Source organism: Vipera ursinii, assembly GCF_947247035.1.
Source record: "Vipera ursinii genome assembly, chromosome: 5".
Classification (NCBI taxonomy): domain Eukaryota; kingdom Metazoa; phylum Chordata; class Lepidosauria; order Squamata; family Viperidae; genus Vipera; species Vipera ursinii.
The window spans coordinates 72,988,317-73,276,674 of record NC_139518.1 but is presented as its reverse complement, the minus strand read 5'-3'; the positions used below and the strand labels follow the sequence as shown (position 1 = coordinate 73,276,674).

Genomic DNA, 288,358 nt, shown 5'->3' with positions numbered 1-288,358 from the left:
GGTCTACAGAGTCGCTGTCGGGCTGTGCCAGCCACAACCAGTCTCCAGCGTGCCCTATGCCGACCTCCTTGCAAAACTAAAGGTTCACTTTACTCCCCGAAGGTCCGAACTTTTTTGGCGGCGCATCTTCGAGAAGAGAAATCAGAGACCGGGGGAGTCCATACAGAAATTCGTCGCTGCCGTCAGGGAAGCCGCAGTACGTTGCAAATACGATAATTTAGAAATTAGGATTCGGGACAGAGTCGTGCTGGGCTTACGCGATGAACAATTACAAAATAGAATAATCGCCAAACCTACCGGCGATTTACAGGAAGTGCTCGACGAACTCCTAACGTATGAGTCAACCGGGTATCGCGACCCCCCCCGCAGTAGCATGGCGACAGCACCTGAAATTAACCAAGAGGGCTATGTGGACTGCGGGGAGGTGGATCAGCAGTGGGAGGAAGAGATCGCCGAAGTCTCCAGGCGATTTGGAAAGATGGCACCCAGACAACTTAGAAGCGAGGGGCCCGAACCCGGCCGCCGGCAACAACCCGCAACACCGCAAAGACCACCGACCGGGGCACAACGACCGTGGCGGGACACCGCAACCAGACCGCGCGACAACGACACCCAGAACCGATGCGGCAGCTGTGGCGGCAACCATCCCCGCGCTTCCTGCCGATTCCGCACCGCCAAGTGCAGGGCTTGTGGCAAGACCGGCCACATCCAGGCCATCTGCAGAAACCGCGTCCGGGACTCCCGTCTGAATGAAGTCGATGTGTGGCCAGAGGGTAAGGTAACCCCCAATGCTAGTGGCAAGGAGACCCCTAGATCCCGGGCGAAATTTCCAAACCTAAGGGAGGTGGCCCGAGTCAATCGGAAACGGCAGGGAAGGGGGCACAATTTTCCGGACGGAAAATTAAAAATCACAGTCCTTCTGCAAGGGGTTCCTTGCAGAATGGAAATCGACTCTGGGGCTTCAGTGTCGATAATTTCCACTGAAACCCTGGAGAAAATTGAACAACTAAGCGGAAAAAGAATTCCACTTAGTCCAACAAATATTCAATTAATGGACTTCCAAAAAAGTCCAATAATCGTAAAAGGAAAGACCAGCCTTAGAGTAAACTTTAAGGGGTTTAAGGGGGTCTTAGATTTGGTAGTTACGGAGGGGAATAGGACTAGCTTAATAGGGCTTAATTGGTTTCCTGCCCTGGGAATTTGGATAGGGGGAATAAATTCTGTGATTAGGAATAAGACCCTCGAATCCGTCTGCAAAGAATTTGCAGACGTATTCGATGGATCTCTAGGCAAGTACAAAGGGCCCCCCATTAATTTTAACCTAGACCCCTCAGTAAATCCAATCAGGCTAAAGGCCCGGAGGGTACCTTTTGCCTTAAAAGAAAAAATCGAGGCCGAGCTCGACCGGCTTGTAGGCCTCGGAGTTTTAGAACCTGTCGAGGGCGGTTTGTGGGAGACGCCGATCGTCACACCCCTCAAACCCAATGGGGATGTGAGGATCTGCGCCGACTACAAAGCGACCCTCAACATTGGAATGAAAAAGCATGCTTACCCGGTCCCGACGGTGAAGCAGGTCCTCGCCACGATCCAGGACGCCGCCATCTTCGCCAAGCTCGACTTGGCGCATGCGTACTTACAGTTGACTGTTTCCAAAGAGGCGGCAGAGGCACAGACAATTGTTACCCACAAGGGGGCGTTCCGAGTCCACAGACTGCAATTTGGAATTGCAGCAGCTCCAGGCATCTTTCAAGAAGTGATGGAGAGGACCTTAAAGGGCATACCTGGAGTATGCCCTTACTTTGATGATGTCCTAATAGCTGGAAAAGATGAAGGAATGTTAGTAGAGCGACTGGAACAGGTACTGGGTAGATTTAGAAAGGCTGGATTAAAATTAAAAAAGGAAAAATGTAGCATAGGGGTTAAATCCACTGATTTTTTGGGGTTCAGGATTGACAAAAGCGGAGTCCACCCTACCCCTGAAAAAATTAAAGCAATAAAAGGGGCGCCTGAACCAAGGAACAAGGCTGAGCTACAGGCCTTCCTAGGCTTGGTAAATTTTTATCACACTTTTGTGCCACATAAGGCTGCCATTGCAGAACCACTGCACAGGCTTTTAGATAAGAAGACCCCTTGGCATTGGCAAGACAAGCACAAAACGAGTTTCCAGACCTTAAAAGATATCCTTTCCAGTAGCTCAACTGTAACCCACTTTATAGAAAACAGACCAATCTACCTGGCGTGCGATGCTTCGCCTTATGGCGTTGGGGCAGTAATCAGCCATTTAGACACCCAGGGAATGCAAAGACCCATTGCTTACTACTCCCGCACACTAACCAAGGCAGAGCGGAACTATGCTCAAATTGACCGGGAAGCTTTAGCCATAGTGGCAGGAGTTAAAAAGTTCCACGACTACCTGTATGGCAGGAACTTTACAATACTGACAGACCACAAACCCCTGCTGGGACTGTTTACCACAGATAAACAGACTCCCCAAATTATGTCTCCCAGGATGCTGAGATGGTCCATTTTCCTCTCAGCATATTCATTTTCCCTCCAATACCGACCAGGTAAGGACATGGGTCATGCAGACGCTCTTAGCAGATTGCCCCTTAGCACAACAGAGGAGGACCCTGCCCCAGTGGGACAAGTAATGTCCCTACAAGATATTCCTGATCTGCCCCTAACTGCTAAAGACATAGCTGAGGCAACCAATAAGGACCTCATCTTAAGGAGAGTAATGGCCTGGGTCATGAGCGGTTGGCCCAACGCCAACCCGGACGTAAAATACAGTCCATTTTTCAGAAGGAAAGATGAACTATCAGTTCATATGGGTTGCTTACTTTGGGGAACTCGTGTAGTAATTCCAGAAATCCACAAATCAGCTATTCTATTTGAATTGCATGAGGGACACCCCGGAATAGTAAGGATGAAGGCCCTGGCTAGGAGTCACTTGTGGTGGCCAGGATTGGACCAAGACATTGAGGAATGCGTTGCCAATTGCCATCTGTGCCAACGTTCCAGGCCTGAACAACAACACATCCGCACACATAAATGGGAGCTAGCTAGGAATCCTTGGTCCAGGATTCATATTGACTTCGCTGGACCTTTCCAGGGGTTAACGTTCCTTGTAGTGGTCGACAGCTACTCTAGATGGCTAGAAGTAGTACCGGTCAGTTCAGTAACGGCAGGCAGAACAATACAGGCATTAAGGGGCCTCTTTGCCACTCATGGGTTGCCGGATTTAATAGTGTCTGATAACGGGCCACAATTCACATCTATTGAATTTCAGGATTTCCTCAAGGCCAACTCGATTAAGCATAAGACTTCTGCACCCTTCCACCCCTCCACCAACGGATTGGCTGAAAGGAACGTGAGGACCACGAAGGACGCGCTTAAAAGAATCATTCGAGGTGACTGGCATCAGAGACTAGCTGAGTTCTTGTTGGCTCAACACACAACCCCTTGTTCGGCTACAGGGAAAAGTCCAGCTGAAATGAGGTGGGGAAGGAAAATCTTGACCAAGTTGGACAGACTACACCCTGACCGACTCCAACCAAACATTGAATTAGACATTCCTAACAGAACATTGGAAGTGGGGGACTTGATTTGGGCCAGGAACTACGCCCAAGGGGATAAATGGATTCCTGGGGTGGTAACTGAAATCTTAGGTCCCCTATCATACATCATTGAGGGGGAAGGGAATAGGATCTGTAAAAGACACATAGACCAGCTGAGGAAAAGATCTAGTGGGTGTGTGCCAGCTGAGGGGGACCAAAGCTCAGTAAGGGCAAACAGTACAGATAACATTAGGCCAGAAAGTGGTGTAGTGGTTGGGCAAGATGACATATTTCCTGATGCCCATCAACAACAATTCAGTCCAATTGATTGGGAAATACCCCTGCGAAGTAGGCCAGTGACAACTGAATCCCAAACACAACCTAATACACAAGGCAGTACATCTGAAGCCAGTAACCCTGAGCCCAGGTCTAGTAGTAACCAGCATGGTAACCAGCAGCCAAGCAGTCAACCAGGAAGAAGGGTCCCTAGCAGCCAAAGTAACAGATACCCTTCTAGAATACATAGGCCACCAAAATACCTAATGGATTTTGTAAAGAAATGACACCAACTGGGGGGTAAGGGGTGTTGTGTATGTAAATAGTTAGCAATAAGCCATGAAAGAGATTGCAAACACTGTGCAGCTTTGCAAGGTTTAAAGCGGGAAAATAAGGTGCAATCATTGGACGCCACAACCAAGGAGCGGGAAAACAGACTGTTTGTATTGGTTACAGTTCAAACGCTTTCTCTATAAAAGGGTTGCAACATCTGACATTTGACAGTTGACTTTGTGTATTCAATAAACTCGTTCAGTGTTAACCACTCTGAGTCCTCGTCAATTCGAACCAAACACTTGGCCCATCAAACCATTACAGACTTGGAATGTAGGAAAACTTTTTATCCTACTGCTGTATGAATTGATTGATAGCTTATCTGGACAATGTCTCCTGAGAAGAGAGAGCTAGCTAGGGCTAATTGGCATTTGTTTTGTCTCATGAACTTGGTGGAGCAGTGGGCTAATGCCTCCTTAAGTAACACCAGCTGCCTGCAATTAGTGCAGGTTCGCATCCCACCAGGCTCAAGGTTGACTCAGCCTTCCATCCTTCCGAGGTAGGTAAAATGAGGACCCAGATTGTTGGGGGCAATAAGTTGACTTTGTAATAAGGCCGCTTGGGGTGTGTGTGTGAAAGCCCTAACAAGCAGGCATATACATAGAATGAAGGCTACTGCTAAGCTTATAAGCCGCCCTGAGTCTTCGGAGAAGGGCGGGATATAAATGTAATAAAAATAAAAAAAATAAAAAATAAAAATAAATAACCTTTTTTGCTTATTAACATCCTAAAATTTATGCCCCTTCTGTTGTCACACTTCATTTTAATGAACATGTGTGGTACTATGGGATGCAAATATGCAACATGTTTCACTACATGTAACGGATTGCCTATACAAAGGGAAAGTTATCTTTGTCCTGTCTGATCACCTTTCCTCTTTCATTTTCTCTGATGTCTTCACTTTAAAAGGGCATGTAAGATGGGTCTTCTCCTTTACACAGGGAGACTTCACTTTATCAGAGTACTCTAATAAATTGCTTTTAATTGCCTTCCAACTTGGTTGCTTATTAGAAAAGGTTAACCGAGGCAGAACCTTGGGCCAAATTTGGCCACCAGTGGCTTCTGAGTATAATCTAAGTTGAGTATAAAGCTGATCATGGCCCTAGTAATCTGTCTCCAGTTGTTTCTGTCTTTCCATTGTATTCAGGCAGGGTGGGTGAGCTCTGTGTTGACTGTTTGATTTTTGTCATTGTACGGGACTAAAGAAGTGTACTTTCTTTGTTCCAGCCCCTGCCCTCTGGAGGTATAACCCCTTGAAAATTTGCATAGTTCCTATTCTCTTGGGGTTCTGGACATCTCTTAAGATCTGGCTCTGTTTCCAGGCCTGGGTTTAGGTTATCCGTAGGTTATCTCGCACATTAAGTAGTGCTGTTTTAATCTGTGTGCTTATGTGCTTTTTATCTTTCAGTGTTGTGCTGATTTTTGAATGAGATTATTTTTGCCTTTATTCACTAATTTCACAGGTCCAGTGCTTTTTATGTAAAAGAAAAAGGTGCCGGAATTCACACATGTCATACAACCCGCCTTGCCTATCCTACAAGGTTCCATCCAAAAAAGGTGCCGGAACTCTGTTCTGCACGTTCTATGACAAAAAAAGCCCTGCACAGGTCAGATAAGTTTTATTTATTTTAATCCCATTTATATCCCGCCCTTCCCCGAAGACTCAGGGCGGCTTACAAGCTTAGCAGTAGCCTTCATTCTATGTATATGCCTGCTTATTAGGGCTTTCACACACACCCCAAGCGGCATTATTACAAAGTCAGCTTATAGCCCCCAACAATCTGGGTCCTCATTTTACCTACCTCGGAAGGATGGAAGGCTGAGTCAACCTTGAGCCTGGTGGGATGCGAACCTGCACTAATTGCAGGCAGCTGGTGTTACTTAAGGAGGCATTAGCCCACTGCTCCACCAAGGCACCAAGTTATTTATATTACAGTTTATACTCTCTTCTGACAGGAAGTAAGAACTTACTGAGCTGCTAATTTTTTGTTTTATTGCAACTAGAACCCCACATACTACTTGTATTCCTTATGGAAGTGAGTAGCTAATTGCATTGTCTAGGATACAACAATAGACATTTACTATGTTTCTTCATGTTGTTATGCTTTATTGTTTGCAGTGCTATTTCTGTTCTGATTTAAAACACTAATAAAGTTGTCATTGTCTTTTGGAACTACTTTTTCTAGAAGTGCATATTTTGTGTCCAAACATATTTTTAAAAGCTGTGATATTATCTTAGGCATTTTAAGAGAGAAGCAAATCCCCCTAGTCTCAAAGGATCTTTTCAAAAGGCAACTGGTGTTCTGATGTTCTTTTTCGTGAAAACATTTCCCTTCTCATCCAAGAAGTTTCTTCAGTTCAGAACTGAAGAAGCTTCTTGGATGAGAAGGGAAATGTTTTCAAGAAAAAAACCCACTAAGAAAGTCCACTTACCTTTTAAAAGCACCTTTGGGTCAACCTGACCTGAATGATTGAGAATCTCCAGAGATATAAATTCCTCTAGGTTCAGTAACATTGCTTTCTATTACGATTTTTTTGTTTCTTTGTTCAGCTTATATGCCAATTATGAACAAATAATTTTACAGGTAGTCCCATTTAGCAATCGCTTTACAGTGGTGATGAAAATGGGAACCAATCCTCCCATTTACAAGCTCTGCAAATCTTTTATTGGTCAATGACTGAAATAAAATTTCTGTTTGTCTGACCTTTGCAGATAAGTAAAACCAGCTGAAGTATAAGCACAGTTCTGGTTTCACTTAGTGACCAGGTTGCTGGTTCCAATTTTAGTCGCTATGCAAGAACTACCTCTATAAAAGCCAGTTTTCACTGAATGCTATAAGGAAATCTGGTAATGTTATTATTTCAAAATTTAATTTACATATAGTTATTTAAAAATTCTAGCCAATCTTTTTCCACAAAAAAGCATTCTTTAGATTAGAGCAAGGGTAGGCAACCTTGGCTCTTTTAGGACTCGTGAACTTCAACTCCCAGAATTCCTGAGCCAGCCATGCTGAGGGGAAAGAGAGAGGTTTCCAAGCTGAGCCATGCTGGCTCAGGAATTCTGGGAGTTGAAGTCCACGAGTCATAAAAAAGCCAAGATTGACTACCCCTGGACTAGAGCATTGTTTTATCAAACATTAATCAGCTTTTCCTGAGGGTGAAGGTTCATTCTCAGAGCTTGTGGGTTGGTTTCTGAATGTTTCGTTACCAGGCTAGATTTGCTGAAGATGCTACCTAGTCTGGTAACAAAATGTTCAGAAACCAACCCACATGCTCGGAGAATGAACCTTCACCCTCATCCTACACTAGAGCTACAGATGTTCGCCACTATTGCAAATTTTCCTGAAGTCCTAAGCCAATTGTCAAGTATACAAATCATACATTGTCTTACATAAAAACAGATTATTTGGTGTGCATAATTTACAAAGGCAAGTGTTTGGGACACGCTATACATCTTCCACAGATGTGATCTATTAATTTAGTTGAACTAAATTGTCACTTTGATTTACAGTGTTTCTTATAAAAGCATGATTACTGTGTGCTTCACAAAGCAAAAAGGTTTCCAACTTTTCTTGGCAGACTAAACATAACTCTGTGGATCACAAGCATTAGGCTCACCAAACAGAGCTTTAGGAAACCTGCCCACTATCCTTCACAATTGGATCAGAACGTGCGCACACACACACACAAATTTAAATATAGGGATAGAAAATTTGCACTTTGGTCCAAGCATAAGCCTCAGAGATCGCCCTTGAGCATTTGAGATCTATAACAAAACACAGTTGACTATCCAGTGGAAGAGGTTATAAGCCTAGCTTCTGATAGCTGATCACCTGGTCCAGAGAAGACAATCAGACACTGCTGCTTAATGTATCTTACTTGGAAAGGGAAGGAATCCAAAAGCCCATGGAGGCTCTCAATTGGTTTTCCTTGCTAGAATTCTGTTGTTTGGCCAGAGCTGCCATCCCTGAGACATAGGATTGGCTCCCACTTTGACACTCTTTCGCAAGGTCCTGAAGACCTTGTTTTGCCAACAGGCCTGGGGAACCCAGAGCAGGTTGGAGCCCATCAAGTGGTTTATTTGACTGATTGACTGTTGTTGCCAGGGGTGTTGGGGAATTATTGCTTTTTATTGGTTTTTTATATTGGTTTTTTTTTTATCTTAGTAAGACACCTGGAGTTATTCAGAGTGAACTGGGCGGCCATATAAATTTTCTTAAATAAGTGAACAAGCAAATAAGAAAATAGTGAGACTCGGAATATAAGACTTTGTGGTTACGTTTTTTAAATGGCATGTAGATAAGGGTTTATCGCTAGGTGTCTATTGATGGCTGATTTGTCAGAATGCCAAGCTTTCAGGAGTTCTTTAGTATTTGGGGATTGACATTTTTTTTTATTCAAGGAAAGAAAGAAACATTTTTCCTTCTTCTTAAACTAAAGAAACTAGTATATTAGACCTCATCTGTAGGCTAGACCCTTCAAGCGAGCCTCTTGAATTATTGCTAATTTTTATTAAAACAAAACAAAACAAAAACAAAACCATTCCTAAAGAAAAAGGAGGAGGAAGGAAGTGTCCACTAGAGCGATGTTGTGGAAGTCTTTTATATATATATATATATATATATATATATATATATATATATATATATATATACATATATACATATATATATATATAAAAAAATAACATGGGAAATGCTAAGTAGAAGCCATTAACAACTGTATTATATTTTCTCTATTGTTTTTCTCAATACTGCCAACTCTTTCTAAGTATACTTAGCAACTGTCATTTCGATGATAGGTCACATAAAAAGAAAAAGAGGCATAAATATTCACCGAACAGAAATAGTTCCTAACTTCAAGGACAAGAAAGGGACTAGAGTTTTATTTCAAAATTAAAGAAGATTGATGGAAACATATTGGAACATCACATGAACTTCCTCCCTTCCTTTTAATCTCTCCCTGCTCTCTCTATTCAGTTGCTATGACAACCCTTCCTACGGACCTAAAATTTAACGGAATTGCACCAAGAAATGGTATTGTTTAAGCAAGGATACTGCAAATATTTTAGTCTGTAACTTTGGGAAACATAACCACTTGGGGAGCTCATACTCAGTCTTTTAATGTAGGGGTGATCAGCTGATTAAAGATGCAAAAAAGCTTTGGGCACAACTTATGACAGATCATGGATTATATTGAAAACAAAACTTATCTTCCAAATCCTGCAAGAGATTAAGTGTTGTTGGAACACTATAAGGACCCTTCCATGTAGACATGGTTTCACCGCATAAGTTAACAGAATGTTAGGCACAAATAAGAAGAGCCATATTTGAAGAGTTCCACTAGCTATTTTATTGCTCAAGCCTTTACATAGTAATCTACTTAGACTGGTGGTTTGCATCTGAGAGAGACTAAGTAAGGTTCGGCAGCATTCGGACTTCATCCTCATAGGTATTCTAGACTAAGTCTCCATTTGACTCCTCCTCCCCATCTCACCTAGTCTCCTTGGAGCTGGGAAGGATGGAGAAAAGAAGGATCAAAAGAACACATGGTTGGTAAATGCAGGAAAACAAAACTTCGTGCTTCAAGCCTCATCTCCTTGCTATGTGGCTGCACAGAGAGAGGAGCAAGGCTTTTTCTTCTAATCATTTCCAAAGATGGCTGCATGCTATTTACAGTACCTAGATGTTGGGGTGGAGCCAAGGGAAGTGATTTCCTACCAATGAAAAATGACATCCCACAGAATGGGAGAAACCACCACAAAACCCCAATTGACTTTTTCCATCCTCCCAGTTTTGTTTGTAAGGACACAATCCCTGGGAGACAGGAACTCTATTGCTTCTACCCTCTAACAATGATAAAGGTAAAAGTAAACGTTTCCTCTGTCCAGTCGTGTGTGACTCTAGGGGGTGGTTCTCATCTCCATTTCTTAGCTGAGGGAGCCAGCATTGTCCAAAGACAAAGATGACTGTTTGTCGAGATGTATGGAAACATTGTTACCTTGCCACCAAAGTGGTACTTGGCAATGAAAAATAATGAATAAAATAGTTTCCCTTTTTTGGTCAGGAAAGATACGGTAGAGTGATCAATTGAAAGTTATATTTAAATGGCAAAAAAACAACAACCACAATACCCCAGCCTTTAAGCAAGCAGATTAATGTTTTTTCCTGGATAGACAATTTACTAAAAGTGGGAAAATAAGTGGTGAAATATTAGAAAGTACAAATACTCATGGAAAGGTAGTAGAAATGAATATTCTTGAACAAAGTGAAAATGGTTGTGTAAAAGAGCAAGTTTGTGTTCACTTTATTATACACGAACAATGACTGTGTATGTCAGGAGAAGATTAAAAATAAGTTGGGTTGCCTAAGAATTGTATTATAAAACAGAGATTTAGAAAAGAATAAAAGGGTGTTGAATAATTGTGGAAGAGTGAGTGGGCAGAGAAGAAAAAGAAGACTCAGCTGAATGGAGTTAAGATTCTTAAAAATGAAGAAATGAGTATTTCAAGGAAGAAAAGGCAACTTATGAATTGGTGCATTGATACGGCAGAATCAAGGATGGTTTGTAAAGATAGAAAGGTATAAAAATATAATGAATGGTTGGTGCAATCTAGATTGATCTGTAAAGTATTTCTTTTTCTATATGCTGCATCTTTAATTGATTTTACTTTCCGTAGCTCACTTGTTTTGTGTGATTTGTATAAAGTTGTTACAATGAAATGGAATAACATGAAGACATATCTATGTCTGTATATCTGTATTTCTAGTTCTAAAGTTTTTCTTCCACTCATTGAATCAGGACACTACATAGGGTTTGGGGGTAAATTTTGTTAGTCCACCCTTTTGTTCTGAAGTAAACAAAAATGGTGGCCTAGCACAGTGGGTACCCAACCCCTGGCCCATGGCCCACTACTGGGCCGTGGCCTATTCAAAACTGGGCCACACCAATAGAAGGTTGGCATGCAAGCGGCGGGCCAGCACATGTGTACACATATACCTGGCTTGCACAAGTCGAGCTGCACACACATGCAAATGCATGTCAGCCTGCCATTCATGCAAATCAAGCTGCTGGGCCACCAAGCCACAAATGTTGGAGACCAGTGGCCTAGCAGTTAAGACTCTGGGCTTGTCAACCTGAAGGTTGGCAGTTCAAGACCCATGCACCATGGGACAGGGTGAGCTCCTGTTCTTGCCCCATCTCCTTGGTGGTTGTGCAGTGGTTAGAATGCAGTACTGCAGGCTACTTCTGCTGACTGATGGTTGTAAAGCACTGATGCTTGTAAAGCGGTATATAAATCTAAGTGCTATTGATATTGCCAACCTAGCAGTTCAAAAGCATGCAAATGTGAGTAGATAAATAGGTATAGAAAATAGTGGGAAGGTAGCAGCGTTCCATGCACCTTGGCATGCTGGTCACATTACCACAGAAGCATTTTCAGACAACATTGGATCCCTTCAGCTAGGAAACAAAGATTAGCACTGCCTGCTAGACACAGCCATGAGTGGATGGGGAAACCTTTACCTTTATCTTTTTGTTCTGAAGTAACCCCTTTCAAACAAACAGCAAAGATGCTGTTTGTTAAAGCTAAGATAAGTGTGACCATTAATTATCATGGTCTGGGACTGAACCTGGCAGAGCACAAAGCACATGTGCACAAATATATTGTAATAGTATCTGTTATGTTCAACAATTACAATCATCTGCCAATATGTAATTATTTTATCCAAGAAAAATTTAAGATTATACTCCTACTTCATTATCATGTGAATCAGAACAAATAAACTGCACAGCTCTTTTAAATCACGTTTTAGTGTTAATCCAAAAGTATAGAATAAATCAAATTCTTCCAGACAAGCAAGGATACAATCTTTCTCAAAGAACCAAGTAGTATACACGCAGCATATCTTTTTTCATTTTTGAGTAATCCTCCTGGCTCTAATCCCAGTCTAAATAGGGTCAATTCCCTGTATATTTAATTACGTTTTGACACACAGTCAGCCAGATGTTATCACTGGATTTGCCATTTTATCCACCTATCAAGTCCTTCCCAAGATCTTGGGATAGGCAGATGTACGTGTTTGATGGTCTTAAAGGTTATTGTTGCGGGATGTTAGCTATTAGGAGAAAAGCTGCCTTTATTTATTATTACATTATTATGAGTGAGTAATCTGCAATTAGATTCATAGACTAAGACTGGAGAAAATGTAATAATTCAAGTCCTAACCAAGGAACTAAGAATTATTAAGGTAACCCTTAAGGATACAGGCAGTTCGAAGCAAGATGGTCTTTTTTGTAAAATTAGGGTGTTCAAATCTGATAAATTCAAAATATCAAGGGAGTCCTTTAGCTATTACTATTACTCCTACTCCTCCTCCTCCTACTACTACTACTATTATTATTATTATTATTATTATTATTATTATTATTATTATTATTATTATTATTATTATTTGCATAGTCAGGAAGATATTTAGACTGGACGTGACATTTTTGTTTACTTACTGAGTCCATTCCAAGGAAATGGGATAGGCAGATATTGTTATTTGGTGGTGTTAAAAGTATCATTGCAGGATGTAAGCTGTATCAACGAAAGTTGCCTTTTGCAATTGACTGATGGCTATGCTCAAGATCTTTTGGAATTGCACCCAAGGTGCCAATTGCTATTGGTACTATTTTTGCCATTACTATTTTAAAATCTGGAATCCCAATGTGTACATGTAGCTAAAGCAAATGTTTCAGAAAACTAAATTATCTTCAGGAACACTTCCCCCCTCCCTCCTAAAAATGAAAGAGAGATACTCATTTGTATGCTGTGCAGATGCAGGTCTGTTTCATTGCTATGGTTATTACTCTGATACTATTTCAAATGATCTTCTCAAACCTCATAAACCAGATGTTACATAATTACACTGCCACATAAACTAGAAACTGGCTTAGTCACCGAGAACTGACTATATATTCCAGAATCAGTTCCTTAATTTTTATTGTGTTATAATAAGTTTAAAAAATGTGGGGGGGAGAACACAATAAAACCAGTAAGCATAACGTTATGGTATATGCCAAATAATAATGTAGACATAAGTCAGCTTGTTTATTCAGAAAAAAAAATAGTCTTTATAGGTTGAGATCAGTTTCCAGATAGGTTTATAAGGGATTGCAGCCAAAGATATTATTTTAAGATATCAACAAGTCCCCAGATGTAGTTCTCTCTCTTTCCCTTTCATTGTCAAATTTCAATCAATCAATCAGAATAAAGCTGGAAGGGTTGTTGGAGGTCCCCTGCTCAAGCAGAAGACCCTATATCATTTCAGACAAGTGGCTGTCCAGTCTCTTCTTAAAAACCTCCAGTGATGGAGCACCCACAACTTCTGAAGGCAAGCTGTTCCACTGGTTAATTCTTCTCACTGTTAGGAAGTTTCTCCTTAATTCCAGGTTGCTTCTTTCCTTGATTACTTTCCATCCATTGTTCCTTGTGTTGCTTCAGAAAATAAGTTGAACCCCTTTTCTTTGTGGCAGCCCCTCAAATACCGGAATATTGTTATCATGCCATCCTTAGTGTTTCTTTTCTTTAGGCTAGCCATACCCAATTCCTGCAACAGGAAGGATTCTCTGCTAGCAGGAAGGATGGTACCAGGCAGCTTTGATGCACTTTGGTCAGTTTGTCACAAGAAAAACTGAAGCCCAATTTTACCCCAAGTCTGCTCACATTGGGTTCATTCCCATAGTGCCCTTGCTCTGCTTATTTCTTGAGGATATGTGTTCCCAGTGGACCTTCTGTCTCACAGGAAATCTGCTGCTAAGGTAGGCTGAAAGCAGTCCAAGGTGTTGTGGCAGGCAAGTAAAGTTTTCCCATTTCTTGTAACAGAATTGCCCATCTGGGCAATCCATGGCATATGGAAGATGGACCTCCAGAGGTGAATAATCTGTTGGGCTCCAGTTGGCTGGCAGTTCTACTATGGGGCATTTCTTCTGCCCAGCTGCTACGCTCAGCAACTCCATGACTATTTGTGTTGTGGATGTCAGAGAGAATAAGCTCAGCAACTGGCCTATTTTTGTATCTGAGCTTCTCCTTTTCTAATTAGGCTTTAAAGCCAAACTTGAAATGATAAGGCAATAATAATAGCAATAACAATATATATATATATATGGTTGGGGCCTAGCAAGGCACCTTAGGCAATTGTTCTAACCTTTTAGGCCACTGGCTCTTTCTCGCTTTGTTAGCTGAGAAGCAAGGGAGATATGTGTTAAATGTTTGTTAAGTATTTAGATTACCTTGCTAGGCCCCAAACATGGGACAAATCTTATTTCCTGTTTCAGCCTAACCCAAGGCCATCAACAGGCAGTAGTCACAGCATATCAGTCTCCCTTTAATTCTTTGTTAGCAATCACTGCTGTGACTACTGCCTGTTGATGGCCTTGGGTTAGGCTGAAACAGGAAATAAGATTTGTCCCATGTTTGGGGCCTAGCAAGGTAATCTAAATACTTATATATATATATATATGCTCGAAATTGTTGGCACCCCAGACATTTTTCCAGAAAATCAAGTATTTCTCACAGAAAAGTATTGCAGGAACACATGTTTTGCTATACACAGGTTTATTCCCTTTGTGTGTATTGGAACACAACAAAAAAGGGAGGAAAAAAAGCAAATTGGACATAATGTCAAACGAAACTCCAAAAATGGGCCGGACAAAATTATTGGCACCCTTTCAAAATTGTGGGTAAACAAAATTGTTTCAAGCATGTGATGCTCCTTTAAACTCACCTTGGGCAAGTAACAGGTGTGGGCAATATAAAAATCACACCTGAAAGCAGATAAAAAGGAGAGAAGTTCACTTAGTCTTTGCATTGTGTGTCTGTGTGTGCCACACTAAGCATGGACAACAGAAAGAGGAGAAGAGAACTGTCTGAGGACGTGAGAACCAAAATTGTGGACAAATATCAACAATCTCAAGGTTACAAGTCCATCTCCAGAGATCTAGATTTGCCTTTGTCCACAGTGTGCAACATTATCAAGAAGTTTGCAACCCATGGCACTGTAGCGAATCTCCCTGGTCGTGGACAGAAGAGAAAAATTGATGAAAGGTTGCAACACAGGATAGTCCAGATGGTGGATAAGCAGCCCCAAACAAGTTCCAAAGGAATGCAAGCTGTCCTGCAGGCTCAGGGAGCATCAGTGTCGGCGCAAACTATCCGTCGACATTTAAATGAAATGAAACGCTATGGCAGGAGACCCAGGAGGACCCCACTGCTGACACAGAGACATAAAAAAGCAAGATTACAGTTTGCTAAAGTGTACTTGAGTAAGCCAAAATCCTTCTGGGAAAACATCTTGTGGACAGATTAGACCAAGATAGAGCTTTTGGTAAAGCACATCATTCTACTGTTTACCGAAAATGAAATGAGGCCTAGAAAGAAAAGAACACAGTACCTACAGTGAAATGTGGTGGAGGTTCAATGATGTTTTGGGGTTGTTTTGCTGCCTCTGGCACTGGGTGCCTTGAATGTGTGCAAGGCATCATGAAATCTGAGGATTACCAAAGGATTTTGGGTCGCACTGTAGAGCCCAGTGTCAGAAAGCTGGGTTTGCGTCCGAGATCTTGGGTCTTCCAGCAGGCCAATGACCCCAAACATATGTCAAAAAGCACCCAAAAATGGATGGCAAGAAAGCACTGGAGAGTTCTGAAGTGGCCAGCAATGAGTCCAGATCTGAATCCCATTGAACACCTGTGGCGAGATCTTAAAATTGCTGTTGGGAAAAGGCGCCCTTCCAATAAGAGAGACCTGGAGCAGTTTGCAAAGGAAGAGTGGTCCAAAATTCTGGGTGAGAGGTGTAAGAAGCTTATTGATGGTTATAGGAAGCGACTGATTTCAGTTATTTTTTCCAAAGGGTGTGCAACCAAATATTAAGTTAAGGGTGCCAATAATTTTGTCCGGCCCATTTTTGGAGTTTTGTTTGACATTATGTCCAATTTGCTTTTTTTCCTCCCTTTTTTGTTGTGTTCCAATACATACAAAGGGAATAAACCTGTGTATAGCAAAACATGTGTTCCTGCAATACTTTTCTGTGAGAAATACTTGATTTTCTGGAAAAATGTCTGGGGTGCCAACAATTTTGAGCATGACTATATATATATATATATGTGTGTATGTGTGTGTGTGTGTGTGTGTATATGTATGTATATATATATATGTGTGTGTATATATATATGTGTGTGTGTATATATATATATATATATGTGTGTGTATATATATATATATATATATATATATATATATATGTGTGTGTGTGTGTGTGTGTGTGTGTGTGTGTGTGTGTGTGTGTGTATATATGTGTGTGTGTGTGTGTGTATATATATATATAGGGACGCGGTGGCTCAGTGGGTTAGGACGCTGAGCTTGTCGATCAGAAGGTCGGCAGTTTGGTGGGTCGAATCCCGAGTGCCGCGTAGCAGAGTGAGCGCCTGTTACTCGTCCCAGCTTCTGCCAACCTAGCAGTTCGAAAGCACGTAAAAAATGCAAGTAGAAAAATAGGGACCACTACGGTGGGAAGGTAACAGCGTTCCGTGCGCCTTTGGCGTCTAGTCATGCCGGCCACATGACCACGGAGACGTCCTCGGACAAGCGCTGGCTCTTCGGCTTTGAAACGGAGATGAGCACCGGCCCCTAGAGTCGGAAACGACTAGCACACATGTGCGGGGGAACCTTTACCTTTATATATATATATGTATATATGTATATATATATATATATATATATATATATATATATATATATATATATATATATATATATATATATATATGTATATATGTATATATGTATATATGTATATATGTATATATGTATATATGTATATATGTATATATGTATATATGTATATATGTATATATGTATATATGTATATATGTATATGTTTTCTGAGATTTTCGCGGGTGTTTCTATGTGAATCTTTGGTCATTCGGGTTTTTTCCCACGTAGAATTGAAGGTGTAAGAGCAACGTTTCGACGAAATCTCATCCGTCATCCTCAGGCTGGTGGCTTCAGCTTCGTTCTTCTGGGAGAAGTGTGTGGTAGTGGCTGTTTGTTCCTCTTTTTTAAACTGCCAGAGGGGGTGTGTTCTGTGGGTGGAGGTGTGCTCTGATTGTGTGGGGGGTTAGCTGTCTTCTGATTGTGTGGGGGTGTGTTTTGAATGGGGGCTGTGTTCTGATTGGGTGGGGGTGTGTTTTGAGTGGATGGGCTGGTCTCAGCTGCCAGCCTTAAACCTGAACTGGTGAGTTGTGCTGCTTTTGTTCGGCTCCGTGTTTGTGGTGGTGCCATGTTTTTATAGTGGGTGTCAGTTTGCTTATTGTGTGGTTTGGAGGGGTTTAAAGTGGCTGATGTTGCAGCTGTGGTTAGGTTTCTGTTTTGTGGTTGTGTGTCGTTATCGTTGTGGGTTCGGATTTGCTTTTTGAATGGTTGTGTGGTGGTGATGTCATGTGATGTTATCATGAGTTTGGGTCTGGTATCATTCTTGGTGGTTGGGACTCGTCTGTCAATCAAGGCGGGTTTCCAAATGGCTGGTAGGCGAGAGGTATCATCTCGTTTGTTCATGCTGTGGGGGCGTTTTTCTATCTCAATGGCTTCTCTGATTATTCTGTTGTTAAAATGTTCAATTTTGGCGATAGTTTTGGTTTTTTTAAAATCAATTTCATGTCCCGTGGCTTTAAAGTGTTGGAACAGGGATGAAGTTTGTTCTCCCTTTCTGAGTGAGTTCCTGTGCTCTTCAATGCGTGCACTTATTCTTCTGTTGGTCTGTCCGATGTATGTGGTGGGGCAGGTGGTGCATGGGATTTCGTATACTCCTTGGTTTTCTAACCCAATTATGTCTTTGGGGTTTCTTAGGATGGTGGATATTTTTCTGTCTGTGTAGAATGCTGTTTTGATGTTGTGTTTTTGGAGGATCTTGCTGATTCTGTCTGTGGTCCCTTTTAAGTATGGGAGGAGGGCTTTGCCATTTTCTTGTTCTCTGTCTCGGGTTTTTGTGGGTGTCTCTCTTCGGATTAAATTGGTAATCATGTTTCTTTGGAATCCATTGGCTGTTAGTACATTAGTGAGAGTGTGTAGTTCGGTTTTTAGGTGTTGTTCGTCGGCTAGGTGTTTTGTTCTGGAGATGAGTGTCTTGGCTACGGAGTTGATCTGTGCTGGGTGGTGGTGTGAGAGTGCATTCAGATAGCAGTTTGTGTGTGTTTTTTTTATGGTAGATAGTGTGTCCTAGGGAGCCGTTGGATTTCTTGTAGACTAAGACATCAAGGAAGGGAAGTTGATTGTTAGCTTCTGTTTCCATGGTGAATTGTATTTTGGGGTGTAGGCTATTGAGGTGTGTGAGGAAGTCATCCAGTTTTTCAAACTTCATCCCCGCTCCAACACTTTAAAGCCACGGGACATGAAATTGATTTTAAAAAAGCCAAAACTATCGCCAAAATTGAACATTTTAACAACAGAATAATCAGAGAAGCCATTGAGATAGAAAAACGCCCCCACAGCATGAACAAACGAGATGATACCTCTCGCCTACCAGCCATTTGGAAACCCGCCTTGATTGACAGACGAGTCCCAACCACCAAGAATGATACCAGACCCAAACTCATGATAACATCACATGACATCACCACCATACAACCATTCAAAAAGCAAATCCGAACCCACAACGATAACGACACACAACCACAAAACAGAAACCTAACCACAGCTGCAACATCAGCCACTTTAAACCCCTCCAAACCACACAATAAGCAAACTGACACCCACTATAAAAACATGGCACCACCACAAACACGGAGCCGAACAAAAGCAGCACAACTCACCAGTTCAGGTCTAAGGCTGGCAGCTGAGACCAGCCCATCCACTCAAAACACACCCCCACCCAATCAGAACACAGCCCCCATTCAAAACACACCCCCACCCAATCAGAACACAGCTAACCCCCCACCCAATCAGAGCATATCTCCACCCACAGAACACACCCCCTCTGGCAGTTTAAAAAAGAGGAACAAACAGCCACTACCACACACTTCTCCCAGAAGAACGAAGCTGAAGCCACCAGCCTGAGGATGACGGATTATATATATAATAATGTCTGGAAGGAACTGGATCATCATTTAGTCTCAAGATCCTCCTTAGATGAAGACGAGATCAAAAGGAGGCATATCAAAAAGCAGATCCCATGTTGTCCAGCTCCAGCAATGAGATTGGGGGTATTGCTAGTCCACTCCTCTGACCCTAAACCTAAAGGTTTCTGACCCAGATCAAAAAGCCCTTTCTCTCTGCTCTCAAGAACACTACCATTTCAAGAGAGAAGAGAAGAGAAGAAAAAAGACAGAAAAGTATATGGATGCTTGACTATGCCAAAAGCCACCGGATCTCAGCCAAGGTTACTTAAAATTAATTCAGGTTGCAGAACACGGCTGCCTTATAAAGGTAATGTGGATTTTTTTCTCTTAAAAATGTCTCAGTATCACACTTCACCTGATCTGTCTCCGGATTTCTTCCTTCACTGCTCCCCATTCTGAAGTATCCTTGTACAAACCTTGAGATAACTCCGGTTTTTTGTTTCTGCTAAAAGTCAAATAAAAAGAAATGCATATGAGTTTCGTAGAGACTGCTACAGTTGGATAGAGGTAGGGGAGAAATTCAAGTGGTTTACAATTAAATTTAATTTCCCATTTTTAAGCACTACACAAATTGCATCTTCTTTTAAAATTCACATAATCTGAAAGTTGCAATGCAGTACTCCCGCTTTAGAAATTTCATGAGCCGTGGAAATAAAGAAAGCAAAATGCTTTACATAATAGAGTATAGTTTGCAGGCAATATGTAAGCTTGCAGAAACAGGCACAAGATACATATTTAATGCACTTTTTAAAAAAAACTGTTAGCCAGGAATGGGATAACCTAACTTTATAATTGAAAACATGCACAACCATAATTAATATATTTGTAAAAAAGGTACAACTGAAAAACTTGTTAATTCCTTTTATAGGAGGATAAAGAGGGAAGAAAAATTCTGCCTTTTCTCAGGAGAAAAATGATGCAATATTGCAGACAAAAAAAGTTACCAGTCTGCATATATGACTGTACAGGTTTAGATTACTTTGTAGTCTATCCTAATGTCTTCTAATGGTAACTTTGGGCATCATCAGCATGTTTTGGAGGTTACCTTATATATGCTGATTTTAAAAAATGTAGTCTATATTTTTAAATAGTCTGACATCTCCATCAGTAAAAAGGTAAAGGTTCCCCCGCACATGTGTGCTAGTCGTTTCCAACTCTGGGGGCCGGTGGTCATCTCTGTTTCAAAGCCGAAGAGCCAGCGCTTGTCTGAGGATGTCTCCGTGGTCATGTGGCTGGCATGACTAGACACCAAAGGCGCACGGAACGCTGTTACCTTCTCACCGTAGTAGTCCCAATTTTTCTACTTGCATTTTTACGTGCTTTCGAACTGCTAGGTTTGCAGAAGCTGGGACGAGTAACAGGCGCTCACTCTGTTACGCAGCACTCGGGATTCGACCCTCCAATCTGCTGACCATCTGGTCAACAAGCTCAGCATCCTAACCCACTGAGCCACCACGTCCCTCTATCTCCATCAGGAGGAAGTGCAATTCATTCCTGGGCCATTCCAGATCAAGGTTCCTTCCTGGATTCTGTCTGAAGCACGTTGTGGGACTTTGTTTATACATTATAATAAGAAACCTGTTTGAGAAGTGTGATGAAAAAATATTCTCAAATATAAATAGAAATAAGACCAAGATGATTGTTAAAAATATGACCAATAAACAAAAAGGTAATCTGGCCGAAATCACGGATATAGAAATAGTCAAGAAAATAAAATATCTAGGGATTAACATTACGGCTAGATGCACTTCACTCAAAAAGGATAATTATGATAGTGTAGTGAATCAAATAAAAGGTGACCTGGAAAGATGGGGAAACCTAAAACTCTCATTATTGGGAAGAATCGCTGTCATTAAGATGAATATTCTGCCTAAAATCCTGTTTCTGTTTCAGAATATCCCAATTCAACTCGACTCTAAATTTTTTCGAAATTTGGATAAATTATCACTAAATTTTATTTGGCAGGGGAAAAAACCAAGAATTAAATTGAAATATTTACAAGACACGAAGGAAAATGGGGGTTTTGGATTGCCAGACTGGGAATTATATTACCACGCCGCGGCCCTGAGCTGGATTAGAGAATGGGTAATCTTGAGAAATAGAAGACTATTAACTTTAGAGGGTCACGATTTGCAATATGGCTGGCATGCTTTCCTATGGACGGAGAAACAAGGTCTTTTCTCGCATTTTCAAAGACACCGGATCAGGCAAGCGCTACTCAATACTTGGAAAAAAATTAGATCTCACAATTACACCAAAATACCGGTCTGGCTATCCACCCTTGAAGCGATAGTTTACCCAAATCTGTTTGATTTGGGTAACATAATCTCATACAAGGATATTCTGAATGAGGAGGGGGAATTGAAACTTAGGAATGAACTAGAATTACAAGGTATAAAACTCGATTGGTGGGCCTACTTACAAATCCAATCGAGATTTAGGAAGGATAAAAATGAATGGGGGATATATACCTCTGAAACAGCATTGGACAAAATATTATTGGGACCGGACTCTAAACAAATAAGGAATTTTTATAAATTACTTTTGGGATATAAGCTGTTTGAAGAGCAAGTGAAAGACCCCATGTTGATCTGGGCTAACAATTTAGGACATAACATCGACCTAGATACTTGGCAAACAATTTGGGATAGGAATAAAAGGATAACACTGGCCTCATCGTATAAAGAAAATTTATTTAAAATGTTTTACCGATGGCATCTTCCCCCAGCCCGCTTAGCAAAAATGTACACAACAGCATCTCCCAAATGTTGGAAGTGTTCTGAAGAGATAGGCACATACTTCCACACGTGGTGGTCTTGCAGTAAAACACAAAAATTTTGGAGAATGATTTGGATTTGGCTGAAAGAAATATTGAAACAAGATCTGGAGTTTAGTCCAGAACTTTTCTTGTTGGGAATCACGAAAGAGAAATATCCTAAAGATGTGCTATACTTAACGATCCATATTATCACAGCAGCTAGAATATCATTTGCGCAAAAATGGAAAAAGAATGAGATCCCAGGACAAAAAGAGGTTATTAGGAAAATTTGGGATTGCGCTGAAATGGACAAATTAACTTTGGAATTAAAGAATAAAGATCAATCAGACTATTATAGAATTTGGAACAAATTGTATCTTTGGATGGATAAAAAGAAAGGTCTCTATTAGGTTTTACAGACTAGCTCACTGTTTTAAATATTGTGGTATTTCACCGATTTGTAATCTAAGTGTATTTAAGTGTATTTTTGATGTACATATATACATGTATATATATATATTTAAACATTGTAGACAAAAAGGTTTGTCAGCTCGCTGGTACTGTGTCCAATGTTTTTAAATAATAAATTTAATAAAAAAAAATATTCTCAAATATGTACAATTTGTAGATCTGTTTCTAATGTGTGTGTGTGTGTGTGTGTGTGTGTGTGTGTGTACATAATGAAGCTGAATCACACTACATTCTTCACTGTTCTATCACAAATTCTTGGAATCAATCGTGCAAATTTTTGTTAATAATTCAGTATGTTAAGTATTAAGTTAAGTATTAGTTAAGGCATTATTTTGTTTGTGGCAGAAGGTTTCAAAACTGAAAATCTTGCAAGTGTTCTTTTTCTTTAGCACAACATTAAGTGAAAGACGTTGGTACAATACCTACTTACTATGAATCTTATATAATGAATGAAAGCTTGAACATACAGCTCCAACAAGTCTGATGTTAAACCTTAAGAAAACATCTTTGTAAGCATCTTCATTCAGTCATGAAAGTTTGAGCTTTATTAAGTCACTTACTAAATGAAAGTATATACCATACTTTTCCTATATAACCAGTTTTCTTTGCTAACAAAAAAATGGGACAACATCTGTGAAATGAGTAGATAAGTAGTAGCACAGCAAGACGAAAATCTTTATCTGAGGATGTCAAAAACAGATATATATATATAAAGTTCATATATAAAGTTCTTGGGTTAGTAAATGAAAAATAGAAGTTTAATTTTGACTCTATTAGGCACTTCCAACCTACCCCTATGGTAGGATTGTCTACCTATTTTCTTTTGATAAAGTACATGTGACACCATAAAATAGGACAATCTAACTACATTTCTAAGCTGAATAGAAAAATAAATTTTCTATTCCTGTGTCCCATTTCTTTATAGCATATTATTGTGACTGTTGCCTTGTTATGTCAAAGACAATATTTTCCCTTCTCTTTTATCCACACAAAGAAGAGATGTGTTGACCATTTTCATGCCTAGATATATCACAGCAGGGGCTGAAGTGTACTAAAATGAACAATCACTTGACACCATTTTCACGTGGATAGACAATGGGAACCTTGAAGAAATTAATAATTGGATGACTTATCCTCGATTTTAAATGAACCAGAAAGATTTATCTTGTGAAGAATACCACAAACACCAAGGATCAATAAAAGAAAAAAAATCCTATTCTTGGAAAAATATGCAAGTGAGATCTCTAACTATAGAATCAGAGAAGTGCTCCTTTTAGTGCAACAAGTATAGCAATCTGGGTAGCAAGGAAGAAAAAACTATTGAAGAATAATTTATCTAAGAAAATAAAAAAGACTATTTTGTGCGTTTAATGATAAGAAGAATATCCTTTAGCTAGAAAAATTTAAAAGTAGCTGAAGTCCTTTAAAGCTTCCCCCATTTTGTTTTAAAAGAAAATGCTTTCTTGTAAAGATGGAAATAAAAATATTTTGTTATTTTTCTGGGATACTTCTGTGCCTGTTTGATTTGATTAAACCAGTTTTAGTCAATGATTTTAATAAAGGTAAAGGTTCCCCCACACATGCGTGCTGGTCGTTTCCAACTCTAGGGGCCGGTGCTCATCTCCGTTTCAAAGCCGAAGAGCCAGCGCTTGTCCGAGGACAAGGTCATGTGGCTGGCATGACTAGACGCCAAAGGTGCATGGAACGCTGTTACCTTCCCACCGTAGTGGTCCCTATTTTTCTACTTGCATTTTTACGTGCTTTCAAACTGCTAGGTTGGCAGAAGTTGGGACGAGTAACAGGTGCTCACTCTGTTACGCGGCACTCAGGATTCGACCCACCAAACTGCCGACCTTCTGATCGACAAGCTCAGCGTCCTAACCCACTGAGCCACCACATCCCTTAATGATTTTAATAGCTCTTTTCAAATAGACATATTTGTTAAACTAAGTAAGAAAAATTAAAGTAGCCTGCTGCCTCTGGGCTATTTTCCATAGTGTGAAGATTCAAGAAATCTTGATACTATATTTATTCAAAAGGCATTACCATCCACAGAAATTTTGGCAAAAAAAATGCTCAGAGATAGGATGGACCAGATTAAAAGAAAGCTATTGTGGTTTAAGCCCTTTGGCTACTTCTATTTTTAACATACTATTCTTCTAGCTTCATCCCTAGAAATCCCCACAGATGAAGAAATATCTAAACATTTATTTTAAACTCACACTATTACCTCCTTTTCAAATGAAACAGATAATTATTATTGTATTTTGACAGTTGAAGAATCTGAAAGTTTGAAAAACTATCATGATGATAACAAGGATACAAAAAGTACTGTACAAAGAAATAATAGGAAGTTTTACTTTTAAAAAATATTAAAATGATAATAGTTTAATTGTTGGTTGAGAGATCATATTTGACCAGTCATACAACTAGAGAAGAATAATAAAACAAAGAAATGATAAATGTAAATGCCATATCAAATAATCATGTAAGATATATGCAAAAAGAAAACCCTCAGAAAAATCAAGTTAGGTATCAACTTACCAACATATGCACTATATTTTTATTCTTTTTAGTTCAGGAGTCCAGCATGTAAAATTATTTTATAACCAGAAGTTATAATGATGGAAATGAAATGACAATGAAATGTTGAAGGCAGTACTGTGACAGCTTTGCCACCATGATACAATGACTGTAGACAGGTGTGTCCATATGCGGTTATCAAAAAAGTCAGGATGGTTCCTGCAATGTGTGTAAAATCTGAGTGGAGCTTGGATTTCATTGCTGTAGCTGTTATCATATCTGTTTTGACCACATCATATCCTGGACCCTTTGGATATCCCTGCATGCAGGGGAATAATGAGACTAGAAAGCCAAGGATACTCATTAAACAACAGTTGTGTTTGGCTGAGTGTTTGAACTTGGCCTTCTCTTAAAGAAAGCACAAATAGATTTCCATGGGAAGCCCTCAGTATCTTCATCCCTATGAAAGTTCTTCCAACTCCAGTACAGGTAGTGCTCGACTTATAACAGTTCATTCTATTCTGGAACGACGATGTTGTGCTTTAATTAATCTCTTGTAAGACTTCTATGGTCTGTGTAAGCAGATATAATTAACTTTAACAGGTCTCTCCAGATAGTTTAAACTCGTAGAAACACCTTTTATATAGAAATACCTTTATTGCAATTCAGATGACATTGTACAGCATTTCCAAGATATTCCCGAGGTGTCTCCAAGGTTAGAAGATGATAATGCTCCCAGGGTCTGCATATTGGGACCCCATGTTTTCTGCTAATGAAGCATGGCTCACTAGGGAAGAGGGAGGAGGAAGTCCATCCCAGAAAGGGGAGGGGAAAGGAAATACATCATATAGTAGGAGGGTCTGACTGCCCACATTGTGATTTCTCCACCCAGCCACGTGGTGGCAGCACACATTCAATGACGGTTCAAAGTTATAATGGCACTGAAAAAATGTGAATTATGACTGTTTTTCACAGTTATGATCTTTGCAGCATCCCCATGATCATGAGATCAAAATCCAGACGCTTGGCAACTGGTTCATATCTGTGACCATTGCTGTGTCCCAAGGTCATGTGATCATCTTTTGCGACTAATGTACTGGCCTTACATGCTGTAAGTACTTGCTTATGTTTAAACTGTTGCTAATGACTGAATTCACTTGCATGTGTTGTAATGATTGCTGGGCCTAAGTAGACTGGCTGTCTCCAGCTGATTAAGTAGTGTTTGGGCAGGAAACTGCTGCTTTAAACCTATTGGTCGCTGCCTAGAGACCAACCATATAAATAACTGTGCAGCAGCTATTAGATTGCTTCTGTTATGTTCCGACTCTCAATAAAGCCTGTTGCTGTTTGAACCCTCCGTCTCGCTGAATGCCTGCAAGAACCGAATACGTAACAGCAACCTTCTGACAAGCAAAGCCAATGGGCAAGCCAGATTCACTTAATCGTGTTGCCAGCTTAACAGTTGCAGTGATTCACTTAACAATTGTGGGAAGAAAGGTTGTAAAATGGGGCAAAACTTACTTAACAAATGTCTCACTTAACAACAGAAATTTTGGCTCAATTGTGGTCCTAAGCCCAGGGCTACCTATAATTATATAGGACCATGTGAAATTATAGAGTGCTTTCCAGTGAGTCTTTTTTTATTTTATCTGGGCTATCAGGTCAAAACTATTTTTGCTGAAGAGAAAGTTCCGGCTGGAACTTTCTCTTCAGCAAAAATAAATGGTTTTGACCTGAGAGCCCAGATACAAAATGTCTTTGAAAGGACCAGAAGTTCATCCATTCAGCTTTCATAGTCTTTGACTTTCTCATATGACTGAATGTAAGTGAATCTAAGAATGTGCAATGGAAATATGCCATTGTCTCTTACAAGAAGGGAAAACTAAGTTATGAAATTGGCTCATTAAGAATACATTATCTATGTTTCAAGTGAAAGCTGTCATTCAATTCCACACACATTTTCAGAGAAGAAAATATTTCTCATTTCTTGCTGAAGAGCAACTTCCTTTGCCAGGCCACGGGGGCAACTGGGAGAAGTGCGCTGACAAAACCTGTTCTCTATCTCAATTCTGTAGATAAACTGGAAAACTATATTAAGAATAAATCGGGATCATGCATTATTTTTGTTATCAATATTAAATGTTTGGTCCTCATTTAAAATGAGTACCGGTAAATCACAGTCTTCTGTTATGGTAAAAGATAGGGGATACTATTAGTGAAACTATACCAGTCTTTTTTGCAAATGTCTCTTCTATTGGGAACTGATTTTCCCCTTTGATGTGTCCTAAAATCAACTGTTCAAGAATACCATGAAATGCATTTGAATGGATAAATCTATGGTTATGGGCAAGGAGATAACTAAATCATCCTTTTGCCCAAATGGAGCATTGCACTGTATACTACTCTCCCCATGAAAAAGACCTAAGGTTACATAAAACACTTTTTGCACTGTAGTGGATTGGTGCCAGATGCAGTTAAGAGTGCAATTATCAAAATCAGCAGGACTTTCAGTTAGTCATGATTGGATATAAGCTATGAATAATAAATCAAATAACCAACCAGTGTGTCCTTTCATGATATCCCAAATCTTCTGTCACAAAACAGCTATCTCATTCTATCTAGTAGTAGGTTGGCTCTTCTGCCACTCATTCCCTCATGTCCACAACTGAATTTCTGTTTCAAAAATAATTTGAGATTAAGAATGTGCACCTCCCAAGAGAACATGCAGATTAGTCTTTTGTACCAGACATCAATTATGTTGAAAAGTGTTATTAGAGGACTCAACAGAGCCTTCCATGAGAAAGTGTGGTGTTTGGAGATCATATATCCTCATTGCTTTGATACTGGAACCATCTGTCACCACCGAAAATAGGGAATAAGGGGAGATTTGACCAGAACTACTTCTTGCAAACAAAAACCTTAATAATATCAGGAATACAATTGGTAGGGATTCTAATTTTAATTTTTTTTCCTGGTTTACCTTTACCATATGTAAAATGGGGAGGCTATTAATATCCAAAACAGTAATTTGAATATTGATAAAATATATAAGGATATTTTTGCTATTCTTATGCATAATTTTATTATACCTGTACTTTAAATGCACTATAATTCTACAGGTATGGAATAAATTTCAACAATATCTCTACATAAACATACAAACCATTTCTGTTCCTTTTCAAAAAGGCTGTCACTGGAAACTCAGCAAGGTTTTAAACATTTCCATGTATAAAAAGTACAATATTTATTTCTGTCTCTGCAATAGTTTGTAGCTTAAAGGTTTTTCCCCTTGTTTTGTTTGTCCCTTTAGCATTTATAGTCTAGTTTTTTTTCCATCTATTGGTAAAAAATTTAATGTCATAATTTCACCTAGATCAGTTTCAGTGACTAAGAATGAGTATGAAATTTATACACATACAACATGACCCTAATCCCTTGCACTTAAATTTATAGACAAAAACATAGTTGAATGTTATATCAAAATCTACTGAATTTAATTTAATTTAATTTTAATTTTATTGAATTTATATACCGCCCTTTCCCGAAGGACTCAGGGCGGTTTACAGGGTATAATTTTTAAAACATTAATACAAAAATTAAGACCAATTTAAAAAAGATTAAACTAAGTCCCTGCAACATGTAAAACCCCAGTTAAAACCCCAATTAAAACTCAGCCTGAGCCGGAAAGCTCGAAGAGCCAGGTCTTCAGGTCTTGGCGGAATGATCGAAGGTCGGGGGCAGTCCTAAGCTCCTCAGGCAGCTGGTTCCAGAGGGCAGGCGCCCCCACAGAGAAGGCCCTCCCCCTGGGTGTCATCCGCCGGCATTCTTTGACCGGCGGCACCCTGAGAAGACCCTCCCTGTGGGAGCGCACAGGATGAAGGGAGCTTGATGCCGGCAGCAGGTGTTCCCTCAAATCAAGATAAATGAATCAAGATAAATGATATTTTAAATAGAATAAATAGTAATATTGTTATAGTGAACATAACTTAAACCAATGTTTTTTGAACTTGGCAACTTCAAGGTGTGCAGACTTCAGTTCTCAGAATCCCTCATCCAGAATCCCTCATCCACCCTCAGGATATCTGTGTGGGTGGGTGGGTCTCAAAAAAGTTAAGATGGTAACTGAGACTAATTAAATTATGAAAAAGATGATGGGCTGCGTGGGGAAAAATATGGAGTTTAGTTTGCATGTTTTTAGCCACTATATTGAGTTTCTGACACTCTCTTCTATGCCTCAGCCATGGTTCGTTCTAAGTTTTCAGTCTCTATGCCATGCATGCTATATGATGTGGCGTGGATGTGAAACACAACAATTGTTCTGTCCTACAGTTATTCAAAATACTAATTCATAACATATGAGAAACAGGGTTTTTAAGCTAATTCATAGAAGTTAAAATGAAATAGTCATTTAAGCTATTGAGTTTAGTTTTTGTTTATTAAATTTATGTGCCATCCCACTCACCAATAAAATGACTCTGGGCCATTCAACCCTCTGCTCAGTGTGAGAATCCAGGTGGCAGCATTGCTGACGAATGAGTTTAGTTTTTTACTTGAATACATTGAAGTGAAGTGCAGCTCACTACACTTTTAAGAATTTATGCCACCGCAACTGTACAGAGTGGCTGGGAGTTGGGTAGCATATAAATTTAATAAATTAGAGTAAATTAATTGTGACAACACTTTTGATTTAGGTTCCTAGGGATATTACTGCTTGCCCAGAGGCAATTGCATCTTCCTGCTTTGGAAGTTATTGTCTCCTTGGCCTTATTCTTGCATGGTAAAGCAGTCAAAATATTCTGGGATTTTAGTTACTAAGTAACAGACCTTCGTTTGATAGTGTCTTTGAAGCTTTCCTGTAGAGTTGCCACCAAATGCTTCAAAAGCAGTTCAAAGGTGATGAGTGGAAATAAGTTGTGCTAGTAATGATCATCTATGTTCTCCTTTTCCAGTCTACTGCTCTCTATGCTTTGACTCTTAGAATATCCAGCATCATGGCCATATTGTTGGATATGCTGGATGGGAAGTCTTGTGTTTCCAAAGTATCTTGGTATTATAAGACTTTTAGTTAGTGAGGAACAGGCTGATTTTCATAATCTGTATGTCATAGAATGGAATCCAATGGTCAATTTCTACAGACAAAACTATTTTCCTCTGGGAGAATAACATGCTTTCAATATTTGCATCAGAGACTCTTCAGAATCTTCCAAAGCAGATGTTCAAAATGTAGCACGACCTGTCGGGAGGGGTGGAATTCTACTAATGAAAATTTGGCAAAAAAACCAAAAGCAAAACACACACCCTATAGTGGCCACTATTATCTTTCCTGCTATTTATTTTAGTTTAGGAGAAATCATCGTAATACACCAGGCATCATTCCATTTTAGCAACAGCTGGTTAAATATGTGAAATGTTTGGTTTCTCAATTATCTTGACATATATTACTCCAGCTAAATTATGCTCTAAGTACTTCAAAGGCAAGTGAATATAACAGGACATCGTGAGCATACTTAAAACTGGATATTTCCAGAGATTAAATCTAAAGTGTTTAATGGATGAGAAAAACATTGGGAAACGCAACTTGTCTCTTATTTATAATAGGCTACAATGACTAAGTTAAGAATCTAACTAGCACTTGTTTGCCCAAATAACTTTTTTTTTAAATTTGCATCTTTTAAAATTGATGTTTTTATTTTCTTCATTTTTTTTCTAAGTTGACATGCATTTTCTTGGTATTATAATTTTAAACAAGGTACAAATAATGAGTGCAAAGTGCTTTGCTACTCAGAGATTTCAGTTTGGATTCACATGCTACTTTATGCCACAATGAAACAAACCTTGTTAGATGATGAATTAGTCAGGATTCAAACTATGGGTTATGGTTTAACTTATTATATGAGTCCAGTCCTTCCCTTCCCTTCCCTTCCCTTCCCTTCCCTTCCCTTCCCTTCCCTTCCCTTCCCTTCCCTTCCCTTCCCTTCCCAGCTGGCAGATAAGTGGCTACTGCTAGCTTAGGGAGGGAAGAATCCAAGATTGACTGGGAAACTGTAATAAAACGTTGAAAACGAAGATCATGTGATTTCAGCAGCAGCCAGTAGCACTAAATTTCTTTCCCTCAGGACTCATGAGTCTAGGATTTTTGATGCCTTCTGCCTTTCTTTCTGCTTAAAGCTTTAAACATCAGTGACAAATAATGGATTATATTAAATCAGAAGGAAACAGTGAACTACATGAAAGAGCAATCACATCTGAAGAAAGAAGAGGAAAAATAATAAAAATAGATGAGCATTTTAGATATCTTCTATTGGAAAATACTGTATACATAACTTGTAGAGATTTCCATTCTTTTCATATATTTTTCTTTTCATTATGCTGTATAACACCTCAATAATTCAGCTTTCATGCATGTATCCTTCTTTAACATCTTTAGCTGTACTTCCCATTGATTTAATTATATTTTTATGCCATGTTTGTTAGAAATTATCTATCGATCTTTATGAAATGACAGAAATTACAGTGATGCCTATGTGCTATGTGTCAAAATAATGTAGTTATTTTGACTGCTTGAGATGCAGTCAAAGCTTAACCTTTTGCAAGAGCAGAAAACAGAAACTTGTTTCCTTAAGGTGGTAGTATAATTCTGAAATAATTTAATCCTTAGCAAAATGCCATATTTCAACTGGTCCTCAAAAAGTCCTTGCTTGCAGTGTTCCAAGAACTAAGTAACACATACAAATAAATTACATAGTAAAGGATAATGTCATTCTAAGGGATGCCAATTTTTAAAGCTTGAGTAGAAGATTTTTCCATATAAAAGTTCCTTGAACTTAAAATGGGGCCAGCAGTGGAAAAAGCCAAACTAGATTAATGTCTCCGAGTACACTCACTTTTTATTTTTGCATCCATCCTGATGCATGCGACAAACTATTTAAGTGACATGATGTCCTTATCTATATCAGCCTCACCACCTCCAATTTTGACCTTCCTATATTCATTGAAAAGGTCGGAAGGGAGATTCTAAGTGTCCTAGCAAGGTAATCATTTGAGGGGAAGATGACAAATGCATTCAGTTGAATGCACTTAGAATTCCTCTTTAGATCATCTTAGTGTGTATGCAAAGACTAGATAAATACATGTAACTTTCAGAGAATGTTCCTCCTCTTCATTTTTTAAGGCCACACATTATTCAGGCTTATGCCTAAATAGTGCTCATGTACAGAGACTGTAGGAAAACTATTGAGACAGTAGTGGGTGAACAATCCAAGAGGAAATCTCTGCTGCCTCTCTCTATAAAATAAGAAATTCTCTAAATATGATTCTTTTTAGTCTGAAGGAAAGGTATGAAAATGACTTATTCTATTTAAGATTATTCAACTTTTGTGTTGAGCTAGTATGGATGCAAATGTATTCATTTATAGCCTTCTTTATACATATCACAGAATATTTACAGTGGATTTTTCCCCCCTTCACTTGGGCCACAATCCCAGCTGAATGATTTCTCCATTAAAGGATGAATAAGGACTCCCTGCAGATTTTACTCCACTAGTTGTTGCCCATTATAGGAGGCGGTGCTCATCTCAGTTTCAAAGCCATTGAGCCAGAACTGTCCGAAGACATTTCCATGGTTACGTGGCCAGCATGACATCATGGAGCACTGTTACCTTCCCACAGAAGTGGTAGCTATTTATCTACTCGCATTTGTATGCTAAGTTGGCAGGAGCTGGGGCAAGGACAGGAGCTCACCTGGGTCTCAAACCTTGGCTTCTGGCTTTCCAGCCAACAAGCCCAGTGTCTTAACTGCTGAATCACCTCCTACCCATTCAAGAAGTGTCCTAGAACTTTTGCTCAAAAGAAGATCTGGAGTTTAGAGGCTCAAAGTTTTATAGATAGTTTCATGTTGCACGGATGTTTTCAGGTAGAATCATGGATGACTAGATCAGTGTATTTCCAGTTCATGCCAATACCATAGATTAATATTTTCATTCCAACCTATTTCGGTTACAAATTTTAAAGTATAAAAATGACATTTTATATGAGATTTATCTAAAGTATAATTTATATATCTAAAGTATTATTCTGGACTGAGATATGTATATAATTAAATTCTGTGATGTCCCAAAGCTAAAGGCTAATTTGGTTCCAGTGCATCCATTCAGGATGTGAATGAGGTTAATTGGTTTATAAATCTACACCCAATGAAGTTCTTAACCACATCAAGGTGGGAGACAATAGAATATTTTTAAAAAAATATTTATTATTTTTCAATGACAGAAGTTCTTCATTTGGAATCACATTTTAACAACTTGGGGTAAAAAGTCACAATCAATTTGAGGAAGGGTGGACAATGAATGCCTCCAAGGCATATGTGAATCATTTGGATTTTGAACCGCGGTGCAAGAGAATAAGTTAAATCTTTGTTAATAACAAAATACCAAGAGTTGGGAGGGACTTTGGAGGTCTTTAGCCAAACCCTCTGCTCAAGCAGGAGATTTTATACCATTCCAGACAAATGGCTGTCCAGTCTCCTTTGAAAAGCCTCCAGTAATGGAGCACCCACAATTTCTGAAGGCAAGTCATTCCATTGGCTACCAACGACAATAAGTATCCCCTAGATCAGGGGTCCCCAACCCCTGGTCCATAGACCAGCACCGGTCCACGGCATGCCAGAAACCGGTCCATGCAAACAAGCAAAGCCCCGTCCACAGGATACAGGCAGCGTGCAAAACTACACCCCCTCTGGTCCGCAAAAAAACCCTCTCTCCATGGAACCAGTCCCTGGTGCCCAAAAGGTTGGGAACCTCTGCCCTAGATAATAACTGGAAATATATAGTTTGATTGGTCACTAAGTAGTAGCAACAGGGCTTCCATTGGATACTAGAGAAAGAAACTGGAGGTGAAGTACAGTGACCTGTCCTAAAAATCCTAACAGATAAATGTTTCAGTAGGAATTGAAAATGGGAAGACAGCAGTCATATCAGAGAAGAAAAACTGTCTCATAATAAGCAAGATTAAGGTAACTACAAAAACAAAGAAAAATAATTTCTGTTCTGATAGTTTCCTGCTATTAGGATTTTTTTTCCAAGGTTATGAATTTGTAACTTGCAACATGTTTCATTTGTAGTGATAAATTCATAAATGAAGAAATGACACTCAGCAAAGAGAAACGACTTTTCTTGATAAAACATAAACATTGACCCAACAAGCCTTGGTTCTTCATTGAGTGACTAAAAGCAGAAAACAACAGTGTCTGACATTTGCTAAATAAGTCACTGTCAAATAAGTTCAATAACCTAGCTATGTAGCAGAAGAATGGTAGCTCAACTGTAAATCTCATACAACGGCAGAGACATTAATTCTTGCTGTGTGCAGTGCTATAGTAAAGACAGAATTTGGGAGCAAAGCAGAAGTACAAAATAGTTCCTCTCTCAGACAGCATCATTAGCAGACAATTTCCTAATAACTCAGCTGATATTGAACAAAGTATTTGTACCTCAGTTAAAAAAAAGTGAAACATATGCAGTCCAAGAAAATGAGGCAACTGACACAGGGAAAAACATTTAATTGATTGATTTTGATTGATTATGTGTTATCGTTATCAGTGTTGATTCGTAGCAACCACCAAGAGCAGGGGTCCCCAACCTACAGCACTGAGCTGTGGCATGCCAGAAACTGGGCTCTGCATACAAGAGACACCCTGTCTACAGGATACAGGCAGAATGTAAAACCACACCCCCTCCAGTCCACGTAAAAACCTGTTTCCATGGATCCAATCCCTGGTGCCCAAAAGGTTGGGGGCTGCTGACTTAGAGATCTTCTCCAAGAGGGTCTATCCTCAATCTGGTCCTTCCCACAATGCACCCATTGCCAATGTAACTAGCCTGTCCACCATGCTGCTGACTGTTCTTTTCTTCTCTTTCCTTCCCCCTTTCCCAACAGGCTTCTCCAGAGAGCCAAGACCAAATTGCAGTACTACTGCCATTAAGAAATTGCATTACTACTGCAATTAAGAAATTTTGAAGGCTGCAGATGGATTTGCAGCATCTTTTCTTGAAGCTGTAATTGTGCTAAAGTGTCTCCCTCTTGAATTCCATAGCACCTGCCTGTGGCATCTGCTCGCTATAGCTCTCACCCATGGCCTCAATACCTTAGGGACAGAAATTCTATCCCAAATGCCATTGTAGCCTGAGAATTGCCTGTAATTATTATATTCCACAATAAAAATAAGTATCACCAATAATGGGAAAATGCCCTGTTTTTTAAAAAAAACATCAGCTTATGCCTTTGCAGGAAAGTACCTAGCACATGCCTTCATTAATTGTTTATAATTGTAGAGAAATTAACCGAAAAGGTGAGTCGACCAAACATCTTAAAATGATCCTAAAATAAAAACACAAATGAGAATTCTAACCTAGAGAACACATTTCTCACTATGTCCTCCCCCTGGACAAAATCAGCTGGATGGTGAGGCTTTCTTCCACCTCTTCAGTAAAGGTCTGGTCATATTATTTGCTTTTATTAGATGCTTTGCACAAAAAACAAGCCTCAACAGAGGAGAAAATGAGCATCAATTTAATAAATTGCAGTGGTAAAAATACACTGCCATGGCAACCTTTATTGATTTGCTTTTGGTGGCAAAAGTTGCAAGCATTGTTTTCTAGCCAAAAAAAAAAAAGAGGTCAGAGTAAAAAGCAATTGGCTGTTCTACTTTATAATCAGCACACTGTTTGTTTTTACATCCCAATCCTTTTAAAGCAATTTGAAGGAATCCTGCCAATCATCTCCCTTCCTGTCACTCTCCGAATGATGAAAACATACTCAAAACCCAATAAGCCAAATACACTGGTCTTCTTCCTGCTGACCCACAAAAAAGACATCCTTCAGTCAGCGTCCTCTCGGAGATGCTAGTCCATAAGGAAATCAAATCAAATCAAAATATCTTCACCTTGACTCCATACAAAAAGGATATGAGAGAACCTGTGTGCATTTGTCTAGCGACAAAAATAAATAAATCTGAGCATGTGTATTTTTGACTTTTGGTATTAAAAATTCCACTGCAAACTGTAAGGGGAAATGATATTGCCTTAACGCATCTGCAGTGATATCTAAAGGGGGGAAACCAGAAAAATTCATTGGAAAGAAAATGTATGCTTAGGCTGTAGGAGCTGGAATTCACTGAAAGGATCATTCCATACCACCACCATTTCCACTGTGTTGGAGTAACAAGACTCCTCCATTTACAAACAGAAAGAAACAAAATAAAATTAAGAGCCAAAATGCCTGACGCTTAAATCACGCTTGCCCCCTGCAGCATGGGAAAGGAAACAAATAAATATTAATTGGATATTGGTTTTCTCCATAATTTACTGGCTAGGACGATGAAGTCAAAGACGGGGGGGGGAAGCAAGAGTTCCTTGCAGGAGAAAAATAAAATGCCCACAAACACTACAGAGTTGCTTTTGCACTGTGGATAGATGCAAGCAGGGCCAGAAATAAATTCTCTTTGTGTCAAATTCTGCCACTATTGTGTGACTCAAAAGGGCTGGAATTGGTGCAGAGTCCTCAAATGGAAACTGGCCAAAGATTGGCAGAATTGGCAGTGTGAAGAACAGGTTCCTGAAAATTTTAGGAGGAATCCTAAAGATGATTTTTCACGAGGCAATTGGTCTTTCTTGTTTTTCTTTGAAAATGTTTCACATCTCATCCAAGAAGCTTCTTCAGCTCTGACTGGATCGTGGGGAGTGGAAGGATTTACATTCCTTCCAGACAGCTGGTCATTTGCACTCTTTTAAAGAGTCCTTGAGGCCACCTAGAAGTTTATCTGTGTCATCAGGGTCACCTGAGTAGTGCAAATGGGTGTGAAGCCTTCTTGGAACTGTTGAAACGACTGTGTTGTAGACTGGAGATAGATGATGTCATATCTCTCCTCCTCTGTTGAGAGAGGGCTGTTCAGTTTTGACATAGATGGCCTCTTTGACCCCTCTTTCAAACCAGTGGTCCTCTCTGTCCAAAATGTGAACTTTGCTGTCTTCCAAAGAATGCCCTTTATCTTTTAAATGTAGATGCTGAATCTTGTCCTGATGGGTTTGTTCTCCTATTTTATGCCATGTGCTTATGAAGTGGTTGTTTTGCAAAAGAACCACTTCATAAACACATGGCATAACATAGGGGACAGCTGGTTTGAAAAGGGGGTCAAAGGGGCCACCTAGGTCAATACTGAATACCCCTCTCTCAACACAGGGGAAGGAATAGGACATCATCTATCTTCAGCCTACAACACAGTCCTTTCAACAGTTCCAAGAAGGCTCCACACCCATTTGCACTACTCAGGTGACCCTGAAGAAAACAGATAAGCCTCCAGCTGGCATCAAGAGTCTCTAAAAGAATGCAAATGACCAGTTGTCTGCAAGGAGTATAAATCTTTCCATTCCCCACCAACCAGTCAGAGCTGAAGTAGCTTCTTGGACGAGGAGTGAAACATCTTCAAAGAAAAACAAGAAAGTCCGCTGGACTTGTGAAAAAGCATCTTTGGGATAACTATGATCTGGATGACTGAGAGTCTCCGTAGACTTTTAGGAGGAATGTTAAGCTGTTTGTCTTTTCTTGATAATGAATTCATTTGTTCATTAAATTATGCCAAAAAAGAGAAAGTGGAATGCTTTGTCTTTGAATCTGGGTCTTCCGATGTATGAAAGCAAAGAAATTGTATTTTGTAAATAACTGAATGGTTCATACCCTCAGCTCTTATATCTTCACAGAGAAGTACTTGCAGGTTGAGTGTCTCCTTCTGGAAATTTGTTTTCTGCTCTGAAAACGAAAGAACATATGATTTCATTCAGCTTATTATGAGTCTACACATAGGTAAAGAGGAAGGAACCAGAAGTCATTCATATCTCAGGCTTTGCATCACAAGGCCCAGGTTTGATTTTTGGCATCTGCAGCAAATCTTGGGGGAAGTGCTTGGATTAACTGCTGCTGCTTGTCATTTTAGCAGTAGGTCATTGCTTTGACATAAATCTCCTCCGTAAGTCTGCAATTTAGAGATGTGTCATATTATTAGAAAGGTATATCACATTCTGCAGCTTTCTCTAACCCACTGCCATTTCCACTCCTCATCTGATTGTGTTTCAAAAATTCCCTTAGGAGGACTACAAGAACAGCAAGTACAGAAGAGAAAAAAAACAGAAAACCCCAGGATTTCATTGTGCATCTCCATATTTAGATCCAAAAAAGAGTTTCCAATACTCTGCTCAATCAGGGCAAGATTTCATGTAATGCACTATTATGTATCCAAGAATATCTAGTTAGGGGCCTCTACAAGACATGTGCATGGGAAGGGAATTTGACTTTAATGATAGGGGATCAACTATCATCATTGAAGAATTTTATGCAATTTCAGACATCAGGTGTCTTTCCATCAACTGAAAGTTGGCTGCCAAACCAGAAGTGCTAACTAATTGAAGATCAAGAAATCCCAACAAATTAAATATCACATTATAAAAACAAAAATCATAGAAATAGTAGATAGTGAATCACTGGCATCGCTGAGGACAAATAGATTTGAGTTAAAATAAGGAATGGACTGGTCATATTACTTATTCTAATTAACTGTGGCTACAGATTCAATTGATGACATTAAGATGAAATAAATATATTCAAGACAGTATTTGTGGCCTTCCACAGCTACAGCTGAAATGCTGATGCTTTATGAAAACATTCATAAAAATGGGTTTTCAGTTCAACCCAGCTCATAATCCTTGGATCGCTGTAGACTGACATATAATGTTTGCATTTAAATAGTTCTGCTATCCATTTACAAACTTTGGGAAAGTTATTTCCCAACATGAAATGTTTTCTGGTTGAATTGTAGTTAGGAAGGGGATCAAATAGGGCTCAGTGCCTATATATCTATACATATATATTGAAAACAGATATAACTTGTGATAACTTGCCTGAGAATTTGTGGAATTCCCATGAGATATGAGATGATTTGGGGTAGACTGAAATTTGTGGGAAATTTTCCTGGAATACCAAATATCACCAACCACTGAAAAGGAGGGTATAGAGTAGGATTTAAGAGGCTGTACCTTCTTTTTCACAATATTATGCAGGAATCTAGCGAGCCAACTGTGAACTAACCACCTTCAAGACAAGGCATTCAATTACATTTAGTGATCTACTGCATACAACACAGAACAGCATGGCTGCATAACTTTATGCATATGAAAAGAGAAAGTGTTTAGTAACTTCAGAACTATAATCTGTGTGGAACTGTTGAAGTTCTTTCTATCGAATTACTGAAATAGCCTAAAAATGTTAAGGTGGAAAATCAGGCAACTGCAATGTAATATCTTCTTGAAAATCTCCTTCAAAGGTTATATTTAGCTAGAATCGGTCTCCCCAAAGAATTCAAGAAGTAAATTTTTTAAAATGAGAAATTATGCCTGTGTTTGTAAAGACAACAAGGAATGTTGGGCTTCTCTTCAAGAAGAAAGGAAGATTTTAAAATTAGTGAACATAATGAAGGCACCTCTAATAATTAAAAGTTAAGCTACTGAGCTCTCAAAAAGTATCAAATAGTTGTACCTCATGCTAAAGCAGTACCTGGCTAATGAATTTCAAATGTCATTTTGAAGTAACAGCTAAAACTGGTCCTCAAGACCAACACCTGGTACATAAACTCATATGCACTAAGAACATAAAGCAGTGATGTGACAACAATATTAGCATCCCTCACCCCCCCAAAAACAAAACCCTCCTTTGGCAGAAAGGTAGACAAATGTTAGAATGTAGTTAGTTCTACCTAAACCTCCCAGAAATTCTCTCAACAAAAGAGTGGGTAGATGACTGAGATACAGAAGATAAGCATGAGATTAAAATATAGCTAGGGATCTGTGGGCTGAAGAAGAGCAGATTGAAAAGCTATAACCCAAGAAAACAGTTCTGGTTTTATTTCTGAAGTTGAAATGGAAAGGGCAAGTACTAATTCCAAATTTCACAAAGCTGGATACACTGAGATCAAGGGTGTTCTTTCCTTTTTGTTACGTATACTGGATACTGTCATATCTGTAGAGCCTCTTTCATATTTATGTATATTTTCTCTTCCACTGGAGAAAATAAAATTTAATGGAATTCATTTCTTTCTCTTTCTCTCTCTCTTTCTCTCTCTCTCTCTCCCTCAGTTGTCCATCAATCCAAAGTATTTTATATATGACTGGATTGAAGCTGTGCAGTTCTGAAAAAACTTTGGGGATTGTTGGGTTATGAGGCTCTTCAGGGCAGGAACTCTATTTTTGCTATCATTTCCAGCAATAACAGAATATAAATTGCAATTTAGGGAATGGAAAGAAAGATGAAATGGCTGCTATATAGAAAACAACAGAAAGATTAACTAGCTATGAAATATGCTTTGTTCCGGCATTTCTTTGTAAAGATTGGGATATCTAATTATATTTATCCTAAAAGATGTTGAATAAAATATTCCTGCAAAGTGCAAGGCTGCAGCGTTTGAGGCGAAATACTGGCCAGCTGCAATGTTGAAGAGCTCAGCAATTTATTTTGAGATGGAAATATATCACCAAAATAAATAATCTGCAGTAATCCAGAGCAAACAAAAAACAAAAAACCAACAACAGCTGGACTATTATTTTCCAGATTAAATGTTTTAAGATTTATTTATTAAATTTATATGCTGCCCCTCTCATTATCAAGCGATTCTGGTTGGCTTATTTTCACTGCATCCCACTAATATTACTGTCGCAGTCCGCCCATTTCCAATGGATGGGAATTCATGTCCCATTTACTGAGAAAAGTTGCCTTAGAACAGGGGTAGGCAACCTTGGCTCTTTTATGACTTGTGGATTTCAACTCCCAGAATTCTGGGAGTTGAAATCCATGGGTCATAAAAGAGCCAAGGTTGCCTACTCTGCCTTAGAATGTCAAGGAGAGATTCTGCATGGGCATTTGGGGTGGAAATTTCAGTGGTTTGCTCATTTATCAAATTGTCCATGTAGGAAACCTAAATCCCCACTGTTAAATAGAGGGTTCTTTGGCGCAGGCATGAAGACGCGAAGCTGAGTACAAGGTAACTCATAGTTTATTTCGTGCAGAAACTGTACTGGAGAAAAGGCTGCAACTAGCCTCAATATATAGTCTAGCCCCTAGGCGGCAGCCAATAGGTTTGAATCAACCATTGCTGCCTGGAGATAGCCAATTGCAGCACAGGAGACTTGTAGTCTGGGTTGCTGGAGAGCCGTTAGCTGTTTCAGCAACCCACATGATATTCTTTAAGAGCCCAGTACATAACACCCACCATAACAGAATCCATAAAGTGATTCTGAATCAATGGGACAATCCAGAATTCTTCATACATTGTCCCCAAGCCCCAGGCCCAGCATGTTCCTTTGTATTTTGCAAAACTACACCCCAAATTACACAACAAAATGCAGAACTTCAGTAACCATTGTAAGTTACATAATTTCTGCCCAGTTATAAACCTACTTTGAATATGAGTTATATAATGATTTTGAATTGGTCACTGTGTCCATCTCTTGATTCAAAAATGTTATAACGTTGGTGAATCCAGTCATATCTGAGGCTACTTTTTTCTCACTTTCAAGCTGCACTCCATTTCCTTCAGATGAAGCACAACATAGCAGTGTGCCGTTTCATAAGGCCCATGATAATAGTTTCTTTGTGAGAAGAACTGCTTTAGGAATTATCAACCAGATCGATTATATACTGTAACTTGAAGAAGTTTCCTTAATAAAAGTGATAATGTTTTGCTCATTATCACATTATGCTCATGGTTTTTCAACTGATTTATCACTCCCAGCTTTTTAGCAAAGATAATATTCACAGTTCTTAATTTTTCTCTTGTTGTGCAAGAATATTAAAGTAGCACAAATTTCAATGTTTCTCCTTTTATGGAAGCTATTGTATTATCTATTTCATTCCTGTGTCTCCTTTTTTAAAGCTTTAAAGAAAAACTATGGCCCTTAACCAATATTTAATACTTTGATATTATTTTTTTGCCAATGTATAGCTGATTTGATTTGACTTGATATGATATAGCTGGGAGTTTAAACTTTCTTTCTTTCTTTCTTTCTTTCTTTCTTTCTTTCTTTCTTTCGCAATAAGCACATTTTTTTTCTTTTTTTTAAAAAATTTCTTATTTTGTCAAAGAGAACTTGAACAAAGAATAATACAATACAAATAAACCAGGGATTTTAAAATGTCATGAAGGTTATAGTTATATCCTCCACGACAAGAAGAGTATATCATACTATCTTATAACTTTCTCATATATTTTTTATGAGAGACTATGTCTCTTATTGTTTGGTTTGAGCAAAATTAAGAAGGCTTTGTCAAAATGGTATAGAACTGTTCACCACTAAAATTAGCAGACGAACATTGTTTCAAGCTGTGAATTTAATTGAAATCCAGATAGTAAAACACAAAGTAACAGATGTGTTACAATCTAAGGAAATGTATAATTTGTTTGAGATAAATGTGTGTATTTCTTTAGAAGAAAGAAATGATTCAATTCATTTTTAATCTTTTTCTATTCTGAACTAAGATTAGTCATGGGAATTCCATGTATTTAGCAGCCAAGGGAGGAACAAAAACAGAGAATTTCTAAACTGTAATGTTTTTCTCAAATGGTTTACAATATCCAGAAAAACAAAAGTAAAAGTAATAATGTGTGTGTGCATGTGTGTGTGCGTGCCTTCAAGTCAGTCATGTCTATTGGTGTCAGCCTTGTGAGATAGTCTAGACAAGAAGCATGCCCCTTCACCTCTACAGTCCAAGAAATTAGGGACAGTCCTGTTTGAGATGTTTGTCAAACCCCATTTTTGTGCACATTCGGTTGCTGTTGGTCAGACTGTTGTCTAATCTGCAGCTCTTCCTCTTGTTTCCCATGGTTATTCCCACATATGGTTAAAATTAGGAACTGCCTGGAAAAGTCCCTGCAGTTTTGTTGGCAAGATTTTCAGAAATGGTTTGCTATTGTCTTCTTAGAGTTGAAGGACAAGGACTGTTACAAAGCTCAGATTTGCCTTGAATTGTGAGATGCCAGGAAGGCAGGAAAGCAGGCAGGCAGGCAGGCAGACAGGCAGGCAGGCAGGCAAGAAGGAAGGAAGGAAGGAAGGAAGGAAGGAAGGAAGGAAGGAAGGAAGGAAGGAAGGAAGGAAGGAAGGAAGGAAGGAAGGAAGACAATCAGCTTGATTCAGGATTAGAATTCACAGTCTTCTGGTTTCTAGCCCAGTGCCTTAACCACTACATTAAACTGGAAAATTAGTATTAAAGTAATAGTTAAAAATAAATGTATATGTTTGCCTACGTATACACAAAAAACGTTATATCACCCACTTAGAAGACTTTGGGCAGCACAGACTGACCAAAAAGAAATACCTTATAAAATAATCACATCCCATACATAAAACCAGGATTAAAACTAGTTATCAGCTCAGCATGGAAAGCCTATTTAAGCTGAACATCCGGAATGAAACAGATTTAACTAATAAATAATGAAAATCAAAATAGCGAAAGCAAATAAAAATGACTTCAAAGGCCAACTGGAATAAGGAAGCAGAGCCCATTTAAAAGCCAAAAAGGAAACAAGCAGATTTATCTGGAAAGAGATGAGAGGGTATCGGTATTGCCACCAAGTAACCTTGTTCATAATAGATCAATAGCTCTCTTGTAGCTCATGTTGGAGGTGAAATGATTCTTTACGAGCATCAACAAAAATACTCATTAATGCCTTTGGTCAGAATATCCGAACACTTTCAAAGATTTACCTACTTTATTGGAAATGGTTATAGGAAAGAATCTCATTGTTCGCTGTTTTCTTAAGTGGTCATATTTGCTGTGCTTAACACAAAGAACTCAAAAGAAATGAAAGTCAGTATTGGCCTTCTCCATTATAGGAATCTTATCCTGTCCTGTCCTATTTAGAGGAATGTTCTATCATTCATTTTTCAAAACTCACTAAGATTCACAAGGCATGTCGAGGGAACCACACTTTATGCATATCTGGAACATTGCTTACAATTCTGTCTTGGACTTAGGTTTCTTTTGTCTGACTATTGCCATGATAGCAGCTCTTCATTTTCCCGAAGTCGCTTTTTTCACAAGGCAACTAGACTTTCTTGTTTTTCTTTGAAAACGTTTCACTTCTCATCCAAGAAGCTTCTTCAGCTCTGACTGGATGGTGGGGGAAAATGGAAGGATTTATACTCCTTGCAGACAGATGGTCATTTGCATTCTTTTAGAGCAGACATGTCAAACTTGCGACATCATGTGACATCACACAATGTATCAGGACTGTTTTGCCATTACCAGCAATAGGGTGGGCGCTGTTGTGATTCAGTGTCAGCCTGTGCTCCCAGCAGCTGAGTCCGAGGAATCTGAGGAGGAGGAGGAGGAGGGGTATGGAGAGCCTTCTGTGTCGGAGGGAGGCTCTGATGCACTGCAGGACTCTCAGCCTGGCCCCTCCAGTTGTGTTCCTCATGAGTCTCAGCTGTGTGAGGAGGAGGTGTTGGACTCAGAGGAGTCACAGCTGAATCTGTTCAAAGATGCTAGAAGCAGAAGGCAATCCAGCAGAGCAGACCAGAGAAAATCAATGAAGCAACTCAGTGAAAAGAGGAGAAGGCATTGAGAAGCCACGCCTTGGGACAGATAATAAAAGGGGAAGGTGTGGACAGTGCTGGTTGCTGAAGGCAACCGTTCGTAGACATTCAAAGAGAATCCTGGTCTGTTCTTGCTAATCTGTTTGACTCTTGTTTGTTGTTTGACTCTTGTTTGATGTTTTGAATCATTTATTGAAGAAAATATTCTGCTGCTTTTTTGTTAGAAAGATTGATTTGTCAAAAAGAAAAAGGGGTTGTCCCTGTCACACAAACAGGGCCAGTTGTAGGCTGGAACAGAACAGAACAGCTTCTGCATGACGCGTCCTGTCTGCGGGCCGGCAGTTTGACACCCCTGGTTTAGAGAGACCTTGAGGCCACCTGGAGGCTTATCTATGTCATCAGGGTCACCTGATTAGTGCAAATGGGTGTGGAGCATTCTTGGAACTGTTGAAAGGACTGTGTTGTAGACTAGAGATAGATGATATTGTAAAGTTCCCCTCTGTTGAGAGAGGGCTGTTTAGTTTTGACATAGATGGCCTCTTTGACCTCTCTTTCAAACCAGTGGTCCTCTCCATCCAAAATGTGGGCTTTGCTGTCTTCAAAAGAATGCCCTTTATTATTTAAATTAGATAGACTGCTGAATCTTGTCCTGAGGGGTTTGTTTTCCTATGTTGAGCCATGCTTTTATGAAGTGGGTGTTTTTTTCCCCAATGTATAGATCTGCACATGGCTCACTGCACTGTACCGCATATACCACATTGCTCAGTTTGTGTCTAGGTGTTTTAACCTTGAAGAGGACAAGCTTCTGCCTTAGTGTATTTGTGGGTTTGAAGTGTGCAGATATGTTGTGTTGGCTGAAGATCCTCCTGAGCTTTTCCCATATTCCTGCAACATATGGAATGACAATGTTGCTTTGTTTATTGGTTTTTCCCCCGTCTGTAATGGAGAGGCTCCTGCTGGGTCTCTTCTGGGATTTGATTAAGGACCACTTGGGATAGCCACATGTTCCTTGATGTGTTTTAGTTCTTTTTCTTTCCCATCTTTGCTGGTAGGCAGACCTTCAGCTTGGTGGTGTAGGGTTCTGGTAACTCCCATTTTGTGCTCTGGCGGGTGGTGAGAATCAAAATGTAAATATTGATCTGTGTGTGAGGTTTTTTTGTAACCCGCAATGTTAAGGTTTCTGTCTTCCTTAATGTGTGCTGCATGGTCCAGGAAGGCCAGACTATTTTCTTTAACATCTTCCCATGTGAATTTGGTGTATCTGTCCACCCAGTTGATAAGTTTGGTGAATGCTTCCAGTTCCTGTGTTTTGATCTTGAGCCAAGTATCATCCACATACCTATATCAGTGAGTGGGTGGAATTCCTGTGAAGGAGTTTATGGCTTTGGATTCTATGTCTTCCATGTAGAGATTGGCCACAATGGGGGACACAGGTGAACCCATGACATAGCCGTGTTTTTGTCTGCAGAAACCTTCACCATATTTAAAATAGGTAGTGGTCAGGCAGTGGTCCAGCATGCCAAATATGTGATCTGGGCTGAGGTTGGTTCTGTCACCTAAGGTGCTGTTTTGTAGCAGTCATTTCTTCACTACTGTGTAGCAGTCATTTCTTCAAAGAAAAACAAGAAAGTCCAATTGCCTTGTGAAAAAACCACCTTTGGGATAACTATGACCTGGATGACTGAGAATCTCCATAGACACTCAGCTCTTTATTTGTAGAAAATCATATAAGTGGCTAGGTGCAATTGTAAGGCTATCACCATGACACTTTCTGTGTCTACCTATTGTCAAATAGGTGACATACCACATGCCCTGCCTGCTTATAATTCCATTTAATATTTGAAATTAATCCACACCGTGCAATTTTGGAGGAGGAGGAGGAGGAGGAATTGTTTTTGTCCATAGAAGGCCTCTATTTAAATGTCAAAGTATCCTGTACTGATCGAGGGAAAGCTCTTTTGCAAGGTGAAATGAATGGAAGTAGCCACTTGCTTCTAGCTGTTCCAGGGGAAAAAACAACCCATCTTAGCTCCCTCTACTGAAGACAAGAAATGGTGCAAATTTTTTCCATTTCAGAAAAGAAAGAGGACCCACAGCCTTTAAGTAAATGAGTAAGGGAGTGAGTAGAGGTTGGAGATTATGGTGGAAAGATGAAATCTGGACTGGGAAGGATCAGCTGAAGATTGGAGAAGGCCACAATAGGAGAAAAGAGGAAAGCAGACAGGCTGGATAGAATTATGCAGTTGCTAGTATAGTGGACTGAGGCATCAATAATACAGATTTAATCTTTTCAACCAACTAATGTTCAATAACAGCCCTTATTATGACCCTTAGACCATAATATGACAACAGAGTCCAAGAGCATAAAGTGACAAAAGAATCAAATTCAGAAATGGGGCTCATATACCTCCTAAAAGTCTTTCTATCTAATGCATCTCTATGCAGTTGCTCCTAAATAGAGCAGTCACCTAAGATCTAGCATGTTGGAATGAACACTTGGACTAGAGAAGTGTGATTGGATGGTAGTCAAGAGAGGGAAGTTAAGATCAAGTCCAATTACCACTGGACTACACAACTGATATACAGACCAGTTACAAGTACCCTGGTATCCTAAAGTCACATGGGAACCACAATGAGGCAAGGAAAACAAATACCATGTACCACCAAAGGTCTTAAAGAAATAGCACAATGGGAAGAACAAGATCCACACCATCAACATGTATGCCCTGCCAGTCATTAGATACACTGCTGGTATAGTGTTCTGGCCAAAGAAGGACATGGAAGCTACTGATGTGAAAAACCCAGAATCTCCTCAAAATGTACAGAGGTTTCCACACCAAGTTCAACACCCTGAGACTGTATAGGATGGGTGAGTGTCAAAGCTGTCCTGGATGAAATCCAGAGAACCCATGATCAAAGGCCTAGATACTAAAACATATGAAGAATGGCTTCAGGACTTTGGTTTGGCTAGTCTAAAGAAAAGAAGAAATAGGGGTGACATGACAGCAGTATTCCAGTATTTGAGCAGCTGCCACAAAGAAGAGAGCATCAAACTATTCTCCAAAGCACCAGAGGGAAGCACAAGAAACAATGGACCTTCAGCTTGGTGGTGTAACTAGAGCTGAAACTACTCAAAGAGACAAGCAAGCTGGAATTAAGGAGAAACCTCCTAACAGTGAGGACAATTAACCAGTGGAACAGCTTGCCTTCAGAAATCATGGGCGTACCATCCCTGGACATTTTTAAGAAGAGACTAGACACTCACCTGTCTGAATTAGTATAGGTTCTCCTGCTTGAGCAGGGGGCTGGACTAGAAGACCTCCACGGTCCCTTCCAGCTCCTATTCTATTCTATTCTATTCTATTCTATTCTAGTCTAGTCTAGTCTAGTCTAGTCTAGTCTAGTCTAGTCTAGTCTAGTCAAGTCTAGTCTAGTCTACATCAATAAGAGGACTCCCAAAGATGAGCTGCTGAGAGAATGCCTGAGGCAGCAGCAACATAGGAAGAAGATCAAGCAGAGGAAGTGCCATGGCAAGACAAGGCCCTGCATGGGAAGGGATATATCATTGACAGACAGCTGAGGTAGGTGACATCAGGAAATCCTACTTGGGATTTCAAGTAGCTGGAAAGGGCTGACTAAAAGATTGCACTCAGACACTGATGGCACTAAAGACCAGATTCACACAAGCAGTGGTCTCCCACACACTAAACAAGCCTCAAGGTGCAGATTATGCATAGAAGCCCCAGAGACAGTCGAACACATAGTAGCAAGGTGTAAGATGCAGGCAGGGACAGCATGCTCCAATTGCACAACCAAGTAGCTGGCATTGTATACAGGAATATATGCGTGGTATATGGGATAGGCCTATGTTCCCCAACCTTTCTGCCAGCACATGGAGGGGTGGGGGGGAAAGAGGGAATGGTTTTGTGTGAGGGGCAGTCACATGCACAACTTCATTTGTGTGAGCAGTGAGCTCATTAGCCCATTGCTTGTGTAATTCGTGCTGTGATCACCAGAGCATGCCGCTCACACAGCTCCATTGCAAATAGTGCATGGCCCACAGGTTGGGGACCTCTGGGCTAAACTGTCCCAGGTCCACATGGGAGATTACACAGAAAATCCTGGAGAATAAAAGACCTGTGGGATCTCCAGATCCTGAAGGATAGACAGATACTGGCCAGTCAATCAGTCATTGTGGTAGTAGACAAGAATCAGGAGATAGTGGTGGTGAAAAATGTAGTAGTGTCAAGTGACAGCAGAGAGATAGAGATGGACAGGGACAAGGGCAGAGGAAGAGGCGATGAAGATGTCAGCTAAATATTAAGAAAAGAGAAAAAATAAAAATAAATAGAAAGCATTACTAAAAGCTACAACAAAAACAACGCAAGGTAAGAAGTCCTGGGCTGATACACATCTATTTATTCATAATTTTTATAACCCATAAAACTTCATAGACTCCATAGACAGGTGTAGGCAACCTTGGCTCTTTTATGACTCGTGGACTTCAACTCCCAGAATTCCTGAGCCAACAGACAGGCTCAGGAATTCTGGGAGTTGAAGTCCACGAGTCATAAAAGAACCAAGGTTACTTACCCCTGCCATAGGAAGTATACAATTACCAGCACAACAATTATTGAAAATCTATAAAAAATATTCAATTCAAAAGCACAATGGTAGAATAGTGGCTGCTTATAGAGCTGGAGACAAGAACCTCCAAAATACAAGGCCACAACTGAGAACTACTACTTGGTTCATGTCCTCCTCATTTCACACACTCTAAAGTAGGCCTTCCAATGATGTTCCTCATAGATGAGCAGAGTCATAGACTTTTATTATGTCCAGCCATTACAGCCTTTCTTTCCTGGCACTCTCAAAGAATCAATATTGTAGCATTTGCAAAGGAAAGAATAACATTCACTTTTGGGAAAATGTAGAATCTTCAGGGACTCTCTTTTTATTATTAAAGTACTGTTTGCATTTTCTCTGAAACCCTTTGAAACCATCTCAATGTTTACCCTAAAGACATGCAAGAACGAAATCAGAATTCTGTGGAATCTGGTCTTCTGGCATTTTCATTATTCCCTCACCAGACACATTTATTTATTTTGTAATTTGGTAGCTGCCTTCGGGCATTTAAGGAACCAAAGCATGCCTCATCTCATGCTCATATTTATGCTTAGGATTTGGTGACACTTGAAGAGGGCTTATGCTTACTTTGTTCTTGCAGAAAGTTTAGAGGGCAAAGCAAGAAGATTTTCATTATCTCTAGCCAGCAGAGCAGAACAAGTGCAGGAGAAAGCCTGATTCCAGCCTCATGAGTGTGAGTCCAGAAACTTCTTCCACAGCACAGCTGGACCCCAACATTCAACCAAATCTCTCCCTGGCAGATTATAAGCCGTTGACTGTGCTGAACAGCTTCAAATGCCTGAACTGATCAGAACCTTTAATAAACTTTCCAAAGCAAACTTGTAAGGCCATCAATCTGAACCAGGATGTATAACTGTTTTTTGGCATGCTGAAAAACCCACTCCAAAACCAAGATGAGGCCTGAGCAAAAATTAAATGTAATATTACACTTCAAGTATAGTTCTAAGCCAAATGTTACTACATGTGGCTCCAATGCCACATCTAGATTTTTGAGTCCCTGTGCATTCAGATTGTACATCCCTGTTGTAAACCATCACAAAATCTCTGTTGCTATAAAGACATCTTTTAGGCATTATTTAGAAGTGCTATTCTGTCCCTGTCCTAATCAATGTAAAGAATCTAAATTTAATAAATAGCCTTATGAAACATTGTGGATTTTAATCTTTCATTGAAAAAATGAATAATTCTGTCTATGTTTCCTGCTATCTAGGGCATATTTATCTTGTTTTAAATTAATTTAGGATTTGTAATGTAAATTACAGGTAGTCCTCGACTTACAGAAGTTCATTCAGTGACCATTCAAAGCTGCAACAGCACTGAAAAACAGCATTTGTCACAGTTATAACTTTTGGAGCATCGCAAAATCCAGATGCTTGGCAACTGGTTCATATTTATGACAATTGCTCTGGCCCAGGGTGACATGATTGTCTTTTGCGACCTTCTGACAAGCAAAGTCAATGGGGAAATCAGATTCACTTGACAATCGGGTTACTAACTTAACAATTACAGTGATTCAGTTAACAACTGATGAGAAATGTAATAAAATGGAACAAAATTCACATACATGTCTCACCTAACAACAGAAATTTTGGGCTCAGTTGTGGTAATAAGTTGAGGAGTAACTTGTAATTAAAATTACATATTCTAAATGTAATAAATTAAATGAAGAAAGATTTTCAGGATTTATCAGTGTAGGGACTCAAGTCTTGAAGAGTACCACACATGATTCTTGCTGAATCCTTGGACACAGGCCCAGGAAAAATCCAGTTCTTCATATGCAGTAGGCATTGGTGATTGTTTTGGGGTCTGCAGAATATCCTTTGGGAAATCCATTTCAGTACCGAGGAACGTTCAATGGAGTTCTTAGCAGACGAGACAGGAAGGCAACTATTAGGGAACAAGGCCTTGATTTAAACAGACACAACAGAATAAAATCAGGCATCTCATCTGACATTTTCCAAATTCATTTTAAAACAGTTCTTCCTAATCAGACATGAAAGGAATCCATATCAATCTGACTGTGTAAATTAATTTATGGTTGAACTTTCATACTGTAGGTCTTATTTGTTCTTCTCATCTTCCATTCAGTTAAATGGCTTTGTTATATAACTTCATTAAGGTAAAAAGAAGAATACAACTGGACTTGGAAATTATGTTTTCTATTCATTTTATAATTAATGAAAGCAAACTGTGCAGAAAATGTTTTCTCAAGGGATGGTGTTAAGTCCGGAATGACGAGTGGAGACAGCGATGTCAAACAAGGAACGTTTATTAGAACTCACATGGGTCAACTGGCTAGCAGCCGTTGAACCCTACCTTAAATACTAACTCCCATTCAAACGTAACCAATCCACGGCTAAGAATCTCCCGCCGGAACGTTGCAACCAATGAATGCACTCAGGTTTCCCGCCGAAGGGAAACCACTCCCATAACTATATACACAACACCCCTTCCCCCCTGGATGAAATTTACTATTTAACATAGTCCTTCAGGTAACTAGGGGGTTTATGTTGCCTGACAGGATAACGGCTGGCCATACTAATTGCTGGGGTTCCTGCAGTTCCGCTGTTGATTACCACCTCTGGCCCTGTTGTGAGAGTGGACAGCCCTGGTGATGTCTCCCTATTAGGCTGTTGTTGTGCTTGCTGTTGTTGTGGTGTATTGGCTTGACTGGGTGACCCTGGTGGGCTGTCAGGGGGTGCTATTTCAATCCCTGCTTCACAATTCTGGGGGGTTGCTTCAATTGCCCTGAAGTGTAATCTCCTCCCTTTCCCCCCTGGTGGTTTGTTACCCCTGGCTGGGTAGGGTGTGGAGTCGTTTGCAGAGTTTTTCCTCTCTTTGGTGGCTTGTACACCTTCAGGGGCCCTTTTCCTTAACTGATCAATGTGTCTTCTAATCAGGTGATTCCCTTCCCCCTCAATTAAATAAGATAAGGGACCAGTTTTATCAATCACGACCCCTTGTGCCCATTTATCCCATTGTCCATAATTCCTGGCCCACACCATGTCCCCAATGTTCAAAACCCTGGTTGGGGTAACCGGATCATGTTCAGCAGGTAGTCTGTCAGGGTGTAATCTGTCCAATTTCGTTAACAATCGCCTTCCCCACCTCATTTCAGCAGGACTCTTCCCTGTGGCCACACACGGTGTGGTGTGCTGGGCCAGCAGGAACTGAGCCAGTCTTTGATGCCAGTCACCATGGATTATTCGTCTGAGGGCATCCTTGGTTGTTCTGACGTTCCGTTCTGCCAAGCCGTTAGAAGAGGGGTGGAAGGGTGCTGAAGTCGCGTGTCTAATCCAGTTGGCCTTGAGGAAGTCCTGAAATTCATTAGATGTGAATTGTGGCCCATTGTCAGAAACAATCATGTCAGGTAACCCATGAGTGGCAAAGAGTCCCCGTAAGACCTGTATGGTTTTTGCTGATGCCATGGACTTAACGGGCACGACCTCCAACCACCGGGAATAGCTATCCACTACTACAAGGAATGTGAGGCCCTGGAAGGGGCCGGCGAAGTCAATATGGATTCTAGACCACGGGTTTCTGGCCTCCTCCCATTTGTGTACCGTTGTGTGTGCCTGCTCAGGTCTAGAACGCTGACACTGATAGCACCCTGCTACTTTGTTCTCTATGGCTGTATCAAGCCCTGGCCACCATACGTGACTTCTAGCTAGGGCCTTCATACGCACAATTCCCAGGTGCCCATCATGTAATTCGCCAATTACTGTTTGTCTATGCTTCTCTGGTATGACAACCCTATTTCCCCACAAAAGACAGCCAACATGTGATGAGAGTTCGTCCTTCCTTCTAACGTATGGTGTGAACGTAGGGTCAGGGCTTTTGCTAGGCCACCCGCCTTGTACCCATGCTGCTATTCTGCTGAGTATGGGGTCTTTCCTTGTGGCAGCTGCAATGTCCCTGGCAGTTAGGGGGCACTCAGAAAGCTCTTGTAGGGACATGATTTGTCCCACAGGTGCTGGGTCTGTACCAGTATCCTCTAGGGGTAACCTGCTGAGGGCATCAGCGTGCCCCATCTCCTTGCCTGGCCTGTGTTTGATTGAGAATGTGTAGGCAGATAGGAAAATTGACCATCTTAGCATTCTGGGAGACATTATTTGTGGAGTCTGCCTATCGGTGGTAAATAGCCCTAGCAGGGGTTTGTGATCAGTGTAAATGGTAAAGTTCCTACCATACAGATAATCGTGGAACTTTTTTACGCCTGCCACTATGGCCAATGCTTCCCTGTCAATCTGTGCATAATTCCGTTCTGCCTTTGTTAAGGTCCTGGAATAGTATGCTATAGGCCTCTGTTGGCCCTGCTCATCCTTGTGGCTGATAACTGCTCCCACTCCATAAGGGGAAGCATCACAAGCTAAGAATATGGGTTTGTTTTCTATAAAGTGAGTAACTGTAGAGTTGCTTGACAGTATGTCCTTTAAAGTTTGGAAGCTAGTCCTGTGTTTTTGTTGCCACTGCCAGGGGGTCTTCCTATCTAAAAGTCTATGAAGGGGTTCAGCAATAGCTGCTTTGTGAGGCAGGAATGTGTGATAAAAATTAATTAAGCCAAGGAAAGCTTGTAACTCCGCCTTGTTCTTTGGTTCTGGAGCTAATTTTATGGCCCTAATTTTCCCTTCTGTAGGGTGGATGCCTAGAGCATCAATTCTAAACCCCAAGAATTCAGTTGATTTTACCCCTATGCAACACTTATCCTTTTTTAATTTTAATCCTGCCTCCCTAAATTTCCCCAGTACCTGTTCTAGCCTCTCAGCAAGGATGTCCTCAGTTTTTCCAGCGATGAGGACATCGTCAAAGTAAGGGCATACACCTGGAATGCCCTTCAAGGTTCTCTCCATCACCTCCTGGAAGATGCCTGGAGCTGCAGCTATCCCGAACTGAAGTCTGTGAACGCGGAACGCCCCCTTGTGGGTAACTATCGTTTGAGCCTCTGCGGCTTCCTTAGATACAGTAAGTTGCAAATACGCCTGTGCCAAGTCGAGCTTGGCGAAAATGGCGCCGTCCTGGATCGTCGCGAGGACCTGCTTCACCGTCGGGACCGGGTAAGCATGTTTTTTCATAGCTATGTTCAGGCTGGCACAGATCCTCACATCCCCGTTTGGTTTCAGGGGTGTGACGATCGGTGTCTCCCACAGGCCCCCTTCTACAGGTTCTAAAACGCCCTGGCCTACTAGCTTATCTAGTTTGGCCTCGATTTTCTGTTTGAGGGCGAAAGGCACCCTCCGGGCCTTAAGCCTGATGGGCCTGACCTTGGGGTCTAAATTAAAACTAATGGGGGGTCCCTTGTACCTCCCTAATGACCCATCGAATACGTCTGTGAAATTATCGCAAACGGATTTCAGGGTTTTGGCCTGAATGGTGTTAATTCCCCCCACCCAGATACCTAGGGCCGAGAACCAATTAAGGCCTACAAGGCTAGATCTCTGGCCTTCTGTGACTAAAATAGTCAATGCTCCACTAAACCCCTTATATTTAACTTTGATGGTAGCCTCTCCCACTAGTTCTATGGGTGATTTCTGGAAGTCAGCTAATTGTAATTGGGTGGGTTGAAGGGGAATTTTCTGCCCGCTTCTGTTTTCTATGTATTTAAGGGTGTCCCTAGAGATTATAGATACCGAGGCCCCGGAGTCCACTTCCATTTTGCAAGGGACGCCTTGCAGTTGGACTTCGATTCTTAATTTAGGCCTCACAATGTGGTTGATTCTAGGTGTGCGTTTCTGTCTAGGGATTCCCACATGGTTGACCCCCACCCCAACCCCTGGGTTGGAAGTGCGTGCCTTAGGCCTATGGGTCTCTCCACCACTCCGTTCCGGGGTTACCTCACCTGAGACCCACGCGTCGAGCTCATGGAGGCAGTTGTCTCGCGGTCGGCTTCTGCAGATGGCCTGGATGTGGCCCGTTTTTCCACACCCTCGGCATTTGGTGTTTCGGAATCGGCAAGTCGATCGTTGGTGGTTCCCGCCGCAGCTTCCGCACTGGGTCTCTGGGTCTCGAGGTCTGGCTGGGTTGTCCCGCTGGGGTCGTTGTAGCGCTGGAGGTTGTTGTCTTCTGTTCTGGTCCGGGCCTTCGGCTCGTTGTGGTCTCGGCGCCATCTTCCCAAACCTTCTGGCTACTTCGGCAATCTCGGCTTCCCACTGGTAGTCCACCTCCCCACTGTCCACATGGCTCTCTTGGTTAATTTCGGCTGAGGCTGCCATGCTATTGTAGGGGGGGTCGCGTCTGCCTGTAGACTCGTATGTGAGTAGCTCGTCTAGTACTTCTTGGAGGTTGCCAGTGGGCTTAGAGATGATTCAGTTTTGCAAGTGTTCATCTCGTAGCCCCAAAACCACTCGGTCCCTGATGCGAATCTTGAGATTGTCGTATTTACAGCGCAGGGCTGCTTCTCGGACTGCCGCCACAAATTGTTGTATTGACTCGCCCGGCCGCTGGTTCCGCTTTTCAAATATCCTCCGCCAGAACAGTTCCGACCGTTTAGGGGTGAAATGGACCTTCAGCTTAGCCAGCAGGTTGGCGTACGATACGCTGGAGACCAGCAGGGGTTGGCACAGGCCGACGGCCACCCGGTAAACCGGAGTGCCGCTGATGGTCAGGAGCGCTGCCGCCTTCTTCCTGTCCTCCATGATTCCGTTGACCAGCATGTACCCCTCGACTTGTCCGACATATTCTTCCCAGTCTTTAGGGTAGTTAGGGTCAAACTCCTTCAGGGAGCCTACTTGCGCCATTCTGTTGTTAAATTTTGCTTGCTGCTCGGTTGACTGTGGTTTAAATTTCCCGCTTTCCGCTCTGTCAGCTTTCCGCGGTTGTTTCGCTGTTCTGCCGTCGATCCCACCTTCGTCGCCACTGTTAAGTCCGGAATGACGAGCGGAGACAGCGATGTCAAACAAGGAACGTTTATTAGAACTCACATGGGTCAACTGGCTAGCAGCCGTTGAACCCTACCTTAAATACTAACTCCCATTCAAACGTAACCAATCCACGGCTAAGAATCTCCCACCGGAACGTTGCAGCCAATGAATGCACTCAGATTTCCAGCCGAAGGGAAACCACTCCCATAACTATATACACAACAGATGGTTATGTTGTTTCTGATAATGTGCTATGTATCTCTAATCATTCTATTCCATCTAATTAAGACCATAATATAATTCTGATTTGTTTTAAAGATTCAGTGGGTGATCAAGAAACACAGGCAATACTTCTTAAAATGTCCAAACATTTGGAAATAGTCTTTCCAAACATCCCCAGGTCCCCCTACAGACCAGCTGGTAAATTCTGCTCTCACAGAACTCTTAATATTACATTATATTAGCAGTTGCTCTACATGGAGAGAATGTCCATGATCTGCACACAAAGCAATGCTAGTCAATGCCCTTGCATAAGCAAAACTCCCGTCACAAAATTGAAACCCATTTCATTCTGAGACACTAATTTCACCAGATGGGAAATTATCATGTGAAAATGGGACTGTGATCAGTTATGGAGGTCTATTCCATTCTACTATTCAAGAAGCTCCAAATTATTTCCATAATGTTTAGGTAACCCTGGGGGAGGGGAGGGTATTTATTCCCACCTTAAAAGGGAAGTTGATAATAATAATAATAAAGTTGGAAGGGACCCTAGAGGTCATCTAGTCCAACCCCCTGCTCAGACAGGAAATCCTATACCATTTCAGACAAATGGCTGTCCAGTCTCTTCTTAAAAACTTTCAGTGTTGGAGCATTCACCACTTCTGGAGGCAGGTTGTTAACTTATTAACTAAAGCCGATAGTTAATTATATTTTATGTATTATGTATTAAATGTTCAGAGAGTGACAAGAAACCAATCAATATTGATTTCCAAAAATGCATCCCAATGGCAAAGTCAAGGGGGAAGCCAGATTCACTTAATAGCTGGTTACCAACTTACCAGCTGCAGTGATTCACTTAACAACTGTGGCAAGCAAGGTCGTAAAATGGGGCTAAACTCGCTTAACAAATTTCTCACTTAACAACAGACGTTTTGGACTCAATTGGGGTCGTACATTGAGGACTATCTGTATAAGTGATAATAACTGAGTTCTTAGTACCTGCAGACCCCATTTAATGAGTGTATTTCATTTTTCAATTTTTTTAAAAAATGGCAGATTTTGAAACATGTTACAATTTTAACTGGTAGCATAGCAAGAGGCGACTTTCACACTGGTTTTCACTTGAATATTGGGAGATGGTTACTGACTGTAGGCTGAACTTCACTCCTTTGACATTGTCCCAAAGGTGCTTTTTTTCCAAAAGGCAACTGGGCTTTCTTTGCTGTTGTTTTTTTCTTTGAAAATGTTTTGTTTCTCATCCAAGAAGCTTGTTACGTTCTCAGAACTGAACTGAAGAAGCTTCTTGGATGAGAAGTGAAGACGTTTTCAAAGAAAAAAAACCCAAAAAAAGTCCAGTTGCCTTTTGGAAAAGCACCTTCGGGACAATCATGACCTGGATGGTTGAGAATCTTCATGGACACTCCTTTGAGATTCAAAATGTAGGTGGCCTCTCAGTCTTTGGACTATGCTTGTTACTTTTGGGTTGCTCGTCCTACTGGCCATAGTTTCTATCATTGGTCAAAGAAAGTCAAAATACTGGCTGCAGCCACCTGATCAAAGCCCTGCCCCTTTTTTTGTACACAGCAGCCACACAGATATAGAGACACTCTGGAGCTTTTACCATGTCTGCAGATGTTTCTCTATTTGCTTAAGGTTTGCTAAGAAGGCTTGTCTATTTCAAGAAGTAGTATTGGAATTATCACACAGAAAAACCTCTAATAATGTCTGTTCAGCAATGAATTTCCTAAGACAGGAAATAATGAGAATATGCCAAATAATAACTTCCTTCCCACCTTTCCCAGTGTATTGGTTTTGGTTACACAGTTCCAAATGTGAAACATTTTTATAAATCTCACAAAGAACTACCGTATTCCTTCACACACACAAAATAGAATGTTATGAAAGAAGAACATCTTTCTGCCAGCCTTAAATGCTAAGACATTATTTCAGAATTACAATATGGTTATTATTCATGATGCTGAATAGTCAATAAAAGCATAATCATGGCCATGAAACTTGAAATCACACACTTGGAAATTATCCAGTTGAATCTGGTGCTTTTCTGTTGTTAATCAAGTGTTGTTGTTGTTTTTAAACAACACTGTCACCAAAATACTTTTAGCTGAAGTAATGAAGGTGCAAGAGTTGCATTTAATAAATGCAAAATGGAATAGATTTAGAGAACTCAATACTGTCAATCTGTCAATCATTTAGTAGGCTGTAATAAATAACTTGAGCTGGCTTGTGGTTAAGTAGATCACAATTTGTGCTGTCAAACAGTTTCTCTGCTGTCATTGCTATCAATGCTAGTCAGCAATTAAATACAACTTTTGCAACTCTATCAAAAATATTCCAAAGGATTATGTTTACACTTTAAAACCTTTAGAAAGAGGTGATGTATTTATTTCTACCTGGGGCAAAAGGAACATTTACACTAATGGTGTTGGAAAAATTACTGCAGAAAATTTCCAATCAATTTGCACCCAGAACATAGCAAGGCAATTCCTACATGCAGATCAGAGCAAACATACAATTTCATCAGCAGGAATCAAAACAGTTCACTGGAAAAAAGAGACATGAAGCATGCAACACAGGAGAGTGAGGGAGACATAAACAACATACAAGAAATAAAAGGGGCAGAGAATATCAATCTACATTGTTTATTTCTATGTATGAAAAGACACAGAACTTTACAGAGCCACAGTCACTGAAACAACAATGTGGGTTTCGGGCACCAGGTGATCCTGATCATTTCTGACCCATGAAGGAAACTATACAATGGATCTAAAAGATGTAGATGGTCCTGAATTTACAACAGTTCATTTAGTGACCGAAATTACAACGGCACTGAAAAAAGTGATTTATGGGGGTTTTTCACTCTTATGACCGTTGCAGCATCCCCGTGGTCACATGATCAAAATTCAGACACCTGGCAACTGACTCATATTTATGATGGTTGCGGTGTCACGTGATCATTTTTATGACCTTCAGACAAGCAAAGTCAATGGGGAAGCCAAATTCACTTAACAACTGGGTTACTAAGTTAACAACTGCAGTTATTCACTTTAACAACTTAACAACTCTCTCGCTTGTCAACAGAAAGTTGTGGCAGTAAGTCAAGCACTACCTGTCTATAATTTCCCCCAAAAAAATAACTCTATAATCACATAACTCGCATAACCTCTGTCATATTTTCCCACTAGCTAGGGTAGTTTTTACAGTACCCCAGATTTTCAAAGAGCTCAAGGGAAAAAAGGAGTTGGTTTTCATTTCATTTCATGGGAAAACTAACACTTTTTAAAGAGCCATGGTGGCACAGTGGTTAGAATGCAGAATTGCAAGCTAACTCATTGCTCACTCTAGGACAGGGGTAGGCAACCTCGGCTCTTTTATGACTCATGGACTTCAACTCCCAGAATTCCTGAGCCAGCTGGCTCAGGAATTCTGGGAGTTGAAGTCCATGAGTCATAAAAGAGCTGAGTTTGCCTACCCCTGCTCTAGGAGTTCGATCCTCACCGGCTCAAGGTCGACTCAGCCTTCCATCCTTCTGAGGTAGGTAAAATGAGGAACCAGATTGTTGGGGGCAATAGGCTGACTCTGTAAACTGCTTAGAGAGGGCCCTAAAGCACTATAAGTCTAAGTGCTATTGGTATTGCTAAGCAACCCTATCTATTTTTAGTGGTATTGCAGCTCTCCTCCTCCTCCTCCTCCTCCTCCTCCTCCTCCTCCTTCTCCAAATTAGGCCTTTAAAAAAATATAATGTACAATTTTCCCTCAGTAGATCCATTTTAGATCTGTTAGGCCCACCAATGGATCCTAAATGTTCCATTCTGAAATGTCAGCACAAATATTTTCTGCTGTTAAAATGTCAGCACAAGGATTTTGAATGTATATAGCTTTTAATCATTTGTAACATATAGGTTTCAATTTCGTCCTTTATTTTTTTCCCCCCAAAAAAAGATTTAAGTTGCCCTGTGTAGGCTTTCAGCAGAAGATGAGGAAACCATGAAAGTGAAGTCAGGCTTTGCATCCGACCCAATCTTATACCTTCCCTGACTTCTATGTTTTAGCTGAAGGCTGACGTTTCTGTGAAGTATGATATTAAAAAAGGCACGATGCTAGTTACATGAGTGGGATCGAAGCACTTGCCTGTTTTTTAAATGTGTGTTGCAATTTGTTAGGGCCTACTAGGAAGATGCAGTAGCACGTCACTGTATGAAACGAAAAGGGAATGCAGATCACTTTCAGAATACATAGAAATTGGGGTAGGAGAAAAATAAAGCCTTATTCACTTTAATACCCTTTGCACACTGATCTGAGCCAGTTGATTATGGAATCTGAAATGCATTTTTCTAAAACATGAACTCCTTTCACAGCCCATATTCATTGATTTATATCCCATCTTTATTATTTTTGCACACAACCCAAGGTGCCAAACATACTTCTTTCTCATCCTATTTTCCTTGCAACAACCCTGTGCAGTGGGTTGGCATGAGAGAGTGACTGGCCCAAAGTTACCAGTTGGCTTTCGTGACCAAGGCAGGACTTGAACTCACAGTTGCTTTCAAGCCTCGGGCCTTAACCACTAGACCAAACTGGCTGTCATAACCCTTATAAGGACTGAAACGTTTAAAAAAAACGTGTCTATAGCTTGTTTCCATTTGAACATTGTTTCCAAAGTGCACATTTTAAGATGAACTTTCTGCATGTTACTGTTGTGACTCAGGGTCAGCCTGTGGGTCCGACAGCCGGCTGCGATGTATCGGAGGACTCAGATGTGGGGGAGGAGGGAAACGAACCGGCTGATGATGATTTGGAGACTTTGCAGAGTCCTCAGCCGGGAACCTCTGCTCAGCTGTGTGAGCCCGAGAGTGCGGAGGATGATGACCCACAGCTGGCCCTGTTCAAGGACGCCCGACGCAGGAGGCAGTCGAGCAGGGACAAACAAAGAAAGGCTATGGGACTCCTCGGGAGGAGGCACAGGGAGACCACGCCCTGAGCTCTCTATAAAAGGAGTGTTTGGGGAGGGGCTGGTTGCTGAAAGCAACTCTTTTGCTTGAGAAGATAAGCTCTTGTGTGTTTACTATTAAATCTTGGCAGAAGCCTTTTAGCCTTGGACGCTTTCCAGTCTCTTCTTTTGAAATAGGGGTTGAGAGAAGAGGGCTGGTTCAGAACAGTTACAATTGAAATAACGGGTTTGATTTGAAGTTTTTAATGTCAGAGCATTTAATTTTTTCTTCCTTGTTCCTCCTCCTTCTTCTTCCTCCTTCCTCCTGTTCTTCCCCTTCTTCCTTCTGTTTCTTCCTCCCTCATGCAAACTAAATGTGGGATGTCTCACACCATTGTTCAATTGTCTATCAATTATTGCTTACTCCTTCCACCTTAATAACAGTATTGATTGGAATGAGAAAATAGAATAAGAACAGTATTGAAAAGTAGGAAAGAACAATGATTAATAATAGATGAAAATGCATGCATTGCTCTCATTATCCCTCCATATTATCAACAAAAGGGAAGATTGAGCAATATTTCTGGGCGATAGTAAAATTAGCATGGCAATACTGAAACTGTGGGCCACACAGATAAAATTGCCGATAATTACATACCATGAAGAAATTCTTTTTTCAGGAACACTTTTGCAGAGATGATGATGTGTCCACTTATCCTATCCAACTTTGCATTTTCTCTCCTCACCAGCCAAACATTGATTTTGCAATTTTATATGCCTGGCTCGTTGTCAGTTTCATGATAAGTAGTATTTAATGTGGCTTTTTGCTTTTTTGTGGCAAAAAGCAGCAATTTGATATAGTGCTCTAATGAGTTCAGTGATGAAGGTTGGATGGTGGAAAAGGATAACAATACAGATTTTATTCTATTGACCATGTGGCGCGATAATTTGATGTTGTAAATCTACCTTCCCCAATCTGGAATTTTCTGGAAATGTTGAAGATACAGTCCCTAGAATTCCTAGCTGAAGAATTCTAGATGTACAGTTCAGCAGATAATGGCCAGTAGTTTGGAGAATGTTGTGTTAGACAATTGCAGGACTTGGGTTTGGCTAGTCTAAAGAAAAGAAGAAACAGGGGTGACATGATAGCAGTATTCCAGTATTTGAGGGGCTGCCACAAAGAAAAGGGGATCAATTTATTCTCCAAAGCACCAGAGGGCAGGACAAGAAACAATGGCTAGAACCTGACCAAAGAGAGAAGCAATCTGGAGTTAAGGAGAAACTTCCTAACAGTGAGGACAATTAAGCTTGCCTTCAGAAATCGTGGGTGCTCCATCACTGGAGGTTTTTAAGAAGAGACTAGACAGTCACTTGTCTGAAATAGGTTCTCCTGCTTGAGAAGGTCGCTGAACTAGAAGACCTACAAGGTCCCTTCCAGCTCTATTCTATTCTATTCATTTGGGGAATTTTTATTAAAGACATGCTCCCATTTGAAAAGATTGAGATGTTTGATCATCACTGGAGATGCATCCCCAGTTTGCATGTGTGAATTGGAAAACGCAGCAGTGCAATTACACCAGGAGTCATCAAGGTAAGTTTAATCACATGGATAAATTCAACAGTGCAGCAGATGGCATAGAGAAGGTCTCCCAACTTAGGGTGTGGAGCAAATCCCCCACAATTTCTTTCCTGAGCCAGCTGGAAATTTTAGGAATTGTTCCCCAGCACATCTGCTTTAAGATACTAATATTCTTCATCTTCATATGTCTTATTATCATGGAATCAGATGTGGCATTGTAGAACATCAGTTCCAATTTCTATTTTCTGGAAGAAATCAGAGAGAGAATATTCCCATTAGCTGTTCATCTTCTGCCTGAAGAATCCATCAGAGGAGAGCCCACAAGGCAGTAGTAAATACATCTCTGACAGTTCCACCTAACAGCTCATCAGGACTGGCATGATAAAAGCACCTGACAGTCTTCTGCAAACTAAATATACTGTTCCTTCCATTTTTTATCTCTTCAAATATCTCTTTCCCATCCCGATCATTTCTTCTGCCCCTTTTGAACTTATTTTAGCTTATTTGAGTCACTCAATGAGTATGGTGCCAGATACAGAGCACCAGACGCTCTAGAAGACTCTAGTGTGACTCCTGAAGAATACAGCTGAATTTTTACTTCCCTTGACTTGTGAATTGCCATTGATTAATACAGATTTCTATCACATTGAACCTTTTTGTAGCTGCATTGTACTGCTGATTCATGGCTTGTGATCAATAACATTTTCCTAGAACATAGAATAATAGAGTTGGAAGGGACCTTGGAGGTCTTCTAGTCTGACCCCCTGCTCAAGTAGGAAACCCTATAACATTTCAGACAAATGGTTGTCTGGTCTCATTTTGAAAGCCTCTAGTGATGGAGCATCCACAAATTCTGAAGGCAAGCTATTCCATTCCTAGATTGCTCTCACTGTTAGGAAATTTTTCCTTAGTTCTAGGCTGCTTTTCTCCTTTGTTAGTTTCCATCCATTGTTTCTTGTCTTGCCTTTTGGTGCTTTGGAAAATAGTTTGACACCCGTCTTTGTAGGGGTCTCTCAAATATTGGAACACTACTACCATGTTTCTCCTAGACCTTCTTTTCATTAGACTAAGACATACCCAAATCCTGTAAACGTTCTTTGTATGTTTTAGCCTCCAGCCCCCTAATCATTTTTGTTGCTCTTCTCTGCACTCTTTCCAGACTCTCAACCTGTTGGGTTTTTTTAATATTGTGGTGACCAGAACTGGATGCAGTATTCCAAGTGTGACCGTACTAAGGCTTTGTAAAATGGTACTAATACTTCATGGGATCTTGATTCTATCTCTCTATTAATTCAGCCTAGGATTGCATTGCCTTTTTTGGCTTTTTTCTTCACCTTTTTTTAAAAAAAAATGTTTTCACTTGCATTACCTATCTTCTTTTATCTTGGAACACAGAATATACAGTGTATTTTGCCTCAGTGCGGAAATATATTTCATTGTCTCGGATTCATCCCTATTCTGCAGTCTACTGAACTAGAAATGGAGTCTTCAGTGGCCTTGGAAAAGGGCCTGGGACTGAAACATGCTGGGGTAGCCAATAAATGCTTCTCAGGCTGTTTTAGAATTGCCTCTTTCTCCATCTGTCTTGGACAAGTTATTCTCATCCTCTTAGTTAAGATAGAGCAAGCCACGTTTCTAGAGCAGGGCTCCATTAATTGTGCATTATGTTGACATGGAAATTCCAGTGACTGAAACAATGATGCAGTCTTGAGACTTTGGGATTTTTGTTTTGTTTTGTTTTGTTTTTTTACAATGTTCCAGTCTAACAGCCTACAAATGCTGTAAAACTATATAAACAGAGGGAACGGATTCCATTGATTGATATAGATGTTCATGCTATCCTTCAGGGCATAGATTTTCTGAAGTAGTTTGTAAGTAATTTAAAGGAAAAGAATTAAAATAAAAATAGTACAAATGTATTGTGTATATATATATATATATATATATATATATATATATATATATATATATATATATATATATATATATATGGGATGCGGTGGCTCAGTGGGTTAGGACGCTGAGCTTGTTGATCAGAAGATTGGAAGTTTGGTGGGTCAAATCCCGAGTGCTGCGTAACAGAGTGAGCCCCTGTTACTTGTCCCAGCTTCTGCCAACCTAGCAGTTTGAAAGCACATAAAAATGCAAGTAGAAAAATAGGGACCACTACGGTGGGAAGGTAACAGCGTTCCGTGCGCCTTTGGCATCTAGTCATGCCGGCCACATGACCACGGAGACGTCCTTGGACAAGCGCTGGCTCTTTGGCTTTGAAACGGAGATGAGCACCGGCCCCTAGAGTTGGAAACGACTAGCACGCATGTGCGAGGGAACCTTTACCTTTACCTTATTGTATATAAGCAACTCCTGGAGAAACAAGGGACATGGTATTAGATTTTTTTAAAAAAAAAGCAATTTGGAGCCTTATTTTATTAATTAATACAATAAAATAATAGCTTATTTTACAAAGTGATGATCTATTTAATAATAATTTCAGCAGTGACCAGAAAAACAAAATTCAATAGTATAAGTTCACAGGATTTTCCGAGTGCCATAAAAAAAGGGCACTTTTGGGGATCAATGGATTAAAAATTGTCCATCCTTTGCTTTTTAGAAGATGTTGGTTCAAAAGTCATTATACAAGTCATTTGTAGATCAGGCATTAAATCCAGATTTTTTTTATTACATTCCTATTTGATACCATTTACTAACAAAATTGCTATTTTGATTAAACATTTGGCTGTGTACTTCATGGAATAAGTCCCTTTCATTATACTAATGAAAACAATTTCAGGTGCTGGAAAGTTCTTTCTCCTCTCTCTATGATTTTAAAATAAGATAATGAAAATGATCGATTGACTTAAATTTATTACGGCAGCCCACTCCGGTAGAATATCAGTGGCTTTTACAGAAACAATAAAAACCAGGGCTTTTTTTCTCATAGAACGCTCAGAACGGAGTTCCGGCACCTTTTTTGGACGGAACCTTGTAGGGTAGGCAAGGCGGATTGTATGACATGTGTGAGTTCCGGCACCTTTTTCTTTTACAAAAAAAGCACTGATAAAAATAATCATACATTCAATAAGTACAAATATTCTCAGTAGACCCAGGAGTGTGTTGAACAACATGCCATGTAAGTGTTAATGATGAGGGTCCTGTGTGTGTTTGTATATGTGAGAGAGAGAGAAAGAGAGAGAGAGGAACAGAGAGAGAAATTTTATTCCATTACCATATTCAAATATAGTTGTTGACATATATAAGTACCACTTAAGTTGAATCAGTGTTTTGAATGGCAGGTAGAGAATTAGCATGCACATTCTCAAAATATGACGAATTGATTTTTAAAATGACATCTATTGTTCAGAATTATTTTTGGAGCTTTTGGGTATACTCAAGAGAGCCTGGAGATCTTACTGAGTGTGTGGCTAAAAAGCTGTGAAGTAAAAGAATGACAGCTCACCACTAACACCTACATGATACGTTTGTTCAACATGCTTCTGCCCATATTATTTGTACCTATTGTAGGTATCATGTTTTTTAAAAAAAATATTTATAAAATGTTTAAAACATATATTCATTGTTAACAACTTTTGGGAATAACTAAAAGGTAAAGGTAAAGGTTCCCCCGCACATGCGTGCTAATCGTTTCCGACTCTAGGGGCCGGTGCTCATCTCCGTTTCAAAGCCGAAGAGCCAGCGCTTGTCCGAGGACGTCTCCGTGGTCATGTGGCCAGCATGACTAGACGCCAAAGGCGCACAGAGCGCTGTTACCTTCCCACCGTATTGGTCCCTATTTTTCTACTTGCATTTTTTACGTGCTTTCGAACTGCTAGGTTGGCAGAAGCTGGGACGAGGAACAGGCGCTCACTCTGCTATGCGGCACTCGGGATTCGACCCGCCAAACTGCCGACCTTCTGATCGACAAGCTCAGCGTCCTAACCCACTGAGCCACCGCCTCCCTTTGGGAATAACTACCACATCATAAAAATTGATGGGTTTATTTTTTTTACATTTAATGATGAAATTGGAAGGAACAATTAGTCAACTGATTATTGTCTTTGAACAATTTCAGGAAACCTACTTCTCTATCAAATTGGTTCCACTCTCAGCCAGTCTTAACCAGTCACAAGACCAACTGACCATCCAGGACTGCTATAAACAAATAAGACACTTCATCCCAAAAAACTCCACTGAAGACGTTACCTAGTTTGGTAACCAAACATCCAGGAGCCAAGCCACAAGCTCGGAGGACAAACCGTTGCCTAAATCCACAACCCAAGCTTTGAATATTCTCTACAATCTCAAATAGTTCTTCCCACCATTAGAATCGGCCTTCCTGCTTCTTGAGTGCATTATTCCATGTTCTGCATAGTTGGATTACAGTGTCTTTGCCACAAAGCTTGCAGCTAAAAGTATTGCCCGAATTCAGCTTTCCCCTCACTTGAAAGATGGCTCTTCATGTTTTGTTTTGGACCTCACCCTTCTCTCGTGGCCTGTGTTTGGCCTTTGCTTCACTGGGGCTTTGGAACTGCTTCTTTTCTGGGACCTGTTTCTTGTCCTGAGGACTGCCCTTGTATTATACCTGGACCCTGCCTGGTGGATTGGACGAGGAATCTTGGACCTTGCCCTGTGGGCCTGCTCCTACTGTGTGGGCTTTCTCTGTACTAGCAGGGTTGTGTTTGGGAGTCTGAGGGTGGCTGCCTTCAGGGTAGTGTGAGGGTGGAGCCTTACAGGTTCTTGGAGGGCCGTTGGCTGGAACATTTGTTAAGAGAAATAAATAACTCTCTAGAGGCCTGCCTTGCCGTGACCACCTGGGTCATAACAGAGGTATACATTCCTTCAAGCCATGGACCCATCAGGACCCAGGCTATGCACTGGAAACGAGTATAATTATATTTCAGCTCAAATAATAACCCATGAATATCAAGTCATTTTTATTATCTTTATCTCCTAATTTAAAAAAAGCATAAAGACATATTCTTACCTTTTATATTTTAAAGAAATTATTTTTCGGCAAGTGCACTAAGCATTAATTAGTAATATAGACACATCTCTCATACTTTATGTGAAAGTATGAGAAGAAGCCTTCCTGAGTATACTTTGCATCCAGTTCAGGCGTCAAATTACACATTGTATTTCTCCTTGTAATACTTGTTAATGAGAAGAATAACCCACACCAGTAGGTCAGGAATGTGACATTTACTTTTTGTATGTAGTTTTCCATAATAATTCTCTCATCCTCGGTGATCGAAGGAACTGATGTATACTCACAAATATGCAAGAGTTTTAATGGTAATTGTAGAAGGAGAATCTTTCCTAGCCCAAGAGGGTTGCACAATTGGATCTTCACACTTTTTTGAGCAAGGGATGATGGCTTTGCCGCTTCCAATTCTTTTGACCTGGAGCTGATTGACACAACCAATTTGCCCCACATGAGTATTTTGTGAGGGCCAGAAGGCACAATGCCATCCTTTATCAGCAACCAGCAACCAGCAACAAGTCTGCCCCATCTTTTCACATATTGAGTGCTGTTTGTTGGTCTTTATTTCATTGTGAACAATTTCTTCCACTCCAGTTGACAAGCTCTGGTCATTGGTCACTGCCCCTCTATAGCTGCCTGTCCCCTTTTGAAGGGACATCAACCAGTGAACTTCTGGGGTCTTGTTTTCTTTTGTTTCATTAGTGAATCAGTGAAATGTTGGTTCTTTGTCTTTCAGTTCACTTGTGGTATGGTGAAGATCTAGGCTTTATTCTTCCTGTTTATAAATTCACTGATGATGCTTTATTTAAACTAAATGTGTATATCAGTGATACACACATGTAAATGCCATGCACTAAATAAATCAATAAATTCCCTAATGGAATGACAAAACATTTTTGTTTATTTAAATCAGATCAATTTAACCATTTAGCCAACTGAGTGATTTGGGGTCAGTCACTCTCTCCCAGCCTTACTTGCAGGATTGTTGTGGGAAAAATAGGAGGAAGAAGGAGTATGGCGTGTGTTCACTACCTTGAGTTATTTATAAAAATAATAAAAAGGCAGGAAGTGAATGAATGAATGAATGAATGAATGAATGAATGCAGCATTGCTATTTATAAAACCTTAGTAAGATCAGATCTGGAACACTGCATCCAGTTTCGGTCACCTCATTATAAAAAAAGATGTTACTTTGGAAAGAGCGCAGAAAAGAGCAACAAAGATGATTAATTGCCTGGAGACTAAAATATATAAAGAACAGTTGCAGGAATTGGGTATGGCTACTCTATAGAAAAGAAGGGCTAGGGCAGACATGATAGTGTTCCAATATTTGAAGGGCTGCCACAAAGAAGGGTCAATCTATTTTCCAAAGGACCAGAAGGCAAGACAAGACACAACAGATGGAAACTAATCAAGGAGAGAAGCAACCTAGAACTAAGGAGAAACTTTTTAACAGTGAGGACAATTAACCAATGGAAGAGCTTGCCTTCAGAAGTTGTGGGTTAATTAAACAATTAAAAGTGGGTAAGGCACCCGGAACAGATGGTTTATCAGCTATTTATTATAAAAATTTACAATCAGAAATGGTGGAGCCTTTAAAAGAGTTATTTAGAACAATACAATCTGGAGGAGAAGTGCCTCCATCGTGGAAAACAGCATTTATAACTTTGATTCCGAAGGAAGATCAAGATCTTGTTCAACTTAAAAATTATAGGCCTACATCACTTTTAAATAATGATTATAAAATATTTGCAAAGATTTTAGCAAATAGATTAATGGGGGTTATGCAGCAAATGATTTATTCTGATCAAACAGGTTTTATAAGTGGTAGGCAAATGAAGTTGTGGGTGCTCCAACATGGAGCCTTTTAAGAAAAGACTAGACAGCCAGAATGGTATAGAATGCTATAGGGTCTCCTGCTTGAGTAGGGGGTTGGACTAGAAGACCTCCAAGGTCCCTTTCATCTTTGTTATTCTGTATTCTGTATTTCTTCTGGATCTCTTTGTCACCTCAGTATCTTTTGGGATCGGATTTCTCAGCTAAGGTCCTTATCTTTCCTTTTTATTTCAAGAAGTGGGAGATTGCTGGACCTTGAGATGTTTATTGTAAGTGTCCATAATGTTTCTCAGACTCCAATTAAATCTTCATCATTTTCCATTCTGTTTCGGTTCCTATTTCTCAATTGTTTGTTTCAAAATTCTAGAAGGCATGAGAGAAATGTATTAAATAAAGTAACAACTCACTCACAGTACTCTGCATTGTGTCCCTTTTCATAATCCCAGAAATGTTGGAACTTGTGGAAAAGTATGATAAAAAGAATGATCGCTTGGAAAGGGTACCTGTAACACAGGTATTAATTAATCATTATAAAATGGAAGATTTTGATGGTGTCCCTATGGTGACCATAATATGTGCTTTGCGTCAATTGTTGGAGCAATACCCTTTGTCAGAATGACAAGTGAAGAAAGATTGCTGTGATGTCTCTGCTTCCCACTATCTTTTCTACACAATAAGGAACATTTAAAAGTCATGTTTAACAATAATGGATTCCTGAGACAGAACAATTAATTTGACCTGACTTTGGTAATTCTATATTATTGTTATTGCAATGGGCCATTAAATCTATTATTCTGAGAAAATCTAATATTATTTATCTATAGAGCACAAATTTTGCATTTCAGTGGTCATGCAGCATCCCCAAATCTTAGATTCAATCCCCAAACTCCTTCCAATAATCTTCTGGGTTATTATTAATGTAACACACAGTGAAAATTTTGAAATACAGAGAGCAGAAGTATACTATTCAGGATTTTTAATTGATAAAAGTTCTGGTTCAGTTTAATTTACATAAAATTTCAGTGTTCTGGTTTGGTTCTTCCTTTTTATTCAGTTCTGACCATTTTTTTAGAGAATGGTCAATATGCTACTGAAATGCTCATCTGAAAAAAAAAGACGCTATATACCTTTATCACTGAATTTTAGAAAGGAAAAAAAAGAAATCCTTCAATCTACAGCATCTCAGATTTTCATTAGAATTAAATTTGGTCAAGATAGACCTTAAATTCATGTCCACAAAAGATCAATTTACTCTTTCATTCAGTTCTTATAAATAGAACTGCTTTGTATCAACAGTACCTAATAAGGCACAATTCTATTTGGTTTTGTGTTCTAAGAATTTATCTCTACTCTGAAATATGACTATCCAGATAGGTCCAACATTGATAGGAAAGTTATTATCAATCTCAAGACCATAAAATATGATTTCCAAGTCAGAATGGAAACTGATTCCAGCCTTTTTCAATTTTCATCTCAAGGGTACAAAAGAGGCATAACAATAAATCCAAAGATGTGCTGTAATATCTCTAACAATGCTAGGGCACAGTCACTCGAGTGCCTAATCTCATTCTGATCTTTCCTGGTTACCTTTTCTGTCTGTATTTCATACAGAAAAACCTTCCCATAAATTGGCAAACAATGACATCATGGACTGCAGAAATCAGAGAAAATTCTCAAACACAGAGAATATAACTGCTTTTTAAAAACCCAATCTTCCTGCTTGGGAGAAGCAATACTGGTTGGACTGGAATGAAAGCCATATGACTTCTCTAGGATCAGCAAGAATGTGGATCAGACTGACGACTGGAGAAATGACAGGAATATTAGGAGACAAAATGATAATGCTTCCTTGGACAAAGCATTTAGCATTCAGGAGAAACAAATCAATGTGTGGAGAAGAAAAAAAAAGTTAGGATGCCCATAAGCTGAAGAAAATATAGCCTACATGAGACCAGTGGAGGAGGAATAATAAAAAGAGAAAGAAAAGAAAAGCAAGCCAACCTCTTACTAAAGAATGGGCACTTTTTAAAGATGCAGAGGCTTACTATGGATTGGGGAGAAGGACCTCAGAGGGACAATATATCAATGTCAAGTCCACGAACTTCCCTCCTGTTCCCAAACACATTGAAATAGTAATATTGAATGTAAATAAGACATTCACAGGTTTGCTCTGGAGGCTGCGCGAAAGCAGTTTGGAGTGGCATGCTGGTCTACGATATGTCTGCTGAGTGCATAGGAGCAAAACTTGTGGCTGTGTAGACCATATAGGAGGTAATGGTTGACCTTTTGTAAATGATAAATAAGTCAGACTCACCACATTCTGAGATGAATGTTAATCTGTGTCTTCTGATGTTATTAAATTAAAGAAGAAGACCTCAGGAAAAGGGCAGAAGAGAATAAAAGTTGAGCCAAGAGGGATTTAATGAGAGAGACTTTAAAAACACACACACCTTTTTAAAAATCTTACCTAAGATCTAGAGACCAAAGACCTGTTGATCTTGCCTCTATTTTCCCAGAGAGGATAGGAAGTTATAAGCAGGACAGGAGAGCAAAGGGAATATCCCTTACCAGCCATCGTTCCATGGTAGTGACTGGCGTGACTCTGATCCATCTAACCCTTTCTTCATACTATCCATTTTCAACATAACACTAGGCAGTGGTGGGATTCAAATATGTGAACAACCAGTTCTCTGTGTGGATGCTGCTTCCCGAAGTCCATTCTAGGGCTGAGCAAAAAAAAATTTAGCTACCGGTTCTGCCAAACTGGTGCGAACTGGCTGAATCCCACCACTGGCACTAGGTGGAGTTAGCAGCCTCTGTGGGTTCTCTGTGGGTGCACCGGACTTATGGAACCATCTTCCGGTAGAGCTCCAGATGGCGCCCGACCTCCGCTCCTTCCGGCGCGACCTTAAAACCCATCTCTTTAAGGAAGCGGGCCTGGCCTGATGGGATGGGGTGGGTTTGTTATTATGACTTTAATTTTAAATTTGTACTATTTGTACTATGGGCATTGTTTAATCATGTTTTAATAATTTTAACTTTTGTATTTGTCTTTTACGTATTGCCCTGTTAACCGCCCTGAGTCTCTTGAGAGAAGGGCGGTATATAAATTAAATAAATAAATAAATAAATAAATAAACCAAGCAGTGAGGTGCAGGACTCAGCAACTAAGATGAAAGGAGGAAGCCAACAACTTTCACACTGTATATTGAACTAAGCAGCACTTTCCAGCCAAGGATGTTTGGTGGTAATACTGCTTTAGAAACTGGGAATCCATATTATGATCTGCAAATGTGTTTTTATAGAAGGCAATAAGAAAAAAAATGGTTATTTATTGTTAGATTTCTAGCCTGTTTTTCCACCAGTTCCCTCCTCCAATATTTCTCTGATATATTACTAGCCTAAAGCTTCCCGGTAAGCTTCCATGACCAAAGCCAGACCTCAAGCTGAATCCCTGTTCCAAGTTCAACAACTTAACTGCTACCCAACTCTGGCTTTCTGTAATACCTCATATTCCCAAGTGATCTCCCATCCAAATTCAAACCAGCCCTGACTCTGCTTAGCTTCTTAGATCACAAAGATCAAAACTTGCAGGCACCAAGCTTTATCTGCAGCTTCTGGTTTTCCTCCAAGTTGTCATAGTATTTAAAGTTTAATATCAGCCCTACAATACTGTATATAACAATATTAATTGTATTTAATGGATTAATCTAACTGTAATTAAATTAAATACTTAACATTTGCATTTTGCTCAAGTGCCACCCATTTTTAGCAGGGCATGTTCCACTCAACCCAGACCTGAAAAAGTTGAATGGCCCTCTCCCAAAAAAGTATGGTTGCAAACGAACACAAGACATGAGGTTCAGTTAGGTAAGTGGATGTTTAGAAGCTGCAGGACTCAGAGTCATTTGACCAAGATAAAAAGAACCAATATAAACCAACATAAATGTCAATGAATATATCATAGATGGAGGGAAAGATTAAAAAATATTGCCTTTGCACAGATCTGGAGGAGGTCTGAGGACAAAGTCAGCAAAGTTTTGAAAGACAGGAATTGATTGTGACTCTTTTTGTAGTGGAAGTGCAGAAAATAACTCTTCAGGCCTCTTTAAATTTTCCAAGGTTGGCATTATAAAACCCTCAATGCCTTCACAGATTTTGATTGTCACTTAAGCACATAAAAGTGAGATGGTTTTTAAAGGAACTGATGCAATGTCTATCACATTAATTCCTACTGAAAGCAGATCTGATTGAGACCAATATGGTTTGCGTCTTGTATAAAAATTGCTATCTTCAGGATTTAATTGCTAAACATTCTTGATTGCATTAATACACAGCTCATTTATTTAAGTGGGAGTAGAATATTATGGATATTTAATCAGGAAGCATTGTGATGAATCAGTATTTAAACACACAAATGAATCTGCCAGGTCCTTTCAGTAATACTAATCTAAAGGCACATTCTTGTTATTACAGGTAATCTTTCAGATTAGAATCCAGACAAAATAGCCTTTAAAATGTCTACAGTACAATTGACTGATCTCAGTAACAATTCCAAATAGATTGTTCTTAGCAACAACCTAAACAGCACAGAAGCAATCAATACCAATTTAGTTTTAACAACAGGATTTTCATTTAGTGTTTAATACACATGCACACACAAACACAAGTTCTGTGTGTTTCTGTATTGCTCTGCTACAAATCATTAAAAGTCCCATTCAAGCAACTAAGGGCAGGCTCATAATTGGTGGATTTTATCTTAGAATAGATCTTAACCCCATAAAACAACCATGATTTGGTCTTTCTAAAGTTGAAGGACTAGTCGCAGCAATCAGGAATGCATAGTGAAACCATTTCTATTGCCCAGTTATCATTTTCCATGTAATAGGTATACAGTTAAAAAGAATATTGGCATCTGAAAATATTAAAATTGTTTCAAAGTCAAATTAATAAATGTATTAATTAGAATAGTCCAAAAAGACATGCTTTAATGAAGCATTTTTCTTGTTGCTTCTCCTGTGATTTACTTATCCCTTTTTTAAACAAATGCAGTGGGCCCAATAAATGGCTGGCTTAATTTTGAACTTAGAAATTTATACAATATGTTTTTCCAGTGGTGAGCCCCAGGCCTATAAATGGCCTCAGTTTAGTAGTAATAACTAAGTTCTGCTTAGCTTAGATTATTTCCCTGTTGACTCAGGTTTGTCTCTGCCTCCTGAGAGTAGACTTTAAACTTGTAATGATAGTGCTTGTAGACGGACACCTGAATTCTCATGTAACTTTCAAGCAACCACAATATGGTTCTATGTCTCATGCATATATTTTATAACCAATGCTAGCAAAAAGCTGGAAATTCACACACAAACACACACACCACAATCCTCAGCCAAAAAATAAAGAAGAATCCTACTTTAGAACCGTATCAGTTTTTTAAAAGCTGTCCTCTCTTTACAGCAGAATCATGGTTAGCCATGGAGAGATTATCTATGCTCTGACAGAGCACAATGTCCAAAGGCCATTTGTAACATGTAAACTATGGGTTCAGGGTAAATGTTCAGTAGTCAGCAAACCAGCCTGAGTTGCCCACATTTATTATTGTTTCTTGTTTGACCTTCACAATTGGCCAAGTAAAATTGGCCACTCAGATATTGGAGATATACTGTTGTGGTCTTCTGTTTAACAAGACGATCATTCTAGACCAGGGGTAGGCAACCTTGGGTCTTTTATGACTCGTGGAATTCAACTCCCAGAATTCCTGAGCCAGCTGGGTCATAAAAGAGCCAAGGTTGTTGTAATGTATTGGGCTTGCTTGTTAATACCACGTGGTAATGGCTGGTAGGTTGCTAGAGCAGGGAGCTAACTAACGGCTCCCAGCATCTCAGACAACCCGTCTCCAGCACTGCTATTGGTTGCCCCTAGGCGGTAATAGGTTGCTTCAAACCTATTGGCCGCCGACTAGGGGCCAAGCTATAAATCACTGCAGCTTCAGCCCTGTTCTCTAGTTCAGATTCTGCAAGCAACAAACCATGCTCTTTGCTGAACTTCATTCCTGCACAACGAATCCAGTACACAACACTGGCGACGAAGGTGGGATCCTGCTTCTCCATCAAAGCTGAAAGTCACTAGGGGAGTGGCAGCACACGCCTGGTGGAAAAAGGAAATTCCCCCCCCCCACGGTCGGCTAGCTAAGCCACGCTAGCGGCCACACGCTCAGAGGACCAGTCCCTGGGCAGGAGATCCAGCCACAAAGACCAGCAGAATGCCCAAGGTCAGAAGGCTGCGAGAATTCAACATCAAGCAACCAGAAGGATGGCCCTCGTACCTGTCCCAGGTACGCAACGAACTCAGTATACAACAGTTGCCTACCCCTGTATCTAGACACTCTCTCTCTCTCTCTCTCTCTCTCTCTCTCTCTCTCTCCCTCTCTCTCTCTCTCTCTCTCTCTCTCTCTGTGTGTGTGTGTGTGTATTTGTTTGTATACACACACACACACATACAGAGTGCACTTTTTTTCTCTTGTTTTATTCTTTGCAGAATTCGGCTGAACTCATCTAATGCACAAATGCTGAAAGAAATCAATAAGTATCAGTCTGTGTAGACCTTTAGCTTCTAGTTACCTACTTGACAACAAAGACTGATGCTGACATTTCCTGAGTGATGAGGCAGGACAAAATTCTGGGCAGCAGAGTTCATGAAGTACTTTGAAATGTGCAGCATGTAATGCACAATAAATTGTGGTAAGCTATCAACACACAGAGCCTACCTCAAATGTATTTGCCATTTACCAAAATATTCTGGCATTACATCATCAGGCTGAAGAAGCTCCTTTTTTGTCTATAAGAATGCTGATATTCATGTTTTTTAAATAAATAAACAACCACCTTATTTAATCTTTGTACTGATGTATTGTAAACTTCCCTGTAAACTGAAAATATACCCCTATTAACTGCTATCAATTTAAGTACTAATTTAACCACCATGGGTTATCCAAAGATTTCTGTGATATAGTGAGTGAGATGTGGATTTTCATCCTTCACTAATGGTTCCTAGTCTATGACAAGTCCTGCAAAATGTAAATTAAATTATTGCATCAAAGGAGCTGTTAAGGTAATTTAACAGTGCAGTTCTACACTGTTTATGTGTTATAAGATGAAAGTCCTACAGATTCAGTTGTGTTTCCTCTGAAGTAAATGTATCTTAGATTACACTCCAACTGTAGCATATCACATGCAACAAAAATATTCTGTCTTAGCTAATAATTTTTAAAACTTCCAGAAAGGTGGATTTCAAGGTAGTATTTGTATACTTGCTTTAAAATTAACCTGTATATCTGATTTTCTAATTACTCTGTTAGAATCTTCTTTCATATTGAGAACAGAACATTCATTTAGGGGGAAAAAACCAGCTGAAACAAGGTGATATGTTTGTGTGTGTGTGTGTGTGTGTGTGTTTGTGTGTGTAGCTTTAGGTCAAAGATGAACTCGGCCTGAAATAAGCAAAATGAAAGATTTCAAAAAAAGTAATATTGTATACAATGCCATTCTATCCAAACATATGTTTCTTTTTGCAACTTTCAAATATTTATGTTTAATCCAAAGCAAATTATTGTTATATGAAACTATCAGGACTAGCAGTAAGAGCCAAATGTAAATCTCTGCATTTGATGGATGTCCTTGCTTGACCCATATGATATGTGATATCATCCAATAGATACAAAACCAACTATGATAACTGAGCTGGAGAGAAATAGATGCCATTTTCATTATGAACCACATGCTGAATACTTAATTCTCTCCTTGATGGAGTTGTTTTGAGATGGATAGGGACTTCTTGGAATATTGTTCCTTTGTTCAAATGTTGTTGTTGGTTCTGCAGTTGCATCAAAGCATTGAAGGCATTAACTTCTCTTCCTACTTGTTTCTTTAATGCCTGGACCATCTTTTTCTAGAGAAATTGAAATCTTAGTGCAGTGTATGCCTCCCAGCATACACAAAGGACAGCACAGCAGGAGGCTGATGGTGCAGATCAGCAGAGGGGCTGGACAGCTCTGGGCGATGACTGCTCACTCAGGATAAGCCTAATGAGTTAAGCTGTTGACAGCCCTAGGCATGGTCAGCCTGGTGGGAAGCCAGGATCTACACCCATTGTCACCTGCACTGGCAGGAAGCCCAGGTTTGAACTGATTGGATGCCATCCACCTGGGCAGGTACAAATAGATGTCAGACTTCCCTGTTTACCCAGTTCGTTCTGTTCAGAATAAACTCATCTCTACCCCAGCTGTGTGTCCGTCTCTATGTGAAGCACGCGACTTTACACTTAGCATCCCTCACAGTTATATAGAATCAAATGAAAAGATAGGCAGATACAGCTTTTGATGACATTTGTAAATGAGCACACAATATAATCCTAAAATAGGCCACTGTGAGTTGCTACAAAAATGAAACACACACACACACACACACAGAGACAGAGAGAGAGAGAGAGAGAGAGAGAGAGAGAGAGAGAGAGAGAGAGAGAGAGAGAGAGAGAGAGAGAGAGAGAGAGAGAGAGAGAGAGAGACCCACTGGTTTTAGAAACAAAGAAGCAAAACCAACAATACCCTAGATTTTGGCTATTAGTGGAAATTCACATGAGCTAGAACCTGGTTATGCAGCAACTTTATTTAAAAATGTAGAAAGCTGCACAATCCTACCTGTAGCAGAATCCATGCTAATTTATTAATCTGTTAATATCAACAGAACTTTTAATTCAGTGCAGGATCGTACCTTGGGCAATTTAACCTATTCCTTATTTTAATGTTTATTATTTATGTAATACGTTTGTATAAGCCTTTAAACAAAATATTACACAATATTATCTATTTTGGAAACATTTGGTGTGAGATGTGTTTGTGTTTGTTTTCCTTTTAAAAGAAAAATGGCATAGAAAACACTTCCATAAATTACAAAAGACCAAACATTAGCCAATGTTTGGAGTAGATGTGAGTAGAATATTAATCCAAGGACAAAGTATTACTCTATGAAAATATTTTAAATAAAAATTTGCAGGGGTAAATTCATTTCAGAAGTATCAGGATGAAAGGCAATCCAGTTATCATATTTTATTACATGAAAGGCACATCCTGTTCCAGGGTTAGATCATCTCCAATTTCCACTTATCTACAAAAGTAGCTGATGTACAAAATATTCCTATCTTTTTACAGGATGTGCTTACATTTTCTCTACATCTGATCTTAAAAAAAAGGCAGATATGCTATTGCTTTCTGCTGTCCTTATTGCTCACCAGAGATCTAGTTGTCTTTTATAAACAGCTAAAGGAAACTGGCTCCACTGAAGCCTGTAATGGGGTAATCACCAGTATGTGTGATAGGAAATATGATGAAATGTCTAAAAGAGTTATTAGTGCTCTATTTCCAGGTCCCAGGTTCAAACAAGTATATAATAAGAAGAAAAACTTTCAGTAAGGAGGTCTTGGGGCATCAGTGAACCTATTTTGAGATGTTTTCTAATCTTTTAAAAGACACTGTGGGGCTAGTCACTTAGTCACCTTCTTCAGAAATAATAACTGAAATAATAATTTTTAGACTAATGGATTCCTCCAGCATTATTTTGAGGTTGATATTTTCAGTGGCCTTAACACTTCCATTTCTTTAACAGTACTGTACACAGTAACTAAGTCCACACATAGAAATCAAGCAAGTAAAGTTTCTCTGCCTACTAACGTGTTGTTTGAAGAACAGGAAGAATAAACAGTAAAGACTATTTAAAAAGTTGCTAGGCCTCAATCCACCCCCCAGCTAATAATACCACCACTGTTATAGTAAAAGTCTAAAGAGAAGACTGAGAATTTTAGAAGTCTCTCTTTTTTAAAAAAAGCTCCTTTTTAAACTAAATTTGGCAGTATTAAATGGATCCATGGGCAATGATTATCCAACTGGATATGCTTACAGGCAGTCCTTGACTTACAACTAGTCACTTTAGTGACTTATGACTGGTTACAGCCACTGCAGTTTCTCTGCTGTTGTTCACCATTATGATCCATAGGGACACTATTCCCCACACCCCCCATCTTCCTTCATCCAACTGGGTTTGGCCAGGCCAAGGCCTGCTCCCAAGCCAGCCATTCAGCCATGCAAGGGAGCCTAAAGAAGCTACTGACACATGGAGATTAGTTACAGCTTGTGGGCATTGCCCAACTGCCTATCCAGCCACCCAACTGATTTGTAGGATTCAGTCTGCTTCCCATCCATCTCTGGAGCCCATCAGCACCCAATTTACCTTAGGTTTTTTTGCAGAGGAGCCTGGCTGATGCAAGGAGATGTCTAGCTTAGCTTTCTTGCAGAAGTTGCATACTTCATGGCAACTTCTTGCTTGTTTTCTAGAAAACATTACTTCTTGGAAGACTCTAGGACAGGGGTCCTCAACCGTGGCAACTTTAAGACTGGCTGAGGAATTCTGGGAGCTGAAGTCCACAAGTCTTAAAGTTGCCAAGGTTGAGGACCCCTGCTCTAGGTAATCCAAATGTGTTCTTTTGCTACTTTGAATTTTGATGCCCCAAACTAGAGAAAGGTCTGAAAATAGGGTTTAGAAGTTACCTAGCTCAGGTTTGAGATTTACATACGAGATATAATTGAAATTAGTTAGGACTGTGAATTTCCTTCTCATCTTTTCTACTATCTTCTCCTATTGGTATCTTTATGATTATATTACTTTGTTGTTTGTATGTACATATTGTTTGTATGTTTGCATGTACACTGATTATATTACCATGTTGTTTAAATGTACACTGAGATCTTATGTACTAGAGACAAATTCCTTGTGTGTCCATACACACTTGGCCAATAATTCTATTCTATTCTATTCTATTCTATTCTATTCTATTCTATTCTATTCTATTCTATTCTATTCTATTCTATTCTATTCTATTCTATTCTATGCTATGCTATGCTATGCTATGCTATGCTATGCTATGCTATGCTATGCTATGCTATGCTATGCTATATCATATCATATATCATATTGTAGGAAGTCAGCATACCCCTCCTCCTGCCCAGAGAAGAAAATAATAACAATCCTATTCAGAAAGACTGGGGTACCTATTCATAAGCAAAATACCTTCAGCCATAGCCCCAGAGAAGAAGATTTTTCTTTCAACAATTTCATATCATATATCACACTCTTCTGCTTCATCCATTGCAATGCCAAATGATTTAACGGTTCAGACCCTCAGCTTGCATTTTTGCAACATTCAAGTTTATTCCAGTTGAAATAATTCCATGACATGCCTAGTCCTGTCCAAGAAAAAAAAGCCCTCCTGAATTCTTATATATTTTCCTCTTCTTTGCCCTAAATCCTCTTAGTGTGATCTACCAAAGGTTGAAAAAGGTTTTTCAGAAATTAAGGATCATAAAGTACTGAGACAAAATATTGAAGAATAATTAGATGACTATTAGCACTATTTCATATTCAACCTTTTATCATTTTATCATGACAAAGAAAGTGTCTGTCATCTTATATATTTCTAATTGCTTTCTTTTTTTCCTAATTAGAGATAATTTTTAATTCAGTATTCACTTTTATCTGTCCATTTGTCCTGTTGATCAAGGTCATTTTGAATTTTCTTCTAATGATCTAAGTCCAGTATCCAGTTTTGTGCCATCTGTAAATCAAGTAATTAAGGAAAATATCAGAGTGTAACTCTCCATTTGATACTATCACCCAGACTATCAAAATCCATTTTTGGCACCCTTCAGGTATGGTTTTCAAACCAGTAGTAGAGCTGGTACTTCCACAAATGCTTTTCTGAGATCAAGTTACTAAATTCACAGCATTTCCAAAATTTATTATGGAAGTTTCCCTATCCCTATTTAGCCCTAAATGGAATGCCTTCTTTCTTTCCAGTCTTATCAATATAAGTCAAAAGGGAGACAATGAATTCGGTGGCCCAAAGCATCTTGCATAATAGCATCTCACAATATTTGCAGCATTCTTTTGAAAATGATTTTTTTTAAAATCCCATTTATATCCCGAGTCTTCTCCGAAGACTCAGGGTGGCTTACAATCTAAGAAGCACAAATCAATCTGCTTAGCAATAGCCTTCATTCTATGTATATACCTGATTATTAGGGCTTTCGCCCCCCCCCCGCGGCATTTTTACAAAGTCAGTTTATTGCCCCCAACAATCTGGGTCCTCATTTTACCTACCTTGCAAGGATGGAAGGCTGAGTCAACCTTGAGCCTGGTGGGACTCGAACCTGCACTAATTGCAGGCAGCTGGTGTTAGTTAAGGAGGCATTAGCCCACTGCTCCACCAAGGCTATCTCCATCTGTAGTAACATTCCCTAATGCCATAGGACAGGGGTCTTCAAACGTGGCCCTTTTATGACTTGTGGACTTCAACTCCCAGAATTCTTCAGCCAGCGTGCCACGTTTGAACACCCCTGCCTTAGGATATCACAACTGGTACATTTCATCTTTCTGTCCCAATCACTTTCTTCCTCTTTATTAAAAAGTTCAAAGAACATTCTGTGGAGTTCCATCATTCTTGCCCAATGGTATTCACTACCGTCCCTTGTTGTATACAAATATTGCCAACATCCCAAGTTGGCAATATTTGTATGCAACATACACAAAGCAGAGAATAACTGCCTGATTCTTTCTTTTTACATAATTATTTACGGTAATTCCAAATTGCTTTTCACAAGTTTTTTTCCCCCTTTCAGTTTTGGAGCCAGATGAGGAGAAGCTACAAGATTTTTTGAATTTTTTACCTAGTTGAAGTAGAGAGAGAGGTATGTTGGAAAAGGACAGAAGAAGAATGATTGAGGCAGTTTCTTTGAGTGTTCCTTTCTTCTGAATTCTTATTGTGAGGATCTTGAATGTGAAAAATCATGGAGATAAAAATAATAGAATTCACATAATGGGTGCTTTGAACCCAAGTATGCATGATATGTGTTATGTATTGGGCTTGTGGTACCACACCACGTGCGTTGCTGGAGAGCTAACGGCTCTCCAGAAACCCAGACAGGCCATCTCCAGTCCTGCAATTGGTCAGCCCCAGGTGGCAAGTGCGGGTTCAATCCTATTGGCTGCTTCCGTAGGGCTAGGCTATATATTGTGGCTGGGTCCGGCCCAAGCTCAAGTACAGTTCCAGCGAGAATAAAGAATGAGTTTCTCTGTACTCAGCCTTGTGTCTTCATTCCTGCTCACCAGAGCCCACGACTTAACAGTGGCGATGAAGGTGGGATCCTGCTTCACCGTTTAAAAGGGCTGAAGTCAATGAGGGGTCGGCAATACACGCTGGCTAGTAAAGCCACACTAGCAGCCAGGTGCTCAACAGACACATTCCCTGAGCCTAAGAAGCAGGATCCAAGAACGCAGGAATCGAGGAAGATGCCGAAGGTCGGCAAACTCAGAGAGTTCGATGTAAAACATCCAGAAGAATGGCCGTCTTACCTCTCGCAAGTGGAGAACTATGTACGAGCAAACCAAATTGCAGAGGAAGGCCTAAAAGCCTGCATGTTGCTGTGCGTGTGTGGACCAGCAACTTTCGACCTAGCAGAAAATCTTTTCGCACCGATGCCCATCGAAGCAGTATCGTTTGCAGATCTTAAGAAGAAGCTGACGGGATGGGGCATTTTCAGCCCAAGATGTCGGAGATGGTGTGGCATTTTAAATTCAACCAAAGAATGCAGCTACCCGGAGAGACAGCTTCAGAGTTTATCGCGGGCCTAAAGCAGGCCGCACGCCTTTGCAAGTTCTTGAACTTAGAGGAACGACTGAGAGACCGGCTCGTCTGTGGCCTTTGAGACAGAACCCTCCAGCAGAGACTGTTTGCTAGACCCAATCTCACATTCTCCGAGGCACAGGACGAGGTCATGGCCGACGAAGCTGCTGGAGGTGCAGTGCATACAGTGCAGCCCACCAAACCTTCAAAGGTTGAAGAGTCTGTCCATCCGAGGTCGCCAAATGCGTCAGTGAATCATCAGAAGATGAAGAACCTGAAATCAACAAGCTCCAAAGGCAACCAAACGCGCAAAACCGCAGCAACCAATAACAAGAGAATGATTACAAGGCAGTTCTCTTACCTTAGATGTAAGGGGTGCAGAGGCAACCATCTTCGCGCCAATTGCAGATTTTGTTCAGCCACGTGTAGAGCTTGCGGAAGGACCGGCCACATCGCGGTGCTTTGCTGAGCACGCCAGAGAGACGGGCCACTCAAACACCAGTCAGAGGAACCAATTAGGAGAGGTACTGGGGCCCAGGGTCCAGTTAGTGTGGGCTTCTTCAGAAGCTGGAGAAGCGTTTGCCACACTGGGGCTCATCGCCCCCTCAAGCCTAAACTCAAGCTCTCGGTAGAGCTACAAGAAGTTCCATGTAAGATGGAGTTAGAATCTGGCTCGGCAGTATCAATCATTTTGCAAGACACATTCAACTTTGTATGTAGGCGTAGTAACACTTGGGCTAAACTAAGGCCCTCGGATATTATTTTAATGGATTTTCAGAACGCTCACGTTAAAGTTAAGGGAGAAGCCACATTATCGGTAAAATTTAAAGGGTTTTTGGGGCACCTGGATGTAATAGTACTAGAGGGCCAAAGAACGAGTCTTATTGGACTTGATTGGTTTGATGCTTTAGGCATTCAAATTACAGGCATTAATCGGACACAAACAGCAGACCTCATGACTGTTTGCGAGGAATACGCGGATGTTTTTGAGTCAACCCTGGGGACTTACACTGGCCCGCCAATTTCTTTTAAGTTAGATCCTAACGTTGTGCCTATTAGAATTAAGCCTCGCAGAGTCCCTTTTGCCCTAAAGCACAAAATCGATTCTGAAATCGATAAGCTAGTAGAACAAGGCGTATTACAGCCTGTTGATGGGGAGGAGTGGGAAACTCCTATTGTCTCCCCACTGAAGTCCAATGGAGAAATTCGCATTTGTGCAGATTATAAGTGCACATTAAATAAGGCCCTAAATCAACATGCTTACCCGGTTCCTGTAGTCAGCCATATTTTAACCTCTTTGCAAGGAGGAACCATTTTTGCTAAACTTGATTTAGCACAGGGCTATCAGCAATTGCCGGTTGACGAGGCCACAGCCGTGGCTCAGACAATAGTAACTCACAGAGGGGCATTCAAAGTCAAACGCTTACAGTTTGGAGTCAGTGTTGCACCGGGTATTTTCCAAGGGATTATGGAATGCACACTTAAGGAAATTCAGGGTGTCTGCCCCTATTTTGATGATGTTCTCATTGCTGGAGAATCCCCAGAAGTGGTGGCCAATAGGCTCAGGGCTGTTTTGCAAAGGCTCTGCGATGCGGGCCTTAAATTGAAGAAAAACAAATGTAGTATTGGGGTCTCATCAATGGAATTCTTGGGGTTCCGTATCGATGCTAATGGAATTCACCCCGCTGATTCAAAAGTGAAGGCCATTAAAATGGCTCCTAGGCCAAATTCAAAGGGAGAGCTGCAAGCATATTTGGGCCTCCTAAATTTTTATCACACATTCCTACCTCATAAGGCAGCAATAGCAGAGCCCCTCCATAGGCTGCTTGATAAAAAAGCCCCTTGGAAATGGACTAACTTACATGAAAAATGTTTCCAGGATTTTAAAAGCCTTCTATCAGAAAAGTCCACTGTAACTCATTACATAGAGTCTAAACCTGTATGTCTTGCATGTGATGCATCTCCCTATGGGGTGGGGGCAGTTTTAAGCCACATAGAGAAAAATGGGAAACAGGTTCCTATTGTGTTTTATTCTAGGACTTTACCTTCTGCTGAACGCAATTATGCACAGATTGATAAAGAAGCCTTGGCCAGAGTGGCTGGAGTTAAAAAATTTCATGATTATTTATATGGCAGGGGTTTCACTGTCACAAACCTCTTTTGGGGTTGTTCACAACAGACAAACAAACTCCCCACATGCTATCCCCAAGAATGCTGCGATGGTCTATATTTTTGTCTGCATACAATTTAAGTTAATTCATAAACCAGGGAAGGAAATGGGCCTCAGCAGACTACTACTGCCACTAATGGATCCAACTCCAGGTCCTGCTGCTAGAATACTGTCCATTCAGGACTTACCTGAGTTTCCCCTCCACGCAGGAGATATTGCTGCTGAAACTGCCACAGATAAAATTCTGAGAGAGTGTTGTCATGGGTATACACGGGCTGGTTGGAAAAAACTCCAGGCTCTGAATTTCAAAGTTATTTTTTCAGGAGACATGAGTTGTCTGCACACAAGAGCTGCATATTATGGGGCAACAGAGTCATAATTCCCACTTCATTGAGGGACAGAGTCTTACACACTTTACATGAAGGCCACCCAGGTATTGTAAGAATGAAAGCCTTAGCTAGAAGCTACCTTTGGTGGCCTGGACTGGATAAGGCTGTACAGGATCAAGTTCATGGTTGCTATACATGCCAGCAATCTAGGCCTGAAATGCCTCAGACCCCAGTTCACAGTGGGAAGAAACGCATACCCCCTGGTCCAGGGTTCACATAGTTAGTTATAGTTATAGTTTATTAAATTTTTATACCGCCCTTCTCCTGAAGGACTCAGGGCGGTGAACAGGGCATATAATAAAAATACAGAAATACAAAAGTTAAGAGAAAATTAAATTATTGCCCAAATAAAACAATAAAAATATACAAATATTAAAACCCTAAGATTATGCTGGGCCTTTTCAAGGACAGCTTTTCCTGATAGTAGTGGATAGCCACTCAAAATGGCTGGAAGTAGTTCCAGTTCCTAATATGACTACTGCTAGGGCCATCTAGGTGCTGAGAAAACTCTTTGCAGCACATGGGTTGCCTGACATTTTAGTTTCTGATAAAGGGGCTCAATTCACTGCTGCTGAGTTTCAGGCTTTTCTTAGAGCTAACCTCATCAGACATGCTACGTCTGCTCTGTTTCATCCTTCTTTGAATAGACAAGCCGAACACATGGTGAGGACAACAAAGGAGGCACTCAAGCGTATTATCACAGGTGACTGGCATCACAGATTGGCAGATTTTTTGCTCTGCCAGCATTCTATGCCATGCACTGCTACAGGTAAAAGTCCTGCTGAGCTACATTGGGGAAGACGTTTAATTACTAAACTGGACAGGTTGCATCCAGACAGAGTGGCATCAGAAGCCTCTAGACCAAAACCCCCGAGGTGGCTGCAAATGGGCGATTGGGTTTGGGCCAGAAACTATGGGCCAGGGAATTTATGGGTTCCTGGTCAAGTAACCAAGGCATCTGGACCCCTATCTTATGAAGTGGGGTTGGAGGGAGGGCGACTGGTCAGAAGACACATCGACCAACTCAGAAAGAGGTTTCCAGAATGGTCACTAAGTAAGTCCCTCCTGAGGTCCTCAAAGTGGTACCCAAGCCAGCCCTCACCAGAGTCACCAGGGTTTTCCCTTCTCAGCAGAAGTTGATTCCGAGGAAGAACCAGGAAGCTCAGAAGTGCAACATGGAACCCCTGACCAGGCGAGCAAGCCGAATCTCAGCAACCGCTGTGCCTACTCTGCAGAACAGACTGACTCTGGGGTGGGCCAACCTGGTGAGGCCAGCCAGAGCATTTCAATCCCCCTGGATAATGGAGCACAAGGGGACATGGGTCTACCCAGCCCACTGGGTAAGCTGGTAGACCACAAGGTGAGGGGAACTCCAAGGCGTTCCTCCAGGCCACACAAACCTCCGGCATATCTCTCAGACTATATTGTAAAATAAAGTGATGTATAGTGTTGTGACAAGTGTACCACTACCTACAGAAATTGGGGCATTTTGAAACTGCCTGTACTGCTTGTAAGCATGTTCATTGAGACGTTGTTTTAATCTCATTGTAGTCCTTACTGCATTGGCAAGCCATTTAGCTGTTGTTTAATCTTATTGTAGTCCCTACTACAATGGTACGTCTGTAAAGGTCGTGTAATGTCATTCTAGCCACCTTGAATTTATAAGCATTATTACTTATTATTTTGTATTTTTTGTTATTGTTATTTTGGTTGTTGGGAGTGATTCATAAGTCTTGGCTGTGGTCAAGCTTATTAAGGGGATTATAGCTTGATCTTAGGAGGGAGGGGTGTTATGTATTGGGCTTGTGGTACCACACCACGTGCGTTGCTGGAGAGCTAACGGCTCCCCAGCAGCCCAGACAGGCTCCGGTCCTGCAATTGGTCAGCCCCAGGTGGCAAGCGCAGGTTCAATCCTATTGGCTGCTTCCGTATGGCTAGGCTATATATTGTGGCTGGGTGCGGCCCAAGCTCAAGTACAGTTCCAGCGAGAATAAAGAATGAGTTTCTCTGTACTCAGCTTTGTGTCTTCATTCCTGCTCACCAGAGCCCATGACTTAACAATATGCATATTCATGAGAGCATCAAACATCACTTGTGAAGGGCAGCATGCATTCTTGTTAAAACACAATAATTAAAAAGAAAAATAGGCTTCCCATAATAATTGAACTGCTAAAAAGTGGGGGGGGGAGAAACAGGATTACTTGGCCTTTCACATTTGCATGCCGCATGGAGAAAAACTGGGAAAATGTAATTCTGCTACAATCTTATTACAAGGGAATTGACTTTTAGAGCATTCTTGATAACAAAATTAAGAGGAGGGAAAAACCCCAATAAACTTTCATTTTTAAGTGTAATTGAAATTGCAGAGTCTTAAGTGATAAAGCAGTTATCTGAAATTCCCAGAAGAAGAAGAATGGAATGAAATTCTGTTCTGATCCTTAACTTAATTATCCTTGTTTTACAGGATTTTCTCATCTTATAAATGTAGCTCAGTTGTTCCATGATAGTAGGCTTCATAAACAACAACAAACTTGCCTTTTGTCTATTCTATTCTGTTCTGTTCTGTTCCATGGCACACCATGTCACACCACGCCATGCCATGCCTTTATTTTCTATGTAACATTAAAAAAAAATAACTTGCTCATGTTCTTTGGCATTTTCATGTGAATCTGATATGCATCATAGCAGATATGAATTAGAATATGATACATAGAATATTGGAAATTGAGTACAGGTCAAAGCTAGTTATGAGCCCTGAATGAAATGACTGATTCCATGTGATACAATCATTACATACATCTTTTTTAAAGAATTATTTGTATTGATTTAATGAAAAAAAGAGGGAAAATCAGGAAAACAAAAAGGTTAACAGCAGAGAAGAATTTTCACTGGAGTTGCAATAGGTAAGAAAGTGTGCAGGTGTGTGTGTGTGTGTGTGTGTGTGTGTTTGTGTAGTGCTTGGATGAAGCCACTTACAACTGGTTATCAAAATTCCAGCCATTGCAATGTCCCCACTCTCAGATGAACAAAGTTTAAGCGCTGGGCAACCAGTTCAGACTTACCCTATGACCAATTGCAGCCTCCCATTGCGATCACCCATTTGCAATCTTTGCTGCCAGGTACCCATAAGCAAAGTCAATGAGGAAGTTGGCAGAGAAGATTGCAAGTTGCTCAGGTACATCTCCCTCCCGCATCCTTTCTTCACTCATAAACCATCCCACATCCTCTTTCCCAAGCTCCCTGCACTCACACACATGCACGGCCTCTTTCCCTACCTCCCTGGCCTAGCACACACACAGAGACACAGAGACACAGACACACACACACACACACACACACAAACACACAGACACACACACACACAGCATTCTGTTTTCCTGGACTCCCTACACATTCACATACCCCATGTCTTCTTTCCCCAACATTTCTGAGCATCTGCTACACTCCAGCACTCCCCTCCACAACTCCTGTGTGGCCTGGGCTGGGCCTCCCAGAGCTTCCTGTACCCTGTGCAACACCCCCACACTGTTTAACTGGGACTCCCTCCGCTTCCTGCTTAATGACCTACACATCTGTATGCTGCACAAATCAGAAAGAAGGCTGAGAAAATGTCTACAGACCCCTCACTTCCTGCACATAAACTGTTTCAACTCCTCCCCTCAGGATGCCATTATAGGGCCATAGAAAAACAAATAGACACAGGGAGTTTTTTCTCTCATGAGATCACTCTGCTGAACACCTAATTCCCACAGTATTGTCTTACATCTAAGGATAATTACCCATATGGTAGGGCTGTATTACTACCGTATATACTTGAGTATAAGCCGACTCGAGTATAAGCCGAGACCCCCAATTTCACCCCCAAAAACTGGAAAAAGTTGTTTCCGCAGCGGAAAGAAGCAGGCAAGCAGGGCGCGGAGATCTGCTTCTTTCCGCAGCGGAAAGAAGCAGGCAGGCAGGGCGCGGAGGTCTGCTTCTTTCCGCAGCGGAAAGAAGCAGGCAAGCAGGGCGCGGAGGTCTGCTTCTTTCCGCAGCGGAAAGAAGCAGGCAGGCAGGGCGCGGAGGTCTGCTTCTTTCCGCAGCGGAAAGAAGCAGGCAGGCAGGGCGCGGAGGTCTGCTTCTTTCCGCAGCGGAAAGAAGCAGGCAGGCAGGGCGCGGAGGTCTGCTTCTTTCCGCAGCGGAAAGAAGCAGGCAGGCAGGGCGCGGAGGTCTGCTTCTTTCCGCAGCGGAAAGAAGCAGTCAGGCAGGGCGCGGAGGTCTGCTTCTTTCCGCAGCGGAAAGAAGCAGGCAGGCAGGGCGCGGAGGTCTGCTTCTTTCCGCAGCGGAAAGAAGCAGTCAGGCAGGGCGCGGAGGTCTGCTTCTTTCCGCAGCGGAAAGAAGCAGGCAGGCAGGGCGCGGAGGTCTGCTTCTTTCCGCAGCGGAAAGAAGCAGTCAGGCAGGGCGCGGAGGTCTGCTTCTTTCCGCAGCGGAAAGAAGCAGGCAGGCAGGGCGCGGAGGTCTGCTTCTTTCCGCAGCGGAAAGAAGCAGGCAGGCAGGGCGCGGAGGTCTGCTTCTTTCCGCAGCGGAAAGAAGCAGGCAGGCAGGGCGCGGAGGTCTGCTTCTTTCCTCAGCGGAAAGAAGCAGGCAGGCAGGGCGCGGAGGTCTGCTTCTTTCCAGAGCGGAAAGAAGCAGGCAGGCAGGGCGCGGAGGTCTGCTTCTTTCCGCAGCGGAAAGAAGCAGGCAGGCAGGGCGCGGAGGTCTGCTTCTTTCCGCAGCGGAAAGAAGCAGGCAGGCAGGGCGCGGAGGTCTGCTTCTTTCCGCAGCGGAAAGAAGCAGGCAGGCAGGGCGCGGAGGTCTGCTTCTTTCCGCAGCGGAAAGAAGCAGGCAGGCAGGGCGCGGAGGTCTGCTTCTTTCCGCAGCGGAAAGAAGCAGGCAGGCAGGGCGCGGAGGTCTGCTTCTTTCCGCAGCGGAAAGAAGCAGGCAGGCAGGGCGCGGAGGTCTGCTTCTTTCCGCAGCGGAAAGAAGCAGGCAGGCAGGGCGCGGAGGTCTGCTTCTTTCCGCAGCGGAAAGAAGCAGTCAGGCAGGGCGCGGAGGTCTGCTTCTTTCCGCAGCGGAAAGAAGCAGGCAGGCAGGGCGCGGAGGTCTGCTTCTTTCCGCAGCGGAAAGAAGCAGGCAGGCAGGGCGCGGAGGTCTGCTTCTTTCCGCAGCGGAAAGAAGCAGGCAGGCAGGGCGCGGAGGTCTGCTTCTTTCCGCAGCGGAAAGAAGCAGGCAGGCAGGGCGCGGAGGTCTGCTTCTTTCCGCAGCGGAAAGAAGCAGGCAGGCAGGGCGCGGAGGTCTGCTTCTTTCCGCAGCGGAAAGAAGCAGGCAGGCAGGGCGCGGAGGTCTGCTTCTTTCCTCAGCGGAAAGAAGCAGGCAGGCAGGGCGCGGAGGTCTGCTTCTTTCCAGAGCGGAAAGAAGCAGGCAGGCAGGGCGCGGAGGTCTGCTTCTTTCCGCAGCGGAAAGAAGCAGGCAGGCAGGGCGCGGAGGTCTGCTTCTTTCCGCAGCGGAAAGAAGCAGGCAGGCAGGGCGCGGAGGTCTGCTTCTTTCCGCAGCGGAAAGAAGCAGGCAAGCAGGGCGCGGAGATCTGCTTCTTTCCGCAGCGGAAAGAAGCAGGCAGGCAGGGCGCGGAGGTCTGCTTCTTTCCGCTGCGGAAAGAAGCAGACCTCCGCGCCCTGCTTGCTTGCTTCTTTCTGCTGCGGAAAGTAGCAGACCTCCGCGCCCTGCCTGCCTGCTTCTTTTCGCAGCGGAAAGAAGCAGGCAGGCAGTGCACGGAGGTCCGGAGACCTGCCGACGTTTGGGGAGGTTTGGGGAGGTGCGCGCGCACCTCCCCAAACCTCCCCAAACTTCGGCAGGTCTGCGGACGGCAGTGGCTTGGGAGAGGTGCGTGTGATCCCGGAAGCACCAAAGCCTCGGCCGCGCACAAGTCCTCGGTAAGTTTTTTTGTTGACTGGAGTATAAGCTGAAGTGGAATTTTTCAGCCCAAAAAGTGGGCTGAAAAATTCGGCTTATACTCAAGTATATACGGTATATCTGATCTTTCCTACTACCTTCTCCTATTAGATTTTATGATTATATTACTTTGTTGTTTTGCATGTACACAATAACTGCTGATGTCATTGCTCCATCTTGTTTTAGGTCTCTTTAATGGAAGCTTTTTCTCACGTTGGATCCATTCTATGACTGCCTTGGTCCACCTTCCATCAGTTCTTCTTGCTATGTGACCAGCCCATTGTCATTTCAATTCTTTAACTCTTTTGATGGCATCGTATATTTTCATTTGTCCATGTGCAGGTCTTTCTATCTTGTCTTGTGATGCCAAGCATGTAGCAGCAAAGATTGTGGTCCCAATTGGCAAAAGAAAGCTCAAGACTGTACTGGTTGGAAACAGGCAGAAGAGGCCTTCATCCTGCAGTGGATAGACAATGGCTAGAATTGATGATGATGATTGTTAAGTCGTGGGCTCTTGGGTGCAGGAATGATGACACAAGGCTGAGTACAGGATAACTCATACTTTATTCTTGCTGGAACTGTACTGAAACTTGGGCTGCAACCAGCCACAATATATAGTCTAGCCCCTAGGCAGCAGCCAATGGGTTTGAACCCACTCTTGCCACCTGGGGCTAGCCAATTGCAGGACCGGAGACAGCCAGTCTGGGTTGCTGGAGAGCCGTTGGCTGCTCCAGCAACGCATGTGGTGTATCACCACAAGCCCAGTACATAACACCCCTCCCCTCTTAGATTGAACTATGACAACAGCGATTAGTCAACGCAAATACAACTGTAGTGATAATAATAAAAATAGTAATAAAAATAATAAAATCACTGTGGCTAAAATGAGATTAAACAACGTCTAATGAACAGGTTGGGACGCGGTGGCTCAGTGGGTTAGGACACTGACGTTGTTGATCAGAAGGTCGGCAGTTTGGCAGGTCGAATCCCAAGTGCTGCATAACAGAGTGAGAGCCTGTTACTTGTTCCAGCTTCTGCCAACCTAGCAGTTCGAAAGCACGTAAAAATGCAAGTAGAAAAATAGGGACCACTATGGTGGGAAGGTAACAGCATTCCATGAGCCTTTGGCGTCTAGTCATGCCAGCCACATGACCACGGTGATGTCCTTGGACAAGCGCTGGCTCTTCAACTTTGAAACGGAGATGAGCACCGGCCCCTAGAGTTGGAAACGACTAGCACGCATGTGCGGGGGAACCTTTACCTTTTTTTAATGAACAGGTTTCCATTGCAGAAAAGAGCAGTTTCACAATGCACTAATTTCTGTAGTTAGTGGTAACACGTTTTACAACAATATGCATCAGTTTATTTTACAGTGTAATCTGTGAGGTACGCAGGAGGCTTGTGTGGCCTAGAGGAACGTCTTGGAGTTCCCATCACGTTGTGGTCCACCAGCTTACCCAGTGGGCTGGGTAGACCCATGTCCCTTTGTGCTCCAGTGTCAAGGGGATTCAAAATGCTCTGGCTGGCCTCACCAGGTTGGCCCACCCCAGAGTCAGTCTGTTCACCAGAGTAGGCACAGTGGTTGCTGAAATTCGGTTGGCTCACTTCGCCAGGGGGTCCATGCTACCTGGTTCTTCCTCAGAATCCATCTCCTCTGAGAAGGAAAAACCCTGGTGGTCAAAGTGAGGGCTGGCTTGGCCGCAAGTTTGAGGACCTTGGGAGGGACTTAAGATGCAGTCCTCACTTAGTGGCCATTCTGGAAAACTTTTCCTGAGTTGATTGATGTGTTTTCTGACAACTTGCCCTCCCTCCAACCCCACTTCATAAGATAGGGGTCCGGATGCCTTGGTTATGTGACCAGGAACCCATAAATTCCCTTGACCATAGTTCTTGGCCTAAACCCAATCGCCCATGTGCAGCCCCCTCAGAGGTTTTGGTCGAGAGGCTTCTGCTGCCACTCTGTGTGGATGCATCCTGTCCAGTTTAGTAATCAAACGCCTCCCCCAACGTAGTTCAGCAGGACTTTTACCTGTAGCAGTGCAGGGCGTAGAATGCTGGCAGAGTAAAAAATCTGCCAATCTGTGATGCCAGTCACCTGTGACAATGCACTTGAGTGCCTCCTTTGTTGTCCTCACCATGCGTTCAGCTTATCCATTAGAAGGTGGATGAAACGGTGCAGACATTGCATGTCTGATGAGATTAGCTCTAAGAAAAGCCTGAAATTCAGTAGCAGTGAATTGGGCCCCATTATCAGAAACTAAGACATCAGGCAACCCATGTGTTGCAAAGAGTTTTCTCAGCACCTAGATGGCCCTAGCAGTAGTCATGTTAGGAACTGGAATTACGTCCAGCCATTTTGAGTGGCTATCCACTACTATCAGGAAAAGCTGCCACTGAAAAGGCCCAGTATAGTCTATGTGAATCCTAGACCAGGGAGTGTGCATTTCCTCCCACCTGTGAACTGGGGCCTGAGGCATTTCAGGCCTAGATTGCTGGCATGTATAACAACCATGGACTTGACCCTCGAGGGCCTTATCAAGGCCAGGCCACCAAAGGTAGCTTCTAGCTAAGGCTTTCATTCTGACAATGCCTTGATGTCCTTCATGTAAGGAGTGTAAGACCCTGTCTCTTAGGGAAGTGGGAATTATGACTCTGTTCCCCCATAAAATGCACCCTTTATGTGCAGACAACTCATGCCTCCTGACAAAATAAACTTGAAATTCAGAGCCTGGGCTTTTTTCCAACCAGCCCGTGTATATCCATGACAACACTCTACTCAGTATTTTACCTGTGGCAGTTTCAGCAGCAATATCTCCTGCATGGAGGGGAAACAGATGATTTCAATTTTATTTTTATCTTGATTTCTGTACTTATTATATGTTTTGTTGTTAGCCGCCCTGAGTCCTTCGGGAGATAGGGCGGGATATAAATCCCATAAATAAATAAATAAATAAATAAATAAATAAATAAATAAATAAATAAATAAATAAATAAATAAACTCAGGTATGTCCTGTATGGACAGTATTCTAGCAGCAGGAGCTGGATCTGCATCCATTAGTGGCAGTGGTAGTCTACTGAGGCCATCAGCATGGCCCATTTTTTTTCCTGGTTTATGAATTAATTTGAAATTGTCTGCAGACAAAAAAATAGACCATCTCAACATTCTTGGGGATAGCATGTGGGGAGTTTGTTTGTCTGTTGTGAACAGTCCCAACAGAGGTTTGTGATCAGTGTAGACAGTGAAATCCCTGCCATATAAATAATCATGAAATTTTTTAACTCCAGCAACTATGGCCAGGGCCTCTTTGTCAATCTGGGCATAGTTGCGCTCAGCAAAGGACAAGGTCCTTGAGCAAAATGTAATAGGAACCTGTTTCCCATTTTTCTGTATGTGGCTTAAGACTGCCCCCACCCCATAGGGAGATGCATCACATGCAAGACATACAGGTTTAGACTCTATGTAATGAGTTGCAGTGGACTTTTCTGATAGAAGGGCTTTCAGATCCTGGAAACTTTTTTCGTTTAAGTTAGTCCATTTCCAAAGGGCTTTTTTATCAAGCAGCCTATGGAGGGGCTCTGCTATTGCTGCCTTATGAGGTAGGGATGTGTGATAAAAGTTTAGGAGACCCAAAAATGCTTGCAGCTCTCCTTTTGATTTGGGCCTAGGAGCCATTTTAATGGCCTTCACTTTTGAATCAACGGGGTGAATATCATTAGCATCCATGCAGAAACCCAAGAATTCTGTTGATGACACCCCAATACTGTACTTGTTTTTCTTTAATTTGAGGCCTGCTTCGCGAAGCCTCTGCAAAACAGCCCTGAGCCTTCTGGCCAACACTTCTGGGGATTCCCCAGCAATAAGAACATCATCAAAATAAGGATAGATGCCCTGGAATACCCTTAAGTGTACATTCCATAATCCCTTGGAAAATACCCGGTGCAACACTGACTCCAAACTGTAAGCATTTGACTTTGAATGCCCCTCTGTGAGTCACGATCATTTGAACCGTGGCTGTGGCCTCGTCAACCAGCAATTGCTGATAGGCCTGTGCTAAATCAAGTTTAGCAAAAATGGTTCCCCCTTGCAAAGAGGCTAAAATATGGTTGACCACTGGAACCGGATAAGCATGCTGCTTGAGGGCCTTATTCAATGTGCATTTATAATCAGCATAAATGCGAATTTCCCCATTGGCCTTAAGTGGAGTGACAATAGGAGTTTCCCACTCCCCCTCATCAACAAGCTGTAACAAGCCCTGTTCTACAAGCTTATCAATTTTGCAATCAATTTTATGTTTTAAGGCAAAGGGGACCCTGTGAGGTTTAACCCTGATTGGGACAACATTGGGATCTAACTTGAAAGAAATTGGCAGGCCTGTGTATGTCCCTAGGGTTGAATCAAAAACATCCGCGTATTCCTCGCACACTGACATGAGGTCTGCCGTTTGTGTCCGGTTTATGCCAGTAATCTGAATACCTAAGGCATCAAACCAATCAAGTCCAATGAGACTTGTTCTCTGGCCCTCTACTACTATTACATCCAGGTTCCCCAAAAACCCTTTAAATTTTACCAATACGGTGGCTTCACCCTTAACTTTAACGTGAGCATTTTGAAAATCCGTTAAAATGATATCTGAGGGTCTTAGTTTGGCCCAATTGTTACTGCACCTACACACAAAGTTGTATGTGTCTTGTGAAATGATTGAGATGGCAGAGCCGGAGTCCAACTTACATGGAACTCCTTGTAGGAGGAGGAGGAGGAGGTACACTGAGAGCATATGCACTGGAAACAAATTCCTTGTGTGTCTAATCATACTTAGCCAATAAAGAACAACCAGGACTCTCTGGATTGCACAGTCACCTGATTTTGCACTTTACAACTGCATGATTTAGCAATGGCAATTCCAATCCCAATTGCAGTCATAAGTTGAGGATTACCTATACTGACTTTGCTTCTTTTTAAACTTCTAAGTAAGAACAGATGTATGCTTTCCTGGCTTTGTTATCAAAGGGTAAAAAAAATTCTACCAAGAGAAGGATCATAATACCCACACATGAAACTTTATTTCTACTGATTGAATGTGTTCAAATTTCATATTTATCTATAAAGCATACAAGGGATGAGAACAAATAAAAGAGCCAAGTTCTTCTGAAATATTGCTGGCAACTGCCTAATGTGGTTTGCTGGATGTTTGCCAGAAAAATCTCCAGAATTCTGCATAAAAATGGTAACTACATCACGTAATGATTAATAGAGCAAGGAGCCAATTGCAAATTAATTAGGGTCAAATACCAAATATTGATTGCACTTTTTTAAAAAAGCCTTTTTTTCTTTCTTACACATACACACAAACACACACAAACACACACACACACACAGAGACAGAATAATATAATAACAGAATGACAGCGATGGAAGGGACCTTAGAGATCTTCTAGTCCACCCCTCTGCTCAGGCAGGAAGACCCATACCATTTCAGACAAAGTTGTCCAATTTTTTCTTAAAAACTTCCAATATTGGAGCGAGAGAATATTTCTACTAATTTCATTCCCAAGGAAAATCTTACAGAAACTTTAAACTTTTGGTCTAAAAAGCTCACAAGTACAGGTCGTCCTCAATTTATGACTACAATTGACCTAAAATATCTGTTGTTAAGCAAAACAGCTGTTGAAATATTGCTTTGAAACGTGCAACGCTGACTTGCAGGATTTATACTGATCTGCATCAATTGAGTTGATTTTCATGTTATCAATGGAATCAAGTCATCTAAAATCTAGACTGTAAATAATTGGACTGTAGATTTTATCTGAACTGGGGTAAGAGAAAGGAAGTTTTGTCTGACTGAAATAACGTGAGGCACATTATCATAGCTGTACTGTTGAGTTGCTCCGAAGATCCATTAGTTCATTAAACCTTTCCCTCCCCTTCCCCTAGGATACAGAGGAATTAAACTGATTCCATTTCATTAACCCTTAAGCAATACTTGAACGAAGTAGGAAGGAAAGGGATTAACAGTTCTGCTACCCCCAAGCATTCAAAAATTGTGAGCCAAGCACTCCAAAATTACAGGATTTTAAAAATTAATACCACTTTATTAGTTTTTAAAGCCTTTAGGTTTGATTCTTTTCTCTCCCAGGCTTATATACATCTGGGGTGTGTGTGTGTGTGCTAAGCTCAGATGTTGAAAAGAGGCTATTCTTAAATGGCCTTCTCAATTTAGGGACTTACATCCTGAGCACATTATTATGCTAGCTTTGTGAATGAAATGGATAAAATATTATTTTTTAATGTTTTTAATTTGAAACATGTCTTTCTGTAAGTCGACCTTCAGAGCAATTTGCCATATAAATTAAAACAGTGAGATGGGTCCAGACTTAGTCGCAGTTAAAACAGCATCACTGAAATAAATTTAAGTTACTTAAGTTCATTACTCATGAAGAAGAGGTGCATTAGTGTGATTCCTCCAACAGGTAAGGAACATAAAAGTATGAGGGTGAAGGTTTGTTCTCTGAACTTGTGGGTTGGTTTCCGAACGTTTCATTAGCAGGCTAGGTAACATCTTCAGCAGAGTTTAGGGGATGTCATTGTCAGTGTTCTGTTTATATGGGCTTCAGGTGTGGGTGTGTCAAGTGAGGGTCTTGTGATGGGTTGGTGTGAGTCAGCAGCAAGAGGCTTGTGATGGGTCTTGTGATGGGGAGGTTATGTCAGGTCAGGGTCATTGAGAGGTGAGCTGGTGGTGGGAGGGAGGAGCTTTGGTGCTGTCTCTGGTTGGCTGTGTGGTTGATTTGAATTCTGAGGGGTTCATAGGCTGGTTGTAGGTTGATATAATAATAATAATAATAATAATAATAATAATAATAATAATAATAATAATAAGAAGAAGAAGAAGAAGAAGAAGAAGAAGAAGAAGAAGAAGAAGAAGAAGAAGAAGAAGAAGAAGAAGAAGAAGAAGAAGAAGAAGAAGAAGAAGAAGAAGAAGAAGAAGTTGTTGGAAGGGACCTTGGAGGTCATCTAGTCCAACCCCCTGCTAAGGCAGGAAACCCTATACCATTTCAGACAAATGGCTGTCCAGTCTCTTCTTAAAAAACCTCCAGTCTTGGGAGCATTCACCGCTTCTGGAGGCAGGTTGTTCCACTGGTTAGTTGTTCTAACTGTCAGGAAGTTTCTCCTTAGTTCTAGGTTGCTTCTCTCCTTGACTAGTTTCTGTGTCTGTTGATGGAATTGCTTGTGGAGTGCCAGGCTTCAAGGAATTCATGAGAGTGGCGGGTGGTAGCGTGGCCGATGATCTTTGTGTTGTTCCAATCAAACTGATGCTGTTTTGTGTCGGTGTGGATAGAGATTAAGGATTTGGGAGTGTGGCGTTTGACTACCCACAGACGGTGTTCATGAATCCCGGTTTTTAATTGACATGATGTTTGTCCCACATTACAATCATTACAGTTGATTTTGTAGATTACATTGTTTCTTTCATCCTTCAGTATCTTGTCTTTGGTTCTGGATAATTTCTGGCGGAGTGTGGCTGTGGTTTGTGGGCTAGGGGTTGGAGAATTCTGGCTGTCATTTCACACACCCATTTTGTGTATGGTAGGGTTAGTTTTTGTGTGGGGGTCAGCTGTGTGGTGTGTTGTGGTTTGGGTGCTGTGTGTCGGAATGCAAAGTTGTTTGGATAGCCATTATGGAGAAAGATGTCAAGTAGACATTTCTCTTCTGTTTTTCTTACTGTTAGGGTGCTGCAGTGTGTCCTGGCTCTTCTGAAGAGGGTTGGGACACAGCTTCTTTTGTGTGCAGTGGGGTGGTTGCTTGCAAAGCTGAGGATCTGGTCCATGTGTGTGTAGGTTTGCAGTAGATGCAGGTTTCCAGTTCTCCATTGTCCAGTTTCCTTGTGTCAATGTTGAGGAATAGTAGTCAGTTGTCTGTTTCCTCTTTGCATGTAAACTTGGTCCCAAGGAATATGTTATTAAATAGGTGGTGTGTTTCTTTCAATTTGGGAGCGTTTGATGAGAATGAAGGTGTCATCAACATAGCATGTCCAGAATTTTGGTTGGATAGCGGGTAGAGCTATAGATTTTAGTTGTTGCATGATTGCTTCTGCTATTAGGCCCAGGGCTTTTTTTCTCATAGAACGCTCAGAACGGAGTTCCGGCACCTTTTTTGGATGAAACCTTGTAGGGTAGGCAAGGCAGGTTGTATGACGTGTGTTAGTTCCGGCACCTTTTTCTTTTACAAAAAAAGCACTGATTAGGCCTGATATGGGGCTGTTGGTGCTGCTGCCGCAAGGTGAGTGAAAAAGACACCCTCCAAAAATAAGACCTGTTGCCTCTTTTGGAGGCAAAAAAAAGACCAGTTCTTATTTTTGGGGAAATATGGTTGGTAGTGTATGGTTTGTTTAGCCAGGTCAATGTCAACCTAGGTGAAGAGGGCGGTGATGTCAAAGGAGACCATAATGTCTTCCTTTTTGATATTGGTGTGTTTGATGCATTGGAGAAATTGTTCTGGGGAGTTTATTGAGTGGGTTGAGTCGTTGACCAGGTGTCTCTGAGTTTCCTCTGCAGGGTTTTGCTAAAAGTATGTTGGCATGTTTTTCACTTCCCTCTTGTCCAAGTCATATTCTGCCTTGGGAAGGAGGCCAGAGATGGGGCTGTTCCTCACAATTGTAATTTATTACAGTTTATACCAATAGAAGAGAATATCTGTAGTTCAGGATTATACTGTGGAGACCATGGTGCTCGCTGATAAGAAAGTATTTGTAACTCAGGATTCAGTTGTGGAGTCCTTTTTGTTTGATGTTACCTAATTGGGAAATGAAATATATGTAAGGGAACACCAAGCTCAGAGCGTCTATGGAGATTTTCAGGCATCCAGGTCATGGATGTCCCCAAAGTGCTTTTCACAAGACAATTGGACTTCCTTAGTTTTTTTCCTTGAAGACGTTTCACTTCCTATCCAAGAAGCTTCTTTAGAACTATCAGCTTCTTCAGTACCTATCCTTCCATCCCCTCCCCATCCAGTCACAGCTGATGAAGCTTCTTTGATGAGGAAAAAAAAGTCATTTTCTTCCTCAAAAAACAGTCCAGCTGTCTTTTGAAAAAGCATCTTTGAGACAACTATGGCCTGGATGACTGAGAATCTCCACAGACATTCTTCAGAACTGTTTTTTGAAAAGCAGGTTTGGGACGATGACCTAGGTCAGGGGTAGGCAACCTTGGCTCTTTTATGACTTGTGAACTTCAACTTCCAGAATTCCTGAGCCAGCCATGCTGAGCCATGCTGGCTCAGGAATTCTGGGAGTTGAAGTCCACGAGTCATAAAAGAGCCAAGGTTGCCTACCCCTGACCTAGGTTATATTTTACAGTTAGCTGAATCTCAGTTAAATTCAGACAACTACTACTACTACTACTACTACTATTGTTGTTGTTATTGTTGTTGTTGTTATTATTATTATTTCAATTTACCTTTCAATTCTTTATTTTATATTTATATACTGGTTTTTCTCCAGATCAACATACTGCATCTGATTTCCTTTTTACTCTTACAGTATCCTTGTGAGGTAGGCTGAGTTTAGAAACAGTAACAGTAATACAGAGTTCTCCATGGCTGGGTGGCTGTTTTCTATATCAGGGCTTTTCAACCTTTTCACCCATTGTACCACTTTTAGGGTATGGCAACATACGAGTACTACCAGTCTCCTAGCAAGGTGTCAAAAACTTGATGACCAAAAAAAAAAGGGAAAAAAGTGATGAAGTACAGGTAGTCCTTGACTTACAACAGTTTGCTTAGTGACTGTTTGAAGTTACAATGGCACTGAAAAAAGTGCCCCCCAAGCCACAGCCGAGCAAGACACCTGCCTGCCCGCCCAGCAGCACTCTTCCTCCTGTCCGAGGTTTTCATTGCTGTGAGCATTTCTGTTGAGGATTGGCAGTAGGGGTGGGGTGGGGGGGTGTTTGGTTTTTATTCCCCCCCCCATCTGCTGGGTGGTTGCAACAGGTTTTGGTCACTTCACAAGACCCTGGGACACTGTGACCGTCATAAATCTGAATCAGTTGCCAAGCATCTGAATGTAAATCACAAGACGCTGGGATGCTGCAACATTCCAGCTGATCGGTGCTTCTTCTGGTCTCAGCAGAAGCACCAGGATCAGTGCTGAGCTCCAGCTGGAGCCTGGCGCTGATCCTGATGCTTCTGTTGAGCCCTGACAGCCCCAAAGAAGCACTGATCCTGGCACTTCCACTGAGCCCTGACAGCCCTGCAGCTCCAGCCATCTCTCGCTCAGGCTTGTGCGGTGCTGCCATTCCCTTCCCCACTACCACTTTTCTAGGATGGTTGCGTACCACCTGCCATGTGTCAATGTATCACAGGTGGTACCCGTACCACTGGTTGAAAAGCCTTGTTCTATATGAAGTTTCACATATTAAAACTGGATACAGGGAATATGGCCTTGCTAAATACCAGATGACTCTGCAGAACACTGTTAAATCTTATGACCATGAAGCTAGTGCACTCTGGCCAGTGTGTGAGCATAAACAAAATGGACTGGCAATCATTGGCAACCAAACAACTACTTTGTAATAGCACTCTAGTCTTCCGGTTAATGTAACATTGCCATATGCTAAATAAATAAATAACCCATCTTCAACAACTACATTCTAAAAGGCCTAGAGTTCATTTTAAAATTACTTTAATCAGAACCAAACTATTGTCCTATATTGATAGTGTACAATTACTTTCTCTATGTCAGACATGTCAAACTCGCAATGTCACGTGACATCGCGAGACATATCAGGACTGTTTTACCATTGCCGCCAATGGGATGGGTGTGGCTTCCGGATGATGCTTCTGGCCTGTGGACTGGCAGTTTGATACCCCTAAAGAATGGCCTGGCTAAGATAGTTTAAGAAAATGCATGTTTGTTTTCCTCCAACTTATGTCCACTAACTAATCTGTATGTGCAAGATAAAAGGATCCTCTTTTTATATCATGGAACAAGAATCCTTTCTCATCCTATGAGGTTGGCTTTCAATTAGCTATCGAGTAAATATTAATTGGACTCTTAAGATGAATCGCTGAATCAAGGCACAATTAATCTATTTTATGTTAACAGCCCTTACACTATAACTAACAGTGTGAGTGGCCTAGTTGCATCTTGATAATTTATTTATTTTTATATAGAAAATTGTCCCTGAGGCCTAGTAGAGGTTCCTCATCTATTTAAAGGGTCATCCTGTTCATTCACAATGTATAATAGTTCAGGGAAAAAATCTGAAATACCTGCTTCACTGATTTAATTGAAATGAATTGTCTGTGAAAACTCATCTGGTAGACAGTGGAAAACATTTTGCTAGCAAGCAATTTACCCTGAGTTTTGTTTTGTTTTATTGTGTTTGAGCAGTCAATAGAAAGATGCAGTTGTAAGTATGAAGTGATATTAGGTGCAAAATCAAATCATCTCTCAGCTTAATTCTGCTTCTGGTTTGTTTTTAAATGCATCCAAACTGTCCAAGCCTGCTTTTAATATCCTCCTGTTCTAAGAACAGGAATGAAGAACCTTCAGATATTGCTGAAATGTAAGCCAGCTAGATTTTTTTTATGGTTCAATATATGCGTGAAACCCAACATGTTTATTTCAATGATTAAATTAGCATGTCACATGGCCTTGGTGGACTTCATTATCACATCCCAGTATTGAAGCCTTCTTTCCAGAAAATGCAGGGAAAAAAATGCAGATGAAGTGCTTTCTATTTTCTCAGACTTAATTTCTATTCTCCCAGAAATAATTTCTCAGATGGATATTGGTTTAAATGACTGCTTTTAATACTGGTATTTGCTGTCTTGGCCAACAGTCTTTTGGCCTGGCATTCATATGATATATATATTTATGTTCTTGTTAATAAAGATTGGGAACTATTTTCACTGAAGGACAGTACTTTTTAATCACATAGAGCAGGCAAGGCCACCTGCAGGTTTTATGGATGGATGGATCGATCAACTGCATGTGGATTGACAGCTGAAACAGAGCTATATGAGTTTGGATTGGCTGAATAATCTCATTTTGGACAAATAGGCAGCCAGGCAGCTCTGCAGCCACTTTTCAGAAGTCCTCCATGGCTGATTTCTGACCTTTTTTCTGCCTTTCTCCAAGAACACTGCATGTATGCTGCAAAAATCTGGGTCATCCTTACATGGTAGCAAAGGGTTAGAATTTTGTGGCTCTCTTTGCTGCCATCTAGTGGTCTGAGTATATTTTGCAGCCCATATATGTAGCTCTACCTTTCTGCGGACATCCTTCTGCTTACAAAGGATAAAGGGGACGCTGCAAAGAATAAGAGAAAAAAACAATGGTTCAGCAAAAGGAAATAGTGGGGGAAATTAGAAGACACTGAGTGGCTCACTCCATTACTTACTTGAAAAATGTACTTTTATTATAATTGATCAACGCTGAGGGAATGTGATCCCTGACTGAAAGATGAAATAATATCATTCTCTGTAAAAACATAATGCAGAAGAGAAAGGATGGGATGTAATTAGAGAAAGGAGAAAGGTGTCTCATTTGCATTTTAATAGTTACCACTCTAAGTATGAGTATTTCCTTTTTCATAGAGCTATGCTGTCTGGATTGGAAGACATTCTGCACTCTGTAGAAGGCAGCAAAGAGGCAGAGAAAATCAACGGGTGCCATCTAGTGGCCGTCTAGATAGTTCCAGCTCAGATTTTCGGACTCCTGAGAACTTGCTGTGTTTAAAATACCAATAAACACTGAAGTTTGCAGAATCATAAAGGATAACTAGAAAATCAGAAGATGGTTGACAGCAGCCCTGAACTGAAATATTTCTGCAAAATTGTGAGCACATACAATATTGTGTTGCCAGTTTTGCCTTCTTTGTTTCTTTTTACAGATCTGTATCTCAGGGTAGGTTTGGAGACTTGAGATATGCCTATGACTCCTTTCTTTTAACATTTTTCTTTTCTCTTCTGAGCATCTCAGAGTATTTGGGCAAGTCACTCTATGAAGCCACATCAACTGAATATTTCCAGCTTTTAAGAGTTCTTTGAATTTTGGCAAGTGTTTTAAGACAGACCTAGTCCCAGAAATGTATTAGAAAATAGTAACATTGATAATTTCTTTCTTTAAAAATATACCAGTGTCTATTTCCTACCTGATAACAACACTTGTATATTTGATTTACCAGAATGCAAATATTAGAGTCATTTTACTTTCAAAATTGTTGTGGCACACTTCACTTTTATATCTTTATTTGTTTGGGGGTAGGAGGGGTTTGCTTGCATTTCAATATAGCCCATGGCCAATATGAAAATAGTAAACTACATATTTAGCTGTCCATATTGCCATAAAAAAATCAGTTTTCAATGACATTTGTTGTTTTGAAAGCCCAGTCAATTAAATTAATGTCCTTTACCTTGGACTCTGATTATATAGCAATTTAAACAAATAAGCAAATATCGTCCAGCTCAGAATGACTTGTAGATTTTTCTCATCTGTCTAAATTAAAAATCATCTAAGCCAAAATCCTTACCTTTCCAAATCCAATGTCAGCTGAAAAAATATTAAATGATGGGGTTGCATTTTTAACTCTCAAAAGTAATTTTACCTCTAGCCAATTTTCCAAATTAATGTTTTGGTCCCCCCATCAGTTCAAGTTTTGAAAACAAACCTACAAGTTTGGAGCCATATAGGATTTTACATGCACTACTGTGGGTGGCAAACCTGCTTTCACAACCTTGTAGCTTTTTTGGCACATTTCCTTGTCAGACAGGCTTAGATTTTCACAAACTTTGATTCCATACGCTAATAGGGAGGCACTTTTTAAGCCAAGGGATGTGAGAGATCTCTTTCATGAAAATATGTATCTCAGAAAGGATAGGTTTAAAAAGTTACAAAAGCATTCTTATGATTAATGTTTATTTTGACTTTCTACGCATGTTGAATATTTTGTGACTAGTACTTATTTTCCCCGAACAAGTTCAGTAATTACCTGTTTTGAAAAATAAAGAGGGCATCACCTATTTTTCCCTCATTCTATTCTCAATGGTGTGTCATAGACTAAACAAGCTATTTATTCTCAAACGTGCTTAACTGCCATCTTATGTAAAAGGTAAAGTAAAGGTTTTTTGGCCAAAGGAGCCAGCGTTGCCCAAAGTCAATTTTGGTGGTCATATGGCCAGCATGGCTAAACACCAAAGGCGCATGGAGTGCTATTATCTTCCCATCAAAGTGGTACCTATTTGTCTACTTGCATTTTCATGCTTTCAAATTGCTAGGTGGACAGGAGCTGGGGAAAGTAACAGGAGCTCACCCCATTGCATGGAGCTTAGGTCTCAAACCCTGAGCTATCAGATCACCAACTGACATGCTGGATTTTCAGACTGCAGTTTGCTGCTTGCTTGCCCTCAGCTGCCATATTAACAGGGAGGGAGGAGTTTGATATTTGGGGTGGGGAAGTGAGCTGGTGTGCAGTGTTCCCGTGAGGAAGGAACACTGCACACCAGTGTTCACTGCTCCCCATCAACGGAGTAGAGATGTTTAGACTTTACCAAGGCCAACCATCCTGGGCCTCCGGAGGCATGTACCATCTGCTGAAGAAGGTTTCTCATAACATCATATTGGTCATTGTTTGGCCTGCCTGGGCTGGATTCTGGGGGGAGGGCCATGGGGAAACATTCAATGTGTAACTTTCATGCGTTTTTTACTCAGATATTGCCTTGTTTTTGCCGATATCAGTTCATTCTTAGTCAAAGTACCAGAGGATAAGGGGAAGCTCTGCAGATGTAGTAATTAAATTGGAGGTGAAATCTTGCTTCAGTCTTTAAGGTCAATTTTTGAATAAAACACTATCTTAATTACTATTATCTTTTTTTCTCGGTATGCACATTATTTGATAACTTCTTCTCATCCTTAGTTTTTGCAAGAATCATTCTCTTATATGGCTTTTTTCAGCATCATCCATATCCTGTTTCAAACTTTATCATAGTTCCCATTAGCACCATGTGGTAGACTTATGTGGCACTCTGGAACATAATTATTTTCACTCTGGAACATAATTATTTTCACTCGGTTCGAAGTAATTTCCAGATCTTCCTTTCTTAAATCCACTTCCCATTTATTCTTTTGGTATTAATCTGCCTTCTAATCATTGCTTTTGGTTCTTTCCTGTCCTGTTTGCTGTCATTCTTGCATTCTTGTTTTATTTACCGTATTCATTTTTTCCCTTTTCTCTCACGTCCATTTTTCCCCAGGATATATTCTTAACACTACGAAAAAGTAATCTGTCCTGCATTTTAGAATTTCTCATCAACCTCTCATTTCTTCATCATAAACAATCCAATCAATCATGCTTGTAGGTTCATATTCATTTGCCATGTGAAAATATGAATAAAGTATGATTAAACTATGTAATCAAAGCAGCGTGAAATGCTTTTATTCAGAATACTGCAATTCCTCACTGAATTCTCTTCCGGTTTTTTTTTTTTACTATAGCCACTCCTGGTATGGTGTAGAATGCTAATATCACCAACCTATGGATTCCTATTTCTATACATGCCCACAAAAAGCTAGATAAAGCCAATTTGTACTTTCTGACATGGCATTTCAGGAGATATGAAGCAGGAAATATGATATAGAGAGTAATGAAGATGGCCATCATAGAGATAAAGAGGAACTGTTGTCTAGGCAGAAGAAATTCAAACATTTTAAAGTCCAAAACAATGAGGTAACATTGGGAGTGTTTCAACAGATGCCTTCTTCATTCACTGAACTGTAAGCAAGAGGACGTGATACTGTACAATTAGACTTGCAAGATTCTATTATAATAGCCAATCTGAACAAAAGTATTTTATTTGTTTTAACCATTTTCCATGGTTAAAAACAAATCCCAAAGCAGATAATGAAATTGGTAGTCTTTTGGATGATACAAAGCTGTACTGTGTTTATGCCGCAACAATTGAACAAATCTACTTTTCTAGAAAACTACTTCAAATGAAAAGGCAAGTAGCATAAATACTCATACTTCCATTGTGTTGTACACTCTTATGAATGCTGTACTTTTCTCATAGATCAAGCTAATATTTGGCTTTATTTTGACACAGCAGGATCCATGCTACTTTTGAAGGTATATGAAATCCTAAATCAATTTCTTTCTTTTCTTCCCTGTTTTTGCTTTCTCTTCATTTTATTTATTTGTTGTTTTTAGTCTGTTGATAGATCATAAGCACCATTCTTTTCATGATTGCCAGGAATATTCCTGTATTTGATTGGCCTCTTTTTGTGCTTTTTTTGTAAAGACAACTTTGAAATCATCTCTCTCTGTATTTTTCTGTACAAAAGAAAATGATGACAACAACATCAACAACGCAAATATCATTCTGTGTTTGGGACTAAGAGTACAATATGCAATAAAGCTTAGACAATTTCCCAATTTTCATTCATTAGCCCTAAATATTACATAGATGTCCGTTGATACATCACTGTATTAGAACTCGAGGCTTGATATTGTTCTTGCCATGAGAAATAAACTGATCTCTTTGGAAACTAAAGAGGGAATTATGAAAAAGAGAAAAGGAAACATAAAATAAGACTAACATAATGTGTGAATTGATGAATTATGAAACTAGGCTGGGAACAATTATGCAATCAGCAACATTTTCTTTCTGCCATCATCAAACTAGAACTGTTGCCAGCTATATCCAGAATTAGGTTGTTTGCACAGTACAGAAGCATAACCAAGAATGTGAGACTGGTGATTAGGAAATGTAACTTTGGCATCTTAAAAAAAAAAGATGCCAAAGTTACATTTACTACTCACCAGTCTCACATCCTTGATTATGCTTCTGTATTATGCCAACAACCTAAAAAAAGCTTTAATGCTTATTTTAATGACTTTTTCTCTAAAAATACATATTTCTTTGCATAGTTTGATATTTATGCATCATAAGAGCCTTGGTGGAGCAGTGGGCTAATGCCTCCTTAAGTAACACCAGCTGCCTGCAATTAGTGCAGGTTCGCATCCCACCAGGCTCAAGGTTGACTCAGCCTTCCATCCTTCCCAGGTAGGTAAAATGAGGACCCAGATTGTTGGGGGCAATTAAGCTGACTTTGTAATAATGCCGCTTGGGGTGTGTGTGAAAGCCCTAATAAGCAGGCATATACATAGAATGAAGGCTACTGCTAAGCTTGTAAGCCGCCCTGAGTCTTTGGAGAAGGGCGGGATATAAATGGAATTAAAATAAATAAATAAATAAAAATAATGCTAAGAGAAATTCAAAGGAAATAAGAACATTTTATGCAGAAATTCACAAATCATGGATGCCCTGAGCATTGCAACATAGAGATGTTCAAATGCAAAAGAAATTGTTCTGGCACAAGACAGAGGCACAGTTAGCAAATGCTGGCCACTATCTAAATAATAATCTGAACCTGCTCAAAGAAGAAAGTTAATCAATCTGCTTAAGGATCTCCTCTAACATAAGTGTCGTTGGTTCCTACAATATTGCATCATGTGTTTTCACTGGAGAACAAAGGCGGATAAAAAAAAATCCTTGGTTTTTTAAAATGTAAAATGGGTTTCCAAAATTTAAAACAGATCTTAAATTTGAATCTGAATTTTTAACATTTAGGTCAGATTTTAAACTTTGTTTTTGAAGTTGTTTCATTAAAATATATACTGTATTTGGAGGGTATTATATTTATATTATATTTAATTTCTTCTAATAATTCTAATTTCAAATTATTCTACTTCTTAAAGCAGAGTGGAGAGATAATTTAATATATTTGTCCTAAAAACTGCAAAAAAGGCCAATAAATAGAGAATCTGGGCAAGGAAGAAGAATAGGAAAGAAAAACGAAAGTAAGTAGGACACCTCAGTGGATGTTCCAAAATTCCGCTGAGTAAGCCTAATGTTGACATTTTGGTGACAATATAACTCTTGTCTATTCAAAGTTGAAGATCTCAGCTTATTAATATTCCATGTTGTAAAGAAGAGAGCCATTATATATTATTCATATATTTTTTTAAAAAGTGACAAAAACATTGACCATATGCATCCATGCATATTGAAATGCAAGTCAAAAGAAAAAAAGAAAAGAAAAATAATAAAGAATAAAATCGACAAGAGTTACTTTTTTTAGGACAACATTTTGAAACAACAACAAAACTTTCTTTGGGCTTTCTTTTAATGGACAACATTTCTATCAAGTCTAAACGAAGCCCTTTAAGAGAATGAATTAAAGCCCACTTAATCATAATCATAATAATAAAGTTGGAAGGGACCTTGGAGGTCATCTAGTCCAATCCCCTGCTCAGGCAGGAAACCCTATACCATTTCAGACAAAAGACTGTCCAGTCTCTTTTTAAAAACTTTCAGTGTTGGAGCATTCACAGCTTCTGGAGGCAGGTTGTTCCACTGGTTAATTGTTCTAACTGTCAGGAACTTTCTCCTTAGTTCTAGGTTGCTTCTCTCCTTGATTAGTTTCCATCCATTGCTTCTTGTCCTGCTTTCAGGTGCTTTGGAGAATAGCTTGACTCCCTCTTCTTTGTGGCAGCCCCTGAGATACTGGAACACTGCTATCATGTCACCCCTAGTCCTGCTCTTCATTAAACTAGACATACCCATTTCCAGCAGCCGTTCCTTATATGTTTTAGCCTCCAGACCTCTAATCATCTTTGTTGCTCTTCTCTGTAATCTTTCCAGAATCTCAACATCTTTTTTACATCGTGGTGACCAAACTGGATGCAGTATTCCAAATGTGCCCTTACCAAGGCATTGTAAAGTGGAATCAATACTTCACGTGATCTTGATTCTATCCCTTTGTTAATGCAGTCTACACTGTGTTGGCTTTTTTGGCAGCTGCAGCACACTGCTGGCTCATATTTAAGTGATTGTCCACTAGGACTCCGAGATCCCTCTCACAGTTACTACTATTGAGCAAGGTACCCACTATACCTGTACATTTGGTTTTTCTTGCCTAAATGTAGAACCTTACTTTTTTCACCATTGAATTTCATTTTGTTAGATAGCGCCCAGTGTTCAAGTCTGTCCAGATCCTCTTGTATCTTAAGCCTGTCTTCTGGAGTGTTGGCTAATCCTGCCAGCTTGGTGTCATCTGCAAATTTGATGAGTTCCCCATCTATCCCCTCGTCCAAATTGTTGATGAAGATGTTGAAGAGCACTGGGGCCAGAACAGAGCCCTGGGGCACCCCACTACACACTTCCCCCCCCCATGTAGATGCAGTTCCATTGAGGACCACACGCTGAGTACGGCCGATCAGCCAGCTACAAATCCATCTGGTGGTGATGCTGTCTAACCCACATTTTTCTATCTTATCAAGTAGTAGTTTGTGATCTACTTTATCAAATGCCTTACTGAAGTTCAAGTAAATTATATCCACAGCATTCCTCTGATCCACTAATTTTGTCACTTGGTCAAAAAATGCAATAAGATTTGTCTGGCATGATCTGTTTTTGACAAACCCATGTTGGCTTTTAGTAATGATTTTGTTTGCCTCTAGATGCTCGCTGATTCATTGTTTGATTATCTTTTCCAGAATCTTCCCAGGTATTGAGGTCAGGCTGATAGGTCTGTAGTTTCCTGGATCTATTTTTTTCCCTTTTTTGAAGAGGACTCTTTTTTCCCTTTTTTGAAGAGGACTCTTCCAGTCCTATGGTAGTTCCCCAGTGCTCCAGGATCTTTGAAAGATATAGTTCAGTGGGTTCTGAGATCACATCTGCCAGTTCCTTGAGAACCTTGGGGTGTAATCCGCTGGACAGGTGCTCACTTACCATTTTTTTGTCTATCTTAACTTGTGTTTCTATTCTGTTTATTATGGCACTATTTTTGATAGGTTGGTCTGTTTTTCCCCTTTGTGTAAAGACAGATGCAAAAAATGAGTTAAATAGTTCTGCTTTCTCCCTGTTGTTTGTCACCTTCTTGCCACTTTCCCCCACTAATGGACCAATCATTTCCTTAACTTTTTTCTTGTTTTTTACATGTTGAAAGAAGCTTTTTTTTTGTTATTTTTGACTTTGGTCGCAAGCCTTAGTTCATTTTGTGCCTTAGGTTTCGTCACTTTGTCTCTGCAGGCTCGGGCTATTTGGTGATAATCTGACTTAGTTATGTGCCCCTCTTTCCACTTAATTTCCTTTATTCTCAGTTATTTATTTCATTTGTGCCCGGAGATGGTTTGATATTTAATCAACAATCAGGAACACAGATATGTATGGCACATTAAATCTAAGTTTCACTCTATAATTATGACAGCTCACCATGCAAAATGCCTATGAAACAGAAGAAAAATCAAACGCCTGCTTGCTCAAAGACACACTGTTATGTGAAATTGTTCTGTCTTTGAAAATTATGTATATATCCGTTCTTCTGGTTAGGATATATTCTTATATAATTTTACTCTTTTTGATAGATACTCTTGGTAGATCAGGGTTGTCAAACTGCCAGTCTGTGGGCCGATGCGTCATGCTGAAACCGCGTTCACCTCATTGCCGGCAATGGAAAAAAAAGTCATGATACGTCGCAAGACGTCACGTGACGTTGCGAGTTTGACACCCCTGTGATAGATAGATACTCTTACTGTTTTTGATAGATAATCAATCTATCTTCTGAACACACTTCTCAAGTTATTAATGAAATTCTCATGGTTGAATAAGAGTGCAATAGTTGCTGTGTTACGGTACTTTAACACATGTTTATTGTTCCATTTTTTCCTGAAACATTAAACAAGGAGCAGATACCCTAACTGCACTGATTTTTGTTGTTGTGGATTTTCAGGTGAATCCATCAAAATACTAATGTTTTTTCCCCTACAACTGGATTTATTGAACAGCAATGCTCCCCATCATGGATGTTAGTAAAACCTATTATAGTAAAACCATAACTGCAAGCTAAAAAAAACCACAGGCATAAGTAACTTTAATAATAAAACCAATGCATCACAATAAGAAACAACAGGGAAAAAATCAGTTTGTTTATGCAAACAAACTCTCCTTTCAGAATGGTTAAGAACACATATTCCTTCAATTGGGCTCAATTATTTCAACTAGGATTCTGTCAGCAAATCAGATATCTCAGAGAAATTACAAGAAAGAAGCTTAAAAAAACAATCTATAAGGAAAATTGTGTTTCTTGAGTTTTAATGGGTGGACCAATATTCACAATGCTTTTATTCTATGCGCTTGTATGTCAAAAGAAGAATGGAATGTCCTTTTGAAAAAAAATGTTTCATCAAAAACATTGATGTAACCTATGTAATTCCCCTTCATGGATTACTGCCTTGTCGTGGCGAAGGGGCTTGCGTAATTCACTGAAGCTATGAGCTATGCCGTGCAGGACCACCCAAGACGGACAGGTCATAGCTGAGAGTTCTGACAAAACGTGATCCACTGGAGAAGGAAATGGCAACCCACTCCAGTAACTTTGCCATGAAAACCCTATGGACAGTACCAAAAGGCAAAACGATATGACGCTGGAAGATGAGCCCCTCAGGTCGGAAGGCGTCCAATATGCTACTGGGGAAGAGCAGAGGGCTAGTACTAGTAGCGCCAGAAAGAATGAAGCGACTGGGCCAAAGCCGAAAGGACGCTCAGCTGTGGATGTGTCTGGTGGTGAAAGGAAAGTCCGATGCTGTAAAGATTTTTTCTCCATAGGAACCTGGAATGTAAGATCCATGAATCAAGGAAAGCTGGACGTGGTCAAACAAGAGATGACAAGACTGAACATCGACATCTTAGGTATCAGCGAACTAAAATGGACAGGAATGGGTGAATTTAATTCAGATGACCATCAGGTATACTACTGCGGGCAAGAATCCCTCAGAAGAAATGGAGTAGCCTTCATAGTCAATAAAAGAGTAGGAAAATCAATAGTGGGATACAATCCTCAAAATGACAGAATGATCTCAGTTCGAATCCAAGGGAAACCATTCAATATCACAGTAGTCCAAGTCTATGCCCCAACCACCAGTGCTGAGGAGGATGAAATTGACCAGTTCTATGAAGCCCTACAGCAGCTTATAGAAGTAACACCAAAAAATGATGTCCTTATCATCATGGGGGATTGGAATGCTAAAGTAGGAAGCCAAAAGATAACTGGAATAACAGGCAAGTTTGGCCTTGGAGTACAAAATGAAGCAGGGCACAGGCTGATAGAATTTTGTCAAGAGAATACGATGGTCATAGCAAACACTCTTTTCCAACAACCTAAGAGACGGCTCTACACATGGACATCACCAGACGGTCAACACAGAAATCAGATTGACTATATGCTCTGCAGCCAAAGATGGAGAAGCTCTATACAGTTGGTAAAAACAAGACCAGGAGCTGACTGTGGCTCAGACCATGAGCTTCTCCTTGCAAAGTTTAGGCTTAAACTGAAGAAAGTAGGGAAAAGCACTAGGCCACTCAAGTATGAATTAAATCATATCCCTGTTGAATATACAGTAGAGGTGACAAATAGATTTAAGGAATTAGATCTGATAGACAGAGTGCCTGAAGAACTATGGACAGAGGTTTGCGACACTGTACAACAGGTAGCAACCAAAACCATCCCAAAGAAAAAGAAATGCAAGAAAGCAAAATGGCTGTCTGAGGAAGCTTTGCAAATAGCTGAGGAAAGGAGGGAAGCGAAAGGCAAGGGAGAAAAACATAGATATGCCCAATTGAATGCAGAATTCCAGAGAATAGCTAGAAGAGATAAGAATGCCTTCTTAAATGAACAATGCAAAGAAATAGAAGAAAACAATAGAATAGGGAGGACCAGAGATCTTTTCAAGAAAATTGGAGAGATGAAAAAATGGGCATGATAAAGGACCAAAATGGCAGGGACCTAACAGAGGCAGAAGAGATTAAGAAGAGGTGGCAAAATTACACAGAAGAACTATACAAGAATGAACTTAACGTCCCAGATAATCACAATGAGGTGGTCACTGACCTCGAGCCAGACATCCTAGAATGTGAAGTGAAGTGGGCCTTAGAAAAGCTGAGCAACAACAAAGCTAGTGGAGGTGACAGTATTGCAGCTGAGCTATTCAAAATCTTAAAAGACAGTGCAGTAAAAGTGCTACACTCAATTTGCCAGCAAATTTGGAAAACTCAACAGTGGCCACAGGATTGGAAAAGATCAGTTTACATTCCAATTCCAAAGAAAGGCAGTGCCAAAGAATGTTCAAACTATCGCACCATTGCACTCATTTCTCATGCTAGTAAAGTCATGCTTAAAATCCTACAAGCTAGACTTCAGCAGTATGTGGATCGAGAACTACCAGAAGTACAGGCAGGATTTCGAAGAGGCAGAGGAACTAGAGATCAAATTGCCAACATACGCTGGATCATGGAGAAAGCTAGGGAATTCCAGAAAAACATCTACTTCTGCTTCATTGACTATGCTAAAGCCTTTGATTGTGTGGATCATAACAAACTGTGGCAAGTTCTTAAAGAGATGGGAGTACCAGACCATCTTATTTGTCTCTTGAGAAACCTATATGCGGGTCAAGAAGCAACAGTGAGAACTGGACACGGAACCACTGATTGGTTCCAAATTGGGAAAGGTGTCCGGCAAGGCTGTATACTGTCACCCTGCCTATTTAACTTATATGCAGAGCACATCATGAGAAAGGCAGGGCTAGATGAATCAAAATTTGGAATTAAGATTGCCAGAAGAAATATCAACAACCTAAGATACGCAGATGATACCACTCTAATGGCAGAAAGTGAAGAAGAACTAAAGAGCCTCTTGTTGCGGGTGAAGAAGGAGAGTGCAAAACTTGGGTTGAAACTTAACATTAAGAAAACCAAGATCATGGCATCTGGCCCTCTCAATTCCTGGCAAATAGATGGGGAAGAAATGGAGGTAGTGACAGATTTTGTTTTCCTGGGCTCCAAGATCACTGCAGATGGGGACTGTAGCCAAGAAATTAAAAGACGCTTGCTCCTGGGAAGGAAAGCCATGGCAAATCTAGACAGCACACTAAAAAGCAGAGACATCACCCTGTCAACAAAAGTGCGTATAGTCAAGGCTATGGTCTTCCCAGTTGCAATGTATGGCAGTGAAAGTTGGACCATAAGAAAGGCTGAGCGCCAAAGAATTGAGGCCTTTGAACTATGGTGCTGGAGAAGACTCCTGCGACTCCCTTGGACTGCAAGGCGATCAAACCAGTCAGTCCTAGAGGAGATCAATCCTGACTGCTCTTTAGAAGGCCAGATCCTGAAGCTAAAACTCAAATACTTTGGCCACCTAATGAGAAGGAAGGACTCACTGGAGAAGAGCCTAATGCTGGGAAAGATCGAGGGCAATAGAAGAAGGGGGCGACAGAGAATGAGGTGGCTGGATGGAGTCACTGAAGCAGTAGGCGTGAGCTTAAATGGACTCCAGAAGATGGTAGAAGACAGGAAGGCCTGGAGGAATGTTGTCCATAGGGTCGCGATGAGTCGGACACGACTTCGCAGCTAACAACAATGTAATTATGTTCTTTAAGCATTTTGTAAATGCTGATGTAGTCGTGAAAGCTATAATGCCCTGGTAAGACTGAGTGATTTTGGGTGGAGCTTCAGACTCCGGGACATTAAGATATTTATTTCTAGATGGGTTTGCACTGCCCCAGACACACCCAGTGCACAGTGTGGGAGGGTCTGCTGGACCTGTGCCTCTTGCTTAAACAGGAGGTGACAGCTGAGGCTAGGAGATCCATTGCACAACTACGGGTTGTGCACTGGTTGCACCTTATCCTGGATCAGGAGTCCCTGCACTCTGTCACACAAGCTCTGATCATCTCACATTTGGACTATTGCAACTTGCTCTACATGGGCTAACCTTGAAGAGTGTTCAAAAGCTACAGCTGCAGAATGCAGCTATGTGGACAGTTCTTGGGGCCCCTAAGGTGGCCCATGTTCCTCTAACTGCACTGGTTGCCAGTTTGCTTCTGGGACCAATTCAAGGTGTTGGTTATCACCAGGCTATCTGAGGAACCATCTCACTCCTATGGGATTGGCCTATGGACCCTGTCTGTCAAGGGATTCCAGCTAGTGGGTTAGGGTTAAGAGCCTTGTCTGCTGTGGCTCCAGTCCTTTGGAACATCATGTCTTCCAAGGTGAGATCTGCACCCACCCTTTTGGCGTTCCTACTAAAGGGGCTGAAGACCTGGCTCTGCCAATCGGCCTGGGGTCCCAAAAGGCAATTCTGGAGGTAGTCAATCCCACCTCCTCCCCATGTACATCTTGCTCCCTTCTTGTTCATCCTGTTCATTTAAACTAATATTTAGTGTTATTATTTATTGTTTTAAAGTTTTAAGGTTTTAGTTTGTTTACATTTTTTGTAACCCTAGGTGAGATGGTCGGCATATGTTTAATACATACATACATACATACAGGTAGTCCTTGACTTACGACCACAGTTGAGCCCAAAATTTATGTTGCTAAGTGAAACATTTGTTAAGTGAATTTTGCCCCATTGTATGACTTTTTTGCCACAGTTGAAAATAAATCACTGCAGTTACTAACATGGCCGTTAAGTGAATCTGGCTTCCCCATTGACTTCGCTTATAAGATGGTCACAAAAGGTGATCACATGACCCTGGGACATTGCAACTGTCATAAATATGAGTCAGTTGCCAAGCATCTAAATTTTGATCATGTGACTGAGGATGCTGCAATGGTTGTATGAACAATCATAAGTCACTTCTTACAGTGCTGTTGTAACTTTGAACAGTCACTAAATGAACTGTTGTAAGTCGAGGACTACCTGTACTACATAAATACATACAGTATTTCTCAAACTTAGTAACTTTGAGACATATGGATTTCAGCTCCCAGAATTATCCAGCATCCTAGTTGTGGAATTCTTGGCATTGAAGCCCACATGTCCTAAAGATGCCAAATTGAGGAAACACTTCTATAAATACATTATTAAAGTAATTCCAAATGTCTAACATGCAAGTAAAAAGGGACGCGGTGGCTCAGTGGGTTAGGATTCTGAGCTTGTCAATCAGAAGAACAGCAGTTTGGCAGGTCAAATCCCGAGTGCCGCGTAGCAGAGTGAGCACCTGTTACTCGTCCCAGCTTCTGCTAACCTAACAGTTCGAAAGCACATAAAAATGCAAGTAGAAAAATAGGGACCACTACGGTGGGAAGGTAACAGCGTTCCGTGAGCCTTTGGCATCTAGTCATGCCGGCCACATGACCACGGAGACGTCCTCGGACAAACACTGGTTCTCGGCTTTGAAACGGAGATGAGCACCGGCCCCTAGAGTTGGAAACGACTAGCACGCATGTTTCAGGGGAACCTTTACCTTTACCTAACATGCAAGTATGCAACCAAGATGAGAAGGCATTTAAAAAATCATTACTTCAATTGTATACCAGCATAAGGTCGTATATAATAGTACAAATAGCACTACTACAACCATCTCAGTAGCAATAGAAACTTGGTACTACTAACATAATATTGTAACATTTTACTTCTGTAAGTTGTAGTACTAACGCTAAGCAAAGTAATGAAATAGCAGTACAATATAAAAATACAGTATAAAAATAATTAATGCATGTTTATTTCAGTATCAATTTGGCTCCAAGTTATAAAATATAAATGTTCGTGTAATGTTATCTCAGAATTTACACAATTTGCCAACTTTTGTTCTCAATCAATTCCTGATGAGCTTTATGAGCTGCAGTGGAAAAAGAAACAGCTTTCCATATAGTTTATGATTATAATCCATCAGTGGCATTTGCAAGTATACCGGATCAGCGTGCTCAAGCGGTTTTCTAAAGATCAAAAGAGACTGATCCACAATCTCCCTTTTGTCCAGTCAAAGAGGGGCAGAGGGACAACATATGAGGGATCTTCTTACAGTTCTCCTCTGTGACTGCAGAAGAGTAAGCATTCAAATCCATGAAGGTAAAAGCTGTTCTGAACTTAGGGTTGTCTGATTGCATGAGGTGTATCACACGACTGCCTAATACAAGGGTCTTCAAACTTGGCCCTTTTATGACTAGCGGACTTCAACTTCCAGAATTCCTCAGCCAGTGTGCCTGGCTGAGGAATTCTGAGAGTTGAAGTCCACAAGTCATAAAAGGGCCAAGTTTGAAGACCCCCTAGCCTAATACCTCCAGTTGTACGTTACAGGTATGTTACAGGTACTCCTTGACTTACAACCAGTTGCTTTGGAACTGTATGAAGGTACTTAGGACCCAGATTCAAAGTTATGATGGCTGGTCATATGCCCCCCCCATGGTCACATGATCATATTTTGTGTTAGCAACCAGCCTTCATTTATGGCTATTTGCAGGATGCTGCAGTCATGTCACTGCGATTTACGCTGTGTTTACTTCAGGTTTCCAGCAAAACATGCCCATTGCAGATAATGGCTTCACTTAATGACCATGCATTTGTTTACTGACCATGGTGATTCACCTAATGACCATGGTGATTCACTTAATGACCATAACAAAAATATGTCATAGAATTGGGTTAGTCTCATGATTTAACAAACAATATGTCTTATGACTGTAATTATGGGCTCAATTACAGTCATAAATTGAGGATTACTTGTAGATTAGGCACCCTAGCTAGATGAAACTGCTGTTGAGAACCCTTGCTGAATGCAAGTCTTTTTTGTATCTCCAAGAGTAATGTCATGCCTCTGTAGGAGCCTGAATCTGCAGAGGAAAATGAGCTGGAATGGGACCCTATGGAGGTTGAGGGAGAGGTGTCTGTGGCTTCAGAGGATTGTGGGGAAGAGCAGGCCAAGGCAGGCCAGGGCCTTTCAGGATTGGGACAGGATGAACAGGAGAGACAGAGTTCAGGTGATGAGCAAGGGCCACCTCCTCCTGATCCTGGAGCATGGAGAGTGGAGAGAAGGAGGTAACAATGCAGGCAGGCTCAACTACTCGGAGGAGAGTGGCCAGCCCCTCTTCACAAGGCACACCTGGAGACTGAGACTTAAGGAGAGCTGTGGGGAGAGGTATTTGTCGGGAACAAATGCTGATTCCTTGGAGTTTTGTGTGTTGTTGCTGATCTTGTGTTCTGTGAGTTCTGCTTGGAAACCTGGAAACTCTGACCATTGGACTGACTGACAACGTTGCTTGGATGTTCAAAAACCTAGGACTGTATTTTGGCTTCTCTTCTGAAACTGCTCAGGCAATCTTGTATTCATACAGATTCATTAGGTTTATGATATATCTGTTATTCCTTGTTATCTCCATGGTCTTGAGTAAATTCCTCTTCTAATCAGACTGTATGTGAAACTACTTGCAGCCAGAGGTGGCTGAAGTGTGTTTGGAGGTTTGCCAGAAATGTGGGAGCATTTGGGGAAAATTTGGAGCAATTAAAGGGCAGTTTGAATTGCCAGCTGACTGCATTGCCTCTGTGCTGTGCCCTGGATCATCACAAGTAATGATTAAACAAAGACAACACTAAATGTACTAATTTCATCAGAAATGTCCTTTTAGTAGATTGGATACAACATCAATGATTAGGAGTAGCCCCGCAGGAGAAAAGGACATCTTTTAGCTCTTATTACTCTATCCTCCAAGAGCAGTTTGGGATATTGGTTAAGACGCCAGGCTAGAAACCAGGGGACTGTGAGTTCTAGTCCTTTGTTAGGGTCAAGGGCAGCTAGGTCAGGGGTCCCCAACCTGTGGACTGTGGCCATGGCCTATTCGCAACTGCGCCACATGAGTGGCGGACCGGTGCACGTGTGTGCAGACCCACTCGTATGAGCAATGAACCCTGGCACTTACAGTCCCACTTGCGCAAGCAGTGCCCCAAAGGCTTCTTTCTTGTTTGAGTAGAGCTGCACATGCCAGTTCCCCTCTCTCTCCCCCCCCTCCACAAGCCGGGTAGCCAAGCTGCAAAAGTTGGCAACCGCTGAGCTAGGTGACTTTGGGTCAGTTACTTTCTCTCAACCCTAAGAAGAAGGGTCACTTCTGAAAATCTTGCCAAGAAAACTGCCAAGTCTTGTCCAGGCTATTGTTAGAAATCAAGTCTGGCACAAAACAAAAAACATCTTTGTCCTCTAGTCTCATGGAACCTGACCAAAGGAGTAGGGCCATGTTATTTTGGGACCTGGAGTGTTGACTTTAAAAATGTAACCTAAAGTTGCTCTAGAGCAGGGGTGTCAAACTGCTGGCCCACAGGCCAGTTTCATCATACCGAAACTGCGCTCACCTCATTGCCGGCAATGCAAAAAGATTCGCGATACGTTGTGACACGTCATGTGACGTAGCAAGTTTGATACCCATGCTCTAGAGGTATGAAGCCAAATCATCCATGCCAATGTTTGCACTACTCCAGCATCTGTGCCAACATATTGGCTTGACATAGCTTCACAGCAGATGACATATGGCATATCATATGCTTCAACTGGTGCAAAGTGCAGCGGCACGGACACTTTTGGGGGCCTCCCGATACTCCCATATCACACCTCTCCTCTGTGCGCTGCACTGGCTTCCAGTTGCCTTCCGAGTGAAATTCAAGGTGCTAACAATGACATACAAAGCCCTACATGGCATGGGTCCGGACTACCTACGGGAGCACCTTCTGCCAATGTCAACACCCCACCGTCCTGTGCGCTCCCACAGAGAGGGCCTCCTCAGGTTGCCACCGGTCAGAGAATGTCGGCTGGTGGCCCCCAGGGGGAGGGCATTCTCAGTGGGTGCGCCAGCCCTCTGGAACTGCTTGCCAACTGAAATCCGGATGGCCCCCGACCTCCGCACCTTCCGGCGGTCTAATTGGGGTCCCAGTTTGTTTTGACTATTGTTTTTCAGTATTGTTTCAATCTGTATACCTACCTTACTCTGTACACCGCCCCGAGTCCCTCGGGAGAAGGGCGGTTTATAAAAACAAACAAACAAACAAACAAACAAACAAACAAATAAATAAATAAATAAATAAATAAATAAATAAATAAATATCAACTTAAGATCTCGGAACTATAACTGTTGCAGTTTCAGTTTTCAAGATATAAAGTATATGCCTTTTTACATTCAGAAAAATGGAATAACTCTCCAGGTATTTAATGTGTTTCCTGTTCAGTTAGTGTCCACCTATACTCAACATTCATGTGTAAGGTCTCCTGGTGAAATTCATAATTTTTGGAGTTTTTGGATCATTAATATCCAACTTCTTGCAGAGCTAAACAGACTCCAGGGTTCTTTTAAAAACAACGGGGCTTCTGGGAAAAAAATGTCCTCACCATCTGTATATACTAAAATATTAATGAATCTTTTCTTTATCCTATCACGATGGAAGTCTAAAGGATTTTAATAGTTAATCAAGTCAATATAGCTGTTTGACTAAGAAAAGCGTCTCAATGCAATCCTGCTTAACTTCCTTACAGGTTCTAGCAGTAGTTGATAACCATCCCTGTGGGTTGCATCTAACTTTCAACAAAGTATTTTCATATAAAGTTTGCATCAAAAATAGCAGGCTTTAAGCAGTCATAGAAGTCTTCAGTTTCCCCCCAGGAAATAATAGATAATTAAGTTCAAATGTTTCTTTCACGTCAATAAATAAGTTCAAATGTTTCTTTCACGTTATAGAGCCTTGGTGGAGCAGTGGGCTAATGCCTCCTTAAGTAACACCAGCTGCCTGCAATTAGTGCAGGTTCGAGTCCCACCAGGCTCAAGGTTGACTCAGCCTTCCATCCTTCCGAGGTAGGTAAAATGAGGACCCAGATTGTTGGGGGCAATTAAGCTGACTTTGTAATAATGCCGCTTGGGTGTGTGTGTGTGTGTGAAAGCCCTAATAAGCAGGCATATACATAGAATGAAGGCTATTGCTAAGCACATTTGATTTGTGCTTAGATTGTAAGCCGCCCTGAGTCTTCGGAGAAGGGCGGGATATAAATGGAATTAAAATAAAAAAATAAAATAAAAAAAATAATCCAGTGAGCTGATGGTTGGAGTAGGATATTTCTCTCTTAGGGAAAGCAGGACTAAGAGAGCTTGAAAAGAAATTCATATTAAGTACTCACAATATACACAATATACAGATACTAAGTATCACAGTACTCAGTTACAAGCTTCATGTAAAACACCTTTTAGGGGGGGAAATGGAAGTACCCAAGAAACAAATATGAATGTTGTGGACTTTATACCACCCCTGTACTCTCGCTTTGTAGCAATGGTTCCAAAGAAAACACTAATCCTAACTTTTTCAAAAATTATCCAGTGAAATGCTATTTGGATTGTTTGCAGTGTGATATGAACAACTGGCTTATCCTGGTGGCAATCTGTAAATCAAATTGGGAAGAAACCAAAGGAACAATCAGCACCAGAATCCTCAATAAAGAGCTGAAGAAAACAAAGAATGTTTGGTACCTACCATAAATCCTATTTCTGTGGCCCTGAACAAAGTGCAGAATAATAATTTTTATTTCTGGTGTAGCTGATTTGAAAAGAACTGGGTGTAACTACAGTGTAAGTACTGTGTCCAACTCATTTGCATGCTAATATTCTCAGGATAAGAATCAATTGCTGAAGGAGTATATTATACTATATCATCAGCATCAAATTATTATTTCTCCTTAATGCCAACTATAAGGAAAGTCAGGGCAAAGCATAACTGAGTTGAGAAATATATATTTGGGAATGAAGTATAGGAGTGTGTGTGTTGGAATCAATTAATCATTTGGACTCGCAGGTTACTGAAGCTGTAATCCAACATTTAATAGAAGTAGCTTTCATGTTGGCGTAGAAACAGTATTACTTTCTTCGGAATAATTCATTCAAAACCGAGGAACAATTTGGTAACTAAAATTGCAGGAAGATACACATGAAGTCTTAAGTTTATTACTCTTCCACTGATGGATATTTGGAGCTTACCTAGGTTGAAAATGCCATTATTATGGTCAAGGCTTTTTTTCTCATAGAACGCTCAGAATGGAGTTCCGGCACCTTTTTTTGGATGGAACCTTGTAGGGTAGGCAAGGTGGGTTGTATGACATGTGTGAGTTCTGGCACCTTTTTCTTTTACAAAAAAGCACTGATTATGGTTTGTCACATAGTCAACTAGATGTCTAGGCTGGATCTGACATTTTTATCCATCTATTAAGTCTTCCAAAGGACCTGGGTTAAGCAGATGTTGTTTGATGGCATTATTATTATTTAAACAACCACCATTTATAAATAAAATAATTTAAAAATATATCTCCTTCTTTTTAAATAAATATTTTTTTAGAAAAAGAAAGTACCTGGAATGAAAATTATGAAAAGAACACGATGGTTGAAGCAGATAGCAAAAATTACTCAGAGCTAGTGCTAATCATTTATTGCTATAACACATAACTCCTTGTACAATCTTAACAACGCTTCCATTTGTTAAATGAACATAAATATGAGGAAAAACAACAGTAGATCATTGCATTCTAGGCATCCATTCATTCCTGATCACAATCACTTGTTTATTTGTCTGTTTTAATTTAGAAGCAGCTGATTCCAGATGACTCTTGGTGACTTACATTAAAAAAAATAAGAACAATAAAGAACCATAGTTCATAAGCACCCAGAAGACAAACTTTATATAAGAACAAAATGTCCTACAGGGATTCAAATACCACACTATCCCAAGTCTCTGGTGACCACTATTGGAGAAAAGGCACAGAGATCCTGGGGACAGAGAGGGATGCAGTTGCAGAAGGCAGGGACTGTGACAAAGAAGAGGGTCTTCCTAGGTCCTGATAAATGACCTGTTTTATGGAAGGGTCCCAAAGCATCCCACTCTGCTTGATCTCACAGGGCTAGGCAACCTTGGGTCTTTTATGACTCGTGGACTTCAACTCCCAGAATTCCTGAGCTAGCCATGCTGATTCAGGAATTCTGGGAGTTGAAGTCCATGAGTCATAAAAGAGCCAAGGTTGCCTACCCCTGCACTAGACAAACAGAAACAGAAATAGACCATGAACAATCATGCAATCATTGCATCACAACACTTTTCTACTTGCATTGCAACATTGCATGTGAGTAAACAATACATGTTTTATTACTTGTCCTTTGCTTCTCATAAGGGTACTTTCTAAAAATGAACTCTCTCCTCTGAGTTTGAAAACTACGTATATAGGTTGTACCAAACAAGAGTAATGTTCCTTTACAGGCATGCAGGTACAAAAAATGCATATGGCATCTTGCCTGTTTTGAATGTCACTAACTTTTGCTAGAAATAATTTTAAAAAATCTTCCTATTAAATACACTGCAAAATAAATAAATGAACTGAACTATTTGTTAAATTAATCTTTCCGTTCTACTGTAAATTAAAGCTGGGACTGAGCTCTGTTTAGAAATCTCATTGCCAAAATTTTTGTGTATCTCTTTGAGAATCCATTTTTTTTTAGTTTTCCAGGATTGTCCCCAAATAGTTATGAGAATATTAATGGAATGAATAACAAGAAGGTAAGCAATTTCATTGCCTTAAGAAATCTTTCGCTTTCAGCCACATAATCAAAATGCTCTGAACAGAAACTCTGGTGGGTTGATGATTTTAATTAATGCATCTGAAGAATTTACCTGGATGAGTTTCAACTTCTAATCCCTCTGCCTGAGGTCTACTTCTTGACTAGCTCCACTCGTCTTACTATAAATGCCAAATAAAAATTTCTTCTAAATTCTTGACAGCTTCTTTACCTGTTGGTTCTCCACCTGATCCAGAAACCAATATATGATGTACTTGCATTGCACAGAGCTCTGCTGAATGTATGAGCTGCTCTACAGTCCAACATGTGGTTTAGACTTTTACACTCAGCTTGGATATCAGATGGAGCTAGGATAGCTATGTGACTTCAGGGATAAAACCAGGAATGCAGGCTAATATCCCTGCTATACATGAATGCTATAAATTGTACAATTTCTACAGTCTAATAAATGGGGCGTTCTTACTTTCCCTAAAGAAATTCTTACTTTCCCTAAAGAAATCAATCAATTCTACAAATGAATTTAGCTGAAGCCGTTTTCCTTTCATTTTTGGTTGCCACAGAATTGCGGGGGGGGGGGGATGAGTGTTTTTTAGCTTAGTCAAAATAAATTGTTCTGTGGGAACCAAGGTCATTGCTGGTTGCACTTTGGCGGGCTAAAGCTTCTGTTAGAAAGCCCGTGCGAGTAGTTAATTGGGGATTGTGATTTATGACACATTACTGGGATGGGAAGTTCATCTTTGTAACATTGTAAACTTTGGGGGGCGGAAATCAGTTATGGGTTCACCTTTGTTCATACCAATACTATGTAACCAAATAAATATGTTCTTAAAGGAAACTTTTTTGCCTTGGGGTTCTTTTTACTGGTCTCATCTATCGGAACCATGACAAAATCTTTGTGCTAGTGAGAATTAGACATAAAGAATAGTGAGAGGAGAAAGAATACACAATTCAATGAGCGATTGGTGATTCAGGATCTAATATTGTCAATTGAAAGCAAAACTTTATAGACAATATCCACAGTATCAATTATTTTGATCAAGGTGGTAACTTACATTGTTTAAGATGGAAAAGCATCTCATTGTCAGGGAACATTAACCATGTAATGTATTGGATTTGATGTGAAATTTTAATGTTTGTGAAAATGCTTTCTCTTAAATAACTTTTCAAAGCAGGTCTTGCATCAGCCTTAGAAGAGAAAGATGTAGAAAGTGACTGCCAGCTTCCAGCTTTGGCTGACATTTTTGATTTTCATGGCTTGCCTTTCTTTATCACCCCTTGACTTTGTGGATGGAATTACTCATACAGCTAATGTATCGTGATTTATGTCCAAGCACAGTTTGCCTTAAATAACTTGGCAATAGAATTTCTTTAACAATATGCCTCATGAAATGAAAAAATAATTTCTCCATCTGCCATCTCAAACCAAAAGCTCCAGTCCAGATAATTGAAGGAGAGAAATCTGGACAAACTATCCTAGATACTGAGAATGGGACAATAGCTTTTTTCCCCAAGTGCTGGTGGATTAGGTAGAACTATAGTTAAGACTAGACATTACAATCCAGTAAAAATAAATAATGTGCTTGGAATAAATGATAAAATTTGAGTTTGTTTCTAAACAGATGGATAGTAAATTCACAAGTTTGGAAAAAAGTTTATCTTGAATCCATGAAAACATTAAGGTTATTAAAGTTCAAGCTCTCAGGTTTCAAATACGGAAGCACTGATATATATATATATATATATATATATATATATATATATATATATATATATATATATATATATATATGGATCCTTGGTTTTTCGGGTTTTTCCCCGCGTAGAACTAAAGGTGTGGGCGCAACGTTTCGACGGAGTCCCATCCGTCATCATCAGGCTTTAGCTTCCTTCTTCTGGGAGAAGCATGTGGCTGTTAGTTCCTCTTTTTTAAACTGCCAGAGGGGGTGTGTTCTGTGGAGGTGTACTCTGATTGGGTAGGGGACCAAGTGTGTTCTGATTGGGTGGGAGTGTGTTTTGAATGGTGGGTGTGTTCTGATTGGGTGGGGGGGTGTTCTGAGTGGATGGGCTGGTCTCAGCTGCCAGCTCCAGAACTGAGCTGGTGAGTTGTGCTGCTTTTGTTCGGCTTCGTGTTTGTGGTGGTGCCATGTTTTTATAGTGGGTGTCAGTTTGCTTATTGTGTGGTTTGGAGGGGTTTAAAGTGGCTGATGTTGCAGCTGTAGTTAGGTTTCTGTTTTGTGGTTGTGTGTCTTTATCGTTGTGGGTTTGGATTTGGTTTTTGAATGGTTGTGTGGTGGTGATGTCATGTGATGTTATCATGAGTTTGGGTCTGGTATCATTCTTGGTGGTTGGGCCTCGTCTGTCAATCAAGGCGGGTTTCCAAATGGCTGGTAGACGAGAGGTATCATCTCGTGTATTCATGCTGTGGGGGCGTTTTTCTATCTCAATGGCTTCTCTGATTATTCTGTTGTTAAAATGTTCAATTTTGGCGATAGTTTTGTTTTTTTTTAAATCAATTTCATGATTGATTTTCCAACTTCCAACTTATTATATATATATATATATATATATATATATATATATATATATATATATATATATATATATATATATATATATTAATAATAATAAGTTGGAAGGGACCTTGGAGGTCATATAGTCCTGCTCAGGCAGGAAACCTTATACCATTTCAGGCAAATGGCTGTCCAGTCTCTTCTTAAAAACCTCCAGTGTTGGAGCATTCATATATATATATGTAGGTCCTGGGGTATTTGGGTCTTTTCCCATGTAAGATTGAGGGTGTCTTGGCGATGTTTCAAAATATATATATTTCTCCCAAAACCAGAATTATGACTTTAGAAGAAAAGGAACCAATTCATGATAAACTCATTGCAAATTTACAAACTGAGGTATTTAAAGTACATCACCAAGTCATCAGAAGTAATTTAAAAAAATAAATTGTGGGGGTATGTAATTCCGAGTCAACTGGAAGGTTGGCTCCTTCCCCTGGAGCAAAGCAACCACATAGCTTAGAATCTTCGTATGCAAAAAAAGGGCAAAGGCAGACCCTTCTAGCAGTTCATGTGGCATATACAATAGTTATGCAGATAAGAGCTTTAGTCTGGCAATAGGTGAGCAGCAGTAAAGAAACTACTCTGAAGTAACTCTTCATTCTTGGATCCTTGGGCCCGACATTACCTTTGGATGCTGAACAGCAAAAGCCTTTGTTAATTTACGGTACATGGATTCAGGAAAACTCTTTGCCATTTGTTTTTAAAGTTGAGATAATGGATGTCTATAGATTATGACCAAGAGGATTATTCTGGGAGGCCCATGTTTATGGAGATTCTCAGTCATCCAGGTCATGGTTGTCCCAAAGCTGTTTTTTCAAAAGGCAACTAGACTTGCTTTGTTTTTTTCCCTGTAGACCTTTTGTTTCTCATCCAAGAAGTTTCTTCAGTTCTTCTGTCAGTACTGAAGAAGCTTCTTGGATGAGAAGCAAAACGTCTTCAAGAAAAAATAAAGAAAGTCCAGTTGCCTTTTGGAAAAGCACCTTTGGGACTTGAAGCTTCATATTTCTCAATCTATCAAGTCTTTTGCTCCAGGTCTTTTAATTTTCTATCTGGTTCTTGAACTTTGGCTACTTCTATTAAGCAATCTCAGATGGTTAAGGATATGGTGGTACTTCACACTGAACATAAATTGTCCTTACACACTGACAGTGTTATAGCATTCAATACAAATATGTCAAGTCATTACCAGAGCTAACTAAAGTTGTACAGCAATTTGGTTTATGTTCTGATTATACAGTTAGTTAGAATAAGTCTAATTTGCTGTCTTTAGATACTTATAGACTACTGCATGAAATTAGGATTTACAATTTGTACAGACTCTATAAATTATTTTGGCTTATATATCTGTATTACAATATGTTGGATTTAAAATGTCTAAATCTATAGTTGCAATTTAAGCAGATATAACCCAATAGTTAAAAGTTCCGCTAAGTTACTGGAGTAAGATTGTTATTATAATGAATATTACTTCAAAATTAATGCATACTACAGGATGAATTCCAATGTTTGGCCCCATTGATATTTTACTGAGAAAGATAAGTGTATAAGAAAATTTACCTGGCTGGCTAAATTTGATCAATCTGAGCTTATCTTATGATGAAGCAGCTTTATCCTTCCAGAATTTTAACTGTATCATTGGGCTTTTATTTTAATATTGATATTCTTTTGGAATGAGAAGTTTGATGAATATTCCTCTCTTTGGGCCTGATGTACATCAAGCTTTTTTCCTCACTATGCAATAACTATATTGTTTGTTATTATTTTATTATTCTTTGTTTTATTTAATAAAAAAGCAATTTCCAGATATAATTAATGCGTAGAGGGACTGACATAATGTGGCTGTTGAGAGACCATAGTATAAAGGACCAGCTGATGAACCACATGGCAACATTAAATTTTTTCAATTGTCTCCAAACCAAATAGCAGCCATAAAAGATATCAACATGATATTCAGTAAGTTTCTCTAAAAATATATGAAGCATTGGAAATCCAAATTACTACTTACTCAACTGAAACATTTTTAAAATTTACATGTTACCCCTCTTCCTAATATTTAAAGTCTGCAACTTTTTTGCTTTGTGCCTAGTTTTCCCAAACATGGACTGTGGTGATCTGGAGTAACTTGGACTGATTTAAGATAATTTCTGAAATGATAAACAAAAGATAGTAGTATTGTAAATATGTAGCAGACCCTTCAGACCACCCCCACTGAAATAAACTCTGAAGAACTATGAAGCACACATGGACTGCACCTCAACTAATGTTTTTCTCCTCTTCCCACACCCATAAATTAAGGCAGATCAAAACCATCTTATATATCTTTTCCCCCATTTGAAAACAGATTCCAGTTATTTCAGCAAAATTCATTAAAGCCTTTCCTTTAGACAAGTAAGAAATGTTCATTTCTTAAGACATTTACAAATACAGTAAGCTTTTATGTCAGAACACTGAACTTTATTTAAAATGGTCAACATCAACACATTCTGTAACAACCGTTGCAGGAGAGACAAGTTGGCGCAGAGGGACCCGTGCTTGGATAATAATTGCATCAACCGGCCTTTAAGGCAGATTTGTCTTAAGGGCCATGCTTTATTTCATATAAACTGTTTTTATATGTTTTATTTCATATAAACTAGATTAATTTTCTTAGCTTCCCACAAAACACCCTGAGCATGTGATCAGGTGGGGAATCTAAAGATTTAGAGGTCTCAAATTCTCATGTGCATGTTTTCCTAGGATTTAATAAACAATGATAGTTAAACCTTGTACAGGTAGTCCTCGACTTGCAACAATTCATTTACCGTTCAAAGTTACTACGGCACTGAAAAAAGTGACTTATGACCATTTTTCACACTTATGACCATTGCAGCATCCCCGTGGTCATGTGATTTACATTTGGATGCTTGACAACTGATTCATATTTATGACGGTTGCAGTATCCCGGGGTCATGTGACCATCTTTTGCAACCTCCTGACAAGAAAAGTCAAAAGTCAGATTCTCCAAACCACTGTGTTACTAATTTAACAACTGCAGCGATTCACTTAACAACCGTGGCAAGAAAAGTTGTAAAATGGGACTTAAAAAACTTCTCACTCAGCAACATAAATTCTAGGCTCAGTTGTGGTCATAAGTTGAGGACTGCTTGTAAAACCAGGAGCACAAATATACATACCTTTGAGGGGATGACACAGAGGAATAGAATGGAGGCATAGCACTTATGTCATAGCATACATGTATGCAGGTTGGGCCCGTGACACGTTTGGTCCACACTTGGACAAAATTCACCATGCACATTTTATGATCAGATGATACACTTCAGTATCCTCACCCAGATTTATTTTCCAATTCTCTACTTGCAACCCATAAATAGGCCATTTATTGAGCCTATGTTAATTAGTTAATTAGTGATCTCCATTTACTAATTGGTCAGATCTCTTTTGTTTTATCAAAAGCAGTCATGTTTTAAATATTCCTTGGTTGAAAATGACTACCTGATGGTGTTTTTAGCTTTCTGTTGACATTTAATCTTGAGCGAATTTTCCATGAGAAAACTTTTGAAGTTTCTGCATGTAGGGGGGTGGCAGCAGATCAAAGAAGCCAAAATGGGGATTGCAACTTGTCAAAGTCCTGCCTTTTTAAACAAAACAAAACAAAACACACAAGGCATTTTAAAAAGGAAGGGGCTAGGAATATGGCTTTCACCTTGATTTTTTTGGACCCTTTTTTCCATGAATCTTCCCTGAAACCCTTAAGAAAATTTGAATAAGCAACTGCATTAAAAAGCACATATTAACGTGCTGAATATATCTTCTCTTGCGAATTAACCATAGCCCTACATTTTCAAAAACATTTCCATCGCTTGGCCCTTTTGGTACTTATCATAATGGCTAAATTTTTATTTCCATTTCAGATTTGGAAATGTGTTCCTTGAAAATTTACGCAATATAAATCTAATGTGTGACTACAATTCTCATTCAGTCCCTCGACAAACGAAAGAAGAGAAATTAAAGGAAGTCAACAACAGAAGAGAGGGGGAAAAAAGAAGTGGACCAAAACTATGGAACTGAACTAAAGCTGTATTCTTAAAGCCTTCCTTGAAAGAAACAAATGTTTATAAGTTATACTGATGACAATTTATTCCACTTGCTTGGCATATAATTCAATCATCTCTTCCTATAAAGAAAACCTTGGCAGTGTTAGAAGTTACTGTGCTATCTCTCACTGAAATATTATAAAATTGTCCTAGTGGTGATCCCCACCAGCTCCTATGGAGCTGTCATTGATGTTGTTTTGACACACATAGAAAAGTATCACACTGGGATGATGCCTTTGTCAAAAGTGACCCCTGGCCCCTTACTTCCCAGTGGAGACTGCTGGACCTGAGGACAATTTACAGAAGGACCTTTGTTCAAGTCAAAGGACTGATGGAACACAGTTGGACGTTCCTCAGGTGAAGTCGTAGAGCTGATCATCTGCCATTCTTCCTATAGGCCAAACTACTTATTGCTAATGTTAATTGCTTTATGAAACAAATAAAAAGGGGCTTATTTATGCCCAGCTAGCATTTGCCCTGCTAAGGGAAACAAAACAGGGAAAAGAAAAAAGAAAAAAATGTCACTGGATTGGCAGGATTACATTTAATACTGTATACCAAGTTTGTAAACCTCCTTTACAAAATTCCCTTGCAAAGTAGATAAGGAACATTTCATCCACCCTACAGGTTTTCTTCAAAGCCTGGATTTGCAGCAATTTCCATTGATTCACAGTCCCTTGTCCATATATATGACGGCCCCATCAGTATTCAATCATAAGTCGTGTCTCTTCCTTCTTGAGTAATCAGAGTTCCTCCTGCTTTGTTAAAAAAAAAATCACAGACATTCAGACTCCATATAAGTTCAACTGTTCAACTATCCACTAAAATGGTGGATTTCCCCCTTACATATTTTCAATTCAGGATGGCTGAACCTTGCATGATGCCCAGCAAGATTCCCATGCCAGATGGGATCAGGTGTGCTGCTGATATGGATCTCTACAGAGGAGGGCAAAGGAAAGAAACAACATGATTCAAATGATGTGAATTACATACTTATATCACAAATAATTGCATAACTACATCATTTGCATGATAACATCACGATGTAAGTGTCAACATTTGCTGTTGTCTTGCCTTCTTCTGGATGAAGCTAATAGTGGATCATGACACCATTTCCCCATTCAGAGGGCAACTGTGTTTTACTATCAAGGCCTGTGAGTATGGCAAACTAAGGAAATAATAATTGGATTTCTGGAAAGATCTTTTCTGGCAGTAGGGCAATGTAATAGAATTTTGAAATTCTGCTGAAGCAGTTCCTCAGATAAATTTATAACTAGCTTAATTAAGGCAGAGTTATTCTGAGACTCCTTCTCACACTTATTTCCTGCCCTAGGTTGAAATGTCTCTTTTATAATGGCTGTTTCTTTCTCCATGTTTCCTACAGGTAGATGGCCTGCTGGATGTGCCATCACATAATCAACCTCTAGGTAGGTTTCATGCTGTATTTTGGAGAAAAACTTTGGAAAAGTTCAGCTACCTCCATTACTCCAAATGAAAAGAAGCTCATGGAATTGAAGAGATAGACAGGATGCTAATCCATGATCAGGATAAGAGACAGGATATTCTTAGACACTTCATAATTAAGGAAATTGCAAGAATCCTGCATTCACCAAGAGAAGTTCACCAAAACATTCAATTTTTTAAAACTTTTTTTTTTTAAAAAAAAATCAAACTGTAGAGGAATAGTTGGGTGGAAAAGCCAGAAGGGGGAAAAAATATAGTACAGCAGTTTACTCTGGCAGCTTAGTAAAAAAAAACTTTTTCCATGAAATGTTTCGTACATGGACTTAGGAAATGTTGATCTCAGTGGCTTCTGCAGAAGGATTCAATAAAATCAAGATTACAATCATGTAAGCAAAGCCCCATCCCTTTGCCCACGTCTGTGTTGATGCACATAACAAAAAAAGTTGAGCTTCACATGGTTGTGACTGCTACCTTGACTTTTATTTTTACACATCTCTCCCTTCTGGGATGCATCAGAATGCCATATCATGAGGCAAAGTCAGTATAACTTTATAGAAGGGGAGGTTAAAAAATAATAATGTGGGCAGTTCTGCTTTCATGATAGTGTTGGGTTTGAAATATAACATTAATCAAAATACCCAATATTTTGATTCTAAAATGTGAAATTCCAGAACAGTGATTTCAAGATAAAAACAGGGCATCAGGGGTTTTTTCTACAAACCATGGTTACGTGAGTAAAGGAGAAATCATAAACTTGATGTTTGCTCTTACTTGTTCTTTGGCACTAACATTGCACAGCCATTCCAGTTAAGATGCTGTTTAGAAGGATAAGACTTCAGTTACCCAAATTCCCTGTCCCACTGTAGCTGTTGATGAGAATTATGGAAGCTGAAAGTTTACAAAACTAGAAAGCACCCACAATAATGGTTGAGCATGATGTATATTTGTGGTCCATATAAAGAACACCACAGATAGATCCTTAAGAAGGAAAACCATTCCATTATCTCTTGAAAAAGTTTCATTCACTATAACACCAATAAAACTGAGTGGCCTTTTAGATATTTTGGTACTTTGAATAAATACGAGATCAGCGAACGCCTGCTTTTCAAAAGTTTGATGTTTTTCAACGTTTAGATAACATTATTAGAAGGTCCTCCAAGCAAGTAAAATGCAGATTGATAAACTCTTCCTTTCCCGATGCATTTTCAACCTACATTTTCCCACATCATTTTCACTATCTACAGATCCCCAAATGCATTTAGCATTGAACTGGAGATCACTCGAAAGCACCTTTAGCCAATCATGACTTTGTCTAAGCTAATTGATGTTGCAGAGGATGAAGAAGACCAGCACATAATCTTTCTACTCTGCCCGTTGCTCAGCTGAATGCCTCTCCCCACCAAATTCCCACCCCCTCCATAAAACCAAAAGAAGAAACAAGCCTTCAGTTTGTGGTGGTGCTGCCTAGCAAGCCCAATAAAGCGTTTTATTGCAGCAGATCCTGAGAACATAGTAAATGCCATCAGTTTCCTCTTGGAAACATTTCTCCACACTGAGGTTTTAGGATGGGGCAGGTTGTCCAAGGAGAAAGCAAATACAGTGTTCACAAACACTGGATTTCTTTCTGGGAATGTAAGATTCAGCCATGGAAGAGAGAGAAAAATTGTTTTCAAATGATGGCCAAGAAATTGAGTTCTTAGGACTTTGCACCTTTTATTGCTGGTTTTGTGTGGGAGTAGATTGGGGTGAATTGGCTCATTATTCTGAGGTCAAACTGCTTGAGTAAATGTGTCCCTTTCAGCTCCTCCATTTATTCCTGACATTGTCTACCTTTTTGCCTTTTATATTATTTTTGCTTGATTTTTTCCCTGCCTCAATGAGGAAGGAAGGAATAAGAGCATTCTTTATTTAAGAAAAAATAATAGTGTAAAAGAAGCTCAATGATCAAAAAATATCCAAGAAAGATCAGTGAAGAACATCTCAAATAAACACCAGAATAGGTCTCAAAAATTGTTTTTCCACACAAATAGCAGAAAAGAATTTATTCCTTAAATATTGGCCAGGCTCAGTCAAGCCCTATCCACCATTAACTGCTAAACAAAGCTCCCAGCGCTAGAGGATATATCAATTGTGATCCTACAGAACATGAGGACCAGAAACCCTGAAATAAAAAAAGTAGGGAAATCTCTGGGCAAGTTTTTGCATTTGTCAAAAGGCTTTTCTGGAATCTCAAACCACAAAGCTAATCTTATCGATTTGCCAGCCCTTCAGTGATTCCAATTTAAAGAGCACCATGACTCATTACTCTCGTGTTTTTCAGTCTTCTTTTTATTTATATATTGGTGCTAAGGCATAATGTGCTTTGGGCTCCAGTGCAATACTTGAAGCTAATCTCTGTGGATTGTAAGTATAATTTATAAGTGAACTGGTGTTCAAGAGTTATGGCTACATGTCATGTGTGAATGCCATCTTAATTTGCTACCTGAGAAGCAGGCATGGTTCCTATTACATCAGAAGTTAGGTCTGCAGGACTGGGAATTCCTAAAGCTATTAATTTTAGCCCAAATCTTTGAGAACAGTCCCAAGTAAATAATGGAGGGGTTTTATTGGGAAGCTGGGATTTTCAAAACATTGTTTTTGTCTGGAAGTGCTTCTGTTTTCTGAATATATGTCAGGCTTGACTTCTGCAGGTTAAAATAGTTGTTAAATAGCGGGTTCTTTGGCACAAGAATGAAGACAAGGAACGGAGTACAGGATAACTCATAGCTTTATTCATTCAGAAACTGTACTGGGGAAATGTCTGCAACTAGCTGCAATATATAGTCTAGCCCCTAGGTGGCAGCCAATAGGATTGAATAAACCATTGCCACCTGGAGATAGCCAACTGCAGCACAGGAGACTTGTAGTCTGGGTTGCTGGAGAGCCGTTAGCTGCTCCAGCAACCCACGTGGTTTTTCACAAGAACCCAGTACATAACACCCCTCCCCTCTTAGATCAGACTATAATAACACCAATTAGTCTCAACAATTGTCAAGACTCACTATCCAAACACACTAAAGTAAAGTGACTATAATAATAATAATGAAACACAATGTAGGATACAATGAGATTAAATAACGTCTCAATGAACAGGCTTCCAATTTGCACTATTAGACAGTTACAACATAGCACTAGTTTCTGTAGTCTAGTGGCAACAGGATTTACAACAATATATAGCTGTTTATTTTACAATGTAATTTGCAAGATATGAAGGAGGCTTGTGTGCTCTAGAGGAACATCTTGGGGTTCCCATCACTTTGTGGTCTACCAGCTTACCCAATGGGCTGGGTAGACCTGTGTCCCTTTGTGCTTCTGAGTCAAGAGGATTTGATGCACTCTGGCTGGCCTCTCCAGGTTGGCCCACCCCAGAGTCAGACTGTTCGGCAGAGTAGGCACAGTGGTTGCTGAAGTTCTGTTTGCTTGCTCCTTCAGGGGGTCCATGTTGCACTCCAGAAGTCCCCATTTCTCCCTCTGGTTCCAACTCAGTTAAGAAGAAAAAGTCCTGGTAGTCCATGTGAGCCCAGGCTTGGCCTCAAGTTTGAGGACCTTGGGAGGGACTTATGATGCAGTCCTCGCTTAGTGGCCATTTGGGAAACCGTTTCCTGAGCTGATCAATGTGTCGTCTGACAACTCATCCTCCCTCCAACCCCACTTCATAAGATAGGGGTCCAGATGCCTTGGTTACTTGACCAGGAACCCACAGATTCCCATGACCATAGTTCCTGGCCCAAACCCAATCGCCCATGTGCAGCCCCCTCGGGGATTTTGGTCGAGAGGCTTCTGCTGCCACTCTGTCTGGATGCAACCTGTCCAGTTTAGTAATCAAACACCTCCCCCAACATAGTTCTGCAAGACTTTTGCCTGTAGCAGTGCAGGGCGTAGAATGCTGGCAGAGTAAAAAATCTGCCAATCTGTGGTGCCAGTCACCTGTTACAATGCATTTAAGCGATTCCTTCATGGTCCTCACCATACGTTCAGCTTGACCATTAGAAGATGGGTGAAAGGGGGCAGACGTTGCATGTCTGATAAGATTTGCTCTTAGGAAGGCCTGAAATTCAGCAGCAGTGAATTGAGCCCCATTGTCTGAAACTAAGACATCTGGCAATCCATGTGTGACAAAGAGTTTTTTCAGCACCTGGATGGTCCTAGCACTAGTCATGTTAGGAACTGGAATTACTTCCAGCCATTTTGAGTGGCTATCCACTATTATAAGGAAGAACTGACCCTGAAAGGGCCCAGCATAGTCTATGTGAATCCTAGACCAGGGAGTATGCGTTTCCTCCCACCTGTGAACTGGAGCCTGTGGCATTTCAGACCTAGATTGCTGGCATGTATAACAACCATGGACTTGACCCTCAATGGCCTTATCAAGGCCAGGCCACCAGAGGTAGCTTCTAGCTAAAAATTTCATTCTGACAATGCCTGGAGGGCCTTCATGTAATGATTGTAAAACCCTGTTTCTTAGGGAAGTGGGAATTATGACTCTGTTTCCCCATAATATGCACCCTTTATGTGCAGATAACTCATGCCTCCTGACAAAATAGCTTTGAAATTCTGAGCCTGGACTTTTTTCCAACCAGCCCATGTATACCCACAACAACACTCTACTAAGTATTTTATCTGTGGCAGTTTCAGCAGCAATATCCCCTGCATGGAGGGGAAACTCAGGTATGTCCTGTATGGACAATATTCTAGCAGCAGGAGCTGGATCTGGATCCATTATTGGCAGTGGTAGTCTGCTGAGGCCATCAGCATGGCACATTTCCTTGCCCAGTTTGTGAATTAATTTAAAATTGTATGCAGATAGGAAAATAGACCATCTCAACATCCTTGGAGATAGTATGTGGGGGGGTTTGTTTGTCCGTTGTAAAAAGTCCCAAAAGAGGTTTGTGGTCAGTGTAGACCGTGAAATCCCTGCCATATAAATAGTCATGGAATTATTTTATTCCAGCAATGATGGCTAGGGCCTCTTTGTCAATCTGAGCATAGTTGCGGTCAGCAGAAGACAATGTTCTTGAGTAAAATGCTATGAGAACCTGTTTCCCATTTTTCTGTATGTGACTTAAAACTGCCCCCACCCCATAGAGAGGTGTATCACATGTAAGACATACAGGTTTAGACTCTTTGTAGTGAGATACAGTGGACTTTTCTGACAATAGTGCTTTGAATTCCTGGAAACATTTTTCATGTAAGTTAGTCCATTTCCATGGAGCTTTCTTATCAAAAAGCCTGTGGAGGGGCTCTGCTATTGCAGCCTTATGAGGTAGAAATGTGTGATAGAAGTTTAGGAGACCCAAGAATGCTTGTAGCTCTCCTTTTGATTTGGGCCTAGGAGCCATTTTAATGGCCTTCACTTTAGAATCAGCAGGGTGAATGCCGTTAGCATCAATTTGGAAACCCAGGAATTCTGTTGAAGAGACCCCAATACTACACTTGTTCTTTTTTAATTTGAGGCCTGCTTGACAAAGCCGCTGCAAAACAGCCCTGAGCCTACTGGCCAACACTTCTGGGGATTCTCCTGCAATAAGAACATCATCAAAATAAGGGCAGACACCCTGAATACCCTCGAGTGTATGCTCCATGATTCCCTGAAAAATACCCGGTGCAACACTGACTCCAAACTGTAAGCGTTTAACTTTGAAAGCCCCCGTGTGAGTCACAATCGTTTGAGCCGTGGCTGTGGCCTCATCAACCTGCAATTGCTGATAGGCCTGTGCTAAATCAAGTTTAGCAAAAATAGTACCCCCTTGCAAGGAGGCTAAAATATGGTTGACCACTGGAACCGGGTAAGCGTGTTGCTTGAGGGCTTTATTTAGTGTGCATTTATAGTCAGCACAAATGCGAATTTCCCCATTGGCTTTAAGTGGGGTGACTATAGGAGTTTCCCACTCCCCACCATCAACAGGCTGTAACACACCCTGTTCTACCAGCTTATCAATTTCAGAATCAATTTTATGTTTTAAGGCAAAGGGGACCCTACGAGGTTTAACCCTGATTGGAACTACATTGGGATCAAGCTTAAATGAGATAGGTGGGCCTGTGCATGTTCCAAGAGTTGAATCAAAAATATCTGCGTATTCCTCGCACACTGACGTGAGGTCTGCAGTTTGTGTCCAGTTTATGCCAGTAATCTGAATACCTAAGGCATCAAACCAATCGAGTCCAATGAGACTCGTTTTCTGGCCCCCTATTACTATTACATCCAGGTGCCCCAAAAACCCTTTAAACTTTACCAACAAAGTGGCTCCTCCCTTAACTTTAACGTGAGCGTTTTGAAAATTCATTAGGATTATATCTGAGGGACTTAGTTTGCCCAATTGTTACTGTGCCTACACACTAAGTTAAAAGTGTCTTGAGAAATGATTGAGACTACAGAGCCAGAGTCCAATTCCATCTTACATGGAACTCCTTGTAGCTTAAGTTTGGGTTTGAGGGGGCATCGAGCCCTGGTATGGCATACGCTTCTACAGCTTCTGGAAAATCCCACACTAACTGGACCCTGGGCCCCAGTACCTCTCCTAGTTGGTTCTGACTGGTGTTTGGGTGGCTGGTCTCTCTGGCGGGCTCTGCAAACCACCGCAATGTGGCCTGTCCTTCCACAAACTCTACACGTGGCTGAACGACCATTTCTTTGAACTTTGTCGATTTGGCAGGCTGTACTGTTTGCACGGCACTGTTGTGACTCAGGGCCAGCCTGTGGGTCCGACAGCCGGCTCCGACGTATCGGAGGACTCAGATGAGGGGGAGGAGGGAGACGAACCGGCTGATGATGGTTTGGAGGCTTTGCAGAGTCCTCAGCCGGGGACCTCTTCTCAGCTGCGTGAGCCCGAGAGTGCGGAGGATGATGACCCACAGCTGGCCCTGTTCAAGGACGCCCGACGCAGGAGGCAGTCGAGCAGGAACAAACAAAGAAAGGCTATGGGACTCCTCGGGAGGAGGCACAGGGAGACCACGCCCTGAGCTCTCTATAAAAGGAGTGTTTGGGGAGGGGCTGGTTGCTGAAAGCAACTTTTCCGCTTGAGAAGACAAGCTCTAGTGTTTTTGTTAACTGCGTAATTAAATCTTGGCAGAAGCCTTTTAGCCTTGGACGCTCTCCAGTCTCTTCTTTCTGATAAGGGGTTTGTTAGAAGAGGGCTGGTTCAGAACAGGCACCCCTTGCAGCTTCGTCGGCCATCACCTCATCTTGTGCTTCCAAAAATGTTAAATTTGGCCTAGCAAATAGTCTCTGCTCTGTCCCGTAGGCCACAGACGAGCCGATCTCGTAGACGCTCTTCTAAATTTGAAAATTTGCAAAGGCGTGCGGCCTGCCTCAGGTCTGCTATGAACTCTGAAGCTGATTCACCTGGCTGCTACACTCTTTGGTTGAACTTGAACCGCCAAGCCATTTCAAACATCTTGGGCTGGAAGTGCCCGGTTAGCTTCTTTTTGAGATCTGCGTAGGATACTGCTTCAATTGGTGTTGGCACGAAAAGGTTCTCGGCTAAATCAAAGGTTGCTGGGCCGCACATGCAGAGTAGCATTGCAGCCTTCAGTCCTTCTTCCGTGATCTGATTGGCTCTGAGGTAGTTTTCTACTTGCGATAAGTATGATGGCCATTCCTCTAAGTGTTTCACGTCAAACTCTTGCAGTTTGCCAACCTTTGGTATTCTCTCTTGCTGGTTCCTGTGTTCTTCCGGATCCTGCTTCAGGCTCAGGGAATGAGTCCACTGAGCACGAGGTCGCTAGCGTAGCTTGCTAGCCAACCTTGAGAGGGGAGGGGGAAGATGCCTCTTCCCTCCAGCATCTGCTGCCTTTCCCTCATAGACTCTAGCTCTTATTCAGTGAAGCAGGATCCCACCTTCATCGCAACTGTTAAATAGCGGGTTCTTTGGTGCAGGAATGAAGACGAGGAATGGAGTACAGGGTAACTCATAGCTTTATTCGTTCAGGAACTGTACTGGGGAAATGTCTGCAACTAACTGCAATATATAGTCTAGCCCCTAGGAGGCAGCCAATAGGATTGAATCAGCCATTGCCACCTGGAGATAACCAATTGCAGCACAGGAGACTTATAGTCTGGGTTGCTGGAGAGCCATTAGCTGCTCCAGCAACTCATGTGGTGTTTCACAAGAGCCCAGTACATAACAATAGTCCTAGAAAATGAATTAAAGGGGGAAAAACCCACTTATTTTAACAGATCATTCACCATCATCTGGCTGCTTAAAATCTGGGAAATGTAGGCAATCATTAAAAAAAATAATTAACCATGACATACAGTGAAGCATTTTTTTTAAATTATGTAACTCACTTATTGTTTATTTATTTTTACTCAAGCTTTCTCGCAAATGGTTTTGAAAGGGTTTTCAAAAAAGGGAAGCCTATTAAAACTTATTATTAAACAGATAGCATCAATCCAACTAAGCAGCAAACCAGCCTACGTATTGAATAAATGAAGTTTTTGACATCTCAGCAGAAAGAGAATACAAGAGAATGTGGACTGAAAGTTGCCAACCTGAAGGCCAATTCTCCATTCATACAAGACCTTCTCTCTCTCATCTTCCAAGTCTTCCAAGGGTTTTATTTAGCACAATCACCACTTTGAATTCTGTCTGGAAAAAGCACAAGTCGCTGAAGCTGTTTTAATCAAAAAGTCTTATGCTTTACGTTAAGATCATGCAATGCTTTGGATCTGAAGGGGGAAAGTTCTCCAGCACATTTGCAAGGGCACCCATACCAGTCAAGGGCAACTCTTTGATTCTTTCCATGGATACTGTAGTAGCTATGGATGGCAAGTCCACGATCCTCTGAAAAAACACAGCTGATTTTAGGAGTAGCTATGTGAGTGCCCAGTACTCTCTGAAGCATCTTTTCTCCTTCAAATCCCAGAAGTGGTGCACCCCTACTGTATTAGTAATGATTAATCCCAATCAGCAGTCTTCCTGCAACATTCTGAAGACAGGTGATATATATGATAAACAGAATGAGGGAGAAGTTGAAACTCTAAGAACACCACAAGTCAACAATTTCCCAGCATCACTGAAATTATTACCCCTCCAAAGGGGTATAACAGAATCTCATGCAAGTTTCCAAAACAATTGTCATACATGAGAACACAAGAGAACAAGAATTCCCAGGGCTTAAAACATGCCAAGCACTGACAAGAGTAGAATATTGGAAACTGGACAGAAATTATGAAAAACCAGAGGGGATTTCTTTGAAAGGACAGTTCTTTCCTTGTACTGAAATCTTGGTACTACATCTTTGAATATGAAGGAAATCACATGATGTTACACAGAATAATTTACTAATATTTGTTACTTCTCAGCCAGTCTTGTAGCCAAGCCAGGAAGAGCAAGAATGAAGCTTCTATCACCTCAGTATAAACTTTAGAGTCCCGTTTAGCCTGAATTCAAGCAATTTGATCTACCTGTTGTACAAATTGATTACAATAGACTGCTGAGTAGTTTATGTCTTCCTTGGGTGTCCAAAATTCAATAGGCTTTTGAACATTGTTGGACCACTCAGTGCAGACAACAGAGTGCGACAGATTTGACTTTAAAATAGGCTCTAGACCAGAGGTCTTCAGAGTTGGCCCTTTTATGACTTGTGGACTTCAACTCCCAGAATTCCTCAGCTAGCATGCCAAGTTTGAAGACCCCTGCTCTAGACCATGTTCAGTCTGATTCTATTTTTCACTAATGTTGCTCCTATCATTATCCCACTGCATTCACTGTTAGTCCTACTGACAGAAGAGGGCACCTACAAGTGCCCCTGTCAAAGAATATTATTATCTGATTCCAGAGTTCAACCACTACACCTCTGTTTGTCTGCCCTTCGGGTTTTGTTTGGTGCTACAAGTCTTCAAAGGTGAGAAGGTCTACCTCTATCCATGCAACCTCTTTCAATCAGCTTTATAAAGCAAAAGCCATATCAATAATTTTGGAATCTAAATATCTATTTGCTAATTCATTAGTGTTCCACAACAGTGTCTCCTCAGGGTCTACCATAATTCCTCACAGTACCATAGATAGGAAATTAAGGCTAGAATGAAGCTTTATTGCAAGCTTTAATCTTGCCAGTCTGATTTTTTTTCCTCCCCTCATTCTGATATCCCAGTGAGTCAAGGAGGGGCCAGCCTCACTCTTTTTATAATACTGTTTCCTTTCCAAGCAACGCTTCTGCCCTTTTTGTTTTTGCAATGACTTCTATTTCCCTCAAGGCCATTTCCATGGCTCTCTGCATTGAGGCCACTTGGGTTACCCGAACTGGGATACCATCTGGAAGCATTCAACAGTCTGTTGTGCTCTTGTTTTGTACCCTAATGTGTCTCTTCTGATAGTATTTCCTAGCAGACAAAGTAATCTGGATCTTACAGATATGCAGTAGCCTACTGACCTTTTTCCTTTCTTACTTGTTTTGACAAATAGGATGCCCTTCACTTTTTGTCAACTTTCCCCATAACTTCTCCAGACATCAGACCCTTTTAGGTGTTTCCACCACTCAGTGGTCCCATAAATCAAGAAATGTCTAGCAATCTATTTTTAGACTGTTTGATCTATACTTGGTTTTATGTGGAATGAAAAGTCTATAAGGGAACCTGCAAGTAAGTGTAATAAAATGGGAAATGACCTTACAGAATAAACTCTGGTTTTTCAGCAAGCTTCAGGGCCTCATGCATGCCTGCAGCCGAGAGTTTACGGTTGATGTTCCTATATCTACATTGCAGCAGATTGCGGTAGGTGGTTCTCAGGTCCCGATTGAAGAAGGCATATATAAATGGGTTAATCAAAGAGTTGGCATAGCCCAACCAGAGAAATGTCCTTTCAACCCACAAAGGGATGCAACTGCAAGAGGTCCCACAGATGAAGGGTCTAGCGGTAGAAAGTATGAAAAATGGCAGCCAGCATACAGTAAAGGCCCCTACAATTATTCCCAGGGTAGTGGCTGCTTTTTGCTCTCTTTTGAAGATAGAAATGTTCTTCCGTTCATGCTTAAGCAGACGTGAAAAATTGGCACACTCTTCAGATTCCTTGTGCAGTTTCACTATGCCGTTTGCTGAAACCATCCCTTCACGTTCGTTGGGTCTTGGGAAACCAGCAAATTTGTGTTTGGCTGCACTTTTCTTGGCAGCTTTGTAGATCTGATAGTACATGAACAGCATCACTGACATGGGAATGTAAAATGCAACAGCAGTAGAATAAATTGTGTAGCCAAAATCTTGGCTGATTAAACAGACTTTGTTGTCATTAATATTCTGAGCCCATCCAAACAGCGGGGGCAAAGTAATGGAAGCAGACAGCAGCCACACGCAAAGAATCATTTTAGCCATACACTTTCCATTTTGTCTTACAGGATAGGTGAGGGGTCTAGTTATGCCAAGATACCTAGAAAGATAAAAACAAACACAATGAGTTAGTCTACATTCCTTGTCAGTTTGTGGACTAGAAGCATTTATGCCCCACATGGTGAACTGGATAAATCATAATTTGATCAACTGGTAAAGCTCTTTCCCACGCACACACAAACATCTGTGTTCCCAATTAGCCCACTTCCTTAAACACACAATTTCTAAATTATCAGACTACGGGGTATAAACTGCCTAATAGGAATTCTATTCTTCAGCCTGATGTTCCCCAAATACAAATGTAGAAGGAACTGAGTGCTCCGCAGAGAGTACTGAATTATGCCCTGGCCAACATGGATTCCAAACTCTAACAATATTTCTGGAGTGAGCAATTTGGCACCCACCAGACACCCTGCTTTGCATGATTGTTTTTTAAATAGTCAAAGCTGACATAATGTTTATTTACAAGCATGCTCACACCGGACACATGCACATCTCCAGAAACTAAAACTGGGGAGTGGCTGCAGCTCTGTGCCTTGTTAGAACATAGCAATTGCACTTGGACTTATATACCGTTTTACAGTGCTTTACAGCCCTCTCTGAGCAGTTTACAGAGTCAGCCTATTGCCCCCAACAATCTGGGTCCTCCTTTTACCAACCTCGCAAGGATAGAAGGCTGAGTCAACCTTGAGCTGGTGAGAATCGAACTGCTGGCAGTCAGCAGAATTAGCCTGCAATACTGCATTCTAACCAGTGCACCACCACGGCTCATAATATAGCTATGGCACTTAGACTTACAGTATATACCAGTTCACGGTCCTGGGCCCAACTCTTTCCCCTCCTACCATGAAGGAAAAGGAAAAGAAAAAAAGAAAGAAAAGAAAAGAAAAGAAAAGAAAAGAAAAGAAAAGAAAAGAAAAGAAAAGGAAAGGAAAGGAAAGGAAAGAAAAGAAAAGAAAAGAAAAGAAAAGAAAAGAAAAGAAAAGAAAAGAAAAGAAAAGAAAAGAAAAGGATAATATTGTAGTGAGCAAACAAAAGAGCTGTAGGAATAACAGAAATCTCTCCCACTCCCAATTTGCTTTCTGGTAAATGGAGGTTTGTGCTTTTTTGTGTCCATCATGGAAGGCATTTTCTGAGGGTAACCAGAACATGCTCTTAAACACCCCAATCTTCTCCCCAATCTGCATCTGATTGTGTTATCTTCTTCCAACTTATGAATGACTTTTGGCTTACTTCCATAGCCAATATAGCAATGGGCAGTATTTCAGTAGTAGAAAACTGGTTCTGCAAGTAACATATCCAAGTCTCTTTTTTTTCTTCCTTCCAAGATCCTGGATACTCCCAGTAATTGTCAAAGTTGTGGTGGGTGGAACCAAGATTGACAATTATAAGAAACCATTCTGTCCCATTGCTGGCGAATCCTGGCATTGTCTCCATACCATTTCCTTAAAATAGCTATAAACTGCTTACACCAAACTCCTTGTAGAGAGATAAAACAGACATTGTATAATAGTTATTCAACAATCACAACACTATACAGTTATGTGCCATCTTTTGAGAAATATGGTATGTTATTAATTCTTCGCATTCGTCATAACACTAATAATTATATACCACTTCATAGTGCTTTACAACTGCTTTCTGAGCGGTTTATAGAGTCAGCATATTGCCCCCAACAACCTGGTTCCTCATTTTACTGACCTCAGAAGGATGGGAGGCTGAGTCAACCTTGAGCCAGTCAGGTTCGAACTGTTGGCAGTGGGCAAAGCAAGACTGCAATACTGCATTCTAATCACTGCACCACCAAGGTTCATCTAATTCTGGTGCAAAGAGGATCCCAATTCAGCAGAGATTTGAACCAATGATTTCAGTAATTAATGTCTCATCCTAAAACCAGCACTAATCTAGATTCAACCCACACCCAACTTTCTGTCCTGGAGCTTAGAAATTAAACTTGATTTTATTGGTCTTGGTCAGTCATAGTTTTAGCTTGTTTCTGAAATATTTTATCCTTCTCTAATATAAATATAAATTCATATTAGAGTATTTTCCTCAAGAGCAAAGCAGGGGAGGAGAGCTCATTTATTCTTAATAATCCAAATGATGATCTGATCAGCATAGTATTAATGCTCTTTAGATTAGAATGCCATGTATCATAGTACTCAGCTACACTGAAATACAAACTTAAAGCAGGGAACATTACTTAACAGTTGTGGGGGGAAAGCAATGTATAAGAACTGTGAGAAAATTGCTAATATGTGCACATTATTTATTTCTGATTGGAGCTCTTGAGAATGCAGTCAACAGCCCCTTAATTCTGACTCAGAAGTCAGAATTATCACTTTTAATTTAGCCTTTGTTAGTTTCAATACACTTCAGGAAAGAGCTCCTTTGTTTATCTTGATTTGTGTTGATCTCTCGCCTTTTTCTTCTGAAGCGTTTCATCCATTTCTTTCAAATGAGAATAGGAAAGCTGAGCTCCTCCAGATGCTAGATGATCGGTGTTCAGATTTCATAGGAAATTCAGATTTCACCCAAAACATTTTTGATGCCATTCCTTTCAACTCTGTGCATTTAATTATTGATTAATGATTGTATATCTCACATTTCTGTTTATTGCAACTGTCAAATTATGGATGAGTGATTGTCTGTCTTACAATTCTGTTTATTGCAACTGTCAAACTGGCTTAACTAAACTGGCTTAACTAAATAGATTAATCTATGAAAACATTCACCTTTGATATTTAAAATATCAATCTGAAATGCAGCTAAACATTTTCATTTCACTTAAATGAATATAATGGCGTTGTGTATGTGTTTTTGTGGAGTTTGTGTGTGTGTGTGTGTGTGTGTGTGTTTGCATTTTCAAGCCCCATTACTTTCATGGCTTGGTTAGTTTACATTTTAAAAAAAAGGACAAGCAATAGTAATGTGTTTTTATATGTTAGATAAAATGCACTACAAGGTTTTTAAATCACCATTCTCCTACCAAAAGAAAAAAAAACACCAATAATTATTCCTGATATTAAATACCATTTATTATGCTCTTTAGGAATAAGTAACTACTAGAATGGTCTAAGAATAAAATAATTATCAAGAAAATTACATGGAAGCAGTTACCAGAAGTCAAAGTAAACTCAAGGGCAACCTTATCTTTTTTTTTTATTGCATCAGAAGTAAAGCCAGTCTTTTGTGGAAATGCTACTATTCAAAAGGTCATTCCAATAATTAAACGGTTACACAAATTAATAAGGTTTCCACAGAAGTAGCTGAGTTTCTTCTTGCTGCCGAAATCATCCAACCAACTTAAACTCCCAGCAATTTTTCCTTCTGCCTCTAGTGCTGTTGCCTCAATCTTGCCCAATGACAATGGTATCCTCTAATTGCTACATTTCTCACAATACCCTCAGGCCCTTTTTGATTGCTTTAGAAACAAGACTTTCCTTTGTAATCATGTTTTCTCAGTTTCACTGTTGGTTAAGAGATGAAAAAAATGATAAATGCCAACAGGTACAAAGCATGAACCAGCCCCGCTCTTGTCTTCTTTGATGCCTTTGTAAATATCGTTGTAATATTGTAGTAGTGTCTCTTGTAACAGCTGTCTGATTTTTGTTGTTGTTGCTTCTTTGGGAAATCTTTGTTTTCCTTGAAGTTGGCTTATCCTTTTGTCTTCCATTATTTGTTCTGACATCCAATTTGCTTTCTTCTGTTTCTTGGTCTCTGGCAGTCTCTTTTCACATTCATCCTTAACAATTTACCTGATTTCATTCTACGGTTCCTCTGGTTTCTATCAATGAAGTTCAGAACATCAAAGTGATGCCCTATGTTTGCCTTGAGGATGGTGCATATGCTCAAAGACAGTATGTGGTCTATTCCTCAGTCAGCTTTGGCTCACATTTCAGCTGTTACAATCGAGTTCTTCTATGTCCTTCTCCCAATAACATATTATTTGATTCCTGGTTATCCATTTGGTGATATCTATGTATATAGGCATCACTTAGCAATAGCAATAGCAATAGCGCTTAAACTTATATACTGCTTCACAGTGCTTTACAGCCCTCTTTAAGTGGGCTGTATTGACCCCAAACAATCTGGGCCCTCATTTTACCAAACTTGGAAAGGATGGAAGGCTGAGTCAACCTTGGGCCAGTCAGGATCGAACTGTGAACCGTGAATTAGCCTGCAATACTGCATTCTAACCATTGCGCCACCACAGCTCACTTAGTTTCTTGAAGACAGCAATGAATAAAAAATGGGGGGGGGAGAGAACCTGATAAGTTGCTCTGCGCTTAATTTCGGTTTCTTACACAATACAGCCTAACTACATTTTCCATCTTACTAGTTCCAATTTAGGCATTACAGTCTCCAACCACAAGAAGCACTTCTTCCTTACCCTTCTTTCACCTCTGATTGGACTTTACCATAAAAATCATCAACCTCCTCTTCTTTGACTGAGTGCCTGGAGCATAAATCTGGGAAATAGTCATATTAAATGGCCACTCCTTCCTCCTCCTAATTTCTCAACAACCACCCTGTGAGGTAGGATGGGCGGAGAGAGAGTAACTGGCCCCAGGTCACCCAACTGGCTTTCATGGCTCAGGAAGGAGTAGAAGCCACTGCCTTTGCCTTTGGAGCCTGATATCTTAATCACTATGGTCTACTGACTTATTGTTTGATCATTAAATGCACAGTACCAAGTACTGCCTTTTCTGATGATGAAAGCAATAATTTCTTCCTTTTTGTCTTGAGCAGTAAGCACATGATCTGCTGGGTGAAAGTGTCCAATTCCAGTCTATTTGAAATTGTTGGTGCCTGACATGTCAGTGCACAATTGATTCGTTTTCATTGTATTCGTTCGTTTCATCTTTTACTGTGCTGGGCTTTCCCATGTTTGTGTTTCTTACTTATTACCATATTCTCACTCTGATTCTGTCTTTGCAGTTTCATGTCATAGATAAAGATAAAAATAGTTAACAAGCATTTAACACATATCTCCCTTGCTTCTCAGCTAACAAAGTGAGATAGAGCTTGTGGCCTAGAGGTAAAAACAACTGCCTAATGTGCAATCAGCCCAGGTTCGAATCTCAGAAGGGTATGGCTGACTGATGAAAACAAATAAGTTTGAAATGCATATCAGTCTCAGTCTCCCTTTAATTCTTTGTTAGCGATCTAAAAATTTACACAAATATGAGCTGTCACTGTTGTGACTACTGCCTGTTGATGGCCTTCGGTTAGGCTGAAACAGGAAATAAAGATTTGTCCCATGTTTGGGGCCTAGCAAGGTAATCTAAAATAGTTAACAAGCATTTAACATATATATGTGTGTGTGTGTGTGTGTGTGTGTGTTTATTTCTGAGGTTTTCGCGGGTGTCTGTATGTGGACCTTTGGTCATTCGGGTTTTTTCCCGCGTAGAAATGAAGGTGTAGGCGCAACGTTTCGATGGAATCCCATCCGTCATCATCAGGCTGGTGGCTTCTGCTTCCTTCTTCTGGGAGAAGCATGTGGTAGTGGCTGTTTGTTCCTCTTTTTTAAACTGCCAGAGGGGGTGTGTTCTGTGGGTGGAGGTGTGCTCTGATTGGGTGGGGGATTAAGTGTGTTCTGATTGGTTGGGTGTGTGTTTTGAATGGTGGGTGTGTTCTGATTGGGTGGGGGTGTGTTTTGAGTCAATGGGCTGGTCTCAGCTGCCAGCAACACTGTACTGACGTGATTAAAATTACATCAGTACAAACTTGCACTAGTCTTATGAAATGTAATGCCTGCAATTCAAGTATATTAATCTGTATAAAAATGTGTTTTGCATGTGTATTGTAATTAACAAATATCTATGAAGCAGTTTTCAAACTACTGCCTTCAATATATGTACATAAACTCATTTCCTTCAACTTAAATATCTTTTCTTCAACTTAATGTAAACTGCTGAGTTTCTTCTACTGGAAGTGTACAAAAGAAAAAGCATATTCATCCGCCATTTTGTCATGCATGGGGTACATGGCAGACGTGCTCGGCTGAGCTCCGCGAGCACCAGCTGCTAGGCGTCTCTTGGGAGCCCCTCACGAGCCTTCGGGCTTTTTGAGATGGGGATTGGGGGATTATGGCATTAGGCAGCGAGGCAACTAGGAGGTCGACGAAGCTGACAGTGACCTACTTCATCTGCCGAGCTGCCCGTCTGCTGGCCCTGCTGTCCTCCGGCTGTTTCCTGCTGTCCTCCGGCTGTTTCCTTTGCTGCTGCCTTTCCGGACCATTTGCGGCTGCTTGTGGCCGACGCTGGCTGTTTTTTTCTTGCCGAGCTGTTCCTTCCCGGTCTGTCTGCAGCTGCTCGTGGCCGACGCCGGCGTTTCCTGCTCTTCGGGCCGTTTTGGGCCGCCTTTGGTGCTCCCGGACTGGCCCCGGTTGGCGGGGAGGATGCCCATGAGTCTGCTCGGGCGGCGGCGATTTCGGGCGGCGGCGATGGCGTGGGCGTCGTCTCCGGCGCCGGCTGCGGTGGTCTTTGGGCCGCGCTTGGTGCCGACGGCGGCCCGCGCTCGGCGGCAGCGGCGGCAGCATGTGTTCGGCGGCGACGGCGAAGATGGTGTGTTCTGGCCGTCTTCGGCAGCCAACAGCTGGTGGGACGTTTCTGGGGCCTGCTTTCGGACTGCTTTCGGCGGCACCGGCGTTCCTGGGACTGTGTGGCCCGTTTGCGGTGGCCGGTGGCTGGCTTTGCGCTTTTTGGGCTTTTGGCCCTCTCGCCGGCGGTGGGGTCCCCATGTTGCCCTAGGTCGCCTTGGGCCGCTTTTTAGCGGCAGTGTCGCCCTCGGGCCGTTTCGGCGGTGGAGAGGGCGATTGTCAGTCATCTTGGTGGCGACGGCGTCTTCAGGCCATTTAGTGGCGGAGAAAACGACCGCGGGTCATCATAATGGTGCAAAGATGACGTGGTTCCTGCACCGCTTTTGGACTGCTTTTGCAGCGACGACGGCGATTTTAGACCATCTTCACTATCCTGGCCTGCCTACCCTTTTTGCCTCGGACATATGGACATATATACTTATCATCTTCCTACCTACCCTCCCCCCTCTCCCCTTGGATTTTGGACACACCTGGGTATCGGCCACGGTGGGAGAGTGGCTTGACTTTTCCATTTGCAGCCCCATAGAGGTGGGAGCTCTATGGGGTTTGCCTACCCAGAGGATATCTGGTCCACCTCCAGGAACAGAGTTGCAACCCGTCGTGAGAGGGCAGGGGGCGGCCTGTCTCTGGGGGCACCCAACTGAGTGGCAGTGAAGTTGGGTGGGGACCTAGATATATGTCTTCATGTTTCGATCCTCCCATGGACATAACTAATGGGACGCCTATCCTGGACTTGCTAGACTCATGCGACAATACACCAGCATGGACTTATATGCCCTCAGGGGAGCCCCCCTCTCCTGGGTGCGACCCGCCTCCTTAAACACTCTTAACCTCGATGACAGGCCCGAGTTTTGGGACTCTGAGAGATGGCTGGGCAGGGGCAGGGGCCGTCAACACAAATTTAATAGAAGGCCTCTGATTATTTATCTAAATTTTTTACGGGGTTAGGGAGAGGGGTGGGAGATAGGGGTTGTCTGACTATGGGGGGTGGCCAATCAACCATGGCTCAGGCCAGACTTGGGTCCGACCGCTCGGGGGGAGAACGGGGTGTGGTTCTCTCCGGGGCTCATGAGCGGGTCGTGGGATTACCGATTCCCACGACGGGGAATGGCAGCAGGTGGATAGACAGAGGGCCGTATCGTTACCGGGAGGGCCGTCTCCGCTATTTGCAAGCGGTGAAGCGCTCCGACCCTCTGCCTCTTCCTCGAGGTTCCAGGAGCGAGGATGTGCAGCCTCCTGAGCTCCGGCTGGTGTACCTGAATGCCAGGTCCGTGGTTAACAAAGCTCCCCTCGTCAGGGATTTAGTTGAGGGTGAGCACGCGGACCTGGCTTGCATCACGGAGACTTGGTTGGGTGGGGTCCCTTTGGTTGACCTCTCCCCACCAGGCTTCCGGGTGCTACATCGGCCACGAGCTCATGGTAGGGGTGGGGGTGTGGCGGTGACTATGAGGGAGACCTTATGTCCACGGGAGACCACCGTTCCCCAGATAGTCGGGTGTGAGTCTCTCTTTGTGAGATTTGGTTCTGAGGCGCAGTTGGGCTTGCTGCTGGTGTACATTTCGCCTAGTCGCACAGCGGCAGCCCTGCCCGAGCTGCTCGATATCCTCTCGGGGTTTGTGGTTGAGTTTCCCAAACTTATTGTTTTGGGAGACTTCAATCTACCATCCCTGGGAGGTTCATCTGAGCTAGCTCGGGAGTTCATGGCTTCCATGACGGCCATGGACCTGACGCAAGTAATTTCTGAACCTACTCATGAGGGAGGCCACACCCTTGACCTGATTTTTTTATCTGGACGGTGGTTGGATGATCTTGGTGGGGGCTCTCCATTTATTATGCCCCTGTCATGGACCGATCATCACCTCCTGCGGCTGGTCTTCCGTTTTGCCACCCCCCGCCGTGGGGGTACGGAGCCAATTAGATGGTACCGCCCCAGACGCTTAATGGATCCTGATAGATTCCAAGCGGCGCTGGGGTCCCCACCTGCCTCCATTGCTCACAACTCGGCGGATGCCTTAGTGGAAGCCTGGGAAAGGGCAGCCACTGAGGCACTTGACCGGGTTGTACCCTTGCGGCCCCTGACCCGGTGCAGATCCCAGCGAGCTCCATGGTTCTCCGCGGAGCTCCAGGAGATGAAGCGTTGGAAACGGGGCCTAGAGAGCTGTTGGAGGTCTAGCCGATCCGAACCCGACCGGTTGCAGTTAAGAACCCATATTAGGTCTTATCTCGTAGCGATGAGGGTGGCGAGGTGTAATTACTTCTCCACCCTCATCGCATCCGCAGATAATCGCCCGGCCGCCCTGTTTAGAGTGACTCGCTCACTTCTTAATCAGGAGGTGAGGGAGGATCCCTTGCAGGGTCGTGCCGAGGAATTTAGTCAACATCTGTTGGATAAAATCGCTCGGATTTGGACCGGTTTGGACTCCAGCTGGGCAGAGTCTGGCGATCAGGACACGGGCGGTCTTGTCAATGTTATCTGGGAAGAGTTTGATGCTGTGACCCCTGATGAAGTGGACAGGATTATGGGGAGGCTGAGCTCCACCACATGTTTATTGGACCCGTGCCCTTCCTGGCTGGTTTATGCAGCTAGGGAGAGGACACGAGGCTGGCTCCAGGCGGTTATATCTGCTTCTCTGAGTGAGGGTTATTTCCCCACCGTCTTGAAGGAGGCGGTGGTGAGACCTCTCCTCAAGAAGCCTGCCTTGGACCCAGCTGTATTGAACAACTTTCGTCCAGTCTCCAACCTTCGCTTTCTTGCGAAGGTTGTTGAGAGTGTGGTGGCACATCAGCTCCCTCTGGTCCTGGATGAAGCGGATTATTTAGACCCCTACCAATCGGGTTTCAGGCCTGGGTACAGCACGGAGACGGCATTGGTCGCTCTGGTGAATGATCTCTGGAGGGCTCGGGATAGGGGATATTCCTCTGTCCTAGTCCTATTAGACCTCTCGGCGGCTTTCGATACCATTGACCATGGTATCTTGCTGCGGCGTCTCAGGGGATTGGGAGTGGGAGGCACAGTTCTTCAGTGGTTCTCCTCCTATCTCCTGGGACGCTCGCAGTCGGTGTTGGCAGGGGGGCAGAGATCGGCCCCTAGGTCTCTCGTTTGTAGAGTTCCTCAGGGGTCGGTTCTCTCGCCTCTCCTGTTCAACATCTACATGAAACCGCTGGGTGAGATCATTCGTGGTTTTGGAGTTGGGTATCATCAATACGCCGATGATACCCAACTTTTCTTTTCGACCCCAAACCACCCCAGTGATGCCCTCGCTGTGATGTCCCGTTGCCTGGAGGCGGTTCGGGTCTGGATGGGGAGGAACAGACTTCAACTCAACCCTGACAAGACTGAGTGGCTGTACATTCCGGCATCCCGGGACATTCAAAATGTTCCATCTCTTTCTATGGGGGGTGAGCTTTTACCCCCCGTGGATAGGGCTCGCAACTTGGGAGTCCTCCTAGATTCACGGCTTACTCTGGAAGATCATATAGTGGCCGTGACTAGGCGGGCTTTCGCCCAGGTTCGCCTGGTGCGCCAGTTGCGACCCTATCTGGACCGGGATGCTCTGTGTACAGTCACTCATGCGCTCGTGACCTCTCGCCTTGACTACTGTAATGCTCTTTACATGGGGCTTCCCTTGAAGACCACTCGGAGGCTCCAACTGGTACAGAATGCGGCTGTGAGAGTTGTCCTGGGAGTTTCCCGGTACTCCCATGTTACACCTTTGCTCCGCGAGCTGCATTGGCTACCAGTTGTCTTCCGGGTGAGGTTCAAGGTCCTAGTCATGATCTTTAAGTCCTTACATGGCATGGGTCCGGGTTACCTCGGGGACCACCTGCTGCCGGCGTCAACTTCCCTCCGCCCAGTACGTGCCCACAGAGAGGGCCTCCTCAGGGTGCCTCCGGTCAGGGAATGTCGACTGGTGGCCCCCAGGGGGAGGGCCTTCTCTGTGGGCGCTCCGGCATTATGGAACCAACTGCCGGTTGAGCTCCGGATGGCATCAGACCTCCGATCCTTCCGTCGCGGGTTGAAGACCCACTTATTTGAATTAGCTGGTCTGGCCTGATGGGGGAATATGGGTTTTTAAATTGATTTTTAGTATTTATTATTGTTGTTTTTAACTGGGCACTGGTTTAATTTACTTTTAACTTTTGTATTGTTATTTATATATGCCCTGTGAACCGCCCTGAATCCCTAGGGAGAAGGGCAGTATAGAAATCAAATAAAACTAAAACTAAACTAAACTAAACATAGAATGAAGGCTATTGCTAAGCACATTTGATTTGTGCTTAGATTGTAAGCCGCCCTGAGTCTTCGGAGAAGGGCGGGATATAAATGGGATTAAAATAAAAATAAAAATAAATAAAATAAAGTGAGTCTTTCAGCATAGTTATTTTCCTTATAAATAATGGCAAAGGATAGCAACGCTTTATTTTAATCCACAGTCTGTAATGTTCTATATTTCATTGTCACCAAGACTGGCAAGAACATATGGAGGTATGGGAAAATATCTGCAACAAAGGATGGACAGGCACAGTGCCTACCGCTACTGCCACTTTCTGAAAGCTAGCAAAGACTGAAGCTAACTAGTGCACTGTCCAGGTACCCTATTGTTACTCCCTTCAAATGACCAATAGGAAACTGCAGAGAATAGTATTTAATCAATCACCTATTTCCATCTATATTTATGTTACTGTTGTGCTTGTTTGTGATTCCACCCGCTGCCCTGAAATCTAAGTAGTGGCTACAAGAGGGAGTTGCAAAGCCATAAAGGCACTATCAACTCTACAATGAACCTGGCTGCAGCCATGTCACTTGTTTTAGGTTGCCACAAAGATGGGAGGGGGTGTGGAGGATTTCAGCTAGTCTAAACAATTTAGTGTCCCATGGGAACCAAGGTCTTTTCTGCCATTTAGATTGAGAGGGGGAGCAGTTGGTTAGAAAGCCTGTCAAACTATTCTATTGGGAAACATAACTGATGGCATAGCACTGAGGTGGGAAGTTTGACTTTTTAATAATGTAACTCTTTGGAGGGAATTTCAAACTTGGTTTCACTTTTGACCATGCCAAAACTATGTAACCAATAAACATATTCTTTGAGGAAACCTCTAGCCTCAGAGTTCTGATTTATTTGGTCTCATCTATCAGAACTATCAGGCCCTCTCAATTCCTGGCAAATAGATGGGGAAGAAATGGAGGTAGTGACAGATTTTATTTTCCTGGGCTCCAAGATATCTGCAGATGGGGACTGCAGCCAAGAAATTAAAAGTCACTTGCTCCTTGGGAGGAAAGCCATGGCAAATCTAGACAGCACACTAAAAAGCAGAGACATCACCCTGCCAACAAAAGTGCTATGGTCTTCCCAGTTGCAATGTGTGGCTGTGAAAGTTGGACCATAAGAAAGGCTGAGCGCCAAAGAATTGAGGCCTTTGAACTATGGTGCTGGAGAAGACTCCTGCGAGTCCCTTGGACTGCAAGGCGATCAAACCGGTCAGTTCTAGAGGAGATCAACCCTGACTGCTCTTTAGAAGGCCAGATTCTGAAGCTAAAACTCAAATACTTTGGCCACCTAATGAGAAGGAAGGACTCACTGGAGAAGAACCTAATGCTGGGAAAGATTGAGGGCAATAGAAGAAGGGGACGACAGAGAATGAGGTGGCTGGATGGAGTCACTGAAGAAATAGGCGTGAGCTTAAATGGACTCCAGAAGATGGTAGAGGACAGGAAGGCCTGGAGGAATGTTGTCCATAGGGTCGCGATGGGTCGGACACAACTTCGCAGCTAACAACATCAGAACTATGACAGGCATCTTTCCTTACCAGCCAATGATGGCCACTGACCCTTTCCAAGCAAGGGGAGAGTTGGCATGAACTTAGAGCTGAAGACCAGCTGAAGTAAGAGTTCTGGCCAAGGGGAAAATATCCTGCCCTCTAGTTCTTCCACATTTCAGTAATTTCTAAGGAAAAATTGTTTTGAATCTGATTTGTCATATACAACAGGGTGCTGCAAGGAATCTGAAAATATGTCTATCTGTCTGTCTATCTAAGTAAAAACTGCCCATCTCACTCATATTCAGTTAGCTGAGGTACTGGACCCAAATAATAGTCTAACATCGATGTGGTATGGATTTATTTTTGGAGGTGCAAATACTATGTGCAGAGGTGTCCTGAGGTGTCCCGAAACAACTGTCTCAGGTAGCACACTACAGATATTATGTAACAATAGCAAATTCTTAGTTAATTTCATCATTACATCTTTTGACTACAAGGGGAGATAGAACAAGGTTTGCAGGATCTCCTGTCTCACATGACAAATTCCTTAATTGGCTCTCAGTACATAACACAACATGACTTCAGGGTGAACTGTTATTCACTGTACTGCAAAACATTTGGGATTGTTTACATAAGGGATCTCCAACCTTGGCAACTTTAAGACTTGTGGTCTTCAACTCCCAGAACTCCCCAGCCAGCAAAGCTGGGAGTTGAAGTCCACAAGTCTTAAAGTTGCCAAGGTAGGAGACCCCTGGTTTACATTGTTCCTCTGGTATCAGAGACTTTATCTTGTCAACCTGGATATTCTGCACCGTGGACCAAAACATGCAAAAACCTGAACAAAGCCATTGGGAATTTAACTTCAAAGTAAATGCTAGTTTCAGAAGAGTGATTTGCCTCAATACTTGTCAACCTTGCAAGATAGACCAGACAGGAAACATGGTTACAGTGAATTCAGAAATTATGCAGAGCCCCTTCACTTTTGTCGATTTTGTTATGCTGCAACCTGATTCTATGGTTGTTGAAATTCATTTTTTCTCACTAATCCTCACTCAGTATCCCATAATGACAAAGTGAAATCAGAATTTTAGAAATGTCTGTAAATTTATTAAAAACAAAAAATCTGAAAGATCACTTTGGCATAAGTATTCAGACCCTTCACTCAGTACTTTGTTGAAGCATCTTTGGTAGCAATTACAGCCTCAAGTCTTTTGGGGTATGAAACAACAAGTTTTGCACACCTGGACTGGGCAGTTTTCTGCCATTCTTCCAGGCAAATCCTTTAAGCTCAGTCAGGTTAGATGGCGACCATCAGTGGACAGCCATTTTTAGGTCCCTCCAGAGATGTTCAATAGGGTTCAAGTCAGGGCTCTGGCTGGGCCACTCTAGAACAGTTGTCCCTAAGCCATTCCTGTATTGTCTTGGCTGTGTGCTTAGGATCGTTGTCATGTTGGAAAGTGAACCTTCGGCCTAGTCTGAGGTCCTGAGCACTGTGGATATCCCTGTATTTTGCTCCATTCATCTTTCCCTCAACTCTGACACATCTTCTGAGCCCTGCTGCTGAAAAACACCCACAGCATGATGCTTCCACCACCATGTTTCTCTGTTGGGATGATATTGGGCAATTGATGAGCAGTGCCTGGTTTCCTCCAGATGTAACATTTAGAATTGAGGCCCGATAGTTCAGTCTTGGTCTCATCAGGCCAGAGAATCTTGTTCCTCACAGTCTGAGAGTCCTCCAGGTGCTTTTTTTGCAAACTCCAAGCAGGCTTTCACCTCTTTTGCACTGAGGAGAGGATTCCATCTAGCCACTCTGCCATAAAGCCCAGATCGGTGGAGGGCTGCAGTGATGGCTGAATACTTTCTGAATGCATTGTAAATAAACTAATTCTACTTTATTGTAAGGTTACATTAACACAAACTTTCAAATCTGGAAGTATATCTCCCTCCCTCTCTCCTTGCAGCTCAAGAAACTAGGGAGAGTATCTACTGAGCCTCTTGCCTCATCCACATTCAAGTTGCAGGCTAAGTTGCCTTTTATCTGACCTTTCCCTTGACTGTCTGCTGTCTTTTTGCCTTGTCTCTCAAGTCATTCCCACATACCATTACAATACACCAGCAGGAGAGGAGGTAGTTCAATTATTCCTCCAGCATCTGTTCTATGCCATTCATTACCAGCCTTTCTTGGCTGATACAATTTCCATATGTTTTCTTTAAAAAATCCAGTTACATGTAAAGAGGTATTTAGCATCATAAGCAATTTGGCCAAAATGCCTCTGAAAGGCCTCTTTACAACATTTTTGGATTGATTGATTGATTTTCTGCATAATGCTTCATTATATCAGTGGGATAGGGGACATATATAGCAAAAAGCAAATATATAAAATAAAGAACCTGAGATAGCCATCTTGGTCAATACCTCAGCATTCAAACTGCCAAGATTTTTGGGATTTTATATCTGCAAATGGGGTTTCAGAGAACCCTTGGCTAGTGAGGAAGACCCCAAACTCACAGATGAAGGGAAGACTTGAACACAGAAGTTGTGTTGTTTTTCTCTTGCTGCAATGCTCCAGTACTTAATTTCCTGAAAGCACAAATTACCTTTGCAGTCTTGGTTGGCTGAGGATATGTCATATTGTATATGTCTGCCTACATGCAAGACCAACTGCCTGGTCATCCCATCCAAGACTGATTGCTTGATGCCACCCAGATGTAGCCCTAAAGAATAGATTTAAGGTACAACAGGTTTCTCACCCCCATCCTCATCACAACCAAGTCATGCACTTTTCTTTTGAACAGCACATTTGCTTAATGGATCCATAATAATGCAAGTTGAATCAAGCTCTCTGAAATACACACTACACAATGTAAACCCTACTAGAATCTCTCTTTCCTGCTTATTCACAAGATGGCCAGTAAAAGATGGGCTGGAGCTCCTCCAGATTCTTGAATTTTAAAGCCTTATAAAGCTTTTCTAAATATTACATAAGGGTGCACATTTTTCTCAAAACTTCACTTTTAGTTTGGCTTCATTACTTAAAATCTCCTCCCCTTAATTACTGCCATTTACATTTATGCCTTTGTATGGAATTTCCTGGATTCTTCTCCTTAATTATTTCTATAATTGTTTAGAATTCATTTAATGCTTTGGATAATGGATTTTTAAATGCATACTTGGCATTTATGTATTTCCTCTATTAAAGACCTAGGATGGTTTTCTTAATTCCTTCCTCTCTCACTCATATTTTATTCCTTTTTTTTGTCATGCTCACAGATTCCTTCCTTCCTTCCTCCCTCCCTCCCTCCATTTAATGTATACCATATCATACATCAAGGGGTTTCAAACTTGGTCCTTTTAAGATTTGTGGACTTCAGCTCCCAGAATTCCTCAGCCAGTGTGCCTGGCTGAGGAGTTCTGGGAGTTGAAGTCCACAAGTCATAAAAGGGCCAAGTATGAAGACCCCTGTCATACATGGATTTGCAATATATATTAATATGTCCCCAATATTAAAAAGAACATAAAATATTTAAAAGATCTATATTCAGATACCAATGTCTAGGCCATCTAATCACTCAAGTGCAGCATCATTTAAATGAAAGAAATCAGATATTGCACCGTTATATGCCCTCAATGTCTATGGAGATTTTCAGTCCCCCAGGTCATGGTTATCCGAAAGGTGCTTTTTCAAGAGATAACTGGACTTTCTTGTTTTTCTTTGAAGACGTTTTGCTTCTCATCCAAGAATGATGAAGAAAACATCTTCAAAGAAAAACCAGAAAGTCTAGTTGTCTCTTGAAAAAGCACCTTTGGGACTACATGCCCTCAACTTACATCCAGTCATGATGTGATGTACAGTGACATGGGACACTCTGTGGGGAGGATAATATGCCCTCTCTAATCAGTGAGTCCCAGCAGACGAGTGTGAGATGCAAATCCTACTCAGGACTGGCCATTGCTGGTGGGGTAATTCAAAGCCTGGCACTCTTTTTGTGGAATCACTGATATGTCTTCTTATAAAGATGTGTCCCTCCCATCATTTCTGGATGACTCTTCTGTCATTTCATTCCTTTCAAGAACTTTCTTCTTTTAGCTCTCGTTTCAAAGTCTATTACAATTTCCATTGGATGATAGAATTGCTTGCACAGTAGCCTTTACTTTTGCCCTTTTAATCTCTGGGGAGTGAGGCTGAAATGATGTTTAGTTTTAACTCCCAAGAGTGGTGTGCTGTCCTCCCACATCTTCATCTCTGGCCCCCAGTTGTGATGCACACATGGGCTTCTTTCTCTGTGACTGCTAAAAATCATAAATGCGTGTATCTCTGCACACATCTGCCTGTGTTTTACTCTTCACTGCAGATTACACAGAACACTTCCCTTTAGATAACACAAGAGGGAACACAAAATTGCTGATTTTGCCATGTGACAATCAGTGGGTGAACGGGATGGATGGTAGCCCAAGTGAGACAACATGCTGTTGCCAAGAAAAACATCCAATATTACTAAACACATCCTTTGAACATTCGGCTGTTTGAACAGCTGCTTTTATTAAGAGATTGTCTCAGTGCAGTACTATTGTGAAACAGCCGTGTACTTTCTCCCACAGCAGCTAACCAGGATTACAATTGTGTTGCATATTTTGCCAAAAAGTTAATGAAAGGCTGTCAGCCAACCTAGACCACTGTCATTTGCCAGCATCACTGCAGTTAGAAAGCATCGTATGGAAATGAAGTTTCCTGAAATTAATAGCAGCAAGGAAAGTTTACAGTGAGATTTTCCCATGTAACCTCTTTGGGAACCTGCACTGGCATTTGGGCCACAATGCCTCAAAAGAGCATTCAGTCTCAAAATATGTTCACATTTAATTTAATTTGTTCAAGCTAATAGAAGGAGAAGCTCCTTGCATGGTGATCCCCACTTAGGGAGTTTAAAGCTGGTCTGCAAAGGGATTGAAGAACATCCTACCGATGCATAAGAACAAATCTTCTCAGCTTCCTTTCTTTGCTGCTTGGATGATAAAACAAAAATGATTTTGTTTTCGGAAAACTGTACAAGTAATCCTCGACTTTACAATGGTTCATTCAGTGACCATTCAAAGTTACAGCAACACTGGAAGAAAAGTGACTTATGACCATTTTTCACCCTTATGACCGTTGCAGCATCTCCAGGGTCACATGATCAAAATTCAGATGCTTGGCAACTGATTCACGTTTATGACGGTTGCAGTGTCCCAGAATCATGTGATCATTTTTTGCCACCTTCTGACAAGCAAAGTCAATGGGGAAACCAGATTCACTTAATAACTGTGTTACTGCCTTAACCATTGCAGTGATTCACTTAACAACTGTGGTAGGAAAGGTCATAAAATGGGGCAAAGTTCACTTAACAAACATCTCACTTAGCAATATAAATTTTGGGCTCAATTGTGGTCATAGGTCGAGGACTACCTGTAATTTAACAGCATTACATTCATTGCCTTTCTCTTCTTCAGAAGAAAAAAGTCATTTGAATCAATTCTGATAGGTCCATGTAATTATCCTAGTATCGCAAGTCAATTGACATTTCGTTCTTCTGGATTTTTAAATAAATCCTAATCTAACTTGCAACCCTACAACTTCTTTGTGATCTTCCATCCAGTGGATAATCAGATCTAACCTTATTTAGATTATGTGTTGACTAAGTGAGGAAGCTCATCAAATTATAAAATCCGGCTCATGCCTGTAATTTAATAATAATTCATAGAAGCCCAGTAAAATAAAAATGGTTTTAGAAGATTCTACGGGAGCCTGATCCCCAATAAATAAATAATCATTAACCCCTTAAAGGCTAGTATGGAGGCTGAGGAAATTAGATCATATCAAATGTTTGTAAAATTATGCCTTGTTTCCAAAATATTCAACTCTTGCAAACCATTTTAGGGTATTTTTTTTTAGCAAAGCCGGCTTGTTAAACAACCATAATCAGCCTGGATGCCCACATAAACACTTTTCTTCAAATATGAAAAGGCAAATTGAGCAAGGATATCAAAGCAGCCTCTGTGCTATATAGATAAAAATGAAGGCTGAATGTGCATTTCCACTTGTATCCATTCCACTAAAAACAGTTCATATAATTTTAGAGAGAACCATCTTCTGCCACTAAGTGCCGATTTTAGATATGGAAAATCTACATTCCAATACACTGTCATCTTTGCAACTTGAATGAAAGACTCCCACCCTAATTACAGCTATATACAAAATAATAATGGCACCAATTATTTTCAAAGCAGAAAAGTCCAGGTGTCAAAACTTGAGTAGAAGAAACACTCCTTATCTGTTTTTTCTTTCTGGACAACCTTACCAAGAGGCATTCTGAGACATCAGCTTTATAAGCCACCACAACAGCACTGACATCCACAGAAAAACTGCCAGATATATATTAAAATATGTAATTAAATGCTACATGACATCCCGACAATGTAAGCTTCATTTCAAATTGTTGTATCTCAATACAATCTAAATGTACCGATTATTGATTGTGAACAGAGAGAAATTTATATTATATGCCAAAATAAAACAAATTGTACTGGCAGACTATAGATAAATAGATTATATACACCTTTCATATATCTTTCTTGAAGTTTTTTATAGGCAAAATAGACAGCAGGAACATTATTTGCACTGCCTTGACTTACAGAAAAACTTTCTTGAGGTAATAGATCCCTGATCAATTGCCACATTGGTTGAACTTGCAACAGCCTTTTAAGTTCACGTACATCTTTTCTGAAATAATAATACCACCATTTTATTGAGCACAGCATCTTCTCCACACACTTTTGAAGTACACTATTTTTGAAGTAATAACACCTTTCTTGAAATAATAATACCACCATACATATACCCTATCTTGAAGTAGTGATACTACCACCATATCTTTGAATGCAGCATCTTCTCCAAATGTACGCATTAGAATATCATATTATTCAAATGTTAGAAAACAGACCAGGGGTAAACTTTACCCAGAGCAACCTAGCTTTGTATTAACTTCACAAGAATCATGCTGACTAAGATGTCCTGTTATGTTCAGTGAAGTTTATTTCTGAATAAATATCTTTCAGATTGCAGTTATAAAATGGTTTCTCGACCAAATTCACTCTCAGCCTGGAAAAATCCCATTTATCTAATGTTGGTGCATCAGGAAGAGTTACAATTATGGATCCAGACATGACATACAATTCTGATAAATGGTCCCATTTATTACTCATTTTTTATCTAGGCATAGGGAACCAGGTTGCCAGGTACCCCTCCTGTAGAAAAGACAGCAATAAGCCTTCTAACTCTTTCGATTAATACATTGAATTATGTCATATACAGTCATTTCCAGGATAATACTACTGAACGCATAGGATTGTTTTTTCCAATTGTGCCAAGTCCAGGACAATGGGAAAAGCTTGCCTATCTTTTGATGGGGGAAAATGTTGTTGTTTTTTATAATCAGTTTCTCAGCTCTTCTTAAGATGTTTATTAAATGTCTCACAAACAAATGAATACAGGGGTTACCTAGAACAGGGGTGGGCAATGGGCAATTTTTTTGGGATTAGGGTCAACACAACATTTTAAAGAGACTGGACCATAATGACTTGATGACTGAGACCAGTATTAGGGGAAGATTTATTTTATTATTATAAGTTATAGATCCTTCCTTTATTTTCTGCAGCTCAGAGCAGTGCAAATAATGCTTTTGCCTCCTATTTTGCCTATAACAACAATTGGGTTGGGCAAGAAAGAATGACTGGTCCAAAGACAGCAATGGGGCTCTCCCAGTTTCTAATCCAGCACCTAACAATTATAACAAACTGGCTTTCTACATTCTGGAGAGGCTTTTATATCAGCATATTATGAATACAAAACAAATCATACATCTATTTTAAATCCCAAAATGGAGAGTGCAAAAGGGTGTGGAATCCACGGTCTGCCTTGCAGCCTCTACTGAACTAGAAAAATGATCGCTATGGTTTTCAATTTCAGCCAATTGGGCAATAGATCAGGAATGATGAAACATCTAATCAAGCAAACCCAAGTTTATTTTTCTCTTTGCTCCTGCTCTGTATCATACACGGGAAAGACTTAGGGGGCCAATTATAGAATAACAGAATAACAACAGAATTGGAAGGGAGTTTGAAGGTCTTCTAGTCCAACCCCCTGCTCAGGCAGGAAAACCTATACCATTTCAGACAAATGGCTGTCCAGTCTCTTGTTTAAAACTTCCAATGTTGGAGCAGTCACAACTTCTGGAGGCAAGTTGTTCTACTGATTAATTGTTCTAACTGTCAGGAAATTTCTCCTTAGTTCCAGGTTGGATCTTTCCTTGATTAGTTTCCACCCATTGCTTCTTGTTCTGCCTTCAGGTGCTTTGGAGAATAGGTTGATTATTCTCCAATTAATTAAAAGTAGGATTGCATCAGTTCTTCTGAAACTATGTAAGAAAAGGGTGAAAAGGTTATTTCTTGATCACAAGGCAATTCAGAGTGAGTAAGCCGCACATTTGTTAGCTTGTTTCCTGTGTATGGTACTACATTTTACAGGATTTTTTTTTTATTGGAAGTGAAAGCACATTCTTAACATAAAGTGGTGCAGCGGCAGCAACAACAAGCATTAATAAATTAAAAGCTAAAATTAACTCAAAAGTACTTGTTCACTAATTAGGAATACACAGTAGCCAGAATTACCATTTGAGATGAAATTTATGTAAAAGGAATCAGAGAGAGAGAGAGAGAGAGAGAGAGAAGAGGAGGAGGAAAGGAGTGGTATTTTTGGAAGTGATGCTTCCGTTGCTATATCTGCAGTTTTAAAGCATAATATTTTCAAAGTGCCAATTATTGCCATACGTTCTCATTAAAAAGAAATGACACACTAGCACCATCATAAGTAAACAATATAGGAACCTTGGGGAGGATGGTGTGTGTGTGTGTGTGTGTGTGTGTGTGTGTATGTGCACGTGTGTGCGTGTATGAGAGAGAGAGAGAGAGAGAGAGAGAGAGAAAGAAAGAAAGAAAGAAAGAAAGAAAGAAAGAAAGAAAGAAAGAAAGAAAGAAAGAAAGAAAATGAATGTCTTTTTGGGATACATTCAGTAGAGAGGAAGAAGGGGAGGAGTGTGTGAGACCCCTACAATTAATTGAGTGAACTCCAAAGAACACGAAACCTACTTTGTATCTCATGCTGAGGCTAAGCTCAGAAACTGTGTGGAAACCATGTGAAACCGTGCACAGAAGCCAGACTTAAGAGAATTCGAGGGAGACGAACATTTTCTCAACCTGCAGGAGAGTATCAACCTTCCAATATTTCTTTAGAAGGATGCTGTCATTTTTCAGGAGGGGGAGAAAGGCTAACTATCAGTAGGCGCACCAACTGAATGGGCTCCTGAACCTTCTTTCGTTCTTGTCCTCCTGGGTATTTTTGTGAATATCATTGAATTACAATGTATTTATATACCCTGGGGATGTGTACAGTCCATTAAACTGGCTTTATTCACTAAATTATCATTTACAAACTACCCTGGGTATACAGAACATATCAAGGCAACATCAATCAACCCGTACGAGAGCACAATACAATATGTGAATATTTTTGCTCCCTCCAGTTCCCCTAGGTCAGTGGTAGGCAACCTCGGCTCTTTTATGACTCATGGACTTCAACTCCCAGAATCCCTGTGTCAGCTATGCTGACTCAGGAATTCTGGGAGTTGAAGTCCATGAGTCATAAAAGAGCCGAGGTTGCCTACCCCTGCCCTAGGTTTAACTTTTTTCATAATCGCATCTGTTAGTGAAATTGAATTTGGATAAGCATGTTTACCAAGAAACATATTGCACCCAAACCCACTTGAATTAAATGGGTTAATGGTTGATCATAACTGCTAATTCCTTAACCATCAGCTCAAGGAGCAACTTGATCCTCAGCCATTACCTGTATTCATATCTACTTGTATGAAACTCTCCATCAAGCGTCCCAATCAGGATGCAATAGTCAATCTTCTAACACTGCATGGCTTAAACTTCTTGATTACTCTTGGCAGTAAATTCACAGACCATAGAAAGTAAGGAAAATCACCTCGACCGATAGTCCAGATCTGTTCTCAAAGTGTCAAGGGGGAAAATCAAGAAGTCTGAAGCAAGAAAAAGGTATATGCAGGTAATTCAGGCAGATGCCTCTCTAATTTACATGATTATTGGGGCGGGGTGAGAAATAAAGCACAGTCAGGCTTGCAAGATTCTGTCAATATAGTGTATAAAGTGTTTTTTGGCATTCTTGTGAAGTGATTTCTTGATTTGGTTTGCATAGTGAGGTTGACACAGGCACAGCTTGACTAGATTAGAATGAAGCCAGAGCCATTAACAATGGAGTGGCCAATGCAGGGGAGAAAATGAAAATAACTTTTTATGATCTCAGGGATTAAACTCAGGATTTCTTCCTCTCATCTTCTAAATTAAAAAATGGCACAGCTGCCTTTTTTGTGAGGGTTTTTTTATACACACCCATCCCTCATGTCAGTCTTGAATGGAGAGTGAGTTAAAATGGACTGACTACCTCTGATAAGGGAAAAAAGCATTATGCACTGTGTGCATCAGCTTTCTTTCATTGCAAATATGAGTTGGAGATTCATTGGAATGCACGACAGTCTACTATTTTTTTTTCCTTTACCCTTAGAAAAACAAATAAGGATATGCAAACTGAGAGATTATGATTTCTCCAATAAATGACGGAGAATTATTATATATTTATGGCTGAGTAGCTGTTAGATATTTATGTGATGGCCTGTCTTAACCACACACTGGGGAAAAACTGGATCTAAAGCTTCCTAAAGAAAATTATAAAATAACCATCCTACTCAGGTTGTAGGCTTCTTTATTTTTTCCTCTGTTATTTGGCTGACAATGGCAAAAGGCAGAGATAAACATATATACATAATTTTATCGTTTACCATTATTTTACAAACTGAAGAAAAAGAAGGAGCTAATTACTCGTTTGCAGGAAGGATATGTGAACGAGAGGGGACATGGAGAAAAAAAATAGTACGACTGAGAAATTATGGTGTGTGTTGTGGAAGGAAAGGAAAAAATGAAAAAGAAAATAATAATTTAGAAACAAGGTAACTGGAGGAAATTTTGCAGTTAGTTGGACATTGTGAGAAGAGACTGCTGGACTGGATGGGCTAGCGGTCTAATTCAACAGGATGCTCCTTATATTCTTAAGATCACGCAAATGTGAGTAACACAGGATGTGCTGCCACCACATGGCTGTTCTTGGGAAATAATAATATGCTAATTGGGTCTACCAGTACCTTCCCCCTTTGTGATGTATTTCCTATCCTGCTCATGATGCTGTACTAGGATCCACCCCTTCTGGGTTGGACTTCCTCCTTCTCCTTGTTCCCTTGTGTTCCATCCTCCATTGTAACATCTGAACACAAGCCATGCGGACAGTAATCCTGTTACTGTCTTTCGACCTTAAAGTACCGTCCAGACTTCACCTGACCACACCTTCTCTGCTGTAACCTTCTACATGCAAAATAAAGATATTTCAGATGAACCAGGTGCTTTATGAGTTCACTGTCTGGAAAGGGCCATTAAATGTGACTAAATTCGCTTAAACAGACCAGCAAGTGTCTTAACAAGGAATTAAAATCACAATACAATGTGCTTGATTCAGAACACAGGAATAAAAAGGAGGAGGATGGGGGGGAAAAATTAATTGGTCACAAGACCAGTCACACAGAATTGCTCCAGATAAATATCTAAATGTATACTACCTTCCTTTCCATTTCCCCTCTTCTGCAGAAAAGCTAAAATCATTGTATCCAGAAATCCTCTTGTCCATCCCTAGCATCTTACAAGAACAAACATTAAAAGGTGTTTAATTCCCCCTTCTTTGTAAAGAGTGTGTGTGTGTGTTCACATGTGTATGTGTCTTTGTAAGTGTGTACATATGTGTATGCCTGTAACTACAGAATTACCATTTGCAATAAAGCCGAGCTCCCAATTTATCAGAGATGAACTTTCATGGAATACTGGGAACAGGGACAGGGTAATTTAAAAGAGGCCATCTTGCCAGCTTCAAAGGAATTAAATTACATTGAATTGCTTCACTCTTCACCTAATTTAAGCTTTGCCCCCAAATCACAACTTAGTCTTATTCTTTTGTACTCAACAGTTTAGATGACAATATGAGATGATTCTTGGTTTATGCCGTGCTCTCCTTTCTCTCACTGAATATATTTCATTCTAAGAAAGCCAACTGGAAATTGCCCCATCTACATTTCTCAGTGCATAGTCCAAAGAAAGTGATTGTGCAGTCCTCTTGAAGTTGTGAAAGCTTACACCTAGTCAGCCATGATATACCTCAAATCAGCGGTGGGATTCAAGTACCTGAACAACCGGTTCTCTGCATGGATGCAGGCCTGGGCGTCTAGGCCTAGAACGGACTTCCAGAAGTGGCATCCATGCATTTCCGGCGGGCCGTTCAAGGCCTGGGAGGCCTCCTCCAGGCCTTCAAGGCCTAGAACGGACTTCTGGAAGCGGTGTGCATTCAGCCAGTTCTCCAAACACAACAAAATTTAGCTACCGGTTCTGCTGAACCAGTGGAAACCAGTTGAATCCCACTACTGCCTCAAATCCATATCGTGTGTTCCTTAACAGAATGAACAAGTTGAATGAATAAAGCTATTAAAGCTCTCAGTTTTAATAACAGAAGATTGTACATTAGGGATTGGAAATGTATGGCTTACCAGGCTGACCTACTCATTCTTCTACACATCAAGCAAAAGACCCTCTCCTCGCTACCAAAAAGAAATAGATGCCTAGAGATTTTTTTAAAACCTTTCAGTCAGGGAAAGCCTGACTATAGACCCTAGACTTACAGCATTCCCCATGATTATATGGAATAGCTAGATGTGGTTCTGCCTATCTTTTCTGAGCATGACTTTAAAGAAGCAAAGGAAAAGAGTTTAGCACTTGGCTACCAAGGTAAAGACTGAGCTGATTTCAGGGATACTTCCGTGTAGTCTTCTTGGCAGCAGTACATATCTGGTTAACCATTACCTTCTTTCAGGATGTTTCCCCACAAATCAGAAAAAACATACAAAGGGTTATAAGTAGTGTAAATATTATTTAAAAGAATTATGATCTGGGAAAAACAAATAATTCTTCTCATGGAGATATAGATATTTTCAGAAGACAAATATATATATATATATATATATATATATATATATATATATATATATATATATATATATATATATATATATATATATATAGAGAGAGAGAGAGAGAGAGAGAGAGAGAGAGAGAGAGAGAGAGAGAAGCAAAATTGGGAAAGATTTGTTATCAGACTGTCCAAAAGAGATTACACATACTATATAAATTGATAATCTAGCTGACACTAACTCTCAAGAAAAGTTGGCAAAATACTATTTGTAATTATTTATCACATTTCTGAACCACCCACCTCTCTCAGAGAGGGACTCCAGTTGGAATGATTAAAACATATCCAAATATAACTATTAGATACTGGGTTTGTCGCTTCAATGACAAGATGAGGCGAGTGAGTTCAGCAAAGATCATTGTTTATTGCTTGCAGGATCTGAACTGAGGAACAGGGCTGCGAATGCAGCAATTTATACCCTGGCCTCTAGGCAGCGGCCAATAGGTTTAAAGCAACCTATTGCTGTCCTAGAGGCAGCCAATGGCGGCGCTGGAGACGGGTTGTCTGAGGAGCTGGGAGCCATTAGCCAGTTTCCCTGCTTAAGTGACCTTCCAGCAATTAACCCATGTGGTGTTCCCTTGACAAGACAAAGCCCAATACATTACAATAACCATGTATGTTAAAGATGTAGAAAAGAAGTTTTCATACATAATTGACAAGACTTTTTAAAAGCAATTTTTCAGGTATTGCACATTGGAGACATAACAATGTATAGAATTCCACTAAGCCTCTGAACAATATTTTTGGGAGCAATGAATCTTTAATTAGAAATGAGATTTTGTGATGATCACGTGTTGGTAACATGTATTTATTTCCCGTAAAAGAATTTAATTCAACCTAATTTAATTTAATGGCTTTTGAAGCTACCAAACTCTAAAAAAACTGTGGGTAGCTTAAAATATTTAAAAGATATAATTGGGGGGAAAAACATGATTGCTCGAACAAAATTGTGTCATTAACGTTCCCAAAAGATTTGACAGGGGCTCCACAAGCACCAGGGGCTCCATCAGACAATCAGACCTTGAAGCATGTCAAGAAGACTTAGAGAGTGGGAGCCACATGTATCTTTAATTCCAGAGGCAGGAACCACAACAAAGAGTCCATCTTCCATCCCAAATGTTAGCCTACAGTGAATTAGGTGAATAAAAATTATAAATCCATGTTTTATAAGAAAAGCCATTTCAAGAAAACTGGAATGTATTTTTTCTATTTTGGAATCACAAAACAACTGGCCTCTGTTTGTTTTACCAGTACAAGAGAGCCATTTCATTGTGTGGATTCTATATTCTACAGCAGTGGTTCTCAACCTGTGATCTGTGGGCCCCTGGGGGTTTGTGATGTCATGACACAGGGGATCCATGAAGGCTTGGAAAAAATGTTTTATGATTTAAATCTTGAGTTAAGCCTTGGGGGGTCTGTGGCCATGGTCCGTGGCCACAAAAGGTATTTAAAGGAGGTCCGTGGTGAAGAAAAAAATGAGAACCACTGTTCTACAGTATCTTTGATCCTTTTCTGATTGTAGCTTCCCACAAGAGGTGGGAAGAGATGTGAGGCTCAGTGGGGCTGTTTTGTGTAGCTGAACTGATCCTTTGGAATGGTCGCCTAATGACTCTTGTGGACTATCTTCCACAAGCAATTCAAAACAATTCTCTTTAGGGCTTTTGGGTCTTGATCTCCTATTGGCTAGATTATAATTCTAGTGGTTATATATTATAAACAACAGTCCTTTAGATTTATTTCATTTAATTATTTGTTTCCTTGGCTTTATTGTTAAATTTAAGTTTAACTGACTTGATGGCATGGAATCAAGGAATCAGTGAATCAGTCTTGAGATACTAGGGGTTGCAACCTGAGTGCAGGGAAACCTCCTTAGGGCCCATGGGCTGCCTGTTCCTATACAAATGGTTTCTTTATTCCTATTGTAAGTGTACAACACAGACTGCTGGCAATTGGAAATAGTTGGAGGAAAATAATGAAGAAGAAAGCCCTCAAATGTGTCTCCCTTTCCTTTCTTTTCTTCAAATGTCTTACAGACATCCATGGGTCTGCCCAAGATGAATCACTTCCTAGACAATCCAAAAAAATTGATAAAAGACTTTACACTTGTTAGGCATATGGTGATAGCCTACATAGTTGGGCTGAAAATATATAAACTATGATGTTGTGACTTTAAGATGTTAATTGGCCAATGGGTGTGTAAGTGTTCTCATGGCCATAAGAGGGAGCTAGGAACGTAGCTTCTCTCTCTCTCTGAATTCACTGCTCTCTCTACTATTACTGTTTTGCTGTACTGTTGGTTTACTACTGTGATAAACCTGAACTGTGTATTTGACCTCTGGACTGGTAAGAAGACTTTGTATTTGGAATACTCCTTGGACTGTTACTAATGTGTATGACCTGGACTGTTAATTTTTGACCGTGCATTTTTGTTTTTACACCACCTCAAAAAGTAAAATACTTTCTGTTTTCACAACTCAGTGTACTCTTGTGGTTACTGTGTGACTCTTACTGCTCTCAGTACCCTTCCTTGTCTGTGCAACTCCTTGGTAGCACAAGGAGACCTCTGCACAACAATTTCTAACAACACTCCACCCTACTCCAAGTGTTTTAGCTGACAGGGAAGAGTGGTCAAGATAAGGACAGGGAAAGAGAGAAAAAAACCTGGCCAATTAGCCAAGGAATCATGGAGCACTTCCCCCAAATTATCTTGCCCAAGGCTATCCCAATAGCTACGCTTTTCCTGGGTCCAGCCAGTGCAATATCCTGAGGCCAGTACTTTGCCTCAGACTCTTTCCAGACCCATTTCCAAATACTGGTTTTAATTTTTAAAGCCCCAAAGAGCTTGAGACTGGCTTACCTACAGGAATATTTAACTAAGTGGAGCCTAAAGGTATTGTCCAAGCCTCTTGAGATGCCTCCATCAATTCAGAAAAGGTCAAGGATACCTGAGAAAGCTTTGAATGAAGGTAGTATCCAATTTATCAGCTGTCAACCCAGGAGTAGCTCGGGGTTATTTTATCAAGGGCAATTTAAACTCTTTTCATTTTCTTGAGTAGTGTAAAAAAAAACACAGTATTTTAGATTTCGGCCTAGTTTTATTTTTCCTCCTGAATTTACTTTTGATTTACAATACACTGCCTGCACTCTAGTGCCTGTTGTTATTTTATAAGTTGTGTTGCTTTATTATCCCTCTTTTCTTATGGTTTTATACTTTATATATACTTTGTACATTATTTATAAACAAATAAATCAAAGTCATAAGGCCGCCAAATAACAATTATTCTGGACAAGTTAAAAATAGAACCACCCACAAAAACATATGGTCTCAGTTCTTTCTGAGATACTTTCATTTACACCAGGGAGGAACAAAGTGGGGTTTCTTGGACTTACAACTCCAAATACATCTCAATCATTGGTAAGGCATATGAGGTAGCAGGAAGTTGGAGATACGGTAATGATTTTACTCCTCTGATCTACATAATCCACAATATACAGAACACAATGTTAATTTTATTTATTTTTCTTAAAAAAGCTCATGTTTTCAATCCATCACAGAGTTAAGCATGTTAATTATCACTGTTTTCAGGAAACATAAGCATGCTTAACTGTGCTGAATTATGGCTCACATTTGTCCAGATATAAGGAATACAATAAAAGGTCATCCTTATAAGGGGTGAATGAGGCTAGAACAAACCATTATATAAATATGCCTAAGCCGCCCAAGATCACCAAGCAGAACCAGTAAACATCTGTTAACTTGTAAAGTAGAGGGGGAAAAACTTAGAGTATAAACTTCAGATAATAAATAGAGGAAGATATTGAATTTATTTTTGCCTGCCACGAAGATACTGCCTCTAGCCAATGTTTGGGAGTCTTTGACAGGGTTCATCTATTCCCAAATAAGCATTTGTATAAGCATCAAGAGAACTGAGATTTACTGCTGAGTCCTGGAAAAAACTTAGCAATATTAACTCATCATTTCCAGAATATTCTGTAAAGGATGTAGCCATGTAATCAGTGTAACTGAAACCTGACCATGATAAATATTTTCCTTTGAGGACCTTCTCCAGCCATTGGGAATTGAAAGACATATTTAATTTATTTATTCCCTTCTCACAAGTATTTTGGAAGAAGGTAAATAACATTTATAAGGAAGAGGGGGATTTTGCTCACTTGCATTGATTCTGTAGCCCATTCCACTCTATTCTACAATTTCAACCACACTGGGATAGCTTCATAGCAAAGGTTATCACAAAAGACAAAGACTTGTTACCAAGAAATCATTCCTAAAAAATATCAGGACCTTTCAGAAAGATAAGTGAAACCATGAAGGAACATTTTATCAAGTTTGGTAGACATGTAAAAAAGCTAAAAAAATACATACTTTGATACAGAGGTTGATATTCAACTGAAGTTGGGAATTTTCCTTTTAGGATTAAGGATAGATAGTCAGAAAAATGCCATGGAAGATTATTTTGTGGCAAGATTATTATACGCACTGAGATGGAAAGATTCATATTTGATTAGAGAAAATAAATTATCTACATCTATTGTTGACTGCATCTATATCTATTATGGACTTTTTGTGTAAAAATGAAAAAAAAATTAACTTCTGATCTATCAGTATGAAATTCTCGAACTCCGGGAAGAATATAAAACAGCTGTTTATTGCTAAAATAGTAAAAACAATAAAAACAACTATTTACAAACCTAAAACAACCTTAGCTTTCGCTGGTCCACGTGGAGTTCGAGAATTTCATACTGCCATACAGATATTTTATACTTATAAAAGGAGAGGAAGACACCCTAGTACCTGCTGATTGGATACTACGAAAGATGACACTGGCGGATCTGAAGGAGACAGTGGGAGACAGAGGGGCATAGAGAGTGCTGATCCATAGAGTGGCCAAGGGTCCAGACACAACTGAATGGCTTCTGCTGATGAATATTGAAAGCCACATCTTTATCTTTTCTGTCTTATTCTATTTTTCTTCAACTTTTCTTCTTTTCTGGCACTTTTTGCTATTTCGTTGATCTCTTTCTTTTTTTCTTTCTCGTATTAGTATGTTAGCCCTTTTCTTCTTAAAAAAAACCATATACAGAGAGATAAGTGAAACCATAAGGTGCGGCCTCTCCACAAGGGCTTATCATCAGTTTATTAAGTGACAGTCTGCAAGGGTAAAAGAATGAGTATGTGATGGAAAGGGAGGGTAGTATTCTTTTGGACCACTTGCTCAATTCAAATTTGAAAGTTTTTCAAGGTTCATAGTCATCCCAACAATGGAAAACCTAAACCATTATACAAGGGTATATCGGCAGTATATGCTATTTTCATAGAAGTTACAATATTCCATGTAGTCCTTGAAGGTGTAAGAGCATCGTTTCAATGAAATCTCATCCGTCATCCTCAGGCTGGTGGCTTGTCCGAGGACGTCTCCGTGGTCATGTGGCCGGCATGTGGCCGGCATGACTAGACGCCAAAGGTGCACGGAACGCTGTTACCTTCCCACCGTAGTGGTCCCTATTTTTCTACTTGCATTTTTACGTGCTTTCGAACTGCTAGGTGGGCAGAAGCTGGGACGAGTAACAGGCACTCACTCTGCTACACGGCACTCGGGATTCGACCCGCCAAACTGCCGACCTTCCGATCGACAAGTTCAGCGTCCTAACCCACTGAGCCACCGCATCCTTTCATATATATATATATATATATATATATATATATATATATATATATATATATACACACGTATGTAACAAATATATATATATATATATATATATATATATATATATATATATATATATATATATACACGTATGTAACAAATATATATATATATATATATATATATATATATATATATATATATATATATATATATATATATATATATATATATATATGATATCCAAAGGATTCAAGCTAGATGTATAAAATGTTGCAAAATCCAATCTGGGTCAGTCACTGGGATCCAAGGTTTAGTATTCCAAACTTTTGGATTTATTCTGGAGCCCATCCTCAGGAAACTTCTCTCTACCAGAATGTGTTTATGTGGTGCCTTCTTATTGGTTGATTGGTGTGTTGATGGCCGGTGATTGGCTGTTGTTTCTTGTGCTGCCAAATCTTCAGCTCCTTGAGCAGGGGGCTGGACTAGAAGACCTCCAAGGTCCCTTCCAGCTCTATTCTATTCTAAGTACCTGATAAGCTGGTGGTAAATCAGCACTCCTGTTGACTGACAAGAGGCCCATTTCCCAGGCTTCAATCATTTCTCTGGCTACCTTTGTACCTGCACGACCAACAATCTTAGTAGCTGCAAAATTGAGTGTATGTCATTGTACGTTCATAGTAATGTAAGGCTACCAATGAGTTGAAAAAGTATGAAAAAGTATTTAGAAGAAAGGAGCTCTTATGTCCATGAAAATCTAACAGACACATAATACAGATTGATAACTGTGTGGGGAAATGCCAAATTCTGAAAGAACAATTTGGAAAGTTGAAGTGAAAGACTGCAAGACTGTTTGTCAATCCTAACCTTTTCTAGGGGGAACATTCAAAACAGCATTTTTCTTTTGATCCAACATGAACTTCACTAAAACCATTCACATAATGACTTACAATGCACTACAAGGCATGGAAATTATTTCCTCGATTCTACTACAGGTAAACCTCGACTTACAGAGCCCACTCTTCCTTGCCACAATTGTTAAGTGAATCACTGCGATTTTTAAATTAGTAACACGATTGTTAAGGCTTTCCCATAGACATTGCTTGCCAGAAAGTCACAAAAGGTTGTTGAAAGAAAAAACTTCATCGGGGTCCAGTCCAAGCTGGGAATAAACAAAATGGAGACTGCTTTAGAAAGATGGTTGTGGTTTATTGAAGAGCAAAGCCAGATAGAAAGATGGCTCTGGGAAACTGACCACATGTAGCTGGGAGTGGTAGGCTTTTATACCTTCTGGGGCTCTTGAGGTTGTTTCCTGTTCCTGTTTGAGGTTTTGTATTTCCTGTGTCATGTACTTTGACCTGAGTCTTGAGTGTGTCCTTTTGCTATTGGTGGGTTAATCCTATTATGTTTCCTGTCCTTAGAATTTGGGTGGGGATATGTAGATTTTAGGTGTCTTTGTCTTCCTAATCTCTTCAGTTTCTAGCTGGAAGGCTCCAACCTTTCTGAAAGGATTATTGAATTTGCATTTCTAAAAGCTGGCCTCTGCCTAGTTTCTGCTTGGGGGAGAGGGGCTGGGGCTGGTTTCTGGGGGCTGGTTTCTGTCTTTTTAAAGATCTTCTCCATTATTCCTTTGGGGAAATATATTCTGCCTTTTTAATATTTCCCAAGATATTTCTTTCTCTGGATTCTTCACACAAGGTGATCACATAACCTTGGGACACTGCATTCATCATACATATGAGTCAGTTGCTGAGCGTCTGAATTTTGATCATGTGACCATGGATATGCTACAGCAGCCGTAAGTGTGAAAAAACGGTAATAAGTCACTCTTTTCAGTGCGGTTGTAACTTTGAATGGTCACTAAATGAACTGTCGTAAGTCGAGGAATGCCCGTACTGAGTTTGATAAAGAAAAACTAAGGTTGAAAAAGCAGGCTAGGGCAAGGTTAAAATTACAGTCAGTCCTCAACTTACAACAGTTCATTTAGTGATAGTTCAAAATTACAACAGCACTGAAAAAAGTGACACATGAACGGGTTTTGACAACCACTGTAGCATCCCCATGGTCACCTTACCACAATTCAGACGCTTGGCAACTGACTCGTATTTATGTTGGTTGCAGTGTCCCAAAGTCTTATGATCACCTTCCAACAAGCAAAGTCAATGGGGAAGCCAGATTCCCCTTGATAAATAATAATAATAATAATAATAATAATAATAATAATAATAATAATAATAATAATAATAAAGTTGGAAGGGACCTTGGAGGTCATCTAGTCCAACCCCCTGCTAAGGCAGGAAACCCTATACCATTTCAGACAAATGGCTGTCCAGTCGCTTCTTAAAAACTTCCAGTGTTGGAGCATTCACCACTTCTGGAGGCAGGTTGTTCCACTGGTTAATTGTTCTAGCTGTCAGGAAGTTTCTCCTTAGTTCTAGGTTGCTTCTCTCCTTGACTAGTTTCCATCCGTTGCTTCTTGTCCTGCTTTCAGGTGCTTTGGAGAATAGCTTGACTCCCTCTTCTTTGTGGTAGTGTGTGTTACTAAGCTAACAACTGTGGCAAGCAAGGTCATAAAATGTGGCAAAAGTTACTTAATAAGAACAGAAATGTTGGGCTCAATTCTGGTCATAATTCGAGAACTACCTATACATCTCTCTCTCTCACACACACACACAGTCTTGGTCTACTATAGAGCAATGCTCAGTTTGGAATCCTCTGTATCCTCATGTCTTTGAACTGTGGTACTTATTTTGCAGGTGCCTGCCTGGAGCCACAATTTTCATTTTGTCTCCCATTCACATATTCACACCGCTTGTGATATTAGAGGAAAATACAATTAACCTTTTAATAATCTGCTTCTGCTTAGTTAGCAGCTAACAAAGAGGACCGTACAAGCTCAGGGATATTTTCTGTGACAACTTCCCATTAGCCAAGCTGATTATAAAAGCAATCGTGCATCCAGGCCATTTTTGGTATAAGACACTTTTCCTCATTTCCCCAAGGCCAACTGATTACTCCACTTCTTTGCATCACCTCTAGTATCATCCTAGGCTGACTCATGTCTCAATATTATGTTTCTTCCGAGGTCCATTTATGGCCCAATTGAAATGAAAAGACAAAATGTACAGCTAAACTCCAAATTAACTCTATAAATTGGCATAGTTCAAAAAAAGAGTCTTTCTTTTCAAACTGAGGAGGGATGTAACAATAATGAAGATATCAGAAATAAAGATGTAGTAAGGATCCTTCCACTATCACTACAATACCTTTCTAATTGGTTGACAATCAGGAAAAAGAGCAGTTTCCTTCACCATGCACATCTGTTCCAGGCAAGTTGAAAAAAAAAAAAGGAATGTATCCCTATCTAATTGGAAGGGGTTAGTCAGGACAAATCAGAAACATTACAAAAACTTCTTAAACAGAAAGAAATCCTCATAACCTGCAGGGCTGAACTGTGGTGTTGAGCTGCACGCTTTGTCACAAAATCAGCAAGATTAATTTTCAGAAACTGAATATCCTTCCTTTGCTATGAACTTAGATAATACAATAACTAAAATCATGCATTCTAAGTCAAAATTGTGGTTTATAACACAAGCCACTAATCCAAAGATCCAGGATATCATGTTAGTTAAGGTGTTGAGACTACAAGCAGAGAGTTCCTAGGTTCAAGTCCATCCTCAACCAAAGAAGCCCACTGGGTGTTTTTGAGCCACATACTTTGTCTCAGCCCAATTCATGTTGGTGTTGTGGGGAAAAGCACCCTTCTTACATTCCTGAATATAACTGTATATTTATGGCAAGATATAACTTTAAGAAATCTAAAGAAATAAACAAGTAAGCATAACTCAACTATTCTGTAAGCTTTGGGCATGCAAATCTCTCCAGGTCATTTTATCACAGGTTACTGCAAGTTAACAGAAGAAACAACACTACAAAACCTGCAAAATCTTAGTAATAAAAAGGCCCCAAATAAAAAAAAATGCTGCATTTTCTCCTCAGAGCAAGTCAGACTAGACCTAAAAGATGACGCCTTCTCTGAGCCCCCAAAACAGACTTCCCAGAGACTTCAAATAATATAATTGGCAATTTAAATGTTCTGACTAGCTGACAGTCACCGTGACAAAATTTTGATTCAGAAGTCACATTTCTTTCCAGTTTAAGTCTTGTACTCTTTTTTCCAGCTTTTTCTTCAGTGTGACAAATTTCCTGCCTTCCATTTCTCCATTTCCATTTGTTAGTGATACAATAGCTGCCTATTTACACAATGCACTTTTTGCTCTGAACATCTCTTGCCACAAAAGGAAATCTGACATGAATTTTTAAATTCATACCCAAAAAAATGTTAACCTTGGATTTCATTCCCAAACTGATAAAACCATGTAACTTTGTCAGTGCTGAAGAGGAAAAAAAATATTTGCCTGCTCAGGCAAGGGACCTTCTTGTTTATTTTATACTAGATATACTGTAGTATAGCAAGGTTGTCTTGTGAGATAGAAACTCGGTTCAGAATTCATGGCATTGCTGACTTCCACAGGGGAAATGGTCCTGAAAACACAGGATTTTACATCATGTAAAAACCAAAGTGCACAGTGATACAAGCAAAAGCTTCTCTCTTGCAGACATTGCTGCTCAATGCTGAACATCTACAGGAGCATACCTCGTTTGAGCAATGACCCCAGGGCTTATCTGTTGTGGTGACATTGTGAGGACTCCAGTTTTGAAAGCCGGAAAGGGGAAGAAAAGCGATGAGCATCAGGGACCTAGTCACTAATTTCAAGTGCCAAGTAAGGACTACGAAAACCCCAATTGGCCACAGAAAGGCCTGAAAAACAATGCACATGTCCATTTTAATGCTTTAGGCATAAGGCCATGAAGCAATGCCTGTTATAGAAATTCTAGAGTGCTGTTCATCCTTTGTCTTGACTAAAGAAACTCAGTGTTCTGGACAGAAGCAAACATCTGTATGCCAAACAAGAAGTCTGCATCCAGCTGAATGGGTAGAAACCAAACCACCCAACTAGCATAATTTAAGGGTTTACATAATTGTTATTCAGTTGTCATCCTTTTAGCTTCAAAACAGATTGATTTGATTACACACTGGAATGGGTTCTAACAGGGACCACCTCTCATTTCCAGGATCCTATGGAAGATCAGCCAGCATGGCCAATTATAGAATAAGGACAATTATTTGTCCCTTTTCTTTTGAAAGGCTGAAGTCTTTTGTCTGGGAGTAAGAGCAGAAACACCCAGTGTGGAATCAGACAGTACCACTATTACCATGTTAATACTGTAATGAAACATCTGTGAGAAGGAGCAAGGATATAGACTTCTGGAAGCCTGAATAATGAAGCTGATTATATTTGGACTAAGAGATCATTCCAGCATCTGAACCAACTTGCATCTGGATGGCTGAGTGCCTTATTAGAAGCAGCTGCAACAGATAGCAGATCTAAACAGGAGAGGTGCTTCAATTTGTAAAGGGTGACTGCTGTTCCTCTTGCTTACGGTAGCTTATGAAATATGTTGCACTAAACAAGAATCTCTGCTCCACACAGCTGAGACACAATGGCAGTTAAGGACATCTTTCTTTATATAGGAGAATCTACAGGATAGACTTTTACCACTATGCTGAGAGCCTCCATCCTTCCAGGTTTTCACTACAACGGTGGTATTCAGGGGTGGAGGCAACTTACGAGAGTTGGGGGGCTGCAATATAGTCCATACGGACTGGAAATGGTGTCCTGCTGATGTAATTGGCCTTGATGTTTTTCAGTCTTTTAGTCCATGTTTTGGGGGGATGGATGGGTTTAAGAATGAGTTTGAGATTTCTGGAGCTCATTGAGACCAATTATGGCTATTTGTGGGGATTTAGAAAGGTCAGTTTAAAAGATGGGGATATGGAAGCAGATTGCTTCCTAGGGGTCTCTCATTCTTATTTGCACTCTGTTGCCAGAGTTCATCTATTTTAGTGACTGGAATTAGGCTTTGGCTGGATGGGAAAGAATGTGATATCTCTTTGCTCCAATAGTATTGAATATATGAGACTTCAGCACGTACCAAAGCATTTAATGTATGGATTCCTTTTTAATAGAACTTGATACGCATAATTATAGGTTATGGATGAAAAACTCTCTCAAATTTTAATGTGGCCCTGTGTCTATTTAGTTCACTGGGGCATAGAAATGTATTATATCAACCAAGGTTTAAAGTGGCAAGAGAATTTTGGGTTGCAGTTGATGCTTTTGAACGTGTAAAGCTTTACAATTGTTCTAATTATCTAACCGTGTACTTTCATATCACCAATATTAAAAAGATGAAGCAAAAAAATCTCTATAAGGACAGATACTTTCAATATCCACATACAAGGAAGATCCACCTATTTCTTTGTAGGTCTTCATTTCTACAGTTAAGCAACCTGTAGGTCTTCTAAACTAGAGACCAAATTTCCCACACTTTTATTATCAAGAAATGCTACCCATCTCTTTACCTGCAATATATTGCCTTACATTCCAAACCCAGTATATTTCTCAGGGTTTCAATTAAACCTGAGTTAAATTGTATTATTTAAAGCAGCTTCCTGAATTTCTATTATCAAGGTGATGAGCAAGGTTAAAATATAGTGACTGCAGCACTGCTGAAAAGAAACCTTTAAAAATATTTTAAACTCCTTGAAAAAAAGCAGTTTGTAAAAAAATATGTTGATATGTCTTGATTATTAACTACTTTGATAGTTTTCATTTTGAAGAGCTAACAAAATCACAAAACTGGCTACTGTCTAATTTAGATGGTGGAGTGCACATCTGGCCTTTAGTCCATGGGTCATTCATCCCTTTTCTGTCCAAATACACATACCTTTTACATGTTCACCAGCTGCTGGTTTTGTTCAGTGTTCATCATGTGCTTCCATCCACTGTGTCTCTCCTGAAGGTTTTACTTACTTCTTTAATGAACTGTACCCTAATTAATTATTTAATTAATTAATCTTTGGCCATCTAATGAGAAGGAAGGACTCACTGGAGAAGAGCCTAATGCTGGGAAAGATTGAGGGCAATAGAAGAAATGGACGACAGAGAATGAGGTGGCTGGATGGAGTCAATGAAGCAGTAGGTGTGAGCTTAAATGGATTCCAGAAGATGGTAGAGGACAGGAAGGCCTGGAGGAACATTGTCCATGGGGTCGCGATGGATCGGACATGACTTCGCAATTAACAACAACAACCCTAATTATAGCTTGACTTCCTGGATGAAACCTTCTGAGTCACTCTTCTAACTTCTTACAAATATTGCAATTACCCAATGCAATTCTTGCTTTGCTGAAATGAGAGTTAGATTTCTCTACAGTATGCCCTGTCCTAACTAAAATCTTGATCTTTATCTACCTGGCATTAGTTCAATTGTTAAATAAAATCAAACAAGACCTGATCTATATGTATTTCCATTGGGGGGGGGGCATAAACACAACTCTCAAATTATATTAAACACTGGTGTTATTTAAGCATTTAGCAAATCTCTATGAAAAGAACCATGGAGAATGGGCTCCATTTCATTTACTTTGTCCTGGCTGATGGAGAAAGTCTGCATAAAAACTGTAAGCATTTCAGGTGGATAGATTCCATGATGATGTTCCCCATTAATATAGGTGGTTTGATGTTTTTAAAAAATCACATTTGCCAAACATTTAAATAGGGTTTCAATCTCAATTTCAAATGGGCTAGGCACTTAAAACAAACAGCCAAATCACATATAAAAATGCATAAAAGTGCTGGGTCCATTTTCAATTTAACACATGAGTGCTAGGGTAATACTATTAATCATATTTAGCATAAGTATATTAAACTGAATGTGTCCTGAATTCAGTCCCAGATTTCATCTATATACTATGCATATATTAATAAAAAGGTAAGTATACAGTAGCTTCTTCTGCTACACGTGCTCAGAGATGCACATTTTAAACATAGCTCTGTATAAATTATTTATGAGCCCAAATAGGAATCTTTTTTGCCTTGTTTCTTTTTTTAAAAAAACAACCATTTCCTAAGGTGACTTACAGTAAACGATGAACAGATGTATATACAAAAAAACCCCAATACAAATAATACCTATGTTTTATTAATGCACCTACATTAAAACTATTTCCAAAGCTTTAGGCAACAGTCATGTGCATATTTGCTCAGAATTCAGTCAAATGAAGATTACTTAGAATTATTCCCAGATAACTGAGCACAGGCTATGATGAGCAATTTACATAATCCAGGGTCTGATAAATTTTCCTTTTAAAGGTACTGGTTTATGCAGGCCCCAAAGCACACAATTACCTCCTGCCATTTCTCTCACTGAGAAAGCAGGAGCAAAAATACAAGTTCAGAATTCACCAACCCCGCTGCAGATAAGCATTCTCCAGCCCCACCAAGGACCACATAGCAAAGGTCATCCTGTCTTTTCTCGTCCATCCTCTAACCATTAGCAATCCTTTGGGTGGGATAGTCACCTGTGGCTGAAAAAAGAAGTCTATCACCCAGAACATTTTCCTCCCAAAGGGATACTGATTTGCATAAACCTTGGACACACTGATGTTCCCTCCAGAAATAATTACAGTCATTTAGAAGGTGATGCATGTCATCTAGTACATCTCAAACTCAAGAAGAACAAGAAGAATACGATTAGGTAACCTGGCAGATCTGCTCAGCTAGTAGTCCAAGGGCTAACTGCCTAACACTGAAGGACAACTTCAAATATTGTTTCTTTAGAGAAAAATCAAGCTCAGACTGGAGACAATCCTTTAAAGGTCAGACCCCTCCACATACAGGGATGACTGAAAATTCAAACAGTGGATTGCACCAATATGAGTTTCTTCCTTTATTTTCTGCCTTTTCATTCTGCCTTTCTCCACCATAAGCAGGAAAAGTGTTATATACTGTTATATACAATGTTAAAATGACCGCGACAGTTGACAGCTGTCAAAAGGGCTGCTGCGAGCAGTCGCGCATGCGCCAGGGCCGGCCTCAGCTGATAAGCCGCCGAGCTGTCAAAACGCCGGCCGAACACGCGCCTCGCCTCAGCCGGCAGTCCTGACAGCTGTCGGATTCCCCGGCCTAAGCCGCGCAGGCGCAATCACTCGGGAGCTGTCAAAGGCTGCCCATAGGCTATTGGTCACCGCCCTCGCGGCGGGAGATTGCGGTTCTCTCATTGGTTAAAACAGTTGACAGTTCCTGTATAAAAGCAAGGGTTTCTCCACCGGACAGCCGTCCGGAGCTGAAGCAAAATAAACGCCTGAAACCCAGCCTGCCGCCTCCCTCTCATCATTCACGGAACAATTTAAAAAGCAACATGTAAAAACAGTTTAAAAAAAACTAGATGAAATGTGGAAAGGAATCAGCTTGCCTTCCATGGGTAGAGAATTGGTCATCTCTGATGCAGAAGAGGGGAAGAAGACCTTGCTATCTATGCCATAGAAGTAAGGACTGTAGAAAAGGGCTCCTAGCCCATAAACCCAGGGGAGAACTTCCACAAAGCAGAAGCTGAAGCTGCTCTCTTTCATGAACAGTAGCCTCATCTGCCTGAGTAGGAGAGGATCTTCCTACCTAGATTATTAAACCAGGATGAAGTTGATGCTATACAGCAGGGGTCCTCAACATTGGCAACTTTAAGATTTGTGGACTTTAATTCCCAGAATTCCTCAGCCAACTCCTCTGGGAGTTGAAGTCCACAAGTCTTAAAATTGCCAAGGTTGAGGATCCCTGCAATACAGTATATCATATATCAGATGTAAATAGGGCAAGGAGGAGGATAAAAAGTAATTAAATCAGCTCTTTTTGCCTAGTTGGAGAAGAAATGTCCATTCCTTGTTTAAAAAGTCCAAAACAGATCATCAGGGTTACTTTTGTGTAAATACTAATATATACACTCTCCACCCTGGTGAGTTAAATTAATTAATGGATGGTTAATAATTCAGCTGTAGATCCTGTCTTTCTTCCATTACAAAATGTTACAAATGGTTTTGTTACAATTACCCACAATAAAATCCTTACTTTTTATCCCTTGCAAAGAAATTGGGCTGAGAAAATGTGGATGGCTCAGTCACTCAAGGAATTCTCAAGGCTGAGAGTGGTTAAAGCCCAGTATGTTAACCAACACCACTGGCCTCCAACTTGTATTAAATTGTATTTAAAGTGTTATATGGTACAGTATGGTGAAGAGCCTTGGTGGAGCAGTGGGCTAATGCCTCCTTAAGTAACACCAGCTGCCTGCAATTAGTGCAGGTTCGAGTCCAACCAGGCTCAAGGTTGACTCAGCCTTCCATCCTTCCGAGGTAGGTAAAATGAGGACCCAGATTGTTGGGGGCAATAAGCTGACTTTGTAATAATGCCGCTTGGGGGGGGGCGAAAGCCCTAATATTTTTATTATTTTTTATTTTATTTTAATTCCATTTATATCCCGCCCTTCTCCGAAGACTCGGGGTGGCTTACAAGCTTAGCAGTAGCCTTCATTCTATGTATATGCCTGCTTATTAGGGCTTTCACACACAACCCCAAGCGGCATTATTACAAAGTCAGCTTAATTGCCCCCAACAATCTGGGTCCTAATAAGCAGGCATATACATAGAATGAAGGCTATTGCTAAGCACATTGATTTGTGCTTTAGATTGTAAGCAGCCCTGAGTCTTTGGAGAAGGGCGGGATATAAATGGGATTAAAACAACAACAACAACTAGATTCTATTAAGCCAACCACTATGCTTTTAAGGAGATACATCACTTAAAATTCTCTCCTACATCTGGACCATGAAACTTCAGGGGAACCTCCGATGCACCTCTTAACATCCATGACCCCTAATGCCCAGCAGATCATCTGCCCTTTCCTTTTTTCGTTTAACTTGCAAAAGTTTCCTTTAATTCAGAAGAAAATTTAAAGAAAAATGGCAGGCTACAAAACAAAGTAACAGTATCTGCTGACATGCTCTGAAAACATTAAATGGGTCCTCCGGACCAAAGCATCGGGAATCATCAGCCAACACCAGCATGCCAGATACGTTTCAGCTGTATATAAATTAGTCCTGAGACTGGAAGGAACCACTAAATAAATAATCTGAATAGCTGTATTATGATTAATGCTTCCACTCCAGCTACCTAGAGGACAAACTATACCAGGGTTAAAACTCTTTTCTGGGCTTTGGAATTGAGCTATTCTATGCAAGAATGGGCTTCCTTTCAAAATTTTGGTAGCCACCAGGTGATAGAATTTAAAATACCAGACTGTTATATTTCTCATCTAAATCAGCGGCCCCAACCTTTTGGGGGCCAGGGGCCAGTTCCATGGAGATGCAACGTATTTTCATATATGGTGGACCTGTAAAAAGGTTAAAGCATTTTGGATTAAAATCTGGTGGAATATGCAAAAGATATTTAAGAAAAGGATAAAGTTTTGTCCGCAATTGTTTTTACTGGGCATTATTACTGACACTACTGTGGTGGACACTAAGTTGATGTTGAATTTAATTACAGCAGCAAGACTTTTAGTAGGGCAATATTGGAAGAAGGAAGAACTGCCGACTATAGAAGAATGGACTCTAAAAGTTTCCAACCTGGCGGAAATGGCAAAGATCTCAGCATACTTGAAAGACCATTCGCAACAGAGATATATTGTGGAGTGGAAAAAATGGATTGATTATATCCAGAATAAATATGGGACTAAAAAGTTTCACTTAGCATTTGAATAAGTATTGATGTGATATTTATATTGCTTGTAGTTATTTTATAAGAGTTAAAGTGCGATAGATTTAATAGTTTATTGTTGTTTGCATATGGTAGACTATGATTGTATTTTTATACCTTGTATTTAGCTCTGAGAAGCCGGGGAGGGGGGAGGGGGAGGGAGGGAAGTGTTGGGGAGGGTTGGGAAGAGGGGAGGGGGTTGGGAGGGGTTTTGTTTTGTTAAAAATAAAATGTACTGTAAAACTTTTCAATAAAAAAATAAATAAATCAGCGGCCCCAACCTTTTGGGGGCCAGGGGCCAGTTCCATGGAGAGAGGTTTTTCCACAGACCAGAGGGAGTGTGGTTTTGTGGGCTGCCTGCATCCCACAGATGGGGCTTTGCTTTCTTGCACAGCTCAGTTTCTGGCATGCTGCGGCCTGGTGCCAGACCACAGACTGGGAGTTGGGGAATCTCCGATTTAAATGATAAAGCAAACACACAATGGTTCCATGGTGATCTAAGCAAGCAGCCTGGTGCATCTGGAGGGGAAGAATACTCATGTGCAAATGCTGCTTGTGGATTTTAATTCAGCATTCAACACAATCATCCCTCAGCATCTGGTGAACAAACTGGGCCTATTGGGTTTTAATACTCCTTTATGTAATTGGATACTTGATTTCCTTATTGATAGGCCCCAGGTTGTGCGAGTTGGAAAGTTTCCAATTCCATATCGTGAAGTATGCAGACGACTCGGCAGTGGTGAGTCTTATCTGGGATGACAGTGAAGATGCTTATAGGGGAAAGGTGAAGGCACTGTGCAATAAAAGTAACCTGGTTCTAAATGTTGATAAAACAAAGGAGATCATCGTAGATTTCTGAAAGAGCCGGCATAGTCATACTCCACTCAGTATCAAGGATGCAGCTGTAGAGGTGATCAACAGTATTAAGTAGCTGAGGGTGAAGATAACTAACAATCTGAACTGGTCTCTCCACACATCATTCTTAGTGAAGCGTGCAAACCAGCGTCTGCATTTCCTGCGTCGGATGAGGAGAGCACATCTTTCCCCTTCTGTCCTGGCCACTTTTTACAGAGGCATGATTGAAAGCATTTTAACAAACTGCATCACTGTCTGGTTTGGTGGCAGCAGAGCCTCAGATAGAAAGTCCATACAGAGACTGGTAAGGACAGCTGAGAAGATCATAGGAAGCATTGTTTCCTGGTATTCAGGATGCTGCTTATAAGCGCTATGTGCTTAGAGTTCAAAGCATTGTTAGAGACCTCACACGCCCACTTTACAGTCTGTTTCTGTTGCTCCCCCCTGAGAGGAGATTTTGAAGTATTTTTATCAGGACTACCCAGTTCTGTAATAGCTTTGTTCCCTATGCCATCCGTCTGGTAAACTCGCAAGATTCGTTTTTCTCGCCATGCACATGTATACATAACACAAACTAGACTGTAGTGTATATCAGAGATGGTGACCCTTTGAGAGATGTATGCAACGAATTTTCATTTTAACATATGCTGATTAGTGTACATTCAAAGTGACAATGAAGTTATTATTCTGTTCTATTATTCTACTAGCTGTAGATCTATTCAGAGACCTGAATTGAGAAAATTGGACCCCAGGGATGGTGAAGATAAATTGCAGCCTCTTGCAATTCATACATGACTTATATGCCTCTAGCAAGATAGCCAAAAAAAAACCCCTATCATTGTTTTAATAAAATATACGGGGATGTTATATGACTGCCTTTTATTTCAGCCACCTCCACTCTCCCTTGGATTAGCTTTTTACTTGCTAAATGGTCTGAAACTCTTCTTCAATAAACTACAAGTGTGTATTATGCAAATATATTCCAAGCCATTTTTCTCTCTCTCATAAATGCTCCCTAATATATTTTATAGGTTGCAAATTATATCACTACATGAGCATTCTAGGCCTTTAAAGTGGAAGAATGTGACATGGCTTTGCAGGCAATGAAGTCTTAGCTCTAAAAGCCCCAGTGGCTTGATCTTGTTCATTTTTATATAGGAAGTGGCCTCATCAACCTCATGATCAATTGCCCAAGGATATCATCTTTAGAACTCTGCATTAATACTAAATTGTCAGTGTCATGTAAGTTTTATGGTAAAAGCTGAATTTCTCTTTGTTTTTTTTGTGCCAAACACATGCTACAACCAACCTTCTCTCTTTTCTCTCTCTCACACACACTCTCTCATAATTTAATTTCTCCTTTCCAGTTGGGAATTTCCATCTCATAACTGATTTTTTTTATTGTTCTTGCAACTTTCATCTAAACTTGGATAGCGAACTATTTGCGTTCTCCTACCTTGGGAACGGAGAGAGGGTAAAAGAAAGCAAAGAGAAATGGACTATAAATAGCCACAATTTCAAATGGATAACCACACTCTAGGGTAATGGAACCTTGCAAGAGTTTTTGAGTACTGTACCATGTGTTTGTGAATGTCTGCAGGATCAAAAGGAACAATGAATGACATGTGTCCTTTCAGTGGCAGTTCATAACACTGACATATGACAGTCCATCTCTCCAGATTTTTTAAATGCTCTGCTCCAGACTTCCTATCAAAATGACTGCTGAATGATAAGGATTTCTTTTTCCCTTACTGACGATCTGATGATTTCACTGGTTCTTTCGCAGTGCTGCTCCCTAATTTTGAACAGGAGCACTCAAGAATGACCCAAAATGACTTTTGGACAATTGTGGACCCAGTTAGGAAGGGGGGTCTTGAAGATTCGCATTCCCACTAGAAGTGATCTCAGTCACTGGGCATATAAATCATCCTGTCGAAGGTTTTGTTATCTTAAGCAAACCTGAGTTTTAACTTTCACTTTTATATTTATTGTTTCATTTTACTTCTGGCTTTAAAATGGCTGAGTGCTGATTTATTTGTATGATGATACTGATTTTAGGGGAAAAACTTTGGATGAAGATATACAAAAGGACTCTGACCCAGTTCCAGATCAAAGAGATATTCCCACGGCTGGAGGACTAACCTCATCTGCCATTCCAAAGTTTATGTCTGTGTATTCCTACATTATCAGCACTTCGACTAAAAAGAAAAGTGACAAATTCCTCTTTTCTACAAAGACTGAGGGAAAGTGGCTCAATTTATTATATTTAACTAATAACTATTTCTATTTGGAATTTGATCAGAAGATGACCATTAGGTGGCAGCAAAGAAACCCAACAAACGCTTTGCTGTCACCTAGCAGCTGAATCAATCCTACTGTTCCATGAAATAATACATGCGGTAATCAAATTCAGCCTTACATCTAAAGATGATGAACAGATAAATTATTATTTCTGTTGTCCAAGGTTTGATAGCCTGCCTTCATATTATTCAGCATAAATAAGCAATAATGTATTTAATTATTTTAAAACTGAATAACTAAAATTTGAAAACTAAAGGCCCATAACTATGTAATTTTATCTCTGTGTGTTTGTATATATTACATACTAATTTTATTCATGTGTACTTAAAAGCAAATTCAACCAAACTAAATGTCCCAGAAGTACATTACAATCAATATTTAGCTTATCAAGTGTGTTAAATGTGTTTCTGGATATACTGGATGTACAATGAGCCATAACAAGGAACACAAAGCATATGCCTCTTTCCTATAATACTCGTGAGTAATGTAAATATCTTGTTCTCTGGAGCACAAGTAACTTATACATAGGAAGAGAGAACTGGATCTGTAGAAGAAATGATCTGGTAACATGGGAAAGAGAAAAACATACTTATCTCTTTTCAGGTAAGAATCTTCAAGGAATAACTGCTCACCTACTATAATTTATTTTATTTAAACACCATCCAAAATGTCACCTGGGTGGCTCACAATATAATGGACAATTAAAAATACAAAACAAGATGGGATACAGGCACTCTGAATAAAAAGGTAGACAGAAACACATTCAACTAGGGACTCTATCCATCCTAACTCAGAGTGTGGGAGAATAGCCAAGTCTTCAAGGGCTCATGGAGCACCAACAGGATGGGAGCCACATGGATTTTCAAGGAGATTCCAGAGACCAAGGCATGTCGATATAGGTCTGCTTCCTGATAGATGGTGCTATTTGATCAAAGGGACCCAGAGTGTATTGTCAGCCCCTCTGGGTAGAACCAATTATAAAATCAAGTCCACCAAAAGATTAAAACGCCTTTTATTGTAATTGATTCTAAAAGCAGAATCTTGCAAGTCTGATTGTGCTGAATCTCCTCCCCCTCCTATCATTCAGTGAATGAGGATGGTTTCTGTCTGAGCTTCTTCTGAATAGTATCTACACATTCTGGACTTTAAAAATGCTTTGATTCTTTTTGCCTAGATAGCAGCTTCTGCACAAGCCCATCAAAGGTCATCTTCCTTACTCTCTACACACACTTATTCTGCTGGCACAGGGAGATCGGCAGTCCATTAATTAAGCTTGGCCTGTAATGTAAGGCTTTATAGGTGATGACCAGCACCCTGAATTACTTATGTAAAAGTGTTTTTGTTTTCACGGCACACAATCAGAAATCTATAAAAGGCAATCTAGCTGGTATTTTAAATTCATCTACTGTATTTTAATTAAATTGTTTATGGCCAAATCCTTGGAGTAAATTCCACTGACCTCAAGAAGGTGGCTTCTGTGTAGGCAGGCAGAGTACTGCATATTGAATCAAATTTACTGTTTTAAAATGTTTGATGAACAACGGGACATCAGATTTAAAAACAAACTTTTTAATAATTGTAGCTTTAAGAGTGCAAATAGAAAATCTTCCATATTCATCTAAAAATGAAGCATGGGCATATTTTGTCTCTCCTGAGCAAATTTGTTTAACACTCATTTATTTAACTACAATTATACTGAGGCTTATTTCTCCTTCTTTATTTACAACTTAAGATCAGAAATACAAATAGCCACGTAAAATCAAGCAGTTAAAACAATTGGTAAGATTTTGTTTAAAGTTAACTGCTGCCTCAACTGCTACTACAATAAATTTGGCTGCTATATAGGTGGTTTCATAATCTGAGCTGAAAGTAAAAAGAGGGTACAAAAATCGTCAGGGGCATTTCATAAAAGGGGAAGATCTGATGTCCTTTCCAAGATCCTTATAATAGTTACAACAGAAAAGAACTTGTTAGATTGATAGATTTTCCTGGAATCACTAGGACAAAAGTGCTGAAACAGGAAGGCTGGCATAGCTGACAAATAATAATTTGTATGGGAGGATGTTGTTCCTAGCCCCAAAAAGGTCCTTCCTCAAACTACAGGAAAATACTTGCAGGACCCCATGTCTGGGATGCTTCTAGGGTTTGAGAGAGGGAACTGAGTTTGGAATGACACTGGCGTTGTTCAACCAGCTTTTTGTTCTGAGCATTTGTTCGGAGGCTTGTAAGGAATTTAGAGGCATTCCAGCTGCTCTTAATTTTTGCTCTACTGCCTTTGTTTAGAGTGAAAGGTAATTATCAGGTCAGTGTAGCAGGAGAAACTACATAAGCAAAAAAAAAATCTGATCTCAGTATGACACCAATAGTCTCCATATTGTGTTTTTAGTTCTGTGCATGCCAGGTTCTGTGTTGGGATGCCCTGTGATGCAGCAAATAAAGAAAACTCGGTTTGTATTGTCTCTAGAGTGTTTTTCTTCATATATCTGTATTTTGGCTGGGGTTCTAGATTCAGTAAGACTTTAGCACTGGAGGTATCAGTTCACCTCCAGATGTATTTATGAAAAGACAATAGGATTACAATATTAATAGACCACATTGGTAATCCTTTGCATATCAGCTAAAAAAGTAAACCTCAGCCAAATCAAATAACAGGGGGATAATTTTCAAAGAATCTTTGGAAATGGATCACACAGCCCATATTTTAGCCTGTCTTTCTTGTGCTACTTTCCCCAGAAATCTATTTTTTCCCCATTAATTGGTGAATTCTGTGCCAGCGTAGTGCAAAATACAACATTTAACACTTGTGAATCCCCACTATGGAAAAGGACACACTGTTTTTACATAAGAAAAAAGCTAAACCAAGATTATTATTTTTTACTTTTGGCATAAGAATCTACAATTTGCTATCAGAACCCCCAAAATGACCAAAGGTGCATTGTGATGTTCCATGCAATCCCTGCCTTTTTGTATTCTCATCACATCACTGTATAGAAAAACATACGGAGAGGGAATTTGTATTGCAACATTGCAAGATATGCTTTATCACTTACCTCCCTTTAAATGCCAATGTCTATTTGCACTATAAAATGGACTAAAGGATTAGAAATCTGACCAGCCTGTGTTCATGAAATCTGACTGTAAAATTAATTAGCAAATCCATCAAGTGCTAAGACAAGGAGAAAGAGTAGGTAATCCCCAATCAATAAAAGCCACACCTAAACAACTATAGCCTACAAACATTGCTTAAGTTGTATATATGAACATAAGAAAAGTAAAATAAAAATTAACACATCCTAAAAAATTGAACATATTTAAGATAGTATTATTTTACTTTATGCTTCACTTATTCTCTGCAATGCATTAAAGAACATAGATTCAAGGAAATAGCTTTACAACCTTAAATATTGGGACTATAATCTCAAATCTCCAAAGATATACACAACTAATTCTCTCAAGAGTGTTAATGTGGATGGATTTCTTTCTGACTTTTCTGACAAGCGAAGTGAATGGGGAAGCCAGATTCACTTAACAACCATGTTACTAACTTAACAACTGCAGTGATTCACTTAACAACTGAGGAACAAAAGGTCATAAAATGAGCAAAACTCACTTAACTGCCTCACTTAGAAACAGAAATTTTGTGCTCAGTGGTGGTCCTAAGTCAAGGATTACCTCTAGTTAAAACATTAAAACATTAAAAACAAAAAAAAAACTGGCACCAATTCATATTAACATACCATCATCTAATCTCCCAACCCTTAGGGCAGGGATGTCAAACTGCCGGCCCGTGGGCCGGATGCGTCATGCGGAAGCCGTGCCCACCTCATTGCCAGCAATGGCAAAACCGTCCCAATACATTGCACAACGTCATGTGACGTCGCAAGTTTGACATGTCTGCCTTAGGGGATTAAACACCAGTCCAAGGAAAGCTAACTTGCCAACATACAGTATCAGAGCTCCGTTTGTTTTTGTTCTCCTTTTGTTTGTTTATATCCCACCTTTATTATTTTTATAAACAACTCAAGGCAGCGAACATATCTAATGCTCCTTTTTCCTCTTATTTTCCCAACAACCACCCTGGGAGTTGGAGAGTGACTGGTCAGTTGGCTTTCATGGCTAAGGCAGGAGTTGAACTCATGGTCTCTTGCTTTCAAATCTGGTGCTTTAACCACTATACCACGGGTGTCAAACTCGCCGCCTCACGTGACGTGTCGCGACGTATCATGATTTTTTTCGCATTGCGGGAGCTGGGGTGGGCATGGCCTCCGCATGATGCAACCGGCCCGCAGGCTGGCAGTTTGACACCCCTGCACTAGATCAAACTGACTTCTTAAAGATCTTGAAAGATCTGAAGTTTCAACATCTATTTCTGTTATTAGTAGGGCAGTATTGCAGCTCAGAAATTATCACTCAGATCTAATAAATGTCTAGTCATATATTAAGACTCCTTAACTACTTCTAGGCAGCATAATTATGTGGCAATTTACTAACAATCTCATCCCACATATCATATCTTGGTATTTACTCATTCCAGGCAATCTATTTCTCACACAAGCTACTTCTTTTCGTTATTTATCTCTTAGCTGAAATACAAAAATTAAACTAGATTGGAACTATTGAAACTAGCTGTGTTTAAAACTCTGTGTCTTGCACAGCTGAATGTTTCATTTTCCTAACTGTCAAGAAGCAGCTTTAGAGGGGGGAGCATCCACCTGCTCATTCTGTACACTAGAAGGAGTCCATGATGATTTTTCATTTTAACAAATTCAGTCCCGCCTCACACATCCAAACAGAGACAGTTTAAAAAAAAACTAATTAATGGAATTAATACCTTTATTTCATGTAGTTTAGTCTTGAATTAGAAAGAATAATTGCAAGATACTAAATATGTGTTTGGCTGATTTGGGGCACACAGGAAGCATTGCTCCCTCCTGTCACTTCTCCAAAAAGTTCCTCTAATTTGATGATAACTGAGCTTTACAGATGTTTTCAAGTAGAAAGGAAGGAAAAGCTAACTTGCCAACATATCAGAGCTCCTTTTGTTTTGTTTTTCCTTTTATTTGTTTGTTTATATCCCACCTTTATTATTTTTATAAACAACTGAAGGCAGCGAACATATCTAATGTTCCTTTTTCCTCTTATTTTCCCAACAACCACCCTGTGAGTTGGAGAGTGACTGGCCAGTTGGCTTTCATGGCTAAGGCAGGAGTTGAACTCATGGTCTGTTTGGCTGATTAGGGGCACACAGGAAGCATGGCTCCCTCCTGTCACCTCTCCAAAAAGTTCCTCTAATTTGATGATAACTGTGCTTTACAGATGTTTTCAAGTAGGAGGCAGAAAATATATCCTACGAATTCCCATTGAGTCATAAACAAGAAATTCATGGCTAAGGTGAATGTCTGAAAAGTACTGGGACCCTCCTATATCAATCATAAACTGAACAATGAATCAGCTGCATAATGTGGCTAAAAAAAGCCAAGCATAATTTTAAAATGCATGAATGGAACCAGAATTTCCAAATCATGAGAAGCACTGGTTCTATTCTATTCTGCAGTGGACAGTCTCCACTTTGAGTATCTTAGAATATTAAATTTAATAGCTGGAACAATAACATGTACAATGGGCCACAACATACAGTTGTAGTTGATTGGTTGGAGAGTGCTGGCTCCTGCATGAGGCAATCTACGCTGTGATTGGTTGCTGTGGGTGTAAGAGGGGAGTTTCCTTTTCCCCCCGCCTTTTTCTTCTGTGTGCTCTGAATGCTGTTTGGATTTACCTCATGATGTGTTCCTGACTATTTTGTTTGCTGTAAATATAAATGTAAAATATATTTATTCATATAAAACTACAAGTTTGTGTCAGTGTCTCTGACTTCATTTGGACACTTTCTGCCCAACTCCCTGACATGTCCAATTCTAGATGTGACACTTAAAAAGAATTCAGACAAAAAGAACAAAAAAAATCAGCAAAGTGATCGACAAGGATGATTTGAGGAGTCTTGAGAAAAGAAAATGAGCAGCATGTGGCTTCTTCATTTTTTTCCCCAATTTCTTTAAAACTTGACCATCTCTAGATCTATTGACCAAAAGGGGAATGGAGAACAGAGAAGTCAGCAATGTTCCCGATACAAAAATGTATAGGGAAAATATTTATGGGGGGGTTTTTTCTCCACAGCTTCAAGCTGGATATGGCCTACTTTTCAACCTGATCTTTCATTTGACAGTTTCTACCCCTGGACTAAATTTGGCCCTATTCTCTTCAGTCTTTGTTTAATTTATTCAATTTTCTTTGTTTAATTTATTTCCAACATTCTGTTGGATTGGAAAAAATAACAACAGATCATGCAAGACATGATTTAATTCTTTCTAATTCTTTTATCAGCAGCAGGCATAAGAGTGTTCAGCATTTTCTTCTGATTGCTTGTGTATCTCTGAATATTGTCTCCTTATATGTCATCTGCATGTGTTCTGTGTGTATATTCTACAAAAGCACCAGATTGGATACTTGGTCACAACTGAGGAGGATGGAATGGAACACTCAGCCATATTCTGAATTACTACCCAACCACCTCTACCCCAGGGGTATATTGGAAGATATTTTTTCTGTATTTGTTTTCTCCCAAACCCCAAGCCCTAACCAGCCCTTTTCCAAACTCAATTGTTATTTTGCTAGCTTCTCCCCACAAAAAAATGGAGTAATTTTGTTCAATTTTGTTGTGTTTTCACAATAGACAGACAAATAGACAGGCAAGCCTTTTCCATAATTTCTTTTCAATATTATTTGGGGGGAGGGCGAAGGGTATATGATGCCCCTCTTCCAAATATCTGCAGAGGAACCTACAAAAGAGGCTCTATTTTTTTTCTCTATCATAGAGAACAGGACATAGAATAATGGACAAGTCACAGGAAGTACATCCTGTGAATTTTTAAAAAAGCTAACATTTGTTCAACACTGGAACCAATTTCTAAGGGAGGCAGGGGATCATCATTGTTTGATATGTTGGAACAAGACCTTAATTTGTATTTCTGCACTGAGCAAAGCTGGAGTCAATTATCAGTTCTGTAATTTGCTGTCTCAACAGTCTATATATTGGACAAAGTGGGGGGAAAACAACAACTAGATGTCAAAGGTTATGATTCAGATAATCAACTTGTCATGGTTCTGGTAGATGAGACCAGCTAAAACAGAACTCCAAGGCTAGAGGTTTCCTCAGAGTACATGTTTATTGGTTACAAAGTATCAGCATGATAAAAAGTGAAACCAAGTCTGAAATTCCCTCCAAAGAGTTATACTATTACAAAGTTAAACTTCCCACCCCAATACTATGCAATCCACTACATTTCCCAATAGAATAGTTTGGCAGGCTTTCTAACAGTACACCCAACCCCTCAATCTAACCAGTGGAAATGACCTTGGTTCCCATTGGACAGAGAATTGTTTAGACCAGCAGCTCCCAATCTTTTCTATACCCTACACCCCTAGAATGCTTCTGATATATTCTCACACCCCTTACAAAAGTTCGAAATAACGGCAATGAATTATGCATATATACTATAATTTTGAAAACCCAAGTTTTCACACCCCCTGGAATATCATCATGCACCCTCAGGGGTAGGAGCACCCCTGGTTTAAACTATCAGAAAATCTCCACTTCTCCCCTCCCATTATTGTGGCAACTTAGAACAAGCAAGATGGCTTCAGCCAGGTTCGTTTCTGAGTAATGAGCCAATTTGGTGTAGTGATTAAGATGCTGAACAAGAATTCTAGTCACCAGCTGGTGACTTTGGGCAAGTCACTCTCTCTCAGTCCAAGTCCCCTAATAAGCCTCCAGATTCCTGTAGAAAATTAGTCTTCCACTACCAGCCTATCCTCCTCCAATTTGGAGGTAAAATAGCACGGTCTAAGTATCTAATCCCATGTTTCTACAAAACCAAGGCAGTGGTTTTCAGATATTCTAACAGGAATTTCCGATTCTACTTTTCTGGGAGCCTACCTTGTTTGCCATCAACTGTACTTCACAGGGATTCTAATTTGAGCAATACATGATATTCTTCAACATTTATCGATCTATTTTCTGCTGAATTATCTAAGAGTCCAGCCTAAAACTCATGCCATGGTCTTCTTGTGATAACAGAAATATCCAGGTTGTCCAGTTCTCTTCCCAGACTTTCACTTCATAAAGCAAGGTATGGATTCTTCCTTCCACTGCATTTTATTTCAGTTCTACTCCAATACAGACTAGAAAAAACTCTGCCAGCTAAGAAGTATGTCCTATATTTATGGATCCATGGAATGAGATTTGCTCAAATACACACCTGAAATGATGAAGGACAAGCCAGTGTCTTACATGGCTGACAGCAGGGTAATATTTAAATTGATAAAAAATTCTATCTAGGCCAGGCATATGGTATTTACAGTGCTGTAAATGCAAAACTAAGGAAGTTTAATCTTCAAAATTCTCCAATTGTAGGTAAGCTTCAGCATTTATAATCACGATAGCAGCCAAGAATGTGAAGCTCATCATTCTGAGACTGCATTAAGGCACACTGGAATTAAAAGAATGAAAAGCCAGGAAGGTTATAGTAAGTGATCTTTGTTGGGTACTGAGATGGAAGTGGTTAATTTGTGGCTAAAGAATGCTCATAATTCCAGGGCAAATTCCCAAAAAGGGCATTCAGCAAATCATCAGAATGATTAAAAACAGCAATCCAAGATTTGCTATTTTCTTGATTTGGCTATATGACAGCATTGAAGAAGCTGCTATTAACATGATCTACTACAGTATATTTGAATGTGCAGGCCTCTTTGAAGATTAAAGATTTGGGGTGGGGAGGATTCCTGGAATGTTACACTGTGTACAGTTCTAAACAGTGCACTGCAAAAAGATATTGTAAAGCCCCAAAAGGCATAGGAACAGGCAATTAAAATTATTTGGAGGCCAGAGCAACTTGCATACACATGAATGTATACAGCATTTGAGACTATGGGGTTTGGAAAGAAAAAAACAATGGGATGCATGATATCTCAGCATGGAAAACATGAAGAAAAAGAGACGGTCCCTCATCCTCTTTCTTTCCCACCATTAAGGACTTGAGATCCCCGCTGAATCTCAATGCCCAGGAAATTTAAGAGCAATAAAAATAAATACTTCTCCACTTGATGCATAAACTATGGAACTGATTGCCAGCAGATGCCAACAAAGATCACCCCTTCAGATGGTTATGAAAGAGAGCCTCAACTTGAAAGAGACTTTATCTTAAATCCAGAGCAGCTGTAGGATAACAGAAGAAAAGGGCTCTTTGCCTTGTCTCAATACTTGAAAGATTTCAGGATACATTGGCTTGGCAACTCTGCCCCCTAGAAGAGTGGACCAGATGGGCCTTTAATATCATGCGGTGTTATTTGAATATTCTTAGGAGAGAGAAGAGAAGCGATATGAGTGGTTCATGTAGGAATCAGGAAATTATAGAAATAACCATTTTATGGGAAAATAGGTTTGAAGGAGTTGTATTCTAACCACATTCCTTGGCTGGATTGGACTTCTCTAGATCTGTGTTTTAATGCGTTCACTGAAGTCGTTCCTTGTTAAGTAATCACAACCTGATTTACTATGGAATATCTGCAATATGAGAAATTAACTTACCTCTGTAGTAAGGTGCTTTCAAATCTCCTACCTCACCTCTGCCTGACTCATTCCCTATGTGCTCTTGTCCTTCTTGCCCTCCAAAATTCTGCTGACCTGGTTTCTACAGTGCCAAAGTGTTCTTATTTTGCATAGAAACCCTGGCTCATCATTTTTCAAGGCCAGCAAACATGTCCAAGATTGGCTTCATGTCTCAGAACAGAGTTTGCCCAGGGCTGTGGAACTGAGATCCTCAGAGCTTTTTCCTCTATCCATGGAGAAACAGAGGAAAAACTGACCATCCATAAGCCAAAATTGACCTTTTAAAGCAACCCCTCTTATCTTCCAAGAATAAAAACTTACCATTTCTTATTTACAGAAATGGGAGTTAAGTTCACAGTTAGTGAAAATGCCTGTTTCAATATTAAGCTTTTGATGACATTTTAATTCTTTTCCATTTAATTACAAGATTTTCTGAAAAGTCACTAGTGTGATCCAAAATATACAAAGGCCAGTTACAATATTAAAGCTCTATTTCAGGATACTTAATCATTTTGTTCATTATCATTTTTTCTAGTTCCACTAATAAGCCTCTTTCAAGCTGAGCTTAACCCCTAATGACTTGGTGATTCCATCCATAAAATTTTCTTAGTAACCATACCAAAGTATACTGCCTTCTCTCAGAATGATTTTTCAGCTTCCCATGCTATATACTTGGGATTCTTTGGCAGCCTCCCATCCAATTTCTAATCAAGTCTGACACTGCTCCACTTCCACCTGTGAAGCCTCTTGCTTTGAGCAATCCTTGTAGAAGGTTTTGCCCTATGGGGATAATGTTCTATACTTGCAAACATGATCACTTTGAGGGATTCTGAAATGCTGCATTCTGGCTGTAAAGGTCAGGCTATAATTTACATTGACTTTGTGAGCCTTATGTAACATTTCTAAGGGTTTATAACGGAGTATCCAACCTTGGCATCTTTAAGACTTGTGGACTTCAACTCCTGAATTCCCCAGCAAGCATGGAGAATGAAGTTCACAAGTTGCCAAAGCTGGGCATCACTGGTTTATAACCTGCAACCTTCACTAACTATTGGAAGTCAAAAGTGGGCAAATTTCTCCCTTTCCAGAATGCCCAGTAGATATGGCCCTACCAGCTGCATGTTCAGTTTCAATGTAAAAGGGAACTTTGCAAAGGGAGATTAATGTGTAGGGAATACCTCCACAAGAGAAGAAAAACTGCAAGAAGCTCAAGTAATACAAAAGGAATTTAAAATCTCCTGTCCTTAACTATGATAAATTAGCAGAATCTACTTCAACTGAAAATTTAATATTGGAAAGAAGGAATGTACACACTTATGGCCAAGGCTGTAGCCACTACCTTGACTTTTTTTTTTTTTAACCATACCTTGAGGACCTTTCTGGTGCAGACATATTAAGGCATTTGTTCTTTTCTTTTTGTAAGATATTACGGGTCTTTTCACAACCGTCTTATCTCTATTGTTTTCCTCACTGTCGAAACGTAGATCGATATTTAAAGAACCTCTTAAAGAAAAGAACCTCTTTTTTGTTTGTTGATTTGGTGAGAAAACTATAAAGCATCCTTTGTTGAAAATCATAAATCATGGCTCCCCACTCCTCTCCCAATCCTGTTGGGAGTTTTCCCTACTAGCCTGATACAGCTACCCTCAATTCTTAGCCACAGTGACTTTCTCCAATCAAGGAAAATACCAGGTTAAGGAAGATTGGCATATCAAATCACTTAATAGTATGTAATATGTTGTAATAGTATACAGTTCACATGATATTCTATTTTACTATGCTATCAAAACTCTCAGGATGACTGCAAGAATTACAAGCCTATTTTACAAAGTTGTGGGACAGTGAAACAATTTTTGTTAATGATCATTAAAAACCAAAGACCTATTTCATTTCACATAATTCTCAGAACTACCACATAACACCCTTCTCCCAATTGACACGAATCTCCAAGATTAAAAAAAAATACTTCTGAACAAGCATGGATGCCGAAAACACTGAACGATTTTAATGTTATTTAATGTTTATTTTTTGGTGTGGCATATGCATATGGAAACATCAAAAGAAGAAAGGTAAGGAAGGATAATAAGGCAGAATAAATTCTCTTGACACACTTGGGGGTGTCCATTTCTGTGCAGAACAAAGCTGATGGACCAATGAACCTGAGAAGAAGGATTCTGTTTACAATATAGCATATTCCTGGGCAGATAATCCTGTTTGTATCCATACAGCTCGATACTCATGTATAGCTTACACCAGACCATGGCTATGCTCATAGGACAGACTGAACCAAAATTAGCCAAATACATTTCAGCAGAATGCTTTGTCATCTGGTGGATTCTGAGTGACATATACAGCCATAACTGGGTTAATGGAATAAAGATGATTCAGATGGTCATTGATAAGGATGTTGAAGGAGCACAGCTATTCTGGAGGGTTTCCCCGCATCCTCTTTTCTTCGCATCAAATATCCATTCTTTTGCCTGACTTTTTAAGTGTCTATTCTTTTCAAGGCTACTGCAACTCAAAAGAGACCCCTGCTGGATTGCTTACAAAACTATTCTCAACTCCAGTCAAACAATTTACACTTCCATTCAAACTTTTCACAGCTTTTGCAGATAAACTCCCCAACATCAATAGTTCATGGTTTTCAGGGATAGGCAGGTAAAGAAATAAAGTTGACTTCAGTGGCAAAAATATCCCCTAAGGTCCAGACGTTTTGAGGGAAGGACAAGACTCCCATTTGATGGCAGGAAAAAACATTTATTAGGTATATCTTTAGTTTTCTGGGAATGGAAATATGTCAGGAACGGTGGAACCTCTAGAAAGCTTTGAAGCTCTTCAGATAATAATAATAATAATAATTTAATTTTTATACCGCCCTTCTCCCGAAGGACTCAGATAGATTAGCCTTCCACCGTTTCTACCAACTCGGACATTTTCTGTACAAACTTGTTTTGCACCTACAGGTGTTCAACACCAACGAATCTTTTCGTGATGGTGAATTTGGAACAATTACTCTTTTCAGACTTTCCTTGGGATAACCCCCGAGAGCACGTCACGCAGCCTGAAAGACTTTCCAAACCTATTTTACAGGTGGCATCAGGCTTCTATTTAAGGGGGTGGGGAGTTACAGTTTATCCCCAATACAATTCTAGGTGCTTCCGATAGCTCACAATCAGCTGTGGCTTCTGTATATCTGTGTATGGATTTTTAAAAATAAATCTTAGCATTGCAGGCTTCATAAAGACACCATAACTATCAAGTGGTACAAAGCGGGGTGATTATAGATAATCCAATTTAGGAATCCGAAATAGGTAATCCTTTGCACTGAATGCAGCCCGACCAAGGGTCAAGATTCCATCGTTTACCTTTACCCAACTTTACCCAACTTATCGGAGCTTCTCGTGATGTTTTCTTTCCCACCGAGAAGCCAAACCTTCGGACGGATTATACTATAACAGGAAAGGGCGAACTCCGAAGTAGCGCGGCAAAACCCGAAGCGGCTTCACCCACTTCAGACTGCGCGCCGGCGAAGGCTGCGCTCCCTTCCCGCAAGCCGGGCTTCCAGGCTCCCCGGGCGCGCCCAACCGAGCTGCCCCGCCGTCGGGGTTGCGTCCCCTGTGCTCACCTGTCGATGCTGATCACGCAGAGAGTCATGATCGAGGCGGTGCAGCACATCACGTCCATGGCGATGAAGACGTTGCAGAAGACGCTGCCGAAGATCCACTCGCCGCCGATCAGGTCGGTCACGCTAACAAAGGGCATGACGGCCACGGCCACCGACAGGTCGGCCAAGGCCAGCGAGACGATGAGATAGTTGGAGGGCTGGCGGAGCTTCTTGACGAAGCAGACCGAGATCACCACCAGGCAGTTGCCCGCGATGGTCAGCAGCGTGATGAGCGTCAGGGCGCCTCCGATCACCACTTTCTCCCCGTTGCCGTAGTTCAGGATCTGCTCGCCGCACTGCGTGTCGTTCCCGGCGTCGCCGAAGCCCGGGCTGAGCGCGCTGGGACCGCCAGTGCTGGTGCCGCCGCCGCCGCCGCCGCCGCCACCCTCGCCTCCACCTCCGGGGCCGGCGGTAACCCCTTGCAGAAGTTTCCCGCCTATCCCTAATCGGGGCGGATTCAGCGAGCCAGAAATCATCCTGGCGCCGCCGGTGCCGCCCAACGGCCGGGGAGGCTCCGGCGCGAAGGAGTCCAGGGTGCTGCTGCTAGCCAAGACGGGGCAGCTGCTGGTGCCGTTGCAGACGAAGACCATATTGAGGAGGGCTACCCAGGGAGCCCACTGCCGCCACCCTGCATGCCCACCTCTCCACGCCGCGGCGGTGGTGGTGGCGGCGGCGGCGGCGGCTCCCAGCGCTCCGGCGTCCCCGGGCTGCTCCCGCCCCCGGAGCCAGCCGCTCGCTCGGCCGCCGAAGCTGCGCCGCTGGCCGGTTCACCTGGGGGCCGGAGAGCGAGCCGCGCGCAGAGGGCAGCGCCGCTTCCCCGCCGCCGAGGGCTCTGGCATAGTCTGCGGGGCTCCCTCCGGCGGGCGGCGGCGCGGGCGCAGAGCGGGGCGCTCGCCGAGGAGACCCGCCTCCACAGGGGGCAGTGCGAGCTCGGCGTCAGCCCAGCTTCTTTGCCCGAGCGCCGGCAGCCAGCTCGGGCTCTAGCGGGATCTGGCTGCGCAGCCGGCACGGGTCCCCTCGCTCGGCTGAAATTCGACGGCGACAGAACCGAGACTCCGAAGTCGCGCCAGAAATCGGGAACTTTGCCAGAGTGCACGAGCGCTCTTCGGCCTGGAGCCCCCCCCCTCGGCGCAGGCGTTGGGGGGGGGGCGCTCCGGGATGGAGACTATTCGGAGAGGGAGCCCACCTCCGGATAGACCCCCGAATCGAGGTGCCGCTTCTGTTCTTGAGCGCCTGGAGCGTGCGCTTCGAAAACTCTGGAGCGCCGCTAGAGGGTTGCAGACACAGTGGCGTAGCGTTGGGGGTGCAGGGGGGGCCGGGCGCAACATCTGGGAGGGGCGCATTAGATGCATTTTACTTTAATTACATCAGTATTTTCATAACAAACAATACATGTGCTTGGGGGGGGGTAAGGGTTTCTTTAACTAATCTAGTGGAAGAGACTCGAGTGCTAAAATCCACGGGTTAGGGGGCGCAAATTCCTTGCCTTGCCCCGGGGGCTGACAACCCACGCTACGCCACTGTGCAGACAGATCGGAAAACCTGCCCTTCTTTGCTGCCCTCCGCTAACCGTGCGGATTTGGGCAGCCGCCTACGGGAGTCCGGGTCTTCCGGGCAATTTACGTCAAATTTTTTTTTTCTCCCCTTTTACCGTCCTAGAATCGGTGGTTAACAAATAGTGCGTCCCGCACGGCTGGGCTTTCTGATGTCACAGGCAGCGGGGGAGCGGTGCGGTCTCGCAGTTTGAATGCGGGAGTTCAAGCCGGAGATTTGTGGTTTCCCTGGCTTCGTTTCTCTGCCCACCCAGCCACACCTGCGAGTGGGAAAAGCACTCCCGTTGCTTTTTACCTTTAGGTAGGGCGCGACTGGCCATCTTTAGGCGTTTTCTCCCAGCCCATCCTGTTCCCCTCCAGTGTGGTCACTAGGATACGTTTCTTTAAATAGAGCAGCGTTTCCCAACCTTAGGAACTTGAAGATGCGTGGACTTCAACTCCCAGAATTCCCCAGCCAGCTATGCTGGCTGGGGAATTCTGGGAGTTGAAGTCCACGCATCTTCAAGTTCCTAAGGTTGGGAAACGCTGAAATAGAGATCTCCTACTGGGGTTTATCCAGTCCCTTCCTCCGGGTCTTCCCTTATTCTTGGAGCTGCCACTGCAGTGCAGAGATGCCGGGCATAAAAAAAAAGTTTATAACGAAAGAACTTGAACAGATTGATAGACCTATCTGGGAAAAGAGCATTCTGCTTGAAATAAAAAAAAAGTTGATCATTTAGGAGATCATCAGACCATTGTTAAAATTATAATAAGACTGTTGGCACTTCGGGAGATAGATGGACTAATTTTTTTAAAAAAAACAACATAATGGGGAGGGGGGGATTCACATTTGCCTTCATTCGTGGAAAAATACACAGTCCAGATGGAGTTATATTGCAAAATGCCTGCTTTCAGTATGTTTCAGCCAGCTTCCCTTCCCATGCCCCACTTAACAGATAAAATTGGGGTGGGGTGGGGGGAATTGCCATAGGAGATGGAAACTCCTAAATTTAAAAAAAAAGGTAGGAAAAATGAAATATCCTGGTTGACAGGCCCATTCTATTTGGGGTAGGTATGTGTCGAAATGGATGTATGCCTAGAGCAGGGGTAGGCAACCTCGGCTCTTTTATGACTCATGGACTTCAACTCCCAGAATTCCTGAGTCAGCTGACTCAGGAATTCTGGGAGTAGAAGTCCATGAGTCATAAAAGAGCTGAGGTTGCCTACCCCTGGCTTAGAGATTGAGCATGGAAAGGATGGTCCCACAGCACTTTGAAGCTGCCAAGGGAACCTGGTCAATGACAACACCAATGAGGCCTTAGAGCAATGGTGGTGAACCTATGGCATGCGTGCCAGAGGCGGCACTCAGACCCCTCTCTGTTGGCACGCACGCATGCCACTGCCACCAGCAGCAGGTCCATCAGGCTGCCACTGCCGCCCAAAGCAGGAGCCCCGCCCAGCACAAAGGAGGCAAAGTGGCCAACTAGCAAGCTCAAGTAGAGGTGGTAGAGCAGAGGTCACCAACCATTGTCGATTGGTAGACTGGAAGAAAAGGGAGGGAGAAGCATTCTACATGTGTGCATGCGCCCATGGGGCCGCAAGCATGCACACAGTGCAAATGGGGCGGGGCTAGTGCCTGCGTGATACTCACTAGCCGTGCCTCATTCTTGCATGGTGCAGCACCTTGTATCTGCACCCGACGGTGCAGCAGCGGCCGTTTTTACACCTTGCACATTGTGCTGTCACGTCAGAACTATGTAATGCATATCGTGCTGCCACCATGTGGTTGTTTGGGGGAATTGCAACATTATGCTAATGTGGTCAGCCAATCCCTCCCATTTTGTGATGTACTTCCTGCTTCTTGTTCCTCCGTGCTTCACCTCCTACAATAACATGCGGACACAGTAGGTCCCATTACTGTCTTTTGACCTTGGAATACCGACCATTCATCATCTACCACATCTTGTTTGCTGTAATCTTCTCTGCATGCAAATAAAGGTACTTCTGGATGATAAAAGGTACTTCCATGAGTTCTGCTATCTGGCAAAGGCTGTTAACAGTGATAGTATCCACTTATACAGGCCAGGCACAGGGGTCTTAGCAAGGGGATAAATCATTAAACAACAGTCAGAGTCAGAATACACATGGTGGCCCATTTTTGCACCCCCGGGTTTTGCGTGCCAGAGGCACTCAGAGGCACCTTGCGTGCCAGAGGCACTCAGAGGCACCTCCCTGCTCTCCCCCGCCTCGAGGGCACCACAATGCTGATGCGGCCCTGGCACTTTGCGATAAATAAATGGGTTTTGGGTTGCAGTTTGGGCACTCAGTCTCTAAAAGGTTCGCCATCACTGCCTTAGAGATTGTATAGGAGGATTTATATCAGAAGAAGGAAACCACCACTTGAACAGTAGAACAACTAAAAACAATTTTGGATTGGCTTTGCAGTGGGATGGGGCCCTCCAAAACAGTCAGCAAAGCGCTACTGTGAAGGTGCACCCATCACCCAGCCATTACTGGACTGTGAAGGTTTGATGCGTTACTGATAATCAGCCTAAAAAATGGTCGGATGCCAATATAAATTTGGTAATGTGGAAATTATCTGACCTGAGTGCCTGATGAGATTTGAGGCATGCACTGATGATACTTTGCTCTGAACAGTTTTTTTCTTCCTCACGAAAAGCTAGTCAACCTTACAAGCTCAGGTTCAAGGATTGTTGAATGCAATATCTAATGGAGAATGAGTGAAAGATCAAACCAAGCCTACTTCATGACAGTGGAATTAACTCACCCAACCTATGCATTGTCCAATCATCTCTCTGGTCATTGTATATAGCAGCAGTTCCCAACCTTTTCTGTACCCCACACCCCTAGAACACTTCTGATATATTCTCGCACCCCTTACAAAAGTTTGAAATAACGGCAAGGAATTATGCATCTTGCACCCCCAGTTGGGAACCCCTGGTATATACCAATAGCAATAGCACTTAGACTTATATACCGCTTCATAGTGCTTTACAGCCCTCTCTAAGTGGTTTACAGAGTCAGCATATTGCCCCCAACAATCTGGCTACTCATTTTACTGACTTCAAAAGGATGGAAGGTTAAGACAACCTGGTCAGGATTGAACTTCTGGTAGTGGGAATGCAATTAGCCTACAATACTGTATTCTAACCACTGCACCATCACAGCTCTTATCACCATATTGCTGATGCTTATAGACACAGTGGTAGCTAACCACAATGTAGCCTGCCATTCGTGCACACACACTACACAACAGATTTCGACTATTTCAGTTCCATAGCAGGCAGAAATCCAACGGATGCGGTTATTCATAGGAAGAGAACCCCACTGCTGTCAAATGAAAGACATTGTGCAGTGTTCCTATCTATTTCATCACAAAAAAAACACCACAGACAATTAGGAGAAAAATAAAGTAAGTCACCCTGCTTAAGCGGTAAAAGCCTGATCTCGGAGGACTCCAAATCTGTCTGTGAAGAAAAACCTTCACTCCCTTCTACTGATTACAGAGTTTAAGTCAAGAGATCAGCAGGAAGAGTAGTTAACGAAAGAGCTCCAAAGATTAGACCAAAAGAGATTGAAATTGGAATGTGTGACATCTATGTTCCCTAAAGGGTTTGCTCATTAGGCCCAGGAAATTGGATTAGCAATAGGGCTGCCTGTTTGATTTCATTTCATTTCATTTTATCATTTGGGTGTTTTCTCAGCCATAGGACTGTGTTAAAGCTTTGTTAAAGGATGTTCTGTCGGCTGCATAGAAGAAGATTAAAAAACATTTTGGAATTACTCAAGAGCAGCACTTATTTTAACCTCTTAAGTAGTTGCCTGTAGTAGTAGTAGTGTTTGTGGGATTGGGGGGAGGGAGAAGGAGGGGAAGGGCAGGACAAAAAGGTTGAGATGGCCACAACCATGCGATCAAAGTCCACCCCTTTAATCGTATGTCATGCATATTAAAATGGGCCAATTGTATGATTGTGGCACCCATCTTGACTGTTTTGACTCCCCCTACAGACACTTCTGTTTTTGTAGATAGGTCCTGTCAAGCCATTCTGAATGGTTAATGAAAATGCTTATGTCACCATCGTACCCTTACCCAATCCCATCAAATTCTTTAACCAGAATCTGTGCTTCTTGAAGACCAAACAGTTTCATTAGAACATAATCCAGTTCTGTTAAACAAAAGGTGCCCCTTGCGGGATCAGAGATTGCATCATCTAATATAGATACTTCATTGAGTGTAGATCAGCATTTCTCAATCCTAACAACTTCAGAATGTATGGACTTCAGTTCCCAGAATTCCCCAGTGAACTTTCTAGAGTTGAAGTCCACCTCTTAAATTCACTGAAGTTACAAAATACTGGTGTAGATAAAGTAATTCAGCAAAGTAAAGTAAAGTAATTCAGCTGTTTAAAGGTTGGTAGATTAGATGGTATATTCGTCACCATACCAAGTGCCTTGGAGCACGGAGGTGACCAGGACGTAATTATCTTACATATTTTCATAAAATGAAGTAACAACAAGAAATTAAGATAATATTATTGCACTCCTTTTAGATTAGAATGTGACTTACTGATATGTGTCAGCTTCAGGATCTGTAGAGTGAAGAGCTAAAAAAAAATACTACTATAGTACTAACTGTAGGAAAAAGACCAAAAACTGGTGATTTGAGGCCATAAGGGCAAATATATATGTATATATGTTTTCTGTGGTTTTTGCGGGTGTTTGTATATGGATCTTTGGTCGTTCGGGTTTTTCCCCGCGTAGAATTGAAGGTGTAGGAGCAATGTTTCGACGGTATCCCATCCGTCATCCTCAGGCTGGTGGCTTCAGCTTCCTTCTTCTGGGAGAAGCATGTGGTAGTGGCTGTTTGTTCCTCTTTTTTAAACTGCCAGAGGGGGTGCGTTCTGTGGGTGGAGGTGTGCTCTGATTGGGTGGGGGATTAGGTGTGTTCTGATTGGGTGGGAGTGTGTTTTGAATGGTGGGTGTGTTCTGATTGGGTGGGGGTGTGTTTTGAGTGGATGGGCTGGTCTCAGCTGCCAGCCTTAGACCTGAGCTGGTGAGTTGTGCTGCTTTTGTTCGGCTTCGTGTTTGTGGTGGTGCCATGTTTTTATAGTGGGTGTCAGTTTGCTTATTGTGTGGTTTGGAGGGGTTTAAAGTGGCTGATGTTGCAGCTGTAGTTAGGTTTCTGTTTTGTGGTTGTGTGTCATTATCATTGTGGGTTCAGATTTGCTTTTTGAATGGTTGTGTGGTGGTGATGTCATGTGATGTTATCATGAGTTATCATGGGTCTGTTATCATTGAGTTATCATGGGTCTGGTATCATTCTTGGTGGTTGGGACTCGTCTGTCGAACAAGGCGGGTTTCCAAATGGCTGGTAGGCGAGAGGTATCATCTCGTTTGTTCATGCTGTGGGGGCGTTTTTCTATCTCAATGGCTTCTCTGATTATTCTGTTGTTAAAATGTTCAATTTTGGCGATAGTTTTGGTTTTTTTAAAATCAATGTCATGTCCCGTGGCTTCAAAGTGTTGGACCAGGGATGAAGTTTGTTCTCCCTTTCTGAGTGAGTTTTTGTGCTCTTCAATGCGTGCACTTATTCTTCTGTTGGTCTGTCCGATGTATGTGGTGGGGCAGGTGGGGCATGGGATTTCGTATACTCCTTGGTTTTCTAACCCAATTATGTATTTGGGATTTCTTAGGATGGTGGATATTTTTCTGTCTGTGTAGAATGCTGTTTTGATGTTGTGTTTTTGGAGGATCTTGCTGATTCTGTCTGTGGTCCCTTTTAAGTATGGGAGGAGGGCTTTGCCATTTTCTTGTTCTCTGTCTTGGGTTTTTGTGGGTGTCTCTCTTCGGATTAAGTTGGTAATTGTGTTTCTTTGGAATCCATTGGCTGTTAGTACATTAGTGAGAGTAGCTCGTGGAGTAGAGGTGTTACATGGGAGTATTGGGAAACCCCCATCACAACTCGTGCGGCTGCATTCTGCACCAGCTGAAGCCTCCGAGTGGTCCTCAAGGGCAGCCCCATGTGGAGAGCGTTGCAGTAGTCTAAATGGGAGGTCATGAGCGCATGAGTGACTGTGCGTAGGGCATCTTGGTCCAGATAGGGTCGCAACTGACGCACCAGGCGAACCTGGGCAAAAGCCCCTCAGGTCACGGCTCCTATATGGTCTTCAAAATTGAGCTGTGAATCCAGGAGGACGCCCAGGTTGCGAGCCCTACCAACGGGGGGGGGGGTAACACCTCATCCCCCATCATTAAAGGTGGAATACTCTGGTTAACCCGAGATGCCGATATGCACAGCCACTCAGTCTTGGCAGGATTGAGACAAAGCCTGTTTCTCCCCATCCAGACCTGGACCGCCTCCAGGCAGCGGGACATCACGGCGAGGCCATCGCTGGGTTGGTTCGGGGTGGAGAGAAAAAGTTGGGTATCATCAGCGTACTGATGATACCCCACCCCAAAACCATGAATGATCTCACCCAGCGGCTTCATATAGATGTTGAACAGGAGGGGCGAGAGAACCAACCCCTGAGGAACTCCACAAACGAGAGGCCTCAGGGTGGATCTCTGCCCTCCCGTCAACACCGACTGTGAGCGGCCCAGGAGATAGGAGGAGAACCACCGTAAAACGGTGCCTCCCACTCCCAACCCCCTGAGACGCAGCAGTAGGATACCATGGTCGATGGTATCAAAAGCCGCTGAGAGATCTAATAGGACTAGGACAGAGGAACAACCCCTGTCCCGAGCCCGCCAGAGATCATTCACCAGCGTGACCAATATATGTTGGGGACGTGGCAAGTCCATTGTAAGAAAAATCCTTCTGCATGGTCTGGAAAAGCATTTTTAGGCACAAAACATATTTCCATCTTTCCTTTTAACAGAGCTAGAAGTGAGTATTTTTGAGGAGTGGGCGTGTTAGATTTTATATAACGGTTTCACTGGAGGATTTGGTTACTGTTGCTTTTGCTTTTTCACTTTGCTGGTCATTGACCATATTAAATACATTTATTTTGAATTTGAAGAAAAGGGTTTCCTTCTCAAATCCTTCTTCTGGGTCTTTCAAAAAAATTGCCTTTATCTAAAGTCCTGGAAGAAAGACAGGAAATGACAGAATAGCTCTTAACTCTACCACTGCTATGTCACTATAGAGATTGCTTTCCATCCTAATGAACTGTACTAGGCTAGAGTGCAGATAAGCCCAGCAAATTTCTTATCCTCTTATTAACACAGTGCTGGTTAATGAATTTGAAGGCTGTATGTTTCATTTATTCTGCATGGATTCTCCTAAAGAGTTGATTTATGCATCCTATTAATTTCTTTCCCTTCTATTTGTGTCCGAAGCAAAAAGTGTTGGTTGACATAAAATAACCTATTCCAAATACCCATCTGTCACAGAAAATAACCAAACCAAAGATCAACACATCATTGGCATCTTGTACGATGCTGCAGATTCATTTTCCTTGGCCATAACTTAGGCCTTCACATTCATTAATTGAATCTAGTGACAATCTCAGTGTGATCAGGAGAGCTAAGGGATGGAGCAGCAAGTCAAATGCCCAAATACAAAGGGGAATATATACATTCTAGCATTTTTCTCAATTTGGCTCCCTTCAGGTGCTTTATGGATGCATGACTAATTCTGGGAGTTAATGTTCCAAAGCATATACACAAAGTAGGAGTCTGTGCCTCCTAATTTAGTATAAATCCTCTCCCGTTAAACATCAAAGTAGAAAGTTCACAAAGCTGGTCAAGTTAATATTTGAAACCCAAAATTCTATAACAAGTGGCACCAATGATCTCTCTTCTTTGGACAGGTGCTTTCATTTGGATCCAGGAATCCAAATGGAACAATAATACATAATATATAAATCCAAATAATATAATATAATAATATAATATAATACAATAAATAACTAATCTTTTTTTTTTGGCCATCCTCAGCTTGACTCCTTGTAATGTAAGGTTGAGCCAATTTTCTAAGAGGTCATGCTTTTCTGTTTCTATAGAACTATATAGGTTGTACTGATGAGTAAGGAAGGAAGATGCAGGCAGGCATTGTTTGCTACAAAAGAACATTCATTAGTCACTAACCCAAACCCAGAAAATCTATGCTGGAGGCTTTCCGTATGTTTCCTAGCCAGACCAAAAACTTCATCTCTCTTTGAAAATGCTTAAGCTACACCTTTATTCCCCCAAACCTGGCATTCAGAGGCCATGAGTCATTCTTAGCCAGTCCTTATTGCACAAAGGAAAACTTAATAACCTTCCATGAACCAGACAGTTATCGATGCTGAGTTGAAATAAATCAGACTATGGCTTGTTGGTATTTGATATATCGTATGAATCCATCCACTGTAAATTCCAAAGCATAATTAATAGTTTCACACAGAGCTTGGCATACTTTTCAAGATGAGTTGGTTGCATGCTTTTCTACTATTCTGCAGGCACCATCTACCAAGTAAATAGCTGAAATCTTATGACAATTGGTACTCATGAGATTTTGGTCATTTAAAAAATAATAATCTAGGAGTTCGGTTCTGTTATAACCACAGATACAACATTGCTGATTCCTAGTTTAGTATGTTGTGTGAACAATTATGCTTCAATAAATTAATACGATTAAGCATACATAGCTTAGCACACTGCGTTATCCCTAGATAATGATTTGTTGGCCTTGTCTTGAAATGTCATGTAAAAGTTAAAGATTAAATGCCCACAAAATTGAAAATCCCCTTCAGTGCATTCCTAATAACAATTAATCCCACTTTCCCACCATATTTCCAAAATTTGTAACCCTAACCACTTCAAGTTTTGAGAAGATTTATAAACTTTAAGTTGTTTATTAATCCTGCAAATTTATGAAATGCTTCTCAAGTGATGGATCTTAGCATATAAACCCAACTGCACTTTGCAATGCTAGAAAAGCAGATGCAGAAAGCTGTTCTCTTTCTCATGCCAAATGTAGGTCCCAGGAGTGAAAACATTTACCATCTACTGTTCTTTCCTACATTCTTTCTATAAAGTATAATCACTATAGACAGACTGGAATTAAGTGCTGGGAGTAAGCTTGGACTTACTACATGTATCTTTCTTTATCTTCACTCAGGCAGTTCTTATAAAGCAGCACAAATTATGTCTAGAAGCAACTGGATGTGGCAAAGAAAATGGAAAGAGACATGTCCTCTTTATCTGGATGATGTCTCTTTGGAAATGGAAGGGAAAATGAATAATTAAACCCAAGAATAAAACAGTACCCAAATCTCTGATTTTTTTAATTCTGTCAATTTAAAGTTAAATTTATTTAACTCTGAAGTATTTTCAAATAAACTTGGAAAATTGAGATGGCATGGTAACAAAAATATGTGTAGCTGAATTGACCTTATACACAACAAATTCATTAGAAGTCTTGTAAAAAGATCTTATTGATTTTAGAAATGCTTTTAAAGGAAAGTTTATTGTGTAAAAATGGATGAAAAAGTGTTTTTCTCTTTAAGTTTAAAGAATCTGAATGAATATAGTGAATTTTGTTAATATAAATGGTGATAGTTTGTAAAGACACTTAAGTGCAAACAGAAATGTATATTATTTCCACAGCAAGGAAGAAAAAGCAGAAATGGTTAAATTGATTGCTTTATTCAAAGTTTTTTATTTGGATTTATTTATTTATTTGTTTGTTTATTTATTTATTTATTTTAATTTCTTTTTGGATTTTGTGCTTGTGATGAATAAAATGAAACTTTGGTTTTGCTGATTAGATAGATTTGTTGTCATAGAATTGGCTACTACATATTAATGTGTAAAAGTAAAAGGTTGAGGCTGTAATGTTATTTTTTTCTGTGCTAAAAAGAGTTGAAAGTTAATGCTTTTTTTCCTTTTTCCCTTTTCCCTTACATTTTCTTTTCCCTTCCCTTAGTTTCCCATTATTTTTATTTTCCTTTGTATTTTATATTTTGATAAGAACTTTGAAACAGGAGGAAAAAGTGCTGGTGATGACCTATAAAGCTCTAAATGGCTTGGGTCCGTGATATCTGAGGGAACACCTGCTGCCAGCATCAAGTTCCCTTCGTCCTGTGAGCTCCCATAGGGAGGGCCTTCTCAGGGTGCTGCCGGCAAAAGATTGCCGGCGGGCAACACCCAGGGGGAGGGCCTTCTCTGTGGGTGCGCCTGCCCTTTGGAACCAGTTACCCGTAGAGCTCAGGACTGCCCCTGATTTTCGTTCGTTCCGCCGGGACCTGAAGACCTGGCTCTTTGAGCTTTCCGGCCAGGACTGAGAATTTTAATTTTTAACTTATTGTAATTGGGTTTTAATTAGAGTTACAGGGGTTTTATATTTTACTCAATGATAATTTAATTATTTTAATTGTTATTAACTTTTTTGTATTGTAGTATTATCTTTAATTGCCTTGTGAACCGCCCTGAGTCCTATGGGAGAAGGGTGGTATATAAGTTCAATATATAAATAAATAAATAAATAAATGAAGTCTTGTGAAAGAACAACCCTATTCAATGTTTACATGGAATTGAATCCTGTAGTTTCTTGGATGCCAAGTAGGCTTCCTCCGTTAGAAAACCTTTTCAACATGAGCAAGATGACAACTGAGCAGAGGCTGCTGCTGTTGCAACAGAGAGAAGAAAAAATAATGATTTTTCGTCTCCTTTCAGCCCCTCCCTCTCATTCTAGAAATGTTCTGGTATTCTAGAAAACACAGGGAACCAATAAAAACAGTCTCCCTCTTTCTGTAGATGTAAGCTTTTCAACGCTTTGCAAGTAGGAATGGATTGAAGTTGCCTGCCACTGTTTTCACCGAGTTATCTGAACGTGAGATTGTAGTTGAAGGATTTACAACTGAGAATTATACTTTCAATTAACTCGATACAAGGAGAAGAATTCAGTTGTTTGTATTTCAAATTACCATGTTTAGAGATCGAGTTGGGGTTTCACAAGCTGAAGGAAGCCAAGGGCATCAGGCTGAAGGGAACCACAGAGGTGGATCGTAGCTTATTAGAGATACCTACTCCAATTCCTTGCTCAGCACAGGTTTCATTAGAGCAGAGGTAGGCAACCTTGGCTCTTTTATGACTCATGGACTTCAACTCCCAGAATTCCTATGCTGACTCAGGAATTCTGGGAGTTGAAGTCCATGAGACATAAAAGAGACAAGGTTGCCTACCCCTGCATTAGAGAATCTTTGGCAAAGATGAAAAATCAGCTGCTGTTTAAAGACTTCTAGCGCAGAATTCAGTAGTGAACATGGCAGCCTGTTCCAAAGGCTGAGAGCTCATGTAATCGGAAAGATACTGCTGGTGTCTTGTTTGAACCTGTTTTCTTATAGTTTTAGAGGGCCACCCTTAATTTGGTATTTAAGTTTATGGTTTTCAGCAAGACTATGAACAAACTTAACTTTTTCCCCCTTTTATGTTGTTTTTGGCATTAAGTACAAAACCAACTTCCATCTATTAATCTGAAGTGGGGTTTTTTTCTCAATTCCCAGTTTGATATCATTTGTTCTAGACAAAAAAAATTCAGCAGAACAATTTTGCTTTGCTAGGTTTTTAATTCTGCACAAAGCAGAAAACTTGGCCAGACTGCAAAACTGACTGGCAGGGGACTACTGAGAATGAGATACAATAGTTCCCCCATTTCCAATTACAAAGTTGATTATAGAGACTACTTCCATGCACGAAAAATATCCTGCCGGTTTTTTTCCCCCCTTTCAGTTCTCATTCAGCTTAATGAATAATAATTTGCTTTCCAAGTTAGCATCGAAAGAGAGGAAAAACTGATGAAACTTTTAAGGATGGAATGTGGAGTTCTTGCAATAACATGATTATAAGGTTGATGTATTCAGTGGATGCATGAATGTTGCATCTTTCATGTTCAATCATCTCTTCCTTAATCTGTAGCCTCCTTGACTTCTTACGCTTCCATTAAATCTCAAGAGAAACGTAAAGAAAACCCTTAATCTGGATTCTTTTAGATAGGTAAAGGTAAAGGTTCCCCCGCACATATGTGCTAGTCGTTTCCGACTCTAGGGGCTCATCTCCATTTCAAAGCCGAAGAGCCAGCGCTTGTCCGAGGACGTCTCCGTGGTCATGTGGCCAGCATGACTAGACACCAAAGGGGCACGGAACGCTGTTACCTTCCCACTGTAGTGGTCCCTATTTTTCTACTTGCATTTTTACGTGCTTTCGAACTGCTAGGTTGGCAGAAGCTGGGACAAGTAACAGACGCTCACTCTGGATTCGAGCCACCAAACTGCCGACCATCTGATCGACAAGCTCAGCATCCTAACCCACTGAGCCACCGCGTCCCTTCTTTTAGATAGTGAGATATAAACAGCCAGGGAATCTTTCGAAATGATGGGAAAATGTGTAACAGAAGATATCATAATGATCGGCTGCAGGTTCTCCCAATTCCAATTATCAAGTAACTCCCAAAACACCACCAAGAGAAGTTCAGAATAAATTCTCAAGCACTGTGAAAGTGAGTCTTTTGTTTTGTTTTTAGTTTTTCTTTTTTTTATAGGAGAAGAAAACTTCTGAGAAATTGCAACACATACAGTATTTTGTTATGGCTTTTGTAGAGACTGTGTGAATATTTCTCCTTGCTGATTATTCCCATGGTGCAGGGGTGTCAAACTGCCAGCCAGGGGGGCCAGATGCATCATAGCAAAACCACACTCACCCCATTGCCAGCAATGGCAAAAAAGTCAGATACGTCGGGACATGTCACGTGACATTGTAAGTTTGACAACCCTGCCATAGTGGAATGCACACTATGAAGGTCTATGGGGAACTTTAAATGATCCAGGTTTATACTTCATATGTCCCACCACCACCTCATATCAATGCCCAACAAATAGATCAGTAACATCACAGTTTACTTAAAAGATAATTTGCCTACCAGTGTTCTTTTTCTGCTGTAGTCGTGCTCCTGAAGTAGAATATCAGATATATTCGGTAAAGCACTCCAGTGCATGAGGGACAGCAATGAAGTTCAAAATGGCTAATTCAGTATATTTAATATGTGTTAAATCAGCAATTGTCCAGATGGCCCTTACCACTGGCCAAATAATTGAGACAACTAGGCATTGCAATTCAGCAACATCTGAAGGTCTACAGATTCAATAGGTCAGAGGTCCCCCACCACTGAACTATATTTTTCAAAGATCCTGGAGCACTGGGGAACTACCAGAGGACTGGAAGAGAGCTGATGTAGTTCCCATCTTCAAAAAAGGGGAAAATAGATCCAGGAAACTACAGACCTATCAGCCTGACCTCAATATCTGGGAAGATACTGGAAAAGATAATCAAACAACAAATCAGTGAGCATTTAGAGGCAAACAAAGTCATCACTAAAAGTCAACATGGGTTTGTCAAAAACAGATCATGCAAGACAAATCTCATTGCATTCTTTGACCAAGTGACAAAATTAGTGGACCAGAGGAATGCTGTAGATATAATTTACTTGGACTTCAGTAAGGCATTTGATAAAGTAGATCACAACCTACTACTTGATAAGATAGAAAAATGTGGGTTAGATAGCATCACCACCAGATGGATTCGTAGCTGGCTGACCGGCTGTACTCAGCGTGTGGTCCTCAATGGAACCGCATTTACATGGAGGGAAGTGTGTAGTGGGGTGCCCCAGGGCTCTGTTCTGGGCCCAGTGCTCTTCAATATCTTCATTAACAATTTGGATGAGGGGATAGATGGGGAACTCATCAAATTTGCAGACGACACCAAGCTGGCAGGAATAGCCAATACTCCAGAAGATAGGCTTAAAATACAGGAGGATCTGGACAGACTCGAACACTGGGCACTATCTAACAAAATGAAATTCAATGGTGAAAAAAGTAAGGTTCTACATTTAGGCAGGAAAAATCAAATGCACAGGTATAGTTTAGGTGGTACCTTGCTCAATAGTAGTAACTGTGAGAGGGATCTCGGAGTCCTAGTGGACAATCACTTAAATATGAGCCAGCAGTGTGCTGCAGCTGCCAAAAAAGCCTTCACAGTGCTAGGCTGCATTAACAGAGGGATAAAATCAAGATCACGTGAAGTACTAATACCACTTTACAATGCCTTGGTAAGGCCACACCTGGAATATTGCATCCAGTTTTGGTCACCACGATGTAAAAAAGATGTTGAGACTCTAGAAAGGGTACAGAGAAGAGCAACAAAGATGATTGGGGGACTGGAGGCTAAAACATATAGGAAACGGTTGCTGGAATTGGGTATGTGTAGTTTAACGAAGAGAAGGGTGAGGGGTGACATGATAGCAGTGTTCCAATATCTCAGGGGCTGCCACAAAGAAGAGGGAGTCAAGCACCTGAAGGCAGGACAAGAAGCAATGGATGGAAACTAGTTAAGGAGAGAAGAAACCTAGAACTAAGGAGAAACTTCCTGACAGTTAGAACAATTAACCAGTGGAACAACCTGCCTCCAGAAGTGGTGAATGCTCCAACAATGGAAGTTTTTAAGAAGAGACTGGCCAGCCATTTGTCTGAAATGGTATAGGGTTTCCTGGCTGAGCAGGGGGTTGCACTAGATGACCTCCAAGGTACCTTCCAACTTATTACTATTACTACTACTACTACTACTACTACTACCTTTGGGGCACCAGGGACTGGTTCTGTGGAGAAAGGTTTTTCTGCAGACCGGAGGGGGCATGGTTTTGTCTTTTGCCTGCATCTCGTAGATGGGGCTTTGCTTGTTTGTGTGGACCGGTTTCTGGCATGCCATGTCCCGGTACTGGTCCATGGACTGCGGATTGGAGACCCCTGCAATAGGTCATTCCTAATGCAATTATGCTACAGCAACCTTGGTCTACAGCAGTGGTTCTCAGCTTGTGATCTGCAGACCCCAGGGGCGGGGGTGCAATGTCACATGGAGTCCTCAAAGGCTTGAAGAAATGTTAATGATTTAAATCTTGAGTTAACATTTTTACATTTCTTTACATTTAAATGTAAAAAAGGGACTTTTTATCATTTATGGTGGACATGTGATAAGGCAAAGAAATACTGGAGTAGGATTCATATATTAATGCGGAAAATTCTTAAAGTGAACATAAAGATTAAACCAGAAACTTTCCTTCTGGGTCTAATCGAAAGAGAACTGAAAAAAAAATCGGAGCTCTGATTTTAGATAGGGTGATGGCAGCAACTTTGCTCTATGCAGAAAAGTGGAAGGATGCCTCGATTCCTACCATGGATGAATGGTTACAAAAGCTGATGAATTAGCAGAGATGGTCAAATTGACTGTGCTGATAAAAGAAAAGAACATAAGTACTTTTGTTTCTACTTGGAAACCGCTTCTGGACTTTGTGTTTGAGGTGGAAAAAAATTATATCGTGATTTTGGGTTTTACTGATTAGACTGATTTGCTGATACAGAAATGGCTAGTGCATACTACCGTATTTTCCGGCGTATAAGATGACTGGGCGTATAAGACGACCCCCCCAACTTTTGAGAAGATTTTCATGGGTTAAAAAGTCGTCTTATACGCCGGAAAATATGGTACTATAGAAATGTAAAAAGTTGAGATTTGATTTTAATGTCTGGTTTCACTGCAAAAGAAAGTCAGAAGTCAATGCCTTTTGTTTCTTCTCTTCCCTTTCTTTGCACCTTTTTTTGTTTTCCTTTTCTCTACTGTTGTCCCCTACTATTTGCTTTTGTATTTTCACATTTTATGTTATAAATGAATAAAACTAATTTAAAAAATTACTTGAGTAATTGCAAATATTGGTGGTCTTGGTGGTCCGTGGCCATGGTCTGTGGCCACAAAAGGGAGTCCGTGATGAAGAAAAGATTGAGAATCACCAGTCTACAGTATATACAATACATGCTATAAAAGATTTGAATTCAGTAGGAGTTATGAACCTGAACTCCAGAGTTCTGGAACAATATTAAGCAATTAACCACCAGAATATTGAATTGGGAAAAATGCTTATAACCAAAAGAATATAGTTGTCTGGGGTTCAGAGCCCAGATATTTATGATTGCTAGCAGGCTACTTCATTTTTTATTTGAGGGAATAACTAAAATTATTAAGAAATACATGGTTAGAAAAGCCTATCTAAATATATCTTGAAGGAAGGGAACATTGTGATGAAGTTTGAAACATGGGGAATGAAGAGAAAGAAAGATAGCTTCTCATTTAAACAAGAGACTCAAAGGGGTATCTTCCAGGTGTAATGAAAAAAATCCATATGCTGGCCAACACAGTGTGGTTGGAACACATAAACAGGCTTTAATCACACCTTCACGGCCATTATCTTGATTTTGTTGATCACATCCAACAGGCAACTTGGAGATTCATTTAACTAATGGACTATGTGATATACAGATGCAAGGACAGCCTATGAAGATTTCCTCATCTCTCTCTTATCATGGTCATGTGGTCAAAGGGATGAGGCATTCCCACACTCACATACTTTCCATGTGTGTGGCATATAAATAGTTGAAGCTTAATTATTGGTTTCAAGTACTACAGAGCCACTGATAACTTTCTTATGCTGAACAATTATGTTTATGTTTATGTTTTATTTAATTTATATACCGCCCTTCTCCCTGGGGACTCAGGGCGGTTCACAGGGCATATAAATAAAAATACCATACTATACAAAAGTTAAAACAAAGATTAAATCAGTGCCCAATTAAAAAACAATAATGCAATCTAAAATAACAATTTAAAACCTAGCTCCCCCATCAGGCCAGACCGGCCAATTCAAACAAATGGGTCTTCAGACCACGACGGAAAGTTCGGAGGTCCGATGCCGTCCGGAGCTCCACCGGCAGTTGGTTCCACAAAGCCGGGGCACCCACAGAGAAGGCTCTCCCCCTGGGGGCCGCCAGTCGGCATTCCCTGACCGGAGGCACCCTGAGGAGGCCCTCTCTGTGGGAACGCACAGGGCGGAGGGGAGTTGAAGCCGGCAGCAGGTGGTCCCCGAGGTACCCCGGACCCATGCCATGTAGGGACTTAAAGATCATAACTAAGACCTTGAACCTCACCCGGAGGTTAATTTGTTTGGCAGGCATACAAATGTGGGAAGACCTTGAAAATCAAGAACTTAGATAGCATAATCCATGCTCTATTTAACTGATTCCCCAGTCTCCTGCATTGGACAGGTAGACAGTCTTCACTATATTGATGTTTGACATTAACATATTTTATGCTCTTATCTCCGCATCCAGCTTTATCATTTTATATTCCTTCTCTCATGTTCATTGAGAGCGACCTACAGTATTAGTTCCCATCTTTCATTTTTCCCTTTTAACAGTGTTCTCCTCCACAAAACATTTCATTTTTAAAGGATAAACAGTCTGATTTTTACAGTACCTTTTGGAATTATGTAAATTCATGCCATTTTGAGCAAGAAGCACTCCCAACAATCAAAACCTCACAAGTCTGTACTATTTGTGAGCACAGTAGTGTCTAAATATTTACCACTATTGTCGGAATCAATTCCAAAGTTATGTCACATTTAATGTGATATTGATTCTCAATATAGAGAATTTTTGTTTGACTTGTAGTAGAGCAGTTACAACTGCCTCCTTCTTCTCTGCTCTCTGAATTTCCTGCAAATAAATCTTGATGCTGCCTTGTAACAGAAAGAGGGTAATAAAACACATTTATCCAGTTTTGTCTTAAAGAATCAGGGCTTTTTTTCTCATAGAACACTCAGAACAGCATTCCGGCACCTTTTTTTGATGGGTTTTTTCAACTTTTGCACAAGCTGTGCTACTCCCTCTGTTGGCTTTCGAAAGCCAATAGGAATTGCTGCTGAGCGCGCCAAAAGACCCGGCTAGCAAAAGTTGCACATGCAAGTCATCTGCAGCAAAGGCGAGTTGGCAGGAACTTTGCACCACTCCCTGCTGCCCAACTACACCATCTCCTAGTTGTAAGTAAGAGAGCACCAGGAGGCATGGGCGGTGGCGCTGCTGCGGGTGGGGGGCGTCAGTGGTGGGCTGCCCCAGAGGCCGGAGTCAGCACCCCCGCCTCCCGCGCCAGCAGTGACTCCGCCAGTGATGCCCGGCCCAGCTGCATCAGCCGGTTCGTCCGACATTAGAAAACAAGACAAAAAAGCCCCCAAAGTCAACCGGGGAGAGGTGAAAATGATCCGGAAGCAGCCAGGAAAAACTGAACACACTCTGCTTTCTCTGAGAGCAGCCGCTTCTCAGGCCTCCCTCAGTATGGAGTTCCCGCCTAACTCTGGCTGCAAATGAGAAAGGTCTTTGTCAGGTTGGTCCCTTGTATTTATTTATCCTGGACCCCCAAGGAGGTTGCTGAATGGATCGGCAACTTGGGCTTTCCTCAGTACAAGTTAAAATTGGGTTTTCTTGCAAGCAGAAGGGGAGGATATTCTATATAAGTTCACACATCATATTATTAGGCCATAGTTTCCTGAGTATGCCCCAAACTGACTTATTTAGAACATACACTGTGTCATAAATGTTGCTTTGCAATGACTGGATTCAAACATCATTTTAAGCAGCAAATGACTGATCCACTTTAGCATGTTTGGCAAATCCAGATTAGATGCATAATTTATGGTATATATAAAGTATGAATAAATATAGTATACCTAGACTGTGGGTCCATATGTATGACTCCTGCCAATGGTGATTTATTACAGTTAAACAATATGGCTCAGTATAATGTGTGAATCCATAAAAAACCAGCATTATTTCAGATAAGGATTTGCCTGTTGTTATGTATCCAGGTACAAGCCATCTGCATAGCAGCAGCCACCAGGGGGCGTTTGGCCTGGACGGTTTTGGCGGGAAACCCAGTTTCAGAGGGAAACCTAGGGCCAACCCCATTGGCTAGCCGCCTACCTGGCCAGGTATATAAGGAGGCCAGGTAGCCCTTGTTCTTCAGTATGAACCCTCCCCACAATAAAGAGCTGAATTCGTACTCCGGCTGGCGTCTCTTCCTTGCGTTGAACTCACTACATTAGAGTGGCGATGAAGGTGGGATTCTGCCGAAAGTAGAGCTGAGGTCACTAGGGGGAATGCACCGTGAGCTGAAGAGAAGCGGCATCTTTCCTTCCTTCCCCCCGGATGCGTCCGCCAGCCACCCAGACCAACGCCGGTCACCGCAACCATTACTCTAGACCCACAACCGACCCAGCGATGGCACGGGCTGGACAACCCCGCGAATTCGACACCCGCCACCCCGAGAAATGGGCCCGGTACCTGGCGCACGCCGAGCTGTACATGCGTTTCAACCAGATCTCGGAGGACGGCGTGAAGGCAGCGGACCTGCTCTGCATCAGGGGACCCGCACTCCTAGAGATCGCCACAAACCTGTTCACCCCAGAAGCCATCGATACCGTCTCTTACCGGGACCTCGTTGCCAAGCTCAACTTTTTATTTCGACCCCAAACCACCCCATTGATGCCCTCGCTGTGATGTCCCGTTGCCTGGAGGCGGTTCGGGTCTGGATGGGGAGGAACAGACTTCAACTCAACCCTGACAAGACTGAGTGGCTGTACATTCCGGCATCCCGGGACATTCAAAATGTTCCATCTCTTTCTATGGGGGGTGAGCTCTTACCCCCCGTGGATAGGGCTCGCAACTTGGGAGTCCTCCTAGATTCACGGCTTACCCTGGAAGATCATATAGTGGCCGTGACTAGGAGGGCTTTCGCCCAGGTTCGCCTGGTGCGCCAGTTGTGGCCCTATCTGAACCGGGATGTCCTGTGTATGGTCACTCATGCGCTCGTGACCTCTCGCCTTGACTACTGTAATGCTCTCTACGTGGGGCTTCCCTTGAAGACCACTCGGAGGCTCCAACTGGTACAGAATGCGGCCGCGAGAGTTGTCTTGGGAGTTTCCCGGTACTCCCATGTTACACCTTTACTCCGCGAGCTGCATTGGTTACCAGTTGTCTTTCGGGTGAGGTTCAAGGTTTTGGTTACGATCTTTAAGTCCTTACATGGCATGGGTCCGGGATACCTCAGGGACCACCTGCTGCCGGCATCAACTCCCCTCCGCCCTGTGCGTTCCCACAGAGAGGGCCTCCTCAGGGTGCCGCCAGTCAAGGAATGCCGACTGGTGGCCCCCAGGGGGAGGGCCTTCTCTGTGGGCGCTCCGGCATTATGGAACCAACTGCCGGTGGAGCTCCGGACGGCATCAGACCTCCGAACTTTCCGTCGTGGCCTGAAGACCCACCTATTTGAAATGGCTGGTCTGGCTTGACGGGGGATTATGGGTTTTAATTTGTCGTTTTAGATTTGTATTACGGTTTTTAACTGGGCATGGGTTTAATCTTTTTTAATTTTTGTATTGTCTTTTTTATATATGCCCTGTGAACCGCCCTGAGTCCCTACCAAGGAGAAGGGCGGTATACAAATTAAATAAAACTTGAAACTTGAAACCCCAACTTCCAGCCCCGGCTGTCCAAGTTGGCTTCAAGGTCGCAGTTCGAAAGGAGGGACCAGCATCCCGATGAGTCCGGAGCCGATTTCATCGCTGCCCTACGAGAAGCCGCCATCACCTGCAAGTTTTCAAACTTGGAGGAGCGGCTACGAGACAGGCTGGTTTGCGGTCTACGAGACAGGCGGCTGCAAGAGTGCCTGTTCGAAAAGGAGGAGGTTTCGCTCCAGGAGGCCCAAGACGCCATCCTGGCCCACGAAGTGGCCTGCGGGGCCATCCAAGCAGTCCAGGAGACCCGAACCAGCAGCCAGGTGGCCAGCATCCACCAGCAGGTCGCCACAGCCGAGGACGAGGAGGATGAGCAGAGCATCGACCGCCTCCAACGGAAGTCGACCCCCGACCACCGAGGCGGACGTCCAGACAAGCCCAAGCCGGCGAGCAACAACCCCAATTCACAGAAGTGTGCAGGCTGCAGCGGAAACCACGTGCACAGCCTCTGCAAGTTCCGGTCAGCCACGTGTCAGGCCTGCAAGAAAACAGGCCACATAGCCACGGTCTGTCGTAGCCGCCGCCCCCAAGAAGAAATACACGAGCTGCACCCGGAGGAATCGCCGTTCGTAGGTACTGGGGCCCCAACCAAATTACGAATTGGCTACATCGAGAGCCGGCTGGCCATCCACCATACGGGTAGCCGCCGGCTGCTCAAATAAAAAATTAGACTAACAATCTGCTTGCAAGGCATTCCTTGCAGCATGGAGTTTGACTCCGGGTCAGCAGTCTCTGTCATCTCGGACGAGAACTATATCAACAGCCGGAGCAAGCAGCGGATTAAATTACGGCCCACAAATTTAACCCTGACCGACTTCCAGAATTCACCGGTCAAGGTAAGGGGGGAGGCTACCGTTTTGGTGGGGTTTAAGGGTCGCGAAGAGCACCTTAGGAGATGGTAGTGGTAGAGGGCCAGAAAGCCAGCCTAGTCAGCCTAGACTGGTTCGAGGCCCTGGGAATCACAGTCTCCGGGATCCACCGAATCCAGGGAGACTCCGTCGAGGCTGTCTGCAAAGAGTTCGCAGACGTCTTCGATGGGACACTGGGCAGGTACACAGGGCCCCCCATCTCATTCAATCTAAACCCGAACGTCCCCCCTGTTAGGGTCAGGCCATGGCGAGTCCCCTTCGCACTCAAAAACAAAATCGAGTGCGAACTGGATAAGCTGGTGGCCCACGGAATCTTAGAGCCCGTAGATGAGGGGGGGTGGGAAACCCTGATCGTCACCCCGCTCAAATCCAATGGGGAGATAAGGATCTGCGCCGACTACAAGTGCTCGGTGAACCGCGCCCTAAACCCGCACGCTTACCCGGTCCCCACGGTCAGCCACGTTCTCGCTTCCCTCCAAGGAGGCGCCATTTTTGCAAGGCTCAATCTTGCGCAGGCATACCAGCAACTCACGGCAACAGCTGACACCCAGACTATAGTAACTCACAGGGGAGCGTTCAGGGTGAACCGGCTGCAGTTTGGGATCAGCATAGCTCCTGGCATTTTCCAGGAAATTATGGAGAAAACACTCAGGAGCATCCCAGGAGTCTGCCCTTATTTCGATGACGTCCTGATTGCAGGAGCATCAGCAGAAGAGCTGGCAGGTAGGCTGAGGGAGGTACTATTCAGGCTGCGCACTGCTGGCCTCAAACTAAAGAGGGAAAAGTGCAGCATAGGTGTTCCATCCACACAATTTCTGGGATTCAGGGTAGATGCCAAGAGAATCCACCCCACAGAGTCCAAGGTTAGGGCAATCAAACTGGCACCCACACCCAAGAACAAGGCAGAGCTACAGGCATTCCTGGGCCTGCTCAATTTCTATCACACATTCCTCCCACACAAGGCAGCCATTGCAGAGCCACTTCACAGGTTACTGGACAAAAAGGCAGCATGGGTCTGCACTTCCATCCATGATCAAAGCTTCAGAGCATTAAAAGCGCTTCTGTCTGACAAGTCCACAGTAACACACTTCATTGAAACAAAGCCCATATGCATTGCGTGTGATGCATCCCCTTATGGCGTGGGTGCAGTTCTAAGTCACCTTGAGCCTAATTGGGCTCAAATTCCCATAGCCTACTATTCCAGGACGCTGTCTGGAGCAGAGAGGAACTACGCCCAAATTGATAGGGAAGCCCTGGCAATCGTGGCAGGAATTAAGAAGTTCCACGATTATCTGTATGGCAGGGATTTCACTGTCTACACGGACCACAAACCACTCCCTGGCCTGCTCACAACGGACAAGCAGACACCCCAAATTCTGTCTCCCAAAATGCTCCGGTGGTCCATCTTCCTTGCAGCTTACAATTGCAAGCTGGTGCACACGCCAGGGAAGGAGATGGGCCACACAGACGGCTTAAGTAGGCTACCCCTTGGCACCACTGAACCAGACCCGGCACCAGCAATGCAGATCCTAGCTCTGCAGGAATTACCAGAATGCCCAGTCCATGCCAAGGACGGCGCCTCATCACCAAGCTTGACCGTTTGCACCCTGACCGTGTGGCAGCAGAGACGGACAGGCCCACATCACATAGGGTATTCAACGTGGGGGACCTGGTTTGGGCAAGGAACTACGGGGCAGGACACACATGGATTCCAGGGACAGTGGTTGACAAAACGGGGCCTCTATCCTACATCATAGGGGTGGAGGGGGATAGACACATCAGGCGTCATATAGACCAGCTCAGAGGAAGGGTCCCTGAGTGCACCTCACACGCCCAACCTGACAATCACACCCCAGAAGAGGCCACACCAACTGGAAACCACACGGACCCTGAACCTGAGGAAGATGGCCTTCTACAACCAGCCCTGCAGCAGCAGGGCATCATTGGCCTCAGGAACCTGGCAGCCAGACCTAACCCAGTGCAAGAACATCGTGAGCCAGACAGGATGGGCCAGGGAGAAGCCACACCCAGACGGTCCACCAGGCCCCACAGGACACCTGCATACCTAGCAGACTATGTGTGCAAGTGACATCCACGCACGAGTATACATCATGTTGTGCTGTAAATAGTTATGTGTGTGTTATAGTTACAAGGTGTTCTTCTCTAAGGGGGGAGGGGTGTTATGTATCCAGGTACAAGCCATCTGCATAGCAGCAGCCACCAGGGGGCGTTTGGCCTGGACGGTTTTGGTGGGAAACCCAGTTTTGGCAGGAAACCTAGGGCCAACCCCATTGGCTAGCCGCCTACCTGGCCAGGTATATAAGGAGGCCAGGTAGCCCTTGTTCTTCAGTACGAACCCTCCCCACAATAAAGAGCTGAACTTGTACTCCAGCTGGCGTCTCTTCCTTGCGTCGGACCCACTACATTACACCTGTTTTCAAAAATAATATACAGTACTCAGTTACAGAATACAGTAATACAATAAAACTACCACAATACAAGCTTCCCCCTTTTGTACTGGTGTTGTGATGTAAGGTGTGGAATTTGTGTCATATTTTAATACATCCCGCTTCCCAGTGATTGTGCAGCTAAGGCTGAGTGACAAAAATCCAGATAATCAGTACATATATATTTTTAATTATATAAATAAATATATAAATAACATTATATAAATAAAATATTAACAAGATGAGAGTTCCGGCACCTTTTTTTAAGAAAAAAAGCACTGTAAAGAATTGTAGCAACTTGACAAATAGATGAGAAATAAAGGTTTTTCTGATATAAATACAGTCTGACTCAATATATGTGAAATCAAACTCTGGACCTGGGCAGTCTCTATTTTTGCTGAAAAGCAGGGCAATTCATGGAAAGAAGTGTTTGTAGGCAAGGAGATTGTACTACGGAGATTGTACCGATATCCACGGTGAGACAGATAGTTGCCATATTTTTACCCCAAGATGTTGAAAAATTTGTTTCTCAAAAGCAGTTAACTGAACATTTTCTCCACTGAAGCATTCCAGTTTAGCACACCACGGAAACCAAAAAACGTAATACTTTGCCAGGGGAAAACTTAATTTTTCCATGAATGGCTATTAAGAAGGAATAGCTACTTAAAGTTTCAGCACACAATTTAACAAAGAAAAAGACACAATAGCCAAAGGTTTCTGTGCACATATGCATAATAAAAAGGCAAAATAAATTATTAACACAAGCTCAGCAAGGAGCGGAAAGGGAATGAAGCCCCAGGGTTACATTAAACTCTACAGGCACTCAAGCTTTACATAACAGCTTATTCCAGATACAAACAGTCAGTTTGGTGAATATCAGCAAAGCAAGATTCTGATGAGACAGGACAGAAAGGAGTTCAAAAGACACCAGTTCTGTTTAATCACACACTTACTCAGCCAAGATTGCTTATTCCAAGGCTGCAATCATGGCAGTCATCCACAGACCCTGTAAGTCTCTCTGTATGGCAGACAGATGAATCCCATTTTTGGGAACCAAAAATTCTCAGAAATACAGTCATGAACTCCAGCCCTTGGACTTTTCAACATATGTCAGGAGATGCTGATGAAGATTTCTCCTGGAGGTAAGTCCCATATTTAGATTCTTCCCCTTTTGAGAAACCCACTGTCCTCCAGCAGAGCTCCACCCTTTCACCCTCAAAGAAATTTGCAGTTGCAGAATCTGATGAGAGGCCCTCATTGTGGCATTCATTCAGTTGACTATAACCTGGATCATAGGTTGGCTTTAGGATGTCATAGGCTGAAGAACAGCTTTTATCCATGGGCTGTCAGGCTCTTGAACAGGAAATAATTTTACACTTTTATGTATGATTGACTTGCGAGGCCGGTGTGTTGTACAATTAGCTCACATGGTGTAACAAGATGGTGAGTTTGTTGTCACTGTGAGGTGTGATGGTGGTGGTGGGCACAAAGGGAGGCTCAGCCAATCTCAATGTATATGTTATGTATTAGGCTTTATTGGAACACCTAAAGCTTGTATAAGAGTCACCACCAGGAGGCATTGAACTGCAACTGTTTTGGCGGGAAGCATTTTCAGCGGGAAACAGAGGTTCAATCCGAATGGTTGGTTGAGTACCTGGCCAGGCACTGGCCAGGTATATATAAGAGTGCAGTTAGCCCCTATTCCCCAGTACAGTCACTTCCACCAAATAAAGAGCTGTTATGTTGTACTCATCGTCTTGGCGTCCTTCCTGCTCTCCAGAACCCACTACACAACAGTATACATGGTTGTACTTTGACAATAAAGGTTCATTCATTCACTGTGCTGAAAATTCAAATGGCTCAAACTGGTAAAAAATGAACTGCTGGCTCAACACTTTTCTTTTGACAAATTTCAAATATGCCACTGCAGGAATAAAGGGGGACTGAACTCTCCTTTGCTTGAATGTACTGTAAGTTTTACAGGTGCTCCAACTCAGAGAATGTCTGGAGATCAAGGAGAACACAGTAGCAAAAGGGCTGGATGCTTGACTTTGTTATCTATTCCTGCATCTTCACGCATCTACCTGGACATTTACTTGAAGTCCCAGATGGCTTCATGATCTTGGAGTACTTTCTCTATTGTTACAGGTATGTAGATATCTGTATGCTGATGTCTAGGTGCAGTTATCCATGCCTCATAACCTCCAGCTTGGATTACTGCAACATGTTATGCATTGGATTGCTTTCCAAAATGATCAGATATTGGGATTATCATAGAAAGCCACTCTAAAAGTAGACTTTGCAGCAAAGGGTAATTGAGGACAATGTCTTCTGTATTACTATAATTTTTTCCTTTGTCAGTAGTTAAATACCTAACATTCTACTTAGCCTAAGCACCCAATCTTACTATCACTATCTACTTTTTCTACCTGCACATTTAGATAATGTCATCTATTTGTTCCTGGCCCTTTGAAAGCAGACAAGACAGCTAGGCCCTTCTCCCCCTAGAATAATCAGGTGTTTGTATTTTCCATGCCTCTGGTGCAGCTAAAAATGCGGGAGGCATTGAGATACCAACTAGGCAACCTTGGCTCTTTTATGACTCGTGGACTTCAACTCCCAGAATTCCTGATCCAGCATGGGAGTTGAAGTCCACGAGTCATAAAAGAGCCAAGGTTGCCTACCCCTGACCCATCTCCTAAGCTGCATTCTTTTCCACACAGAGGAAAAATCAGGGAGTTGCAACCATTCTGACAATGAGTAGTGTTCCTTGCTTTCTCCAAAAGGTCACAAAATAACCCCCAACTCCCAATCAGTCCTCCAATGTGGGTGGTGGTGGTGCTTATCAGTTAACTGAGTACACAACTAATCAAGGAGAAGATCAACCTAGAACAAAGGAAAAATTTCCCCGACAGTTGGAACAATAAATCAGTGGAACGACTTGCCTCCAGAAGTTGTGGGTATTCCAACAGTGGATGCTTTTAGAAAGAGATTGGACAACCAATTTGTCTGGAATGGTATACGGTTTCCTGCTTGAGCATGGGGTTGGACTAGAAGACCTCCAAGGTCCCTTCCAACTCTATTATTATTGTTATTCAGTAACATAGCTGCGAAATATCCTTTAGAGACTGAAATAAACACCCACTCTCTGAAACGTTTCCCAGAGTTCCTGATGTTCTCATTCTTTGAGTGCACGCTGCACACACCACTGCAAATGCAGCATGGAGTCATGCTCAAATCAGCATCCTGTTGCCCAGACAGAAGACCAGGATTGCTCCATTCATGGTACCACTGAACCACTGTCTTTCTGCCTGGAAGGGAAGAGAATGCTTTTTTTTTCTATAACGGAATCTCTACTCCTATTTCTTAACTGGGCCTGAGTTCTGAGATTGAGTTCAGTTTTGTGAGATGAAATCTGTGCTCAGGTTTCCAAGTTCCTATTAAGCACAGATGAGGAAAAAGATAGAGAACCTCATCTCTCCAAAAAGCAGGTATAAATGCTAGCAGCCAGTCTTGCTTTTTGTCTGATCAACAGATGCACCAAGTAGAGTTGTTTGTAGCTGCCCCAGGCAGTAAATCACTGAACTGCATGTTTCAGCATCTGTTTAGCAGCTTAGTAGATGATCCCTTTCACTTAGGCTGGCCTGTCTTTTAAGATCCTCCTCAGCAGGAAACAAAAATCTTATTCTTAATAAAAGTTGCTTGAGACTCCAGGTCTTCTTGCACTCTGGTAACCCTGAATAACCTTGGATCTTGGATCTGAATTCTGTCATATTGTGATAGAAAATGGGATCTTACAGCAACCTAGGAAGCAGCACTCAATGCAATCAGCTAGAATGTTTGCTAATCAAAACTGCACAAAATATCAGAAGGAAGGAAGGAAGGAAGGAAGGAAGGAAGGAAGGAAGGAAGGAAGGAAGGAAGGCGACGTGATGATGCTTCCAACAACTGGTGCGCCAGTTGTGCCCCTTTTTGGACCGAGATGCCCTATGCACGGTCACCCATGCCCTTGTCACTTCTCGCCTGGATTACTGCAATGCTCTCTACATGGGGCTGCCCCTGAAGTGCGCCCGGAGGCTTCAGCTGGTGCAAAATGCAACCGCGTGCGTGCTTATGGGAGTATCTCAATACTCCCATGTTACACCTCTCCTGCGCGAGCTGCATTGGCTTCCGGTTGCCCTCTGGGTGCAATTCAAGGTGCTGGTAATTACCTTTAAAGCCCTACATGGCTTAGGCTCGGGGTACTTGCGAGACCACCTGCTGCCATTGTCAACCTCCCATCACCCAGTTCGCTCCCACAGAGTCGGCCTCCTCAGGGTTTCATCGGCCAGGCAATGCCGGCTGGCAACCCCCAGGGGGAAACCCTTCTCTGTGGGTGCGCCGACCCTCTGGAATGAACTGCCTCCGGAGCTGCGGACGGCCCCTGACCTTCGATCCTTCCGCTGTGACCTGAAGACATGGTTATTCCAACAAGCGGGCCTGGACTGACCATGGTTTTTAATTTGGTTTTTATTGTGTTAAATTGTCCCGTATTTTTTATATTCATTGTTTAATTCTTTTTTAATTTTTGTATTTTATGTCTCTTAATTTTTATTGTTGTGAGCCGACCTGAGTCCTTAGGGAGAAGGGTGGCATATAAATTTAATAAATCCTAATCCTAAATCCTAACATCTCAACACAGACTAATTCTGAGCAAATGTGAGCAACTTTACCCTCTAAAAATCTCTAGGCCCAAGATATTCTTTCCAGCAGCCCTACAAACGGTCCTATACTTGTTCTACAGATGGTCCTGTGGGTTGTCCTTTCTCACCAAGACATGGACCATCTTATAAAGGAGTGCTGCTGGTCTGATTGGCAGATGTAAGAGCAGGAAACTTTGTTTTGCTGCTCTTTTTGATATGATATAATCCCCAATGTGTGCTCCTATCTGCGCTTGTCTGATTCACTCTTCTTTTTCTCCTAACGGTGGTCTTGGAATCTCTGGAATCTCTGCTGGTGTTTCATCTTTTGAAGTTGCTTAGAGGAACACACGAGGTTCAATGCATAGCAAGCCAGGGACATGGTTTATAAGATGACCAAACACCGCTGAGCTGCTCCAGATGCAAGATCACCAAGGTTGCTAAGCTCTATATGCCTCATGGGTTCCAGTTCCACTCCTCATATGATAATGAAATTAAGCATCTCAAGCAGGAGTGTTGCCGTGCCACGGGAATTCCTCTCCTAATATTCAAGATTCTGTATTTACTGCAAATTAGCTTCAAAGATGAGAGCCAGTTTGATATAGTGGTTAAGACATCAGGCTAGAGACCAGGAAACTGAGTTTTCTAATTCCATCTGAGGGACAAAACCAGCTGGGTGACTTTAGATTAATATTTTCTCTCAGCCTAGGAAGTTGGCAAAGGCAAACTCCTTCTGACAAATCTTGGCGAGAAAATTGTAGGGATTAGTCCAGCCAGGAGTCAACATTAACAATATCAACAAAAAAAAACACACCCCGATCAAACATATCTTCCTGAAATCTATGTCATTTTTGTTTCCTTGGTCTTGCCAGCTGTGTAGGACTGGACAATATACATCGTCTATAAATAATGTGTTAAATATAAAAGTAATTCTGTATTAATATTATATGGATCATTTTTAGTTAGTTAAGTTTTGAGACCAAAACCTCAATGACCTGGCTCTTGGTCCAGACTCTTGGCTACGACTTTAGAGGGCCCTCTGGGCAGTGTGCATTAGCTTCTTATTTTTGCTTTCGTTGTTTCCTTGCTTTTTGTTTTTCTTTCTGTTTTTCACTGAAATCGTCCAAAAGTCATTGGGAGTCAGGCAGCGTACAAATTTCATGATTAAAAAAAAAATAAATGTTCCTCATTATTGTTGTACATTTTTCTGATTGTTCTATTATTGTTGCATTATAATTATTTGGTTTATTATATTTTGGTTGCTGTATTTCACCCACAGTATAATACTGTGGCGGAGATAAATATGAAGTCATTGATGAATGAAAAGCCCATGAAATAGCACAATTTGATGCAGCGCTGAAGAAAGCAGCAACAATTTGTATTCAGTTTCTGGGTTTTACAGGAAAGGCCATTTTGTGCACTGAAAAAATCACTCTCAATCATGATCAAGAACCTGTTCTAGGGAAACAACTTGTCTACTCTACCCAAAGGCAACAACACCATCTGTGGTTGTGAATATTTTGTTTGGGTTTTTACATGGGTTGTAAACTGCTGGTGCATCTTTCCCTTGGCCGTATACAGCAGAAAAGTGTGAAGGTACTTTAAAAGGCTTAACAACACCTTTCATATCAGTTATTGGAAAAAAGAGGAAAGTTAATTTCAATAAACAGGCCAAATACAGCGCAACTTTAAAGTGCTACGACTATCTTTATTTTAATTGATACAGTGCCATATCAATTTCTCACTCCTTTGCAGTAAGCTGCCTCTAGGAAAACAAACAACTACCCAGGGAGTCCTCACCTTATGATCACAGTTGGGACCAGAAATTTTGTTGTAATAAGTAGCAACACCTGCGATTAAGCAAACCCATTCTTCTGAATGGGCACTTTTTGCAGAAGACACTGGAAACCGACAAAAAAGTTGCAAATCATGATCATGTGACGCCCAGGACATTGCAACTGGTCCTAAAGGTAAACCCGCTGACAAGCATTTGAAATGCAGTCAAGTGACTGAAGGGTGGAGGGGAGGACATTTCACAACAATGAGAAGTGCTTTACAGGCCGTAAAGCAGAGTTCCCCAATGTTTCTGGCTTTGCTGACTGGCAGGGGAGGGAGGGGGATTGTTTGTGCAAGCTTCATTTCTGCAAGTGGTGTGCATGCATGTGCCTGCTGCTTATGCAAATGGAGCATGCGCACACATACTTGCCCGCTGGTTGCACAAGTAAGGATGCACATGTCCGTGTGCACTCACCAGCTGTTTCCACCGTCCAGTTGCAAATCCCTCATGGCCCATCAGCAGTCCAGGGCCCACAGGTTGGGGACCCCTGCCGTAAATCATTTGTTCCAGGGCTGTCATAACTCCTAAGATTCATAAAACAAACAGTTGTATATCAAGGACTACCTGTATATATTTTATCATATGTAATATTCTGTGGTTTCCAAGATGCTGGGACTGGGACAAGGGATGTTGAGGCTCTGATTGAATTTAATGAGACAGCAATTCTCAAACAGGATCTTGGGATCTGGCAGAGAAATGTCATTGTTTTATCCACAGGAAGAAACCTTAAGATTTCCATGAGATATATTGCTACAACTGGAAGAATGGTGTCACGACAAGGTTATGAAACATACAGGTCAATCAAGGAGCGGCCTAGAGAAGCTGGATACCAAATAAGGATTTTCAAAAATAAGCCCCAAAAGGAGTTGAAAATCAAGATTCCTGACAACCTGTGCTTGCTGATTTTCCATTGCAATGTGTGCAGAGGATGACAGACCATCAAACTGGGGTCACTTACAAACAAGGCTTGTATCTGCATTAGGGAATATTTGCTCTCTAAATTTGCAGGTAATTACTATTATTTCTTCTCAGGCTGCTGAGAAGCTGCTGGCTACTCTGTGCATCAGGTCCAGCTGCATGAGAGGCTTCATTTATTTATCACATTTGGAAAGCACATTTGAATTAGCCTTTGTGTTTTAAAAACTTCTGGTTAGTGGTGATAGGAATTCAGGAGCTGGCCAGCGGGCCGGTTTCATCATACTGAAGCCCAGCCCACCCCACCCCATTGCTGGCAATGCAAAGAGTTGCAATACATCGTGACACATCACATGACGTGGTGAGTTTGACACCGTTGGAATAATGGTCTTCAAAATTTAATATTGAAAGAGACATTCTCTGCTCACGAAGGAAAGTAGCCAGGAGCACGTAACAGTGGAGAGAACCATTACTTTTGTCTCTGAGGGGTGACCTGCAGTTGCTAATACTGACCATGTATTCAATCTCACTTTGAACAACAAATCTCAGACCATAAACCATGGTTAGCACTGGCCTAATATGTGAGGTCCCCTCCCCCTTCTTTTTCTTCTGAAACGTTTTCTTCTGCAAATTCTTGCTGGATGGAGAATTCAGGAACATCTGAAAGCACACTTAGTTTCCTGCAACATTTTGGAGAGTATCAGAAAACGTGGACTTCAGCTCCCACAATTCCCCAGCCAATATTTTGGGAGTTGAAATGCACACATCTTAAGAGTTACCAAGTTTGAGAAACCCTGATTTACTTGTTAAATACAGAGACGCCAGTAAAGACTGAAACAAGCGCCACTTTCCTGAAGATTATACAAATACACAAATCCCATTTTTCTTGTTCCTTTCCCTTTTTTTTAAAAAAAAATACAGCCGTAACTCTGAAAACCGCACGTACGCTGCTTCCTTTCGCGCTCTGCGGAAAAAACGAACGCTAGCCAACTCTGGAAAAGTAAGTTTATGGAAAAACTACATTTCCCAACATGCAAAGCATGTTAAAGGCGTAAGTCTTGTTTTCGTTTTGCTCCTGCGAGTCCCCACGTGGATGGAAGATGGCTGCGTTTGCGGACCTGAATATTCTCTACTTGCCGGAGAAAGAAGCATTGCAGAAATTGGTGGAGGCTGCAGCGCACCGTGAGTTTAGATCGATGCCTTCTATAAAGGCGAGGGCGGCTGGGGTAAGAGGAGACGGCTCCGCTATTTCCGAGTTTAATCGAAATCCGTTAGGTAGCCTAAACTAGAGATTGTGGTTTCCCTTTTGCCATTCAGTCTCACCACCGCGCCTGATTGTGCGAATGTTTTGTGTAGAGTAGGGAAGCCAAGAGGCAAGTTAGCTATGAAGCTCTTGCTTTCAATCCTATAACACGCTGAATAGAAATGACACAAGCATCCCTTTTGGAAGATTGAAACAAGACGAGTAAAGACTCTTGAAATAATGTACTGTATGATGTGAAATGCTTTTGATTATTACCCATTGCTACCTGTTTCCCCATTGTTACTGTTTTCACAGACTGAAGTGAAATGGTTGCATTTCTTCCTTAAAATAATAAATACTCAGGGTGTGCTCAGGGACCATAATCTCACATTTATTTATTTTAAAGATCATTACTACAAAAAGGGGAAATCACGGCTGTAAGATCTGGTGTAAGTTAGGATAGTCTCAGGCATGTCCATTGAATTTGTGAAGATTGGAATATATATAGTAAAAATTTAAGAAAATGCTAGATATAAATGCATCAGAATGATATAACCTAGATTTTGTGTGTGTGTGTGTGTGTATAATATTTTGAAGATTGTGTTAAGAACTATTTTATGTATTTAATTATTTTCATCCTGCCTTTATTATTTTTTATTAATAACTCAAGGCAACTCACAAACTTAATATTTCTTCCTCCTCCTAGTTTTCTCATAACAACTACCCTGGGAAACTGACTGATGCTTAAGGCAGAATTAGAACTCCAGATCTCCCGGGTTTAGCCTGGTGCTTTAACCACCTAGGCCAAACAGTCACACAGTTTTACTTTTAACTTTTTATTCTCATTTGTTGGAATTGATACCTGCATAAAATCAGAACAGAAATATTTGGGGTCGTAAAGAGTCAGGCATAATTTAACAACTGAACAACAGCAACACACCAAGCAAATAATATTGTTCATGGCTCTTTTAGTTAATTACCGACTTGTTCTTGACACTCTGGAAAACAATAGTGAAATTTATCTTAAGCATATTTGGGTCTTCAGATGGAAATAATTTTGTTTACAGTTGTATGTAATTCAGTCCAAAGTCTCAGTTTCTTTTGATATCTGAGAATAAGCAAACTTAATATCTATGTTCATAAATTGTGTATTGCAATTCAGAATAAGACAGAGGAAATCATCTGGTATATACATGGAAAGTAGCACAAGGATAGCTTCCAGCTGCATCAACTTAAATGCTTTTTTTTCTTTTTGAATATCCTGCTTCTCTTGATTAACTGTATTATGTTTTCTTTTTTAAGTTGGCTATTCAGCTGTAGCAATCAATTATGTTGTCAACTATGAAGAAAAGAAAAAAGTAAGTCTTCTATATGAAACATTTATTCTTTATGACCTTATGTGGTTGATGCCTCTGCAGGTTTATAAGAGTGAATTCCTTCTACGAGGATAAAGAGTGCTAGAGCAGAGAGCACACACAACAACAACAACAAAAGTAGTGTAATTTCTGTGCATTAGATTATCAGTTTGCTTTACTTTATTTTACAAAAAAATTGCATCTTCTTTGAATGGTTAGAAAACTGACCAGGCAGACTTTGCTGCGTTTTTATTGATTTATTTCTATTTCATATTTCTTAACCACCCATCTCCCTCAGAGAAGATGGGTTAAGAAACTGGTATTTGTTTTACTGGACAAAAGATGGTGGGATATTTGTGTCTGGGCAATGATAAGTCTTTGTGTGGCAACAAAATGAGTCTGGGGACAGTTGGAATTAGTCTCTGAACCAGGCATGAAAATCTGAGGAAAGAAACAGCCACTTGAATAATTCAATAAGGCGTTCTGAATACAAAGCCCCCATTTCAAAGGATTTGCATGGCCTTACTTTGTATACAGCCTCTGTGCTAGTGTTTTTCAAACTTTGCCATTTTAAAATGTGTGGAATTTCTATGTGTGGAATTCTGGGAATTCAAGCTCACACATTTTAAAGTTGCCATGTTTGAAAAACAGGCTCTATATGAGGTTATCCTTGATAATCAACCATTTGAACATACAATGGACCTTCCCAGAGTTGCCTGTGACCTGTTGCCTAACCCTGCATCAGCCATATGGATTGCATTTGGGGGCGTTTGGCAACTGGCTTGGATTTATAGTAAGCGCATTTTTTGGCTTTTTTTTTAACCTGGTTCCTGGTATTTACTTCTAATTTCTGGCAAAAAACACCCTTTGGGGAAAACGGATTCACTTAACAACTGCAGTGTTTGCTTAATGAATGTGACATTTGTTTAACGAATCCTACAAAAAAAGATCATAAAATCCACCACGGTCATGTGGTATTTGCCACGATTTATTCTGGACTCAATTATGGTTGTTAATTGAGGACAATCTGTACAGAGTCTCTTACATGCACATGTTGTGACAGAATTCACTGTTCTCAGCTAGAGAGGATGAAAGGTGAACTCCAGGACATTCAGAGGACATCAATTTGAAGAAGGGACAGCCAGTTAAGGACTGTCAGAGTATCTGCATCATCTCAGTCCTTAAATCATAAGGTTCCACATAATTTCAAACTGGGATGGCAGCTGGGCTGCATTTTAGGCTTTTAAGAAAAACAAAGTCATATGGTGAGCATGCTTGAATCATCAGCATTTTTTTTCAGTCTTGCTGGCTACAGTGAAAATGTAAGGAAACAGCTGTGTTTTGTAAGATTCCAGAATCATGAATGTTGGTTAGTTGATGCTTATTGTGGGTTGTTACCAGTGCTTTTTTTGTAAAAGAAAAAGGTGCCGGAACTCACACACGTCATAGAACCTGCCTTGCCTACCCTACAAGGTTCCATCCAAAAAAGGTGCCGGAACTCCGTTCTGAGCGTTCTATGAGAAAAAAAGCCCTGGTTGTTACTTTTGTAATATTTTCTTGGATAAGTCCAGTGCATTCATTCCAGGCCTTCACATAATTGTATAGAATTCAACTGTAAAAGAAAATATTTTCTTCTTGCTTATCTGTCCTATAACTGAAGTCTAAACCGATAGTATACTCAACTATTCTGTGGTTTGCAGAATTCATTCATGCAGATCAGCCATTGGTTGACGATGAAAAGAAAGTGTAGACTATAGAAATAGATTTTTGTGTCAGTTGGCTTTTTTGTTGTTTATTTCACAAAGCTCTTTTCAGTATAGCTTTGCTTATCTGTGTCGTTTGTATTTTTCCCCCCTGTTGGTAGATATATTTGTGATTCTTTTTCTTTATATCTGTGTCTAGGAAATTGTCAAGCCAATAACTCCCGCAGAACTGTTTCCATCCTTACCTCTTGTACAGGTATGGCTATATATTTAACACCTTTGTATTCTGAACTGTAGATGTCACCTGGTAGGCTTCATTGAGGCTGTGACATTATTTTGCTTCCTTGAAAGAAATTCCATTGAACTTTCATGCCCAAGAATTATGGTCTGGTCGCGCACAGCCAACAGGTGGAATGAGCTGAATGTGTTTAGAATGTGGAATGTCTTTTTTTAAAAAGTTGCTTAGAGTTGTGGTGATTGAAGTGGTACAGAAGTGTTTGGAATAAATAAATTGCTTTACTTAAAAATCCCTGAAAATCCAACCATCTGAGCAGATCCTAGGTTAGCTGGTTCCCTCTTACGTTGATCATGATTTATCACTTGTTGCTTGTATGTACACTGAGAACTTATGCACTGGAGACAAATTCCTTGTGTGTCCAATCACACTTGGCAATAAAGAATTCTTTCTATTCCTATCCTATCCTATCCTATCCTATCCTATCCTATCCTATCCTATCCTATCCTATCCTAACCTATCCTATTATTAATTTGTATGGAGGTTGTTTTCAAAAAATATATTTCAGTTCTATTTATAGTTGCATGTAGTCCAATCCACTTCACCATTTGATATAGGTTCATTCTGCAGCCTGCATAGTACAGCTGCATAAATTATTTGAAAGGGTTTTTTTTGCCTAGTGTGTGAGCAGAAGGGAAGCATCTTTCCTTGAACAATGAAAGCAACCATAATTTCCAAAAGGATGTGAGCCTTGTAATGGTGTGCGGGAATATCCCTGAGAGGCAGGAGAAAGAGCATTGAGCACCCAACTGACAAGTAAAAGAAATCTCAGCCCACAGAAGGATGGAGGGTGTGAGAAATGTTTCAGAAGGGACCCTCCATATTTCACTGAAAGTAAGCGGAAGGGTGCAGAAACATACTTTCAGTCATTCAAGATTCTTTTAATGCAGGGGTTGGGAACTAGGACCCCTGGGAGCCACAGGAGAAGGCTGAAAGAGGTGCATGCAGCTCCAGAGCTGCAGGTTGCTGACCCCTGCCCTAGGTGAACGTCCATCCTACTGGTGGAAAGCAGCATAATACATTTTAGGCTGTTAGATCAGTTTCGCATAGGTACTAGAGACAGTATTTAGGACATTTTAATTTGAATATAAATTTTATCGCTTTGCTTCTCTGCCAAAATGTCTGCCATCCTCAAGGGAATAACTCTTCTAGAACATTTATTATTACCATAATAATTACTAGGCCTGAAAACCTGGCTCTCTGCTGGTTGGTCTAGGGACCCAATAGGGAAATACCACATTGGAGGTGGTTATTGGACAAATTAGCTGACTCCACCTCCCTACATTGCTTCCTACTCCTTCTCTGCTCATCTTTTTAATTATTGTACCTTTATGGTTTATTTTTATTGTTTCGTTGCTTTGCTATTGTTATTTTTACATTTTGTTTTAATATTTTTTTTCTGTTTTACCATTGTAAGCTGCTCAGAGTAGCCCTACGCGAGATGGGCAGTAAATGGATTAATTAAACAAACAAACAAATAGGCTGTAAATAAATAAATAAATAAATAGGAATGACCATTTAGAACCAGAAATATCTGTGGGTGGGGTTCAAGATGGGAGACAACTGCGTGATTAAACCATAACCCTTTTAACATGTGTGACATAAAATGGGGCGAAGCCACATTGTCAGCATTATCTTGTCCTGTTTGAGCTCTCCTGAAAACACTAATGAGCAGAGCAATTTTAAGGAATCTTAGCTTACACGCGCATATGCACACTTGATCTATTTACTCAATAACAGGAGTGGAAAACAAATTGAAAAGTACAGTAGCAAATGATAATGTGGAAAATGAAACAAAATAAATCCTAAAGTAATTAGAATGTCAAACGCCACCACCCCTGTTAAAAATAACCTACTATAATTGAGTAATACTGATTTACTTGTTTATCAAGTTTATATAGCCTCCTCATCTCACAAATAACTTTGCCTGCAAGCTTAATGGTACCTTCCTAGCTGTGGCCTCGAAACTAATGGAGGTTATAAAGTAGGACAAGAAATTTGTGGAAGGAAGAGAAACTTCATAGAATCGTGTTTGCTTTCAAGGTGGGCTGCCTGGTTAAGAATCTTAGAGGAGACAGGAGGTGCCATGGGTTTTCTGAATTAACAAAAGGGCACATCTCTGTTGTCTCTGTGTAGTTTTGTGCAGGCTCATATTGAGAATAAAGCATCCTTCTTCAATAATGAGTAGGCGTCTTGTTGCCTAGGTTTCTTTTCTCACAGTTTTTTCTTTACAGGGGAAATCCAAGCCAATTAAGATTTTATCAAGGCTGACGCTAGTGGTTTCTGATCCATCCCACTGCAACGTTCTAGTAAGTTTGTAAAGCAGTTTGCAAGCAGCTTTGCTTCACAATCCTTTGTTAATGAAGGGGTGTGAGATATGTCTTGCTGCTTGGCAATAAGAGGGAATGACTGAAGGCTGTTTTCGCTTTCTCATACTGATGAGAAATAAAGGGTAAAATTTAATTTTTTGTTGTTGTTATTGTCATTTTCATTATTACTGTTATTGTTTAAGATTTAATCTTCAAATCAATTCACAATCAGGGACTGGTAAAAACTTAACAGTTCAAGTCCTAACCCAAGGACCTAAGAGCTGTTAAGGTAACATCTGAGTATATAGGCAGTTCCGAATGAGGTTTTGGTGTTTTTTTTGCAGAGTCAGAATATTCAGGTCTGATAAGTTCAGAATGTCCACGTATCTAGGCAACCTTTGGGTTATTGCTCCAAGGGCTCCTATTAACTATTGGTACAACCATTGATTTCTTCCTTCACAATCGCTCAACTTCAATTTGCAGATTGAGGTATTTTGTTATTTTTTCTAGTTGTTTCTGTGCAATAGGTTCATCACCTGGTACTGCACTTCTATTATTATTGTTATTGTTATTATAATCATAGTTCTAGTGCTGCCTCAAATATGAAGGCTGGTTGAGTGACTTTGGCTCAGTATTGTCTCTCAGCCCAACCCACCTCACAGGATTTTTGTTGTGAGGAAAAGAGGATGAGGAAAGAGTATTAGGTATGGTTGCTGCTTGAGTTATTCATAAGAATAATAAAAAGAGGGATAAAAGTCAATAAAATAATGTAAAGAACCTCTAATAGAACTTTGGAAATATTTTTCCATTTAAAACTTGTTAATAACTTTATTTCTCAAAACATTGTTTAGAATAATTAGCTATACTGTATGAATCCTAAGCATTTCAGCTTGTAAGCCGCCCTGAGTCTTCGGAGAAGGGCGGGATATAAATGGAATTAAAATAAATAAATAAATAAATACAGTATTTTCTATGTGCTCACCTAAGATCTAGGAACCTGTAGGTTGGACACGTAAACATTTTCAGTTATTTTTAAAGTCACAAGTAAGACATTTTTTATTTTAATGTATCAAGTATGTTAGTAACATACTCTAAGAAATAATACTTTCGCAAGTATTTAAATAAAAATTATACTGTCACTTTGTGGTGATTTTTTTTGTTCACTTAGCAATTCCATATGTGCAGCTTCTAAGATGAACATAATATCTTCCTCATATAAATTAATTTTTGTTTCATGAATAATCTGTATAATATTTACCATCATCAATTTATCTTTCATCCATATAATGAGTTTAAAAAAACATAGTCCCTAATCTTGGGCTGCTTCATGGTGCTTCAGTAATTTTCTAAACTTTTTTTTATCACAACTTTATTATTTTTTTATAAATAACTCAAGATAGTGAACCATTAGAGATGTTCTGGGTTTATTTTGAGTAATTGAAATTTTGAGTTTTACAAAGAGTCTTTGTTCCATTTGATTGATTTCACACTGCTAGCAACAGCTTTTGATATTGAATGGAACAGCTTATAAATGCAGTCTGTTGTTTGGCCACTGAACTGCTCAGTATTTGTGCAACATAAGCCACAAGCATCCTTCCTTTTTAATCTGATAACAGGTTATATTTTGTTTTGCTTTTTGTTTTTCTATACCCAGAGAGCGACATCCACGAATATCAAATATTATGACATCTTTGCTGTATTCCCTAAGAATGCAAAACTCTTTCACGTAAGTAGAATTTCCCCTGCCATGGGAACTGAGGTGTAAATGACAGGGCACAGGAAGAAGAGAGAGAGAGAGAGAGAGAGAGAGAGAGAGAGAGAGAGAGAGAAAGAAAGAAAGAAAGAAAGAAAGAAAGAAAGAAAGAAAGAAAGAAAGAAAGAAAGCCTTGGGTTACGACCCTAATTGTGGCTGGAGTTTCCACTACTAAGCAAAATGGTTGTTAAGCAAAACCTCACATGGCTGCTTCTGGAGGTGACTCTAGCACTGACAGGGCCTATCGGGCCCAACTCTTCTTGCAGGGCCTAGCAAAGGGCTAGCAGCTTCCACCATGAATTGCATAGCTTATGTTGGGCTTCCAGGAAGCCCTCGTCCTTCCACTTCCTCCAGCTTTGCCGCCACCCCAAATAGCACCCCTCATACAGTCACCACCTTTAGCCAGGGAGCTGCTGTCTCCATCCAATTGCGCGCTCTGTGGTCTGTAAGTCTTGCGCTGGCATCAGAAAATGGGGCTCCTCTGCTTATACCGCCACCCTGCCTTCACCCACTCTGTCCTGCTGCTGCTTCTCTGACCGGCCATGATAAGGCTTTGCTACCTTGCTGTGCTTGCTTTGTACGTTCTAGGGCTGCACCCTCACCCATTGCCTGGATCCCAGTGCTGCAGTAGGAGGAAGAAGACAGCAAAGGTCATCTGGGGGTGGTGGAGTGCAGGGTGTCCAAAAGGCAGAGATGGGGAGAAAGTAGGTGGTAGTTTGCCCGAGGCAGGAGAACATGTTTGGGCTGCGGTGACCAGTCATTAAAGCAGGGCTGGTCACCAACTGCCCAAAGTTTGATCACCTGACTGTCACCGGATGCTGCAATGGCCAGAACTTCAAAAACCATTCATAACTTACCATTTGTTCACCTCTGTACAAATACCTGTATCTATGGCTATTTCTTCAGTTGGAAAAACCAGCATCCATGGGGACCTTGTTTGCAAGTCACCTATTGGGTTCCAAGGCCTTGTCCTTAGAGTGGTATGAAGTTCTCTAGAATGCTGCCAAATTATTCCTTGAAGGAAATGTTTGGATTTCTAGATAGCATAGAGGGGTTGTTAAATTTTTTAAAAACATGCACAAACTCAAACACTCTCTCTCTCCCTCTCTCTCTCTCTCTCTCTCTCTCTCTCTCTCTCTCTCTCTCTCTCTCTCTCTCTCTCTCTCTCTCTCACACACACACACACACACACACACACACACACACACACACCAGCTGTCTTCTGGGAGAGTTATCACAAATCAGCCAGGAAGTTGGGGCTTTTGCATAGGATCTAGAACTGACATTCCACTGTTCAGCAGATGGCGCTCTTGCTTTGGTTATGGAGACTGAAAATGGTCATTTAACTATCCTAATAGTACTAAATGATCTTTTCCTTTCTTTATGCTAAACCCATTGTTTATATTTCTGCAGGATATGGAAAAAAAATCAGGGCCTTTGTCCAAAGAAAAAAAGCTTTCGTAGCATATCTGACCTTGGTGAACATTGGGTTACAGATTTGATTTTAGTGGGAGCTTTTTACTATTTCTAAGAACACTTTCTGAAGATTGGCTCTGTTTGCTTACTTTTTCTGTGCTGTGATTTTTAAAATTACCTCTTTTTGAAGAACGATGCTGATAAAATGTCAGAGAATGGCAAAATGTATGTGGCAATCTACTTATAAAGGGAACCAAGAAAGATTTTTCAATTGTACCTAACGACAGCAGCCACTGAAAATATATTTTCCATAAATTAGATTGCTGGAAAGGATTTTCGTATCAGGTTACTTGTGAACTAGGTCCTATCACTGGGCTAATTTATGGGCTAATCCTGTGGGCAGAAGTACAATGATCTACCGTTTTTTTAGTAGATTGAACCTTGCCTGCACAGGAATGTAGAGGTGGAAGTATCACAAAAGTCAAAGACGAGCTGAATCAGGTTGGGTGTGGCTGGCAAGCTGATGGAAGTTGGATGGTTTACAGCAGGGGTCTTCAAACTTGGCCCTTTTATGACTTGTGGACTTCAACTCCCAGAATTCCTCAGCCAGGCACACTGGCTGAGGAATTCTGGGAGTTGAAGTCCACAAGTCATAAAAGGGCCACGTTTGAAGACCCCTGGTTTACAGCCTGTTTTGCAGTAAAAGATTTGAGACTCCAACTTTGTGGAATAATAACTTGCTCTTTGAATATAATCCTGCTAAATATTGCACTGATCCTATTGGAAACGCAGTTATCATTTCTGCATGGAACAATTTCTTCTGAAGTGATATTGTCTGACCATATGCTTTCGTAATGATAATTTAGGTGGCATGCACAACCTTAGATGTAGACTTGGTGTGTGTTGATGTGACAGAAAAGCTGCCCTTCTTCATCAAGAGACCATCTGTCAATGTGGTAAGGGGGTTCTTTAATAAGTGTCTTGACATTTCTCTCTCCTGGTTATGAAGTGAATGGAAACTTAACACATGACACGCTGCTTTCACATGTAACAGTAAACCTTGTTGCGATTTAATCAGATTCAACATGTTAAATTCAGCACTACGCCTTGGAATGAATTGCATGGTATTTTCAACAGCTAATTTCATTTAGTAGCCAGGACTTGTTGTAGCTTACAAATTCTGGCTTGGGTTTTTTTTGGTGACTTGTTATCCAGGTTACTGGAACCAGTCTGGTGTCATGTTTACAGCAATTACTTCATACCAGGGGCTGTCTCTTTCTTCCCTTCCCATCCCCATTTAATTCAGCTTACGATTACTTATTTTATCTTGTAAAGGCAATAGAGCGAGGGATCTACTTCGAACTTATTTACGTTCCTGCCATCAAAGACTCCACAATGCGACGGTACACGATCTCGAATGCCTTCAGCCTGATGCAGATCTGCCGTGGAAAGGTGAGATTAAAAAAAACAAGGTGTGTTTGCCCCATGTTTTCCATTACTGGAGTTTCCAATTATTTGGTTTGAATTAACGTAATGTAAAGGGACACGGTGGCTCAGTGGGTTAGGACGCTGACCTTGCCGATCAGAAGGTCAGCAGTTTGGCGGGTCGAATCCCGAGTGCCGCGTAACAGAGTGAGCGCCTGTTACTCGTCCCAGCTTCTGCCAACCTAGCAGTTCGAAAGCATGTAAAAATGCAAGTAGAAAAATAGGGACCACTACGGTGGGAAGGTAACAGCGTTCCGTGCGCCTTTGGCGTCTAGTCATGCCGGCCACATGACCACGGAGACGTCCTCGGACAAGCGCTGGCTCTTCGGCTTTGAAACGGAGATGAGCACCGGCCCCTAGAGTCGGAAACGACTAGCACGCATGTGCGGGGGAACCTTTACCTTTACCTTAACGTAATGTAACTTAGGGGGTTGGGAGTGGGAGGCACCATTTTACGGTGGTTCTCCTCCTATCTCCTGGGCCTTTCGCAGTCGGTGTTGACGGGAGGGCAGAGATCCGCCCCGAGGGCTCTCATTTGTGGAGTTCCTCAGGGGTCGGTTCTCTCGCCCCTCCTGTTCAACATCTATATGAAGCCGCTGGGTGAGATCATTCGTGGTTTCGGGGTGGGGTATCAGTATGCTGATGATACCCAACTTTTTCTTTCCACCCCGAACCAACCCAGCGATGCCCTCGCCATGATGTCCCGTTGCCTGGAGGCGGTCCAGCTCTGGATGGGGAGAAACAGGCTTTGTCTCAATCCCGCCAAGACTGAGTGGCTGTGCATATCGGCATCTCGGGTCAACCAGACTATTCCATCTCTAACGATGGGGGGTGAGGTGTTACCCCCCATTGATAGGGCTTGCAACTTGGGCGTGCTCCTGGATTCACGACTCAATTTTGAAGACCATATAGGAGCCGTGACCAGGGGGGCTTTTGCCCAGGTTCGCCTGGTGCGCCAGTTGCGACCCTATCTGGACCGAGATGCCCTACGCACAGTCACTCATGCGCTCATGACCTCCCGTTTAGACTACTGCAACGCTCTCTACATGGGGCTGCCCTTGAGGACCACTCGGAGGCTTCAGCTGGTGCAGAATGCGGCCGCGCGAGTTGTGATGGGGGTTTCCCGATACTCCCATATAACACCTCTACTCCGCGAGCTGCATTGGCTCCCGGTTGCCCTCCGGGTGAGATTCAAGGTGCTGGTGATGACCTATAAAGCCCTAAATGGCTTGGGTCCGGGATATCTGAGGGAACACCTGCTGCCGGCATCAAGTTCCCTTTGTCCAGTGCGCTCCCACAGGGAGGGTCTTCTCAGGGTGCCACCGGTAAGAGATTGCCGGCGGATGACACCCAGGTATAGGGCCTTCTCAGTGGGTGCGCCTGCCCTTTGGAACCAGCTGCCAGTGGAGCTTAGGACTGCCCCCGACCTCCGTTCATTCCGCCGGGACCTGAAGACCTGGCTCTTCGAGCTCTCTGGCCCAGGCTGAGAATTCTAATTTTAGCTTTAATCTTAATTTTAACTGGGGTTTTATTTATGCAGGGACGAATATAATTTTTTTAATCTGTTTTTAACTTTTGTATCTTTGTTTTTTAATCACCCTGTAAACCGCCCCGAGTCCTTCGGGAAAGGGCGGTATATAAATAAATAAATAACTTGCGTACCCCTATATGTTTTGGAACGGCAAAGGGTGCAAAGGTGGGGATTTGGAAAAAGTCAGAAGGGCAGCCAGGCCACGGGGCCAAAGCCTCAACTATTCTAACGTGTTGGCACATGTACAAAGGGGTGGGGCTTTGATCATGAAGTTGCAGCCACTGTTGTAACTTTTTTGATGTCCTACTACCCTGTAGATGTCCCTGCTACAGCAAAGATAATAAATGATTCATCAGCAACCATCTGTTCAATACGTCCAATTAATCTGTGTCAAGCAAAGAGGAGAACAATTTGTCTCTTATTGCTTTGTACCTGAAAATCTAGCAAAACCCTGAAGGAAATCAAATGTCTATCGAAAGTCTCAGTCATCCGTGTCATGGTTGTCCAAATGGCAACTGGTCTTTCTTGGTTTTTTCCCCTGAAAACGTTTCACTCCTCATCTAAGATGCTTCTTCAGTTCTGAAGTTGTCTTTGGGAAAAGCACCTTTGGGAAGGAAATCAAAGAAAAATATCTAATTAGTGAGCTGGGTATAGGACCTTTTGGTCAAAGACAAGGTGCTGAGGCAGCCTTGAGCACTTGCTACAGGAAAAAATGGGGGGGTTGGGGTTGCGATTAGTGCCTATGCTTGTATAGTTATGGGCATGCCCCTGATCTCCCCAGGAGTGCTGCTACAAATTTCTGGAAAAGGAATAGAGAATTTGTTTTTCGTTCAAGAAAATTGCCCTGATTTCCTCCCCTGGTGCCAGAATGAATTGCCAACGCTTTACTTAATTATCATGCTTAAAGGTAAAGGTTCCCCCACACATGCGTGCTAGTCGTTTCCAACTCTAGGGGCCGGTGCTCATGTCCGTTTCAAAGCCGAAGAGCCGGCGCTTGTCCGAGGACGTCTCCATGGTCATGTGGCCTGCATGACTAGACGCCAAAGGTGCACAGAACGCTGTTACCTTCCCACCGTAGTAGTCCCTATTTTTCTACTTACATTTTTATGTGCTTTCGAACTGCTAGGTTGGCAGAAGCTGGGATGAGTAACAGGCACTCACTCTGTTACACGGCACTCGGGATTCGACCCACCAAACTGCTGATCTTCTGATCGACAAGCTCAGCATCCTAACCCACTGAGCCATCGCGTCCCTCTAATTATGTTTACACATACACAATTAACAAGACAATCTTTACTCTTAAAGAAAAATTAAAAATACAAACTGAGAAAGGGAAAAAAACCCTACCTTATATTTTATATGGTATATTTTATATATATTATATGATAGACTCACCAGCACTTTACTGTTGTTACTGAAACCTCAGGACAAAGTTTCACAACTCCCTGGATCCCACGTGGCTCCCCAAAAGCTCTCTACAAATTGCTGCTGGATTAAAAATTCTTACGGGGAGAAAGAGAAACTTCTGAAATGCTTGAGGAGTAATCTCATTTATGGCATTGTTTTAATTTAACATTGAGTTTTATTTAATGGGATGGCTTACCCAATTTAGGTTTTGTAATTTCTTTTAATGAAATGGACACAGTGTAGGAAAATAAATAGAGTAGAATTAGAATAGAGTAGAATAATAACAATAACAATAATAATAATATAATAATATACAAACAATAATAATAATAAGTTGGAAGGGATCTTGGAGGTCATCTAGTGCAACCCCCTGCTAAGGCAGGAAACCCTATACCATTTCAGACAAATGGCTGTCCAGTCTCTTCTTAAAAACTTCCAGTGTTGGAGCAGTCACCACTTCTGGAGGCAGGCTGTTCCACTGGTTAGTTGTTCTAACTGTCAGGAAGTTTCTCCTTAGTTCTAGGTTGCTTCTCTCCTTGACTAGTTTCCATCCATTGCTTCTTGTCCTGCTTTCAGGTGCTTTGGAGAATAGCTTGACTCCCTCTTCTTTGTGGCAGCCCGAGATATTGGAACACTGCTATCATGTCACCCCTTACCCTTCTCTTCATTAAACTACACATACCCAATTCCAGCAACCGTTTCCTATATGTTTTAGCTTCCAGTCCCCCAATCATCTTTGTTGCTCTTCTCTGTACTCTTTCTAGAGTCTCAACATCTTTTTTACATCGTGGTGACCAAAACTGGATGCAGTATTCCAGGTGTGGCCTTATCAAGGCATTGTAAAGTGGTATTAGTACTTCACGTGATCTTGATTCTATCCCTCTGTTAATGCAGCCTAGCACTGTATTGGCTTTTTTGGCAGCTGCAGCACACTGCTGGCTCATATTGAAGTGATTGTCCACTAGGACTCTGAGATTCCTCTCACAGTTACTACTATTGAGCAAGGTACCACCTATACTATACCTGTGCGTTTGATTTTTCCTGCCTAAATGTAGAACCTTACTTTTTTCACCATTGAATTTCATTTTGTTAGTTAGCGCCCAGTGTTCGAGTCTGTCCAGATCCTCCTGTATCTTAAGCCTGTCTTCTGGAGTATTGGCTATTCCTGCCAGCTTGATGTCGTCTGCAAATTTGATGAGTTCCCCATCTATCCCCTCATCCAAATCGTTAATGAAGATGTTGAAGAGCACTGGGCCCAGAACAGAGCCCTGGGGCACACTTCCTTCCATGTAGATGCAGTTCCATTGAGGACCACAAGCTGAGTACGGCCTGTCAGCCAGCTATGAATCCATCGGGTGGTGATGCTGTCTAACCCACATTTTTCTATCTTATCAAGTAGTAGGTTGTGATCTACTTTATCAAATGCCTTACTGAAGTCCAAGAAAATTATATCTACAGCGTTCCTCTGGTCCACTAATTTTGTCACTTGGTCAAAGAATGCAATAAGATTTGTCTGGCATGATCTGTTTTTGACAAACCCATGATGGCTTTTAGTGATGACTTTGTTTGCCTCTAGGTGTTCACTGATTTGTTGTTTGATTGTCTTTTCCAGAATCTTCCCAGGTATTGAGGTCAGGCTGATAGGTCTGTAGTTTCCTGGATCTGTTTTTTCCCTTTTTTGAAGATGGGAACTACATCAGCTCTCTTCCAGTCCTCTGGTAGTTCCCCAGTGCTCCAGGATCTTTGAAAAATATAGTTCAGTGGTTCTGAGATCACGTCTGCCAGTTCCTTGAGAACCTTGGGGTGTAATCCATCTGGTCCTGGTGATTTGAACTCGTCTAGGCTGGACAGGTGCTCACTTACCATTTTCTTGCCTATCTTAACTTACGTTTCTATTCTGTTTTTTATGGCACTGTGTTCGGTAGGTTGGACTGTTTTTTCCCTTTGTGTAAAGACAGATGCAAAAAACAAGTTAAATAGTTCTGCTTTCTCTCTGTTGCTTGTCATCTTCTTGCCACTTTCCCCCACTAATGGACCAATCATTTCCTTAAATTTTTTCTTGTTTTTTACATGTTGAAAGAAGCTTTTTTGTTATTTTTGACTTTGGTCGCAAGCCTTAATTCAATAGAAAACAAAAAAAGAGGGACAAAGAGCAATTTGGAGGTATTTAACCATGTAACAAACACTTGTGTGTGTTTTAAGTGTTATACGAATGTAAACATGCAATGACATTTAATATCCACTTTGATTTGGCCTTGGAAGCTGCCACTCCACTCAAAAGCTTGATGTATTTATTTTCTTCCACCCAGAATACGCACACACATTAACCCCTTTTAAAGACTGATGTTTGCGTCTGCTTTCACCCTTTTACCTTGTGCTCTGTCTTCTAGATTTAAGCTTGATGGCAAGGAATGTCCCTCCCTTCCTCCCTCCCTCCCTCCCTCCCTCCCTCCCTCCCTCCCTCCCTTCCTTCCCATTAAAGTAAGTATTAAATATATGAAGAAAAGGAACCTTCAGTGAGAGAAGAAAACAGATTTTTTTTCTTTTTATTCTCCAGTTAATTTCACACAGGAAGGGCAGTGTTTTAGCTTTTGTCCTCCAAAAAGAACACCCTGACATTTGCTCCAATGGGAACATTCTTTGAGAATGTGGTGTTCTGGCAGTTTGGCCCAATTATGTGGATTCAGTGCCTGAAATAAATAACTCTTGCATTGTGTTCTTTCCTAGAATATCATTCTGTCCAGTGGAGCTGAAAAGGTAAGGATCGGTTTAGGTGTCACTCTGATTCTTTAAAGATCAGCAGTTGTTTGAATGGATGCTTCTTCTCTTTAAAGCAGCCGATATTTGACTCAGCCAATCCGTATCTGATTTTCTGTGGCTCATTCAGATGCCCTTCCATCACAAAGTCAAGGGATCCTCTTGTACCTTCTAGCTCATAATTACACTTTCATTCAGTGGCGTGTCAAAAACTTCACTGAGACTGGGAGAGGTTGGCCATAAATCCATAAATACTGACTCAGTGTAGACATGAAAGAAATCGGAGAAGAATATGGTGACCACTTGCCGAACATCAGTTATATTTAATATTAAATCCCTGTGGCCAGAGAAGGAACTAATCAAATGAGTCAGTTAGCCAGGTTTTCTGATCACTCTTTCCCATCATCACACTCCAGCCCAGGCAGGGGTGTCAAAGAATACAAGATGATGATCATGGCAGCACATTTTAAAGGACTGCCTCTTTGGGATGTGTTTGCATTGACGTAACCACCATTTTGACTTTGTGACACACACACATATGCCCCCCCCACAAAGATCACTGCATCCATTTGGCTTGATGGGAGGAGTATAAACGCAAATGGAGGGCAGATAAGCGTGCCTGTGTGCCTGCCTTCTCCAGCGGCTAATGCAGCATCCAGCCTTTGACATCCGGAATTGCATTATTAGTGAAGACAGGACAAAATACTTGCTTTTAAAGAGAATCCCATGACATGCACAAGAAAAATAGGAGAGAGCAGGTGCCTGTACTTGAGTTGGAGGAAAGAGAAGAGAGATTGTGATGGGGAAAGCTGAGCCTTTTCATTCATTACTTTATTTAACATAAGATATTGGCACCATGAAAGCCAGGAGTCTACAATGTAATTACAGAGTAGTAGTTTGGCTGTCTAAGGATGTTAGTTCGTTCAGTTCACGCACATGCACTATCCTGGGTGTACCACAGGGGGCGAACTAGTTCAGCACACGGAGTAGCTAGCAGTGTTCTTCATCATCCAGGATGTTTTCTCTGCTGGTTTTTGCCTTGCATTCGGGCCAGTCCGGCATCGGTTGCTTTCTTGCTTCCACCGTTTAGTCCCACCAGAGTGGTACTATTTATTTACTTACACGTGCATGCTTTTGAACTGCTAGGTTGGCAGAAGCTGAGGGAAGTGTTGGGAGCTCACGCCGTCACACAATACTAGGGCTCAAACTTCCGGAATGCAGAGAACTTACCTTTTCCATCTGATAAAACCAGTGTCTTTAAGCCAATGAGACATCGCACCTCTAAAATTAAGCCTGCACATGTGATATTTCACTGTCCATGGCTTTGGAAACATACATTCTCTTCTATTACACCTACTTCACAAAAATTGAATACATCTTTCTCTGGGAGAAAGCTGCTGTTATTACATAAAATCTTGACCATTTAAGTGGTAATTACACGATACAACTTGTCTCCATCAGAATTGATAAACTGTTGATGTTTGGAGGAAGTAGGCTGCTTTTGTATGGTCCAAGTATTGACCCTCGGAATGCAGTGCTTTAATTTTCAAGTATGCAATTGCAATTTATGCTCTGCATCTGTATTTATCTCTCCCCCCCCTTCTGTTGTAGCCTATCCAATTGCGAAGTCCATATGATGTGGCTAATTTGTATCCTTTTAAAATGGATTGATAAAGCCTTGAACTGTTAAAGACGCTATGATGCTTATCTGAAAAAGGAACAATCAGCCCTAGATTGCTGGTGAATAGCGTCTCTTCCTTGAGAGACGTAAAAGATTTGGAAAGGAAATGGCATACAAAACACGGCCAGCAATATACTAGACTACGGTATTACTCATACATCAGCAAAACAGGCTAGAAAAAAAGCAGAATCTGCCTTGGTTTGAACAATTGAAACTGGAGAGGTTTGACCCTAAGTGTGTAAGTACTGACTCAGTTTAGAATGAAAAAGAATCGGGGAAATAAAACCTGGATTTGCTGCCAGGTATCAGATATATTTAATATTGAATGCCTGTGGCGAGAAAAGGACATAATAAGATGACTCATTCCATTGGCCAAGATTACCTATCTCGCTTTTTTCCACACCCTCGTATTCCAGCACCGGTATGTAGGCAGGTAAGAGAGCGTACGTGTATAAATCTTGGGAGTTCTTTCTTTACTCTGAATTGCATTTGCTGTTGTCCATTGATGAAAAGCATGTTTATCGTATGAGACCTGAAGAATCCTTAATGAAAGTGGCAGAGGTTGGTTGTTTGGCCTTTCAGAAAGCAACAGCAAGGCAACTGTTTCGACCAACAGCCGAGCCGTCCTTCTTCATGGAGGTGAGTCCAAACAGCGATGGACTTTTGTACAGATAGTCCTTGACTTATGACCACAATTGAGCCTACAATTTCTGTTGCTAAATGAGACAGCTGTTAAGTGAATTTTGCCCTATTTTATGACCCTTTGGGCCACAGTTGTTAAGTGAATCACTGCAGTTAAGTTAGTAACACAGTTGTTAAGTGAATCTGGCTTCCACATTGTCTTTGCTTGTCAGAAGATTGCAAAAGGTGATCATCACATGACCCAAGGATACTGCAACTGTCATAAATATGAATCAGTTGCCCAAGCGGGCTGAAATGGTCTTAAGTGTGAAAAATGATCATAAGTCACTTTTCCCAGTGCCGTTGTAACCTTGGATGGTCACTTAATGACTAAGTCAAGGGCTACCTGTATTGTAAGATTAGTGCATTACCAATATTGACAAAGGTATAATGCAAAGAAGTGATAAGTATTTCCCTTATTTGTTCCACCCCTGACCTCCCATCATCATCACCATTATTATTATTATTATTATTATTATTATTATTATTATTATTATTATTATTATTATTAATATCATCATCATCATTATCATCATCTGTAATTACTGGAGGAAAAAACATATAAGGTAATTTTATATTGTTGGTTTTCAATTGTTATTTTATTTCATTATGATTTGTTTGCTTTATATGGTCTTTGATTACAATAAACTTGTATTTATCTGCATTTGCAGGATTCCAGGTTGAAAAAGGTTGTCCTTTGCTATTATTCAGAACAGGCATTTGATTTGTAAGCATCTTCTTGGATGAACTATAGTCCTTCACCATGTAACTTGTAGATAACCAAGAAGATAGTGGAGTGATTTGTACCAAGTTAGTTTCTGGGGCAACTGTACAGTTAGGATGTGATAATCTACCCTGGCCCACAATTTCTATTTTAGGGCTGGCTTATATGGGGAAGAGAACTACCAACCTGGATTCATTATGGCTTGATGCCACACAATTGCATGTGATACTCAACTTTCTTTTCACCTACATCAGAATGCTATTTGGCCCCATAATACTGCAATAGGTAATTCAATTCCATGTTGCATTAGCTAAATCAGGGGTAGGCAACCTTGGCTCTTTTATGACTTGTGGACTTCAACTCCCAGAATTCTGGGAGTTGAAGTCCACGAGTCATAAAAGAGCCAAGGTTGCCTACCCCTGGGCTAGATTGTCTGCAGTAGAACAGGTTCTTATATCATGCATACAATCATAAGTTTCTGTTGTTGTAGTTTGTGAAACATTCTTTAATTTCAGAAGCCAGGAAGACTGCCTCTGGAGTGGTGTATACAGTGAAGAAACCTCAAACTCCAGAAGAAAAAGTTGATGATGATGATGATGATGCTCCACTTAGTAAAAAAGCCAAGACAGATTTGTGAAGTACAAATTTACCTCTCTTAACATCCAACATCTGACCAAACCTCCATGCTGTCGTACCTTAGGATGGCTAACGAAGAGGAAGAATCCTTACCACTTAAATTGAGACATAAGTATATACCTAGGTGAACTCTCTGTATGGACCTTAGAAGCAATATATGATGCTCCTTGAATATTATCCAGTGAAAAATGGCAATATAACTCTTGAAAGAAATGGGAGGACATGTGTATAGCTGTGCTGTCTTTTATAATAATTATATAGTATCTTATCAAATATGACTTTTACTATCCAGCTGCCCACTCTAATGATCAAAACAAGAATTGACATTCTATATATGTAACCTAGATTTTTAAAAATTGTGTTGGCTTTTATTAATCTGGCTACATATGCATGCTGAAAATCATTACAATACTGTGATTTCATCACAAGATTATAATAATGTTACTAGAGTTCCACATTTGAGTTCCTGATTACAGAGTTATTAATGCAGCCTACTGCTTGTAACCATCTGAAGAAATTGCAGCCTTAATTACGAGCAAAATTTCTACCAGTTTACTCATAGCTGAACAGTGGAGCATCCAGATAATTTGTGCAATTTAACTATCCTGGGTTGAGAAATAACCTTGTCTTGCCAGCTGTGGTATGAGACGAAATGAGGTAGGGTCAGAGACGGTGTGTACTTGTCTGAAACAAGGCAATAAATGTGTAATATAGTACATGTTTGTAAGACTTGTTTGCCCATTTCCATCTCATCCTGTCCATTTCCAATTACCATTTCTAATGGCTTTATCACTTCTTAGCAAGGTGACAATAAAGCAGTGTTCTAGAAGCTCCTAAAGGATTACACTAAATGGAGAACCTTAAGTAGATGTCACAGTAGCAGTTCTGTTTCGAGAATGGTTGGGTAGAAGGAAGATACTCTTGCTCAGCATATCAGGAAATCAAAACTTGGGATAGAAGGTTCAGCACCCCAATATCTCCTGCAGCCCCTCTGCTCTAAATTGCTCCTTCGCCTTTCTGCTGTCTACCTGATCAGAACATCACAGGTAATCTATAGCACAAAGATTGTGCTGTTGTCATGTTATTAGACCTTGACAACAAGCTTGTGGAACATGTGGAGCAGTTGTTCAGGATTCATGTGAGGCTATTGGGTGGGTCTAGCCCTGAAACCAGGCATCTCGGTAGTAATCACAATGTTGACCTAGTGGCTTGCAACTTGATTTCATGTCTCCCGTTTCCAAAACATTTCAGGTAAATGTTGAGGTTAATCCATAAAATTTGAATTAGGGCTTTAATTGTGCTCTTTTCTTTTGGGCGGTGGCTCAGTGGGTTAGGACACTGAGCTTGTCGATCAGAAGGTCGGCAGTTTGGCAGGTCAAATCCCGAGTACCACATAACAGAGTGAGCACCTGTTACTCGTCCTAGCTTCTGCCAACCTAGCAGTTTGAAAACACGTAAAAAATGCAAGTAGAAAAATAGGGAACACTATGGTGGGAAGGTAACAGTGTTCCGTGCGCCTTTGGCGTCTAGTCATGCTGGCCACATGACCACGGAGACGTCCTCAGACAAGCACTGGCTCTTCGGCTTTGAAACGGAGATGAGCACTGACCCCTAGAGTTGGAAACGACTAGCACGCATGTCCAGGGGAACCTTTACCTTTTTATGTCACATAACATGCTGAAGAATTAGAATTAGAATTAACCAAATACCTTCGACTCAACCCTGACAAGACTGAGTGGCTGTGCGTACCGGCATCTCGGGATATTCAGGATATCCCACCCCTCACTATGGGGGGTGAATCATTACCTCCTGTAGATAGGACTCACAACTTGGGAGTCCTCCTAGATTCACAACTCTCCTTAGAAGACCATATTGTAGCTGTGACTAGGGGGGCCTTCGCCCAGGTTCGCCTGGTGCGCCAGTTGCGGCCCTATCTAGACCGGGATGCCTTACGTACGGTCACTCGTGACCTCTCGTCTTGATTACTGCAACGCTCTCTACATGGGGCTACCCTTGAAGACCACTCGGAGGCTCCAACTGGTACAGAATGCAGCCGCGAGAGTTGTACTGGGAGTTTCCCGATACTCCCATGTCACACCTTTGCTCCGCGAGCTGCATTGGCTGCCAGTTGTCTTCCGGGTGAGGTTCAAGGTGTTGGTAATGACCTACAAAGCCCTTCATGGCATGGGTCCGGAATACCTTGGGGAGCACCTGCAGCCGGCGTCAACTTCCCTCCGCCCAGTACGCTCCCACAGAGAGGGCCTCCTCAGGGTGCCACCGGTCAAAGAATGCCGACTGGTGGCCCCCAGGGGGAGGGCGTTCTCTGTGGGTGCACTGGATTTATGGAACCATCTTCCGGTTGAGCTCCGGATGGCGCCTGATCTCCGCTCCTTCCGGCGCGATCTTAAAACCCATCTCTTTAAACAAGCTGGCCTGGCCTGATGGGACGGGGTGGGATTTTTATAAACGACTAAAATTTTAAATTTGTATTAATTTTATGGGCATTGTTTAATCATGTTTTAATAATTTTAATTTTTGTATCTAGTTTTTATGTATTGCCCTGTTCACCGCCCTGAGTCCCCTGGGAGAAGGGCGGTATATAAATTAAATTAATAAAGAAAGAAAGAAATAAAGAAACAACAGCAGATAGAAAAGGAAAGTTAACTCTAGCATATGCCAACATCTTCAATTACTGTATATCCTTCTGTATGTTTCTTTCATTGCAAACCATCTTTCCTCCACTGCCATACATTGCCTTTTTCTCTCCTTTTGAGGATCTCATCAACTCCATAGAGCTGCAATTTCTATTGATCTAGCATCTCAACCTACATATTCAGTTAAATACATTCATGCCTTGCGTATGGCCATACCACCTCGACATGCTGCTTTCACAGTGGTTACCGGTCATCCTGCATTCAGTCTGCTTTCATTCAGCACCCATTCAAAACTGCTGTGGGATTTCACCATTCATAATTACAGAGAGAAGGAGGACCAAACACAGAGACTCAACAGTATTTAGTATCATGGTGGCAAGCCATGGTTTACTTAAACTTTAATTGCTGAATGCAACACCATGGGCTTTGTTCATGTAACACCATGGGCTTTGTTCATGCTTCCCCGCTTGCCAATGCACTAGGGGAGAGGAGAGTGGGAAATGGAATGCAGGCTCCAAACAATAAGAAGTCAGCCCGTATGAACCAAGGACGTTTCAGCAGGTGTTTGCAAACCCACAGAGACACTTTCTCATAACAATATTTTGACACTCAATTAGACCATGTGACCAGCACTAATAAGGGGAGGGAGGATTCTATAATTTAATTATAGTGGTTTGTGCAGGAAATGACCATAGCTGGTTTTGCTTTCATCTGTGCCAAAACAATGTACTCAATAAAGTTTTGTATTAAGAGATTGGATTGTCTCGGTGCTTGCTCAGTTGGGTTTGTCAGTCGAAACCTTGACAATAGTACCATAATTGACCCCAAATACTAAGCCAGAGCTAAACAAATGGTATCATAGTTTGGTGCAAAAGTATTGATCCAATCAGTGTCAGTAATTTTGAGTATTGGCAATTTGATTTGAGAAGATAAAGATTTGTCATAGTTTTAACTGTTTATAACCTCTTAACGCTTATCTGAGAATTGGAAAGCATTTTTTTGTTAGCTGATGGAACATAATAATCTTCAGACAAATTCAAGCAGAACAAGCCATTCTCTTATTTAAATCTTAAAGGGAATTTAATACAAAATGTACATAAAAAGCCATATAAATATACAGAACTTTTCTTACATTACTGAGCATGTAAAAATAACTGCATTTTCTTCTAATTCACTTCAATACCTTCCTTTATGTAACTTTCTGATTTGAACTTTGTAGTTCATTTTCCACTATTTTGGGTAAAACTGGTCTACTCTTCTTAATAAACTTTAAAAAATACCAGATCTGTTCCTTTTTCATTCTACTTCCACTGTTCCTTTCTAATTTCATTGCTTTCCATACCTCTGTTCTCCAGCCCCCACTCTTGGCTTTAACAGTTTACTCTGATAATAGCAATTCAGCAGAAAGGTTGGGTGACACTTAAAATTAATTACAATGGAGTTAAGTTAGGGAGAGAGAAGCTTGTTGTGAAGTTGCTAATACATTCAGAAACGTGATTGTCTTGTATAAATGCTCTTGGCTGATTATCATTTTAGTAACCTACAACTAGTATCAACGTGACTTTTTGAAAGATCAGCAGAGAAACAACAACAAAGAAACTTCATCCAAGAAAAAGGGAAGAATGGAATACAATATATAAATAGGAATAAATTAAAAAAACCCTTGAAATCAATGGAATTGTAACACTCAAGCTGTGCCTTTGAACCTTTTGTCCTCAGAGTTATTCCAAAAGCAAAACACTAGCTCGATCAGGCAAGATGGCATCACGTATCAAGGAACTATTCTTCACATTGTTCTTTATGCTGATAATTGTGCCATCTGCAAAGAAACAGTCATTCACTGAAGCTTTGAGTCTGATCTTCAGAATGTATCTATGGGAGAACTCTTATAAGCATTCTCCTTCAGGTTGTTGAAGATTTCCTTGGTGCCGTTTTGCCACTGTAGCACAAGATCCATTGGAGTTTTCCCTTCCTATGCAAGACAGTCAAGAAAACGTGATTATATTTCTTGGAACGTGATTTTTGCTAGCTTTTATTTTTTGGACTTGATCAATTGCTTGTAGGGCAAAATGAGAGAGAGCTGTGATATGTCTGGTCACGTTGTTTGAGTAAACTTGTTCAAGAAGATAGGTGTTTCACACTTCTAAAATTCATGCTAATGTGGAGCCCTATCTGAACAACGAATGTGCTTCCAGCACATATAGTAGTATGTGCTGTAGCTTTGCCATAAATTCTTATTCGATCTATCACAGGGGTCTCCAACCTTGGCAATTTTAAGACTTGTGGAAAGCTGGCTGAGGAATTCTGGGAGTTGAAGTCCACAAGTCTTAAAGTCGCCAAGGTTGAGAACCCCTGATCTATCACCTATACTTCACTCAAAATCCACAATAAAGATAGTATCTTTATTAGGGCTAATCAAAATACCACAAAAGGATACCTTCTGTTCCAGATGGTCAATCCAGATCCTACCAGTGGTATCCAGCAGAAAATCTAATTGTTTTCTCATAAATCTGCCTACTTAAATCATTTTTTAAAACTATTTTATTCAGTTGCCTATATTTGCCCCAAAGAACCAGACCCACCTGCATAAATGCTCAAATCCAGAAAGGCAGTGAGGCACTGCGATATGGAAGGACATCAAATGGGGTGGGGGGAAGGGACTTCTTTTACTCATTTTGCAAGCATGTCTTCCTGCAGTGGTTTCAATTAGTTTTAGGATAAATTTCTATGAGATGTTTCCAGCTTTATAAATGAGTTTGGAGGTCCAGAGTTCCGCTTTGGGTTGCACATTCTGTTTAAAATCTGCAGCCCTAACGAAAGCCACCTTAACAAATAAATAGTGCAGAAATCCCGGTTTATAAACGAGATGGAATGAGAAAGTACTTCAGAAGAGACGTGTACACTGCAGCTGTTGGTACCTCCTTAAGGGAACCGTGTCATTTTTTATTTATGGTAGTGAATTCCCAGGAAAATGGACATTTGAACAGGTAGCAGTCGTGCGTGGCGAATCTATTACAGAATTTTTGTGCTTCTCCAACTATGTTTCTCCAGGGAATGCCAGACCATGAAAAGGGTTGCTCCCCTAAGGAGGTGCTAACCGGAAACAAACGTCCCCTCTGAAGCACCTTTTTAGTTTCAAAGCCAAATAGCTTCATGAGGTTAGGCGGGGGGTGGGTGGGTGTTGCACCCCAGATCTGGCATGATTTGCCCAAATCATGCCATCCTCTTGTAGGAATCTAGTCATTGCTTCCCTCCACAAAATGCAGGTAGCCCTCAACTTACAACAGGTCATTTAGTGAGCGTTCAAAGTTACAACGGCACTGAAAAAAAGTGACATATGCCTGTTTTTCACACAGCCGTTGCAGCGTTTCCCCCCCCCCCCGTGGTCACGTGGTCAAAATTCAGATGCCGGGCAACTGGCTCATATTTATGAGGGTTGTAGCGTCCCAGGATCCCCTTTTGTGACCTACTGACAAGCAGAGTCAATGGGGAAGCCAGACTCACTTAACGACCGTGTTACTAGCTTCACAGCTGCAGTGATTCACTTAACAGTTGTGGCAAGAAAGGTCATAAAATGGGGCAAAACTCAATCACCGTCTGGCTTAGCAAAATCAACATTTTCGAGTCAACTGGCCATAAGTCGAGGACTATCTGTAGCATTGAATTCCGTCTTTGAAATAGCCTGTATTAAGTTCTCCTCTGAATATAACGTTAGAATCATTTGGAATAAAAATGAACAGAAAAATATATTTCAAAACAGTAGGAAGATGTTTTGGGGCGGGAGAAGCCTTGCAATGTATTCATTTTGCAGTTTGTTAGTAATGAGCATAATCTGACATGTAATTTGCAATTTGTGGACTTGATCCATCATATTTAAAATAGATGCAGTAAATGAGACTAGACTGAATCACAGTTACTATAAATACAATTGATTTCAATGTGTCTATATTGTCTGATTTCAACTCGGCGCTTCTACGTGACTTCAGTTTCGCAACAGTGAGGGGAGGGGAGGAATTGCAAAAAGGAGGAACTTACAATGTTCTTTACATTCAGGTTAGCCCCATAGAGAATCAGAAGTCGAATCATTTTATATCGGTTTAATCTCACAGCATCATGCATTGGAGCATCACCCTCCTAGGAGAAAGAACGAAATTTGCATATGACGGTCTTGGAGGCTGGTCATGCACAATTTTGACAATGCTTAACAAAAAAAATGCAACCAAAAGCTATTATAAAAGAGAGATGAAATCATGGCACTGAGTTGGAATGATTGGTTAGAAGGGCATCCTAAACACTGTTGCTATCCTGTTATAAAAGAACACTGCCATTCCTTAAGTAGCTAGAATTCCTATAGAGAGAGAACAAGTAGGCAGATGTAGATATGCCTTTACTTAGCCTGCATCACTGTGCTAAACACTGTGTAAACTAACATCGGCTTCATAAATTATGAGAAATTCACGAACGGCATGTAATCTAGACAAAGAGCTAAGGGAATGCTTTCTACCTCTGAAAAACAAGTTGGTTCATAAGCTTAGTTTCTATACAGTTATGGGTGTGCTACAACTTGGGGGAATATGGCTTTGGGTCAGGCAGTGGACAGAAATATGGGGTGAACATCTTCACTTTCAGACATTTAGTCCCTTATTCAACAGATTTACTGACATAATAGGTGCCTTGCCTTACAATCACAATGACTTACAATCGAAATTCTGGCTCAGCTATGGATGCAAGCTTACCTCTACTAAAAATTCATGCCCCTGGCATAAAATATACAAAGTGGCTGTTTGGTTGATAGTCACCTCTACTAATGGTACTCATGGAGTACTATTCAACTCTCTTCCTTTATATTTGAATAATTTGTGGTCCACTTTTACAAGCACAAAAGGCCACCATTAGGTTCTTTTTGTTTAGTATTGCCTTCTGGTGGGCATGCTAACACCACCTATTCTATCTGTTACCAAGGAAGGAGATAGTATACTTACTCTGTCTTTGGCATTCAGATCTGCTTCACATGCAATGAGGTGTTCTCCACATTCATATTGGCCTGTCCTTACTGCCACATGCAAAGGACTGCTGAGCAACTAGTGGAAAGGAAAAAGTGGGGAAAAGCATAATCCATAACTAGACAATAAACTTGGATGGACAAGAGAATTTCATACAAGCAGGTTTCCAGATTCATATCTTCCCTAAACCAAATTTACAGGACAATTATCATAAAATACCTTGTCTTTGGCATTTCTGTTTATCCCTTTGTTTAAGAGGAATTTCAGGACTTCTACATTTCCGCCTCGACACGTCCAGTGGATCGCCGTTGATTCGAGCTACATCAGAAGAAACAAAAGACAGGAGATGACAATAATAATGTAGGAATCATGAAAGCGCAGACCTGTTTTAAAAGCATACAGGCTCTTGGCTGGTCATCCTTTCGATTGGCAAAAACTTTTCAGGTTCCTGGACTCAGAGATTAACTAAAGCTGAAAGTTCTTTCAATAAAAAAAATCCAGATTTTTCTGGACACAGGTCAACAGGTTAAGACAAAGGAGACGATCATTCTAAGATCATGGTGACTCCTGAATATAAACAGTAATTCCTAGTGACCAAAACTTGATTAAGCTGTGCTCATTGAGGAACAGCTTTATTCCAGGTTACTATTTTCTGTTTTGACTAGTAGCTACAGGTAGTCCTCAACTTACGACCACAATTGAGCCCAAAGTTTATGTTGCTAAGTGAGAAATTTGTTAAGTGAGTTTTGCCCCATTTTACGACTTTCCTTGCCACATTTGTTAAATGAATCATCCCAGTTCCTAAATTGGTAACACATTTGTTAAGTGAATCTGGTTTCCCCATTGACTTTGCTTGTCAGAAAGGTGATCACATGACCCCAGGACACTGCAACCGTTGTAAATGTGAGTCGGTTGTCAAGCATCTGAATGTAAATCATGTGACCCCAGGGTGCAACTGTCATAAGTGTGAAAAATGGCCATGTTGCTTTTTTCAGTGCTGTTTTAGCTTCAAACGGTCATTAGGTGAATTGTTATAAGTCGAGGACTTCCTGTATTACTTCTTAGTGTCTAAAACAAATGCCTTTCTTCATCTAGTTCTCTATAAAAAACATACCTTTGATTATTAAGCTACAGTCCCCCCACCTTTGGTGCTCTCTGGATAAGTTTAATTTCTCTTGGACTAATTTAATCACACAGGCAATAGGTCAGAAACCCCTAGCACTTGACTAGAAGCACTTAACTTGGCATGGAGGCCAAGGAAGTCATGTGTGTATCATTGCAGCAGAAGCATACCCCTAGATGGCAACTTGTCATGAAGTCCCCTTTATAAATTGCACAGTGCAGTAAACAACAGTCTCCTTAGCAATTACATCTGACCAGAGGTATGCATTACTCAAATGAATAGCAGGGGTGGAGTCTTATCTGCTGGCCCCACGCCAAACAACTCACACCTCTTATCCGGCTCACTTCGTCCTGTCAACTGGAAAGTTAACTTGAGAGGAGGGTTTGTTGTCTACAAATGTTGGCTTGATGTGACTGAGAGTATGAATGAAACAAAGTCCCAGTGTGGCTTCGTTCATTAAAGGTAAAGGTTCCCCCACGCATGCGTGCTAGTCATTTCCGACTCTAGGGGCCGGTGCTCATCTACGTTTCAAAGCCGAAGAGCCAGCGCTTGTCTGAGGATGTCTTCGTGGTCATGTGGCCGGCATGACTAGATGCCAAAGGCTCACGGAACGCTGTTACCCTCCCACCGTAGTGGTCCCTATTTTTCTACTTGCATTTTTATGTGCTTTTGAACTGCTAGGTTGGCAGAAGCTGGGACGGGTAACAGGCGCTCACTCTGTTAAGTGGTACTCAGGATTCAACCCGCCAAACTGCTGACCTTCTGATTCACAAGCTCAGCATCCTAACCCACTGAGCCACCGCGTCCCTACGGCTTCGTTCATAGTCAAGTTAATTTTAAAGACATGCCCACCACCACCACCACCACCATAGGACACCAGGAGGCCAGATGATATGTTAATTCTGTCTCTTTCTTTGTGTTAGCATATCCTATTAAAAATAATGATGGACAGGCAAATGGGCTCCTTCCCTTTCTCATAATTCATAATTCTTTCTCATAATTCTGTCAGGTGCTTTACGTATTTGTGAAGAACAGCATTAATGCATGCAGTTTCTGCTTACCATATCTTGGAATTCAAGTTGAGCCCCAGCTGCCACTAACTTTTCCACAATTGCCAAATGTCCTTGTGAGCATGCCCTGTGCAAGGCTGTACGCTTGTACTGTCAATTGAAAGATAGGTAGCACAATCAATAATAAACAACTGCTTTAAAAAAAATTTAAAGCATTATTTCTCCCTCCCTCTTTGTCCTGGTGATTTTCTAACCTATAGCCCTCAGATTTCCTGAGGATCCATCATATAAATACTAGCAGAGGTAACACTGTTTAGCTTTCTGGATCAGCCTAATATTAACTAAGTATTTCCATCTAGATTGTGTGTTCATATGTATGACACCAGCCAGAGCATAGAAGAAATCAAAGAAGAAGTGCAACATCAGAAAATGTGGAGAGATCTGGCCCATAGAATTACTGGGGGGGAGGGGAGAGAAAGAGAGAGGAGAGAAAAATATTAAATATTGGATGTAACTGTCTATGGAAGCAGTTGCTAAGGTGCTTTTTCAAGAGGCAACTAGACTTTCTTTGTTTTTCCTTGAAGATGTTTTGCTTCTCATCCAAGAAGCTTCTTCAGTTCTGACTGAATGGTGAGGAATGGAAGATTTTATATTCCTTGCAGTCATCTGGTCATTTGCACTCTTTCTGAGAGCCATTGAGGCCACTTGGAGTTTTATCTGGGCCTTCAGGATCACCTGAATAGTGCAAACGGATGTGGAACTTTTTTGGAACTGCTGAACTGCTATTGGATGTATATGCTTAAGTCAGATTTTTTTTTTTGCAGTATTGGTGGAAGAAAGACTGGATTACACTCTAAGAAAATGACACTTTAAAACTATTTTGTAAGTTGTTTTCTCCCCTCCCAGAAAAACCTGGAAACTGGAGGTAGAAAGCTGAGGATGTTTCAAAGGCAACAATCCATTGAGCTACAGCTTCTAGTATCCTTTGGGGGAAACTGTTCAACTATGATCAAACAAATGGTACAGAAATCGATCAAAGCCAACATACCTCATCACAAGCATCTGGATCCCCTTTGTCTGCTAAGTATTTTTCAATCACTGCCATTTTGTTCTCCAAGGCAGCTTTTAAAAACGTGGGGACATCTACAGGTCCTGTCTGATACAGAACAGAAAGAGATCATCATTATTGGGGGATGCCACTAAATGCAGAACAGAAGAAATTAAAATACTTTGTCACTTGAACGTACTATAACTTCTTGCTCAGGCTCCTTGTCAACCAGCACTTTGACCTTCTTAACTTTTTTCCTTTTCTTCAGAGTGATGATTTTTTCAAGGTCTTCCAAATTTTCAAGTTTTGTTCTCGCCTCTAGTTTCTTTTTTTTGAGCTGGACAAAAGGAATGAACAATACAGTAAGATGGTTTGCATTTGATTGTCCTGAAAGAAATGCAGTATACAGTATTATCAACATACAACTGTCAAGAATTCTCAAGCATTTCCAACTATGTTAAAAGGAGGAAAGGATTCATTCCCTCTTGATTTCTTTTACTATCCCTATCTCTCCCCTGCCTCGCTGATGCTCCAGGGCAGCGTCCAGCAATTACATCTCATAGTGTTCAATGAGCACATTTCTCTAAAGGAATCCAATGGTTGCGTCCGTTTTAATTGTGTCTTGGCAGGTGAGATTACTCGGTTTTTTTATTTGAATTTCTTAAGCTCACTAGTCATATGCTTAGGTGTGCAGCTGATGTGCAGGAGTGCAGATTTTAAAAGCTATGTTGTCAATAGGCATGCACAGAAAATAGCCTTGAGAACTAGAAACAACCATGGATTTTGTTTCTGAAAGTGATTTTTTTTTCCTGAGATCTCAGTAAAGAGAGTGTTGGACATGAGGTCTTGTACAATAATTATACTTGTAATCAGGAATAGTGCATCTGCACTGCTAATAAATGCATCACTAAATACATTAGATTAGAAGGTTGAATACTTGATTGCATGGATAAACTTACTCTATAAAAAGTTGTGGTAAGAGTAGCTTTTGTGGGGAATCTAGAGGGAGAGCTGAGAGCCAGTTTGGTCTATATTGGGTCAAGGTGTTAGACTTTAAAGCGAGAGACTCATGTGGACTAATCCTGGTTTAGGCACAAAGCCAGCTGGGTGACTTTGGGCAGTCCTTCTCTCTCAGCCTTAAGAAGAAAACAAGGGCAAGCCAATTCTGAAAATGCTGTTGAGAAAATTGTGTGGACTTGTCTATGTAGTCGTGAAATTAGTTGATCAAGAATCATCTTCCAAAGGAAAAGATGCAAAGGGGCCATTGGTGCAATAACTATTTTACATTGTGGAATAGGTTGTCACTTGATGTTGCACTCATTAACACCTTGTGAAAAATCACTTGAGCTGCTACCCTGTAAGAAAGATGTGTCAGCTTGTTTTTAAAGCAGACACAACATACTCCTAAATGGTTCTCAAGTAACTCATAAATGCATCATGTAACAGATTGTTGCTGCTTACTCATCTACAGATCTTACCTTTGAAGGACTAGCAGGAGAATTTCAGGAGCATGTTCTAGCCAAATATCATTTGGCTGAATCAATACACTTCTCAATTTGATCTATAATGTAACCCATTAAAGTCCTTCATGCCACAAGACTTGGTTACTTGCGGGGTGAACATGTTTCTGAATAAGTTTGTCCACTTGAGAACATCTGTTCTGGATCTTCTCACCTAAACAGTGTCATGTAGCAAGCACCCAGAAGCCTACTTGATTGACATGCCTGCCTTATGGAAGAGCATTCCCCCTCAGATTTAGACGGCTCCCACCCTGCCTGCCTTTTGGAAGGATCTGGAGATCTTATCTACTATGTTAACCCAGACACTAGGTCAAAAGATTTTGTATTCATTTAATTTGTTTCCAACTGCTCAAGGCTGTTTAAAATTATTGTACCTCTAGCACAAAAAAAGTTTCACTGTCTTTTTCAAGTTGCTCTTTGCTGTTTAAATTGTGTGTGCCATCCTATGTTGCATGTTGATTGGGTGTCCATGTAAATTGATTTAATACAATAAATAACTAAACAACATAAAAGCTGATTCCTGTGCATTCTCAGAGGGACAGTAGACTAACATATACACAAATCCTGATCGGTTTTTCTGTACTAATGCTCCTGAATCTATCCAAGGGGAGCATATCAGATCCTTTGCCATGGGTTCAGACATTATTGATTATGATTAACATTATGATCATTAACATTAAATCAGGAGCAATATCAGTTACATCTGTAAATCAGTGGGATATTTTCTTCCAACAATTTTTTCCATTTAAGATCTAGTCTGATGATTTGCTACTAAAAGCTTTAGTCTCTCTCTATCTCATCATCCTGCAGATCTGTTGGGACATCAATTTCTTGAGTTCCATTCTCTTGGGACCTCTGAAATGTTCTGAGCCAATATGTCTAGAGCAGGCATGTCAAACTCATGATGTCACATGATGTTGCATGATGTATCGTGACTTTTTCCCTGTTGCCGGCAATGGGGTGGGCACGGTTTCAGTATGATGCATCTGGCCCATGGGCCGGCAGTTTGACATACCTGGTCTAGAGGATGCTAGTTTGAGGAAGATTGTCCCAGTGAGATTTGGTTTGTTTGTATGTTTGTTTGTTTTGGATAAGGGTACTCAAACAATCATTTGCTGTATGTTAGGAGCAGAACTACAAACATTTGAATTTTCTAATCTGATATTCTTTTTTATAGGTAAGTAGATAAGAAAGCAAATAAACCTGCCACCACCTATAGCATCTGAGGAGTGTTTTGAATGATACACATATGGACCAGTATCATATAGTTTCTGTGGTCAATCTTATCTGATGCTCCATGAGCAGTAGTCATTGTTCAGATTTTCAAAACAAAATTTCCCCAACTTGAAAATGAAATTGTGTTACATTACAAATGCAAAGACTAGGCACACCCCAGGGATTCTTAAAAGCTCATCCTTTTAATTTTTTTCAAGAGTCAAATTCCTGGTTTCCTCATTAAAATTACGGTTGACTGAACATTTTTTTCCTAATCCTTGCGAGACCACTTGTTGCCATTGTCAACCTCCCATCGCCCGGTTTGCTCCCACAGAGTCAGCCTCCTCAGGGTGCCGTCGGCCAGGCAATGCCGGCTGGTGACCCCCAGGGGGAGAGCCTTCTCTGTGGGTGCACCGACCCTCTGGAATGAATTGCCCCCGGAGCTGCAGACGACCCCTGGCCTTCGGTCCTTCCACCGTGACCTGAAGATGTGGTTGTTCCAACAAGCGGGCCTGGAATGACTACGGTTTTAATTAGCTTTTTACTGGTTTTTAAATTGTCATTTAATTATTGTATTTATTGTTTAATTCTTTTTTAAATTTTATATTTTATGTTTTTAATTTTTATTGTTGTGCACCTCCCTGAGTCCTTAGGGAGAAGGACGGCATATAAGTTTAAATAAATAAATAAATAAATAAATAAATAAATAAATAAATAAATAAATAAATAAATAAATAATAAATAAATAAATAAATAATAAATCCTGATCCAGCATAGTGCTACCAGACCATGTAGGCTTGTTCAAATATGATCATAAGTAGAGAACAACAGTAAATCAAAACAATGCTGATATATTCCCAGAAGATAGATAAAAACTCACGATTTTACCTCAGCTTGCAGCTCCTTCTCTTCTTTATAAGTCAGACTGCGCTGTGTTACTGAGGGATCAATGACTGTCTTCAGGTCTTCTTGTTTCTCTAATCTCACTGTAGCTTCATATTCTCCATCTCTGAAGTCTTCCGGAAGGAAGTCCCCCGTTTCTCTACCTTCTGTCTTTTTACCTGTCATCTATCAAAGAAAACATGTGTCTTAAGATTAGCGTTTCAAAAGGTTGTCCCTGACAAACCAAGACATGGAGAAAACTTATAAAAAAACAGATTGTACAACCACAGAAAGAACTTGTTGACAAAAAAAAGTGAAATCAATGTCCCAAGATTGTCATGACAGGCAAAGCCTTGAGGAAATGGTAAGCAAGCTGGTAAGAAAGCATGAAACTGTACTACTGAGTGCAATAGTATATCTGCAAACAAGTATTTGTGGGAAAAGTTAATCATCAGGGTATTCAGAAGCAAGGATGCTGAAAAAAAGGAAGCAGTAGGTGCAACAGATTGCCAAAGAGAAACCTGAAGGAAAAGTAAATGACACTGAGGCTTGGAAAGAGCCAGAGTGGGGGGGGAAAGCAAGAAGACTGTCATTAATTCCTTAAGAATAGCCTATTCAAACCTGTTGGGAGGTAGGACAAAATAGCACTAGTAGGGTAGTTATCAAGAGACTAAGTGGATTCAGAAAAATAGTTAAGTTTTGAACCAATCTGAGAGACAAAGACAACGCATACAGTGAAATAGTGAAATCCAAAAGAAAACAATCCTGCGGTTCTCCCTCACACAGAAAGGGATGGGGCTGGAGATAGGACAGTATTGACTGAGTAAAGAAACTGTAGACCAGGGATCTTCAAACCTGACAACTTTAAGACTTGTGGACTTCAACTCCCGGAATTCTGGGAGTTGAAGTCCACAAGTCTTAAAGTTGCCAAGTTTGAAGACTCCAGCTGTGGACTGATTGCCACTGTGGACTGTGGACGCATTGGGTTGCAACATTTGACACTCACATTAGGATGCTTGCCATTGTAGCAGCAGGGTGACCTGCAACAATGGAAGCCCAGAAGCTTTGAGTGATGTCAGGAAAGATTTTTAGATATTAATGTGAATTAGCCATACAATTGCTTAGCTGTATTGCAGCTGATCATCAACTAATACCAGAAATGCTACAGGTTGTCCTTGACTTATGACCAAAATGGAGCCAAACATTTCTGTTGCCAAGTGAGATAATTGCTGAGTTTTGCCCCATTTTACAACCTTTATTGCCACAGTTAAGTGAATCACTGCAGTTGTTAACTTAGTTTCATGGTTGGTTAAGGGAATCCAGCTTCCGTGTTGACTTTGCTTGAAAGAAGGTCACAAAAGTTGATTCACATGACCCCAGGGACACTGCAACCCTCATAAATGTGAGCCAGTTGGCAAGTGTCTGAATTTTGATCACGTGACCACGAAGAAGCTACAAAGATCGTCAGTGTGAAAAGGGTCATAAGCCACTTTTTTCAGTGTCGTTGTAGCTTCAAACGGTCACTAAATGAACTGCTGTAAGTTGAGGACTAGCTGTAGTTGCCTCAACTAAGCAGTTGTTGTCGTGATGGTATGATTACTAGCCACCTTTAACTAAGCACTGGCCTCAGAACAGACAGACAGAAAAGGGAGTGAGCTTGAATTAGAATACAGAATATTGAAGGAAAAATGTGTGCCCTCAATACATTTGTATTAAATTTAAAACCCAAGCCCGCAACAGTCACAGTAGGCAGCAGCTAAAGTTAGAGATTGCTATACCTCAGTGAAATCACTGAAACAACTCAGTGTGACTTCTATAAATCGCGGTGCTTCCAGTGGGTTTTAGTCACGACTATGTTTAGCTGGATGAAGAGAAATGGTGGAGAATCCATCCAAGAATGCAGTGGTGTGTGTGTGTGTGTGTGTGTGTGTGTGTGTGTGTTTTAATATCTTACTCCCTTGTTCCTCCATACTCTCTACAGACTGACAGACTCCTATGCCATCTGCTTTTGAAATCTTTTCTGGCTTAGAAAAAGCTTAAAGAGAATTGAGGCCCTGTATTTGAGAAATAGAAAAAATTCCCGGGCTACACAAAATTTGCCACTTTGTTCTTGAGTCCACACCAGCTTTGTTTGCGAGTCGCTAACAAACTATATATACATTGAAAGTATAGAAATCCACATTTTATGAAAGATCTCTTTCAGGTCAAACCACAGTATGTTCAATCCAATTAAATTCAATAATAATAATACACTCAGGAAATTACACAGGGCTTATCCATACACTTTCATTTTTTTTTATTTTCTAGACCCAATACGCAACAATCCAGGTTGTCATACCTGCATTCCATGACAAATTAAACTCAGAGTGGTGGAATAGCTAAAGGGTTTGCTTATTTGCCAGAACAAATATGTTGTGCTATAATTACAGCTAAAGTGTTTGAGATAAGCAACTATTTCAGAAATACTTCTATTTTCTTTCCATTCCTTCGTTGCCATTTGCTACCATTAATAACTCAGACATAAACAGCAGAGGTGACTAGAGGCCTATTAAAGCTGGGTCATTTAAGTCCTGTTTTAATTCTTTATTGTGTTGTCTGGAATGGGAGTCAGAGCCAGACATGTGTGCCTGGCATAGTGTAAGCGTAGTTGAGAATACTTTGAATCACAAGGGCTGCTTTAATAGCTGTGAACCCATCACACTCCTACTGTTTTGTTGTATTTTCTTGTGAACTATTTTGAAAGTCTCAATATGGTAAAAAGATGGCATACAATAAATATCCTCTTTTTAAAATTTTGTTGGCACTTAAATTTAAGACCAAGCTTTTTTAAAAAAAATAGTTTGCAAGGTAAACCACACTACGGTGTATTTCTACATAAACTACTATTATTAAATGTACAACATGTATTTAATCTAAAGATAGATCATTTCTTCAGTGATTTCAGCAATAAAAAAACATTTCCCTATTGGCTTTCAGAATTTTACACACATCATCATTTCACTAGTCATAATAATCTTTTAACATAGGACAATTATCATTATTGTCACATAAAGTTGGTAGTGCTAAAAACTATGGGACAGCAGCTCAACTAAGACCATATTCATATGTGAATTGAGATTCAAATAGTAGATTTTTGACTCTTTGTTCTGTTTGCTTAAAAGGACCACACCCATTCACAAATGATATTTTCATTCCAATATAAATTTCCCTTAGAATGAATTCACCTTCTATCCAAAGAATCAATTTTGTCTTAGGGATACAATTCCTTTGACATGATGTTCACTCCACATGCTATTGAACTGGAGGTGATGCCCACCTTTAAAAGAAATTATCACACAAGGTAGTTTGATACTTACCAGATCTTCTACCAGGAGCATCATCATTGTGGCTGTTGGCTGATCAAAAGCTGATAGTGCAGTGTGGTATTCCTCCTAAGAAAGATGCCTTTACTGTCCAAGGCAACTTGACTGAGACATGCCAAGCTCTGTTAGTTTATATATCTTTGCAAAAACTTCTTCTGCGTGAGATAATCTTCCAACCTGGGAATCCAAACAGTTCAGCAATAGGTGTTTTCACATTCCAGGCATATTAACTAGTCAGATCTAGTGTCAAGGATAGGAATTGGAGGGGTGGGGGGTGGGTTGAAGGAGGGTGAGGGGAAAAAGAAAAGTCCTGCGGTGTAACGGCACTGAATATCTGAATCAGTATGAAATACAAGAGCTTCATTCCATTTGGCAGTGACTAAATAGTTCAGCAATGCTAGTCATGCTGGCTGTCCAGTGTCCATTAAGACAGCTGTCTGCAGATACCACCCTTATCATAACTGGCTTCCACATGAACAACAGACTCCAGGAAAAAGAAGACAAGGCAGGCAGCCCTCGTTTTGTGGATAAACAAAGAAGTAGGTCAACTGATGGAAAAAATAATTATTTTTGCGATAGTATGCCCTAGGGCTTATAAATAGTTCTGTAGGGAAATGGAATTCTTCCCCCTGCCACATCCCCCCCAAGTCTCTCTCATACACACATACACACTTATCATGATGTCACTTGTCTATATTTGTCAAGAAGAATTTTTTGAGGGGATTATGAAGCCAGAGTGATGTCTCTGGTGCTAAAAGGACCGGGTGACATGTTAAGTTACCATCAAGATAAGAACGCAAAACTCGCCTGCTTTTCATTTTCTCTGGAATCTGTCACTGCTTATAAACAGGGATTGTTAGTTCTGATTTCAAGGGGCAGGAAGGTGAAACGGCAAGTTTAATGTAGATAAAGACTTCCAACCAAATTGGAAAAGACAGTAATTTTTTTAAAAGCTAACTCTCGTCAAAGGCATGCTTTTTAATGGAGAATTTATGGTGGACATTGGAATTTTGGCCCTAAGAAAATATAAAAGATCCATCAGGTTGATAATATCCTGATCTGTTTCATCAGTCCTCACTAAAAGCCATTTCAAAAGTTCATGTATTGGATTCTAAAACCATTTTCCATCTCCAAGTGCCTTAGGCAATGTGCAGCTTTAAAAAAAACAAAAAACCTATTCTTAAAAAAAAGAATCAAAGTATAAAATACAGATCTAATAAGCTACAGTAAAGAGAAAGAAACATCCTATTAAAATCAATAGTCATATTAGCAGCAGGAATTTCAAATGAGTATCCTCTGTAACCTATCTGGGTCCAACTTTACTGCACTGCTATATAACATTGCTAAATAAAATATTCTTTTCTGATAGCCATTTCCTTGGCAGAAGCATTCTCAGAAGGAAATAAATTGAAATAGGGAAGGAAATAAATTGAAATAGGGAAGGAAGATGTGCTTAAAGTGGTTGTCTACAAAAAAGAGGAGCACGTCAAGGGCAAAAGGAGGAAATGGCATTTTATCCTTCAGAAAAATATTGGAGGACATTCCATGGCAGAGAAACAGATGCTGGGCTAATATTACACAGGGTTAATTAGAACATGGACATGGCCTTAACAGAACTCACCAGTCTTTTTATGGATTTACTAATTTGCAACAGAGACACAATTTCAAGAAATAATGTTGATAAGTGAACAAAAGGAATTACTGAAGCTTTACAATTAGTCCTCAATATAACATTAAGAAAAGATTAAGTAATACATTAAGAAAGTACAGTATATTGAGTTATTTTTATGGTATAAAAAAGAATATAAAATTTTGACCTTAGTGCCAAAATCTCTAATCTCTATTGTATTGTAAAAAGGAGGAGGAGGAGGAGGAGGAGGAGGAGAAGAAGAAGAAGAAGAAGAAGAAGAAGAAGAAGAAGAAGAAGAAGAAGAAGAAGAAGAAGAAGAAGAAGAAGAAAATATAAAATGTGCATGTACTTTGTGCACATATCTGTCCATTTCTCTATGTGAAGTTGGATAATATTTGTTGAATAATAATCTTTTTTTCATAAATCCAACAGCTGCACATCATTTGTCATAAAAAGCAGGAAATATGAGAAGCTGCTTTAGTGTGCCTTTCCTGTATTGCATTGTCTGCACTGACTGATAGTTGTTCTCAGACTTTCAGATTAAGGGTTTTCCAGGGATGAAATCTGGGTCATTCTACATGTCCTAGACAATTAATTTCTACTCCTCAACTTTCTCTGTTTAGGGAAGGTGCTGGAGAAGTTGATTACCTCCAGCTGTTTACTGCGTATGAAGAAATAAATGGAATATTTGTTAAATGTGTACATGACACAAGCTAGTTGAGATTGTTAATGCTTTAGAAGGTAGAAACAAATTTCAAGAATATTTGATAAGTTAAGGAAATGAGTGTCCCAAAGATGCTTTTTCAACAGGCAAGTGGACTTTCTTGTTTTTCTTTGAAGAGGTTTTGCTTTTCATCCAAGAAGCTTCTTCAGCTCTGGAAGCTTCTTGGATGAGAAGCGAAACATCTTCAAAGAAAAACAAGAAACTCCAGTTGCCTGTTGAAAAAGCATCTTTGGGACAACCATGACCTGGATGATTGAGAATCTCCATAGAAATTAAGGAAATGAGCTGAAAGTTCCTTGTTTTAATGATATGTAAACAAATATAAATTAGTAATAATATTTCTGAAACCAAGTTTAAATTTTAATTGATTGCAAAATTAATACATGATCAATCATTCTTTTAGGCTGAACCAATAGAAATAGTAATGATGGTTTCCAAATTAAAAGAATAATTCCACTGTATCCATAATGCATTAGTTAAACCCCACTTCAAGTAAAGTGATCTACCCTGAGCATCAGATTTAAGGGTCAGCAAAAATAAATTTGGTCCATTAAAGGCATTGAGGAGGATTTGGGACTGGAAACCAAAGTCCTTTGAAATCAAATGAAGGAGTTCAATATGTTTTGCCTTGAGAAAATATGGCTGGGGTAAGGGAAAGAGTATGTCAACGCTGCTAACATCAGATGTTCTTCCTTTGACAACAGATGAAAATGTAGCGATCTTTTCTCTATTGCTTTTAGAGTTCGTTGATGCTGGGAGGGGGAATGTGGATGAGAGTCCAGCTAGTCATAACAATAATAACTCAGCCGTGGGAACCCAAGGTTATTAGGTCCAGAGTAGATAGAAATTTGGTGGGCAGGAGAGATGGGGAGAAAGCCCGCTCTTCAAGTTAATTGGGGAATGTGATTTATGACTGTTAATTGGAGGAGGGAATTGCACTTTGCTACTTTCTTAGGATCTTGCGGAAGAACAGGGTAGAACAACAGCTAATGACCCTCTTTTACCGGTCTACCATAGAGAGCGTCCTCTCATATGGCATTGTGGTTTGGTATGCCGGTCTGACAGCCGCGGATAGGAAAGTATTACAGAGGGTAGTGAGCACAGCACAAGACATTGTGGGCTGTTCCCTGACACCACTGGATGACATCGCCAGGGCTCGTTGCCTTGGAAGAGTGAGGAAGATTCTCAGGGATGACTCACACTCCTACCATCCGGTAGGAGATATAGGAATATAGCCAGCCGTACCAACAGGCTGAAGAACAGCTTTTATCCGTGGGCTGTTAGGCTTTTAAATGGGACATAATCTTATGCAGAATTGACTTGGGAGGCCGGTGTGTGGTGTAGTTGGTTCACATAGTGTGGTGGGATGGAGGGTTTGTTGTCACTGTGTGTTGGGGGGAGAGAGCACAGGGGGAGGCTCAGCTAATCTCAATGTACACATGTTGTACTTTGACAATAAAGGTTTATTATTATTGTGTCCAGGGGAGGGAAATTCAGTTTTTGGCTTCAACTATGTAGTGCCGATACTTTGTTTCTCGAATAAAAGATTCTTTAAGGAAAACAATGCCTTGAAGTTTTTTTTAAAGAGATTCATCTGTCAGAACCATGACAGAGTTGCTTATTTGACTCATATGTCTACCTAGCTTAGGAAATCATGGTTCAGTATCTAATGGAATGTCTCACAGCAGAAGACCATGCTTTGTTTCAAACAGTTTCAGAGGACAAAACATGGAATAACAGTTTTGAAAGTTTGGAAATAATAACGAGCAATTTGATAATAGAACCAATTTCCTAGGGAGGATAGCAGGTTTTCTCACTGGAGATGTTTAAGTAGAAGCTAGACGGTCATCTTTGGAAGATGCTTTAATTTGGATTCCTGCAATGAACAGAGGGCTGGACACAACGGCTCCATTTTGATTCTATGATTCTTATGTTGTTTCAGTTATTTGTGAGAAGCCAGGATAGAAATTTTAAAAAGCAATAAATATAATCCACTTTAATTTGTTATATCTTCTACTGAATGTTGAATGATATCCAAGGGATAACTAAAATTCACTTAATGACAATGAAAGTATTTGTTCAAGAAAAACAACTTTGGCCTGCTCAAAAGTGGTCTTCAAAAGTAGTCATCTCCTACTGAAATCAGTAACCACAGGCTATTCAAAAATGCATTTCTTTCCTTACAATGTGACTGTCCTCTCTCCCACCAACAAATATGTATGTTTGTATGTATGTGTAAGTGTGTACTCATATCCTACTGAAAGTTGGAGGCAGTGCAAAATGACTCTCGGAATTCCATTAAAATTTCATAAACTCCATAATAGTTTAAATGCTCTCCATTGATGGTATTTCATTGATTACTCTATTAAATAAACTTCCTGCCAACCCTTTTCAGAAATATCTTTGTTAAGTTGCAGTTCTCAAGATATTTTCAAAAGGCTGATTATTAAGTTCTTTGAGTTTCTGTATAAACAGCAACTGTCCACTGATCCTCAAAACATTCAGACAACCACATTTTCCTTAAGTTCACAAAACCCATTCTATTATATGTACAATCATCAGAATGAGTATATTGCTGATTTTTTTTATAGGCATTCAGCTAGGAAGGAAGATTACAGGAGTATTTGCTTTGTTAATGTCTCTTTCTCTTCATAATTATTCTGTTGTTGTAAATTTAGAAATTAGGTTATTGAAGAACACATAACTATAAAAACTCTATCCACTATATCACATTGGTTTTGATTAAAGATAACTTGATATGGTTTCCTTCAGAAGTCAAAAATAAGAGACAAAATATACATTTTGTAGAATATTTTTATGTTTCCTGTATAGAAAACCCATTCCCAAAACAGCTTTCATATACCAAAAGACTAAAACATTTACAAAACTAATTTACGACAAATATTAGAATAATTCTAAACTTTTGTAATCATTCACAGTCCTAACCAAAAACTGTAACATAGATTAGAACAGTAAAACTAGTGGTGGGATTCAGCCAGTTCGTACCACTTCAGCAGAACCGGTAGCTATTTTTTTGTTGCCCAGGCCCAGAACAGACTTCTGGAAGCGACATCCACACAGAGAACTGTTTGTTCACATATTTGAATCCCACCACTGATTGCAACCTTGTCTAAGATTCTGCCTGTCATTTGAATGGGATAATATTTGAAAGCATAGGCCCTGTTTGGATAGATGCTTCTATTTCTGTATACCCAAATATATGAGGAAGACTCCTGAAATCTCCAAAGTCCATGCAGGATAGTCTACAATTTATTGGACAGGTTTGGAGAATGCTGGGATAGGAAGTTGTGTAAGTCACAAACTCTTAGAGTCCTTGTATGTAGTTTTGGAATCTCTCTGCTAATTTTGAGCTCTTTGCTTTCGTTATTGGATGTGATTAATAGCCCTGTTTTTGCAGCTTGTCCACAATGGGGAAATGACACAGTGGCCAAGATATTCTGCTGCCTGAGACAAAGGATAAAAGATATTCCCATACAAATACATAATGCATGCATAAGATGACTGGACTTCCAGTTGAACCACCTTTCAACACTGGCAGTGGGGCAACATCCCTTCATTGACCTTGATAGTGACATACTAAAAGTCACAGGACACGCCGGGGCTATTGCACACATAGCTCTCATCTCCAATTAAGACAACAACCAGGGGAAAAATCCAGAAGGGAGAATTCTTACAATCATTTTGCCCAATCCATGCCAGCATTTGAGGCAGCCACTTGACAGACTACAATTAGTCCTCGACTCACCACAGTTCACTTAGTGTCCATTCAAAGTTTTGACGGCACTGAAAAAGTGACTTGTGACCATTTTCATATTTACAACTGTTGCAGTGTCAATCATGGTCATGTGAACAAAATTCAGACACTTGGCAACTGACTCATATTTATGACGGTTGCAGTGTCCCGGGGTCATGTGATCTCCTTTTGTGACCTTCTCACAAGCGAAATCAATGGGGAAGCTAGATTCACTTAACAACCATATTCCTAGCTTAACAACTGCAGTGATCCACTTAACAGCTGTGGCACAAAAGGTCGTAAAATGGGGCAAAAGTCACTTAATAAATGTTTCACTTAGCAACCAAAATGTTGGGCTCATTTTCAGTCGTAAGTCGAAGACCTGAACTACAAAATCCAGCTGACCACTAGATGGAAATAGAGCACTCTAACTCTTCCTTAATGTCTTCTGGCTGTCCAGATTGTTGCAGGCCCTCTCAGATAGCCCTACTGTTTGATGTATAAGGTATGGGATTATAGGTACTCCTCAACTTATCATCATTTGTTCAGTGACCGTTCAAGGTTATGAAAAAATTTTCTGGAAGAAGGTGACTTATGACCAATGCTGAATTTACAACCATTGCAGCTTACACAGCATGCAGCTGGGCGATTGTGCGTCAGGCGCTTGGGAACCATCAGGCATTTACCACGGTTGCAACATCCCACGGTCAGCATTTGCAGTTTTCCCAGCCAGCTTCTGACAAACAAACTCAACAGGGAAGTCAGAAGGAAAGGTGACAGGTTGTAGTCACATACTGATTCACTTAACGACCACAGCAAAAAAAAAGTTTGTAAAATTGGATACAGTTACGTGATGCCTCATCTTACAACAAATCTTCAGTTTCTATTGTGGTTGGAAGCTGAAAACTATCAATAGCACCAGGGAGACCCAAGTTCATATCCACCTTTAGCCAATAGTGGGATTCAAATATGTGAACAAATGGTTCGCTGTGTGGATGCCGCTTCTGGAAGTCCATTCTGGGCCTGAGCAAAAACAAATTAGCTACTGGTTCTGCCGAAGTGGTGCAAACTGGCTGAATCCCACCAACTGCCTTTAGCCATGAAAATTCTCTGAATGACGTGGGGCTTGTTAGCCTCTCTATTTTTCTCAGTGTAGTGTATGCTGCTAGCATACACAGGAAATGCCAGCGCAGCAGGGGGCTGGTCAGCTCCAGGCGATAACCGCTGAGGCGGGAAAAGCCGGATGGAGCAAGTTTGACAGCCCCGGCGTGGTCAGCTCTGGAGGGAAGCCAGGGTTTAAACCTATTGGCCACATGCACTGGCGGGAAGCCCAGGTTCAATTCTATTGGCCATCATTCACCTGGGCAGGTATAAGAAACACCAGGCAAACCCCTTTGTCCCAGATTCATTCCTGATCCGAATAAAAGAAATACTACCCAGCTCAAGTGTCCGTCTCTCTATGCGACCACGCGACTTTGCACTGGCGACGAAGGTGGGATCCTGCACCGGACAACGCTAGCCACGGACAGAATCCAATCGGCAGCCCCAGATCCAGACGCAGGACAACCGAGACGACAAGATGACACAACTGGGTCAGTATCCCCTTTTCAATAGCGGCCGCCCTGAGGAGTGGGAAGCCTTCGTGGGGCAGATAGAATGCTACCTGAGGGCGAACGGGGTGAAGGAGGACCGGCAGAGAGCGGCGGTACTGCTCTGCAGCTGCGGCACAGAAACCTACCAGCTGGCGGTCGGCCTCTGCGCACCCGATGACATCCACTCCGTCGGCTACAACGAATTGCTGGCGAAACTGTCTGAACATTTCAAGCCCGAGACGTCCGAGATCGCCTGGCGGTATCGTTTTGAAAAACGGGATCAGCGACCAGGTGAGTCTGCCAAACAGTATATGGCAGCTCTGAGGCTGGCAGCTCGCCTCTGCAATTTCGAAAATCTAGAAATTAGGCTGCGGGATCGGCTCGTTTGCGGGGTGAGGGACAGGAAGCTGCGCCAGAAACTTTTTGCTAAGCAGAAACTGACCCTGAGGGATGTCCAAGACGAACTCCTAGCCTGGGATTCAGCCGAGGAGCCCGAGACGAGGGAGGGCGGATCCATCCACCAGGTGAGAAGAGGCACCGACGCAGACGGGAAAGAGCTGGAGGTGGATGCCATCAACCGACCTCAGCGATCCTTCAACCCCGACCGAGACAACAGAAAAGAACCGAGACCAACCACGGCAGGCGAGAGAGACCAGGAGTGCAGATGCGGAGTGAGCGGACCCCGGTCTACCCAGCCTCACGATCACAGCGCGAATCGCCCCCGGTCTACCCAGCATTGCGGCTGCAACTCCCGGTCTACCCAGAACAGCGGTTACGGACAGCCCCGGTCTACCCAGTGCTCTGGCTGTGGCGCGAGCGGCTTCCGGTCTACCCGCTGTGCAAGCTGTGGAGGACAGCACCCCCGGTCTACCTGCCGTTTCAAGTCAGCGAAGTGTCGGTCGTGCGGAAAAACGGGGCACATTGTGGCGGTCTGCAGAGGCAAGCAGCGGGACAGCCTACACGAGGTGGAAGCTGAGTTCCAGTATGCCACAGGTACTGGGAAGCGGTCGTTGGGTCTGACTGTGAGTCACACATCGGGACGGCCGGGCGTTTTCAAAACAGGGGCTCCTGCGGCGCTAGCCCAAAAAATAAAACTGAGGGTGAAGCTGCAAGGGGTCCCCTGCTTGATGGAGCTGGACTCAGGGTCAGCCGTATCCATCATCTCCGCCAGAACGTTTTTAGACATTTGCAAGCGGAGCGGTCAACGGGTTCCCTTGAGAACATCCAGACTGACCCTCACTGACTTTCAAAATTCACCGATCAAAATCCGGGGGGAGGCGTTGTTGTGGGTGCAGTACAAGGGATTCAAGGGTAAATTAAGTGTGTTGGTCGTCGAGGGCCAGCGGACTAGCCTTGTGGGGTTAGGGTGGTTTAACGCCTTGGGCATCAAAATCACAGGGATTAATCAAACACGGAGCCATTTGTCCCTAGAAGCAGTCTGCGAGGAATTCGCGGACGTGTTCGATGGGCAGTTGGGAAAGTACACGGGTCCCCCAATCTCATTTAGACTAGATCCCCAGGTACAACCCATAAGGATGAAGGCGAGGCGTGTTCCTTTCGCATTAAAGCAAAAGATAGAGCGGGAATTGGATAAGCTGGTAGACCAGGGAGTGTTAACACCAGTGGATGGAGCAGATTGGGAGACTCCCATCGTAACGCCAATTAAAGCAAATGGGGAAATTCGTATCTGCGCTGATTATAAAGGGACGATAAACCGAGCTTTAAGTGCCCATTCCTATCCAGTCCCTGCAGTCAGCAGCATCTTAGCGTCCCTGCAAGGCGGGTCGGTGTTCGCTAAATTGGACCTCGCCCAAGCTTATCAGCAATTGCCGGTAGACCCAGGGGCTGCTAGAGCACAAACGATCATCACTCACAAGGGAGCGTTCCGGGTAGACCGGTTGCAGTTTGGGGTTAGCGTAGCGCCGGGGATATTTCAGGAGGTGATGGAAAGGACGCTTAAAGGAATACCAGGGGTTTGCCCTTATTTTGATGACGTCCTGATCGCAGCCAGCTCACCGGACGTGCTGGCGACCCGTTTAAGGACAGTCCTTGAGAGGTTCAGGGGGGCAGATCTCAAACTCAAAAGGGAGAAGTGCAGGATTGGGGTCCCAGAAACAGAATTCCTGGGGTTCAGGATAGATGCTCAAGGCATCCACCCATCTGCATCAAAGGTGAGGGCAATCAAAGAAGCCCCTGCTCCCAAAAACAAGCCTGAATTGCAGGCATTCTTGGGGCTCCTCAATTTCTACCACACATTCCTGCCTCACAAAGCCTCAATTGCAGAACCCCTACATAGGCTACTTGACAAGCAAGCGCCTTGGGAATGGACTGATAAACATGCAAAAGCATTCCAAACACTAAAAAACATGTTAGCAAGCGATGCCACTGTCACCCATTTCAGGGAGGATCAGCCAATCTGTATTGCGTGCGATGCATCCCCTTATGGGATTGGAGCAGTGCTCAGCCATCTCAAGGTGGATGGAACTCAGGCTCCCATCGCCTACTATTCCAGAACCCTGTCAGCTGCAGAGCGGAACTACGCCCAGATAGACAAGGAGGCACTGGCAGTGGTTGCTGGAGTAAAGAAATTTCATGATTACCTTTATGGCAGAGATTTCATAATCTTCACAGACCATAAACCTTTATTAGGACTATTCACAACTGAGAAACAAACACCACAGATTTTGTCACCTAGAATGCTAAGATGGTCAATATTCCTCTCTGCATATTCTTGTAAATTGATACACAGACCAGGGAAGGAGATGGGGCATGCTGATGGTCTCAGCAGACTGCCCCTAATGGACAAGGAGCCGGACCCAGCACCGGCTGCCCAAATCCTGGCAATCCAAGAACTGCCAGAATGCCCCCTCAACGCGAAGGACATAGCCACAGAGACACCAAAAGACAAGGTTCTGAGCAGAGTTCATTCGTGGGTGAGTAGTGGGTGGCAAGACAAATCACCTGGGCAAGAGTTCACTGCTTACTTCTCAAGAAGGTTTGAACTGTCCACACACAAAGGGTGCCTTTTGTGGGGAAACAGAGTCATAATTCCCACAAGGCTCAGGGAAAGAGTTCTCCAATCACTACATGAAGGACACCCAGGGATAGTAAGAATGAAGGCTTTAGCAAGGAGTTACCTGTGGTGGCCAGGGTTGGACAAGGAAATAGAAGCACAGGTAGCGGGCTGCTACACATGCCAGAGGACACGGCCAGAACAACCACACGCACCAGTCCATAAGTGGGAGGAAACACACTCACCCTGGTCCAGGGTGCACATAGACTACGCTGGCCCATTCCAAGGTCACACATTTCTGGTAGTTGTGGATAGTCATTCAAAATGGCTTGAGGTGATACCTGTAAGCAGCATGACATCAGCAGGGACCATCCAAGCATTGAGGGGGATATTCGCTACACATGGGTTGCCTGATGTAATCGTGTCAGATAATGGAACGCAATTTACTTCCTCGGATTTCCAGGTGTTCCTGAGGACCTTGGGGATTAGACACGTCACCTCGGCCCCCTTCCACCCTGCCAGTAATGGATTGGCAGAACGATTCGTGAGAACAACAAAAGATGCACTCAAGCGCATAGTACAGGGAGATTGGAAGCAAAGACTAGCCACATTCCTCCTTCACCAACACGCAACACCTTGCACTGCCACAGGCAAAAGCCCAGCGGAACTCAGATGGGGGAGATGCCTCATTACAACGTTAGACAGGCTCCATCCAGACAGAGTAGCCGCAGACACGGGGAACCCCAACATCAAGACACATTTTACCTCAGGGGACCTCATTTGGGCCAGGAACTACAGTACGGGTTATCCATGGGTGCCAGGGGAAATTATAGAGCAAACAGGGCCCCTTTCCTACAGAGTAAGGGTGGAGGGGGGACTCCTGTGGAAAAGGCATCTGGATCAACTGAGGAAAAGGAATCCTGAAAGGGGGGCAGAGGACACACTGGGGGGTGAGGAGGAAGATCCAACACAAAAGCCGATACAAACACATTCACCAAGGAGGATGGTTGGGGGGGAGCAATGGCAACCCCTGTACAGGCAGGAGTCTGATAGAGAAACCAGGCAGTCACCAGGAATCAGCAAATCACACACACAGACACACAACAACCTTCCTCAACAGGAGCTTCAGGAAGGAATGAATAGCCACGCCACCATACCTCCGGAAGATCAGGTACCAAGAAGGTCAAGTAGGCCACACAAAGCGCCAAGCTACCTCGCTGACTATGTACGATCATAAGGGGGCAACAGATCAACAAGTGTATCCATTGTAACCATGTTTTGTAAATATGTGTATATAGTTGGAGATGGTATGACAGAGGAAAAGTCCTCACTATGGGGGAAGGGGTGTAGTGTATGCTGCTAGCATACACAGGAAATGCCAGCGCAGCAGGGGGCTGGTCAGCTCCAGGCGATAACCGCTGAGGCGGGAAAAGCCGGATGGAGCAAGTTTGACAGCCCCGGCGTGGTCAGCTCTGGAGGGAAGCCAGGGTTTAAACCTATTGGCCACATGCACTGGCGGGAAGCCCAGGTTCAATTCTATTGGCCATCATTCACCTGGGCAGGTATAAGAAACACCAGGCAAACCCCTTTGTCCCAGATTCATTCCTGATCCGAATAAAAGAAATACTACCCAGCTCAAGTGTCCGTCTCTCTATGCGACCACGCGACTTTGCACTCAGCTCACCTTACTTCATAGAGAAATGGGAGAAGACAATCTTATGATCCAGAATGAAAATGGGA

At 41.2% G+C, this 288,358-nt stretch overlaps 3 protein-coding genes across 4 annotated transcripts; 1 reads left to right on the top strand and 2 right to left on the bottom strand.

The window, feature by feature from the left end:
* Positions 1-132,390: 132,390 nt before the first annotated feature.
* HTR7 (5-hydroxytryptamine receptor 7) lies at positions 132,391-204,977 on the bottom strand (the record flags this gene model as incomplete). The annotated part of the gene is made up of 3 exons (XM_083363446.1): positions 132,391-132,852; positions 144,214-144,963; positions 204,349-204,977. The coding sequence occupies 3 exons, from the start codon at positions 204,975-204,977 to the stop codon at positions 132,810-132,812; spliced, it is 1,422 nt and encodes a 473-aa protein (XP_083219572.1). The 3' UTR covers positions 132,391-132,809.
* Positions 204,978-238,192: 33,215 nt separating this feature from the next.
* Positions 238,193-259,788, top strand: RPP30 (ribonuclease P/MRP subunit p30). Of its 2 annotated transcripts, none has more exons than XM_083363220.1 (11): positions 238,193-238,294; positions 239,658-239,713; positions 241,613-241,669; positions 243,943-244,017; positions 245,672-245,743; positions 248,053-248,142; positions 248,522-248,638; positions 254,337-254,366; positions 255,978-256,015; positions 256,607-256,686; positions 257,971-259,788. In XM_083363220.1, the coding sequence occupies exons 1-11, from the start codon at positions 238,213-238,215 to the stop codon at positions 258,087-258,089; spliced, it is 816 nt and encodes a 271-aa protein (XP_083219346.1). In that variant the 5' UTR covers positions 238,193-238,212; the 3' UTR covers positions 258,090-259,788. The 2 variants fall into 2 exon arrangements, with proteins under 2 accessions (XP_083219346.1, XP_083219345.1); XM_083363219.1 differs by having other exon boundaries at positions 257,968-259,788.
* A 926-nt stretch (positions 259,789-260,714) lies between these two features.
* ANKRD1 (ankyrin repeat domain 1) lies at positions 260,715-276,161 on the bottom strand. The gene is made up of 9 exons (XM_083363512.1): positions 275,900-276,161; positions 272,550-272,729; positions 269,126-269,263; positions 268,927-269,034; positions 267,930-268,028; positions 265,965-266,063; positions 265,725-265,823; positions 264,778-264,876; positions 260,715-262,714 (listed from the first exon to the last, which is right to left on the bottom strand). The coding sequence occupies exons 1-9, from the start codon at positions 275,924-275,926 to the stop codon at positions 262,604-262,606; spliced, it is 960 nt and encodes a 319-aa protein (XP_083219638.1). The 5' UTR covers positions 275,927-276,161; the 3' UTR covers positions 260,715-262,603.
* Positions 276,162-288,358: the final 12,197 nt, after the last annotated feature.

What these genes read in the sequence shown, in the direction of transcription:
- RPP30 (XM_083363219.1), top strand. Translation starts at nt 238,213, where the DNA reads ATGGCTGCGTTTGCGGACCTGAATATTCTCTACTTGCCGGAGAAAGAA. An exon ending in GGTGGAGGCTGCAGCGCACC is followed by an intron (nt 238,295 to 239,657) that starts GTGAGTTTAGAT and finishes TTCTTTTTTAAG; the next exon opens with TTGGCTATTCAGCTGTAGCA. An exon ending in TGTCCAGTGGAGCTGAAAAG is followed by an intron (nt 254,367 to 255,977) that starts GTAAGGATCGGT and finishes CTTCTGTTGTAG; the next exon opens with CCTATCCAATTGCGAAGTCC.
- ANKRD1 (XM_083363512.1), bottom strand. Translation starts at nt 275,926, where the DNA reads ATGATGATGCTCCTGGTAGAAGATCTG. An exon ending in AACTTGAATTCCAAGATATG is followed by an intron (nt 266,064 to 267,929) that starts GTAAGCAGAAAC and finishes CTTCTGATGTAG; the next exon opens with CTCGAATCAACGGCGATCCA. An exon ending in ATCTGAATGCCAAAGACAGA is followed by an intron (nt 264,877 to 265,724) that starts GTAAGTATACTA and finishes TCTTTCTCCTAG; the next exon opens with GAGGGTGATGCTCCAATGCA.